Source organism: Phyllostomus discolor, chromosome 2 (genome assembly GCF_004126475.2).
Source record: "Phyllostomus discolor isolate MPI-MPIP mPhyDis1 chromosome 2, mPhyDis1.pri.v3, whole genome shotgun sequence".
NCBI classification, from domain to species: Eukaryota; Metazoa; Chordata; class Mammalia; order Chiroptera; family Phyllostomidae; genus Phyllostomus; species Phyllostomus discolor.
The window spans coordinates 62723900-63012257 of record NC_040904.2 but is presented as its reverse complement, the minus strand read 5'-3'; the positions used below and the strand labels follow the sequence as shown (position 1 = coordinate 63012257).

The 288358-nt window shown below is 35.9% G+C and overlaps 1 protein-coding gene and 1 non-coding gene across 2 annotated transcripts; one reads left to right on the top strand and one right to left on the bottom strand.

Annotated features, from left to right (window-relative positions):
• Window positions 1–56614: 56614 nt before the first annotated feature.
• LOC114488181 (SAM domain-containing protein SAMSN-1) lies at window positions 56615–220332 on the bottom strand. The gene is given in 14 exon segments (XM_036017922.1): window positions 56615–56892; window positions 69487–69637; window positions 71794–72000; window positions 74918–75069; window positions 77157–77286; window positions 81223–81372; window positions 84066–84137; window positions 124319–124337; window positions 146718–146767; window positions 146769–147052; window positions 186694–186780; window positions 189523–189560; window positions 213959–214090; window positions 220226–220332. Coding segments are annotated over 13 exon segments (1653 nt in total). The 5' UTR covers window positions 214069–214090; window positions 220226–220332; the 3' UTR covers window positions 56615–56689.
• Window positions 195813–195920, top strand: LOC114491152. Its single transcript, XR_003683967.1, has one exon. It is a non-coding gene; the product is annotated as a U6 spliceosomal RNA (small nuclear RNA).
• Window positions 220333–288358: the final 68026 nt, after the last annotated feature.

Genomic DNA, 288358 nt, shown 5'->3' with positions numbered 1-288358 from the left:
TTCAGGGACTGACTTTACGAAGTGTGATTTGCTTAGTGGGCTTCTGGTGCCTGCCAAACTTTCCCCTTGAGCATGTTATTTGTGGAGGTGGTTGTGTGGTACTCTAGTGTGGTCTGAAGCTGGCTACCAGGTGTGTTGGTTCTGGGGCCTCATAGGAGGTGCAGTTCAAGGTCAGGTGCTCCTTGTGCTCTGCCTGGGGCTACCTGGTACAAAACAGAAAGAGATCTACAGATAGTTCCTCCTTAGGGTGGGCTTGGAGGTCCCTGCGAGAAGCTAAGCTATAGAGTGAGGCTTACTGTCACTACTGCTGGGCTTGGGGCTGCTTAGCAAGAGGTAAGGGGCATGCTTAAACCAGATGTTGCTCGTTCGAAGCTTGGGAACCTTTGAAAGATTATAGGAAATTTCACACCATGAGCCAAGACAGGTCATTTATGTGGAAAAGCCACTGGAAGAGCCTTGGGTGGGCCTACAAGTTGGGGGTCTCAGGGAATCACTGGGACAGGGCAAATGTGTTAGCCAGGTTGATGGAGATTCAGATATGGAGCCCACCTAAACCTACAGGGGGACAGCTCATCAAAGAAACAATGGCTTCTGACAGCAATTTTGTCTGGGAGAAAGCTGCCCATTCAGCCTCTCCCTGAAACCAGACAATTCAGTTTCTCCCCATGTCCCTAGTTCCTTTCCAGCTGCTATCCCAGTGCTGGAGCTCAGAGCAAGTGTGCCTGCAGCCAGTAAGTCTGTGTGTGGGCTCTTTAAGAGGGACACCTGGGACTCCAGAAGCCCTTTATCTCAGCCACAGTCCTCACTCGTTTTCATGGTCGCAAGTTATGGGGGCTTCTCTTTACTGCACTGGAACCCTGGGCTTAGGAATCTGGTGTGGGGCTGTGACTCCTCATTCCTCAGGCTGTAACTGCAAAAGCCAAGATATTCCTCCCAGTTTTTAACCAGCACACATGGGTGTGGGACCTGCCTATTGTTCCTCACCTCTGCCCCTTCAATCAGTCTCGACATGGCTTCTTCTGAATATACTTAGTTATAGGACTTCTGTTCAGCTTGATTTTTAGTGGTTCTCAATGATGTTTTTTCTATAGTTTAGTTGTATTTTTTTTAAGTTCAGTTATAATTTTAATGTGATCATGGGAGGAGGTGAGCATTTACCTACTCTGCCAACTTGACTGCAAACCTGCCAATACCTTGATTTTGGACTTTTAGCTTCCAGTACAGTGAGAGATTAAATTTCTGTTGCTTAAGCAACCTAGTCGGTAGTATTCTGTTATGGCAGCCCTAGAAAACTAATAGAGACTAAATCACTGTATTTAGGTCCTTTCCAGACCTAAAATTTTGCTGCTGTTTTTAAAAGATGGTTCTTCTCTTTCTTAAGAGTCTGAAGTAAGTATGAATATGCTGGTAATTTTGGGGTAGTCTTAAGGAACGTTTTCTGTCCTGCTTGTTTATCTTTCTTCCTCTGCCTCCAGATATTTCCCACATACTGGTGAATCCCACTTGCTAATGGTGTAGAACTCTAATATCATAAAACTTTACTCACTGAGTTTCATGTGTTTTTATTCATTAGTATATTTGGTGTTTCAACTCAGAAAACCAGTGCCTGAGGAATAAAGTATGGATTTTTCTAAACTTTATCTTTTCTATGATTATTACTGTTAAAACATTGATAAAGTCTGTGTGATTAAACTCCTCAAATGTTACATTTTGTTTTTAAAATTATTCTCTCTTCAGTTTTCCAGTGCCTTCATTATGAGATTCTCCCCATTTCACTCATTTAACATAATTGTGACAAATTATTAAAATCTTAATGTACTTGGTTCTATTATAGGTTAAAATATATTTTCAAGGTGCGTAAGGAAGCATGTACAGTTGTCCCTTGCTATATCATGTTCACTTATTGTGGCTTCACTGTATTGCAGGTAAGTGAACCACGATATAGAGAGGGACCACTGTATGCTTCGCTGGTGAATACCCATATAGAATTTTATATGTTGTTTAAATTACATAGGTTTAAGAGTGTAGAGAGTGTTTAAGAGCATATGAAGTGTTTGTAAGAATGTGGGAAAGGTTAATAAGAGAGTGGGAATGGTTTATAGGAGTGTGGGAAGGGTTTATAAAGCCTTACAATATATATAAATAATAAAATAAATATAACACCGCTACTTCACAGATTTTCACCTGTTGAGGGGGTCTCTGGAATGTAACTCCCGCGATGGGTGAGGGATCACTGTATTGCATATTTTCATGATGACATAAAAAACTTATGACAATTGGGATTCCTTAGAGAATATTAGTTCTAGCACTGGATTAGGAAATATACAAGACATGATTGAACCATCTTCTAGTGACCGAAAATAAGGAATGCTCACAAATAAACAAAACCCATATCGATGGGAGTGTTTCAAAGGGAAACAAGAGCCAACTGAAAGAGCTCTCAGTGACCACAATGGGAACAATTTAAGCAATGAAATAAAATAGCACTGGATCATAACCCAAAGTATAAAATAAATATACATGAGTCCAAACTGACATAATATCAACATGATAAATGATTGAATAAATAGTAATAAGAGAAGGAATGAAACTTACATGTGCAAGAAGTCCAAGTAATTTATGTAGATACTCTGTGCTCAAGGAGAGGGAGTGTAACTCTGGGCTGTATAGAGTGACTTTCTTCCAAAGAGGACAGATTTGGAAATGGGGCGGTGCTAACTTTACAGTGGAGAAACCTAATAAACACTAACTCAAAGAACAACACCAGTAGTCATACATCATGTTGATAGTATGTATACTTGGTATACTGTAATGAAAGGTGCACTTTGCTATTGTGATAGTCTTTTCCCCAAACCATAACCCCAGTATAAACATGAGTAAAACATCAGACAAGTTCTAATAAGTGGATCCTATAAATTCCTGACCAACACTTCTTAAAGCTGTCTAGGTTGTCAAACCTAAACAAAGAAGGCCTAAGAAACTGTCACAAGCAATAGGAACCTAAGGATACATACAGCTAAATGTAGTGTGTCATCCTGGAAAGGATCCTGGAACTCAAAAAGGGTATATTAGGTATCGATCCATTAATTGCAACAAATGTACCATACTAAAGTAAGATATTAATGAAAGAAAGGAGAAACTGCATCCAGGAACTCTCTGTACTTTCTTAATTTTTCTGTAAATCTAAAATCTATCTAAAAAAATAAAGTCTGTTACAAGAAACTGAAATCAGATTTCAAATCTAAGGATTATGGCAACATTTTGAGATGAGTGGTGATGATAATATTAGAAAAAGGGTTCAAGTAATTCTAAAACTGTATGAGGGAAGATATGGGTATATATTAATGTATTTCCATTAACTGTCCAGAATAAAATTAATTTGAGTTTTTCTTAAAAAAACAAAACAAAAACAATAGCTTGTGATTAAGCCTACCCTGGTTCCTGATACATCACAAAGTTTTTTCCTGAAACAGAAAGTTCGGGAAAACAAAACTTAGTAAGACAATTTATTTTCCTATTTCTTTCCAATTTTGAAATTTGCCTTTATGAATGTGGCACAGTTATTAATTCTCATTTACAGAAGTGGAAACTAGTACAGAGATGCACTCAATGTTACAAAGTTAATGGGACAGAGGGGAGACATGAACCTAACCTTCAGGCCTGGCTCAAGGCCCAGTCCACCATACCAGTGGTCTCCAAATATTTTTATGGCACTTACTTATCAGTAAAATATTTTCAGAAGCACCCCCCAAGTATATGTTCATTTGTGTGTTTATAAATTGCATGCATGTACTGCTAAATTAATTTTTGGTAAAGTATATAGGATACTTCAAACTAAGTAGTAAGATAATCAATAAAAATGCATATGCATTTAATTTTTATAGTTTTTTTTTGCATACCAGGTGACTATTTTCATAGCCTTATTTGTAAAATTCTGGTGTATACCAGTGTTCAAATTATTTATTGCTGTGCAACAAATTATCTCAAAACAACAAGCTTTTGTGGCTTAAAACACTGATGTAATCTTTATTTTATTGGGCTTGACTGGGCTCAACTGGGTAGTTCTCAGTCAGAGCTGCTCTCATGCTTGCAGTCAGAGAGGGACTGGGACTACAATCATCTGAAGGCTTACTCGGCTAGTGAACCAGCGGCTGAGAAGACCTGAGCATTTGAGGCTCCTCTGGCATCTCTGTCTCTGTGTTCTTTCTTTTGTTCTTTCTCTCTAGCACAATGGTGTCAGAGTAGCTGGCATTTTTACATGGTGGTTTGGGGCTCCAAGGCTAAGTTCTAATGAGCAAGGTGGAAGTTTTATCTTTTTTATGAGCTAGACTCAAGATTCATGTAACACCACTGTTGAATCTATACTTAAGAGTCATCAAAGTCGGTGTATACCCAAAGGAGGGGACTTAGACTTTATCTCTTGATAAGAACAATGTTAAAGAACTTGCTGACAGGTTTTAAAATAATCAAAAACAGAGTCTGAACTCCGGCAATTTTATTTTATGAGGTAAAGTTTTTTATGCAAGAATCCATTGGTTTGGAGAAAAAGCCAGAGCAGCTGCACCCTGTACTTCTGACAGCCACCTTGTTTTGGTTATTCTCGAAAATAATTCTACTGATACTCTTCTCTTTTGTCATTCTATAACAAAGAAAGGTGCTCATTCGCCGACTCCTCAAAACTCTTTCTCTCTCCTCATCTAGGCCTACAGCATCTCTCCAGGGACTTTTCCCCATCACCCCAAAGCTGTCTCCACTCAGGACCTGGGATAAGATATTGATTTTTATATTTTACTTTTTCCTCAGGTGGTAACATAAATTACTGGTATCATTAATTATTGTCTTGAGCACTTTTTGAATCTTTGTTATTCAGCACACCTGACACAATTAGGACTGAATGTCCTCTCTCTAAAACCAATGACAAACTGAAGAGCATAACTATCTGTGTCATTGTCATCTTCATAGATGATTCTGCCTCAAATATTGCTCCTCCTAAATGAAAACACACTAAATACAGCTAATGTCAAAGTATGGTGGTGTGCACCTGTCCTTAGGGTGCATTCTGAAGACACTATTTTTGTTTCTCCTCTTGTCCCTTTAAACTACTCAATGAAATGGTTCTATTTTTCACTGTATCTGGTATCTGGGATTTAGCTCATAACCTTTTTATTCTTTTGGATCATAGAATAACTCTGAGCATGTTCAAATTCTAAAAGTCTCATTTTAGTAATAGATTCGGTCAGTGTTTTAATATGAATTCTTACTTTATTTACAGCTAAATAACTACTCTCAGCTTTGGTCTGCTATCCCCTGGAAGAGGTAAGGCCTTTGTTGTGAGATCTTTCTCCCTTTCCTTGCTTTGAGATTTGTGCTCCAGGTTGTGCTCCTTTCCTTGCCTTCTCATGCTCCAGGTTGTCCCTGGCTCTACAACACCTGAAGTTGGGAGGAAGGAAATGAGGAGGAATACATGGGTACATTTCACTTTTCAGGTTTGAGAACATTCGTGTTATCTTCTTCCTCCTATTCATTTCAGTGTTTTCATTCATAAATCTTCCAACACTTTTCCACACTCAGAAATTCCAGCTGGAGTAATTTGTAAAATAAAGGTTTAAAGAAGTAGAACTTTTAGGTCATGTGGACATGATGCCTTCTAAGCACCCATGGGTTTAGATGAACCTAAAGAAAGGAAGAAAGCACAAGGTACATGGGATTGATCACCACTGATACAGCAGCTTCTTGAGGAAGAGAATGATAACGGATCAAGAGAGCCAGTGGATGACTAGAGGAAAGGAAGCAGTGAGCAAGAAGAGGGGGCCTAGGTGGGTGGGTCCAGGGTCCCAAAGCCACACCCATTGCCTGAGCCTGCAATATTCTGCTCTCAATCAGCCCTGGACTGCCTCAGTCACTGCCAGAGTCCAGTTAGGCTTCTTCTTATTTTCTCTTTCACACAAGAGAAAAAATCATGGAATGTGATGAGAATTCATAATTGTGAAGTTTTATAAGATGCCTAAAGTTAATGAGGAACAAAATATTTTTACATAATTAGAAACAAAGCTTAAATGTGAATTATCTAGAAATAGTTTCAATGATTAAAGTCCTTCATACTAAAGTACAAATGATTATATAAAATCAGTCTTTAAAATAATGGTAGAAGGAGAAAAAGACCACTGGATGACTGATGGGTGGTAAAGGACAACAACCAACATTAGATGGGGAAAAGGCACAAAGGTGTTTCGGGAGTCCAAGACTGGCTCTCTTACCACGACTGCCTTTGGATAAGTAAAAGCTTTTTCTGAGACACAGGACATTTTACATGGGCCATGTCCCAAAAGTTCCATCTCAGGTTACACAGACAGTGACGTAAAGGGACAGGGTGAGCCAGATTCCACGAAGACAGCAATTCTGGTTCTGAAAAAGACGTGCAGTTGCTCACAAACATTGCTGGATGTTTGTGAGCAAACATTGAGAAATTGAGAAATGAAGTCTTGAGAATTACCCAAGAAATGCTTTCAAGATAATAGAGATATCCAGTGTCGGCCGCCTGCAGGTGAACACCAACACAGATGGATATCCCCCCTAAAGGGCTGGCCCTCTGAAACATCACCATGACAGAACTGAGGCTTTGTACTAGATTTAAGGAAACAAAATAAAAAAAAGAAAAAAACTGTCAAAGTTTATCACTTCAAGATTGACATTACCTGCTTCTGTTTTTTATTTGTTTTTGGTAATCTTGGTAAATAAATGTCACTTGGAAGACTAAGTCTTTACAAGAGGAGGAAAGAAGAATGAAGCAACATGGGAAACTTTCGGAAGGTAATCTGCTCACACATATGTTAGTACAGGCATTTCCGTCAAGAAGCTGCTGAGGAACTGCCAAAGGCTAAGAACTGCTTTTGAAATAAATTTTGAAATAATTTGTTCTTTAGCTTGGACTCTTTCACCTCCAGAATTTTCATGGTCATCGGATTCTTATTTGTCATTTCATAAAAGGATTTCAAAAATTACAGATGTTGCAACTAATTTAAACTTTTAACTTTTTTTTTACCTTTGAGCCAGTCCTTTTCTAACATTTACTTATCATATGGGAAAGCCAAACCTTAGGCTATCATTAGACACAAAATTGAAGGGACATTGTTTGTCTTCTGTGCTCATTCATTTCTCTTGTCAGCACTGCTTTGGGTGACTCTTGCCTCCATCTGCTCTGGCTCCTGTTGTGGCACCAGTTCCATCTTAGGTGTTATTCTTTTCTAAAAAATATATTTTATTGATTATACTACTACAGTTGTCCCATTTTTTCTCCTCTTTATTCCACTCTGCCCTATACTCCCCTCCCACCAGCATTCCCCTACCCTAGTTCATGTCCTTGGGTCATACATGTAAGTTCTTTGACTTCTTCATTTCCCATATTCTTAAACTTCTCCCTATTTTGTACCCACCATTTATGCTTCTTATTTCCTGCACCTTTTCCCCTATTCTTCCCACCTCCCTCCCCATATGATCTCCATTTCTGTGTGAGCTCCACAGAGCCCTCCATGTGATATCCATTGTTGATTTTTGGGAATTTTCCCCCTGTCTTTTTATAACTACTTTTGTTCAATTTTTAAATTTCATTCATTTGTGATGTGTTCTGGAAAAATTCTTTAATCTTTTCCGTCTCACTGATATTTTTCTTCAGATGTCACTATTTAAGCTATAAGTCAAGGTTTGTTTTTGTTTAAGTTCAACAAATACAATATATTGCTTGTTTTTCAAAATCTCCTACCTATACTTCCTAGGTGAAATACCTGCCCACATCACTTTAAGGATAATTAAATTTTATTTTAAGTGTACTTTCTAATAGTATAAGTAGTTATTTTACTTACATATCAATTCCTTGTGTGTGTGTGTGTGTGTGTGTTTCTCATGGCATCAGTTTTCATCAAAACTTACCTGTATGGTTGAGGATTCCAACTAAACTATCAGTAGCCAGCTTGGGAGGGAGGGTAGAGTCACCTGCCAAGGGCTTATACTTCACCTGTTTTCAGCTAGAGTGAAGTGATGGGGTAATGTTTCAATGATAATGTTTTATGGCCCTACCATCTGCCTAGTCCTCCACAGCACCATCGCCTATTTGTGTTATCAGCATATCTGTGACCCAAATGCTATTCATTCCTGGAGACAACCCTACTGTAACTTCAGGGGCTTGATGAATAGGGGTGAAGGGTAGCAGACTCAGTCTCCATGTTCCCCTTGCAGTAACCAACTAATCTTGTCTATAGAACCATGCTCTACATGATAGTTGAAAAACTGCTTTTTAATAATATATTCAGGACTTATTTCCAGGTTATGCATCTCATTCTTTTTAATGACTGGACAGTATTTGATTCTATAGACATATTATGATTTGTTTAATTACTCCCTTGTGGATTTGTTCCAGTGATTTGCTACTGTAAATAAATTTTGGACTGGATATCCTTGCCATTATTTTCAAATAATATATTCTTATAATTATGATTGCTGGGTCATAGTTTATTCACCTTTGTAACAACTTATATCCCCATCAAAAATATAACAGTATTTGTTCCTCCAGTTTTAAATCAAATGTAATCTTTTTTCACTTTGCCAAGCTCATAGATGAAGAATGACATCTGACTTATTTTGACTTGTACTCCTTCCATTACAAAAATTTTCCCCTATATTTCTTTTTAGTATGATTATAGTTCTGCTGTTTTCACATTCACATCTTAAATGACTCATCATTTACTGTAGTATAAGTGTGGTATAAGAATCCAACTATTCTTTCTGATGTGACAACTAATTCTCTCCATACTACATATTGAATAAAACATCTTTTCCCTACTGCTGTGAAATGCCAAATTTATTATATATAGATTTTAGTACATACTGGGGTAGGCAAAAGTAGGTTTATAGTTGTCTGTATGGAAAGACATTCAGGTTATGATTATAATAGTTTTATTAACTAAGAAGAAGAAACAGTGTTTCACATACCCACCACTATAAACCTACTTTTGCCCACCTATGTATTTGCATTATTTCTGAACTCTGTACTAGTCCACTGATATATTTTTGTATTCCGGTATCTGATTTAGACTTTATATTTACAGTATCAAAGAAATACCTTTTCATATTTGATGGACCACATTTAACTCTTACAGCTACTTGTCAAACTACAGAAACAAAAAAAAAGGCAAACTTCTGTTTGGAATATTATTAAACTTATTGAATAATATAATTATTTTATATCTGAATGAAGTTAAGTATTTTCATCTAGGAAAATGGTATGTTTCTTCCAGTACGTTCTTTAGTAAGGCTATATAGGTTTCTTCTTACAGTTTTTATTACTTTCTTGTTAAATTCATACATAGGAATTACCAAATTTTGTTGCTAATATAAATTTCATCTTTTCCCAATTTTATTTTTCAACTTAAAAGTTTTTTATTCATAAGTGAAAACTATTGGTTTTTGTGTATTTTCTGAAATGGAACCACTTTATAGAAATCACTTATTAGTTCTAAAATTATTTTAACATAGCAAAGGAAATCATCAACAAAATGACAGGTAACCTACTACACAGGAGAAAGTGGTTACAAATCCTATATCTGATAAGGTATTAATATCCAAAATTGAAAAAAGTACTTATACAACTCTATACCAAAAAATAAATAAATAATGTGATTTAAAAATTAGCAGAAGATTTGAAAATCATTTTTACAAAGAAGACATATATATGGCCAACAGGTACATGAAATGTGCTCAGCGTCAATAACCACTAGGGAAATGCAAATTGAAACCACAGTAGCACCTCACATCTATAAAGGACACATGGACAAAGCCAAAGGGGGTAAGTTCTAGGGTGGGAGGTAAGGATGGGTGGGGTGGGAGGCCATAGGAGGGTGAAAATGGAGGCAACTATACTTGAACGACAATTAAAAAAAAGAAAATAATAGATTCTAAACTGAGAGTATATCTCCTTAATAAAATATCCTTTTCTCCATGAAAAAAAGAGAATTGGTTATCAAAAAGATGATAAATGATAGGTGTTGGAGAGGATGTGAGGAAAAGGGAATGTTGTGCACTATTGGTGGGAATGTAAATTGGTGAAGCCACTATGGAAAACAGTATAAAGTGTTCTTCAAAAAATTACAAATGGCACTATCATAAGATCTCGAAATTCCACTTCTGGGTGTTTACCCAAAGGAAACTAAAAAGATAGGTTCACCCCCACATCCGTTGCACCGTTATTTATAATTGCCAAGACATGAAGGCAACCTAAGTGTCCTTAATGGATGAGTGAATAAACAAAATGTGACACACACACACACACACACACACACGGAATGTTATTCAGCCACAAAAAAATGAAACCTTGCCATTTGTGATAACATGAATGAACCATGAGGGTATTGTGCTAAATAAAATAAGTTTAGCAGAGAAAGACAAATAGCATATAACCATTTTTTGTATGTAAAATCTACCCCTCCCCCCAAAATTGACCTCATAGATACAGAGAACAGATAGGTGGTTGACAGGGGTGGAGGGTTGGCGAAATGAGTGAAAGAGGTCAGAAGTACAAACTTGCAGTTATAAAATAAGCCCTGGGGATATAATGTGCAGCATAATGACTGTAGTTAACAAGTATACTGTAATGTACATTTAAAAGTTGCTAAGAGACTATAACTTAGAGATTCTTATCACAAGAAAAAAGTTTTTATGTGCTGTAATGGATGTTAACTACACTTACTATCGTGATGACCATTTTGCAATATATACAAGTGTAGAATCATTACATTGTACATCTGAAACTAATATAACATTATATGTCAATTATATCTCAATTTTTTTAAAAAATCCAGACTTGGTGAGATAGTTGCCTAGAGGAGAAAGAGTGGAGTTGCTGCCAACACCCAGGCCGGAGCTGACGGCGGCCTGCAGTGGGGCAGGTGTGCGGATGTGCTGGAGACAAAGTTGACTCACGATCCAGATTAGGACTCTGGACTTCGATAGGCCCTTTACTTTTGCTGCCAACATGCAGTCAATTAGAAAATCTTACAGGCAGACCCTGTGAACCAATGCCACCCCCGATAAATTTCATTTAAAAAAAGAAATATGTTCAACTTTACACTGTCACATGCATGCCACCGTATTTCTAAAAAATAAATAACAACAAAAACTTTTAATTATTTCTTTTGAATCCTCCAGGTATAAATTTACATCATGTGTAAATAATAAATGTTTTATCTCTTTTTTCCCTAAAACTGAAACAATTAGTAAACTCTTTCCTCAATTTTGTTGCATGAGCTCACACTCTCCAGACCATTGGTGACTTCAGTCATTCCTATTTTGCTCCTGGCTTTTTGTGGGATGCTTATAGTAAGTCACCTTTTAAAATTTTCTTTTGGTTTCTAATAGATTCTACATATGATCTTAGGAAATCATCTTTTTCCACTTTTATATTAGAAACATTTTTTAAATGAGAAATATCTGCCACATTATCAGGTTTTCTCTCTGAGGGACTAGTAATAATCTTACATCATCTGAGGAAACACACCTGGCCTGGCCTGGATTCTTTTTCCATTGTGCCTTGTATTCCTTTGTCCCATTATGAGTGTCAGTAAAATGTCTGCTTAGTTTTTTATCATTAGCTTTTATTTTCTGCAGATATATTTAATTAGAGTGCACAGTGAATCTTTTTCAACCGATTTCTTTTGGGAGACCTGATTTTGTCCGAAATCTCACCAAATACCCTTGAGGCCGTGTGATGCTGTGACTCCCTTCTCTCATGTCTCCCTGTCTTGCACTTGCATGTGTGTTCTCTTTGGCAGCTCCATTCCTTCTGTGGTAGCAGCAAGCTCAGTAGTGATGGGAGAGAGACACATTTGACAGCTTCCTTGACAAGAGTCAACACTTCCTGCCTGGTGTCCACAATGAAAAGAAATTGCCTGTGGTGCAGGAACATGGAAGTCATGATATTTCCGAAGAAACATTTTTAAATAGTCTCCTGGTAGTCGTGATTTGGGGTGTTATTGTTTTATAATATGAGAGCAATTACATTTCCATGAGATTTGGAATAATTTTGCAATAAAATACAAATTGTTTATCCTATAGCATCTATCTTTATTTTGCACTGTTTACACTTTAGCATTTATTAGCATTGAGGGATGGTGTCTAGGTTATTTGTATCTTTATTTCTACCATTTGTGGAAGGAAAAGAAGGAATGTGAATGACTTGGACATGTCAGACAAATTGGCATTATGGATAACTACAGTTATGATCCTCAAGTTAATTCTGAAAAATGGGACCTTTTGCACTTAACCGAAGCTAGATAATTCTTGTGTCATTGCGTATTTTCTTTTGTAACGATAAGCCCTACCAGTAAGAACTTTAATGCATGATATTTTGTCCTTCACTAGCTGTGCAAAATGGCTCTAAATTTACTATCTACCCTTGGCCTTTAACCATGTTTTTTGTTTTGTTTTTCTCATAACTGAGATTGCCCCATTCTTTCAATCCTTCTTAATTTACTATTCATTTTGATTTGGTTACTGTTCTATGAATTCATTCCAGTTTTTTGGTGTCCTTTAACAAAGAAAATTCAGAACTTGAATGTTGAGGACTTTTAAATGCAAGCAGGGCAGAAAAATTACCTCATTTGTTTTTATCTGTGATACTCTTTTTAGAAATAGTCCAATTCAGTGTTTATTTTTCTGGCAACAGTGTTTATTATTTACTCACCTTTTCTATTAATTTTATTATAACCTTGAGGGCAGTACATAACGAACTGAAAATAAAACTTAAAGAATGGAGCAGATTGGGGGGGGCACAGGAAGTTGGTATTATTGTGTCTCAGAATTAGCTTAGCCCTTGTGATGTTTGGTAGGCAAATTTTGGGCACTAAATCAACAGCATGTCAACAATTATATAAAATTCAGATGCTCCCTGCCTCTACCAAACTTCAGCAGTGATGTAAATAGAATCACATTAAACATTTTTATTGCTGGCGTTATTATATTTTTAATTTAGTTCCTGCAGTTTTCTAGCTTTTGTTTTTATCCTTCCAACCCATCACCTCAAGTTATCATTTCACATTTATTCTAGGTACATGTCCATACTTCCTGATCATAAATATGAATTCAGTATGTTTTATAGTACTTTACAGTTTATAAAAGCTTTTATATTTATAATCTCATTTGATCCTACAGCCTGATTGGGTGGTCAGAAACTAAATTCTTAGCTCCATTTTCATGTGAAAAATCAAGGCTCACTTTACTTACAAAGCTGTGTAATTAGTTAGCAAATGTGACTAATCACATGGATACTCATTAGCAGAGCTTGGGCTAGGGAATAGGTCCTTTGACTCCTGGTCAATTGCTTGTTCAAGTACCCAACTCTACAGCAAAAATTTAGCTACTATTTTCATTCTGTATCATCACTGAGCTTAGGCTCCATCCAGAACATATCAATGGCAATTCTCAAAGGCAGATGGAATGAATTGGGGTCACAGAGTGAAGAAGGGAGGAATGAAGCACGTCAAGGAGGAGGTGGAGAGAGTAGTGTCATACAAACTGTCTCTGGGTACTCAGTGGTACAGTTGTTGTAGGACACCAATGCAAATTTAGTTTTTAAATCTATCTCAGCCATTTAGTACTAATTATGTAAATTATGCCAATGAGGGCATCTATGAATAATCTGTTATTCCAGTGTGTGTGTGTGTGTGTGTGTGTAACTTGTGCTTGTGTTGGTAATAATAAATTAACCACTACACTAGCAAATCTTTCACCCTAAACCCTAGACCTCAGAAACCACATATGTTCCTTTCTCAGAGGCCTCATGCTCCCCTTGCTGCACTATGAGGGCTGTTTTTTTCCCTTTAGGAGTGGCATAGGTGCTATTCTGCAACTCAGCTCTTTCCGTGTGGCTTCATCGCTCTACAATAGGCAGCCCAGCCTCCTCACCCCTGCTCCCCACCCCAGAGTCTTTCAGCTTACTTTTGTTAGTATAGATTTGTTGCAAACTTGGAAGCAAAAGGAAAATTGTGACTCATATAAGTTATCATTTTTACTTTTCAATATGTCTACAAATCTAAATACATAATAAAATTCAAATTCAGAGATTTTCCTGGAGGTAAGTTATAAAATATAGTAACAGAACTTCAAGTGTTTTAATTTTAACCCCATTTCTGTGTAACTTCTGAACCTGTATTGATCCTGTTAGAATATTCCAGAATTCTTGATGCATCTAATCCATTTCCTTAGTACTAGCATTCTAGCTCTGAGTGAGTTATAATTATGGGTCTCTGTAGAGTAAGACAGAGACTCACCCTCCCAGTGTTGTTCTGGCTTCTGTTTCTGGCTTACTGCCACTCCCTCCTGTGGCAAAGACCCAGCAGCCCAGAAACAGGAGAAATATACTATGAATTCTCATCATACCTCTCTGGCTTTGTGCCACTCATTCAAGAGCACCTGAAAAATAACTACCAGGTTAGCTGCCACCTTACTGACCTGGGGGAAAGGAGAAAGCCAAATGGGCACGGCAGGCATGATTTAAACTGCACTCAGTTTAATCCATCACATGTTTGTGGAAGCACACTCTGTGTCTGGCACAAAGCACATGGAACTGAGTAGAAGCTTGCTTCAGATGAAGCAGATGCTTACAATATACTGGGATATGGGGACTTTCAGGAGTATGTACGAATAAGCAGTAGTGCCAGGGAGGCATTTGTCACCCCAATGAGAGGCTCACTTATCCATCCATATTACTTATCATTTTCTATGTCAGTTATAGGGGACAATAGGGCAACCCATGGAAATTGGGGGACTGTTCTAACAGTCTTGCACTCCTGGAGTGGCTGACAGCCAATGGCATTAAAGGTATTGAAGGTCTAACCATCTTAAGTTGTGGATTGCCAGGGGACCATTTTCCTAGTTAATACACAACCCACTTCGTGAAGACTGTTTACAAAATAGCAGTAGCAAACCTGCATTAAAAGCTGTCATGGCAATAACACGTTCTTGCAGGCCAGGGAACACTCTAAGTAGACTGAGAAGTTATTGAAATAATATTTTGGTATTGAACTACACCAGGGACGATAGCATTGATACATCCCAGAAGGATTTTTGAATATTGACAAATTAATTGTGCAGAAACTTTGAAAATAAATCAATAAAAATGAGGGAGACAGATCTGGGTGATTCAATGAGTCTGTTCCGGTTTTTACAAAGTCCTACTATGTCCTCCCTAGTCATGGTTGGTGGTTATTTGCAGTCCTGCCTGCCAGAGCCTTGAGAAATTTTATCTCACTCTCTCGACCCAAATGTGGATTCTTCTGAAATACCTATGCTTCCTTCTTTACCCATGACTGAAACCTTAGAAACAGCAAGGCTGACAAGCAGACAGAGACCTGTAGCAACCCTCAGGGGAAAAGAATTACCCTTTAATATTTATTTTGTCTGAGGAAACAACCAGAGGTCTGGATGATTAGGATGGGGGTAATCTATCAGTTTGGAAGAGTGACCAGGAGAGATCTGTTTTTCTGTCTCTTGCAAAGCACTTTTGCAATTTGCATTTTGCTTTTCTCAACATGCAAATAGCATTCATTGGCTTCTCTGACCCTTCATCTCTCCTGTCATTACTGTAGTCATGTTGAGAAAATGACATCTATACAAAAGGCTAAGTATTTGTCATGTAAGGAAACTACAGTACTCTTCTTCAGAATTATAATCTCAAGATATAGAGGCAAAAAGTTAGGTTACCAAATTATTCAGTTCAGTTTATTTACTTGAACCACAAGGAATGAATCCACCTTATAGGTGCTTTTAATTACTTATGTGGAGGCAAACCTACAATGAAAGTTTTCATTCTTCTATACTCTGTCATCATTTGGTTCCTTAGAAGGCGTTTAGAAGCCTAAGCAATTCTTTTCCTGTTTGAAGTTGATTTCAGGACCCAGTGAAGTCATGAGGCAGCCATTCCAAACAAGGAAAACATGATAGTGCCTTCAAAGATGTGTGCATCTAAGGGGAGATGATGGCTCAAAATGAGCCAGTTACCACCCCTCAAAATGAGCCAGTTACCACCCCTCAATTTCCTTTAACTCTCAACTGGTATAAAGATAATTTCTGGGCAATTTAGAAAGACTGTAAATTATTTTCAGGTCCTTAATATTTTATATGTCTTTGTTATAATAACAGCTTATATATGTATAATGCTTCCTATGTGCACCTTATATGCATTGTTGTATTTAATGCTCACTGTGAGCTTGTGTGGTGGATCTTTTTTATCATTCATTTTACTGGTAAGTTGGCCATCCCTTTACCTCCTCCTACTCACACCATCACCAGCCCTATTGATTCTGCTTCCAGGATACGACTCAGTCCACTTAGCTTCACATTCAGGGTCAACTTGCTAGTTCAAGACACTGTCATCCTTCACTATTAGCCTCCTGCAATAAGGGTTTTCCTCTTCCCTTTTGGCTCCTATCCAATCTACATAATAGCCAGAATACCCTTTTAAATACATATTGATTCACATTGTTCCTTTCTGTAAAATCCTGGTCTGTGAAGTCCTTTGGAAGCTAACCTACCACACCTTGCCTGCACTGACCACACCTGCTTCTCCAGCCTCATCTTTTATCATGCTGTCCTGGCTAATACCACTTCATGATCCTGCTGGTCTTTCCCTTCTAGAACGTGCATATTGTCTTCCCTTCACAGGTGCTGTTTCCACTGCATTGCCTGAAGCACTCCGTCAGAATTTGCATGCCTGCTCCTCCTGTTCCTCATTTAGATCTCTGCTAAAACATTGCTTCTCATGTTTCCTTCATGTCATCCATCTAAACTAGATTCTTTTTCTCTCTGCTTTCATAGCACTGCTTTCTGTACCTATAGCTGTATCTGTATCTGCATATATGTCATGTCCTTTCATCTGCATAGATACATTTGACCTCAGCCCTTGTTAATTCTTATGTAGGCCTAGTCTTATAATTTTTGTTTATTACATGTCCAAAATCCTCAACATTTATTGAATACAGAACAAAACATTTTGGAAGCACTTCCTAAGATTTGGAAGCCAAAAGAAGGAGCAACATATCATTGTGCCATAACATTTTGTTCTAAAATCCTGCTCTGCAAAGTTCGTGAGAACCTTTCTTGAAATTTCTGATTGTCCTCCCACAACATAGCTCACCACCAAGGAGGATCCAACCAGTGCCAGTGCAGTGGGATACCCACCCCCGACTCCCTGAGGCGATAACACTTCTGCACCTACTTCAAAATGCCTAACAATTCTCTCTGGTCCAGCTTCTACCCACAGACCTCCGCCAGTTATACCGTGATCTATACAGGCAATTCAGTCACTAGAACTGTTTAAAAAACTGTGGAGGGATAAGTGCAACTTAGCATGGTTTTGTTTTGTTACATATATTTCTGTGATAGTTTTTTTTTGATCCCTGACCCCTCATTAGGCTAAGTTGGATAATAGCAGTGACCATGGCTATTATGGCATGATTATACCCCCAACCCCTAGCACAGTGCCTGGCTCCTGAAAATCAATCAATAAATAACTCTTGAATGAATGTAAGAACTTGCAGAAGCTCACACACAGCATTTGGTTGTGGAGCCAAAATTTGAATCTGATTCCAAAAGCCAAGTTTTCTTTCTTTTTTTGAGACAATCCTATAAAAGCTGTGCCTGAGGCAATTAATATGTGTAGGTTTGCAAATGTGATATTATGGCCCTAGGCATACTTTCTTTGTCTCTGTCAATCAAGGGTTTGTATGTATCTTGTGATATGGTTTTAAATCCATTGATGTCTAAGAGATGTGAGCACTAGAGGCCATTATGATACCTTTTAGGGGTGGTTCTAATTTGTGTTTCTCCTAAAACAGAACTACTGATTATTTACCATTATACCATCTGCCTCCTGTTATAATGTTTTCAAAATCTAAAGTATGGAAAGAAATACTTGGCATCATAAATATAATAATGCCCAGTAAATTTTCTCTCTCAAAGAAATGAATGGCAATTCCCTGCCATAGAAAGAGAAGATTTAAAGATATACTTGTGCAAACTTTTTGGGAAGCTGTTACATGACCTCCAAGCTTTGTGTTCAATTATTTTATGGAAGGATCTGTGAAAGGGCCATAGCAGAACAACATGTAGCAATGCCCTGACCTGGTCACTGCAAAAAAGCGTGCCCTAGAAAGCTCTTCCTGTGGTTTCTGAATAGTCCAATTCATTCATCATACAAAAAAGAGAGCAGTTTGTTTTTTTAATCCTCACCCAAAGACATCTTCTTTCATTGCTTTTAGGGAGAGGGGAAGGGAGAAAGGAAGGGAGAGAAACATCAGTGGGTGAGAGAAGCACTGATTGGTTGGTTGCCTCCTGGATGGGCCCAGTCCGGGGGTCATTCCTGTCTGGACTTGAGGTGGAACCTGCAGCCTAGGTATGTGGCCTGACTGGGAATTGGACCCGCAACCTTTCAATTATAGGAAGACACTCCGACCGACTGAGCCATACCAGCCAGTGCAGAGCAGAATAATTTTTTAAAATTAGCTTTGGTTATCAACTTAAAAATGGTAACTCATTTATTTATTTATGTATTTTACTCATGAGTATTCTCAACATCATTTACTAAATCACAATATATTTCTAAGGTATAATTGCCCACCGATCTAATGGTTTTTGTTATAACTTTAATATATGATATTTTAGAATATTTGGAAGGTACTGGAAAAAGGCAAAGATTAATTTTAAAATATCTGAAGCTATGGCTATCTACAACTACTATTTGGGTGTGTGTCTGCGTGCAAGGACACGTGCATTTTAATGCTTGTGCATGTTCCTCCTGCAGGCTGTGAAAAACAGTGGGATTGCCCTCTCCTATAGAACATATAAATTTTAGGATACCAAGAGAAAGAGTTTCTCATGTTTTTCATTCCATATCAAGTGCAATGGTCAATCTTGACTTAGAAATAAACTGACTCTCCTGGTCTTCCTTTGCATGAATGGAATTTTCACTGGATGGAGAGATGCTCTGCCCCAAAGCTGCTCTTCACTCTTGGTGATAGAGGTGATGTTGGTGTAGGGGGCAGGATCAGTTCTTGCTTACAGTCAAGCTCCTACAGACTACCAGCTTAGAGGGGCTGTTACAATTCTTCATTGCTTTCCTCTGGGTCAAGATTGTGAGCCCGTTTATGAAATCGTGTAATAATTCACATTTGTCATTATTTAGTAGTCATAAGATTTTCCCTTAGCTACTCAAAGGTATATTCTTAACAAACAGGAGTAACAAAAAGAATTTCCAAACAAAGGGGATGTAAGCAAGTAAAATGAAGATGCTATTCATTTAATCAGAGCAGGGATACAGCTTATAATTCTAAAAAATCTACAATTGCTTTGCTCAGTTTTCCTTAGGACAAAGTCCTGTTCCTTTTCTCTTTGAGAAAATAAAAACAAAAAATGCTCATAATTATTTATAAAAGTATTTTATTAACTGTAAGTCTTATGGCACACCTAAGGTTACAGAATATGTTAGTTTGCTTGGGCTGTCATAACAAAGTAACACTGACAGTGTGGCTTAAACAACAGAAATTAATTTACTCACAGTTCTGGAGACTAGAAGTCCAAGATTAAGATATGGATAGTGTGGGTTTCTTCTGAGGCCTTTCTTCTTGGCTTGTAGATAGCTGTGTTCCCCCTGCATCTTTACATGGTCTCTCCTCTGTGCCTGCCTTTGCCCTAATCCTCTCTTCTTATAAGGGCACCAGTCATATTGGATTAGGGTCCACCCTAATGTTCTCATTTTAACTTAATTACTTCTTGAAGACCCTGTCTCCAGATGGAACCACATACGATTTCAACATGTAAATTTGGGGGATGAGGGAGCCACAATTCAGCCTGTAATATATACATAATAAATGAAGGATCTGAGGTTTAAACAATGGATTTTCTGACTCCAAAGTCCAGATTTTTCTGCCACACCAAAGTTGCCTCTGTGTCATTCTCTTCTCCACTGCCTTTTTTCCATCTCCTTAAGCAACTCTACTTCCTACCATTTTAAGGAAATTAAAACCCTTCTCTTGAAAAGATAGTGTATATGAACTGTAAGGAAAGGGGCAGCAGTCATGGAGTGAAATGCTTGAAATAGAGATTAAGGAGGTGGTACTTTTATGTCTCAAAGGGACATTTATTGAATGCATATGGGTTATTTGCAAATAAATATTAGACTGTTGGAATTATTCTCAACTAGTGGGAACTAGTTTAAGGAGAAAATAGTGGAGAGTACTGAGGTCTATCTAGTCTTTGTTTCATTTGTTCTTTGCCATAACACTGTCAGGTGAACAGAGTTCCTTTATTTTTTTATCAATTTAGAGAATAAGAAGTTGAAGCTCAAAGAGTTTGTATAGCTGGTGCAAGTGATAGAACTGGGACTCCAACCCACTACTTCTAACTCAGAGTACAGTAATCTTTTGCTTGTACTGGCTGCGGGTTCAGTGTACCCACAGGATGCCATGTGAAGTGCTGTAGGTAATTTGTAGATTCACCACAGGATGTGCTCTCAAAGAACTTCCTTTGTAAAAGGTCAAACTCTCATACTCCTCATCCTCTTTACTCTGCACCCCCTGAAGCCTGTGGGCACAGCAATAGGTATGCATATCAACACTCATAAAGTCCTATCTTGTATTACACTAATGGGAATATATTTTCTGAATAATGCAGCTTACACAAAGGGGTATGGACAACTAACTGCTACACAGTATGATTGAAAAGTTCACAAGCTCACATCTACCCTCAGGTTCTGTCTTTACCTGTTTCCAAGGTGCCATACTTCCTCCACTTAACTGATTCTAACACCTCACCTATAAGGAAAGCTGAAATTGGTTAAAGTGTGGCTTAACAGTCACTATAATCATGTCTTTCACTAGGGAATCGTGAAATCAATTCTGCGGGCTAACATCATCATTTCAAATATGAATTAGAATAAAAGAAACATCGGAGTGTACTACATGAAATTAGAGGGAATATTATTTTATAAAACCTGTTTCCATCTTTTTCTCTGTGTGCAAGTTCAATACTGGATCCTTATGAAAAATGTATTTCTTGATCAATTCAGTGAAAAAGAGATAGAGAAACGCTCTTTTTAAAAAATGCACACATTCATATACCTATGTTTTTGGTACAGTTTTAAGGGCTTATAGGCCACACAATTGTTACTGGCTGATCTCAAGTTAAGAGCACATAATCTAGTGAAAATGGACATTTTCCCTGGAAAGGGGAGAAATGGCTCTACTGATTTCTTTAAGCCCTTTTCCTTAATATTTCCATAATTTAGCCTGAATGCCTTCAGCATTTTGAGCTAAGAGCCTAGCCTAAGAATGATGAGATAATTTATTCAACATTTAGTTAATCGGTTTTTTACTGAATAAAATAAAGCTGAGGATATAAGGATGTTAAAACCATACCACACCAACTCAACTGTACTTAAGTTCCAAAAGGGGAGAAAAGCAATAAGCAACTAAAGGAGATGATTCCAGAGAACTTTAAGTGTAAAGGAGGTAACTGGGATTCAGCAACGGAAAGAACAGGAAAGGAGTTGGTATAAAAGAACTGAGAGGAGTTGGACTAGGGTAAGAAAAGCAGTTTATTTGGGTTGGGGCTCAGACAGTGTGTTCTTTTATTAGCTTGGATTGATATACTAATATCTGTGGCCATGCCTCCATACTACATGATAAGGGGTGACCCCACCCCAAACTGGAATTGTCTTCTGGAAAATGGGTCCCTTGTAATGCAGGCTTACTCTGCTAGGGGAGCGGTCCAGGAACCCATCTTTATCAGTGGGCCAGCTGGCATTGTTGGGAGGAGTTGCACTCAGTTTCAGTGAATTTTTTTTTAAGATTTCCTCAATGTGTCTGTCCATTTCATGATGGGTGATTTAGAGCACACCGCCCACACTGCATTGAGTGTTTAGAAGTTTTTTACTAAAAATGGCATGACTCTCATTCCCACCCTCTCTATTCATCTGATCTCACCTGGAAATGACTTTTTTTTTGTTTCCCTGGATGAAAAAGGCATCAAAGGGAAATGTTTTGCTGATGTAGAAGAGGTAAAACAGAAAATGGCAGAAGCACTAAAAGACATTAAGATCTATGAGTTCGAAAACTGTTCTGAGCAGTGGAAAACAACGTCTCCATAGGTGTATTGCATCAAATGCAGAGTACTTTGAAGGTAAATGAAGTTTAAATGTGTAAGAATAAATACACAATTTTTAATAAATAAATTCCATTTTCTTGGATCCCTCCTTGTGTATCTGAGTGCTTTTCCATATTTAAAAGAACTTCATGAATATTTATTAATAGGTAATTTTTAAAAAATTTTTTTAGGATACATGAAGAAAATATTATGTCTAAGAGTGTAGATTTTGGCATCAGATTGCCTGAGCTTGAATCTTTGCTCGGCCTTTTACTATCAGTGTGGTGGTGGGCAAGTTACTAAATCTCATTAAGTTTCAGTTTTTTTCAGGCTTATTTTTGGAATGGGATAAATTAGACTGTTATGAGGATTAAATAGGTTAATAATATAAAGAGATTGCTTGCATACTTCATTTTCTGATGCCCATCCTGGTAGTTACTGGCTTTGAAAATCCATCATTTTGTGATGTCTCACAATGTTGTGGGTCAAGAACATGGGCAGATCTCAATGAGGAAATTCTTCTGCTTCATCAGCTGGAGCCACTCAGTAGTTTTTAGCTGGCAGATGAGCTGTTCAATTGTGTGTGTGGGTGTGTAGAGGGGGCCCAGGGGGCTTTATTCACATGTCTGGCATGTGGTAGAGATAACTGGAAGGCTGAAACTGTAGGCCAGAGCTCCTACCTGTAACGTCTTCAGCAGTTTCTCTCAGAATAATCAGATTTCTTTGGTGATGGCTCAGGACTTCCAGAGAGAGTATGCTAAGAAAGAGGAACTCAAAGCTGATGGCTTCCTAGGTGTGGGGTTCAGAAACTAATAGAGACACTTTTGCTATATTCAACTGGTTGAAAACAATCACACAAGCAACCCAGATTCAAGGAGTTATAGACCCCATCCCTCTATGAGAGAAATGTTAAAGAATTTGTAGCCATCTTTAACCTGCCACACTATGCATAGCACCTAGAAAGTACAAAATAAATATAGGTTGTAATTATTATGTTATACCTTTCAAAAATTGTGGTTGTATGTTTATTTCAGATTGTTATAACAAAAACAAATTTTAGCCTTGTTTTTTTTCCTTACCTTTTTCTACTTCTTAAAATAGGCCTCATCAGTAGGTGGCAGCTGGAGATTTTGCAAACTGGTGTACCCTGCACAGGCCACTCAGCATTAACTGGGAATTTCCCTCCCATGAGAGCAACAGTTTTTATTTATGCCACAAATCATACAGAACTCACCTTCCGTGTGTTCATCGGTAGCTCATAATCTCACTAATATTACCACACAGTTCTGTTTCCTCTCCAGAGGCCAAGGATTTAGAAAAAAGGTGTTGTCTGAATACCCTACAATTCATTAGAAAACCATCAAATTTTCCTTGACGCATGAACTGCTTGACTGAAGCCCAGGCTCTTCTTTCTCTCCTCAAGCCCAGTGAAATCTTCCAAATTAAGGAAAGCAGAAATAAAACACCACAAAAAGAACTAAAGAAGTTTACATTTTAAAATTTCTTGTGTGGCATTAATCTAAGCAGACATTTCCTGTAACCACTTATGCCCCATAACAAATCAGCAACTTAATAGCGTTTCTGCCTTCTTATCTATTATTGGTTTGGCTGTCTGAGTATTTATTTGCTTTGGCCATGTCTTCCTATCCCGCCTCCCTTTTTATTTAATTTTTCCAGATTTAATACTGCCTCAAGGTACACAATGCTCTTTTTGGTTTGTGGAGCTCAAGGTCAATTTAAAGGTAGGTCCCTGGAGAAGTGAGCATTTGTGACTGGGTCATCTATTTCCCTGAATCCATTGCAGCTTTGAGATACACATAAGGAGGAGAAGACAGATAAGCCAAATTGGTTTTTGAGACAAGGGGCACCTACGAATGGAGCACTATTGAGCATGAAAATGTAGTGTAACTTTTTTTTGGAGAAAAGATGCATTTAACCATTTTTCCTCTGTTTTAAAACCAAAATGTCTCTATCCTGTTTTTATTTGAAAAATTATTGTAATGTAAGTCATTCTTACCCTCTTAGCCACACCCCCACCCACCCTGCTCCAGTTGTACTAAGTAAATTCTGTTTTGAAGTCATTATTTTCCTCAAGTTTCCCAGAATTATCACTCCCTCCTCCCAAAACTGTTTTGATTTGTGTAGCAAGGCTACTTCAGAGGGATCTTTCCTAGTGGCAGTATTGATTCAGTAATGGAGTTGCAGTTCAATTGTGGTATCAAGAAGACTGATTTTTTTTTTTGGATCATCAAACTGTTTAGACTCCAGAGGATAAAATTTGTACATGAAATCCCCTGATTTTTACACATCTTTTTTTTTCACCACTTAGGCAATAAACTTGCCTTAACAGTTTGCTCAAGTTCACACGTTTGCACCTTTGAATAGCTTTGAAAAAGAAGGCCCTTATTATCTCTTTGGAAGAGAAAAATTGCCTTCTAACAAGTGGGAAGTTGATATTTTCTGAAGACCAGAGACCATCGTCTCCTCATGTGTGACATTATTCCCATTGTCATACTGTACTCTCACAGGCTTTACCTGAAGCACAGTGTGGGGAAAAGAGCTCTACCTAGGGACCAGGAGAGCTAGCTTTGACACTTCTGCTCTCTCCTAGCTGCTTAAGTTGGACCTGTACTTAACTTTCCTGACTGTCTTCTTTATCTGCCATTTAAAGCAAGAATGAGCAACTATGTGATCTCATGGGACCCTTTCAGTTCAAAAGGCAAAGTTATAACAAGCTTAAAATATTTAGCTTTGGCATAAATTTAGAATGGCCAGTGTTAAATGAAACACTTTAAATCTTTTGTTTATTTGTTTTAATGTACTCCTTAATGTTGAGTTAAATAACTCATTTCTTTTATCTGAGATTTTTTAACAAAAGCTGGTCCTATTCTCCTTACTTCTCCTAATGAGATATTCTGAGAACCTCGCACGGGGTGTGAATATGAAAAATGTTGAGCTGATTTCCAAGTCTCAATCACCTTTATTCTACAGATAAGCATTTCCAATCAAACTCAGGTTCACAATTCTGTTCCTGGCACCAAACTGCTTGGCAGCAAGGTTTGTCTCTTCTCCTCTCCTCTTCTCTCTTGTCTTCTCTCCTCTTGTCTTCTCTCTCCTCTCCTCTCCTCTCTCTTCTCCTCCCTCCATCTATCCCTCCCTCTCTTCCTTCCTTCTTTCTCCCCCCGACACAGCATTTTCCCAGTCTATATAAACTGTGTTAATTATTTTGTGTGTTAGCTGAGAACGAAGAAAAGCTCATATTTGCTAAATCAAGAATGACAAAGTGGATTCAGAATTGCTCTCTCTACAAAATAGTTTACCGTCTGAAGCTAATGCAGACTTTCTTTGCTTCAAATGTGTTGCTCATAAATATCGATTAATCAGTTTTCTTTATTAGCTTATGTCCTCTTGGTAGTATAATGCATTTGACTTTTCTTCTGTCTTTCAGGTGAGTTGGGATGCTATAAACCCAGGCTAACACTGTCGGCAAAAGGATTCCATCAGTTTCTAGAGGTGTAGAAACAGATAATTAATGTAAGTCTATTCTAATAAAAAATATAAATGTTAGAGAGTGGTGATGTTTTTTCTTTCCATATCCTATAATGACTTTGTGCTGTAGCGAGGCAGAAGGTGCTGTGCTGAAACCTGAAGACTCTAATCCTTCTGTTAGTTCTATACTGATCCCTAGACACAGTTTTCTGTGCCCTTTAAAGAAGGACCAGAGGCCAAATCTAAGATGTGCCCAGCTGTCAGAGTAATATGAGTGTCTAGGCAAAGGAGAGAATCCACATGAGGTCTTTCCCTCTCCTTACTGAAGGAATGTGTATTTTTAGGTGCAAAGGAGAGAATTAAGCTGCCTTTTTAGGTCCCAGTGGATACACACAGTTTTAGCAATCAGAACTCTCTAGCTCCAGGTATGGAAGGAATTGGGTTAGTATACACACAGATGAGGTGCTTCACAGGACCAGGAACTGACATGTCTTAAGGCCCCAGAACATTATCTCTTTGAGCATCTTGTTTTCTTCATCTCATGGCGCACACTGGTTTTGTTGTTTAGTTAGTGCCATGGGGAAGATAGACACTCTTCAGCTCCTAGGATCACACTATCTTAGTTCAAAAAATGGACTGTGCTGAGCTTAGGGTCTTCAGTCCCAACTCCAAATTAAGGAGAGAGAGAAGTTTGTCTCAGCTCATGTCAGATGAGCAGTCTTCCTCCAGTTAGCTGTGACCAAAGGTTTTGGTAAGCAAACAAATATCTGGCAGTCTTCCCACCACCTCTTCAGCTCCTCCTCCATTGTGAACCAGGGGAGCCAGTCAAGTAGAATACCCTAAGGACTTTTGGCCATCGTCAAAGGCCTGGCCCATTATAGTCACACCCATGAAAGTAAAACCCAATATGAGTTCTCAGTTGATCTGCCTTTTATATGCTTATCAAGAGGGCTTTTCATTTGTACCAAAATAGGAAGTAAGGTCCAAAGCTAAGGACAACACACTTTTATTATAGTTTCCTTGAATTTTAGGCATTATTTCCTGACTTTCCACTTAGGAAAAGGGGGATTTTGCTCTCTTGGACACACATCTCCACCACACCAGCATACATGCTTAGCTCCCCCACCCCACCCAGCACTCTCACAAAGCACATTTCCTATGCCAGCCATACAGCTTTATCATACTTTTGGATAGAACACTAATTACTGTTTTTATTATTACAAACAGGTAAATGTCATTTATAATAGAACCATATAAGATATCATGTGAGCCAGGAGAGGCTAATCCGTATCACAGTAATGAACAATGCCAGACTTCCAGTGGCTTTTGCTTACACATGGTTCATTTCAGGATTGGGTGACTCTCCTGGGCAGTTGTCCTTCATGCATTAACCCAATAGTCCAGAATGTTCTCATCTTGCAGCTGTACCGGTTCACTAACAATCTCTAAGAGTAAGGACAGAGAGTGTAATAAAAAAATCCAGGGGCTTTTCACTGCTTCAGACTGGAGTTATTATATACCATCCTTGCTTACATTTCATCAGTCCAGACTAGTCACATGGCTTTGTCTCACTGCAAGGGTGTTAGGATGCAGACTGTTGTTGCAACACCTGATTGGTGTTGTCTACTACATATGAGATGACTTTTTAAAAGTATTTTTTAACTTCCTAAAGTTTATATTATATTTGTTTGTTACTTTGTATATTTATATAAGATATGCCAGTTTCATACTGATAATACATCATCTTTAGCATTTGAACAGCTCCAATCTGTATTGGTTTCTGGATATCAGTTTTCATTTTTTTTTCTTGGAATTTTTTCTCTCACTGAAATTGATCCCAAATATTCTTCTCTTTTTGGTTTGTGTCCCCATTCTTGTGGAACATGTTTTCCAGTGGTTCCCTGAGAAAGGATACATTGTAAGTAAATTGTTTAATAATGTACATGCATAAAATATCTATTTTACTTCATTGTATTGATAGTGTGGTTAGATATGCAAATCTAGCTTGAAAAGAAGTTTTTCACCAATTGTTAAAGGCTTTGAGCTTTTATCTTCTTGTATCTAGTGCTTTTGTGGAGAAGGATAAGGCAATTATATTCCATTTTGATGTCATTTTAAAATTTCTTTTAAAATTCTTGTAGAATCTTCCCTTTGTTTTAGTATCCTGATAATTCACAGTGAAATATAATCTGTGTTTAGCCATTGTGTTGGCCATTCAATCAGTCTGTTTAAGTAGAATCTTAGATCTTTCAATTCAGAAAAAATTTTATTGAAAAAAATTTTTTTAATTTAATCTTTCTTCTCTGTTAAGCTTTTCATATCCCTGTTTGGTGGATAATGTGCCTCCTATTTTTGTCCTATAATTTTCTTATCTTTTCTACATTTTATTTAGTTTAAAAATATTATCTTTTAACATTTTAATTTAATTTTTAATTTATTTTGTAATATTTTAAATTTAAAAGGTTTCTTTTGTTCTCTAATTATTCCTTTTGTAGAGTTGGTATTTCCTATTTTATGAATGAAATGGCTCCTCTTTTTTCTCTGGAAATAGTACTAATCTTTCCCCCTCTCCCTGCACAGATTCTGTTTCTTTTAAGCTGCTTTTTAATGTTGGCTTCTTTAACAGTAGAGGCTTTCCTCAGATGTCTGGTGATTTTTAGATAGATGTGTGTTCATAAAGTTCGGGCATATAAAAAAACTGATTGGAATGATTGTGTATGTATAGTGTATGTGTACATGTGTGTGTGACTTGTTGACTGCAGGTTTAATTTTAAGGCATTCTATTAGGCAGTCCCTTAAGGCTCTCAGGTAAATACCATTGTGATTAGTTCAGAATTCTTCAGATAAAAACATTCTCCTGTCTGGATGGTATAAACCTGACTGCCAGCATCCTCAGAAACAAGAGGCAGAAAGAAATGGGGATTTTGATATAAAGGTATAAACTTACACATTTACATTACTTAGTTTCTCAGTTTTTAGTAGGGACTAACATATTCAGATGCCTGGTAATGAAACCTCCCATTAAAACCTCTGGTATTCTGTGGGGGTAAAAATGACACTAATCTTAGGCTCAGCATCATGGAAGAGGAAGTCTTGAAGTCTAATTGCTTCTCAGATGGACTTCCAACCAACCCTCCTCTTCTTAGTTCACATTGACACATACTTCCACATGTAAATGGCCTCCCAATGTTTATGTTTTGGGGAGTAGGTGGAGCAAATTGAATTATTTTTTAAGATTTGCTCACTACTACCTTAGGATTTAGCTTCCTGGGATCTATAAACTATTTATTTCTTTTTCCATTTTTCCAAATTTTGTGGCTGTACATTTTCTCATGTGCTATTTGTGTGTGTGTCTGTGTGTGTGGGTGTGAGTTTAAGCTTAAACATCCCTATTTGACACTTAAAAATTGTATTATGGAATTTCCAAACATGTACAAAAGTAGATATAATAGTATAATAACTCTTCATTTACTCATCAATCAGCTTCTACAAATGCCAATATATTGCCAATTTCACTCGACCTGCTCTTCACTTCTTTCTCTCACTACTCTAACTCCCCACTAGAATATATTAAAACAAATGCTGGATTTACATATTTTCATTTCAAATATTCCTCATGTTAATGTAACATATAAGGACTTAAAAATAATTAGAGAACAGTTATTATACTCAACCAAATTAACAGTAATTACTCAATATAACCTAATGCCCACATCTATGTTCAATTCCCTCTGATTATCACACAATCTTGTCCTTTTACCGTATTTTACTCTTTTATTTTTATTTTGATCAGCATCTTCAGACTATCTGGTTGAGCAGCAAACAGGAATCATTGACCCAGTTATCAGGCCTGAGGAAATATTACTGCACTACTTCTACCCATTTCTGTAGAAGGAGTGGCATAGGTAGTCATGACTGCATATTCATAATCACTTACACGCCTTGATTCAAGCTTTTTATAAAAGCAAATTTATTAACAGTGTTCTCAGTGGTGCTCATAAGGGTCCTGGTTTAGACAAGAAATTATGTGGTTAGCCCAGGTATAGAGAGACAAGGTCCTACCACCAAGAGAGGACCCTGAATGGAATTGCAATCCTTTAACTATTTGCCCCACAAATATAAGGTTCTCAGAAAGCTATACTTGTTAAAAATGGGCTTAGAAGAATTACTCTTCCTGCTGGTTTTCCTCCAGAATGGACTGGGGGATTTCAAGGTGACTTCCTTTTATAATGAATGTAGCTGTTCTCCAAGGTATTGATCAACTTTTTCAGCACAGAAGTTTAGTGTGACCATCAAATTCTCACTGTACATCTCTGGACTTGGGAGCAAATGTGAAATTCAGTAATGTGGGGGTGGAGGGGATTCCTAACACAGCTGAGCCACACCATCCAGAGCATCTCCCAAGCTCTGCTCCCTTTCTTTCTTTTTTTTTTTTTTTAAATTGTGATTTGATGCTTGAAAAGCTCATCTATTTTGAGCTTCTTTTTGGCATGGGATTTTATAGTTCTCAGCTTTGTTAGGTTTCATTGTCAATCTCTTCCCACTCACTTTGTATCTTCCAGGAATTGCTTTTCTGGTTTGTGGTAGCATACCACCCAGCTTTCAAGTGCTGTTATGGATTTATTTTTAACATTTTATTTCTTCATCATTAGAATAGGGATTAGAGGAAGCAGAAAAGCTAAATTCAAGAGTATTAGCAAACCATCCTGAATGAGAGCTTCTATGTCTCTCTTACTTCTTATTATAGATTTATTGAAACATTTCCTGTTTTTTCCTACTTTTTTTCAAATCCACTTTTTTAAAAAAAAGCAGAGATAATTTTCCAATGGAGAACCTACTGAATATGGCAACAGAAGTGCATAAACGAACCTGATCCACAGCTGCCAAAAATCCCTCACCCAAAGAAAAAGGCAAGTGTCTTCCAGAGAGATGCATCTAATTCCTTGTGATTGTGGGAGCAGTTCCACCAGCACACACAAGTTCTACTCCTGTCGTGACAGATAAAACTGATGTGATTCAGGAAAATACAGATGAAAATAGTAATGAATATCCACTACACGCTTGTCAGATGGCAAAATAAAAAGGACTTGGCAAGGGTTGGCAAAATGCAGAGTAGCTAGAACTCTTTTACTAGATAGGGGAAGTCAAAACTGGTAAAACCGTTGGGGAAACTGGCATTATGTACTGAATTTGAGAACACAAGCTCTGTGACCTGGAAAATTCACTTCTAGGTGTATACCCAACAGAAATGCATGTGCATGTACACCAAAAGACATTTAAGAGGATGTTCATGTTAGTATTATTTTCAGTAGTCCCAAACTAAAAACCTAATTTCCATTGTCAGAAAGATATACAAATATATTATATATAATCACATATTAGTATATTTTAGTATATACAGCATATGACTACTATACAGCAATGAAAACAGCAAAATGCTGCTTTCTACTACAGAGATCAATCTCACAAAAGTTACAGTGAACAAAGGAAGTCAGTTACAAAAGAGTATATATTGGGTGGCTCAGTTCAGAGGAATTTAAAAGGAGGCAAAAATAATCAATGGCATTAGATGCCTGGGCAATGATTACCTCTGGGAGGAGGAAAGAGAGTGGGTAATTGCAATGGGTCCAAAGTGAGACTTGAGGTGCTGATAGTGTTCTACTTCTTTGGTGGGGATTTCATGGATGTATTCACTTTTCGATAGTTTATCTAGTTGTACACTGATTTATACACTTTTCTAAATTTAAGAGTTTCAGAAGAAATAGACCTGCATAAAAATAAATAAATTCCATTATGTCCATCATATATAACCAACCTAATCTATAAATTTTTCTTTCTGTAAGGATGATATTGATACCCTTCAATTGCATAGTATTTAATAATTTTCAGATAACTGTAAATAAATTATCTCATTTGGCTTTATGGTATTACAGTGAAATATTCTGCAAATAATTTTAAACTTGTTGAATAAAGTATATAAAATAACTCAGAGAGTTGTCTTTGCAATTTGTGTCAAGTAACAAAGTTGGTACTGGAAGCCTTCACATAGCTAGTAACGTTTCGCACAGCTTTCTTTCACTGTACTTGCTGGGATCCAACCTGTAACCCTGCAACCTTGGACAGATTTTTCTTAAGTGAGTTACTAGACCAGGGCCAGATGTTTTTTTTCTTATATTTTATTCTTTAATTAATCTTTCTTTTTCTTATATTTTATTCCCTAATGAGTCTATAGGTCTCTTAGCCATTCCAAGAAACTAATCCAGACAATTTGTTAGTGAATGTTTGAGTTAATTGATTTTTCCAGTGCCCCATGCATGGGATTATTGTATGCTACTGTCTATAAAATACGCAAATAGTACTGCATACACATACTATTTCCAACTTAAGAGACCATATACACTGCACTTTCTGAGTTGTATTCGAGGGCAGGAGGGAAGAAGGTCACCAAAGTAAAGGGAAAAACCAAACTACTCTGGCAATCAATATAGATTAATAATTGTGAAAAATTAGTACATGGTTCCATTTAATTTAATCCAGTAGTTCTGTAACTATCAAAAGAAAATGTTCAACAAGCAATTTTGACTTTAATGCTTCCACTAACAACTGAGTTATTGAATAGAACTGTTGCTTCTATACTGTATTTCTTAATCAAAAACACTTCCAGAACATTTTAAAATTTTCTTTGAATCAAAACATAAAAATGGCCTTGATGAGTGTCACTCAATGGTTTGAGTGTTATCCCACAAACAAAAGAACACTAGTTCCATCCCAGATCAGGGCGTGTGCCTGGGTTGCAGGCAGGTCCCCGGTTGGAGACATGCAAGAGGCAACCAATTGATGTTTCTCTCACACGTTGATGTTTCTCTTCCTTTCTTTCTCCCTCTAAAAATAAATAAAATGAAAAATCATAAAAGTAACAGAAAGATGGCAGCAAATTAGCCTGATGTCTATTAAAGCATCAGAGTCCTCACAATAGGCTAAAATTTCTCATAACAAAAGGAGCCTTCTCAGAAAAATGTTCTGACCCACAAGTGAAATTAGACATCATGACAAGTTGATCACAATTGTGGAAAATACTTTCCTTTTTTTTTCTAGGTTACCTTAAGACATATGGCCTTAATATTACATTGTAATAGCTAAAAATATGCTAAGTGTAAGCTTATGTTTATTTGAAGGGAACCAATTATCTACAAATGAATGCATTTATTACTCTGAAATCTAGACTTTCTTGTCCTCTCTCATGCCAGAAGCACAAAATAAAGGATGAAAGAAATGGAAAGAATTCAAATGCAGAGGCCTGTAGTTCTGGTCCTGCTGCCACAAGTATCCTCAGATTTTAAAACACCATCTTCTAATTTTCATTTAAGTTCATGTGCCTGATAGGAGGTGTAGTAGGGAGAGCATAGACAATACATGCCTTAATTTGGGATGAGTTTGGGAATACTTAGGAGGTGGGATGAGAGAGAGCAGGTAGAAATGAGGCGGTAGGGAAGCCACATAATACCATACTTTAAAACACCCGAGGTTTATATTCATACACATAACTCAGAAAAGTATCAGAGGTAAGGCCTAGAGGGATGTAAAGTACAGCATAGGGAATACAATCAATAATATTGTAATAAGTATGGATGGTGCCAGGAGGTTGCTAGAAATATCGGGAGAATACTTTGTAAAGTATATGATTGTCTAAACACTATGCTGTACACTTGAAACTAATACAAAATAATATTGAAAGTAAACTGTAACTGAAAAATTAAATTGTGAACAAAATGAACTAGCAAGCAAAATAGAGACAGACTCAGACAGAGAGCAGGCTGATGGGGGAGGTCAGGGGGTGGAGGGATTGAGCAAAAAAGAGAAAAAAAAACACTTATGGACATGGACAACAGTGTGATGATTACAGGGAGGGGGCAAGGGTAGGTGGAGGAGGGTATAAGGGGGATAAATGGTGATGGAAGGAGACTTGAGGTGGTGAACACAGAATACGCTGTACAGATGATGTGTTGTGGAATTGTGTACCTGAAACCCGTATAATTTTGTTAACCAGTGTCACACCAATAAATTCAATAAAAAGGAAAAAATGAGGAAGAAAATTTGAAGGAAAAAGGACTTGTGGGCTTGGATAACAGAGTGGCGATTGTTGGGGGGAAAGGGGTGTAAGGGAACTAAATGGTAATAGAAAAATACAATAAAAATTAAATAAAAATTATATAAGTATAAATTAATTTACAAATAAAATACATTTAAACATTTTTTCAAAAACAAAAAAAACCCCAAACAAACAGAAGGCAAGGGACATTGTCCTTTTTCTTACCGTTCCAGGTTTCTCTGTTCTCAAGCTCCAGGCTGTTTTTAGTGTTTTGTGCCTTATTTTTTTCTTTAAGTTTGTTCCTTGATTTTCCTAGTCCATTGTGTTCGTGTGGATATATCCCTGCTCTGGCTGGATTTGCTGCAGAGTCTTTGTGAGATACTTGACTTTAATCATATTTCTGATCTAGGGAGTCTCTGGAGAGGGGCTTGAAGATAACTAGGCAATGGCTTAAGACAACAAACAAAGAGATGTGTGGGCAGTCACTGGTTTGCTCTGTTTGCATTGTTCTATTCCTTGCATAAAACTGGGAGTGATGGTTTTATAAAATAAAGTGAACTGCCTGTTTTCTAGCACTTCTTAAATTTTGTAAACATGAAAAACATGAAAGATTTCTCCATGGAAGTATAATGCAGTTTGTAACATACAGTCCCAATGCATGTATACTTCAGTTAGATTAATGACATAATCAGGCAAGTGGCCTACAAACTAAGAACGTATCTCTCTCTACAATAGAACCTGAATCTTATGTTATCCAAAGTTAACTGCTTTTTTCCAATCTTTGCTGCTCTAAAGAAGCTATCATAATTTTTGAGTAAACAATATTTAAACCAAAATGCAGCATTTATTCTCAAATACAGCTTTGAATCTTAGCATAATCTTTTTAGTATGATTAAATGTGAATGTTTCATATTTAATGCTAGATTAAGAAATAACCTCGCTCCCTGCCTTGGATGCTTTTTCTCCCTCCTGAAGGTACAAGAAAACAGTTAAATTTATAAATTTATAATGCGGTCATAATAATTCAAAACATGGGAAATTCAAACTACTCACTCAATTCATTGTCTATCTCATTACAGATAAAATTTACTTCAGTATCATTTTAGGGACTACAAAAGGTAGAGAGGGGGAAAATGACAAAATCCTATAAACTATAATACTGCCTCCCAAACACTTGCCCACACCCTTAGCTCTGGTGTCCTGGTTTCCTTGGCATTGCCCAGCCAGCCTGTGGGTTTTGTGCCTAACCCAGGACAAAAAACAAACAAACAAACAAACAGATAAAGTATAAAAGTGTGAATTAGGCTCTATTAGGCTCATCAACTGTGATAGATAGACTCAATGAGAAAAATTAGACAAGCTTATCTTTTACAAATTAATTTTATTATAAACATAATATATGTTCACATGGAAAACCACAGAAAAGTCTAAAAAAGAAATAGCTATAATTCTACATCCTAGAGAACTACTATTTATATATATATATTTAAATTTCTGTGTAGGTTCTTTCTGTATATACATACAGTATGTAATGTATATATGTGTATTTCACATATATTCACATATACATATATAAGCATTCATACAGCTATACAATTTGTTTTATAATTTTTTTCAAATCCTTTTTTAAAGATTTTATTTATTTATTTTTAGAGAGGGAGGGGAGGGGGGAGAGAGAGAGAGAGAGAGAGAAAGATTCAATGTGCGGTTGCTGGGGGTTCTGGCCTGCAACCCAGGAATGTACCCTGGCTGGTAATCGAACCTGGGACACTTTGGTTCCCAGCCCGCACTCAATCCACTGAGCTACGCCAGCCAGGGCTGTTTTATAATTTTAATAAATTAATAATAAATGGTGGATATATTCCAATGCTGTTATAAACAATCAGGAAAAAATAAGCTAACCATTTCTTTGTTGAACACTTTAGGTTATTATGCCCTTACATATTATATGTTAATTCTCTACTCGTTGCTGGGGACCCAGTTTTTGCCTCAGAGAGCAATCAGATTAACAGAGGGAGTAAACAGACTATTTCATGAGAGTGATAAATTCTGTTGCAGAGGAAATGTCCAGGATTAAAACTCCTACATCAGGGAATTTGATTCATACAGAAGGTATTTAGGATGTCCTTTCAGAAAAGGTTAACATCTGAGCTAAGCCTTGAAAGCTGAGTAGGAATTTCAGTAAAAGGAGTGGATGTAGATACGGGGCAGGGGTGTGGGCCGCTTCACGAGGTAGAAGAGCAAAGCACAGGAGAAAGTTGAAAGCAGTCTCCTATTACCAGAAGGTAGGGTAATGAGGTGGGAGGGGTGAAGTGTTGAACAATAAAGCAGAGAATTAGGTAGGAGCAGATAATTAAAAACTAGTCTAAATGTTTGAATTTCAATCAGAAAGTACTTGAAAGCCAGGGAAGATTTTCGGCTGGAGAATGTTGTAATCAGGTTTGCACTTTAGAATACAGTCAGGGGAATGGATTGAAGCAGATAAAGTATGGAGTTATGGAGATTAGTCAGAATTCTGATGATAATGAATGCTGCCTACAGAATTCATAAAATGGGTTGAAAAATATTGGTCGAAATGACATAGTACGAGGTCACTGTGGTCTTTGTTAGAGCGACTGCAATGGAGTGGTGGGGCAGAATCCTAACAGTAGTGAGCTGTGACGTGAGTGGGAGGTAGAAAAGGGAAAACGAGATTTAATCTGCAGAACCTAAGCTATGGAGAGAATAAGAGAGGACATAGGCCAGTAGCTCTTACAGAATGTGGAGTCAAGAAAGTTGCCCTCTCCTAGATATCAGTTTAACTTCTTTACTCATTATTTGCAAGTTTTTCTTTTGGCCTCTGCCCTGGACCATAGGGCCATCACTAGTGGCTTAGCTTTAGGGATGAGAAGCGTGAATTTTCTTCCATTATATGTAAAAGAAATGTGACCCTAGACAGGTAAGTTATGTCTCTAAACAGATTCTCAAAGGGACTGTATGATTGGATCTAGGAGCAGCAGTAGACTGGAACATGCATAAAGGCTGAGAAAGCTGAGATTAAATCCCAGCTCCATCACTGCTGGTACTAAACTGTATGACCTTAGCCAAATTGCTTGACTCTCTAGTCTCCGTTTTCCTGTATGGATAATGGTATCAATCTTTCAAGATTCTGGTTTGGATTAATTGAGATAGTGCCTAGGCTTTAGTAAAGAGTAGGATATTATATGAAGATGGAAAAGTTAGCCTTTTAATATCAGTTTTTCACTTATAACATAAATGAGTTGAATTATAGAATATGCATGCTCCCTTCTAGCTCTAATCAAATAGGCCCCCACTATCTTTTAGTTCAGGACTATTCTTCATGTACTTTGTGGACTAGATAGATATTTGGAATTTCTCTAAGGTATAAACCATTCTGTGTAAGATAGTTTCCAATAGAAAAGACATTCAGATTCTTAAGGATTGACTTACAAGTAAAATTGAAAGATCCACTGAACTTGGGTGTATTTTTAAATAGATGAATTCACCCCAGGACTTATAGAAAACACTCATCCAGGCAAATTTTAGATCCTTTGGAAAAGAGCTTTTGGGAGAGGCACATTTGGTATGACATCCCAAAAGTTGTGTCTGTGTTTTGGGGACCTTCGGATTGATTGTTCTACCTGGAATATTTGTATTTATGAATGCTTATAACTGCTAGTTCTTTTTAAAGATTTTATTTATTTATTTTTAGACACAGGGGGAGCCAGGGAGAAAGAGAAGGAGAAAAACATCAATGTGTTGTTGCCTTTTGCATGCCCTCTACTGGGGACCTGGCCTGCAACCCGGGCATGTGCCCTGACTGGGAATTGAGCACTGGCCTGTGAACCATAGGATCTCAGGCTGATGCTCAATCCACTGAGCCACACCACCCAAGGCTAAGTGCTAGGTTTTTGGTGGCTGAGAAGACTGAAGCAATAAGCCACATGAAGAAGGGCAGAATTGAAACAAAGCAGATAGTATTTAGAGGAGAAGTAAAAACATGAAGCGAGAGTGAGTTAATGGGTGCAGGAGGACTGGTGAGACCCACAGGGCATAGTGAGACCCAGATTAGATAAGGGGCTCAAACCAGGAAAAGGGGGAACTGGAGGCAATTCAGGGTGAGCTGGGCTAGAAGAGGAAGAATAAAACAAAATAACTTCCCTCCTTGCAGACTTGTTCCCACCAAAACACTCAGCTTGTTTTGTTTAATTCACTGTGTTCCTGGGAGAGTTTTATTTGGGTAGACATATGAAATTAGAGGTTTAATTTCATATGAAAGTGGAAAACTTGCTCATTTTCTATAGCAGATTAGGCCTTTAAAGGATAAGGGAAATAAGTTCTATGATTTAAAATGGGATGAAATGACTACAAAATAAAAATACTAAAAGACAATATTGTATTTATTGTGATTTTACTAAAAACCACTTTCCACAGAACTTTTAACAGATGGTGTCTCAACTACAGTTTCAGCCTGAATTATGAAAGCATTTCTGCTGTGATTCTCTTTTTCCCCTCTGCTTATTCTTCCCAAGTGTCCTGAAGTGTAACTTTATTTTTAAAATTAAAGATGGTTGGCAAATTTTCCTTTGGGGATAATCCAGTTCCACACTGCTTCTTGAGATAACTGGAACTGTCCAGGGTGTCCTGGGAGTTCCGCATCTACATTGTCTACTTTACTGGAGACTTCATATCCGTTCCAGACATTTTGCTCACGTACAAGTTTTGGCAAGAAAAGATGACTGACGGGTGCTTGGAGGGCCCTATGTCTAAATGGACCCCTTGGATGAGACCATTGATCAGCGGGGGCTTCGTAGGCAGTCAGGCAGCGCTGCGGCCCTAGAAATCTTTCTCAGCAACCTGCAAATGACACTAACATTATGAGAGAGTTCTCCAAAGACAGACATTTTCAATTAACCAAATTACTCTAACAGGGCATAGCTCAGGAAGATTTAAGGCAGAGCTAGTAGCTGTGCCAGCCAAGAGGCCTGCTCTGCCAGTTGAAAGGCAAGCACATCCTTCTCTGCCAGCTTGCAACGAGCTGGTTCTTGCAGTAACAGCAGATCTACCATGCACATTTTGATTTAAGGCCCAGGATTACCATATTTTTGTAATTACCATCAGGCAATAATGAATCCTGGGAAAAGTATGGGTCTCACGTGTGGGAATCCAGGAGGCTAATCAAAATGCAGCACACAGGATGAATCTTTCTTTTTGATATTTCACATCTTTTCAACCAATTGTTTTTGGTTTGAGTAAAACTGTAGCACAACTATTTGTCAGTAATTATGATTCATTTTCATTTTGCTAATCAAAGTGTTGTTTCACAAAGTCCTGATGATGTTCAAGACACCTTATAGAGGTACAATTTTTCTTTAGGTTGGCTGGTGTAGATCTTGTATTTCACATGAAATGGAGAAGATTTGTAAAGCTTCCTTTGTCTTATAGCTTCTCTTATCCTGTGAAAGCACTCTCACAATGATTCCAAGAGGCAAACATTATATTGCTGATATTTTTTATGTTGCTGTTACTTAAGATCAGGGATATGTAGACTACTGATTCTACTTTTTCCTACTTAGGAACCATATCTTTTGAGGAAACACAAATTTTATAAGATTTATAAGGCTGAGAGAAGTTGCTTTTACTTGATGAATCTTAACTGTAGTCAACAATATTTTGTTAAATATCCAACTTTGCCCAATGCTGTGTTCCACTTATGGTAAATTTAGCAGCATGGTAAGAAACAAAAAGGCCCGAGTTTAACAATAAAATCTCAACACAAATCCGAACTCTTCTTATTTGTGAACATGTATGAATATGGATACATCGCTTGATCCTGTAGGCCTCAAATCTCTTCTACAATATGGTGGCTTTGGAATAGACCCTTTCTAGGGCTCCTCCGTATTTGACATCTAGGATTCCATGAAGAGAGGAGTCCCTCCTTTGGATGATCAGCATCTAAGCACTTAGTGTATAATTTTGTAAAAGTAGTTATTTATGACACTCAAGTGATCAATACTTAGGAACTCATTTCTCTCAGGATTTTACCCCTGCATATCTTGTATTATTGCAAATAATGGAAATGTTGAAGAATCTGAAATTAAAGAAGAATACATCAGCATCATCACCATATTCATAGACTCACGGTTAGAATGGGAATGGATTCTTTTGGTTTGGGGTCTATTATAACTGTCAGAACACCTATGTTCAATAGACTTATTCAGCCATTAACATAGGCCTACTTTGTCTTATTGTACCTTATTTAAGTCTTGAATTTCCAGCTAGATGATAAGTCCCTGAAGATCTGAGGGTATATTTGGAGGGTCTATATATTCCTAGCACCTACCTTTTATCAGTTAGTACTGCAAATAATTACTTAATATGCTATATGATATGATTTTTGTAAGTAAAGCTTATGAAAAAAATTATATAGGATAGAGATTTGTTTTTAGTCACTGAAATGTAAATTATTTTCCACAAAACTCAATGAAAAAGAAATGTATAAATGAATAATTTGGTATACTGTAGTAAACTGAAATCTACTCTGGTGTAATTATTGTTTATTTGATTTTTTAATTGACAATACTTCTCATAAATCATACTGTATGCAGCAGAGTATTTGCTACTTCCCAAATATCTTACCTAGTAAATTATTATAAACTAGGTATCTGTCTGGTTTTTCCCACACCCACATCTTAAAACTGTAAATTGAGAATCAGAATATCTCAGTTTCTCACACTATTCAGAGATGCCTTTCTTCTCTGAATTCTACAGCTACTTCTTTGTTCTGTGGGTGTGGCACTGTGATACCTTTTTTGTTACTGAGTGTATTACTATTACAGTCTTTGGTGTTTGTCCTGCTTCCCCAGCTGTATTGAAGCGTGTTGAGAGAAAAGACCATGTGTACCTTATGATTCTATATTCCAAGTGTCTAATAGAGTTTTACTTATCTAGAAAGTGCTCAATTAATATTTGTTGGAATCCTGCAAGTAGTTCAATAGACACATTGCCCATTGCAAGCTCACAATAAAATGAGCAAATGTGAGCCTAATTCATGAAGCAACTTTAATTCAAAAATAGCTATTTTTTTAATGGTAAATGAACTACTCAAAAAATTTTTACTCTGCTTTCCTTATATCAAAAGACACATTTAGGTCTTTTAGATCCTGACATAAAGTTTAGTGTAGACTGTTATGTAGGTGAAGGATATTTCAAGAATTTAAATGCCTTTAATTCATCTAAAACAACAAACTTTCTGTATAACTAAATTTTTTCTTTATCAACATTGCAGTGTACATTAAAATGTGAAGCAAGTTTCTAACTATTGAAAAATGATATATTTTTATTAATAGAAATTTATGTGATGTCTGATTCTTATCATAAATACACATAAATAATTCTTAAATTTATATCTTTTACCTAAGTTTGAAAAAATTTGGGAGCTTTTCTTTCAGGGAAAACTATCTTAGACCTCTTAAAGCCTAGTAAATAAAATATTTATAAAGGTATTATAAAAGGGACACTCTAGGAAACTATACAAATGAGGATCCCTGGAGTCCTTTTTAAGATTCAGGATGAAGAAATAATTTCTCTCATTAAACTCCCTTGGTGTGAATATGATAGTTCAATAATGCATAAATATTTAATAAATTATTATTTCCTACAACTTATGAGTGTTTGGACAACTGAAGCTTTATTTGGAATATGATTATATGTCTGGCTGTGCGGGGAAATGGATGATTATAAATGCTTGACACTGTGTGTCTTGAGAAAGTCTGAGAAAAATAATTTCTAAGTTTTAGAGGGGGCAGGAAAGATGTTTAGTGGGATACTTGATGATATACATTTGAATGTACCTAATGGGAGTGCTTCTTTATTCTTAAATCTTAAAGTATTAATATCAGTAGTGTTACTAATATAAATAATGAACCTGACAGAGGTTGCAGAAATCATGCTAGGTGCCTTACTTGTTTAAGCTTGTTTAAGCTACCACTCTACAATGTAGGCATTAACATCTCATTTACATGGGAGGAAACTAGAGCTTAGATGCTTAAGAACTTGAAGCAAATAAGTGGTGAAACTAAGTCTGATACCAAATCTCTCACATTCCAAAAACCCATGCTGTTAAATTGCATCCTGTTGATTTCCTGTGCTGAGGAAAAGTTATTTTTTTTCTTTTACTATCTAAAATATAGGTAGTCCTTTGCATACTATGGTTCTGGCACTGTTCATGCAGGAACTTCCAATAACCGCCAGTCACATGGTGACAATTACACTTGATTAAAGAGATCCAGTAAGTACTTGATCGACTTTTTCCCATAAATGCTGACACTCTGCAGCCAAAGGGAAAAGAACACACACTATTAGTCTAAGCACACTCTGGCCATCGCCCCTTGTCCCTCCCAATAAAAACAGGCCCAGAGTTTCCTAAGAACAGTGTTCCCAGATTCTTAGACTCAGCCTGAATTCCAAGGTTTATATCAAATCCTTACTTAGACAATATGTCATTTTAGGTCTTACAAGCAGACAGTTGACAATTTTTGAGGTTTGAGAGGATGCTTTGAAAAGTGACACTGTTGCTATTCATCTTCTTTTCCTGTTAACTCATTGCTGTGGATTTTGAAATCTTTATAATGTTCCAGAATTCCCTAAAACTATGCAGGAAAGAGTACTTTAGAAATTGTAAATGCATGCTATTATGAGAATGGAAGCAACCCCGTGGGAAAATGCCATAGGTTTATAGTCCATCGGAAAGGCGACTTCAGCAATGTTTCTCAAAAGGTCTGTCAGAATCACTCAGTAACCTTGATGCCACTCTGGGCCTTATGTTCCCTTCCTCAGACTATCATACTCTAAAACCAGAGTCCTAGAATAATATAAATTACTTAGAACCATAAAGTTTAATTTGATGTGGCACTTGTATGTGCTCAAGCAGCATTCCTGAATGACTCTCCTCCAGGAATGACTCAGGAATTCAGGCTTTTCCTCTAGTGGGCTCCACAATTCAGGGCTCATTGCTTCCATTTATATAGGGAGAAAGTGGGGAAGCACAGGAAAGAGTAAGAAAAACCTGGTGAGGGGAGGACATGGACCTCAAAGGAGATCTTATTGGCCAGGACCTAACTCTGGACAAAACTGGTCACATGAACCCAACAGAATGCAGATGGCTGAAAATGTTCCCAGGAGGTTAATAGACACAGTTTGGTGAGTACATAGCATTTCTCTGCCTCATAGGTTATGTAAGGCTGGACAGAGCCAAGAAAACACAATCAAGTTAGTGAGAGAAACACTGATCCTAAGAGAATTTTAATGGATGTCTAACAATACCTTTGTTACTATAGGTCTATACAAAGAATATGTGAACATAATGTAATGTTTGGGCAGATTATTTTTATTTTAATAATCTATAGTATGATCCTTGGGAAAATCCAAATGTGGGCTATTGATAAGGAATGTCTGAAACCAGGGCTGGCTTCATGTCCTGTACTTATGTTGTACCTATGTTGTACACCTACGTTGTACCTATGTTGTTGCATAGGACTCTGCTTTTACAATGACTGTACATTTGGTTTAATGCTCTGCTATTGCTGTTTTAAAATTCTTAATAATTTTGAACACGGGGCTCTGCATTTTATTTTGCACTGCTGGCCATCTACCATTATATTGCTGGGTCTACCTGAAACTCATGCCTTATCAGAGACTGAAACTGGGCTTAGTGATAAAAAATAAGATACAGTCTTTAACATGCAGTAAATTCTGTTTTGATTATATTTTATTGATTATGTTATTACAGCTTTCCCATTTATTCCCTCTTTGTCTCCCTCCATCCACTGCCTCAGGCAATCCCCACACTGTTGTTCATGTCCAGGGGTCATGCATATGTGTTTTTCGGCCACTCTATTTCCTGTGCTGTACTTTATATCTCTGTGACTCTTCTGTAATTGCTAATTTGTATGCCTTGATACCTTAGCTTTTTTGCCAATCATCTGACCCCCCCTCCCATCTGGCAACCATCAAAATGTTCTCTGTATCTATGATTCTGTTTCTGTTCTATTTATTTGTTTACTTTGATTTTTAGATTCAATTGTTGATAGATATGTATTTGTTGCCATTTTATAGTTCACATTTTTTTTATCTTCTTTTTATTCCTATAGAAGACCCTTTAACATTTCATATAATGATGGTTTGGTGGTGATGAACTCCTTTAGCTTTTTCTTTTCTGGGAAGCTCTTTATCTGTCTTTTGACTTTAAATGGTAGTATTACTGGGTAAAGTAATCTTGATTGTAGCTCCTTGCTTTTCATCATTTTGAATATTTCTTGTCAATCCCTTCTAGCCTGCAAAGCAGCTTCTGAGAAATTACCCAACAGTCTTATGGGGGCTCCCTTGTAGGTACTAATTGCTTTTCTCTTGCTGTTTTTATGATTCTCTGTCTTTAACATTTTGCATTTTAATTATGATATGTCTTGTGTTGGCCTCTTTGAGTTCATCTTGTTTGTGTCTCTCAGTGCTTCTTGGACTCATATGTCTATTTCCTTCATCAGGTTAGGGATGATTTGTCATTATTTTTTCAAATAGGGTTCCAATTTCTTGCTCTCTTTCTTCTTCTTCGGGCCCCTCCATGATTTGGATGTTGGTATGCTTGAAGTGTCCCAGAAACAACTTACACTATCCTCATTTTTTGGATCCTGTTTTCTTTTTGCTGTTCTTATTGGATGGATATATTTTGCTTCCTTATATAAAAAATTACTCATCTGGTTCTCAGTTTAATACACTCTACTGTTGATTCCCTGTAAATTGTTCTTTATTTTAATTAATGTATCTTTTGTTTCTGGATGGTTCTTTTTTATGGATTCCATGCTTTTTATGTTGCTGAAGTTCTAAGTTTATTGAGCATCCTTAAAACCAGTATTTTGAACTCTGCATCTAGTAGATTGCTTATCTCCATTTTGTTTAGCTGTTTTTCTGGAGTTTTGTTCTGTTCTATCATTTGGGACATATTTTTTTGTCTCCTCATTTTGGCTGCTGCTATGTAATGAATTAGCCAAAAAGTTCATTTAGTTTTTCCTGTAAGTTGGTTCTAGTTGACTTTAGCTGTCTTTAACTTCATTTCAAACAATTTTGTTAGATTGTATTGTGACAGCTGTCATAACAACATGCATTAAAAAAACTTTTCAAAATTGGTGAATTTTTGTGTAGCCATTTGAATATTGAATATGGAAGGAAAGATGCAATACATTTGGCATATTATGCTTCATTATTTCAGGAAAGGTAAAAATGCAACTTCGATGAATAAAGAAATGTTTGTGCAGTGTATGGAGAAGGTTCTGTGACTGATGAAATGTGTCAAAAGTGGTTTGTGAAGTTTTGTACTGGAGATTTCTCATTGGACAATGCTCCATAGTTGGGTAGACCTGTTGAAGTTGATAGCAATCAAATTGAGGCACTATTTGAGAATAATCAATGTTAAACCACATGGGAGCTGGCTGACATATTCAAAATATCCAAGTCAATAAAGTTTTTGGTAAAAATGAAAACTATGTCTTTTGTGGAAAAAAATCATAAGGACTTTTTGCCAGTCCTACATTAGATATGTTTTTTTTTCTATGTCTTAGGTAGCATTTCTATACTTCACAGGCTTGGTAGAGTGGCATAATGTAGTATGTCTTCTGTAGGGACCAGTGGCACAACCTTTCCAATCACCCAACCTGGGCACTCCAGTTTGTCCCCTGTCCCCTGTGTGGGCTGTGTACCCCCTTCTCTTATAGCTGAAACTTCATTGCTGTTGGTACATCATTAGGAGTATTTACCTCCAGGCTGATTCAGTGCAAGGACTGGCTGTAACCTAACCACCAATTACCAATCTTCAACGACCGTGGAGGATTGGTTGTGCATAGGCCCACTCCTCAGAGCAGGTCTTACTTCAGCAGGGTCTTCTGCCCACTGAATCTTCCCCTTGAATGTGTTGCTTATGGTGGTGTTTGGGTGGTGGTTTGACACCATCTGAAGCTGTCCACTGTGCATGGTGGCTCTGGAGCCTCTCAGAAGGTATAGGCCAACATCAACTGCCACAAGGTACAAAGTAATCAGCAAATAGCTGCTACTTGTGCTAGGATTGGAGGTGCCAGGTGAAACCAAGCTGAAAATCAAGGCCAGCTGCTGCAAATGCCAGGCCTGTGACCACTCAGTGAGAGGTACTGGGCTTGCTGAGGCCATATGCTTCTTGTTGGAGAGATTTTAGGAAAATCTTATGCATGAGCCAAGATAGACCATTTGTATGGAAAATCCAATGGAAATGACTTGTAGGCTTGGTTGAAAAAAAAAAGGGCCTACACATTGGCTGGAGCAGGACCACAGGGACCACCAGGGCAGGGTGAGCAATGCTAGCCAAGCTGGTGGAGTCTTACACATTGAGCCTGCCTGCCAGCTCTGATGTAGCGGGACAGAGGGTACTCATCAAAAGAACAATGTCCTCTGCTAGCACTTTTGTCTGAGAGAAAGCTGACCCCTCCAGATCTTGTCCTAGTACTGGACAATTTAGTTCCTCCCCATATGTCTCTGGTGCCCTTTAAGCTACTATCCTGGCTTGGAGCTCAGAGGGATGAGTCTGAGTAATCGTACATGGGCCCTTTAAAAGGAATGACTGAGACTCCAGAAGTCCACTGTCTCCCTCAGCCTCAGTCTCCGCTGGCTTTTACAGTTAGAAGTTAAAGGGACTTCTCTTCATGGCATTTGAACCATGGGCTGGGGGTGCCTGGTGTATGGCTGGGATCCTTGGCTCCTCAGGGTGTACCTCTGTAACCAAGTATCTCTCCCGATTTTTATATGTTATATGGGTGCAGGACCACCCCATTCCACTTATCCACCCCTCCTACGAGCCTTAATGTAGTTACTCCTTTAATTCCCTACTTGTAGGATTCCCATTCATCCAGATTTTAGGCATTTCTGAACGGCAGTTGTTCTGTAATTTAGTTGTAATTATGATGTGATTGTGTGAGGAGGAGAGTACTGCATTTATCTTCACTGCCATCTTGACTAGAAATCAGTTTTGTCTTCTTAAAAAAATTGAGTTTCTTGAGTACAGTCACATAACACCTGTACTAGTAATGAAGAACAACATATATTGGTTTCAAAGGATATGTTGGTATACTTTTGTATTAGACATGTTACTAATAATATAATTTTTATTTTTGATTTTATAAAATTATTTTATTTTACACTTTTTTAAATTTACTTTGGACCCTGCACATCCTGGGGTTTTATATACTGTCCAAACTTCTCTTTTATAAACAGTCAAGTTCAGTAGCAGTTTCCTTCCACATTTGCCCATTTTTGTTTAATTAATTGCCATGAATAAAGGTCATTATCCTTGTTTGAGCCTGGAAATGGTTTATTTACTGTATTAGTTTCCTGTGACTGTTATAACAAACTATCACAGACTTGGTGGCTTGAAACCACAGAAAATTATTCTTTCCTAGTTCTGGAGGTCAGAAGTCCAGAACCAATATTACTAAACCAAAATCAAAAGCATTTCTGCAGGGCCACAATTTCTCTTGAGTCTCTAGAGGAGAATCCATTCTTTCCTTTCTCCAGCTTCTGGTAGCTGCCAGCATTCTTTGGTTTATTCACATATCACCCCAATCATGAAAGCCAGCTAGCATCTTCAAATCTCACTCTGCTCTGTCTTCACATGCCTTCTCTTTTCTGAATCAGATCTCTACCTCTTTTTTGCAAGGACCCTTGTGAAAGCATTTAGGGCCCCACCCAAATAATCCAGGATAATCTACCTACCACAAAATCCTTAATTAGATCACATTTGAAAAGGCCCTTTTCCCAAATAGGTAACATCTGTGAGGTTCAACAGATTAGGATCTTCTGTCTCTGGGGGCAATTATTCAGCCTACTCTGTTTGCCTTACCCTCTTTTGCACTAATGACTTAAGCAGTGGCATTCGATGATGTGTAATAGCACACTTCCCTTGATGCTTACTGACAGAGGAATAAGGGTGCTATATAATAAGTGTGTTTGGAGAACTATAAACTAAATAACACTCTAAAGGAAATCCTGCCTAAAGAAGCAGGCTTGGCAAGTAGGGCTCAGAGAGGGAGTTCAGAGTTTCATGGTAATACCTGACATAAATTAAAGTAATGTTAATTGTCTCCCCCAAAGCATGGCCATTAAGCAGCTTATTGCTCCTACCTTAATTTATTTTGGCATTTCTTGCGGGTCTACCTTTTGAATGGTATTTTACTTTTTACCCAGTGGGGATATAAACACCTCCCTGACAGTCCTTTCTGGTATATTTCTTCTATAAGTATAAAAACAGAAGAAAATAAATGACCAAATAGGACCTGATAAGCTCTGCAGCAATCAAAGATAAAAAGCTTTAGAGAGAGCTCAGTAGGTGGAGCTTCATCTAAAAACACATTTCCTGAACTGGAAAGAATAAGTGTCTGTATTTCCTAGTCACGAACAGGTAAACTGTCCATGACCTTGTAACTGAATCAGAGGGCATTTTCTATTTTACTTTTCCCACTGTGTTGAGGTAAGACCCTCTGAACCAAGGTTTTACTTTTTCAATGCATTTTTATTCGTCTCCTACTATGTGTCAGTTACTATATGCAAAGCCCTGGCTAATACAGGGAGGAACAATTGCTTTCTTGCTCCCTGTCAATGGCTTTGTATGTAATTTGTAAGTTCCTTAAAACTTTGCAAAGTCCTATTCTTGGTCATTTACAACTGAACCAAGGTCACAAAAGGACAGCTTACTTGGAAGTGAAAAAAAAAAAGAAAGAAACAAGAACACTAAGAAGTTACATAAATGTTCTCCAGCATATTCCCTGTTCTGAGGGCTAATGTACTGTAGCAATTCATCAGTCATTCTAATAGTCTTTTAACTTCTGTCAGAAAGCCTACTAAATGCTAACATCTTAAATGTTTAATATTCTAAAACATATTTTCATTAATCATGCAAATTATCTGGGCATTCATATTTTACAATAACCCTTTTTAAGATGAAAGGCCTAAGGCTTTTTGTTTGAGAAATCCATGTTAGTGACTGATAGTGTAGATGAAATATGACTTAGAATTAAAGAATTTTAAAAACAAAAAGTTTCTAGTAAACTTTCAGTATCTATGTTCTATCATATTTATTTAAAATACCAGAATGATATTTATGTCAGATACTTCTGATTAAGTGGAAAGGAGCTAAATTATATACCTACTTCATTCTATTTTATTACATAGTTGGTGGATGGCTATTAATATTGGTAGATATTGTATGGTCTCAATTAGAATGGCCCTGTGTTTTATAGGAAAGCAGACCATGGGCTTGGTTGTAAGTAAAGAATAGAATGTGTGTTTCTTGAAGTTAGGTTGGCCTGAACTGCCTCGTGAAAACTGCCATTTCACCCCAGTTTCAGGAAATCTTAACTGCTTGGAAAAATGAGAACTATGTGAGTGCACCTCATGAAAAGGATAAGGAATTGATAGGGGTAAAGGATATGAGTTTCGGTAGTTTTAATGGCAATGCTTCACTTTGAAGCTAATGATTATCAGTAGGGATGAAGGCTGTCGGTGAAACAGACAGAAGTGACTTGAGACCATGTAAATGTAGTTATATTGGAGTTACAGGACAGTATTCGGTGGACTCAAGGACATAACTCAAGTCACTAGAAGTCATGAATGATGGTGGATCAGTGCTCTGGTCCAGTTCCCAACAGGAGACAGATGGCACAGTCAAATGAGGATAATTCAAGGAAGGCTTATTTATAAAGGGTCTAATTAGAAAGGTGTGGGCAGGGTGGAGGATAGGGGAACAGCTAAGGGTTGCACAGGTAGTGAGAGCCAGCAACCACAGAGATGTTATTAAATCTAGGCCAGAAGAGATGAGAGAAGGAAACAACTATGAGAATCTGTAGAAAAGAGAATTGTGTACAAAAAGTCACCTTTAGGCAACAAGTTACCTTTGATTTTGGTAGACAGCCTGTACAAGGTGAGCCCATGGGATAAACAAATCCACTGACTTCACTCCCCTTTTTCCCTCTAGTTTCTTGATGGGGCTCCCCATTCAAGAGGAACATTACGACTCAAATCAAGGATGTAGTCCATTAAGGTCAGCCTTTCTGAGGGAATACCAGGGCTTCACATGTAGAGAGTGAATTGTAGGGAAACATGGGGAGTCAGAAAACAAAATTAATAGTCACCCTTTGAATTGTTTTTTCTTTTCCTTTCCTCTTCTTTTTAACAATGTCTTATGTTTTCTTTTATGGTTAGTTTCTCTCACAATATCTCCTAATGCTGTATTCATTATCTCAACCAAATTTTTAGTAGCAGTGTTCCTTCCCCAGTACATTTGCATGAACCACCTAAGCCTCTTGAGTGATCAGATATGAAAAAAATACATAGCTAAATGCCACCCAGGCAGTCCATTATTCTCCTTGTATAGATTTTCCAGTATAACAGTATACTTTTAAATGTTTGCAGTCTGTGTTGCTGAAGAAACACTGAAGTCTTCACTTTTTTTTACGTGGTTTGCCTTCTAATTATAATTGTGTAGTAAACTGTTTAACTATTACTTCCTGAATCATGGATTCTATGATGCAATAAAAATCCAGTGAAAAATTTATTTGTTGTTATACAGAGAGACATTATTTCCAGAGCATTTTTAAAATGATTTCAGCAGAAGTGAGTGAGTAAAGTTTCAAAGAATTAATAGCTGCAGACAACCAACTTACTGTTGTACATAAGTTCGTGCAGCCCCCGGGTACAAGTACTTATGTATCTCCTTTTGTTGAGTTCTCTATTTTTTATGAATATGCATATTGGGGAAAAAAACTTCCATCTGCTCCCTTTTAGCTGATTCCATCACATTTTGAGCTGTGCTTCATTACGGAGCTTCAGAGGAAGATGATCATTTACATTACATATGGATATAAAGGAGAGAGAGAGTTGATGAATTGCAAACAAGTATAATTTATATGGACAAAGTGTGCCAGAAGTGCTTTTCACCCCATTTTATCTGCAAATGGAATGATTCCTGCCCATTCACTTGGCCTCATGCCCAAGAACTCAGAGAAGAAAACCATCCCATTAGACATATGCATCAGGATCCCACGCCTTCCCTATGAAGACATGGTGCTGTGAACTCAGGCCCGCCAGGGACCCAGAAGGTCAAAGAGGTCTATGAATTTACCAGTGTCAATTTTTAGATTCTTCAACCATGGACTCTTAATTTATAATCTACATCTGATACTTAACTGTTGCTAATCCAAATGTGAGAGTTTATGAGATGAAGTAGAAAAGGGGAAGTAAGGAAAAGCTCACATTTTCTTGGTGGCCTCTCTCTGAACTTTGATTTCCCATGGCAGATCATTTGCCTAAATGCCCATAAGTTTCATAAACTTGTAAATACCTACATTTAGGGTGTTTTCTAATGGTTTCTCTGCTTGCAATAACACTATCAGCTCTGACTCCATATTATAAAGACCAGGGCCCAACATATAAGAGTAGCAGTAATAACTCCAAATCTTTTATTTATTTATTCACTCATTAGTATAGGTGTTTATTTGTTTAGTCAATCATTCAGTCTTTAAAATGATTATTCCTATACCATGCCAAGGGTGGGGAATTAAAGCTAAATAAAACATAGCCTCTTCCTACACTGTCAAGAGTAGACAAAGAAATATTCTGTTATGACCAAATGGTCACTTATTTGCAAAGTTCTGTTAAATCAGCCAGTTCTCTCTCATTGCCGCTGGACAGTAGTCATCCAAGCCCTCCGACAATTTGTGTCTGAAAAATTTGAGACTACTCCAAGTCCATACTGGTGCTGTGGTAGCATGTACACTGCTTCCACTTCATGTTCAGATGTCAGTTTTTATGCACATACCACATGCATTGTGCTGGGTGCTTTGCACGCATTGTTTAATTGAAGCAACATAGTCATGTGAAATACTATTACTAACATTATTTATACTTTGTAGAGGGTGAAAAATAAGCTCAGAGCATAAATGACCTGCCCAAAGTCACACAGTCCTCAAACCAGGACCTCCAATCTGTGTGTATACATCAAAATTGGGTGTGATCAGATGAATTCATTCATAAGGTAGGAGGTAGCATAAAGTGAGAGTTACTTCCATCTTATTTCCATTGGCCCCCCCAAAACTGGACAAATTTACAAACTGTTCTTCTTTTGCCTATATTTAGTACCTATTCTTTTTGCTCTCAACTTTTACATAATTTTAGCATGACTTCCCACTTTATAAAGGAGTACTTAAAGTCCACATGCTGATTTAGTTATACACTTTCTTTGCCTGTGGTGGGGGATGGAAGTGCGTGCATGTGTGGGACGATGGAGTATCTAAGATTTCCTCATATTATTTTTCTCAGAACTTATGCTTGTAACGGAAGTTTCTCAACATGAAATGTCATCAATTTGGTCTCACTCAGGAAGTTGCAAGGCACTTGACTGTAACCTCAGTGAATTGGATGTTCTCTAAAACTGATAATCTTTAGCTGCCTATCATTTTTGAAGTTTTAAAAACTGTTTTACTTCTTAACTAATTCCCTTGGCAATTAATTGATTAAAAACAACTTCTGAACAATACTTCAGGGTGAAGATATATTTGTGTTTATATTAGCAACAGAATGGGGGGAGGGGAACCAGAATTTAAATGATCTGATTTTTTGCTTTTATTAAAAATGTACTATGAGGCAGGCCCTCACTGGTGTGGTTTAATGGACTGAGTGTAGGCATGTGAATCAAAGGGTTGACAGTTTGACTGTTCCCAGTCAGGGCACACACCTGGGTTGCAGGCCAGGACCCCAGTAGGGGGCACGCTAGAGGCAACCATACACTGATGTTTCCCTTCCTCTCTTTCTCCCTCCCTTCACCTCTCTAAAATAAATAAAAACAAAATCTCTAAAAAAAGTACTAAGAGGATTTTATCTATTTACCAGAAATACAATTTCTATAACCATGCATACCATCATAGCACACCTGAATTTGGATATTCCTGAAATCAGAATAATCATTGCATCCCAGCATGATTTTATAACTTTCTATACTGAAAATGGCAGGTGATTTCAATGGAGAGGCTAGAGGGAAATTCTAATGCAGATTATCTGATCCAAAAGGCCTTTATTGGCATAATATTGGGCAGCATGTATGTTCCATATCTAAATGTTATTGAGTGAATAATAAATGAATGAGAATGAGACTCTCACCAAGTTTCAACTTAGACACACAGAGCCATTATAAGCATCTTTAAACATTAAAATATCAGCCCTCTGGCCACTTTCACATTCACTCTTAAAAGGCTCAGTCTCATGTCTCTCAGCCACATGCCATAGAAGGTCTAAGTTCCTCAACCACTTTACAGCTCGTGCTAAACTAGTCTCTACCTTCCTACTCCTTTTATCCTGCTTTCCATGATCAAGAGAAAAATCTAAGACAAAGGTGAGGCTAGAGCTGCAGGGGGCCAGTCGGTACTGTGAAGGCAGCAGCGCTCCCTGACTGTGGTGTATGCCTGCTTCATCTGTGTCCTCTTCAGTGCTGAGCTCTGATGCGGCCATCTCTCCACCAACTTGAACCTCATGGTGTCTCCACTTTCCTCCCTCCACTCCTCTTCTCAGGAGTCTAGTCTCTCTTCTTCTGCTTCCCTCTCCTCAAGGCCTCTGTAGCACTTCCACTCAAAAGCTTTTCCCTGGACCCTTGACTGCATATCATATCATCACTTTGAAGGGATTGAAAGGGTGGCTGAATATCATCACAGGAGATTTCCACCACTTTATAATGAAGTAATTCTTTAGAACCTAAAATTTCCTGGCATCTTCTTAAATAAATTGTACTCTCTTGACCTCCCTGAGGCAGCAGATTGAGTAAAATTTAAAAATTATGGTCAGTGGCCGTGCTGTGTCCAACACGTCACTGGAATATTCAATTTGGAGTGGTAGCCATAGCAGAAGTAGGGCCACGATGAAGACAGCATGTTGGAAGTTTGAAATTGAAATACTCTTTCCTGCTGTGGAGAGAGAAGTAGGCAGATGCTTTACCCCTGACCTGGGTTCTGCATATGGGATTAAAGTTCATGGATCTAGAAAAATGCATTAGAAAATTATAATGTAATGCTGTTCCTCAGCATTTGAATAACACTTTGTTTCCTGATTTATCCTAAGATCTTATGTTTTATTTATTAAAAAATAACCTTTTATGTCATGGAAAGTATTTACCTATAGGTTGAGTAGGTTGATTAAAATATAAATATGGAATGTGTTATGTGAGAATCGTTATTATATTCAAGGTACTCCAGTAGACATTTACTAAGTGCTCACTCTGTACCCATGGACTAAGGAGGCTAAACAAAATAATGTCTGCCACAGTGAAAGTCACCATCTCATGGAAGGACAGATGTCATACAAATAGATAAAATATAATGTATAAGTGCTATAATCAATTTGAGATACAGGTTGCTCTGGAAATGCAAAGAGGAGAATATCAAAGGAAATCCTGGAAGGGCTTCACAGAATAAATGACTTTTGTGAACCTTAAGAAGGAAAACAGAGGGCGGCTTCTGGATGTAGAAAATAGCAGGAACCATTCCAGAAAAATAAATAATGTAAGAAAATTCACAAAAGGAATAGTGAATTTTCAGAGACTTGCAAGAGATTGTTAGGGCTGGAGAGTGTAAAGTGAGAAGCATGAGAAAAAAATGTATGACTTATAAATGTAGGTAAAAATGATTGAGAAGGACCTTATGTATCCTGGAAGAAAGTTTAAATATTATGCTAAAGACAATGAGAAGCCATCAAAAGATTTCAAGCTGAGTAATACATGATTTGATTGGCATCTTGGACAGGTATTTCTGTAGGATCTGGGGATGATAGATTAAGAAGAAGGGCGCTTGTAGAACAGAGGTCAGTTGGAAAGCTATTACACTATTTCACACATGTAATCATGAGGTTACAAAGCAAGACAGCAGTCATAGGAATGGATAGAAAGCCATAAATATGAAAGGATTTCTAAAGGTGAGACGCATAGGGCTTGATTACTTATTGAATCTGTATGAAGAAGATATATGTGAAACAAAGTGAGAAATGATTTTCTGCTTTCAGTAGCTGGCTGGGTGTAGGTACTATTAAAGAGAGGTAGAGTGATTCCAGTCAAGATGGTAGGGTATGTAAATGCAGTACTTGCCTCCTCCCACAACCACATCAGAATTACAACTAAACTATGGAACAACCATCATTCAGAACTACCTAAAATCTACCTAAATAGAAGTCCTACAACTAGGGATTTAAAGGAGAAGCCACACTGAGACTGGTAGGAGTGGCAGAGATGCAGAACAAACTGGTCCCACACTCACATGTGGTGGCTAAATATCAGGAGGGATATCTCAGCTGTGGAGGTCTCCCCTGAGGAGCTAGGGGTCCCAGCTCCACTGCAGGCTCCCAAGTCCAGGGTTCCAGTACTGAGAAAAGAAGCCCACAAAATTTCTGGCTGTAAAAACCAGTAGGGATTGGGACTGAGTGAGATGCAGGGATTCTGGAGTCCCAGGTGGTTCCTTGAAAGGAATCACACATGGACTTACTCTGACTCACTCACTCTGAACTCCAGCACCGGGACAGCAGCTTGAAAGGCAGCAGGGACAGGAACTGAAGTGTCTGGAATCAGAGCGAGGTCTGGGGGAACAGCTTTCTCCCAGAGAAAAGAATTGACAGAGGCCATTGTTCTTTTGATGAACCTTCCTCCCACAGAGCCAGCAGGTGGGTGCCATATCTGAGTCTCCATCAACCTGGTTATCACTGTTTGCCTGGTGATTCCTTGAGACCTCACCCCACCCAACCTGTAGACCCACTGAAGCTAGCTCTCTCTGCTACGTGAGGACACAGTAGGAAGGTGCTATCTGAAAACTAGGAAAAGAGCTCTCACCAGAACCCAGCCATGCTGGCAACCTAATCTTGGACTTCTAGACTCTAGAACTGTGAGGAAATAAATTTCTGTTGTTTAAGCCACCCAGTTTATGGTATTTTGTTATGGCAACTTAGGTTGACTAATACATAGAAGTGTTCCAGAAGTTCAATAACACAGATCTGGGGGCTCAGGAAACAAACTGAAGTGAGGTAAGTGGTCTGGAAATTTATATATAGGAGAGAGAGAGAGAGAGAGAGAGAACTGATTATAAAACCTTGTCTGGTAGGAGGTATTTTGTTTACATATCTAATATGAAAATAGTGACACTAGTCTGGAAAATAACAAATGAACATAGTTCATTTTATTTTTAAAATTGGGACATTTTAAAATTAAAATTATTTACACTTAAAGGTGAAACAACTGTACAATTATTACAATTAGTTTTACTAAAACAGAATTGACAATATATTGTTTATACTTGTATACCAGATAACAGTGAAGAAATCAATAAAAAAATTACTAAAACTCCACTGTGAATTAGCATAAAAATGTCTCCTGTATTAACTCACACTTTTCCAGTAGGTATAAAAATGAATGTAAATGCTGCTTGGAAAAATTGATTAAACAGACACAGACTCTACTGCTATTCATTCGATAATAGGCACAAATTCAAAAGTGGCAGGTATGAAGAAAGGAGGGGATTGTTGCAGAATTTATCATTTTGCACTTAAAAAATAAAGCCAAATAGGGCTTACATGACACATATCAAAGACTTATAATAGACCTTTTCTAATATATACATGTAACACATTAACATGTGGCACTTAAAATAATAAATATACACATTATTTACAATAATTGGGAATTTTAGAGATATTAACTTTTATATACAATCATTCATATTAAAATACGTTAACTTTAGGTGGTATTTGCAAACACTTCTCTTTCTTATTTGATCTTTTAGCTCAGGAAGAGTTAAGAGGGAATGCAGCGGCAGATACAGAGTTTAGAATATGTGCTCAGTCACTGGTTTCTGTGATAGCAATCTTCTGCACCATGGCAGTCAGATTTCCAGACTCCAGATCTTCTTTGCCATTATCTGAATTTTCTGATGAGATATAGCAACCAGAGTCCCTTGGGCAGTCATGTAGCTGTGACTTATTTAAGGAGATGTCTGGGCTTAAGGATAGGGACACAGATTCATTTTCTTGCTCTTGAATAGCTGAAAATGGAAAAGAGGGCAGCAGTTAGGCAAAGCAAAGCAAAGCAGTTTTATTCATGTACTCATTCATCTTTAGGCTATTTTAAGGGTTGCAAGCTTGACTTCATCATCATAGAAACTTCTGTAAGTAAATGATGTATTTGCATATTTGCTTATTATAAAAGTAGTATTTACAAATATTCAAACCACTATTTTCTTAGAAGACAAAGTCTGACCTTTGTCGCTCACTTGCAGTTTCATGGTATTCATGTGAACTGCTTGCATAAGCAAAGATCAATATGGACTCTCATTTTACATCGATGATAAGTTGCCAAAGAAAGCAGATTGTACCCACAGTGTGATGGATGCCTTGTCCAAATACTCCTTAAAGAAACATTAGATGTTGAGTTTTGTAAGTTTTTTAATAAATTTTGGATATTAACCCCTTATCTGATGTATTGGTGAATATATTCTCCCATTCTGTGGGTTTGTCTTTTGAATTTGTTGATGTTCTCCTTTGCTGTGCAAAAAGTTTTTAGTTTGATGTAGTCCCATTTGCTTCTTTTTTTTATTCGGTTTCCCTTGCCTGGGGAGATATATCGGATAAAATGTTGCTATGAGCAATGTCTGACATTTTACTGCCTATGTTTTTTTCTAGAATTTTTATGGTTTGGGGTCTAATATTTAAGTTTTTAATCCACTTTGAATTTATTCTTGTGTGGTGCAACAAAGTGATCTAGTTTCATTTTTCTGCATGTGTCTCCCAGCACCACTTACTGAATAAACTACCTTTATGCCATTGCATGTTCTTCCTTCCTCTATTGAATACTAATTGACTATAAAGGTGTGGGTTTATTTCTGGCCTCTCTAAAAAACAATAGGTGAAGGACCTGAATAGATACTTCTCCAAAGAGGACATCCAGATGGCCAATAGACACATGAAAAGAGGTTCAACATCACTAATCATCAGAGAAATGCAAATAAAACCACAGTGAGATACCATCTCACACCTGTCAGAATGGCTATCATCAACAAATCAACAAACAATAAGTGTCGGAGAGGATGCGGAGAAGAGAACCCTCACACAATGTTGATGGTAATTCAGACTGGTGCAACCACTGTGGAAAGCATAGAGATACCTTAAAAAATTAAAAATGGATCTGCTTTTTGATGCAGTGATCCTACACCTGGGAATACATTTGAAGGAATCCAAAACACTAATTTGAAATAACGAAAGCACCCCTATGTTCATTGAAGCAATTTTTACAATCACCAAGATATGGAAGCAGCACAAGTGTCCATCAGTAGGCGAGTGGATAAAACGACAATGAAACATTTACACAATGGAATTCTGCTTGGTCATAAAAAAGAAGAAAATTTTACAATTTGCTACAGCATGGATGGACTTAGAGAACATTAAGCTAAATGAAAGACAAATACCATATGATTTCACTTAAATGTGGAATCTAATGAACAAACACAACTGACAAGCAAAATAGAGACAGATTCATAGATAGAGAGCAGGATGACAGATATGGAGGAGGGAGGTTAGGGGGTGGAGGGATTGAGCAAAAATGCAAAAGGACTCATGTACATGGATTGTAGGGGACCAGTTTGTTTCAGTCTGGCAAATGTGACTCAGTTCTGTATGGAAAACCTACAGAAGCAAAGTGGTGGGCCGGAGCCAGACCTTCAAACTGAGTTTTCCCATAGGAATCAGGCCTAGAAAATGCATACTGACTGTTATGGCTTACTCTTGCTAAAACTCCATCACCCTGGTCTGAAACAACAAATGTGTATGGTCTATCTTCAAGGTAATTTCCAAAGCCCAAAGACATTTGCCCAAGGACAGAGCTAATCAGCTTGTCGCCATTGCCCTCTGTATGTTATTTTCATTTCCTTTATTGTACCTAAAATGTAGACAACAATATTCTATGTAATAGATAATAAATCTTTGATGTAAGACCCAAGAAAAACAATAAAAGCTTGTCTAGGCAAGGATCAGGGTGCTCTCCTCTTGAGAGAGTGGCTGAGGCATTCATAGACACTCTCCCCTTGAGAGGGTAGCTGTGCCATCCCCTTTTTCTCCACAGGATTTCTGTTACCTGTGCATTTATTGTCTCTTTCAGCCACAACAGGCAGACTCTGCTGGCCAGAGTCCACCACAATGGATAACAGTGTGGTGATTGCAGGGGAGAGAGTGTAAGGGGGGCAGATGGTAATGAAAAACAATAAAATTAAAAAATAAACAATAATAAAAAGTAACATTAGAAGTCATTTGTAGTTTAAATGTATATTCCACACTAATGAATAGTGATCTTTGTGAATAGTTCTATAATAGAATCATAATTATGGGGGTTATTGAGTAGAAGATCACTATGGGCAACAATGTATAGTGGGACTTCAATGACTTGGAATTTAACTCATAAAAAGTAGTCATGGGGATGCAAAGTGTAGTTTAGGAAATATAGTCAATAATATTGTAATAATTATGTATGGTGCCATTTGAACTATTAGGAACTACTGGAACTATTAGGGAATACTTTGTGAAGTATACACGGTTGTCTAACTAGTACCCAGTACATCTGAAGCTAGTACAAAATAATATTGAAAGTAAACTGTAATTTTTAAAAAGGACATAATAGTAAAAAACAAAGGACTTAGAGTATTCAGAATTTTTCTGTTTGCATTCACTAGACAAATAGAGATAGAAATCAGGTTACTTTTAGGTAATAAACTACTACCATTTCCATTTAGTCTGCCTTATTTAGTTTGTCTTCTATATCTTTTTGTAGTTCTGAATTAACAATCATTTATGTCCATATTAGTAATTGTGTCATCAAAGCAGTATTCTAGATTCAACTGGCATTTTTAAGAAAATATTAATATTAGAGTTGTAACAAAATATATTTCTAAAGTACCTAAGTAGTCCAATAAAGTTTCACTTTGCTCAAAAAAATTTAGCACTAGCATTCTGTCTGTTACTGTGAAGTTTCTTTCTTTCCCTTCCCTGACACCAGTAAATGGGTATTTCTCTGTGTTATTAGATGAGTTCCTCAGAGAAGAGGTGGATCTTGGCTCACCACTTCTTAGGTGTGTCAGCATGTGTTTGTTCAAGTGTCAGGGCTTCTTCCACTTGGACCCATGAATAGCTAAGACTGGAAGAACCAAACGCATTTTTCACAGGTGGGGCAAGACCTCTGCCCCAGATGTTATGTACTTCATCCTGTTCTAGTCAGAAGAGCCTCAGTCCTGCCTTCAAAACCTTTGGGAGAAGGAAATTGTGTAATTCTCCTCAATAGACTCTTATACTGCTAAGTAATTTATATTTAGGAAACCCACACTTTATCTTGTCTACACATCTGCTTTTCAAATACATTTTCTAGACTCCAGCTATCTGGCCAACATTAGTTTTTGGTTCACTGTGTACCCACTTGTTAACAATCTTTGTTACAAGAGAGAATGGAGCCCTGTTGCCCTAAAGCATTCTTACATGTATGTAATACACCGACTTCTCTTCAATGTATGTCCCACACATGGAAGAACTGGAAAAATGGTGACCTAAACTATTTTCTGTATTCTGTGGCTTGGATGAACAACACAAGTTGAGAAAGGCTGGAAAAAATGATGAAAATCATTTCTTTACTCATCTTCAGAATGAATCATAACGGTCCTTTTAACCTTTTCCTCAAAGTGTTCATTTGCAACAATGAAACCACGTTTATGCCACTTTCTGAATCTTCAACAGATTCGATACAATTTTATTTAATTATGGATTCAATTATCAGATATTTAAATCTAGTGATGTTACAGCTAGTTCTAGGCATAAGGAAATTTAATTTTAATATGAACCTATTGTATTTGTTATTTTAAAATTTTAACTACCATGAAGCATTTTCTCTTTATTAGTCATAACAATCTTTAGGTTTGGGAAAGTCTGCTTAATATTCATTAGTATTTAGGAGTACCTGTTTTACTTTTGTTTCCAAGCCCCCTTTTCGTGTGTGTGTGTGTGTGTGTGTGTGAAAAAGCAGCTCAGAAACGGGGCCTCATTGTCTGAGGAAAAGCTGTCTCCCCCCTTCTGCCTATCTATCTTAATTGCCACTGAAGTGAAGTGAGCCAGGTCTGTGTTCCACTACCCAAGTTTTCCTGGAAAAGACCAGAGGCATCCATCCTTCTGTACACTTTCTGCTGCATCAGCACTGATCACCGTATTTGGAGTGTGATCCCCTTAGAAAGGTTGTGGGGATAAAGCCATACGTGATATTGAAGCCTATCACCTTAACACAAAATTAACATTGTTGAGGTACTTCCTTTCAAACTGACATCTAAATAAGAACCCCACTGATTGTGGGGTTCTCTTCAAGATACAAAACTTAGGCTTAAAGTGCTCTGATTTCCAAAGTTAGCTGTTTTCCTTTCTAAAAATAAGTACTTAGCTTGTTATTTTACCCTCAGAAGTCTTTATGCATTTATCTCAAAAAGTAACAAATAAAATGAACCTGAACATAAAATGAACATATCATTTTTTAATATTAGTAATAAAATGTATTTGTTTTTATTCCCATCTGAGAAACAGTATGTCGTGTTCTCTAAATTCTAGGAATTGGTTTATTTTAAATACAGGTTATTTATTGTGGAAACCCTTTATCTGCAATTTTTATGGAAAAAGGAAATAGTTTCTCACTATGACTGTTATGTAGCACAGTAATTTACAGAACAGCAGCAACTTGTTCAAGATGCCCCATGAAGTGAAAACCTGACTACGCGTCCCTAAACGCTTCCCGCCAGGCTTGTAACGACTCCAGGCAGGTGATCAGCTGGAGACCCTCAAACGTAACTATAAAAAGAAAAGGCAGGTCCTTATGGTACATCATGGAAACAGAAGTTATGTAGCATTAAAGTTTTGTATCTTGAGGGTTGGGATCTTTCCTTATTTTTTTCATCCGGACACTAACCACAGAGATTGGCATAAACCTAGAACTTGTGTTATGGGTGGATTTTCCAGCAAAGGGGATGAATTCACAGTAATGCATCCACATTTTCTTTCTAAGTCATTTATCCGTTTCGTGTGACCATGAAATAGAGTAAAGCTAGCTGACCTACCTAGAAATGAAAACTATAACCTTTATCAGCTTTGTCCCATGGTCCAACATCTGAGCTAACCAGGCAAGGAACATTGGAATAAGAAACAGTTTGCTTCCAAAATTGCACACTTGCCACCTCTTGCCACCAAAGTGTTTGTGATGTGTTAAGTTTAAAAATCAGCGTATCTAATTTATGTATTCATTATGATCTCACCTATAAGTGGAACTTAATCAATAAAACAAACACACAAGTAAAATATAACCAGAGACATGGAAATAAAGAACAAACTTACAGTAACCAGAGGGGAGTGGGGAAAACAGGGGAACGGTGGTCAAGGAACATATACAAGGGACAGGTGGACAAAGCCAAGGGGGTGGGATGAGGGCAAATGAAGACAACTGTACCTGAACAAGAGTCATCAGTGCAGATAAAATGTAGCATGGTGATTAAAACAAAAGACAGATGATTTAATTATTCATAAAATAATTATATTAGAGTTGTTACACTTAATTAAGTATAGGCAATCTCAATTATACTAAATATGAAGAAAGCTTAAAGGAAATCAAACTAGATCCTTATTCTGGTAAAAAAGTTCTCATAACTTAAGGAAATAAATCTGTCCTATATTCACATATGAGGAAGTTAAGGGTCCACTGAAAATGTAAACTACTGGTTTTTGCTTGACTTCCCCAGGTTTCTTACCCAAATATTCCAAATATTGACTTTAGTGTTTGCCTTAGGTGTGAAGCCTCTATTTCTCTGGGGCCAGTACCATAAAATAATACAATCCAGAAGGCATAAGAAAATACCTGATCAACAAAAGTGCCCAATAAACATTTTTTTAAATTAAAAGAGTGTGATATTTAGATTAATTAACCAAAGAAGATCATGAACCAAAGAAGATCAAATAGGGAATTTTGTTGGAACTCAAATGAAGATGCCTCTCAGCTCTGAATTCTCTTTTTTTTTTAGCTTGGGCCCATTTCTTTAGAGGAAAAACCAGGCATAAACATCTTAAGCATCATGAGGCTGGTTTAGAACCTCAGCCTCATGTTGCAGCCACATTTGAGTTACTCAAACCAAAATTCCATCATTCTCCTGCTAACTCTGGCTGTGCCACATTTGTCCAGACAGCAGTGCTGTCTGTGGAGGACACAATACGGTCCAACACTTAGTTATTTCAATCTTGTCTTAAGTGCATCCTTAAATCATGTGAACACTGTAATTTTCTAATTATAATGAATAGTTGGTATTAAGTTAATTTGAATACTGACACATCCTTTGAAAAAACAACAACAAATAAAAAATAGGAATCTCTTTATGGAAAACCAACCAGTTGCTATTGTATACCTTTCTTTGCACATATCTCTTTTTATCCCAGAACCATAGCCTACCCTTTAACTCGATGTGGGCAGGGAAGTACATTGTTTTGCTCACACCCACAGCAACCTCCACTTCTCTGTGCTGTCTGCTTCAGTAAGGACCTAGAGGTGCACTTGCTCAAGAGCACAAACACTCAGCTCCCAGACAGGTGGAACCATTCAGCTGCCACTCAGCCCCCCCATGCACCTCAATAGAAGGCTTCCGTCCCAGGAAATATCTACCCTCAGCTGAGTTGTCTTATTGAACTGACTACTTTGAAAATGACCAAATAATTTTAAAAATTATCATTTTATATTACTTAATTAGAGACCTTGGGAAATCAAGTTCATAATTCTTATAGGTTAAATTAATCCTATTTACTTGATATGGTAAGAATTAACTAAACTGTTGTTTTAAAAATTAGTTGACAAAAACGGGATTATTCTGCATGTTACTGATCTGCAATTTGCTTTTTACTATTAAATAAGCTTTGAACATCTTGTCAGTATGTATTCCATTCTCTTAATGTCATCACACTGCTTCATTGTTTATACATATCTTTATTTAAATGGATTAATAATGGAAGTTCATACTGGTTTCAGTTTTTAACTGCAACTACTAGTAGTTTAGCTAGTATTTTTAGACATTTGTATGTTGAAGTTAAATTAATCAAACAAATTCCTAAAACTGGAATTTTATGCACATTTGCCTTGACCGGTGTGGCTCAGGAGGTTGGGCATTGTTCCACAAAGCAAAAGCTTTTACTCTCAGTTGGGGCACATGCCTGGGTTGTGTGTTCCTTCCTGGTTGGGGTGTGTACAGGAGGTAGCTGACCCATGTTTGTCTCTCACATCAAAGTTTCTCTCCCTCCTTTTCTCCCTCCCTTCCCCTCTCTCTAAAAATAGATAAGTAAAATCTTTTAAAATTGTATGCACATTTTAAACTTTGACAGTTTTTACATTGTTGCCTTCTAGAAATTACTCATTTGGATGCTAGTACAGACACATACACACATGGTTAAACACATGCATAAAACAACTCTTGACAATGAACACCAGCACTTACCTGCCTGTTACAAAAACATAGGCGTGAGATGGGCTGTGGGGGACTTTAAGTATCATAACAACAACAAAAATGTCTTGCTCACTGTTTGAAAACCTCTTCCCTCCCTCACTTGACACTTATTAATCCTACAAGCACTTGTTAAGGATCCTCTTAATGCAAAGCACAGAACTAGAGGCTGTGGGAAAGCCCATGGTACTAGAAGACTCAGTCTCGTTTTGCAGGGTAGTCACCCCAAAGCCACGCCTAGTACATGATCACAGGGCAATACAACAACAAGTGCAGGAGTGCCCTGTGCAAATGGGCAGTACAAGTTTCCTAGGTGACTGAAAAAAATTCTGTAAACTTTCTCCGGGAATCGTTCTCTGGTAGAAGAGTAAAAATGTTTATATTTTATTTTATTTGGTTTTGTATCACAAAAAATATGACATCTATCACAAATTATATCTTAGGAGTAAAACCAAAAAGAAATTTGAAGAAATTAAATTGCATAAGGCCAAACAGCTATGAGTAGGCACAAATATTAACTGCATATTTGTAAATACAGAATAGTAAAATGCCTATGTGCCTTTTCTACTCTGTGTATGTGGATGGTTAGCATATCTTTTTTTTAAAGCTGTATGAATATTTCTTGAATCTAGATTCAAATCATATGGCAAGTGAGTTAGAAACACCAGGTACACATGTCAGGGGCTAGGGCACCAGACTACCCTGGCACACTGTCAGGCCAACTGCTGGACTGTTGTTTGGCATAACTACAAGTTTCCCCTGCTGGTGGCTCGTGTTCCAGGTTCCTGGCTGGGCCCTGCCATTTGCCCTGCATCGTTTTGGGCAGGGAGGCAGGCAGGAAGGCACAACTGGGGATAGTTGAGCAATGAGGGGCTGCTGTGACCACAGCTGGTGCCAACAGCCTGGCACACAGCCCTCCCTCCCCCCTTCCTCATTGAGCACTGCAAGCAAAGGTTGCAGGTACCTTAAATATATACAGAATCTTGCACAGTTTACTTACTTAGTTACTAAGATTTTTTTTTCTTTCAGTTTAAAATTTAATTATCCCTGTGCTAAAGGGAAAACAAGATATTTCCATCACCCATTTTCCCCAAGGATAACAGTACATTTTCTCATAGACACTTTTAAGACACATCAAAGTGTCTCTAAATGTGGGAAAAGAAGAACAAGTTCAGAATAAAGAGAAAATATTTACTATTAATAGCAGTTAATTTATTGTAGAGACATTTCTCAGGAAGGCAAAGGGGTCTTGAAGGCTGTGTTTATGTACCAATGCACACAAACACACACACATATATTCTCTACTCTCTTTTTTTACTTGCTGGGAATATTTATTTTAAATAAACAGACCATTTTAAAATCCAGATGACAGAGAAACCTTAAGGAGCACAAGATAAACAGATTCTGCTCTTTTGCCTCTTCAAGAACTGAGTCTCACCCCAGTGTCTTTTCTCCTTCTACCCTCATCTGGATCACCCGCTGAAAGCCAGTGACCTAGTTCTGCTGAGTCTAGTGCAGCTTGGGAGCAAGTTCAGAATATCCCCGAACTGGTCTCGCCAAGATTGAGGAACACCAAAGTCATTCACCTCTAGAGATAATCCTGTAATCAGCTCAACTCTACTTGCCAACCCTTCTGTCATCTTGGGGGAGAAGCATCTTTACCTCCTATCAAGCAGTAACCTATAAAAAGTTTAATTTGGTTTACATTTCCAATGTCAAAGTGAGTGCAGTGTTATCCACTTTGGCCTAAGAGAAAAAGAAACTGGCTCGCTCTAGGTCTTAGGTGTCTGTTTCTGTTTCTGTCCCTGACCCATCCCCCATCCTGTTGGTTTCTCTAGATGTATAAAAGGCTCACGTGGGGCTGTGGTCTTTCTACATCATCTCAAAATTTTAGTTCTTGTTCTCAAAACAGGCACTCAATTTTTACATTGAATGATTAGCAAAGCGAAACATCCCAGTTCCTGACCTAAGAAGCAATGAAGCTCTAAACTAGGAATTCACTGATGTTCCCAAACTGACATTGTTCAATGATCAGAATAAAATGCATACGTAAAATTCTGGCCAGTTTGCACACCCCATTCTTCTACACACACACATACACACACACACATGCTAACTGTTTTTAACCTATGACTGTGGCATGCATTTGTCTTCGTTTTATATAGCCATATATTCAAGGTCTTTATCATTCAAGGTACATGAAGGTTGTGCATTTAATCTTTAACATGGTTGTAGAAGATATAATTCACAGAGTAGAGAATAGATAAAAATAAGCACACGGCAGCATGGTGCCAAATCATCAGAACACAACATCTTATGAACAAATAGAAGTCATTCTTCTTTATTTCTTGAGCAAAGCAGTTTCATATGATAAATAGCTTTCAGTCAGAATAGCCAAACATGCAATATGCATCTTTTTGACATGTATATTCTAATAGTACTTTAGGCTGTAAGATTAAAATAAGAAAAATCCCTGTGTTGTGTGTGGACAACAAACACTAGTTGAATCTGCATTTTTTTCATTTTTCATCTCCCAGAATTTGGCTCAGTGAGTGTATGTTTGTACTTTACTGGCTATTATTAAATGATCAACTTCTAGTGACCTTCAAGTACTGTTTTCTAAAGTTTTATAAGGGAAATAATGTGGAGCACTTGTATTTTTTATAGAAAACACTGAATTTCACATCATACTTCAAAGGTCTTGTTTTGTTTACAGAGATCAGGGTAAAATAGTACATGCGTCCAGTGTCTACATTTATGAGATTGGGTTCTAGATGTGTGACCTTGAGAAAGACACCTACTCAAGTTTCAGTTTCTCTATTTTGCAAAGGAAAAAATTGGGTCAGATGGTTTTTAAAAATAATACCTGGGTCTAATATTGTATCATGTATAAATCATAATTTTTTTGTTAATCTAGAAAGTAAGTGGGTGATGAGGGAGTTGGAATGAAAAAATTTTGAGGGCACGTGGCCCTGGACTGGTCTTCCCTCTACAGGCCTCTGCTGGGAAGCCCTGCTGACCCCACTCTGTGACCCTTTCCAGTCAGTAATGCAGGGAGTCAGCTGCTCCAAGGTTTACATTCTCACTTAGATACTAACTTCCACTTTTTATGATGGAAAGCTAAACTGAAGCTGCTAGGAAAATTGGAAAAGTAGAATTTTTATACATACTTTCATACACACTAGTTTACATGTGTGGAAGAAAGAGTTGGGTTTTTATAGCAGACTGCCTTTGACTAAAACTCCATCTTTGCTACTTGTCTATTGTTTGGCCTCTTGAATTTCAGAGAAATTCATCTCTGAAACATATTCTTATCTTCAAATGGGTAAAATATCTACATGGGTGGTATTGTAGAACAAAAGCAATTGAGCACACTGGCTACTTAAGTTTGATCTGTGTCTGCCAGTGACCCCATCCCCTCTCATTTGCATCTCTCAGCCTCCACAACTCCAAAGAATGCACATAAACACCTAGGCTGAAGGATGAAATCAATTCTGCAGATGTCAAATTAATCATACATATGAAAGCTCTTTGAAAAGGGTGAAGATCTATGCAAATTCAAAACTGCAAGATAAAAAAATTTGGTACAGTTTCTAAAAAAACAGTAATTCCTACTAGACAAAAAGTGAGTATATATAAACATGTGCTGTGCAACTGTGCCCATTTTGTAGGACAGAAGGGTATAGGGAAGGCCATGAAGGGATGATCAGGAGGCCTGGGTCCTAAATGCAACTTTCCTTCTTACTCTTCATCTGGGCTGGTATGTGTAGTGTTAGAAAGTATAGTATAGCATCACAAACACTGGTCCTAGCTCTCCAGCTGCTAGGTACCTGAGCTTGGACAAATTAGTTAGCTTCTCAATTTCTCATGATAAAAATGGGAATAGTACTACCTAACTCAAAGACTTATAGAGATCATTAAAGGTAATGAATGTGAAGAATCCCACATGAAATTTTACTCTGAGAACATGTTCCAAAAGAGTAGTTAGTGATTATTTTTATTATTTTTAAAAAAGAGTTTATTTATTTATTTATTTTTAGGGAGAGGGGAAGGGAGAGGGATGGAGAGGGAGAGAAATATCAATGTGAGAGAGAGAAATCTATCAGTTGCCCCTCTTATGTGTCCTGACTAGGGACCGAACTCATAACACAGGCATGTGCCCTGACTGGAAATCAAACCAGTGACATTTTGCTTTGCGAAATGATGCCCAGCCAACTGAGCCACAATGGTCAGGGCTATTTTTATTATTACTTTTGAAAAAGAAGTTTGAATTAGATGATTGAAGGTTTTTTTTTGTTTGTTTGTTAGTTTTCATCTTCAAAATTAGACACTTGTCCTTTGTTTTTCTAGCAAAGTACTCCTTGCAAAGCTTGGCATGCCCTGAACTTAGAATTCTGGGAGCCTGACCAGATTTAGTAAGAAGAGTATTCAGACTGGGCAATTGTAAAAGCAAAAGTCATCCTATCTTTACAAACCCAGTTGGTGTAGCCAGTATTCTGCCACAAGTAATTCTGCATGTATTCCTCCATCTTCAGTTTATACTTACAAATCACAGAGCCATCTCAGATAATGAAATTGAGTGCTGAATATTTTTGCAAGCTATTATTATAACATCTGAAAGAATATTATAAACACATACAAGATGTGACTATATGGTAATGAAATGAATTTTCTTGTGCAGCACAAAGACTCATTAGCTTAAAGCCAGGCTCTGTGCTGTTCTACAGAAGTTGCATGTGACATTTCTCACTAATGGCTCATGCCATCCCTGTCTATCTGTCTCTGTCTCCCTCAGCCTTTGGAAATGCAGGCATGCGCTTGTGTGTAAATTAATAGCTCTGCAGAATCTAAATGAGAGACCCAGAAAAGTCCTTTCGTTTTTCTGAGTCCAATAAGGAAAACAGGGTCCTCTTCCTAATTTTATATTTAACTAGAATTGTTGTTCCTAAATATAAAATGAAATACTTATTTTATGGAAAATAATGTATTATATCATTCTCAGTAAATTAAATTGGGACTTTGTTTTTAATGATTTTACTTTTTACATTAAAATGTGATTATCAGCTAGAGAGAAGAGTAGGTGCACAAACTTACTTTCTTCATCAAGGAGATTTTCAGCAGCTGATAGTAACCTCATCCTATCTTCTGGGTTTTTAATGTTTAATTCAATGAGATGACTCTCGTTTATATCCTTTAAATCTTCTAGTGTCTCATAACCATTGAGCAAAAGTGTTGATGTGTATTCCTGTGTGGGAGAAAAACAATATGTATAATATGAGCTAGTCAGACTCAAATACTTTATTTGTAGTTCTCTGTAGATTTAAACAAAGTATAGAAATAAATACGGAAACCAAAGGTGTCAATAAAACTTTCGCTTAACTTTATTTTACTTGTACTAATTTCCCACATATAAACTCTAGGGCCTTTCAAAGAGTGTACTGTATAATTTTAACCTTCTGGAGAGACAGATATAAAGAAGAATATCTTAAGCTATACAATACTAAGTAATGGATCAATTAAATAGCTAGACCATTCACCCTATTTGGAACTTTTTTGTTCTCAAATTGCTAAATTGACAAAGCTGGCAGGTCCTTAAGTCTATCAACAAAATGTCTCTAGTAGAGTATATTACAGCAGTATTTTTGAATCTACATGTCTTGTTTTCTTGACTGCAAAAGAATGCTATTCTCATTCATTTATTGGGGTAGGTTAGAAATGAATTTGAAACAGATAGAATTCATATAAAAAGTGAACTTGGGATTTTGGTTATAAAACAAAGAAATCCAAGGCTTTCTACTTAATTAAAGGTTTTTATTAAACTTTACAAAAATGCTGTGTTTGGAAAAAGAATTGTTGCCTTCTTTCAGCACATATATCTTGTCCATCATTTTCATCAAGACACTTTAGTTTAAAATTCATAAGCTTCTGCCTGACTAGTGTGGCTCAGTTGTTTTGGTGTTTTCCCACAAAGAGAAAGGTTGCAGGTTCAGTTCCCAGTCAGGGCACGTGCCTGGGTTTCAGATTCTGTCTCCAGTTAGGGCATATACGAAAGGCAACTGATCCATGTTTCTCTCTCACATGGACGTTTCTCTCCCTCTTTCTCCCTTTCTCTCCTTCTCTTTAAAAATAAATAAATAAAATCTAAAAAAAAATATAAAATTCAGAGAATTCTGATTTCAAGGTCTGTACATTATTTATGTATCCCCTGTTCCTGCTAACAGCATAAAAATTCAAAGTGAGTTTGAATACTTTTCAACTTTCTCAAAAATTTCTCCCCTTTTACTTGATCACTATTTTAATATCCTTATTTTAGTTATTAAAATTCAGTAAGAAAAATATAAAGGTTTTCATTATCAGGAAGAATATATTACCAGTCCTTTATGTACAAAAAAAAGGTAGTAATTCTTTAAAAAAGTATCCGAGAAGGAACACTGAATTAAAACAGAGAAAACCAAAATTCCCATTCTGACATAATTGTCTAACTGTAGGTTCTTGACTAAGTTATTTCACTTTTTTAGACCTTGGTTTTCTCATAGGTCATGGAACAAACAAGCAAGGGAGGCAGGATTCAAACTTGTACTTCTTCTTCCAAGGAGCACCCAATTCACATAGTGGGGGCACCAGTAGTCACATAGAAAGACCTAGATACTGTGTCTATAGACAGTACTAGATAATCTAGATAATTCAGGGCAAATAGTGAAGGAAAATTTAATTGGCTATTGCCAAATAAATTTTAAAAACTATCAAAGTATTACTGTGTTAATTTTTAAAACGGGTTGCAAAAATATAAGTTGAGTGAGCTTAGGTATATTGAATGTACAAATCATTTAAGAAGGTAGATATTTTACTAATATAATGAGAAAATAATTGGACTACAAAGGTAGACAGCACAGTTTTCTTAACACAATTATTATGCAAGCTTAATGGTTTCTGTTTCCTAACAAATTACATTTAAAAAATATTATTTAGTTATTTTCACTTGACTTGCTTTTGATCTCAGCACTATAGAAAGAAAATACAATTTTCTTTTCATTATTTTTCTTTCACTTCTTGGGATTTTTATCTTCAATCTTCACACTCTCTTTATCATTCTCATTTACAAGTTTTCTCCAGGCCTCTTATTTTCCTAGGTATTTTTTATTTTTTGCTGCATTTGCTCAACATTAATCTCTACCATCATTGCTAAGTACCATTAGAGTTTAGTCCAGAGGATATTATATCAAGACTCATTCTTGAATAATAAAAGTAATAAAGAAGAAATAAAAACTGTTCCTGAAAAACAGATTTTCCTTTGATATAAGTCATGTATTTTTTAAACAATTCTGTACAAAGACTGACCTACTCTCTTCAATTATTCTGTCTATATGCCAGGAAAATCAAATAGACCACAGTTTTGCTAACCTGAAGGTGAATCCCCTCTAAGAATTCCTGCAGAGTCTTATATTTTTCTGTTCCACTTCTTCGGTGTGCCTTTATTTTCTTGGGGGCTGCTTCCTCTTCTGAGATGACATCCACATAAATAAATTTGAAGTTTCCCACCTTGTTGTTTAACATGCCAGTCCACATCCCCATTGGTGTTTTGCAAATAATGTCTATGATGTCTCCTTTCTAAGGACAAAGAAATATGCAAATCAGATTTCAGAGAACTCTGGTGCTGTGACAGTTGTCAGAAAGAATGTAATCATAGAAAATAGAATAATGAATGCATTGTGTTAAGGGATTCCAAGACAACGGAAGTAAATTTAAGGGGATGTTTCTTTTAAGTTTGAGGAAACTATTTATTAGTGAAAATGAAGAAAGCAACATGCTTGAAGAAAAACTCCTACACTTGATGATGTGTTTTTGTTTTTGGTATCATAACAATTTATCAACTTTATTTGTAGACCACAATGTAATTTTACATAAATTCATCTATGTCCACAACACAATTTGTAGTTACCTATACAAAGTGTCATTATCATTCTAATTAATACAGAAACCACCCTCACAAACATTAAATAGCTTCCCACAAGTTTATTGGAAATTAATGGCAGTACCAGAATCCAAGCCTAAGTGGTTGGAACTAAAAAATGATTTATCCTGTCAAAGCAACGTATATGTAGCAAAACTCAAGCCATCCTTCCTAAAGTGGATCTCATATGGGAGAAAAAGGAGAAAGAGAAGTCTGTGACTCTGTATTTCTAGTTCATCTGAAAAATTCACTTACAGTACAAAAATAAACATACCTGAATCATTTCATTCATTTAACATAATGAAACTGTGCAGAATGTACAAATCAAATAAATAATAAAAAATATGTGTGTGTACTAAGGATAAATTATTTTCTTAATTATTCTAGAGAACACAATTCTTAGATTGAGCTCCACAACAAAGTTTGTGTTCAAGTGTAAATGAAGCACATTGTGATAAACAAACTAGTTAGTCTTTTCCTTTATTCACATTTGAGACTCTACATGGCTGTATGCTGCCAGTTATGGGCAAAAGTAGAAAACCCAATAGGGGTAATTATTTGTAAAGAAAATTGATATCTATGCAAATATAGTGCCTACATTTAAGAGACATAGTTACTCCATTGAGACTTACAACTTTCTACCCCAGAGAAGACATTATGTTTTCTGATAGTTTTGCCATATTAAGGATATAGCCTCAAACAAACAAAGCATTAAGTTGGCCTACTAAAAATATTTTTTCCTGCTGTTCTGGTCTTTCTGATTTGTAATAGCCTGTCTTTCAGACCATATGAGCTGTTCATCTAGTTCTTCCTTTAACTATAGGGTATCAAATCCTAGGTTCAATGGGATCAGCCAAGCAGACCCAGAAAATCCAGAGAAGCTCTAACGGAAATTTCTAAGCATGGCAGCCTTCTGCTGCATTCTTCCTATTATCTTTAACACTTGTAAAAAATGTATATTCCAGGAAAGTTCACCAAGCAAAGACTCAATTTCATTTTGGATAACACCATTTATAGAAACATCAGAAATCAAATTTTAGTGGTAACTGTGGGATTCTTATTGTGTCTTACAAGAGCTCCACAAACATTACTTAAGGCAGCACCAGAGTTAGTCAACTGGCCTGATACGCAGGGAAGGTAGAAAGGTGCCCTGAATCAAAACATGTTCAGTTTATTCCCTTCTACTACTCTCCTGCCACACCCTTTACTTGACTACCTGCAACCTTTTTCCAAGACAAGGACTAGGAAATGACTAAGGGGCTAATAGTGAGGAATAATGTTCTCTTCAATCTCCAGCTAAGCTTACTTTGACTTGATAACCATAGAATGGATGAAGAGAAAAACTGAGTGCCTCCAATGTTAAATAATAATATCAATACTTCATAACTTATTAAATTATTGCTTAATGTTGGCTTGGTGTTGATAGTATAAAAAATTCATAAATCCTGTCTTTTAGCTATATAGCACTTTGTGTTAGTAAAAGGAATAATTTAACTTATATGAAATATTTTAACTCTAAACTTTCTTCTGTTTGTGCTATGTAACCACCTCCCCCACTTGAGTGTAAGTAGGACAATGAAAATGAAGGATTTCCCATCCATGATTACATTGTGTTTTATGATAGAAAGGACTATGCAGATGTAAGTAATTGCCCAGATTAGTTAATTTTGTAATTATCTCAGTGTTTTCTGATTTAATCAGGTAGGAGCAGTTTAAAATAAAGTGATCTGAAACTCATTCATGAATGAGTTCTTCTCCTTCAGGTCTTAAAGAAGCAAACTGCCACATTACAGAGAGAGGGCCATGGCTGACATCCTTCAGGGGCTGAGAATGGCCTCCAGTTGAAACCAAGCAAGAAAGCCTGAGCTTTACTCCTACAACTGCCAGTGAGCTTTGAAGATGACTAGAGCCTTAGGCGAGATGACACCTTGATTTTAGCCCAGTGAGACCTTAAACAGATGAGCCATGCCTGAATTATTATCTACAGAACTATGAGCTAACTAGTAAGAAATTTGTGCTGTTTGAAGTCCCAGAGTGTGTCTAATTTGTTATACAGTAATAGAAAATGATATAGAGGATAAGAGTAAGAAGAGGGAATTCAGGGGGAATATCATTGGTAGAAAAATGTTTGGTTATTCAAAGCAACCAATTCAAGTATTGAATTTGCCTGGGCCAAGTCTGATCCCCAAGGCCTTTGCTCTGCTGAACTCTTGCCTGGTATCTCTACCTCTTTATTCTCTCCTTGGTGTTGTTATTTTCATTTCAGGAATTATCAGGCAGAGCTGGGCACCCACTTTTCAGAAGAACATACATAATTCCATCTTCCCTGATAGGCTTTAATTCTGCATTATCTATGTAACAGTAACTTATGCTAATAACCTCACAGGATGATCCCCCTACCCTACCTGGAATGTTTTGTTTAAATTCTGCCACGGTAAACAGTCCCTAGTTCTACTGTTAGGAAGAACACACTCACATCTACTCCCAAGAGTTCTCGGTGCTTGCGCTTCTGAAATGGATCACACAACCAGCATTAGATAGGCCACACAGAATGCAGATATGATATACACGCACCTTGATTTTAAGGGAGTCAATGTCATAAGGGCTTGGTGTGAAATCAGTATGCACTCTGGCACGGCCACAGAATGGTCCAGAGTAGGGGCAATCATCATCCAGTCGAAAGCTGTCCCGATTACTCGTACCATCTGAACAGCTTGTTATGCCACCTGAAGAAGGCAAAGCAGAGGTTAACAGTTCTCACTGAAGGTTCATAACGTTCTGAACCATCATCTGGAAAAAACTAAGCAGGAACAATACTCAAACATTGGAAGCCATCCTCCCGAGGATGCTCTAAGTCTCCACCTTGTTTCTGTCTCCCAGGCACTCTCCATCAGCAGCCTCTGTCCTCTAAGCCACTTTTGACCTTTCTTCAGCCAACTTGACCACCCTTTCCTCAACCACTAACCCAAATACCTTCTGACTTTGATTTCTGTGATTTGTGATCTTAACCAGTAGAAGAGTGTTTTGGGCATTGGATACTTATTAAAGCAGTAGGCAGGATAGATTAACTCTCTGTACAAGCCAGAAAATTTTGTACAGGTGGTTTTTGAAACAGTTCTAAACTGGACTTTTTAAACTTCTTCAAATTCTTGTTCTTTGGTCCCCTTCATTTTTGGCTTTTAACCACAGAGGAAAAAGTGAAAAGTGATTCCATTTTGCTACTTGTCTGGGGGCAAGAATGGTCCCCAGTGAAAGTAACTCTCAGTTTCCCCATCACACTCAACTGTCATCTCACTTTCTCCTTCACTGTGGCCTTTTGGTGTCAGGTCGATGATGGAATAACCTTGGTTTCTCTACCATGCATTATAATAACTGTGGAAACGAGGTAAAGGTCCTTAGGGATGCTCCATATTGTAAGTGAGTTGGTGTAAATGAAAGGTGAGTTCCAATTACAGAAAGTAAGTTGTATGTAACAGCTAAGTGGGTCACCATCTACTTATACCTTCTCTTCCATGACCATGCCAGGCCCTGGATTTTTATGACACATTCTCATTAAAACAATCCTTTCCACATTCAGCATCATAACTTAGAATTTTAAAACTTCCAGCAGAAATGAATACTAATGATATCTGAATTTCACACATGCAAAAACTTCGCCTTCAAATGTTTTGCGGTAGCTTTTTTTTTTTTTTTTTTTTTTTACAAAATAACGGTTTCATAGCCAATAGAAAAGTAGAAATAAAATTCAAGATATTTGAAACATCTGGTCTTTGCTATACAACTTCAAATAACAGAAGCAGTTGATTTAAAAGGAAATGAAAAATCAACTTTGCAAAAAAACTTTTAAAGTCTTTAAAAGAGTAGAAGGATGTGTAACAGTATGTATATAAAAAGTGATAAGCACCATACAATTGCAGCAGTTTCAACCAAATATTGTAGCTGAATATGTGACTGAATCCTGAGTGATATTCTTCTTAGAAAAATGTCAATTTTTTAAGAAAATCCTTATTGAATATGTGCTGATTCCTTTTTGTAACCTAATTGGTGATATTTTTACTTTTAAAATATTTACATATTTTTCATTCTTTACTCACTAATGCTGGGTGGAAATCTAAAAAGTAAATGTCAGAATTGATGTAAATGACAAATGCTTTTCAGATTTTCTTTTTGAGGCAAAGGAAGGAAAAAGTGAGAGAGGGCAAGAGAAAAGAGGAAAAGAAAGAGAAGAGAGAGAAGAAGGAAGGAAGGAAGGAAGGAAGGAAGGAAGGAAGGAAGGAAGGAAGGAAGGAAGGAGGGAAGGAAGGAGGGAAGGAAGGAAGGAGGGAAGGAAGGAAGGAGAAAGGAAAGGAAAAGAAAAGGAAGGGAAGGGAAGAAGAAGGAAAAGAAAAAAGGAAAAAGGAAAGAAGTGAAGAGGAGAAGAGAGAGAGAACAGAATTTTATTGTTGTAAGAGCTGTAAGTTGTTTTAAAAATTTTGACCCAAAATAATGCTAGTTCAACCCAGCATACATTTTTATTTTAGGGATGCATTTTTAATCACCCAACATGATCTTTTGAGGCAAATCCCCAAGGGCCCTGCTGATCACAATGTTAAAAATTTCAAGATAATACATAATTCTATCTAATATATTAAGTCTATTTTAAATAATAGCAACTCTTTAGATTCAACACATCATACATTTTCACTATTTGTTTTATCAGGTAGCTGGAACCTTGTTGCTAATTTGACAAACCAGTCCCCCAAAAGCAAATCTGTTCTTTCTAGTTAACTGAGATCCCCTGCCTGGGATCTTTTTCCTTATTTTATAACCTTACTTGATGAGCTCCGCCTGCTGTAGAGACTATCCATGGAATCACTGGCTTTGAGGGGAAGCTTTTCTGTGTGTGTCCCAATTATGGGGTCACTGTTCCGACATGGGAGGTCATCCTCTCCATCTTCTACATCCTTCAGAAAAACATATTAGAGGTTAAGGTCAGATAACTGATTTCCATGGAGATGTGCACTGTGTGCATTGATTTAACAAACAAGTTATAATTTAGCAACAAAATACTTAGGAATCATTAATCTTAAGTTCAATTTCCAGCAAAACATTTTATAGTATACTTGGAAAAATTTAGACAGAACATTCCACATTATGGAATTCAACTAAAATTATAATGGTTCATTTTTTAAATTAGGGTGAATATTGTATCAAGACTATTTAACCAGAAAAGTTAGATTTATTGACATCTATGCTCTTTCTGCTAAAGAACTTTTATTTCTTCACATTCTCTTTATCACCTATTTACCACCATTACTAATCCTTTGAGAGCTGATATTAGAAGTTTAAACTCTGCATAGTTGTTTCATGTCAGTTATTTGCACCCCACCAGATCACTAGATATGAATAAAACATGTACACTTTGCAATTCTAAAGCAAAGCTTATCTAAGAAGCTTCACAAATCTCATATCATGCTTTCTACTTAGTCAAGTGAAAAGCAAATCTTGCATAAAATTAGAAAGACAGACAATTTCAAAACAAATTACATCTGCTGGAAAATATCTAAAATGTTTTCCATATTTAGATAGTTTTGACAAAAATCTATGAATTTCTTAATATTCATCAAAATGTAATTTAATATTCTCATTTTTGAGCTTTTCTAAACATTAATAAAACTTCAGAATATACATTTGATTTATACTCAATTTGATTCTCTGTATTTACCCATTCCTTTGTTCATTTGCTCAGTCATTCACCACACATTTATAGAATACTTTCTAAGTACCTGACACTGTTTGGGAACTAGGAATAGCATGGGAACAAGATAACAGGGCCCTTTCTCCAGTGAGGTACATTTTAGTGTGTTAGGCTGTATATAAATGTGCATGTGTATGGTGTTTGGGTAGGTGTGTGTAAAGAAAATGAACAAGACAATAGTAGAGAAGAATAAGTGCTACAAAGAAAATAAAATTGGGTGATGAGAGGGAATTAGCTACTAGGATTAGGGCTGGGAAAAATTTGGTTAAATTTGGATGGACTAGCCTCCAAAAACCTCCTCCATAATTTAATATATGTTCTGAATTCTTGACCTGAATGATGAAAAGATACAACTTATGTGAATATTTGGAGACAACTTTCCAAGCAAAAGGCACAGTGAGATCAAAATAACTAAACTCAGAATTAATTTGGGCTATGCACAGGGGAAAAACAAGAAAGGAGAGTGTTAGGATATGAGTTAAGAGAAGTAGACTGGAGCCAGGTCACCAAAGCTTTACAGACCACATGTGGTGGCCATAGAAATGTGCCATCCAGATTTTTTGCTGAGGAGCCCTTCTTTACTGACAGCCCCACTAGTGCCTCTTTGTATCCACCACTAGGTTTGCATGGGAGCTATGCTACCTGCCAATGACTGAAATGATGGGGTACTACTTGAGTACTAGTTGAGTCCATTCTCATGGTATGTGGGGCTCCTCTAATGTAGTTAGAGGCAAATGGTAGTTCAAGGACTCTCCATCAACATGGCCAAACTTTTTCAGAACAGGGTTGAAGTCTGAGACTCTACCTGATTCTCCTTCCTTCCTCTGCTTTTACTGGTGTCAGGCTTTCCCTGCCCACTTCTTCTTTATCCTTCACAGGCATGCTTTCCCTAAATCTTTGGCATATCTATTTCTATCTTTGAGTCTGCTTCTCAGACTGAAATGAACACACCATAGTAAGGGAATGTATTGTGAAGGTATTATAAAATTTTACCCAGGGGAGTTACATGTTCTGAATTTTATGTGTTCATAGATTTTTTTTTACACATGCAGGATGGCAGTGGAAAGAGTAAAGAAAGGAAAACAATGACATGATTATTATACTAATCTAAGCAAGCCAGGTTGATTACTTAGTTTAAGGCATGAATAGTCTACATGAAGAAATTAGGGGCTTTAGATATACTTTGAAATTAGAACCAAAGGGATATGCTGATGAGTTGATGTTAAAAGTGAAAAAAAAAAGGAATTTTGATTAATTATTAGGTTTTCTCTTTCCCTTCCTCCTTCTCTTCCTTCCATTCATCTGTCTGTTCTTCCTGGCATCTGGAGTTAGGACAGTATTGTGTGTTGCTACTGGGAAGACTGGAAACAATTTGTTTGTATAGCATGAAGAATCAATAATTCAGTTTTGTATATATTAGGTTTTAGATATACATTCAAATGATGACATTAAATAAGCAATTGGTTATGTAAGCATAACAGATAAAAAGTTATAGCTAGAGATGTCATTGAAAAAAAAAACTGATGAGGCTGGATGAGAGAGAGTAGGAGAAGAGTATAGATTGAGTAGAGCATCCAGGAACAAGCCTCAGGAAGGCTTAATATTTAGATGGACAAGGTAGAAAGCAGAGCTAGAAAGGGAAACTGAAAAATAAGAAAGGCTTTTCTAAAGCCTTCTTTTCTAAAGAGCTGAAGAAAAGTGAATGTTTCATATGTAATGGAATCATTACTTGTATGAAATACAGCCTAAAAGTAATGGAAGAAGAAAGAAAAGTGGCTACCGGATTTGGCAACACAGAGGTCAATACTGATTGTAACAACTGTTTTAATGGAGTACTAGGGACAAAAGTCCTACTGAAGTGGGTTCAAAAGAGAGTGGACATTAAACATATATATCAATGGAATATAATTGAGAGTCCAGAAGTAAATTCATATATTTATGATCAATTGATTTGCAACAAGAGTGCCAAGACAATAAATACACAGGAAAGCATTGTCTTTTTCACGAAGTATTGAGACAACTAGATATCCACATTCAAAAGAATGAAGTTGGATTCCTACCACATACCATGTAGAAAAATTAATGAATTCTACACTAAAATTTAAGAATTACAACTATAAAACTCCTAAAAGGAAAGATAGGAGTAAATCTTTTAAAACTTAAATAAATGGTTTCTGTGATAAAATACTAAATGCACAAGTGATGAAAGAAAAAATTAGACACATTGCACCACATCAAAATTACAAATATATTTGTGCTACAAATGACACCATCAAGAAAGTGAAAATAAAGTCCACAGAGTGGGAGAAAATTTATGGTATTGCAAATCATACATCTGATAAAGTACCTGTAACCAGAATATATTTTAAAAATACTTAAAGGTCAACAATAAAAATACAGGACTATTAAAAAATGGGCAAAAGATTTCAATAAACCTTTTTCCAAAAAAAGATATACAAGTGGCTAATAAGCACATAAAAAGAATCTTAACATTAGTCTTCTGAGAAGTGCAAATCAAAACCACATTGTAATTCCACTTCACACCCATTAGGATGGTTAACATAAAAAAAAAAACAGACAATAGCAAGGGCTGACAAGCATGTGAAGAAATTGGAAACCTTATATATTGCTAGTGGAAATGTAAAATGATGCAAGTGCTTTGGGAAACAGTTTTTCAGTTTCTCAAAATATTAGAGTCACCATATATCTAAGAGAATAATATAATATTTCCATGCAAAACTTTGCACATAAATATTTATATCAGCATTATTTATAATAGCCAAAAAGTAGAAGTAACACAAATGCCCATCAACTGATGAAAAGATAAATAAAATGTGACTAATCTATAAAATGGAATATTATTTGGCAATAAAAAGGAATGAAGTACTGATGTTTTCTACAACATAAATGATATATGTTCTTCACATACTACATGTGTGTGATCTTTTTGAACCTCGGTTTATTATATTAAACAGGAGTAACAGCACTTTCTTCCACCCAACTTCTTGATACAATGTTTGAGGAAGAAATAGATGTTGAAGTCTTCCATAAAGAATAAGCATTTCTACATCTAGAAGAACATGTTAAACATTTTAAGAAAAATTTAATAGGAAAATACAAGCGATTAACAGAGTGCACTTACCTTTTCCTCAGAAAGGGCTTTGACGTACTTTTTAGCCACTTTTTTCTTCATTGTCCAAGAAATGGCTCTCATCTTTTTACCTAAACCTTTTCCATTATTTGTATTTTTATTTTGTTCTCCATTCTCATTCATGAGTTCCCCCTCATACACCTAGTTAGAATTGTTTACAAAAGACAAGATAATAGAATAAAAAGCATTAATCCTAATACTTCTCTATAAGATAAAATAATGTGACAATATAGTTAATACAATATATTTTATAATGTAATACACATTACAGTATACAAAGAATACATGAAATAGAATATATTCATCCATTCACCTTTAATTATTTCTCATATTCCCCTTGCTCACTATAACAGTGTTTCTCAAAATGTGGCCCCAAGACCAGCAACATCAGCATCACTTGGAACAACCTATGCTTTAACAAACTCTTCAAGTGATTTTGAAACATGCTAAAGTTTAGAAACAAGTGTAATCAAGTATTGCCATACTTGTCCTGTTGCTGCCTCTCTTCATGTTCCCATCCAGGTTTGCACTTACCTGTGCCTTGGCTTTCCTGGAATCCACAAATGTACTCCTTCCTTCATCCAGGTTTCTAATCAAATGCCAAGTAATAAGATAGCAATCTTCTGATTGATAACCCTATTTAAAGTACCTCTCACTTGTCCATATTCCCTGCATATATACTCTGATTTATTCTTCTTCTAAACATTTAACAGTACTTGATAATATATTTGTTCATGTGATTATTGCCTGAATCTCCCACTATGATATATGTTCTATGAGACTAGAGACTTTGCCTGTTTTACTGATTCTGGGTATTTAGAATACTTCTAGGAATATGACTGACTCACAGTATATTTTGAATAAGCAAAACTTCTCATGTGGAACTTTGGAGTGATTTTTTTTTCTTGGAGGATATATTTGGGTGACATGGCCTTAATATCTCAGGTTTGTAATAAAGGACCCTTGAACGTGATCTAGTCTAGTGTTGCTCATCATTCCAAATAAGTGGGCAGCTAGTCATTCCTTGAATATAAAAATCATGGAAACTTCTACTTAGTGAGCTTGAATATTTTAATATGAAAGTTTAACCATATAGTTAACGCCATTATTAATCAATACTACATTTTACTTCACGTCTTATCCCAAAGTACCTGTGATAAATATGAATGGACAGACAATTTAAGCCCTCATTGTACTTTATTAATTCCTACATTCAAGGTTATAAAGACAAAGATTCGTTGCTTAATTCAAAAAACCCTCAATGAAATATAACTTGAAAATGGTTTGAAATTTTAGAATTAGCCTTTTTCTTCTCTTTTCTCTATTTAAACTTTATCTTCATTTAAAATTGCAAATTAAAATAAAGAAGGAAGTATATTATTTTATTACTACCTGTGTTTATTTACCATAGCTTAAACTTTAAAAACTATTACAAATATTTTTAACTTTAGATTATTCTATTACTCTGTTCAGAAGCTTTAAAGAAACTACCTCAACATATTGTTCATTTTAACATTTATCTCTGTTGCTTTCTTTCATAGCCTGAATCACAAGTTTATTTATTTATTTTGTGGTTGTTTTAATCCATCTCTCTTTAGACTCCAGGCTTCATTAAGTAAGGATTTTTATCTGTTATTGTAACAGTACTTTCTGAGTGCCTAACAGAAATTCTGTCATAGAGTAAATATTTGTTAAATGAATGAATGAGTGCTAGATTACTGAAAAATGTGCAATCTACTTTATCAGGTTCACTAAACTTTCACAAATACTAGGTCACTATTACTAGTTGATGAATTTGAATGAGCCTGAGAAACGTTTTACGTTAATGCTATAATTATAAACTTAATAACAATGGAATATATCTATCTATGATTATGGAAAGTTAAAGGTTTATATAATACGTTAACTGAAAATAAAATTATTCATGGCTTGTATACATATATATACACATATATGTTTCTCCATAAGCATGTGTACATAAACTTATAAATGGATAAAAGGGAATGCATATAATATACGTGTACAAAAGGGGGTATGTTGTATACACATGCATATGTAGTACTAATAAAGATATTTATAAAGTAATAATAGATGTCATTTTATTTTCACATTTTTGTCAGGAATAATTATTAAAATGAATGTATTTTAAAATATTATAGATAGATACATATAGAAATCTGAAAAGTATTTTGAGAAATAAGATCCAAGAAAGGAAAATTATTTATAAAAAATAAAAATAAAAATACACTATTTAGAATGAATAGTTAAAAGTGAATAAAATCTTAAACCTATTGCTCTAAACCAATTAGATCATATGCGGTACACGTATGAAATTCAGAAGCTTTCCTTAAGCTGCACTTAAAGCACGGATGGTTTGCAAATGTGTATGGAATGGGCACCACTGAGACATTTCAATGCAGGTGGTAGAAGTGTGAGTGCAATTGAGAAGCTGTCTTCTTTCCTTATGAAATTTACTATTAAGCTATTTAATCATCTCCTAAATTAAAGAAGGTGCAACTTAAATAAAATTTACCATATATATTGTTTTGTGGTGGAACTGCTCAGGAAATTTGGAATTGTCTGCATTATATGCAAGTCTCTTCCTAAGTTCACATTGTGCCTTCCCAAACATCAGTTAGACTTTTTAGGTAGCTCTTTACTCCCACATGGTACTTACTGGGTACTAAAGAATTGTTTGTTCTTTTATCATAAAAATATATGCAAGGCTATGTTTTTTAAACATGTCTTCTTTTTACTATACTTTGCAAAAGTGATAGTGGCTTTATACTTTTTCATGTGTTTGCATTATTCATAAAAACATAATAAACACTAACCTCCGTTGAATCATCTGGTTTTGTTATGGAATTATTCCGAAAACGGTCAAAATTCCCAAAGCTGCTGCTGCGCTATAAAATAGGAAAGGAAGAAAAAGAAAAGGAAGTTTAGGATATCTGAGTTTTATAGATAAAAGAGCAAAATAAATTATGGTTCAATAAGCATCAGTCATGAAAACACAGTATTAAAAAAGTTCTCTCTAGAATAACTAAAGGCACTGAAGTTATAACTATTATTAACATTGTAATTTTACAGTTGATAAAGCACCTTCATGCTTTATGCTATAGTGTTAAAAACTTCAGAGGAAAACTATTAATTTTTTATTTTAGTGCTAATTTTGTTCATATGAATAGCATGTATTACTAACCACTAACCAACTAATAAACAAACAACAAAACAAAAAAGCATATGAGTAGACAGAACATTATGCCTCATAAAGATCATATCTCTCAAAAAAAATGAATACAACTACACTTCTACTGTTAACTCTTGCTACTTTGTGAAATTCTCTAATTGATGTCAGAAAGAGAAGACATATGCATATACCTATAAATAAAAGAAAAACAACATTTAGGCACACACCATTAAGTTTTCAAGTAAAACTGAAGTTTTCCACATTTAACAAGAAATTATAGTGAGACCTCAGACCAATTTTATTCACTGGTTTTGAGGGAAAAACTCAATTATGTTAATGGAGGATTTGTTTCCTTGGTTACTTTCTGTCTTGCAAAGCTAAATATTTATTCTCATGCAACTTATTCTATGCAGGCAATTATAAACAATTTCTGATATGCTATAAAGTAAATGATTCTCCTAAACACATTTTCAAAAATCTTAGAGTCACTTAGTCAAAAATTGATATTTCTTTACTCTATTTAATTTTATACATCGTTTGGAAAAGATAGATATTTGATACTACATTCTTTTGATAACCACAATCCATGTTCTATCTTAAGAACTTCCTTTCATTTCAAGCTTATATTTTCAAAATAAGCGGGTGGTACTGAAAAAACAACCTAGTGATTAGAAACATTGATAATGAGAGCCAGAAATCTATAAAACTGTATTGTCTTTTCAGATGTCACAGCCCACTTTAGTTCAAGTTAGCGTCAACTCTTAGTCTTTTCAAGCAGTCTTATACTCATCTCTCCCCAACAGCTACCTTGAAAACTCTTTGTTTCCCTTTTAAATGAGCTGAAATAAAAAGATCTTGTCATGTGACAGTGGGTTAGCTTGATAGACAGTGTGATACAGAATATATACACCAAGGGTGATGGCTGTGTTAGACACAATTAATGCCTTTTGCTGACTTGACACTCCTGTTGAATCAGCCCTTGAGCTTGCGGCAAGAGGAGAAAAAGGAAAAGGCTGAAACTGAGAACCACACCGGAAAATACAAAGCCTTTTCATGCAGAGTTTACTAATCTGGAGTGACTTCCCAGAGCATTAATCACTCCAGCTTGCCTAATAGGTATTTCCATCAGGTCATCATTGCCCAGAGATCACAAAAGGGAATTGAATGCAGTGTTGTACTGTTTACGAACTATCTGAACACAGAGAAATTTGTTATTCTTTTCTATATTTGAAAAGTTGTATGGACTATTGGAGCCTATGCTTAAAGCAAATTTGTAGCCTACCTCCAGCCTGCATCCTGCCTATTAAATATTAATGAGGGTTACAGCATGATTTCTACCATTGGATAATGGGGTCGTGCTGCCCAGGAGGGTACAGGATAGGCTCACTTCAGCATTTCTCTGCACTATCTTCTGCCATTAAGTAATCAATAATCACCACCTTTTAAAATTAATTCCCTCTCATTATATCAATAAAGAGAAGCAGGTTTAGGAGCAGTGGTTTAAGAAGGCTTCAGGCCTATTACTTTGGATTTGTCAGTCATCTCATTATGAATTACTCAACAGTTTTAAGTCAGAGGAGTGTAATAGCAACCCACGCCAAGGCATCGTTAAGAAGCAAATCTATGTATTTAACATGACATTTAAAAATTTCATCATTCTCTAAGTCTAAAAAGTAAGTGACTTTCTGATATGGCTTTCTAGTGTATAGGTTATGGCTTATGATGAAAAAGGGTTAATATCTACTTTGAGGTATAGACAATGGACAAATTTATAATTTCTATTCCAGTTAAGTTTCTAATGAAAAGGTGAATCATGTGGAAGCAAATTGGTTTCATTGACAATAGTATTTTATAAATGTGAATGTATTATTGGAATATAGACAGTTTTGCATGGCATAGTTGTAATGGATTAGATTTAGCAAATATTATCCTGTGACGGAAGCTCCCGTCATGACAGAAGTTATATATATATTGTATATATATACATTAGTTCTATATATGTATATGTTCTGTGTATATATATGTATGTATATATATAGAAGAGTAACAAATAAAATGCAATTCAGATTTTAGATAATTCTTTGTTTCTGTTGATAGTATATCATACTTAGTCTTTAAGTAGACTCTATATAAATTTATAGTCTCTTGTTGTACAATTAAATACATTTGTAAAATCACACAATACCTGTAGAGGTAATTTTGCAAAACTTGCAAAATTACCTTTGTGTTTGCCCTTTGAACTAGCAATTCCAGTTCTAGACAGCTCTACTAGAGATACACTTGGATATAAATTGACTTACACATCACCATTCATTATAAAACTTCTTATGTTATCAAAAAGCTATAAAGCTCAATGCTCATGATCAAAAAGGGACTGATTGAATGACATATGATAAAACAGAGGACTTGTGTGCAGCTGTAAGTAATTGAAACACATCTCTGTATGCTGTTGTGGAATGACCTCCGGGACACAGCATAAGTAAACAATGGCCCAGTGAAGAAAAATGTACATAGGAGGCTGCTGTTTTCCTAAGGGGTGAAATACGTGAGTGTTTTAATACAGGCAATTATTGTAGGTGTTTCTTAGAGAAATGGGGCATAATAAACAAAATAAAAGAGATGGGAAAACATAGACTTCTCTGAATACATATTGTTTTATAAATTTGACTTTAAAATCATGTAACTGTTTCACGTATTATATTGTACATATTTATAAAGAAAATTAAATAAAATCATTCTTAAAAATTCCAGATAAAAATAAAACAAATGAACTTAATTCCATATTTAAGTGGTGGCTTAGAGAGAAGAATTATTTTAAGGGATTTTAAAAAACAGTCGGTTGACTGTCCAAAACACACAACAAATGACAAACTAAATTTTAACCTGTTTTTAGTAATCACATTGCTATTAATAATACTGATATATATTTTAAAAAGTTGAGGGACAATGAAAACAAGTAATGATGTCAATGACACTTGGCACCGTGATTCTCAGTCAGAACTCGCACCGTTCTCATCTCATCAGACTGGAAACCAAGGAAGCTTCCAAAGACTACTGCCGCCAGAACAATGCAGTGACCACACTGAAAACGTTCTCACTGGAGTAGACTGTGTCAAAGATGGGATAATTTTATTATCAATAAATATGCCTGAACTATATTAAAATATATCTAATATTTCAAAATTCATGAGTTCCTAATTATACTAAAAAGAGAAAATCCAGTGGTTACCTTTAGAAATGTTACATATACTTACATTATTAGAGCTGACAAGTAAAGGGAAAGGCATTTCATCTGCTTTCCTTGTATGAAACATATTTCAGAGTAACAATATACATAATGAGGAAAAAATATATGCATATTCTAACTAATAAATTAAGAATGATGAAGTTACAAAATTACTGCTTTCTAAACCCCCGAATGCAATAATGGATCCAGGAAGTGATTATCAATGGCTACTCAGATTACAAAAAGAGAGAATCAGAATACCTACTTCATTATAGCAGCACCTAATACCAATGATGAAATATTCTTTATAAAATCAGTCACACTAAGCTCTCTGTATTTCACTACCAAATTAAACACAGAGACAGAGGTACATGTTAAATGATACCAAGAAAATGTGGTCTAACACAAAAATTTAAACAGTAAGAAAATCTACAAGACAAACTGATTTTAAACTGATCACTAGAAAGAAATAAAAGGAAAAAGAAAGTATAGATTAAGAACCTTTAAAAGCAGTATCAACCAAATATAATCTATGGATCATGTGTAAATATAGATCAAATAAACTGCTATAACTACAGCATTCAGAAAACAACTGAGAACAATTTTTAAGTAAATAGCTCTTTGATGATGTTACAAATTTTTATTTGTAATTCAACATAATCTAGGAGGGTCAACAAGTGTGTGAAGTGTGTGGGCATAAAGAAGACAGTTGCCTGGCCATTATTTAACAATTGACTGGGTGACGGATATATGGGAAGTATACCACTCTCTACTTTTACATGTGCTTGGAATTCTCCATAATAAAATGTTGGATCAGAAAAAATGAAATGTACATAAGAGCTGAAAATAGTTTACAAAATATTAATGTGTGAGAATAGGATATATGGGAAAACTGTACTTTCATCTCAAGTGTACTGTGAATCTAAAGCTGTTCTTTAAAAAAAAATAATCTTATAAGAGTTAATCCTGGTGCCTCTTGCTAAAAACAAAGCAAAAAAGAGAGCCAATGGTAGCAAGTTTCAAAAGCATACATTTGTAAAAATATCATTAGTATTGCTTAAGTCATAGTTGTTTAGAAGTACAGGCATATTTAAGGAGAAAATAGTGTTGCTTTCTAAATTTGTTTTAGTACAACTAATTTTCTGATATAAATGTGTTATTGGATTGCCTTTTGAAGACTATCTGAGATTACACAGTGAAGATTCTCTTCTCGCATATAGTCTTCTTGGTTTCCACAGAAATGGGGCTGAAAAAGTCATTTAGGATGTTTGAATGTATGTGTCCCTACACAATGCAATGTATGATTAAAAGAATTTACTATGATTAATTTTTTATTAGTCACATTTCTTCTCTAGTTTTAACAATTCTAACTATTACAGATGATATAAAGCTGGCAGTGTTCTTAGAAATCATCTAGTCCTTCTCCATGAGAAAACTGTTACAGGAACCAGAACTTGAAAAAAAAAAAAAAAAAAAAGTAAACCCTTCTCTTTTAGTTCTCCATCCTGATGTATTCTCTACTATGCCATTCCATTACAAGGTTTTGATCCTTTCTTTATTTTCAAAGAAACTTACTATCTGAGCAGGATGGAAAGTGTGGAAGGTTGCTTGATAGAAAGAATGGTACTGAATAGACTTCTTACAACAATGACCAGCTTAAATTTATCAGCATGAAGTAGAATTAGGAAGTCTCTTTTCGGAAATGTAAATCAGCCTTTTACAAAAAACCAAAAAAAAAAGATTTTTATTTCTTAACCATCCACCATCTTTGGGGTCTTCAAGTAAATTCTTCTGGCATGACTTAATATTTGGGTAAGGCACTGATGGAAAAATTTCACAGTCTATTTCAAGGGAAAAATTTGCATATGTGAGTCAGACATGCTCCGTATTTTGAAAATAGTGGCAAATTAAAAACTACATACACTCTGCCAGTAAATTCTCACACATCATCTCAATGTTGCACTTAAAGCATCAGTTAGTATATGCTCTACAAGATAGAAAATCCTGCTTATATAAATAACTATAATAAAAGTATGTTATTTCTCATAAGCTTGTCAGCCTTTATCTAAAGATGTTTGAGGATTTAATTGTTCTAACAAACTCAGCTGCTGAAATGTTTTCAGTAATGTGAAACAAATTTAATTCACTTAAAATAATCAGTTAGGATCGCCTCAATGTTAAATAATTACACTATCCTGTGGTGCCAATTAAAGAAGGTTGTGTGGGACATCAGGCAAGCTAAGGGTAAGAGACAACCAGAGCTGTGAAACATGGCCTTCAACTTAAACTTGAGTAGTCAATGCTCAAATACATATCAATGCTCTAAACATTTTTAATGCACATCTGGGCTCCTAGAACAACTTATCTGTCTGGTTCAGCATCTTTTCTATCAGGTGCAAAATATCTAAGGGAAGTACAGATTCTGACTCCACCATCGTATTTTTAAATTGTGTCAAAATTTCCATGTTAAAGCTTTACTTTCAGAAGTTGATGTGTCACGAGATGTTTTCTGCAAATTCAAACTGCCTCAAAGAAAATTACCGAAAGGAGAGAAACTAGAACTAAAAAAAATCAATGCAGAATGAAAAGTGGTTATTTATATCAGCCTATTTAATGTAACAAAAACAAGTTTTATGAGTAAAACAGACTCACATATTTAAAACTCTCAATTATACCTCCCCATGATTTATTACTGTATCTTGAGACTTACATTTGCATCCAAAGACAGTAAGTCATCTTGCACTTTTAGGAACTGAGCAGAAAGTAAGATATTCTTTTTTAGTTGAAGGGAGTTTTTAAAATAAGTAGTATAGATATGTCTTAAATATCTTATTTTCAGGTAAAATGAATAATGTGACAAAAGTTCAGTCACTTGATATCACTGATTCTTACAAAATCCTATTTATTGTAAAGGAAATGATAAGCTTTTAAAACTGTGACCACTATCAGGCAACAATCTATCACGGAGGAATTTACACTTTATTGGTGGTATCTACCAAATTACTTCAGTAGATAAGAGCTAAACAACAATAAAATAATTTTTTTAAAAAAAAGTAATTACAGATGGATAGACTTATGGAGGGAAGTCAAGAGGTACAAACCTCCAGCAAATAAATAAATAAATAAATAGATAAAGAGCTAAACAGAGCCATACTCATATGGATGGGATACAAATATAGAAGCAATTGCTAAAAGCAGATTATATTTATACACAACAAATGAAGTCAATTATGTATAATTGATGTCAACTTGGAAATTTATATTCTCCCATTTACTATACTAATTTGTATTGACTACTTAGTACATGAGAGGCATTTTGTGTTTATGTGCCTACTATACCTATGTGATTTATAGTCAATCTAAAGAGAGGTCCATTAAAATGATCACAGATTATGGAAGTAAAATTAGTTGAAATCGATACAATTTGAATTTGCTTAACCATCTTCAAAAATTATTTACTCTAAGAGGTTGTAAAGTTATTGACTGAGGAATTCTTTAGAAGTCACCAAATCCAAATATGATGATTGCAAAAATGATGGTAAAGTAACAAAAAGGTATGAACCACATACCATTTATTAAAAGGAGTCCTTCATTACAACAATGTGTCTAATATAATTATCTCCTGAACTCTGAAAAGGAGAGATAGTGAACATAGTGAACATAAATCATTTTATGTTGTATATTTGGTACAAGAATATCTCATAAAGATTATCCATTGTCTGGATGGTCTATCTCTCAAAACCAAAGTTGGCAAAAAGTTTTCAATTCTTGCAGCACATGGACAATTTGAAAAGACCTTAGCCAAAAGCAGTGTTAAACAGCATTCTGAAGCCACTTTCAGGCTGAGAGTTAAAGAGGTCATAAAGAGATAGTATGTGTTTTGGAGAAGATAGTGGGGAGAGGAATTAGAAATTATACATTTCAAGCATTTTATTCCTACTCTAAGTTGCTTCCCTGAGCATTATCAGGGAATAATCCTGATATCCATTACTAATTTGTTTTCTAGGTAGCTTGACAGAAAGAATGTGGTGCCAAAGATGAATAACTCAAATTTCCATTTATAAAAAAATATGAATTATCTTCCTATAGATTTGGAAATTAACTTTTAATATATGCACATTGAATTTTTTTCCATTTATAACCAAATATTAATTTCATTTAACTTTGGTTATTAATTTAACTATGGTCACATTATTATGAACTATTTAACCTTAAAATTATGCTTTTAAAACAATAAATAATTCTGCATAAATAATTAACAAAAAAATTACATGGAATATTATGCTAGAAGAAAGCAATAGTTATTTAGAAGAATAATTTTGAACTACTAATCACAATAGGACTTACTACACTGACCATAATCTTAAGCATCAAATATCATGGTTTTCTTAATAAAGGCCTTACTCTACTATTTGTCCTACCTAATAATGAAATTATATCATATGCATTAAGTATAGTATCATTAATCTAAAAGAAAACCTATTAAAAATATAAAAAGAAATTTTGTCTGTTCAATTTTACCAAAGGGATTTTTTTAAAAAAACATTACTCTCTCCCACTATTTCATATTGCAAAAGGGATTTTTAAAAAGCAGGAAGGACATATCATTAGGTAAATTGAACTGAACATTCTCTTTCAAGATCTTAGTCCCTTTTTCCTTCTCAGTAATCAGAGTGAAAACAAGATATTTCATTAACTAACACATGGTGGAAGAATATACAGTACTTTTAAGTTCTTAACATACTTTTTAATATATTTAACAAGTGAATGTGTTGACTCAGACTCATGTTCCTGAAAAGTTTCCTAACAAGTTTACCTAACAAATGTTTATACCACTAAACCCAATTGTTCTGGTTTTAAAATAAAAAAATAAAATATCACAAAGTGGCAAACATTCATAGTACTCACTGCTTTGAAATCTTGGTTAAATAAAGGAGTAAAAATTATGTGTGAAAACTTGAACTCATTAAACAAAATTTCCCATCAAATTCTCTGGGACAAACACTCCACCTTGGTTACTTCCATTAGTCTTAAATGTCCTCTGCATTCCCTTGGCCTCTGGGTACATAATAACCTTTCTAAATATCTCCCCAAGGGATATTTTAGTCATGCAGTAATCTCCTTGAACACAAGTAATGACAACAATAAGCTAATTCTCAAAAAGGTTTTTTTAAGTCATTTTTACTACTTTTCAATGAGTGCGCTTGATGCATGATCCTGGTCCCCTGATTAATGGCCAGCGGCCGCCCAGCTCCTGGAGCTGTAATGTTTCCAGGAGCCTCCCTCCAGCAGAGCTCGACCATTAATCCAGTGGCATATGTCAGCTCGGCAGAGCAAGGTCACTCTTCTGCTTCAAGGGGAACCTTTTTAGAAATAATAAAACTGACAGAAAGTTCTTTTTTGCATGCTTTATGCCACCTGAGGTTGAGTGCTGCAGTTAATATCATAAAGCTTATAAACATTCCCATCTCAGTCAGTACCCGCTGCCACTATGCTTAGGAATTTAAAATTTTTTTTCTTAGTAAGAACAGACATGTTTATGTGGAGCAAATATATGATATGTAATCCCAAACAGGGAAAGAATAGGTAGAAAAAATTCTACTAAGTTCATGCTAGGATATTTGGAAGAGACTTTGGGGTTCCTTAAATTCCTCATTGTCTATTACATTTATTTTTCTTTGTGTAAATTTGGATTTGGCTATACAAATATTTCAGTCTACTGAGTGGCTAATAGTGGTATTGAAATGTAATAGTAGTGGTGGAAATGAACTGAGTTTATGATAATTCCCAAACCAACAATACAATGTTCAGTAACTGTAGAACACTTACCTTTGAGAAATTTTATTTTTAAAATTATAAACATTTGTTTCATTGATAATGGCTGCTTTACAATTGATAAATAACTATAGTGAGCTATTTATTATCTTCAAGTAATTTGAAATTTGTAGGTGGCCTGATTTAAAAAAGATGGTGATGGTTGTATAATAACTAACAAAATAAAGAATATATGTTCATAAGAATTAAAAAAATAATATATTTAATTGTTTACTTAAAAAATCAAAGTTGCATAGCTATTATCATGTGAAATAGTTGAAAAAATACTGAGCCAAATATCCAGGTTGTCATATCATTATGAATTATAAAATAGAATTTGATACAAGGTAAATCTGTTTTGAACTTATTCCAAGAATTTAAATTATTAAAATTATGAAAAAAATGTAGAAAATAAAGTTTATTTTTTTGTCCTCATTTTATGTGTACAGAGAAAAGGTGGGGCCAACTGGCAACTCAGGCCGGTCCTTCCAGGGAGCCAGTTCCTGGGCCAGGTCTCCATGTCCAACATCAGGCTCTCATTTTAACAAGTATAGACACTTTTTTTTCAAGCTTTTGGAAATAAAGATCTTTAGGGGGGACTGATTCATAAACTAAACTGATAAGATACCAAAAAATGGCAATACCAAGTACTGATTAGTTATGAGAAATTCAACTGCCAAAAAGAATGTATACTCTTGTTGACTGATCAACAAATTGTCTCTTCTGGGAGAAATACTACATGGGATACGGAATCATTGTTGGCAGTTTTTTGTGTTTAGTAGAGTCACGGTACAGGGAATTAGATGATATTAAGGGCTACAGAGATAGTTACAATAACCCAAAGAACCTATCTCACCTAAGTGAACAAGTCTGCTGAACCAAATGGAATATTTATTTCAGCTGATCTGGATTGCTTTTCAGACACAGTGGGAAATTTACATTTTCCCACTTATTTTTAGTCTTCCTGAAAAGTAATTCTTTTTGCAAATGTTTTCTTTTCCTTTTCAGACAGATTACATTACAATTTTTGATTATTTTGTTTCATTTCACTCTGATTCTAAGAATGATTACTTTATTTTATGTGGGTGTTGCCCAGATTTTTATCAGTGACCCATTTAAAACCAGTTTCTTAAAGTAGACTACTTCTTTAAATGACTAATATTATCCATTAGTCATTCTACACTTACGGTACTGCTATTGAGAAGTCACAACTATGTTCCATGTTATGAATGTTTTTGATGGTAACCATAGCATAATAGAAGGTACATGGAGTCTGAAAGTCACATAGAGTTCAATTCCCCTTGCTTCCCATTAAAAATCTCAGAGATACAAAAAAAAAAAACCTCATTCTTTTTGGTTACTCCAGTTAGAAGTACATAGAGAAATAAGCTATGGTAAGAGAAACAATACAGGTATGGAACAAATGCCATTGAAAATAGAAAGGAGGGTGAGATTATTATTCAAACATCTACTATGTGCTAGGAAATTTACATGTGGTAATTAATTCTCACATCAATCCTATGTGACATGTTTTGACACATTCCCTTCTTCAGTGAAGCACAAGAAACCTCAAAAGAAGTTTAATAAAATGTTCAGCATCTCCTTGTTAGAACATATCAAAATAGAACCTCAATCCATGCTTAGAAGACTTTAGTTCATGTTCCCTACTGCTTTGCCCTCTAATGTACTGCCTTGGATAACTAGTGGAGTGAGAATTCTGTGAGGTATTAAAAGATAGATACGAATTCATGAGCTGGAAAAAGTGAGAAAAATCATTCTAGGCTATGGAAAACAGATAGGAAAGCACGAGAGTTGTCAGAGCCACTCACAGATGAGATTTGGATCCACAAAGGAGGCACCAGGAGTGGTCATGCACAGAGGGTCAACCACGTGAAAAGGCAGCAAGGGGTGAGTAAGCCCCAGAGAGAAGCCTGGAACAGATCTGTCCATTATGGCCCTCAGAGGAAGCCCACCCTGCCAGCACCTTGATCTTGGACTTAGAACTTCCAGGCCTGAGAGAAAATAAAGTTCTGCTGTTTAAGCCATGCAGTTTGTTTTTATTTTGTTATGGGAGCCCTAGAAAACTAACACAGATGAGGTAAAAAATTCCAAAGCTCTTCATATGAGGGAAGAAAAGGGACAGGCCAGCTCTGTTGAAAATGGCTATATCTGTGAAAGAATCACTTCATCTACCACTCACTAATGGCAGCTTAAAACCTTCTTCTATTCTTATTAATCAATTCTTAATGGAAGTCATTTTTGTTCTCTGCTAAGAAGCTAATTATGAAATGTCTTGTTTTTAGAAGTTTACCTAAATCCTTACCTCTAGAAAGGAAAAGAAATGGATCAGTTTGGTAATGCTAAATTTGGAAATTTAAATATGTTGAGTATGGACTTCATTATATATACAAAAAAACAAAACAAACAAACAAACAAACCCCAACAATGTGGAGGGATAATGAAGCCATTTATCTCTAAAGCAAGGCAAGAAAATATTAAAGAGATAAGGGTCTCATTAAATTAATTTTTAACAAATTCAGTGTATTTGTAGTCAGACTAGTGACTTCATACTCTTCTACAGGATATAATATCCAAGTTTCCAAATGGCAGTCTACAGTGCCATCGTTTCTCCCCACCATTTGTCTCCTGAACTTTCTATATATTGTCTGGGCACTGTTTTTTGTTGTTGTTGTTGTTATTTATTTTGTTTTGTTTTTAATTCAAGTAATCAATCTATTTGGCTCCAAACCTTTCTTTTGCTGCTTGCTTGCAAAAAACAAAAACAAAACAAAACTTGATTATAGATTCATATTCTGTACAATGGGAAGGCTAAAACGAATTTCTGCTTTTTTTGGAGAGAAGTTTTCAAGGCTAAAATTATTTAACTTTCAAATTATTAAACACAACAAAATGGGGAAATTATTAGTTCATCTCTTCTGACTTGAGGTGCCCCAGAAATAAAGATTAGCTCCAATAAAATACTATTTTGAAGAAAAAAACAGAAACTTTTAGGAAGTGGCACATCATTCTGACAGTGAACTTCTGCTGGCTATGAGCAGAGGAATGGGGCTGTTTCTCCTTCGAATGTGGGCACGAGCTGGAAGCAGGAACAGCGCAGCATGGTGGCAGCCTTTCTGTTTGCCACCTTTCAAGCATACGTGCTGTCTTACATATTTTCAAAAGTGTGCAATATGCACAAATTCACCCCAAATTCAACATCTCTTAACATCTCCCCTTGCCACTTCCCTAATGTGAGCTACTGTCATCTCTTAGTTTCTGGAATTGCTTCCTAATGGGTCTTATCTTCCTGCTTCCTCTGTGTATTCAAAATACAGAAGACAACAAACCCATTAAAATGTAAGCCAGACCCTTCTCTTCTCAAAATCTTTCAATGCTAGCCAAAAATCCTAAAAATGACCTAGAAGGCACTCTATGTTCTGGCTCTTCATGACTGACTACTCTTCCCCAAGTGTGTATCTGCTTCATTGTTACACAAACACACCTGGGATGCTCCCACCTCAAAGCTTTTAGACTTGCTGTTCCCTGTACCTAGAATATGACTTTCTCAGCCAGTCTCAGGGACAACGCCTCCATTTTCTCCCAAGTCCTTTTTAAAACATCCCATTTGCACCAAGGCTTCCCTGGTCCTTTGTATTTCATAGCCCTCCTTTCTTTAGCATTTATCATTACCTAGCATGCTATATATTTAACCTATTTATCTTGTTTATTGCCTGTCATCCCTAGTAAATGTAAATCCTTTCAGGACAGCAATCTCGGTTTTATTGACCACTGTATTCCCAGCCTATGGTGTGCCAGGGGTGTCTAGCCTGTGGACTGTGGGCCACATGCAGCCCAGGATGCCTGTGAATGTGGCCCAACACAAAATCATATATTTACTTAAAACATTATGAGATTGTTTTGAGTGTGATTATATGTCACAATGCATTTAATGTGTGGCCCAAGAAAACTCTTCTTCTTTCAGCGTGGCACAGAGGCACCAAAAAGTTGGACACCCCTGGATACCATTCACAGTAAGCACTCAATAGATATTTGTTACTTTGAAGAATGAATGAATGGATGGATAAATGCATTAATGAATTAGCCTCCAAGTCTTTTGACAACATTAGTAGGACAAAAGATGGCTTCAGATTTGTAAACTCTGAAAGTTCTTGATGCTTGGACACATTCTGTATGAGGTAAATCAGAATACTTGAAGATGGAACTCAGTCATCACTGATTCTTAAAGCTCTTCAGTGATTCACATGTGCAACCTAGGTTGAGAACCATCAATGTGAACTTCATTTCCAAACTAAAGTACTCACAGAACTCCTGGGTATCTTGTTGCAATGTATATTTTAATTTAATAGGCCTGGGAGAGACCAGAGAATCTGTATCCTAATAAGGTCTTGGGATGGCAATGCTGCCACTCTGTAGGACCGTACCAAAGAGCAAGTACACTTACCCATATTTAACTCAACCTTGATGGCCCTGTGACACCTTTTATTGTGGTCTATAACTTGTTTTCTCCTAACTTGTCTTATTTAGTTTTAGGTTTACATTATACTTTATCTTAAATATTTCTTGGAAAACAAATACAACATGAATACTAACTAAATATGTAAATGAAGAGAACCTCTGGTGAGATATTGTGGCTGCAGAGGGGGTTAATGAATAAAAGTAAAAATAAACATTTATTTACACACACCATTTTTTAAATGGGCAAAGTGAATTTAAAATACTGCCTACATTGTATACCACATGTAATATTTGAGGTCACTTTGGAAAACCAAAATATTCAACTAAATTCATATAAATTGAAATCTGAAAATTATACGCCAGATGAAGAAGCCAAAAGAACTAGTAGAGAAGAAACTCAGAGGTTCAGAAGAAGAAAAACTTTCCCATATAATCCCAAATCATTTTCTTTTTTTACTAGCTGTGATAACTTGGGCAAACTATTTCACACCTACAGTACTGTTCTCTTTTCTGTAAATTACAGGAAAAAGATAATGCCATAATCCCCTTGTGCAAATGCCTTGCAGAAAGAAAGCGCCAATGCATATGCACTTCTCTTTTCTTATACTGAGTTAGATAAGAGTTAAAATGTATCTTAACAGTCTTGATAGGAGAAGCAATGAAAAAAAAAACTCTTTAATGCCAAAACTATGTGTCATCCTTGTCTAAAGCATAAATTTGCACAGCGGGCAGTGCAGTGAAAATAGCTAATAATCAACTCATCACCTCTTACCATTGCTAGGATTAAACGCAAGTGGGGAGGAATGCCACTTCAGTCATTGCTCGTGAAAATTAGCATCTGTGACACTAATGGTGTCTCATTTACTATGCACTGTAGATTTTTAAAAATGGTAAAAAAAAAAGTTTTTTATTATCAGAGCTGCAATCACTTCATGGTCTCCTTTAAAATAGCAGCAGTATTTGAATCTCTTTTACTTAAAGAAAAACCTCAGTTAAAATTTATCAATACATATCATTAACCCAGCCAAAAAAAGCCAGTTGATTCAGTTGCAGAATTTTATTTGTGTGATCTACTCCTTTTCTATTTTTGAAGTTTCTAACATATTCCCTGACCTGGAACAAAGGTCTACTGTTATGTAATAGCAGGCCTTTCTAGGGACTTTTGCACAACATTTGAGGTATAGGTGTTCTTTTTAAAATAAAACTTAAAAATGAATGTTATATTTACATATATACATACAAACTTTCTTAGGTACATAATGACAGACTTGCTATCAAGAATAATGAAAGGGCATAACACTAGTGAGCATTCATACTTGAACTAGGCTATATACAGTAGACTCAAGAAATTTGATTCAGTTTACAAATATTTATTAAGAGCCTATTACATTGAGAGTATTATTCCAGGTACAGGAAGGATATACATGGTTACTCTTACCTCAGTATTAGGTCATAATTTTTCTTTAACAATTTGAATATTTGAATATTAAGGAAATTCTTATTGTTGTTTTACAATAAGTGCTGAATCTTGTGTGGACACCTGGAGGGATTTTGCAGGTGAAATTCCAGCATTTAATCAGAGGCAACAATGGAAGATCTCTAAATTCCTTTCCAACTTATACAGGGGATCTTAAAAATATGTTCTGCCTAGTTTCCTTAAAATTTAGCTGGTAATTAAGACAAATAGAAATAATATCTACAGTCCCTATGCTTGTAATGGCAGTATAATATTTAAGGACAGGCGTTCTGGAAATGGACATGTGTATTTATATCATATAGTTTTATCATTTGCCTATGTGTTTTTGTTCAAGTTAATTCATCTCCCCCATGACTTCTCCTCTCTGAGGGTAAATAAGAATGATTCCCTTACAGAATGGTTATAAATATTAAATTGATTAGTGTACAGAAAGATCTGAACACAGTAACTGGTATGTAATAAACGCAATAAATATGGAAAAAAATAAAACGTTTTAGTTGGAAACGCAGTTAAGGAAAATTATGTTCTATAATGTAAGCATTTATAGAACATAATGATATCATATCTTATCAAACATGAATCCTGGATATGTTTAAATTTTTAAACAATCATAATCAGTAGTGGGCACTCATGATAAGAAGGTAAAAACAAAACTGAAGAAGGAATGTACAATATAGTACCTTGCCTGTAATATTAACCAAGGCTATTTTTGATCAACTAAATATAGAATAGTTAATAACTATTTATCAAATTTCTTTTTTATTTTGGAATATATCTACACACTATAGAGGCTTCTGAGACACAAACTGAACTTGTTGGAGTTTATTAACATTCTAGTATTCATAGTGGTTTCTCTTGTCATAATTTCCCAAGGCTTTTCCAGTTTCCCTTACAGAATATTTCTGGTCTTTCCCTCAGAACCTACACTGTGAATATCTTATAATAAATATGAATACTGTTGACCGTATTTATGAGCTGCTTGAAAGAAAGAACCCATGCCAAAAATTGAGAAACAAGAATAAAAAGTAGGAAACAGGACATGATAAAATTATACATGATAAAACTGTATTTTAATATGTGCATTGACTTCTTATTTTGATTCATGGACATGTTTATCAATAAATCTTATGAACATAAGAAAGTAATAAATTGTTTTGAATATAGGACACATACAATCTATTGTTACATTTTATATTCATGACTGTTTTTAATTCTTCTCACAGCTATAAGAATTATTTTTAAATACTGCCCTGGCTGGTGTTGCTCAGTGAATTGACTGCTGGCCCATGAACCAGAGAGTTCAATCCCAAGTCACGGCACCTGCCTGGATTGCAGGCCAGGTCCCCAGTAGGGGGTGTGCAAGAGGCAACCACACATTGATGTTTCTCTCCCTCTCTTTCTCCCTCCCTCTCCCTCTCTCTAAAAGTAAATAAATAATTTTTAAAAGAATTATTTTAAAATACTAATAACAAAGTCTTTCATAATTTTTGTTTGAGGTATTACATTAGGTATTATATGTATTTCACCTTTTGAATTGGGTGCTAGGTCACCTGAAATAAAACCCACAGTAATTAACATGAACTAGGTGGTTAAATAATATTTCCCTCATTTTTAATGTTGTTCATTGACTGCTTTAGTATTTGCAATAAAACACAAGGGAATTTCTCTCAAAAATTCTGATTTAGTGTAGCTCAGGGAGTGTATGTCTCTGAGTTAAGAGGTGTGATCACTGATCTGGTGTGTGGTTAATTAGTGTACTAACAGTGATTCTCTATATTGAAAACTGTTTTCGTGATGGTTTATTTTGTCTTTCTAGACACAGGCCTTTATGCTCCCTTCTGGTAAATGAAGGAATTTGCACTCTTCATTTTACTACCCACATATTTGTAGGATTATCAGAATATCCATCTGTGACATCTCTTATGGATTCTCATCTTTTTCCATAAAATACACTAAGAAAATTACCCAGTAAACTAAATGTTTCTAAGTCAAAATTACAGTATAATAATTGGGAAAATATTACCTCCATATTAAAAGGAAAGGATTCAGTTGATCTGGAATATATGAAAAAGGTACTTGTTTATATACAATCACAAAACTCTTTAAATTGTCACAGAATGGAGAAAGAATATGTGGTACATGCATACAATAGAATATTACTCAGCCATAAAAGAGAATGAAATGTTATCATTTTTGACAACATGAGCAGACTTAGAGGGTATTATTCTAAAGGAAATAAGTCAGAAAAAATACCATATGATTTCACTTATATGTGGAATCTAAAAAACAAAATAAATGAACACACAAAAGAGAAACAGACTTGTAGATATAGAGAGCAAATAGTCGGTCACTAGAAGGAACAGGCATGGGGAGATGGGTGAAAAAGGTGAAAGGGAATAAAAGTACAAATTGCCAGTAGTGAAAATAGTCGTGGTGATGTAAAACACAGCATAATGAATATAGTAAATAAGATTGTAATAACTCTGTGTGGTGTCAGATGATACTAAGCTTATTGGGGTGATCATTTTGTAAGATATATAAATGTCTAATGATGTTGCACATCTACAACTAATAGAATATTGTATATTAACTATAATTGTAAAATAAATAAGTTTTAAAAATGTATATAGAATAAAATCATCTCTCCAGAAGTTCATTTACAATGAAAGTTAATGTTTCTAAAGCAACTATATTCTGTGACATATTGTGTTCTCAGATGTATATTTTATCAAAAATTTTTTTTTGCTTTTCTGGATAAGAAAGTCAATAAGATGAATGATACTCCATATGTATTACAATAGTTCCTGAAATTAAGGCAGATGATAATAGACTGAAGTATCATTTTGAAAATAGCTTAATGACCTATTAACTCACTACATAATATAGTCTTTATGAGATATTCTACCTTTAGATTTTAAATACTTGGAGGAAAACCACCACTTCATATTAACTTTATGATCTTCCTAAATCTGCTATTATAAACTCAATGTTATTGCATTTCATCAAGTAAATTTTATATAACAGTAATATTGAATAGAAAAGTAAGTGATGCTTTTAGAAACTGTTTTTTACTCTTTGGAAAAATGTTACCTTGAATTTTTATTACTTAGGGGAAAAAGACAGAAATCGTGATGTGTTTTCCAGCTGTATTTTTCAATAAAGGTGCTTGTTTGTCTATGCTCTATCAGATCTTTATGTAAGAAAGAATTAATATAAAAATAATTTATTCTTAGTTTCCAAAGATTGGAAATCATTTATTTTTAGCTTCTTTCAGAGAGTGTGTGTCACGTGCAAAAAGAGTTAAAATACTGACTATTGTTCAATGCCACATCAACACAAAAGTGCACGATCAGTTCCCAACTCCTATCTCTCAGCAGGGCTGCCAAGCATATAAAGGCCATTACAGTAATATGTCAGTCCTTTCAAAAGAAATTTTAGCTCACAAACAGATTTAAAATGTTAATTATGTAAGAAACTAAAAAATGTACAATTATTAGAAAAAGTGTCTCTACCAGTACTTCATAAATTAATAACCAATTTAGATATCTACAATAGAATTTAAACTTTGCCATCTCATGCCTTACTTTTATTTTAAGTAGCAATTATTGTCAAGACAAAGAATAGAATAACACGCCAAAAAGAACCAATTTGACTAATTTACCAATTTATGGGGTTTGATGCATTCCAAAACACAACATTACCCCCTCCTTAGATGAGGAGAAAAAAATAGAAAAATAATATCTACAACAAGCTTTCATACTTTAATGTTAAAAATAAAATAATCAAATAGTTAACCAAAATATCTATTTTAAAACCTTTTCATAATTAAATATGTTGTGAGAAGCTGAGCACTTAAGAGATCAAATGCATTCAGTATATTGTTAAGTGGACATTGACAACTTTAGTGTCACTAAAATGCGCAAGAATGTTTTGTGATATCAATCTTTCACAGAAAAGCCACCAAGTTGATTTCCATGAAGCTGGTAATCTGAGCTCCAAGGTCAGTTAAAAATCTAAATGATCAAATATGAACTATAACATAAAATTACAAAGACAGTAATTGTCAGGTAATATTTAACACCAAACTTTACAATTATTTTTTCCATATTTGCCATGAGGCACTCAGCCCTGTGGTTGAATTTATTTATGATTGACAGATAAGAACTGTGTGTGTGTATTCTATTACATGGTTTAGTTTTGTTTGACTATGTATAAAATTGCCTTACCTTTGGCTTTTGATGTTTCTCCTTCTCTGAAACATTGGATGGTTTTCTCTTCAGCATTTTGAATTCAGACTCTGAGTGCACTCTTTGTCCTTACAGAAGCAACTGAAGACAGTCGGCAGTGTGCTGTCTGTGAGAGTCTTCAGTAAGTGAGCCTCAGCCCTGGGCCCTGCCACTTCCTCCTTTGGTCAGGATATGACTTCACATTTACATGGGTAAAGTTTTTGCCTTTTTTTGTAGTCATTCTTTGGTAACTGTTTCATGTTCTGTTTCTTCTATATTCTATGAGGTAAATTTCTAAATTTCACACCTTGACATGCCTGCAGTTATCATAAGAACCATAAGGCCTGCAAAGTAAATTCAGTTTTTAGTTTACATAAAATTAAAAATTTATAACAATTTCTATGGGTAGAGGGAAGAAAACATCTGAACCAATAAATAAAATTTGAGATGTGAGCTTTTCAATTTAAAACAAAATTAAGAGAATACTCAGGGTAAGCAATTTTACATTTCTAAGTAAATTTTGTTAGAGTAAATAAATTAGACTTTATAAAATAGTAGTCCTAGTTAAGGCATGTATCGTATATTTAAAAATAAAGTATAGATAAAATTTATATAAATATAAATGGGAATCTGACTCCAGAAGTAAATAATTATAAATACTGTTACTTATATTACTATGTTGTAAAGTCCCGATTAACATGGAAATCAATTAAGCGTAGCCCTCAATTAACCGCATGTCTTTCTGCCACAAACTGCAGTGCCATACCCTGATTATTACTATTCCAGGGGTGATCCAGTGGATCAATGGTACCTTCAAATGAAGCATCCAGAGTACCTATTTAATAGGTCTGGAATAGAGCTGGCATGGCTTAGAAAGACTTTCCCCATCAAACTAAAGGGTTTAGCGTTTTTATTACGTCAAAACAAAGATACCCAGGAAGTAAAAGCAAGAAGTTCAAGCTTTCCTGGTAATTAGGGATTTATGAAATGGAGACCTGTCTGCAATGTCTGAAACTCCAGTTCTATTAAAACAGGCCTGCTATGAAAATCAACCTAGATTTTGGTTTATAAAAGCCCTGGGTCAAAGAGCAGTGGGGCCACATTCTAAAAGAGCAGCTTCTCTAGATACCAAATCAACTGACTCTATCGCCCAGTCTCCCCCATGCCCAGTTTCAGTGTTCAAATTTTACTAATTTGTGTAACAAATATTGAACCATCTATTGTATGCTGTCTTACATATTATCAAGCCTCTTGACTAGCTAAAATATTGTTTTTGTTATATAATAGAACTGAAGAAATACATTCATCAAGATTATGGTTAATATGCTTCTAGGAGGTATCAAGAGCATTTTCAAGAATTCTAAGGCTGATATTTGCAAATTAATGACACAAAGGTTAACACCGAAAACTCTCTGAACTTTGAGGTTGGGTAATTACCTGGAAGTATGCTTTCTTTCAAACTTTCTGTTTGGGTTTATGTTAAGTCAGTGGCCTAAGTACATGTTTTGTTTCATCTTCAGAAATTGAAACTTATGAAGAAATATATTTATTGACTGAAATATCTGCACTCTCTGTGTCCTCATTAATGATTTAATTCAAATGTGAGTTCAATCAATAATATGGGAATGATAATGCACTTATTACATGAGAGGATTTTGGTGAGGATAAAAGGAAATACCAATAAATAACATACATATTATATGACATCATTTAATTAACATTTTATATCAAGAAATGTTTGTGAATCTTAAAGAGTCATGAGCTTTCAAATAGCTATGTTTGGGGTAATGTTTGCTATAGATCATAATCTTTCTTACAATGACAACTAAAGAAGAGAGATTCTAACTGATATCTAGGTATTTTATCATCACTAATACTATAAAAGAATATTTAAAATATAAATAAAACCAAAATCTTTTACTTCAGAATTACAAGTAAGAGAAACAACTTTCCAATTTTCTATTCAAAAGTGATGTTTCCTGGAGATTAAAAAACATAACATTTGAGGTCCTATTACTATCTGCATTTAACTCCTTGATCCTCAAAAATTCTCAGGTGACAAGGTAGAAATTGTTTTTGCCAATTATTTATTTCATGGAATTCTGAGTCCTCCAAGATATTTAATAAGTGACTCATAGTGACCCAGAAAATTCAAAAGTCTAAGGTAGACAGAACCTACCTTAGGAGTGAGGTAGAAACTTAGTACTGAGCATACCTAATTCCCAACATGATTCAACCACCAAGCCACACGTTGCTTCAGACATGTTCTTAAAAAAGGGAAATTGCAAAAGAGCAGAGACTTAGTGCCTTGCATCCACACATGATCTTGATGGTTTAGTGCCCAGACAGAGTGAAACAAGGTTGGGGCTTTGTGGCATATACGTTGGTTACTATTCCTGCGTCATACAGGGTGAGTCAAACCTTTAAGGAAATTGTGATTAAATGATAGTTGCCTAGGTGTGTTTTATGAGAATGTAAAGTAAGACATAAAAGAGTTGTTTCAGCAGTCTGGAAAATATTTATTGGTAGATTGTTAAAACAAACAATCAAATTCAAATCGTAGGTATCAGAAAAGTATACATATGAGAAAATGCTGTATGATGTTGTTGCTTCTGCATCTTGCTTATGTACTGGCATCTATTTATATCTCTTTGCTTCTTGCCATCAAGTTGAATAATAAAATTAGATAGTAATGTTTGAGTTAATCCTAATCTATATGTTATCTCTGGACACATTTGTTCAGTGGGTGGAGAGTTTTCAAAACAAATCTTTAAAAATGGAACTAGGATCTTCACATTGCCTTAACTTTTACACCTTCTCCAGCTTGTGGGCTTGGTCACAATAAATCTAAGGCTTCTGTGTACTGAATATTTCTAGGGCAGCCATTAGGAAAAGCTATTTAGTAACCATATATAAACAGAAAATACTTCTGACCTTACCTCAAAAACATAGCTGGAGGAAGAAAACAGAAAGACATCTTTCAAGAACTTGAAAAATAAGAAATAAAATCGTTATCATGCAATACAATTTGAAATGAACAATGTAAGACAGAATAGATTGTATTCCATTCAGATATACAGAATTTAGTCACTTATGATAAAGAAAAATCAAAGTGAATCATGAAAGCAATTTAGCCTTGACAGTTCCTCTCATCTTTCTGGCCCCCCTGAGCAGGCTTCCCTTTATAGATTGGGAAAACGAAACTTATAGAAAGAAAGCCAGTGGGGGTATGTGTTCTTGCCTGTTTATAGCCTGCTGGAAGTAGAGATCCTACACTATCATACAAATCTATCCCTACTAGGATTTCCATAACCCAATACATACTGGAATCTAGTGAAATTCTATGTAGGTCTTTTACTCAATAATTCAGATATTACTTTCAAAGCCATACAGCCATATACAATGTACTAGGTGCTGTCCCTCCTCTAAATATCTAGATTTTTGTTATCATATGGTAGATAAAAACTTGTTTAGAAGTGGGGGGTTATAGAGAAATGGCAGGATGAATGTTCCCCTAAGCCTACGGTGGGATGAAGAGGTTTGGGGGAGGGTAGCTCCCCTGTGACTCTCATATTTTCCAGATTCTGAAGTTATTTAGCCTTTCTGTCTCTGGAGTCTCTATTTACTAACCCTTTTCAGTAAGAGATGTAGCCCCTTCCCCAAGCTCTTGAAATCTCTTCTGATGTCTTGCTAATTGAAAAAGGTATATAATTTGCCCCAAGCACTTGTTTTAGGGAATGATAAACCCAAGCTTTGCAGAAAAAATGCATAATTTTCTCTTCTTGGGAGAAGGGAAAACTATGATCATATTACCAGGGTGTGTAAAGACGGGGAACCACTGAGGTTTGTTTTTCCCCAAAAAATCTTGAAATTAAGTGTATTTATTATAGGAATTAATTTTCTTTCAAGAACCTGTATCAAGTTTACATAAAAAAATAATGTAATACCTATTAATTTATCCTTATGATATGTTGCCTTGCCTGTTTCACTAAAGACTTCTTATACATTCACTAACAGTGACATGGCAGACTCCAGTCACCAGAGTCCACCTTGTTGTGGCTGAAAGAGAAAATAAATGCACAGGTAACAGAAATCCTGTGGAGAAAAAGGGGACGGCACAGCTACTCTCTCAAGGGAAGAGTGTCTATGAATGCCTCGGCCACTCTCTCAAAAGGAGAGCACCCTGACCCTTGCCTAGACAGGCTTTTATTGTTTTTCTTGGGGCTTGCATCAGAGAAAGATTTATTATCTATTACATAGAATATTGTTATCTACATTTTAGGTACAATCAAGGAAATGAAAATAACATGCAGAGGGGAATGGCGATGGGCTGATTAGCTCTGTCCTTGGGCAAATTCACACAGGCTTTGGAAATTACCTTGAAGATAGACCATACACATTTGTTGTTTCAGACCAGGGTGATGGAGTTTTAGCAAGAGCAAGCCATAACAGTCTGTATGCATTTTCTAGGCCTGATTCCCCTGGGAAAACTCAGTTTGAAGGTCTGGCTCCTGCCCGCCACTTTGCTTCTGTAGGTTTTCCATACAGAGCTGAGTCACATTTCCCAGATTGAAACAAACCGGGCCCCTACAAGTGATAGGGGTAATGCCAAAACCACTTAGGAATGCTGGAGTGGTGTCATTTTGCCTTATGTAGAAAAAAGAAAGTAACAGAGGCAAGTATTTTTTTCCTAGGTCCTTTTTCTCTTTGCAGTAATATCAAACCATCCATTTACTAAGTTTCTGGTCTCCCATCAGATGGAATTAACCAGGGATGTCTTTGGAATCATGCAATTGTTTGTGTCCACTTTGGTGGATACAAGAAAGGAACAAACCCGACGCCAGAAGAGAGGGGTTGTATAGTAGCATGCTGCCCCAGCTGGAGTCCAGCAGGATCACCGGAGGGCCAGGAAAGGCAGGCATATTTACTGTTGGGAAGGAGGAGAAATCTTCTTCCTTTGTTTTCAAAACCAACTCATTTGAAAGAGTGAACAAATCATCATCATTAGGTTAAATGTATTAATCACTTAGACCTTCAGCCTAAGACACAATTTTTTTTCTAACATTCAACCCTGAAATAAATTTACCAAAAAACCTCAAGCTATAGTACAAATAGCACAATTCATACTGTCTTTCTTTAGACAAACATCAAATACAATACAGGTGAAAGAAATTAAATACAACCAGAAGCTGACTTAAAAACTTACACAAACCCTAAAGAATCTAAAAAAATTATGCTTTTAATTTGAATCTATTTAAAATAAAGCATTTGGGTACTGCTTTTTAAATAAGGTAACAGTCATACTGGTAGAAAGTCCCCAGGTGGGAAAAAAAAAGTTAAGAATAATCTTGTCAAAACCCACAAGGCTAGCTGTTAATACATTATTCATTTAACTGTGGTCATGGAGAGTATCCCAATTTTCCATAAAATCCTCTTGACCATGCTGCAAAATCATGGCATATGATTCAAAGTGCCACTAGACGGAAGGGCAGAGGTTTTTTTTTTTTTTTAGTCATAAACCATGGTGTTGGATAATATTTGAATGGGAACATTTGATATGCATGGTCAGACAAAAGATACCAAAATGTCAAGAGGCAAATATTAATAGTATCCACTCAAGTTGCTAAGCTCAAAAAAGAGAGCCTCAACAGACTTTTAGTATCTTGATATTCCTGACAAGATTATTCATCACATGGAGATAGATGTATCAAGAGATTTCAGCACTAGTCACAGGATATCACGTCCCTGAAGCCCTGCAATTGCTATTTCTCACTACAGAGTAATTGCCATGGTTGTTAATTAGAGTATGTCCCAAAACAAGGGTCTATTCCATGTGCTCAAAACATGATGCTTTGGAGGGAGAATGGCTGGTGAGGCCCTATATCTCTTATGAGGCCTCTTAGGAGTGAGCCTGACCCTATAACATTATTTCTTATTTTAAATTCCTACAGAGATGATGTAGCACACTATCTCATTATCTTGGTTATAGAGGAAATAGAGAATTGAGAGAAATAAAAAGTACTAGTGGTCTAAGATGAATGGTCTAAAATGAATAGCTTGGGTGGGCCCATAAGTTGGGTGAGGTAGATCCTCTATGGGTCTCCAAGGTGGGTCACACAGTGTTAACCAGGCTGATGGAGTCTCAGATATGGCACCAGCTTGCTCGCTCTGTGTGTGGGGGGTGGGGGAGGGCTCAGCAAAGGGACAATGGCCTCTGCTGCCCTGATGCCAGATACTTCAGTCTCTCCCTGTATACCACTGGTGCCCTTCAAGCTGCCACCCCAGTGCTGATGCTCAGAGGGAGGGAGTCTGAGTAGGTGAGTCTGTGTGTGGGTTTCTTAAGAGGAACTGCTTGGGGCTCCAGGAACCTCCTCCACCACTCAATCCCCTCTGGTTTTAGCAGCCAGAAGTTGTGGGGGCTTACCTTGCTGGCACTGGAATCCTGTGTTGGGGGGCAGGGTGTGGGTCTGGAACTCCTTGCTCCCAAGATATCCCTCCTGAATTTTTATCCACGTGGTGAGGGGCCAGGCTGGTCTGCATCCTCGCCCCTCCTACTAGTCTCAATAGATGTGGTTTCTTCAATTCTGTAGTTGTCAGACTTCAGAACAATTTGATTTCTGACATTCCTGAGTGATGGTTGTTCTATATTTTAGTTGTAATTTTGATGTGCTTGTGTAAAGAGGTGAGCCATGTCTGCCTATGTTACCATCTTGACTGGAAGCCTGAAAAAAATCACTATCATTTTAAGTGCTTATTATTAAAGCCTGGTATTGTGCTGTGTGCTTTATACATGTTTCCTATGTAATTGTCACAAAATCTTCATGGTACTAACATTACCATTCTCAATTTCCAAGTGAGGTTAGGTAATGTGTCCAATTTGCACAGCTGGGAGGTAGTAGAGTCAGGAGTGAATCCAAAGCCTCAGCTCATAAACATCTCTCTATATCATAGTTATGCTTTGTGTACCTGAAGACCTGGCATAACATAGGATTTATTTGGCCATAGGGCCAGGAATGGTTAAGACTGGGTAAGAACTGGAGAGAATGTTTCAATCAATACATGTGTGTAAAAATTTGAAACCAGTAAATATGCAGCCAATATAGAACCCTCTTCTTTAATCAAGACTCAGAACCACAGAACAAACCTGCTACCACTTCACTTCCCTCCTGCAACTCCAGCCAGTTTTTTGTGATTCTAGGAAGAGTACAGAGCCCCTTTGATACCAGTTTAAATAATCATTTTCTCTAATCTCATGCTTATATAAATCAGCATAGGGTCACAGATTAGACTTGCCCACAGTTTATACAATTCCTTTGGTTCTGAAGTTCTCTGTTGATGGCTTTTTGATAAGGTATCTATCTAGGAACTGATATTATTTGTGAAGTTACTTCTATAAACATATTCTGTTTTGTCCTTGATGTGGAGCTATAGCTCCCAAATTTATGTTTCTAAAAAGTATTTATTATTCTCTTGTCCTTTGGCTATTAATTTTACCAGTTTCTCTTGCCTCAAAGTCACATCCAAATTGTGGTCATAATTGTCACATCTCTGTAACACTTTTCTACACTTTTCAATATCATTTTAACTTTGATAAAAATTAAAATGCTTACCCTAAAAGATTAAAAAACAGAAGCTCCCTGTCACATCTTTTTCTACTCCCAGACTTATTATTTCAATTCTTTTTCTGATCCCTCTAGTATTAAAATCATTTTTCTCATTAGATTCATTTTTCTACATGATAGGCTTGTACTTTCTTGATTTATGTATTAGATATTATCTAATGATTCCTGTTTTTGTCCTTGAGGATTTTACAGTATTTTCATTCTCCAGTTCCCTTATAAATTATTCAGTCAAACCATTAGTCATTATTTTTTTAATAATGTTCACGAATAAGTCAAATTGTGCTTAGTGCTTTATGTTTCCTTTGCCCACTTCTGGAGTTTATGCCTTCTCTATTGTGGTTGGTTCCCTATGTCTTGTTAATGTGTCCCAGATACATGCCCCAACAAATATATCAACTTAGTTGTTTGAAATGTTTAAGTTTACACATTTTACTTATAATTTCAAATTCTCAAGTATTTCAGATTTTTTTCTTCCAGGGTGGTTCGGTTATTATGTAAGGATGCAGTGCTGATGCTGAAATGAAAATGGAAATTCGCAGTCTTTTCTTGGTTTGGATTCTCTCTGACTGGAATCTCACATCATCATTTTTGTTTACTCTCTCAGTTGCGCAAACACCCCTCCCTAGCAGAAACATTCTAGGTCACAGGTGGCAAACACAAGGCCCACAGGCCAATTTTGACCCTCCACCTTGTTTTATACTGCCCAGCACCTTGTTTCTACCCGGTGGCAGTGCCAAGCTCTCGCTTAACTGTTAAGGAGCAGTTACAATTAGACAGCCCTAAAATTACATTCGGCCCTTTGAAGGGAAACTCGAGGCTGATGTGGCCCTGGATAAAAATGAGTTGACACTACTGTTCCAGGTGCTTGTAGATTCTTTGCGTTCGAACACCCTTTTACCATGAAATAAAATTCTACCCTCAGAATACAAGAGGTTTCTCCAATGTCTTCTAGCTTTCAGAGTTATTGTTGAGAATTCTAATGTCATTGTAATTTCTGGTTTTTTGTATATGGATCTCTCTCTCTCTGTCTCCACTCCCCCCTCTCATTGTAGTTTCCTTTTATCCTTGATATGGGTTATTTTTTCATTCTCTGTACTGCTCACTCAATGACACTTTCAAACTGGAAACCCATAACCTTTGTGTTTCTTTGATAAATTCTTTACTCCTCTCTCTCTGTTTTGTCTTTCTGGAAATAGGATTAGTCCAATCAATGTTAAATATCCTTGACTGATACTATCATTCTATTATATTTCTATGTTTTCCACTTAAAAAAATCTTTTTTGTTTGTTTTGTACATGATTTTATTCATTAGCCAATCATTTTGAAATATATATTCTTACATTGCTTTTTAAAGAATATCTCCTCTAATATTTATTTTTGTCATCTACATAGTTTTATGATTATGTTTGTAATAAGTATTACACCAACTCTATATTTTAACTGATTCAAGGGCTTATTCTCAACCTTTGCGACAATGATTTCATAATTTGCATGTTTTTTATTTTATAATCTTTAATTTTTCAATTACAATTGATGTACAGTATTGTATTAGCTTCAGGTGTATACCCCAGTGATTAGACTTTAAGCGTAACTTACTAAGTGATCTCACACCCATTTGACATAATACATAGTTATTAGAATATTATTGACTGTATTCCCTATGCTGTACTTTATATTCCCATGACTTAATTCTGTAGCAACCAGTTTGTATTTAATCCCTTCACTTCTTCCACCTATCCTCCAGGCCCCTTCCCATTTGGCAATCATTGAAATACTCTCTGTTTCTGTTCTGCTTGTTTATTTTGTTTTTTACATTTAATTGTTAACAGATATGTGTTTATTGCCATTTTACTGTTCATATTTTTTATTTATTTTTCTTATTATTCTACTTAAAGAAGATCCTTTAACATTTTATGTAATACTGGCTTGGTAGTAATAAACTCCTTTAGGTTTTTTTTTTTTTTTGTCTAGGAAGTTCTTTATCTGTCCTTTGATTCTAAATCATAGTTTTGCTGTGTAGAGTACTCTTGATTGTAGGTCCTTGCTTTTCATTACTCTGAACATTTCTATCTTAATCCCTTCTGGCCTTCAAAGTTTCTGTTAAGAAATCAACTGACATTCTTATGGGAACTCCCCTATAGGTAAGTTACTGATTTTTCTCTTGTTACCTTTAAGATTCCCTGTTTGTCTTTAACCTTTGACATTTTAATTATGATGTGTTTTTGTGGGGGGCCTGTTTTGGTTCATATTGCTTAAAAATCTTTGTACTTCCTAGACTTATATGTCTATTTTCTTCACCAGGTTAAGGGACTTTTTTCATCACTATATTTTTACATTGATTTTCAGTTCTTTGCTCTCTCGCTTCTGGCACTCACATAATGTAAGTGTTGGTATGTGTGAAGTAGTCCAGATATTCCTTATACTATCCTTATTTTTTCATATTTTTTGTTGTTGTTTTTGCTCTATTGGGTGTTTTTTGCATTCTTATCTTATAGATCTTTGAATTCAGTTAATGTATATGGTGTCTGCCTGCCATACGGTGCCTGTTGTCACAAAACAGGCACAGTGGCCTCTGTCAACACTCAGTCTGAGACAAAGCTTCCCCTCCAACTCTTACCCTGATGGCAAACAATTCAATTCTTCCCTGTATTTCCCTGGTGTCTTTTGAGGTGCTGCCCCAGTGCTGGAGCTCAAAGCAAGTGAATCTGAGTAGCTCCATGTGTGGGCTTTTTAAGAGGAATGCCTGGGACTCAGACATCCTCTACTTCAGGGGTCCCCCATACCCAGGTGACAGACTGGATCTGCTCTGTGTCCTGTTAGGAAATTGGCCACACAGCAGGAAGTGAGAAAGCAAAGCTTCACTTGCATTACTGCCTGAGCTCTGCCTTCTGTTCCCCTCTCCCAGTCTGTGGAAAAATTTTCTTCCATGAAATCTGTTCCTGGTGCCAAAATGACTGGGGACCACTGCTCTATCTCACTCAGCCACAATCCCTGCTGATTTTTATAGCCATAAGTTATGGGGACTTCTCTTCCTGGCATGGGAACCCTGATCTAGGGCACTTTGGTGTGTGTCTGGGACACCTCACTTCTCAGGGGGGACCTTCTAAGCTGAGATATCCCTTCTGATTTTTAACCACCACACATAGTTGTGGGACCTGTCCATTCTGAGTCTCTGCCTCTCCTACTAGTCTCCATGTGGCTCCTTAATATCTTAGTTATAAGACTTCTCTTCAGCTAGATTTCAGGTTTTCTGAGTTAGGCTTGCCTTGTAGTTTAGATATGATTTTGATGTGGTTGTGGGAGGATGCAAGTACCACTTTACCTATACCACCACCATGACCAGAAGGTTTACTGTTTTTGTTCTAGAAAATTCCATTAATTTTTCTAATTATTCTAGAAGTATTTAATATTTTTTTCATAAAAGTTCTTTCTGGTTTCTTTTCATAAAGAGAGTTTTTAAAGTAAAGCAGTGAAAATGAATAAAATCAATTGACATGCAGCAATATAGATGACTGCTGGAAATACAAAATTAGGTGAAAAGAAATTTCCAAAAGAATTAAATATAGCGTAATGCTTTTTCAAAACCCACATTTACAGTTTTTAAAAATATCAAATGAGAGAATGAGAAACACAACATTTTGTGTATGATTTAGTTGGGTGGAGGGAATCAGGGAGATGGGATGAGATTTCAGCATAGATAGGTTATGTTTGAGTTTTTCAGCTTTTATTTCATGGATGCATTTTAAGATGTTAAATATCTTAAAGGGATTTCTATTAGGATTAAATAAAATATTTTATTAAAAAGTGCATGGCATATATGAGAAAGAAAGAAAGAAAGTACGTTTTCTTTCTGAGGTATTAGTTATCATTTTTATAATTTTCCTTCTGTCTCCTGACTTGCCTTTATTTCTTTCTGATATCTTTCTTCTGTTTACTTTGATCTCTGTCTTTCATCTTTGAGACTTTCTTCAAATATCTAGTGACCCTTGGCTATTGATACATCACTTAGAGCATGCTATGAAAATCAAGACCAGAAGCTCTGTGTAAATGGGTGGGTGATCCCATCTTTCTGGTGAAAAGAAAGTCTTTTCATCAGAAGTCCCCAAATGGCAGTTTTGGGAGTTCTAGTCTCTGAAACTATTTAGGTGTTAATTCTCTCATGTGCTAGGGAGGCTTTGGAGGAGAAGGATTAGTTTTCTTGCAGCCTTCAAGTGTAGAAGCTCTCAAGGAGTATGTGGTACACACTGATTCACTTCATTGCAGCATCCTCTTCTGCAGGTTCTGAGATTGCCACTTATTCCAGTACTCCATTCACCTTCCATTGTCCCAAACACTAGTTGGCATCTATTCTCCTGTCCTTTCATCATGTCTTCATTTCTATGGGTTTGTGTCTACTAAATGCATGTGGGTAATATATATGAGGTCTGTCAGGAAAACGTCCAGCCACTCAATATAATGACAGCAGTCTGCACAACATGGATGTAACCTGGCAGCTAAGGAGAGTAGATTGGAATGTGCATGCGTGAACTATACTACCTCATTCTACTAGTCACTGAGGGCAGTAGACGCTGTTGAGTGAGCATGTGTACTGTGTGGTCATTGCATTCAAAATAACTGAATGAGTAGAGCAAAAAAATCTGTATCGAATTTTGCATTAAGTTTGAACATTTCTCTATGGAAACTATTGAGATGATTCCGAAGGATGCAAATATAGGCAACTGGTGATTGGTAGCTTCATCATGACAACATACCCACTCATGTATCACATCTTGTGCAGAGTTTTTTGGTGAAACATTAAATCACCCAAGTGACTCAGCCCCCTACAGCCCAGATTTGGCACCCTGCAACTTCTGGCTTTTCCCAAAACTAAAATCACCTTTCAAAAGGAAGAGATTTCAGCCCATTGATGAGATTCAGGAAAATGCAAAGGGTCAGCCGATGGTGATTGGGAGAACTGTGTGAAGTCCCAAGGTGCCTACTTTGAAAAGGACTGAGGAATCATTGTCTTATGTACAATGTTTCTTGTATCTTGTATCATCTTCAATAAATGCCTCTATTTTTCATAGTATGAGGCTGGATACTTTTTGGACAGGCCTCACATTTAAGCAAACTTTGGCTAATTACATTTCTTCACATTTTAATCACCTCTGACTCTCTTCTTTCACTCAGCCCTTTGAAATATTTGCATCTGTTTATCTTGTTTGCTAAGCTCCCAATTATATGGAACATGTAGCTAATTACATAAAACTAACATAAGACATAGCTACTAGCATGACACTGCAGGGAGATGGCAGAAACATCGACATGAAGTGTTTCCATGGAAGCTCATTCTCACATTTAAGTAATTGCTCTCTCTACATTTTCAGATCTTCTCCCAAGCTCAAAACTACAGTATCCTGTGAAGTAGTTTGTCTTTTCATTTTTATAGATAATATAAAATAATAAAATGCTAAAATTTTATTAAAAATCTCCCAAGTAATTTTTAAATTAAGAATGCAATTCAGTACCACCTGTGCCATGTATGCATCCTCCTTCATAGCTGAAAGAAAATCCTCTCTGTAGTACAGCCCTGACAGAACAGATTGAACTAACTTCACATCACTTTTTCCAATTACCTTTTGTGTGAACACAGTACTCTTCACATGTACTGGTAAAGTCCCCTACTTAATTCACACTTCTTCCCCCAGAAGCATGAGAGGAACGTAGACTGCTGATCAATAGACCATGATTCCTGCCTTTGCCCACTGAAGAATAATGTAATTAATAAAATATCACTGAAGAGATACATGTGAACTTCCTCTCTTCAGAAAAGCTATTCTTAAACAGGAAGAACAAAATTATATTTCCTTTCTACCTTCACTCATCAGAAAAATTTATAGCAGATTCAAGAGTGAACAGGTTATTTTTTTAGACCTTACCATTTGAAACTATGCCAGTGCTGGAAAACTACAAAAGGTAGTGATTTTATAGCCTATTTATTTAAACAATCAAAACCCCTTGTGTGATTGTGATTCCCATAAATTTGACTACAATATAATTATAAAATGAACTTTAATTGCATATCAGTTTAATGAAAGAATGAATAACCAAAGAAATAAATAGAATATGATTGGGATAGAATTTTAATATAAAAATGTTTACCATGGCAAATCAAATTTCATAATGTTAGGTAAATATACACACATCATATGTATTCATATATATGTGCATAGGTACCCATAAATGTTTATAAATGTATCTGTATATATGTTTGTGTTCATTTAGTTGAAATTCTATCTTTCCCTTTTCATGCAAAGTGTAATGGAAGAGCTTCTTAAGAGCCCGGGTATGTTGTAAATAGTCACAAATTGCCCTCACGAACCCAACACACACAAAGTGAAGTTTCCACAGAAAGCGTGAAGCCACAGTGAGGCGCAGCTTCTTGAAAACACTCTTGCATTCTAGTTTTAAAGCATCTGTATTTGTCGTTTCTGGGAAGGGAAAACTCAGGTAATCATTTACCGGATTTTACAAGTGTGTTACCTGCAACTAAATTCCATTTTTCTTTCTAATAAGAAAACATTTCAGAACTTTTGCAACTATACTGTGAAAATGAAAGAAAAGTCTGTTTTTCTTTGTCAATCAAGTAGTATGGTAAACCAAATAGCCAATTTTACATCTGTTCCCAGAAGCTTAAGAAAAGTAATTAACTGAAAACTAATAACTAGTAGGAGAGAAATCAAATTCCCTTTTTTATTTTTAAGGGCATGGAATTCTAACTACCCAAAGTGGTCCCTACATTCTGGTGACTTGTCCTCTACTGTACGAGCCTGACTTGGGGCCCCCTCTTCCCCATGCCACCCTTCCATGGAGGCCCTGTGGTGGGATTAGCATTGTGGACTTTGGAGGACTGACATAGGTTTGAGTTCAGCCAAGCCATGTAAACTTGGCTCCAGCACTTGACCTCTCTGAGTTTCAATTTCCTCATTGGTAGAGAGAGAAGTAATATTTCTTTGTAAGGTTGTTGTTGGGATTAAATAAGACCATAGCATAAAATTTCTAACACAGAGAAACTCTTAACAAATGCTATTTTCACTCACTCTCCTTCAATACAAAGGTTGAAGAATATGAGTTTCTTAGGGATTCAAGCAAGACCCACTCTCATTTAGATGTGGTCACAGGGTGACCCAACTTCCTGATAGCATGTCCAACTTCTGACTTTCAAAGCCTGCACAAATATCATTTCTAGTTTAATCTGATGTTCCCTCACTGACATGTATTATAATGACATTTGAATATGCTGTTTATTCCCAGATACCAGCTAGGGGAAATTTCTACAGAGAAATTCAGTTCTGCTTTTCACCTAGATTTGATGATGAGCATTTAACTGTGGATATGTGGCTGCACTTAAAACAACCTCCACCATTTCCCACAACTAGGAAGGCCTGGATGTCTGGCCTGTCTGTCTTGTACTCCCTTCCTTTCTTTCTCTATCATGCTGTTCTTTTCTCTGTGCTTGGACACCATTCAGCTCTCTACTTTGGGGTTTTGGCCAAGCTCTCTCTTCTGCTTGAAGTGCTTTTCATATGGCTGGCCCCTTGTCATCCTTAAGGATCAGCCTCTATGCCACCTTCACAGAGGGCCTTCTCCAACTAAATGCATGTAGGTGCTTGATAAGTTTTTCTGCTTGTGTTTGTTTGGTTGTTTTGGTTACCTCAAAGGAAAAGGAAAAGTATATTGCTAGCTTTGACACAGAACATGGCACAGAGAAAGGCTCAGAAAGTGTTTGTTTAATGGAGAAATAAACTCCAGTCTATAGGTTTGCATACCACCTTCTTGAATAAACAAGTATTGGGATCAAAATCTCAATTCACATCCTTCAAACCCCAAATAGATATGGCAAGGCAGAATGAATGTTTAACTAGACATTATCAGAAAAAAATCTTTAAAAATTTTTGAGACACCATAAACCACTTAAAAAAATACTTTCTCCTATATGGAAAAATCCATAAGATATGTCACCATACCTTTTTAATGATGATAATGATCTATTATTGATTTATATAATATTTTTTCTCATGGTTTGAAGACCTTTTAATATAAATTATTTTACCCTAACAGCTTTCCTATGAAGTACTTATCACAATTTTATGCATATGGGAAACTATTTGAATTTCTTCTACTAACTCAGGTCCTCATTCCAGGACTTCTAATTCTGAGCCTTGAGCTTTTCTGCAAACCATTCACTGAAAGGAAATCTATCCTTACCCATTGAAAAAATTATATTGTTCCTATCTTCACTAAACCCTGGCCCACTAATTCTATGACTAGTAGATCCTGATTTGAACTTACCAGCTCATCTTTGTGGAGATGCTACCTCAGAAAACTAACACTTCTCCTTTGAAAGAAAAAAGAAACGTCCTTTACAAAATAATAAATACTTAGGGGAAAAACATGGATTTTTTTTTTTCTAGTTCTTAGTACAATCAGTATGTCACATGGCTCATGCAAAACTAACTTCTTTTTTTCAGGCAGCAAAGGTCATCTTCTCTGCTGGCAGTTAGTAAGTAAACAGAATCACTCAAAATCAGCCTGACAAGGTACCAGTTTGGAAACATAGTAATCTGTTGCTGGCCTTTAAGTCACCACAGCTTTGGACACCAGATTGGGCAATCTTACGATGCTTTAAGGCTTTTCTTATGACTGGCTGTTGCGAGGAGGACTGGCAGAATCCCTCTATTAGTCACACTTAGAAGAGACTGAGTGGGACTTGAATGTCCCATGGGCACAAGATATTGCTTCTGGGCTCCTGTCATCATTTTTGTCATATTTCAATATATGGAGGAGGGGCCCTTTCTTATTTGTTTAACATTTATTAAACGTCTACTGTGGGTCTATTACTTTACCAGGTATCCAAAGACGGAAGGCATGGGTAGTACCCTCCAAGAGTTAATAGTTTAGTGGGAATACAGGTGGATCCATAGACAATAGAAATCCAGTGTAATGTGTTTGGTATCAGCCCAAGGTGAATAAGCAGGGAAAACATAGAGGGTACATTGCTGATTTTTCTGGAAAAAATATAGAATAATTTCATAAAGGAGGCAATGCTTGAAACAATGGTGAGCTAATGAAGAATTTACCAGGCAGAAAGGGAAAAGACAGGGACATCCCAGCCATGAGAAGAACATGTAATAGAACCAGAGACATAAGAGTGTTCAGTAAGGCCTGGAAGTGATGAGTAACGTCCTGCAGCCAGCGTGTATGGCAAACATGGAGAAAGAGAGATGCTGAAGATGGCAGTTGGTTTAAGGCTAGGCCATGAAGGATTTGGAGGCCACATGAAATGGTAGAAAGTCCTAATCCCAGTAAGTACCTCAGAGTGTGACCTTATTTGAAAACAGACTTGCTGTAGATGTAATTAGTTAAGATGAGGTTTTCCTAGAATAGGGTGAACCTCTAATTCAATTTGACTGGTGTCTTTACAAGAAGAAGGGAATTTGGACACACACATCACAGAGGGAAGACCACGTAGAAATGCAGAAGGAGAGGATAGTCCTCTGAAAATGGCAGAAGAAATTTGTCATGCTGTCACATGCCACAAAAAAACTGGAACCACCGGAAACTGGAATAAGCAAGGAAGAATCCTTCTCTAAAGGCTTCAGACATAGCATGGCCCTGCCACCTGTCCAAAGCCTTGGTTTTGGACTTCTAACCTCCAAAATGATGAGATAACAGCTGTTGTTTTAAGCCACCCAGTTTGTGCACTTTATTGTAGTTGCCCTAGTAAACTAATACACCATGCTAAGTAGTCTGATTTAAATGGAATGGGAGTATAGGTTTGTAATGGGACTATGGAAGAACTGTTGCCAAAGCCAGAGAGCAACACAACCAGAGTTGAATGTTAGATAAAAGGCTGTGACTGAAATGTGGGGCATACTTTGGTGATGGGAAACGGGGAACATTTGTGAAACTTCTATAGTTTATTGACCACTTACTTCCTCAGTATCTCCTCATCTATGAAATAAACCAAAAAGATGGAGAAAAGGTTGCCCTTTTCCTCTCAATTTGGTGCAAAACATTTTATCCAAGTTCTTTATTCTACATAATATTACCTGGATAAAGAAAGGGCATACTTTTAAATTCGGTCCTGCCGCACTACCTTATCTAGTGACGGGGCTATCACAACGAACAATGACACTGGTAATACTATGATACAAATAATTTAAATGATTTTGATATTGATATTCTGATATTAGTTTAAATGAGTTCAAACTCTTATACCCATATAATAAATAAAATGATTTTTCTGGTAACGAGTTATTTGAGTTCCCAGAATTGTTTTCCCTAATCTTTACCTTATTGGAAAACTTGGTTTATACCTGTATCTTGGGATGTCTACTCCTGTGCAAGTGAAAAACTTGTTAAGAAACATGCTACCTCTTCGATCAATACTAAGGATGCTAGAGGACAGCTGTTACTTCTGTTAAGTGTATTTCCTAGAAATGTCATGAACTATGATGATAATTGGCAGCTTTCATGCAAGCAAATGGCTTCTAACAGGTGTAGGTGGCATTTAAACTTCTGACATTCCAAGGCTATATACTCTCTGAATGTTTCTAGTCTTAAATAGTTTAAATAGGCTCTATTAAAGTACAGAAGATGAGTATGTTTTCAGTATTCCAAGCAACATAAATGCACTCACACACACTTTACAAATGATATCTCTTTACTGAAGTGACAGAAATCACTAGAGAGCAAGAAGACGTTGTGGAGGCATTCTGCTTCACAGTCTGCAATTTTCTCACAGCCTCCTGAGATACATGTTGTACTTACATAAATGAGTAAATAATGTAATGAGTGTAAAACATGTCTCAATACATCTTTCATCTAATTTATCGAAAACTGTAACTGACAATGTTACAAAAATATTATTTTATGATATCGCCTAAAGCGTAAAGTATGTTTCTAACTGCATTATACTAAAGGAGAAATTAAAATGATTTTCCTTTGTTTTATACTGTAAAGTACATAGCATAATAAATTTAAAAGGTAATGAGATTATTAAATTAAGATTATTCCTAAGTAGACATGAAAAACTTGTTTGTGCAATTTAGTATTCAGATGTCTTGGATACTGATACTTAAAATCATAAATCTAATTTGGAAACATTAAGGCTCAAAGAGATAAAGAGACTTGATTAAAGGAAACCAAGATAGCTAAGGGCAGCACTGGGTCCAGAGCAAGTCTCTACATTTGTGGTGCATAGGCAGCACCATACTATTGCCATGCAGGTGTCTTCCACCACGATTAAGCTGTGGTTACACAAACAACAGGAATTCTGTACTTAGTGATTTCTACAAAATAATATTTAAGAGACATTGGAGGCCTTCATTAGTACAGTGTGGTAGTTTTTCCCCTGCAAAACACATTTGCTCCAAGGAAAACAGATACAAAATATTTTGGAGGAATTGTGAACATGGATATTGATGGAAGGGTACCGAGTTTCTCTGTGATGTCATTTGTGTAAGTATCAGTAGTGGTACAATTACCAAAATGGGAAAAAACTGAACAAGTGATATAGGTACAATTTAGAATAGTAGCAAAAGTAAACAAAAAATATCCTATATCTACATGGGGTGGTTGAGTTAGATATACTCATCCACTGTCATGCATTCACTTTTTTCCACTCTTTCTTCTAAACCCTGTAATTTAGTTCTACTATGTGCCTAGCATTAAAAAAATAAATCTCCACTTAAAACATTTGACTTGCATAAACTATCAGGACTTTAAAAGGAAGAAGTGGCTAGATCTGACCCCATGCAATTGATTTCAAATCAGATAATCAAAAGAGAAGAACTTAGATGTTTCTAAAATATTGATCTGAAGGAAAAGTTATATGGATATATAAGGTCTGTCTAGAAAAATTGCAACCATTGTTATTACAACAAGAATGGTTTTCGTGACATTGATGTAACCTGGCAGCCTGATGCGTGGGTCACCGGCCAGCAGTGACCATGGAATGCTGCGGATGGCTCGCCAAAAAACACTCGAGAAAAAAAAACATGCACAGAGACAAACTAGTTTCTGTGGGGAAGTAGGGACGAAATGGCCACCCCCCCAATGGGGATCATGCTGATTTACCATCCATACCTGCTTTTATTGGGCTCATTTTGCATAATAATTCAGGTAAAGTACAGTACTCATCAGGGGGAAGTAAGAAACTATAGAAAACAAGGAACTCTGCTGGTCTATTGAGTCGGGGTCAAAGGGCTGTAAGACTTTGAGGAACAAACTAACTTCCTCCTTGGACCCCTCTCATTCAACTGAGAGCATTCTAAACAAAGAAGGTTTCACAGTAATTTACATATTCTTTCTTAGGCCTGATCACCCGGGGAATCCGCCCTTTTCAGCACAGAGCTGCACCACCCTGTCATTGTTTCAGGCTTAGGTGAAGCAAGGGAACTAAGGCAATAAGGAGATTTTCTCCCAGACAATGAGAACTCAGGCTATGTCAAAGCTGAGGAGCGAGGGTCCATCACCCCCTTTTGCTGCAGCCCCCCAAATCCTTCTTTTGGGGGGCCTCCCAAAGTGATCGTGCCTGTCTTAGGTCATTCCCCCCCATAGGGAATATTACCCGCCTTTGGCTAACCAACCAAGCTTTTTGGGGTTCAGTTATGAATAAAGCAGCAGAAGCAGCATTCCTGCCAGGGAGATAAGCTTTTGTCTCCTTGCTGGCTTACGGTTCCAAGGGCGTTCCCTTAGCCTTAGCCTAGGCGGGGGTTTCAGCTTCTGATACCAGTCAGGGCAGTTCCCAACAGAAGCCAAGGAGAGTGGACTGGAATGCGCATGTGTGAACAATGACAACTTCACTGTACTAGTGAGAGGGTGTGGTAGATGCCACTGAGTGAGCATGTGTACTGTGTGGCCATCATTCAAAATAACTGAGTGAGTAGAGCAACAAATCTGTGTCAAACTTTGCATTAAGCTTGCACATTCATCCACAGAAACTATTCAGATTATTCAGAAGGCTGTAGCTATGGGCAACTGGTGACTGTCAGCTTCATCGTGACAACACACCCACTCATGCATCACCTCTCTTGCAGAGCTTTTGGGCAAAACATCAAATCACTGAGGTGATTCAGCCCCCTATAGCCCAGATTTGACACCCTGTGATGTCTGGCTTTTCCCAAAACTAAATTCACCTTTGAAAGGGAAGAGATTTCAGACCATTGAGGAGATTCAGGAAAATATGATGGGGGAGCTGATGGCAATGGAGGGAACTTTGTGAGGTCCTAAGGTGCCTACTTTGAAGGGGACTGAGGTATCATTTTCCTATGTACAATGTTTCTTGTATCTTCTTCAATAAATGTCTCTGTTTCTCATATTACATGGCTGGACAATTTCTTTACATTCCTTGGACAGACAGAGAATATAGCTTACATTTTTTAGAATATAGCTCGTAAGTTAAGAAGCCACTATTTCCCACACTCATATACTCAGTATAGTTCATTAGTAAAGTATAGAATGAAACAAGACAGATTTCTTGGAAGAGGAAAATGAGCAAACATTTACTGATAGCCTGCTATAGCACACTGCATATCATTTAATTTTCTTAATAACTGAATAAAATGTTATTGTCTCCTCTTTTACAAAAAAAGAAACTGAGCCACAAAGTATCTAACTCACCTAAAATGAAAAAGCTAACAAGTAGTAAAGATTTGAACCCAGGCTTGATATCACATGGACAAACGCTTCATGCAGAATAAAACTCAAGCAAATTATGGAGAACATTGCAAGCCAAAAGCTCCCCCACTCTTTTCTTTAGCAATCAGCTGTATTCATAAACTTTGATTTTATCACTAGAAAATGTGCTACCTCCTCTTCTCTATCCTCCTTTCCTTCTTCTTGTCTCTTTCTTTTCCAACTTGCAATGTATTTTGCAATTATTTTCCAAGGCCTCAGTACACTGTCACGTCCTCCTAAGACCCCAAAAGATGACTTTTCGGTAACAGTCAGGGAAAGAAATTGAAGGCAGAGGAGGGTAACTCAAAATCAACCCTTGAGAAGTTGTAGTAAGCACACACTTACCAGACTTTGAAGGGATTGAGAAACTACTGGAGAAGTAATTGAAATGGAGTGGGGGTGAGGTTTAGAACAACAGAAGGGACACACACAGAGAACATGTAAAGCTGAGAAGAAAGCCATTTGGATTTGTGTTTATCATACAGAACTTCTCAAACTATATGGAAAATACCTACATTCATTACTCTACTGACAGTATTCACATTTACACCAGGAGCTATACTGAGAAGTTTAGAGACAGTATTCAAGATCAAAAGCAAGTCAAAGAGCTCAATAAAATGCTTCATTTCCACCTGGTTTTTAGATACAGCTTTCTGAAATATGTGTATTTCACCCCGGTCAGGTGGCTCAGTTGTTTGGAGCATCATCTCAAACACCAAAAGACCGTACATTAGATCCTCGGTCAGGGAACATACCTATGTTGAGGGTTTGATTCCCCAGCCTGGGCATGTACCAGAGGCAAATGATCAATGTTTCTCTCCTACATCAATGTGTTTCTCTCTCCAAAGTCAATAAAACATATCTTCAGGTGAAGATTAAAAAATGAATAACATAATATACTTAATTAATTAATTAATTATATCTCTGCTCTATTTTCCTTACTACACAGAAGGAGGAACTGGTCCTCAGGCAATAACGTGATTATGTATGCCATGGGCTCCAACTCTAAACTCAAGGTCTCCTCCTTGAAAGTCTAATGGCCTTCTCCTTGTACCATGCTGCATAAACTTCTAAACATTGTAGTAAGTACAATACTAGCCACACTAAAAATGTAAAAATGTTTTGTGAATACTAGGGGTTTAATGTACCTTGGTAATTGGTTGATGGGTATAATTTTAGAAGGAAAGCCAATGTACTGTCTCCTTGCCAGTTGGATGGGGAGTGGGGCATGTGTCTAGACAATAGAAAGAAAAGAGACATCGTAGTTTATTCACTTCCAATTTCACATATGCAGACTGACTTTCTAATTAGCTCTGTTTCTGTTACTGGTAAAGACTTAACCTTACCTTTCTAACAATTTGCCCAGCCTTTGGACCACACTTGCACTGCAGTTCCTCTAACTGAATTTAAATTCAGTTGTACTTTCGTTAAGGGGGACTCTTCATCACTTTCATTTCTATACTAAGTTAATGCACAATAAGTACAACTTACTAAGTACAACTTAGTAAGTCATACTTACTACTTGTGGTGAATAAGGATATCCAAGGGTTATAGACTATCAGGAAAAGCACATTTCAAAAAGCCTTTTGACAGAAATATTTCAAAGATATTAGGCTTTTTTTTTACCATTTAACTCCAATGATCTTCATTTCCTACAACTTATTTTGACATCTAAAGGTATATTGTTTTAAAAAAATCGATTGCATCACATATGGCTACCACCATATAAAGCCACTTAAAAAATGCTGGTTTAGAATAAAGATAAAGGCAGAAGAAGTTTGGTTATGGTGAATCAAATAAAACCTTTCACACATTTTTAAGTGAGTTTAATGTTATCTGATGCACAGAAATGCAAACACACACATATAAACAATACCTTGAGATCCCTTTCAAACATATCAGCTTGGCTCAAATATGTCAGGATCTAGCATTCATGACCAAATTATATCGGGAGCCCTTACCAAAGTGATTGGGCATCACAGTTATCAAAACTGGGCATTTTCATTGACCCTCTGACAGAAGGGATGACTTTTGTTCCCCAGCAATTAGGTAGAACGCTGTATTAGGGGGCTGAGCTCATACAGCAGTGTTGTCAGAGAGTTCCGTGGCCACTAGAACTACAGGAAGACAATCCACTAAAACATTCTTACTAATAAGGAGTTAGCAAAAGAGAGGGTTGAAAAACAGCAGCATAGAAAATAAATAAGGTACCCATAAATTAGAGAAATTTGCACAAATGAGTCAGATGAATGGATTTCATTTCAGCTTGGTTGTTAAGCTTGAAAGAACTCAACAATGACCCACTATAGAAAATCAGATTCTATTTTCACAGTTACTAAAAAAATGATTATGTTATTATAATCATAAATGCTATTTATATTCAAAAGCATTTTGAAATGTCTGGAAGATATATGGTAAATGGCCTGGTGGTTTGTCTGGGGATTTTTTTTTACTCCGTGATTTATCAAAAGTCCCAAACACTCTGTAATGGGAATTTTAACCAAGTCACTTTGGAAAGCACAAAACTGCCTCTGGGGATTTATCAGCTGCACCCATTAGAGGCTCTGCATATTTTCATGCAGGTTGATCATAAGAGCCTTGGGTAGTGAGAATTCCCAAGGACTACCCAGTGCGTCCCATTGCTGTGTGATCGGCACAAGGTCCCAAAAGTGACTTGACTGCTTGACTGTCTCACAGGAATAGAATTCAGACTTTCAACTAAAATCCCAGCAAGGAGATAGGGGTTTACAGAGAGAGAGAGAGAGAGAGAGAGAGAGAGAGAGAGAGAGAGGGAGAGAGAGAGAGAGAGAGAGACAAAGATCTTAAGAAGACTTATGCATAGGTGAAGATCATTTTGAAAAAGTAAGGAATAATGAATTGTTTTCTTTGATTAAAAGGATTCTCAAACTTCGGTGAGCATAAAAATATCACCTAAAGAGCTTATAAAAGAATGTCTATTCTAGAAATTCTGATTCCATAAGTCTGCAGTAGGCAGACCTTAGTAATACATGCCTCAAGTGATTCTGTTGCTTCATGGGATCCCACATTGACAAATCTGTATTATAACATAATGTGATTATAACAAAATTGTGAAACAGATTGCTTTTGGGGGGATCATCAGATGTGTTGTAATTCTTTCTTCCAAAGTCATTTCTTTCCTTCAAATTTTCAGGCTTCCAAAGGCCTCTGATTCTCATCTAGAATGAGGTCCCTAGTTCTCCTTCACAAACAGAACTACATATATCAACTTTTCATATACAAGCGCCATATTAAGTATGCAATGGCAAGACATCCAAGTCAGAAGAGCACTACACATTGCCTATTGCCTAATTATTATAAAAGAGGGTAATGAAAGGGGTTTACCTTTTTAACTCTTAAAGTATAAGGCTCTGAGCTTGGAAATATTTTCATGAGAGTCAGGTCCTCCTATCTGCCCAGATGATGGCTTGATATAACCCACAACTGCTATTTATCCCTTCACAAAGTTGATCCAAGTTTATCCCTGTAAAAGGTCTTATGGTCATCTAGTCTTAGCTATTTATTCTATAGCTAAGGCAATTATAGGCTCTACCACCTGCCTTGTCCTCCATCCCAGCATCTTCACAAGTTAAGAACTTTCCCATTCAAGGGATCCCGATTGAGAGCCAAGTCTACGCTCAGAAAAATGTCCCCACTGAATCACGCTCTGCTGTCCAGTATCAAAGAGGCATTCAGTGTCTTAAATTGTAGTAATAATTTCTTCATATAAAAAGGATGTAGGACATTTGGATTAACTTCCTTCAGAGTATCTAACTCCTGAAATAAGCAGCAGGATCATAGATTCATTCCTCAAAGGAATACACTCCTACAACAAATTTGCCTATACTCTTTTTACTTCAAGTGTTAAATGTCTAGCATTGAAAATTACTTTCTCTGAAGAGATTCTCTGCCACATTCCTTGGTAAAATCTGAATGCCTTTTGGGTAATTACTGCTTCAAGTTACTTCATCGTTTTCTTTCTAACTATACAGAAAATTTAGAACTGATAATATTTTTAATCTTAATCCTCATCTGCTGTGTCCATAGATTATTTTTGCACTTTTCAGAATGTTAAGCAGGCCCACAGAGCTAGCAAAGCTCCCTGGACCTCTCGCCTCTAATATTCCTCTTCAATCCTGTAAAGCTTTGAAAGATATTGATTCAGCAAATGTGAAAAATTAACTTATCAAAAATAGCACACAAAAAATGGGAACTGGCCAAAGAAACTCTAAGAATATTGTTTTAACTGGAAGTTGTACCATTAACTGTTACAACATACTGTATTCCTGTTATGGCTCTTTGTGATATATTTATCACTGTGTGGGAACAGTTTAATCTACTCCATACAGAGAGCAGTAGGAGCTCTCAGTAGCCTCAGAATATGACGGCCCTTGCCACAAACAACTGCTCTAAATTTTTTGCAGGTGGTGGGTCTGTCTTTTTTTCTAAAAGGAAATAACCCTACTCTAAAATTCAAATTTGTCTTTAAAGCTGTAGTGTCTTTAACCACTTCTTTTTCCAGTTTTTCAGTTTTCACCGTGTCATGACTTACAGTGGGTTGCATCAATCATTCTGGGTTGTTACAGAAAATATTTTGTGGTGGTGACTGTCGCATGCAAGAAACTAAGTGCCCTTTGTGGGTGACTGCGTAAGTACCTCTGACTTCTTGCCAAATCATTCAGAATGCCCCAAAATCCATTAAAACTCTCCACAGGGAGGAAAAAAGTCCCTCACCCTAGAGAGAGAATTTATGAGTTCATTTCAATCATCACAAATGAAAGCCACCCTTAATATTCATTAGAGATTTTATGGTGGCAATACGCATTGTCTGTTCATATGCCTCTCTGGAAGGCCAATTTCCTCTGAAAACTTGCATGGCTCCAAACCACAACTTGTTAGAAACAGTGACCTATGTCCAAGTGGGGTCAGAAGAGGCATGTGGACAACATTTCCTTATCCATTGGTAATGACTCCATTAAGTCACTGTGGTGACTATGAGTTCTAAGTTTCAAAAACTAAAGGACAATATGAAATGTGCAGTCAGGTCATTGTATCAGTCATCTATTGTCCTCTGTGACCAAATTTCCAAAAGTACATGGGACTCTTTGGTGTACATCACAAAAGATGATTTTCAAAACTGATGTTACTTTCATTTGGAGAGAGATGTATGTTGGAGACAGAAGTCTATGAGCCTGAGATCTTTTAATTCTTTTCCTTTTTTCCACTGCTACCATGGTTCAAGTAACCTTTTTGTTCCCTCCAATCTATTCTTCTCATAACAGTATGGAGAATAATCTTTTAAAAATGTAAACATAAGCATGTATCTCATACCTTCAACAAAAAAGAAAAACAAACAAACAAACAAAAAAACAAAATCCAAGCCACTGGCTTAAAACACTTCTTACACAGCTTCCCATTGCTTTTAGGAGATGCACAACAACATTTAGCATAATCTACAAAGCTATGAGTGGTCCGACCCCTTCCTCAGACTTGCCTTATACCACATCCCTTGATTTCCCTCCCAGTTATTCCCATCCCTTTTTCATTCTCCCTGGTTTTGGCCCCTTACTCCTGCTTTTTTCACCGGGTTCGAGCTCAATCTTCATTGTCCCTGAAAGTGTTTCCTGACTCCTCACTAGATCAAATCTGCCTTTTGCGGGCCTTCATAGAACCATGCAGCTCTCACAGCTCTTATTAAAGTATCGTTTCATGTTTACTTATGTGATTATTTCTATTTTTGTCCCTCATTAGACTTTAAGGTTCACAGTAGCTATTTCTGTCAAACATTTTATCTTTCTTATCTGGAACATTATAAATACACCAAAACAAATTGTTCAGTGAATAAATAAATGAGTTCCTGAATTTAATCCATTTTGTGCTTTGGCTAAATATCTCTTCCTCTGGGTGAAATGTGGACATCAGTTAAAGTTGGGCTTGGGGCGAGCAGCAATAAGGCCATATTTCTAATCCAGTTATTCGTCAGTATGATTGTAATTAATAATTACAACCATTTCATCAGTATGGTTGTATTTAATAGCTGAGAATCATGAGATGCATAAAGATCTTATACTAACATTCCTTAGTGTTATTAAATTCAACCAGCTGCTTTATAACTTCCCAGGAAGAACAGGGAACATGAATTTCTGTCTTTCATTTTTTGTTCTCTTCTGAAAAAAAATGTTAAGCCTGAAAGTTATATTCTGACTCTGAAATATCATGAAATTAATATTTGATATGTCTTGATAAATATATAAAAGGAGTTTTATGAAAGATAAAATCATTTTACATATGTAAGCCACTACTAATTTGAGAAGTGATCATTGTAATAATTTGGAAGGCTAAAAAAGAACGATTATGAGCCCAGCACATGAACCCCCAGCCCCACCTTCTTTCTGTCTGCATGCCTCAGAGGTTCACAGGTGTGTGGTCACTAGTACACGTCCAGGAACCTAAAAGCAGAATACTACCCCACCCTCACTGTGAGCATTTGAACTAGGTAGTTCTGGCTTTTTTATCTCAAGGGAGAAAATTAAGCAAACTATATTTTAAAAATCTTAAAAATTTGTGAAAACCAGTCACGTACATTTAATACAACAATATCTCACTTAATAAGGAAGTATTGAAAATTGTTGATGGTGAGACCCTAATGCAAAGTATTGATCATCTTTTTGGCCCCACAGCCCAGACAACACTTGATATATCATAGACACTATGCTGTTGTTCACTGCAGGAGGGAAAAGTAGCTATAAACTCATATAATTATAAATTGTAATTAAATAGTAATTATTGCTACTAAAAATAGTAGCTCTTCTTTATTAAGTTCCAAATGGGTATCACTTAAACAATTTACACCCAAGTCTTACAAGAACTCCATAACAAAATCTTCATTATGTCCATTTAACAGATATGAAACTGAAACTCAAAAAATTAAGTAACATAATCACACAAATGGTTAGTAGTGAGGATACAATTGAAGCCAGACTTATTTGTCTCGAACATTCATGGGGTTTCTACCACATACTACACCTCTTTACAACCATGTTTATTTATCTTTCTGGTGAAAAATGTAAAGACAACTTAGTAGCAGAAACTGTCTGGACTATGAGTTAGAAAGTATATGTTCAGTACCATCTCGGGCATTATCTGTTGTGAAACCTCAGATATTAAGTGGTATTTTTTACCACTTAATCTTTGTATGTCTCCATTTCTCCATCTTTAAGATGGCAATAATGTTTTGTACAATTTATAGAGCTAACATAAGATAAAATGTGAGACAAGTTACATTGCACCCAGAAGTCAGGGACTCCGTTTATTGAGCTATTAAGCCTGTACCTTGAATTCACACTTTCACATGCATCATTTTATTTTTTAAAAGATTTTATTGTATTTTTCCCATTACTATTTAGTCCCCTTATACCCCTTCCCTCCTGCAATCACCACACTGTTGTCCATGTCCATGAGTCCTTTTTCCTTTTGCTCAATTCCTCTACCCTCTAACCTTCCCCCACCCCCCAGTTAGTTGTTATCCCGCTCTCTATCTATGAGTCTGTCTCTCTTTTGCTTGTTAGTTCAGTTACTAAGCACCATTTCATCTTTATTTGCAACTCAGTAACTAAATGTGTTCATTTTTACAAATGGAAAAGTACAGGGAATTTACTAGTCTAGTCTCAAAAGTTACAGAGCCATGATTTTTTGCAAGAAAATTTGGACTCACATGTTTGGACTTAAAATATAGTTCACCATTTACATTGCTTCAGATTTTTATCAATAAAATGGGAAAAGTAATACTACCCTTTTGAATCATGGAACAAAAATAGCATATGTAAAAGTAACAGAAATATACTCAAGTGGTTAGTCCAAAGAGGCCATGATTATCATTGTATCAATGTATCTGTATGATCAGAACAAGATCTCAAAGGCCTGAACCATTCAAGAAGGCACCTAGTAGGTGTGTGGTGGATGGCAGTGATGAAAGAGGATGTCACACTCCAACCCAGCACTCTTTACACTCTCTAGCCCCTGTTCTTCTGCTGCCCTGAACAATCCTAAATTTTACCCATCCATTTTTCAAAGCAAAATTCAGTTCTCTAAAAATGGCATTCAAAATAATGTTTAAAGTGGTTCTTTTTAAGTGGCAGGAACCTCTAAGTTTCTCATAATGGAAATGTAAACATTTTGATTCTTGGAGAAATTTCTTATGGCCCAGATAACAAGGCTGTACCCCAAGTGAAATTATATTCATATGTATTATTGCTGGTTCAGGACATGAGGGAGAGTGAAAATAGCTGGGATAGAGGAAATACAGTTGGTCAGGGGAAAAAAAAAGACAAACCCAAAATCTAAAATAGCTTATGTAAATAAAACAATGAGAAATAAGGTCAACAATGGTCATCTGAGGGGTGTGAAAAGAGTAGCCTTGAAAAAGCTGAAAGAAAATCCTTATGTATTAACCTTTATTTGCTTATGGAATTTATCTTCCTCGGTGTATCCTTACAGCCCAAAGTATTGAAGATAAAAAGAACCTTAAATATCACTGGTAGTTTTCCCTCATTCTAAAGATGAGGCAGAAGACCATGAAGATTAAATAATTTGACCCACAGAGATGCTAGTAAGTGACAGCTGAGCTCACACCTGACTCCCTGGCTCTTACCTAGGCTCCTTTGTCGTATAGGGCAAACTCTGACATGCCATGCTGCACACTCAGAATAGCTTTGTCTTTAGTATGCTTAGCATTATTTGAATTATGAGCCATTTCTCTGCCACACACACACACGCACACACACACAAAAATCTACCAATACTTAGTGTGTTCTCCAAGTTTCATTACATAAAATGTTCTAATATTCAAGCTGCTCACCTCCCAAAGGTCAATGCCCAGGTTTAGTGATTTGTTTTATTTTGATGAACCATACAAAAGATTTAGGCTTTAAATAAGTAGAACCTCCAGGTCTCCCATGATCAACGAATACAACAGGGCCCCTTATTGATTGACTGACATTCATTGTCCTTCTCCTTTCATTTGAGGATCCAGTGAGACAAATTTTAACTTTTTGGTGGAAGCCAAAAATGTAGTTATAATTGATTACCCTGAGTCTTATTTCATTATCATGAGAACTATTCTAAATGACAAATATTTATGATAACTCCAGAAAGATTTTCTTATAGAGTACTGATTAAACTTTCTCCTTAATTTGATGCACTTGAATAAAAAAAGTACAGATCAAAACAAAACAAAAACAAAAATACAAAGAGATAAGGGATCAAAATGCTTAGAGCAATTCATAAGGGAGAGGGATTCTTGATTTCTGTAGCAGTGCTAGAACTAGATCACAGTCTGTTATTTTCACTGATAGACATGTGGTTTGTGTAATTAGGAAAAGTCAAACATCAACCCAAACAATTAGACTGGGTTGCATTCTACATTGCTCTGCCTCAAAAGTCTATTTAGTATCTTTTAATCCTAGAATTTCAGAATACTACTTCACATAGAGCAATTACATTTTCTCATTTATCTTTATTTTTATTATACAAGATTTTATTAGCAAATGCATTTAAACACTTTATGCATATTTATAGTTTACTTTTCTCATCTTCAACCTAAATAATTTCCAAAAATCTGATGTTTCACTATTATCTCTCATAATTAGTGTTTCTTTTAAAAACATTTTTAATATAAAATATTTTTGTACATATGACCAGCTCTTTTCTAGGATTATTTAATATACAAGCACTACAATGTGTTTGCAATCCTAATAAAATTTTATACTAAGAATTATGTTTTTCTTCCTTTTTACCTTTTCTTTTTAATGAGACCCCATAAATTCTCATTATAAATCTGAAATGGTAGGTTATATATCCCCTCACATATATACCTCTAAACTCTCACATTCATAGACTGAGTGGTTCACAGAGCACTGGACATGAATTTGCTAATGAGTGGGTGAGTGGATAGGTGAATGGATGGATGGATGAATGAATGTGGTATTATAGCATCTCCTATTTTTCAAATTCTTCTCTTAAGTCAGTGTTAATTCTTTCATCAAACATGCAAGCTATAACAAAAAACTTTTCATGTAAAATATTCATAATTAATCATTTTTGTTCATTATGCCCTTAAAATTATTTTTAGAATCTTGATCTCAAGTTCAGTAATTTCAGTGCAGAGTACAATAAGTAGATATATCTTTTGATATTTTTATATCATATTTTCATTTTTTAAAGAATTTCTTAGTCCAGGTCATCACTCACTTTGCCTTCTTTTTCACAAGTTGTCCAAATCTATTTATTGAAACATGTTCTCTTACTGTCCTACCATAATTCCAACAAAAGCAGATAAAAGTTTAAGCTGTTCTAACAAATGGATTTTTCTGTCACAGATGAACACAGGGGTTCATAAGGAAACTATAAGGAATTATTCAGTGATGGTTCATAGCATGCCTTTCTTTGGGTGGATATATCGCCATCTTCCTGGCATATCTTACTCACTGGGCCAGAAAGAAGTGCCTCCACCAATGGGACCACAGAGGCCTCTTGACAGAAGTATAACATCACTAATGTACAAAGAAAATGATAACAGAATCTATAAAATTACTTTTTCCTTTTTTCCATGTGCCTTCTTATTCTCTTTTTACTGGTTGTCTCAATCCTCATTTCTTTTCATATATTTCTTCAAGTGTACAACATAAATTCTTACTCATCTCTGTACACTGTTACACTCCTATTCATCATATAGACAGAGAAAAAAGAAAGGCTGAAATAAAATGGGGGCATCATGTTTGGTAAAAGGATGGTATGTCATTGTATTTGCCAAAAGGATGGTATCACTTTGCCGGCCACAGGGTGTATGTAAAAGAGACTTGGGGGTATCTATGTAGGAAGAGGACAGATTAGGTTAACGAGTTTGCATCTGATGCTATGGTGCTAAGAAGACATTTAAAGATTTGTGAAGGCAGCAGGAGTATTATAGGTTTGACCTTCAGAATCATTAATCAGGTAGCATTAATCAGGTAGACTAGTCAAGTAAATTCATCTGGTAGATTAATCTGGTAACGATGTGTCATGTTGATTGAAGGAAGTAGACTAGGGTCAGAGAGTCTGGGAGAGATTGCCAAGGTGAAGAATAGAAATAAAAAGTAGAGGACAGGCACAAATAACTTATCCTGGTGTTGTCACCTCTCTCCAATAGATCAGAAGTTTTCTTGGGCAGTGTTAAAATTCTTATACCACTGAGAGTTGAGGATATGTGTCTCAAGAGAATTTTCCTATGTAAATAACTAGAGGCCTCTATTCACCATTTGAATTGAAAGTTAATTGTAAAATCTTTGTTCCTTTATTTCTTAGTTGATGTTAGCACATATCTTGTTCCTTTCACTGAAACAGTTTCGTAAAGAAATTTTCCATTATCCACATTTTCTCATTTGGTGCAAACTTGACAGACTCATGTAATACTCCAACAAGGCCTTCAACCTCCATTCTTATCATCTCCTCAGGCACTTTAGAATGCATTAAGTAGAGCTTTGTTTAATTTCTCATCTTGAGATTCACTCGTTTTTCTTTGATTTTATGTAATTTAGATTCTCATCATCATCATTTTTCTATCTCTACAGCAATCGCATTCTTCTGTGCTTGGGTCTCCGTTTCATTCTTTCAGGTCTTTGACTTTCTATTTTCCTGAAGGAATTTTTTATTATCACTTCATAAACATATCACACTATTTTTATAAAATAGATTTCAAAATATTTGAGACATTTGAAGGGAAAATGAATATTTGCTCCCCTTTTGCATGCCAAAATTACTTCCATTTCTTAACATTATAAAAATAACTTGTTTTTCCTTCTTACAAATCTGAAAAATTATTCTAGATTTTGAAAGATATGTTTATCATAGTATTATATTATGATATGATATTAAAAGAAGGCCTCATCATCTTAGCAACATGCAAACTCAATTCGTTCTTGCCCTTATTCCCAACCAAGTTTATGGTTCACTTTCATCTTTTTGTTAAGATGTTTCAATTTTTTAACAGGCAGTGCTTTGTAAGTACCTTTCAATCACTCTTCTTGTAAATTGATTCTAAACACTTGTCTTCAAATATTATTTTTGGTTACCTCCATTGTTACCTTTCTTAAGAGGCATCTGAAATACCCTCTCAACACCACTCATTTAGATATTAGAAAAGACCCACATCCTTAAGTAGTTTTTCCTTTCATGTTTCTCTTGTGGAGTATACACTCTTATAAATCTGACCTTTTACCTTTTCAATTTATATTTCCACAATCACATATCTTCCCCATTCTCCAGATCCCATAGACCTTATGAACAACTAAACATGTGTTAAATACCTGTGTGTGTCTTGTTATTCTCCTGTCGACTTCTGTGAAGAGCCCTTCACATATAACACATTTCCCTGTCTGGATTCAGTTTGTTTCTCAACTGAAGAAAATGTTGCTTCTTTCTAAGTCCAGCACAAGCCTCTGGATTCTCTGATTTTGGTATAAATATTACCTGCTATCAAGTGAATCCTGATATCATTTTATTTAATTTTCCCAACAGCCCTGCGTGGTAGATATTGATAACCTTTTTTGCATGTAGGGTGTTTTCAGTTTGTAGAGTCATTCAGAGGAAAAAGGATTGGCAGGATCTGAAAGCAATATGCAGAACTGGAATTGGTGGGCTCAGAGAGCAGAGAGGTTGCTCAAGCTGATCGTGCTAGCAATGTCACAACTGCCATTAAACGCAGCTCCATTGGAACCAGCCTTGAGAGTGTGAGCCTACAGTGGGCTCAGCAGAGAGTCACCTCTGGGTGAATGAGAACTTTCTGGAGTACAAGTCAGTTTCAGAACTCGGATTCGATAAGGGGGGTCAAAGACATTGGAATCTACTATTGCTCAAATTCCCGAAGTCAAGGAGAAACAAGTGTGTTTGTGGACTGGTTTTATTTCCCCTGAAATGTGGGGTTTGGGGCCAGCTCCAACATATCTGCATATGTTAGTACATTTTTTAAAAATATGGTCACACTTTTACACTTTAAAATTGCAAAAAAAGTCACCTCTGGCTACCTGTCATTGATAGCAAGTAACATTCATTTAGAAGCACATCTTTTCTCTCAACACTATCTACCTTCTAAATAACCCAAACAATAACCCTGCAATTACTACAGAAAAAAAAATACCAGCTATGCTAAAATGAAACTGGATATTTTCACTTGTTATTATTATAGAATGTATGTGTAGAATATAAAAATAATAATTTGCACTCACTGGACTTTTTTCACTCAATGTCTCAAATCCCTGGGTGTAAGTGGTCTCATTACATTTACCAAACCAATTTCAGTCTTGCATGTTCTTGAACCCTCTCTTCAACTCCACTGAGGCTTTCCTGTCACAAATACTGAAAATTATCATCTGAAATTCTGAGCATTCTGCAGACATGTTTGACCTTCTGCACATAAAACTCAATTACTGAGTAATATATTAAAATAGACAAAACTACCTAAATAAAAAATGAAAACCATCACTATTGCACACCTTCCTAAATCTACACACACATCCACAAATACTCATGTAAACATTATAACTGAGTTTATGTATAATTGGATTACTATAAGAACAGGTATCAGAATGAGAAGAAATATTTTATCTAGACGTATGAAAACAAAATCCATTGATTTCTAAAACTCCATTATTTTTTTCAGCAAATGTTGGTTGAACACTTAGTAAAAACCCATAACATTCTAGGGACAATAGAGGATGCAAAGATAAATTACTTATAGAAAATAAACAAATGCCCAACTAATTCTACTGTAAGGTGAAGCAAGCTAAGCTCCATGAAGATAGGAGCAATGTACATACTACTTAACTCTGTATCCCCAGTATCTAATATAGTGCTAGGCACAAAGTAGATGCCAAAGTATTTTTGATGAAGGTATAATGAATAATGCCTTTACATGATCTACAAGTTCAAAGGAAGGATATATTTCTTCTATCTGGCATGACCCAGGAAGGTTTTCTAGCGGACAAAGTGTTTGATCTGAGTCTCAAGGAATAGGGTATTCATTTTGAAGGAGAAAATAACATACCAGGAAGAGGCCAATACATGACCACAATGATAAGGAGACAAGAAAGCACAGCAAATGATTAGAAACAGCAAATCATTCAGTTTGGCAGTCTAGCATAGGAAATTTATGAAGATGAAGTAGTAAATAAAACTGAAATATTAGGCTGAAGCCAGACTATCGCAACCCAGAAATGCTCAATTAAGAGGTCCAGACTTTATTCTCATACTAAGCTCTAAACGTTTATCTATTTTTTTATTCTCATCTGAGGACATTTTTTTCATTGATTTTAGAGAGAGAAAGTAAGGGAGAGATAGAAACATTGATGTAAAAGAGAAACACTGATTAATTGCCTTCTGTATGCACCCCACCAGAGATTAAACCCTCAACCTTTCAGTTATGGGACAATGCTCCAACCCACTGAGCCATACTAGCCAAGGCTAAATATTTGTGTTGAGGCATATATACCAGTTTTTCCACTTTACAAGTAGTTATTAGTACTGATCCTCATTCTGAAGCTGTCAGAATCTTCAGAAAATAGCTCCTAATTATATTACCAGCAGCTATCTACTAAACTACTCCAAAAAGCTGAAAAGTATTGCACCCCCAGAAAAGAAGCTGAAGACTAAGGAAGTGGGAGAGACATTCCTAAAAATAATTAATGCTGAACAATTTCATTACCTCCAAGGCTGTTACTAGATACCTGTAATATATAATGTGGCACTTTGAACACAGATTATTTTAGCTCTAGTCTGCAAAGACCTAAAAATGCACAAATCTTAAAAGTTAAAAAAAAAGCAAAAAAAAACCCTGCAATAGAGAATAAGGCTCTTCAGGGACCTTTAATGAACCATGAAATATATTCTTTATCTAGTGAGACACTGATTCTTAAAGCAAAACAGTATGGAGTAGGGTTACTGGACATATAAAGTTGTTCCATTTATTAACTACAAACATGAATGACCATAACTATAGATAAATAAGGGTATAATGCATCCCTTAAGTAACTGAAAATCAAGCTAAAAAATTATACATTCAAGCCCAAGAATAGTTGTGCCATTAAATTTTACTTTTTCAATGACCCTGAGTTTAATATTACTGTTTCCATTTTAAAATTGAGAAAATTAAGATTAAGAATTTCAATAATTTTCTCAAGCTGCACAAATAATATAGATTGTATCCAAACCCAAATTCGTCTAACTCCAGAGTCCATACTCTCTTGCACCATCATGGCCAGAGGACCTAGCCTAGTATATGGGAAGCACCATTATGTGTTAGCTAAGAGCAAGGCATCTGCATAAGACCACTTAGGCCCTTGATCTTGGCTTCTCTTTATGTAAACACTGTCACATTGTACCTCTTACTAACTTTTTTGTGCCTCATTTTTCTTAATTGTTAAATGGGAGTAATTAATATTAGAATACTACTCCATACTTTACAGTGTTGTTGAGAGATTGAAAAGAAAGAATACACGTAAAGTGCTTAAAAGAATTGCAGCCAAAGAAAGTGCTCCTTTAACTTAACTATTATTTGTTAGTAAAACATCATGATAACAGCAATTATTTAGACAATTCAATGTACATTTTCAAATCTGAATTGACATCCCAAGTATTCCTTCAATTGAAAAACTCTTTGGAAAATATTTTGCAGTAGTTTCTTTGAACACAAAGAAATATATGCAAGAGATCCACCCAAGATGGCAGCAGAGTAGGTAGAAGCTACACCAACCTTCCCCTAGGACCCTAACTGGAAATACAACTAAATTATAGAAAAAATCATCCTAAATAACCAACTGAAGCCTAGCTGGAGTAAAGTCTTAAAATGAAGAACTTACAGAAGAAACCACATCACCATATCAAGAAGGGTAGGTATGGCAGCAGCTGAAGTTCCACAGGGATATTTCAGTTGCTGGGGGGATTCCCCCTGAGAAGTGTTTAGTTTGAACCCCACTCCAGGCTCCCCAGCCTGGACAGCAGAACCAGGAAAGACACCCACATAACATCTGGCTCTGAAAAACAGTAGTTTCTTTCCACCAGGGAGAGATGGCTGAAGATACAGTCACACACTCAAAGGGCCAAAGACCTTGGGCTCCAGTGGGGGTAAAGCAGAGCAGACTGGAGCCACATGAGGAGAGTCTGGGATTGCTGGCTCTGGGAAAAGAGCTGAAGTGTTAGCTGCCAGTGTCCCTGTACTGTCATTTCCCATACCAGACAAATCATCTTTCTCTGGCAGAGCACTCCCCTCCTAGCAGCATCAGCCTGAAGGGAAATAATAGTTCTATCTGCAGGATTACCTTTTGCACCACACTGTGGAGCTTAAACCCTGCTGAGGAGTACAGCCCACAGCTCTCTCAATGACTAAGCATAACAGACAAACTGCAGGCAGCAGTGGATGTTTGGGTGCTCTGAGATTTTAGCTGGCCCTCTTCTGGGCCCAGTACAGGCAAAATCCAATTTGTTGCACAGCGTGCTTTTCTCTGCATTCATGCAGATCAAGCAGAGGGAACCACAAGCCATGTATCACCAATAGTTTGAAACCAATTGCCCAGGGCCAGTCATAGGCAGTGCCTGATGTAGTTCTGTAACAGAGTCTTTTCAGATCTACCCAATACGTGGAAACAAACACAAAAAGTCAGCCAAAATGAAAAGAAAAAGAAATAGGCCCCAAATGAGAGAACAAGAGAGTTCTCCAGAAGAAAGCTAAAAGAAATGGAGGCAAGCAATTTATCATATACAGAGTTCAAAGTAATGATTATAAGAATGCTCAGCAGCATGAAAACACATAGAAACTGTAAAAAAAAGACCATTCAGAAATAAATTTTACAATATTTGAAATAAATAATGTACTGGAAAGAAGATATTACAGGTTAGATGAAGCATAGGATCAAATCAGCCACTTAGAAGACAAAGTAAAAGTAAAAACACCCAATCAGAGCAATAAATAAATAAATAAATAAAATATGGATAGTTTGAGGGACCTTGGGACAATAGGAAGTATAACAACATCCACATCATAGGGATAGCAGAGCAAAAAAAGAGAGAGTAAGAGATTGGGAACTATTTGACAAAATAATAACCAAAAACTTCCTTAACCTGGTGAAGGAAAAAGGCACACAAGTTCAGAAAGCACAGAGTCCCAAACAAGATAGACACAAAGAAGCCCACACCAAGACACAGCATAATTAAAATAGTGAAGCTTAAACAAAGGGAGAGAATCTTAATAGCTGCAAGAGAAAGGCAGTTTGTTACCTATAAGGGAGCTCCCATAAGAGTGTATCTGAGTTTTCAACAGAAGCATTGCAGGCTAGAAGGAATTGGCACAAAATATTCTAAGTGATAAAAAGCAAGAACCTACAACTAAAGCCACTTTACCCAGCAAAGCTATCATTTAAAATTGAAGGAGAAAAAAAGAACTTCCCAGAGGAAAAAAAGCCAAAGTAGTTTGTTACCACAGAACCAGTATTACAACAAATATTAAAGGGCTGGATTTAAAATGAAGAAGAAAAAAATCAGATTACTAGTTCAGAAAAAAATTACAATAAATACATTTCTATCAATAATCACTTTAAATGTAAATGACTTAAATGCTCCGATCAAAGACATAGGGTAGCTAAGTGGATAAGGAAACAAGACCTGTATATATGGTGTCTACAAGAAAACCACCACAAAATGAAAGATGCACAAAGACTAAAATTAAAGGCATGGAAAAGATATTTCATGAAAATTAAAAAAGGAAAAAAACTGGGGTGCCATTAATTATTTCTGCCAAAATAGACTTTAAAAGCAAGGCCATGGTGAGGACACTACATAATGATTAGGGAACAATCTAACAAGAAGACACAACCCTAGTAAACATTTATGGACCCAAAATAGAAGCATCTAAATATATAGGTCATTTTAAAACCCTATTAGCATCCATGGATAGATCATCCAGACAGAAAATCAACAAGGAGATGGCAGTATTAAATGACACAGAAGATCGAATGGACTTAATATCTTCAGAGCATTCCACCCTGAAGCAGAGAACATTTTCTAGGATAGACTACATGTGAAATCACAAAATAAGTCTCAGTAAATTTCAGAAGATTGAAATCATTTCAATCATCTTCTCTTACCATATGTTATCAAACTGTCAATCAATCACAAGAAGAAAACTGAAAAATACACAAGGACATGGAGGCTAAACAACATATTATTACACAGTGAATAGGTTAACAATGAGATCAAGGAAGAAACAAATGATACCTTGAAACAAATACCCACTTTGAAAGAGTGAAATTCATAGCATAACATGCCTATTTCAAGAAAAAAGAAAACAGCACAAAGGAATAATCTAACTTTACACAACTTGGAAAAGAACAAGAAACAAAGCCAAAAGTGAATAGAAAAAAGGAAATAATACAGATCAGAACAGAAATAGAGTCTAAAAAGAAACAACACAAAAGATCAACAAATCCAACAGCCATTTCTTTGAAAAGATAGCCATGATTGATAAACTTTTAACAAGACTCATCAAGAAAAAAAAAAGATAGAGGACCCAAATAAATGAAATCAGAAATGAAAGACAAGCAGTAACAATTGACATCAAAGAAATACAAAGGATTGTAAGAAAATGTTACAAACAACTCCATGCCAACAAATTGGACAACCTGGACAAAATGGATAAATTCCTAGAAACATACTATCTTCAAAAACTAAATCAGGAAAAATCAGAGAATTTGAATAGATAGATTAAAATTAGTGAAATTGAAGTAGTCAAAAGACTGTCAACAAACAAAAGCCCTGGATTGGATAACTTTATAGGCAAATTTCACCATTCAAAGAACTAACAGCTCTTCTCAAACTATTCCAAAAAATTCAAGAGGAAGGAAGACTATCAAGCTCATTTTATGAGGCCAGCATCATTCTAATTCCAAAACCAGATATAGATACTACAAAGAAAGAAAATTATAAGTCCATATCCCTGATGAACAGAGGTGCTAAAATCCATAACAAAATATTATTGAAATGAATAGAGCAATACATCAAAAAAATCTTACACCATGGTCAAGTGGGATTTATCTCTGGAATGCAAGGTGCTTACAATATCTGCAAATCGATAAGCATAGTACACCACATAAACAAAATGAAGGATACAAACCACAAAAGCATAGTGATAGATGCTAGAAAAGCATTTGATTAAATTCAGCACCCATTTATGATAAAAACTCTCAACAAAATGGGAATAGAGGGAACAAATCTCAACATAATAAAGACAATGTATGACATACCCACAGCCAACATTACACTTAATGGGCAAAAACTACAAATGTTCCCTTTATGATCAGAAACAAGACAGGGATTCCCACTGTCACTACTCTTGTTCAACATGGTTTCTGGAAGTTCTACCTAGATTAAGCAGACAAGAAGAAGAAAAAAAAGGCATCTGAATTAGAAAGGAAGAACTAAATCTGTCATTATTTGCAGATGACTTGATAGTGTATATAGAGAGCCCGAAAGATTCTACCAAGGAACTACCATAACTAATAAATGAATTCAGTAAAGTAGCAGGACACAAAATTAACATCCAGATGTCAGTTGTGTTTTTATATGGCAATAATGAACTGTAAAAAGAAAGTGAAATAGAGAAAACAATCCCATTCACTATTGCTTCAAAAAGAATAAAATACCTAGGAAAAAATTTCACCAAGAATGTAAAAGACCTGTGCTTGAAAATTATAAGATACTGAAGAAAAACACTGAAGAAGATACAAATAAGTGGAAGTATATACTGTGGTCATGGATAGGAATGAAGATCATTAAAATGTCCATATTACCCAAAGCAACCTATAGATTCAGTGCAATTCTTATCAAAATACCAATAATTTATTTCATAAAACTAGAACATATATTCCAAAAATTTGTGTGAAAACACAAAAGGACTGAATAGCAGCTGAGATCTTGAGAAAGAAAAACAAAGTAGGAGGTCATCTACATAATATCAAACTATACTATAAGGCCACAGTAATTAAAACAGTGTGGTACTGGCATAAAAACATATAAATAGTTCAATGAAACAATAGAGAATCCAGAAATATGTCCATGCCTTTATAGTTGATTCATATTTGGCAGACAAAACAAGCAGATACAATGAGCTAAAGATAGCTTATTTTTAAAAAAGGTATTGGGAAAATTAGACAGATGAATGCAAAAAAACTACATAACTAGACCACCTTTTTATACCACATATGAGCATAAACTTAAAATGGATTAAAGACTTAAATGTTAGACTTGAAATAATAAAAATCTTAGAAGATAACATAAGTAGTAAAATCTTGGACATTTCTCATAGCAATATTCTTTATGTATATCTCCTCAGTCAAGGGGAAAAAATAAATAAACAAATAAATGGGACTACATCAAACTAAAAAGATTTTTCACAGCAAAGGAAACCATCAGCAAAATGAATAGACAACCCACTGAATAGGAGAACATATTCACTGATACATGTGACAAGGGGGTTGTCCAAGATTTATAAAGAACTTTTAAAATCTCAACACTCAAATAACAATCAATCCAATGTAAAAAAAAATGGTCAAAGGACCTTAATACACACTTCTCCAAAGAGGACATACAGATGGCCAATAGACATATGAGAAGATGCTCAGTGTTACTAATCATCAGAGGAATGCAAATTAAAACCACAATGAGATATCATCTCACGTGGCTACCATCAGATGGCTACCATCAATAAATTAACAAACAAGTGCTGGTGAGATGTGGAGAAAGCAGAACTTTTGTGCACTGTTAGTAGGAATGCAGACTGATGCAGCCTCTGTGGAAAGCATTATGGAATTATCTCAAAACATTAAAGATAGAACTCCCTTATAACCCAGAGATTCCACTTCTAGAAAGTTATCTGAAGTAACCTGTAACACTAATTCAAAAGAATATATGCATCCTTATGTTTATTGCAGCTTTATTTACAACAGCCAAGACTTGGAAGCAGCCCAAGTGTCCATCAGTACTTGAGTGGATACAATAGCTATGATACATTTACACAACGGAATACTATTCTGCTAATTAAAAAAAAAAAGAGAGAGAGAAGAAGATTTTACCCTTTGTAATGGCATGGGTAGACCTGGAGAACTTTATCCTAAGTAATATAAGCCAGTCAAAAAAAGACAAGTACCATATGATTTCACTTATGGGGAATCTAATGAACAAACTGAAGTAGCAAGCAAAATAGAGACAGGCTCACAGATAAGAGAGCAGGGAGTTGGAGGTGGAAGTGGGTGTTGTGGGAGTGGGGAGATCAAGTAAAAAAATAAAGGGAGCCCATGGACACTGACACAGTGTGATGACTGTGAGTGGGAAGGAGGTTGTGAGTGTGGATGGAGAAGGTATAAGGGAGATACATTGTAATGGGAAAAGAATACAATAAAAAGAATCAAAACATTAAAAAAGGAAAACAGAAATATATATTATAGTAACATGATAGCAAAAGTCACAAGAGCTGCATTGCTACTTGGAAAGTTAAGTCTAGCTCTGGTAACTTTCCTGACACTGATAAATTTGACTGATTAGCACTTTTGTTATCTGTTTTTTTCCTGTCAGCACAAACATCCAGATAAGAGGATACATTTCTGTCATTTACAGACTTAGCCACAAAAGTGAGAGATGCATATCTGTACAAGAAGACTTGAGACGTGGGTGGTGATTACGGCAAAAAACGGTTGTCCTGGGGTCCTACTTGGGCAATTTCCAAATCAGCACATGTCCAGAGTGTTTTATCTGGAAAAGGCTTCCAATTGTTGTACATTTGAATTTTACCTTCATTGTAAGATAACATTTCTGCCAAGTTGCATCCAGTTGAAGTGTTGGATCTAAACAGTGATGAAGACAGAGAATCCAGTCTGAACTCTATTTTTTCTTTCTTCCTTATGCTAATATTATTAACTTTCTTTTCTTGAAATTTGGATAATTTCATATAGGAAACCAAGGTTGTATCTTCAGCTTCTGAATGATAAGGAAAAGTAAGTTCACAAGTAAGTACAATAATTTTGTATATGTAGGAATTATGAATATTATGGTTCATTTTATATAACAGAAATGGATGAATACCAGAGGATAAAACAATCATTTAATTTAACAAAATAGGCCTAGCTGGCATAGCTCAGTGGATTGAGCGTGGGCTGCGAGCCAAAGTGTCCAAGGTTCGATTCCCAGTCAGGGTACATGCCTGGGTTGCAGGCCATGACCCCCAGCAACCGCACATTGATGTTTCTCTCCCTCTCTCTTTCTCTCTCTCCCCCTCCCTTCCCTCTCTAAAAATAAATAAATAAATAAAATCTTTAAAAAAATAAACATAGAAAATACATTTTTAAAAATTTAACAAAATAACTTATAATAGCATTTTAAAAGAGTATTTTGTATATTAAATTATTTGTTCTGTAATGATTTATTAACCTAAATTTTTTGAATTTTTAAATTTTTAAAAAATATATTTTATTGATTATGCCATTATAGTTGTCCCATTTTTTTTTCTCCCCTTTATTCCCCTCCAGCCTACAGCCCTGTTCCCACAGCATTCCACTCTCCTTAGTCCATGTCCATGGGTCGTATGTATAAGTTCTTTAAAAAAATAAATAAATCAATAAAAAAGACCCTGGCTGGTGTGGCTCAGTGAATGTTTAAAATATTTAAAAATCCATTTAATCATATTTAATGATTAAAGTCAGTTTGACTGGAATGACTGCCATCTGCAAATAGTATACTGAATGACACTTGAGAAAAAACAATTGCAAAAATTCCCCACATCTTCTAAGAATGATATGGTGTGCATGTAGTTTTATATATTTATAATTTTTGGAAGTCGTGTGTATAAGAGAGCAATATAAAGAAGCAAATGAAATCTTTGTCTTACTTTAAAGAATGAAATCTCAGATATGGGCTGAAATCCTATTGGTATTCTAAATTTTTGCATTTTAATATCAATCTGCAAAAAGATTTATTAAAAAGATACTTAATACTATAAAGTTGATTAGTGAGACCTATATTTACATGTGATGAAAGGTCTGATGAAAATTCTAGTTATATGTAAACCAGTTACAGGAAATAGAAATACATATTACTCATAGTAAATTGTACCATGTGATCAACTCTTTTGTGGTCAAATGTTTAACTGGTGTAAACAAAAGATTATGACTAATAGGGCATTTTTAATAAATAGATATCAAAGTTGCATGTCATGACATTTCTTGCTGCCCTCATATCAAAACTAAAAACTATTGTTTTCTATGGCCAAGGAATGGCTCTGACCCTTATTGCCTTGCTGACCATCGCCCATGGCTTTCTCTCACACTGTCCCTTTGCCCAGTCCTGAAGGGAGGGAGGAATGGAGTGGGACATAGGCGTAAGGCAAAATTCAGGAACAGGGAGGGAATATGTTTCACATTTAACTTGGCAATTAGAAATAAACCAAATGTTTAATGATGACTTTAAGGCTTTATAAAAATGACCTTTATTAATACATACTATACCAGTTCTTCCCCCAAAGTATTTTTAGCAGCTCATTGAATTCTTACTTACGGAGATTTATTAAAGGAGGTTTTATCTCATTCAGCCTGGAGCCCCTGGCTTTTTTGGTCTGAACCAGTGTTTGGAATCTCTTTAGTGTGCCCATCGGTTCCACTGGGTCATCACTTGGTTTTATGGCCTAGCACACACTCAGCTCAAGGTAAAGACAAAAAGCTCTCCACAAAAGATTAAATATAAAATGTTTAGAGATCATAAGTATGGGAAAATAAATAATGTGTTCCTCAAACCTGTACCCTCAGACAATTTAAACAATAACTTGAAAGCACAGCACATTTTGGGGTTCAAGCTTGTAAAATACATTACCACTGGCCAGGCATACTAAAGCAGGGTGTTTTTTTACCTTTTTTTTCAAAATGCAGCAAATTGGGTTAAGTCCTGAGCCATCTATAAGTGATTCACTCCAGTTCAATGTGAAATAGTGATAAGAATGAGGTATTTTGTTTTTAGACACTTTTGTATTGTTTCTCCACCTTTTGGCTAAGATCAAGTGTAGTATCTATTGTCATCAGTTTAAATATACTTCTTCTGTAAAGCAGATTCTTGCTTTTCAGAAGATACACAGTGAGCAAAACAAAATGCAGCCACAGCTTACTACATTTTAGTATATAAATATCAGTGTTTATTATGGTATATTATGGCAAAAATACAGATAAAGGAATTAATTAGCACTGCACTAATGACTCAAAGTTTCTTTGGAAGATTTAGAAATATTTCTCACTAGTTTAATGTTGGCAAATTTATACCTACACTTCTTTTACTATTTTTTACTTTTTAAAATTCTTTTTTATGTTATTATAGTTGTCCCAATTTCCCTCTTTTCTCTCCTCCACTCACCAGCTCCCACAGTCAATCCCCACATCGTTATCCATGCTCATGGGTCATTTATGCATGTTCTTTGACTAACCCCTTCCCCTTCTTTCCATCATTCCCCCCTGTCCCCTTTCCCCCTGCAGCTGTCAGTCTTCCATGTTTCCATGTCTTTGGTTCTGTTTTGCTCATTAGTTTCTTTTGTTCATTAAATTCCTCTTGTAAGTGAGATCATATGTTATTTGTCGTTCACTGACGGTTCATTTCACTTAGCATAATATTATCCAGGTCCATCCATGATGTCCCAAATGGTAGAAGCTCCTTCTTTCTTTCTGCAGCATGGTATTCCACTGTGTAAATGTACCACAGTTTTCGAATCCATTCATATACTGATGAGCCCTTAGGCTTTTTCCAACACTTGGCTATTGTGTACGGTGCTGCTAAGAACATTGGGGTGCATAAGATCTTTTGAATTGGTGTTTCAGGATTCTTAGGGTATATTTCCAGCAATGGAATTGCTGGGTCAAAAGGCAGTTTCATTTTTAATTTTTTGAGGAAACCCTGTACTGTTTTCCACAGTGGCTGCACCAGTCTGCATTCCCACCACTATGATTCCCTTTCCTCCACACCCATGCCAACATGTGTTGTTTGTTGATTTATTAATGATGGTCATTCTGATAGTTGGGAGATGATATCTCATTGTCATTTTAATCTGAAACTCTCTAATGGCTAGTGATGTTGAGCATCCTTTCATGTCTATGGGCCATCTGTATGTCCTCTTTGGAGGAGTGTCTATTCAGATCTTTTGCCCATTTTTTAATTAGATCATTTGTTTTCCTGGTGTTGAGTTGTATGAGTTCTTTATACATTTTGTCTGATGTGTCATTGGCAAATACGTTATCTTACTAAGTCAATTCCCTTTTCATTTTAATGATGGTTTCTTTAGCTGTACAGAAACTTTTTAATTTGATGTAGTCCATTTGTTTATTTTTTTCCTTTATTTCCCTTGCCCTAGGAGGTATATCAGCAAAAATATTGCTGCGTGGAATATTTGAAATGTTGTTGCTTATGTTTTCCACTAGGACTTTTATGGTATTATGACTTACTAAATCTTTTATCCATTTTGAATTTATCCTAGTGTATGGTCTAAATTGGTGGCCTGGTTTCATTTTTTTGCACATACCAGTCCAGTTCTCCCATTGAATTGAAAAGGCTATTTTTACTCTCCCATTTATTGAAAAGACTATTTTTACTCCACTGTATGCTCATGCTCTCTTTGTCAAACATTTATTGACCATAGAGACATGGCTTTTTTTCTGGGCTTTCTATTCTGTTCCATTGATTTCTGTGTTTGTTCTTATGCCAGTATTGGACTGTTTTGATTACAGTGGCCTTGTAGTACAGTTTGATATTAGGTATTGTGATCCCTCTAATTTTGTTCTTCTGTCTCAATATTGCTGAGGCTATTCAGGGTCTTTTTTGATTGAATATAAATTTTTGAAATATTTGTTCTAGATCTGTGAAATATGCCATTGGTATTTTAATAGGAATTGCATTGTATCTATAGATTCCTTTGGGTAGTATGGACATTTTAATGATGTTAATTCTTCTAATCCATGAACATGGTATATATTGCCATTTATTTGAATCTTCCTCAAATTCTTTCTTCAGTGTTCTATACTTTTTTGAGTAAAATTATGCTTTTACCACCTTGGTTAAATTTATTCCTAGGTATTTCATTTTATTTGTGTTTCCTATAGTAAATGAATTTTTTCTTAGTTCCTCTTTCAGATAGTTTATTGTTAGTGTACAATAATGTTATAAATTTCTGAACATTGACTACTTATTATTTTTAAAGATATCTTACTCTTGAAGATTTTAAAATATTCTGAATATTTATACCTTACATACTAAGTTTTATACTAATTGTTAAAAATAGTTGTATTCTGTTGTATTAACTCCATGTGAAGTAACACTTAGAGGAATACTTCTTTTTTTTTTTTTTTCAGAAACATTTGGCTTCAGATTTATTTCTGCCCTTGTTTCTGCCTCATTCTTTCACTGAACAGCTGATAAATGACATCTAAATAGACATGGCAATTTTCAGAGGCAAATGATATGTTTCCTCATTTTATTTGAATGAGATATATTTATAACAGTGCTCTCCAATTTTTTGAGAGAGACTATAGCCCCAAAAATGTTTGAAATAAAGAAATCTCAAGCATGCAAACATTTTCAATAATTATTTACAGTTTTTATTCTTGGTCTTTAAGGAAAAATTTTGAGCATCCCTAGCCAGGTAGCTCAGTTGGTTAGAGTGCCACCCCTCCCCCCTATACCAAGGTTGCAGGGCTGATCTCCAATCAGAACTCAGACAAGAATCAACCAATTAATGAATAAACAAATGAAACAACAGAAACCCACACACTTTTAAAAAGGAAGATTTTGAAGGAGAGTTAAGATGGAAGTAGATTAGGTGGATGTTATACTCACATCCTTCCAGGACCAAACTGGAATTACAACTAAAATATAGAACAGTCAACCTGAATAACCAACTGAAGACTAGCTGAATCAGAAGTCTTATAACCAAGAATCACAGAAGAAGCCAAGTGGAGACCTATAGGAAGCACAGAGATGCAAAAACAGCTGGGTATGCTCCCACAGGCAGCAGCTGCGATTCTGGAGGGATATCTCAGAAGCTTGGATCTTAACCCCAAGCCAGGCTACCCAGTTCAAAACCCCTGATTCTGGAAGAAGTGCCCATATAATATTTGGTTTTGAAAAACAGCCGGAATTCTGTGTGCACAAAGGGACAGGAGTCAACTAGAGACATAGGCACCCTTATAAATGGCCAGTACACAAAATTTTGTTAGCAGCCACTCATGCTGGTGGAAGGAGGGTAGAGAGGACTGGAGTTGTGTAAAAAGAGACTGGGGTTTGTGGATCTGGGGAGAGACCCATCAACAGCCATTAGGACCCCTATGCTGACTCCCTCTCTCACACCACAGATGCCATCTTTCTGTGGTGGAGCACTCTCCTCCTTATAGGATCAACATAAGGGAATGAAATAACCCCACTCTTTGGACTCCTGCTCCAATAAAAAGACAAAGGGTAGCTAAATGGATAACAAAACAAGACCCACATATGCGCTGTCTACAAGAGATCAACCTCAGAATGAAATGTACACCCAGACTAAGAGTAAAAGTATGGAAAAGGTATTTCATGCAAATGAATTTTTTTTAAAAACTAGGGTAACAATGCTTATATTACACAAAATAAACTTTAAAACAAAGGCTACTATAAAAGAAAAAGAAGTGCACTACGTAAGGATAAAAACAGCAATCTAACAAGAAGATACAATCTTTGTAAACATACATGCACACAACATAGGAGTGCCTAAATTTATAAAGCAAATGTTGATGCACATAAAGGGAGAGATCAACAGTAATGCACTCACAGTAAGTGATTTTAATGCCCCACTGATATCAGTGGATATATTTTACAGACTGAAAATCAACTGAAACAGTGGCTTTAAATAACGAACTAGATCAGATGGATTTTATATCTTCAGAGCATTTCATCACAAAAAGCAGCACAATATACATTTTTTCAAGTACACCTGGAGCATCTTATAGAATAGACCACATGTTAAGACACAAAATATGCCTCAATGAATTTAAGAAGATTGAAATCACATGAAACATCTTCTCTGACCATAATAGTATGAAACTAGAAATTGATCACATGAAAAAAAAAAACAACTGAAAAATACACAAACACATGGAGGCTAAATAACATGTTATTAAACAATAAATGGGCTAAAAAAGAGATGAAGGGAGATACTTTGAAACAAATGGAAATGAGAACACAACAAAACAAATTGTATGGGACACAGCAAAAGTAGTCCTACAGGGGAAATTCATAGTATTACATAGTATTACAGGTCACCTGAAGAAACAAGACAAATATCAAATAAACAATCTAAATTTACACTTGAAAGAACAAGAAAAAGAACAACAATAAAAGCCCAAAGTGAATAGGAGGAAAGAAATAATAAAGATTGAAACAGATATATATGAAATAAAGTAAAAAAAAATAATACAAAGATTAATGGATCCAAGAAATGGTTCTATGACAAGTTAATCAAATTAACAAACTATTAACCAGTGTCATAAAGAAAAAAAGAGTGGGGACCCAAATAAATAAAATCAGAAATGAAAGAGGAGAAATAACAACAACTTCCCAGAAATACAGAGAATTGTAAGAAAATGTTACAAACAACTCTAGGCCAATGAATTGGATAACCTGGACAAAATGGATAAATTCCTAGAAATGTACTCTTCCAAAACTAAATCAGGACAAATCAGAAAATCTGAATAGACAGATTAAAATTAGTGAAATTGAAACAGTAATCAAAAAACTTCCAACAGATTGAGCTAAGATGGCGTCCGAGTAGGAAGGAACAGATTCTGCTTCCCTCTGCTAAGGGGAGAAAATCCTGACCGATCTATGGAGTAGAAAAGCAAGCAACCAACATACTTCAGCATATGTGAAAATAGGGAACCAAGGATTGTGATGGAACCGAAAAACCAGACCCTAAGAAGAGTGCTGCAACAAGGTAGGGTCCCAGGGACCAGCGCGTGGCCCAGGGTCTGCAGCCCCAGGCCCAGTTCCTGCTGCTGGGTTTGCCACAGAGTCCTTGGGAGAGAGCCAGGACAACTGCTCCCTCCCCAGCCAAACAAGGTCTGAGCGGCACTGGGAGGAATCCAGGTGCTAGCAAACACACAGGGGCTGTGAGCACCTTTGGAGGATGTGGACACGGGAGGGGCTAGGTCACACAGCAGGCCCTGATCACCACAGTCACTGGTCTGGCTGGAGAGTTTGGCAGTGGGAGAAGCCAGGCCACTGTGTGGAGCAGCAGGCTTGAACAGGAGGAATTTCTCAAGAGGAAGGAGTGAATAGACAGACACTGTTTGGAGAATTCTCCTAAAGCGATCAGTTGCTCCAGCCTCCCTGCCACCCAGCCCAGGGCTCCTGTGCAGGGAGAGCATCCCTGCACCCCAGTCCACTGCAATAACCCTGGGGAAAGACCTTCCCACACCCAGGGCACAAGGCTGTGGAGCCACATTAGCTTCCCAGACAGCATGGCAGCCAGTGTGAGCTCTGCTGGTCGAGGAAGAAAAGCCATACCAATCACCCCTCAGCCTGCCACAGCCAGCAAGAGCAGTTTGGCTGCTCTGAAACCAAGAGACTTTTTAATTTGATTCTATTTTTTTAACAATTCTTAATTTTTTAATTTTTATTGTTTTTATTCTCTTTTGACTTCTTTTTCCTCTCGTTCCTGATTTCTTGTTTTATTCCTTCCTCCTTCCTTTCCTCCAATTTTATCTCTTCTTCCTTCCTTCATCTGCCTTTTCTATTTTTATTTTTTAAATTTTTTTCTAAACACCTACAAGTGAGACAAAATCCTGGATCTGTGAAAAGACCAAAGTTGAACCCAAAGAAAGGGCATCACAACAGATGGGACAGTGAGACAAATTTCACTCTGCTATTACAGAGAACCTGCAAGTTATTGCATATTTGTATTATTTTTCCAGTATTCTTACATCTTTTTGTAATAGTATTTTTGTATCCCTTTTCTTTTTGTATAGTCTGCTTTGCTAGGCTGGATATATTGTATGACCTGACAGCTTTCCCCTGATATCTCTTTCCATACTGTATTGCTAATCTACTGTCCTTTAACTCACCTGTGCCCCATTAGCACACTACTCAAGGTTCTGTACTCCCTATTCTTGTTACATAGATCTTATAGATTCTGTCATATGATTGTTGCCATTATATTATTGTACATAATTGCTGTTGCATGCAATTGTAATTACTTCACAACACCCCTCCCAGATCTTAGCCCATTTCAAAGTTTCCTGAACTCTATCATTGTAGTGGTTAACCCTATTCTCTCACACACTACACCTATTTACTATTCTTTACTCTCACCTTACCTCAGAATCTGACTTCCCACAACCTCACTGTTTTATAGATCCAACTCACAATCCTTCCTTCCTCAACAAGAGTCTTATCCTCTTTCCATCCTTTCTAAAAATCAGCTAGCTGGGTGGAAGATCACAGTTCACACTATACATTGTCAAAGGATCTCCTATCTCTTCCGTACTTGCTGCTACTGTAAATATCATAGAATTCTCTGTTGCTGTCTTAAACCATTTTGCCTTCCCCCTCCAACTGATGAAAAAAAAGAATAGGTTGAGGCGGTGAACACCAGGATGCCCACTGGAAGAGGAAACCCAACAACAAAGGAACCACTAACAGATAACAACAGAAGAAGGTGAAGGAGGGAGTGGTAACCACACAACCCTCAATCCAGGACCTATCTGGAAATACAACTAAACAGTAGAGACAGTACCGAATAAAAACAACTGAACAAGAAAAAGAGAGAATTTTTTAAACCTTATACACACAGAAGAACCAGCTTCAACACAACCTGCCCTCACCAGCACAACAAAATACAAGAAGTGGTGGTCAGAGTGACCCTCATTTAACCAGCTGGTGGGAAGGAACCACCAAAGAAAGACCCAACAACACTCAAAACCCAAAGGCAAACTCAAAGCCAACTTAAACGACAGCCCAAGACCAGTGAGCTTGGGAGATCAAGGAAACTGCACCACTGAAACTCACTGCTATTCTACAAAAGAAGTTCACACCACAAACCCAGGGAGCCAGAACAGATCAACTTAAGAAGCTGAGGCTAACAAGAAGAGTCTCACAAACAATGGGAAGACAAGGAAACAATCCCCAAATGAAAGGAAAGGAGGAAGCCTCAGAAAGAATGCTAAATGAAATAGAGGCAATTCAACTATCAGATATTGAGTTCAAAGCAATGATCATCAGGAAGCTCAATGAGCTCACAGTGAGCTACCAGAAACTACAGGGAAGCTACAATGAACTCACTGAAAACTACATCAGCATGAAAAAGGAAATAGAAACTATCAACAAGGGCCAAGAGGAAATGAAGAATACAATTTCTGAACTGAAGAACACAGTAGAAGGAATGAAAAGCAGGATTGATGAAGCAGAAGATCGGATCAGCGAGCTAGAGGACAAAGTAGAGGAAAACACCCAGAAAGAGCAAGAAAAGGAAAACAGGCTCAGAAAGAATGAAGAGGGATTAAGAGAAATGCAAGACAATATGAAACATAATAATATCCATATAATAGGGATACCAGAAGGAGAAGAAGAAGAGCAAGGGATCGAAAATCTATTTGAAAAAGTAATGATGGAAAACTTCCCTAATTTGATGAGAGAAAAAGTCACACAAATACAGGAAACACAGAGAGTCCCAATCAAGAGGAACCCAAAGAGGCCCACCTCAAGACACATCATAATTAAAATGGCAAAATTGCAAGACAAAGAGAGAATATTAAAAGCAGCAAAGGAAAAACAGAAAGTAACATATAAGGGAGCCCCAATAAGGCTAACAGCTGACTTCTCAATGGAAACACTCTAAGCCAGAAGAGAATGGCAAGAAATATTCCAAGTAATGAGAACCAGAGGTCTGCAACCAAGGCTACTTTACCCAGCAAGGCTTTCAATCAAGATAGAAGGCCAAATAAGAAGCTTCTCAGACAAGAGAAGTCTAAAAGAATACACCTCCACCAAATCAGCTCTGCAAGAGATGCTAAAGGGACTGCTTTAAGGAAAGGAAGAAAAAGAGAGAGAGAGAGAGAGAGAGAGAGGAACACACGTACATAAAAGGCAATGAATAAGTACCTATAATAATAACCTTAAACATAAATGGATTAAATGCTCCAATCAAAAGACATAGAATAGCTGACTGGATAAGAAAACATGACCCACACATATGCTGCCTACAAGAGACCCACCTCAGGATAAAAGACCTGCACAGGCTGAAAGTGAAGGGCTGGAAACAAATTTTCCAAGCAAATGGACAGGAAAAAAAGCCAGGATAGCAATACTCATATCTGACAAAACAGACTTCCAAAAAACGGCCATGAAGAAGGACCCAGAAGGTCATTTCATAATACTCAAGGGAAGAATCCACCAAGAAGAAATAAACATTGTAAATATATATGCACCCAGCATAGGAGCACCCAAATACATAAAGAACATCTTAGAGGACTTCAAGAAAGATATTGACAGCAACACAATTATTGTGGGGGATTTTAACACCCCACTATCAAAAATGGACAGATCTTCCAAACAAAATATCAACAAAGATATTGTGTCATTGAACAATACCCTAGATGAAATGGGCTTTACTAATATATACAGAGTCCTCCATCCCAAAGAAGCTAAATACACATTCTTTTCAAATGTACACAGAATATTTTCAAAGATAGATTACATGATAGGACACAAAACAAGCTTCAACAATTTCAAAAAAAATGAAATCACACCAAGCATTTTCTCGGATCACAAGGGACTGAAGCTAGAAACCAACCCCAAGGGAAAAAAACCAAAACACTCAAAATCATGGAGATTAAATAGCATGCTATTAAACAATGAATGGGTCAAGAATGATATTAGGGAAGAAATCAAAAGGTTTCTGGAAACAAATGAAAACGAACTCACAACAACCCAAAACTTATGGCACACAGCCAAGGCAGTCCTGAGAGGGAAGTTCATAGCGATACAGGCCCACTAAAAAAAGTTAGAAACATTTCAAACAAACAACCTAATGCTATGTCTACCAGAACTTGAGGAACAACAACAAAGACAGCCCAGAGCAAGCAGAAGGGAGGAAATAACCAAGATCAGAGCAGAATTAAATGACATAGAGACTAAAAGCACAATTCTAAGGATCAATGAATCCAAGAGCTGGTTCTTTGAAAAGAGAAACAAAATCAACAAGCCTTTAAGCAGACTCATCAAGAAAAAGAGAGAGAAAACCCAGATAAACACAATCAGAAATGAAAGAGGAGAGATTACAATGGATACCACAGAAATACAAAGCATTGTAAGAAATTACTACGAAGAACTGTATGCCAAGAAATTTGCAAACCTAGATGAAATGGACAAATTTCTGGAAGAATATAATCTTCCAAAACTCAATGGAAAAGAAGCAGAAAGCCCGAAAAAACCAATAACAGCAAAAGAAATTGAAGCAGTAATCAAAAAACTCCCAACACACAAAAGCCCGGGACCAGATGGTTTCACAGGAGAATTCTACAAAGCATTTAAGGAAGAGTTAATCCCTATCCTTCACAGACTATTCCAAAAAATCCAAAAACATGGAAGACTCCCCAACTTTTTTATGAGGCCAACATCATCCTAATTCCAAAATCAGATAAAGACACAACAAAGAAAGAAAACTTTAGGCCAATATCGCTGATGAACATTGACGCTAAAATCCTCAACAAAATATTGGCAAAGTGCATCCAACAATACATTAAAAAGATCATACACCATGACCAAGTGGGATTCATTCCAGGGATGCAAGGATGGTACAATATTCGCAAATCAGTAAATGTAATACATCACATAAACAAAAGCAAAGACAAAAACCACATGATCATATCAATAGATGCAGAAAAAGCATTTGATAAGGTACAACACCCATTTATGATAAAAACACTCGGCGAAGTGGGAATAGAGGGAGCATTCCTCAACATAATAAAGGCCATATATGAGAGACCTACAGCCAACATCATACTCAATGGGCAAAATTAAAATATTTTCCACTAAGATCAGGAACAAGACAAGGCTATCCACTTTCACCACTTCTATTCAATATAGTACTGGAAGTTTAACCCACAGCAATCAGAGAAGAAAAAGAAATAAAAGGCATCCAAATCAGAAAGAAGGAAACAAAACTATCAATGTTTGCAGATGATATGATAGTGTACATAGAAAATCCTATAGACTCCACCAAAAAACTGCTTGACCTAATAAATGAATTTGGCAAAACAGTGGGATACAAAGTCAATATCCAGACATCAAAGGCATTTCTGTACAACAACAATGAAACAGCAGAAGCAGAAATCAAAAAAAAAATCCCATTTGAAATAGCAAAAAGAGAAATAAAATACCTAGGAATAAACCTAACCAAAGAGGTAAAAGACCTATATTCAGAAAACTACATAACACTGAGGAAAGAAATCAAGGAAGACACAAACAAATGGAAACATATACCGTGTTCATGGATTGGAAGAATTAACATCATCAAAATGTCCATACTACCCAAAGCAATTTACACATTCAATGCAATACCTATTAAAGTACCAATGGCTTATTTCACAAACATAGAACAAACATTTCAAAAATTTATATGAACCATAAACGACCCCGAATAGCTGCTGCAATTTTGAGAAAGAAGAGTAAAGTAGGAGGGATCACAATACCTGATACTAAACTATACTACAAGGCCACTGTAATCAAAACAGCCTGGTACTGGCATAAAAACAGGCACATGGACCAATGGAACAGAACAGAGAGCCCAGAAAGCAACCCAAGTCTCTACGGTCAATTAATATTTGACAAAGGAAGCAGCAACATAAAATGGAATAAAAATAGCCTCTTCAACAAATGGTGTTGGGGGAACTGGACAGCTACATGCAACAAAATGAAACTCCAGCACCAACTTATGCCTTATAAAAAAATTAATTCAAGGTGGATAAAAGACTTAAATATGAACCGTGACACCATTAAAGTCCTAGAAGAGAACGTAGGTAGGAAAATCTCAGATATTTCACACAGAAACTTTTTTACTGACATGTCCCCCAGAGCAAGGGACATAAAGGAAAGAATAAACAAATGGGACCTCATCAAAATAAAAAGCTTTTGCATAGCTAAAGAAAATAGTATCAAAATTAAAAGAGAACCAACTGTATGGGAAAACATATTTGCCAATGATACCTCAGGCAAAGGTTTAATCTCCAAAAGATATAAAGAACTTATATGACTCCACTCTAAGACAAACAACCCAATTAAAAAATGGGCAAAGGACTTGAACAGACACTTCTCCAAGGAGGACATACAGAAGATCCAAAGACACATGAAACAATATTCAATATCACTAGCTATCAGAGAGATGCAAATTAAAACCACAATGAGATACCACTTCACACCAGTCAAAACGGCCATCATAAACAAAGCAACAAACAAGTGTTGGAGAGGTTGTGGAGAAAAGGAGACCCTAGTGCGCTGTTGGTGGGACTGCAGACTGATACAACCACTATGGAAAGCCATATGGAACTTCCTCAGAAAACTAAAGATGGATCTGCCTTTTGACCCTGCAATTCCACTGCTAGGACTATATCCTAAGAACACTAAAACACCAATACAAAAGAACCTTTGCACCCCGATGTTCATAGCAGCACAATTTACAATAGCTAGGTTCTGGAAGCAACCTAGATGCCCATCAGTAAATGAATGGATCACAAAACTATGGTACATTTACACAATGGAATTCTATGCAGCAGAAAGAAAGAAGGAGCTCCTACCCTTTGCAACAGCGTGGATGGAGCTGGAAAACATTATGCTAAGCGAAATAAGCCAGGCAGTGAAAGACAAATACCATATGATCTCACCGTTAACAGGAACCTAAACAACAAAACAAAGAAACAAGCAAAATATAACTAAAGACACTGAAATAGAGGACAGACTAACAGTGACCAGAGGGGAGAGTAGAGGGAATTTCAGGGGAGAATGGGAAGGGTTTACAGGAACAAATTTAAAGGACACATGGTCAAAAACTAGGGGGAGGGTGGTAATGGGAAGGAAGTGGGGAGGGTTGGGTGGGTGGGCTGGAATGGGAGTAAAAGGGATAAAACTGTACTTGAACAATGATTAAAATAAAAAAATAGAAAAAAAAACCAAATAAACTGTTAAAAAAATTCCAATAAACAAAAGCCCTGGACTGGATGGCTTCACAGGTAAATTTCACCAAACAAAACATGAATTAACACCTGTCCTTCTCAAAGTGATTCAAAAAATTTAAAAGAGGGAAGACTCCCAAGCTCATTTTTGAGGCTAGTATGATCTTAATTCCAAAACCAGATAGACACTAGAAAGAAAGAAAATTACAGGCCAATAGCCCAGATAAACATAAATGCCAAAATTCTCAACAAAATATGAGTCAGCAATACATTAAATACATTAAAAAAAATCATAAACCATGATCAAGTGGGTTTTCCCCAGGTATGCAAGGTTGGTACAGTATCTATAAAACAAATGTTATACACCACATAAACAAAATGAAGAATACAAGCCACATGGCCATATCAATACATGCAGAGAAAGCATTTGATTAAATCCAGCACCCATTTAAGACAAAAACCTGCAGCAAAATGTGATTAGGGGTAACATACCTAAACATAATAGAGGCCTTTTATGACAAAAACCCACTGCAAACATCATACTCAATGTGCCAAAACTAAAAGTGTTTTCCTTAAGATTAGGAATAATACAGGGATATCCATTTTCACCACTCTTATTCAACACAGTACTAGAAGTTTTAGCCATAGGAATTAGAGAGGAAGAAAATAATAAAAGGCATCAAAATTGGAAAGGAAGAAGTAAAACTCTCATTATTGCAGATGACATGATCCTGTATATAGAGAAACTTAAAGATACCAAAGGAGTACTCTACCTGATAAATGAATTCAATAAAGTAGCAAGATGTAAAATTAACATCCAGAAATCAGTTGCATTTTCATATACCAATAATAAACTATTAGAAATAGAAACTAAGAAAATGATATCACTTACAATTACATGAAAAAAAAATACCTTGGAATTAATTTAAGTAACAATATAAAAGACCTGTACTCAGAAAAGTATAAGACAAGGAAGAAAGAAATTGAAGATGACAAAATTATGTGAAAGTTACATACCATGTTTATGGTTAGGAAGACCTAAGATCATTGAAATGTCCATATTACCCAAAGCAATCTATAGATTCGAGACAATTCTTATCAAGTAACCAATGGCATATTTCACAGAACTAGAACAAATACTACAAAAATTTATATGGAACCATGAAAGATCCCAAATAGCCACAGGAATTTTTGAGAAAGAAGAACAAAGTTGAAGGAATTATACTACTAGGTATCAAACTATACTACAAGGCCATATAATCAAAACAGCATGATATTGGCAATAAAACTGACATATAGGACAATGGAATAAATGGAGAGCCCAGAAATAAATTCATGCTTTTATAGTCAATTACTTTTTGTCAAAAGAGTCAAGAACATACAATAGGATAAAGGTGGTCTATTCAATAAATGATGTTGGAAAAACTGGATGGATACATGAAATTAGCAAGAAGTGAAACTAGACCATTTTCTTACACCATAGACATGAATAAAGCCAAAATGACTTAAAGACTTTAATGTAAAACTCTAAACTCTAAAAAGATGAGAAGAAATCATAGGCAGTAAAATCTCAGACATTTCTTATAGCAATATTTTTCTGATATGTCTCCACAGGCAAGGGAAACAAAAGAAAAAATAAACAAATAGGACTACATTAAACTAAAAAGTTTCACACAGCAAAGAAAACTATTAACGAAATGGAAATTCAACCCACCAAATGGAAGAACATATTCTCCAATGTTATATCTGATAAGGAGTTAATATCCAAAAATTATAAAGGACTTATAAAACTCAACCAAAAAAAATACTAATATCCAATTGAAAAATGAGCAAAGGTGATGCAGACACCGTGTCCACGTCATTATGGATGAAATGAGACATTCACACAGACTACGGAGTCCAGTGGAGGTAAAAGGGCAGCATGGCTTTTCTCTCAAGTGGAGCAAAAGCCTTGACCCTTGCTGTGACTGGCTTTTATTGGGCTTCTCGGCACATTACATGATGGTCCTCATTTACTATGCACAGGTTCGCTTTAGGTGGTTACCTTTTACAAAAAACAAAGGAGCCAATGCTGCTAATCACATCACAAAAGAGGAATATTGGCAAATGAGAAGGCAAAAGTGGTTGAACCGTTTACACTCATCCTTGGAAGATTTAGTATGGATTTTAGGAAGTTACTTTGCAGTAAATGTCTTCAGTTCAGGGTGAGGGAGTATTTTAGCAAGAGCAAGAATCAAAGTAGCCTAGGCACATTGCAGACCTGATTCCCAGTGGGAGAACCTATCTGTGGGCATGAGTCCTGTGCATCTCGGAGTGGAAGCTGGGCCCACGCCACACAGAATGGTCTCCTACACAAAGGACCTAAATAGACACTTCTCCAAAGAAGTCATATAGATGGAAAATAGTATATGGAAAGATGGTCAATGTCACTAATCATCATAGATACAAATTAAAACCACAATGAGATATATAACCTTATACCTGTCAGAATGGCTTTCATCAATAAATCAACAAATACCAAGTATTGGAGAGGATCTGGAGAAAGGGGAATCCTTGTGCACTGTTGGTAGTAATGCAGATTGATGTATCCACTGAGGAAAACAGTATGAAGTTTTCTTAAAATATTAATAATAGAATTCTCTTATCACCCAGAGATTGTACTTCTGGGAATATATCTGAAGAAACCTAAAATGCTGATTCAAAAGCATATTTGCCATTCATAATGGCACTATTTATAATAGCCAAAATTTGGAAGCAGCCCAGGTGCCCATAAAAAGATGAGTGGATAAAAAAAATGGTGGTAAATTTACACTATGGAATACTACTTAGCCATAAAAAGAAGGAAATCTTACCTTTTGTGACAACATAGATAGACCTGAGGAGTATTATGCTAAGTGAAATAAGCTAGTCAGAGACAAACAAATACCATATGATTGGACTTATATGTGAAATCCAATGAACAAAATAAACAAAGAGAAAAAGACTCATAGATACAGAGAACAGAGAACAGACTAACAGCTGTTGAGGGACTGGGGGGGGGGGGCTTTGATGTGCTGGTTAGAATGAAAGGGATTAAGTGAAAACACTCATAGGTACAGACAACAGTATGATGATTACCAGAGGGAAATGGTGGTGGCAGGGGAGGTAGAAGAGGGTAAGAAGGGAGATAAATAGTGATGAAAGGAGACTTGAGTTTGGGTGATGAACACACAATATAATATATTGAATTGTATACCTGAAACCTATACAATTTTATTAACCAATGTAACCCCAATAAATTCAATAAACTTTTAAAAAATAAATTAGTTTTAAAAGGGGGAAATGACTTTGCACAACCTGTATAAACTTGATGTTCTATTGCTCCATAATATTCTAGAACATAAGTAGAAAATGTGATGTTTGGTCAGAGCAAGCTCTACCTGTTTGCTTAAATAAGTGAGAAAATATTGAGATTATTTTAATCTTTCATAGAGGACTGTGATAAGGTATTCTGAGTATCTTATCACAGAATAATGTGATAAGATACACATTATTTTTCTTCCTTTTTCAAAGGTCATGCTTAGTTCAACATAATTTGTATTGCTGTTTATTTTTGTATTATTTTCTCCAGTATTCCTTTTTGGTGCTTTTTATGTTACTTGGTTTTACTCATCATCTACAACTCAGGAAGAGCCATTTTCTAACCTCTAGTGCCTTCCAGAAATAATAAGCTGACACTGCACAATCATTGAGCACAGTATTTTTTCTTTGTTATGCCTCTTTTCTAATGGCAACCTCCTCCTGTTACAGCCAAAGCTTAATTGCTTCACTGAAATGCTGGCACCAAATATAGCCTTCTCTCTCTTCCTTTCTGGTGAAAAAGGCTCTCACTTAATTTGAGGAAAGGGGAATATTCCAGGTAACTGACCTTCATATTAATGATTTTCCCCTAGGAGAAATGAAACATTTTTATGCTGTATAAATTTAGATGAGTGAGAACTCATGTCCCTGAGGTGTTAAAACAAACTGACCCCTTATTATTTGTTTAACTCTATAAGTGTTTTTAAAAACACAGTTTTGTTAACTTCTGTACCTTTACTCCTCTTATCTTTGAGTTAATAGAGATTAATCTAATGTATTTTATTAATTTTTGAATCCCAAATGCCTAAGGGAGTGATTTTCAATCTTCTTTCTCATGGCACGCATAAATGAATTACTAAAATACTGTAGCACACCAAAAATATATTTTTTGCTGATCTAACAAAAATATAGGTTCTGATAATACTGATAATATAATACTGATTCATTCACACTGGATGGCTACTGCTGTGTTGGCTGTTGTCATTTTTTTTATTTGACAATCTAGAGGAAAAGAGGTCAGTGTCCCTGATTAAATAGGTGTTATATGTTTTAAAAATTCTTGTAGCACTGCAGTTGAAAATCTCTTGACTAGGGAAATGTGTGGCTTAATAAATGTTTGCTGAATGTAAATACACTCTTAATTTCATACACATGTTTTATTTACCAAATGAGTTATTATCCATAGTCAACTTTTGGCACTAGATTGGCTACTTTCCAATAGCAAAGTGTTTCTGGAAAACCATCTTTCGCTATTAGGTAGTACATAGCTGAGGAATGAAAGTTAGAGTTAAATATTATTATAAGGGATATAGTATTATCATTAAAGTCCTCTAGAACATTTCAGAATAATAATTTTATTCACAATTCCCTGTTTATCTGTATACTTGTTCTGAATTTGATTAAAATTTATAATAAGATACCTTTTAATGTCTAGATGTTGGACATTAAATTGCCTTTTAATTAACTGGTCAGTCTACAAACTGTTATTGAGTGTGTACTATATGCCAATAGATATTACAACATTCCAGGAATATGATATTGATAAGTAAGATGAGATCCCTGCTTTCACAGGGTTTACATTCTATAAGGAATTAACATATCATAAACATATAAACAAGTATATAAATAAGAAAATGTGACGTGTTATTCTAAGAATTAACAAGGTAATTGGGTGGGTATATTGTGGTGATTTTACCAATTTTCTAGGGTGATCAGGCATTATATTGTGGATACTGAAACTGAGGCCTGAATCATAAGAAGGAACCAGATATATAAAAGTCTGAGGATGACTTTGGATTCAGTGAATGGTTAGGAAGCACATTTCTATTGAGACATGAATGACAGAAAAGAGTGAGCCAGGCAAAAAGCAGAGGGAAGAGAATTCTTGGAAGAGGATAGAGCTTGTACGAAAGTTCTAAAGCTGGAATTCCTGGGAGAATTCTTAGTGCATGGCCAAGGAAGACAAAGAAGAAAAGAGTGTGATGCTATAAGGCCACAGACTTAATCAGGAACTTTTAAAGAAGACTTTTGTAGAGCAGGCTGAGGAATAAATTTTTTTTATTGTTGTTCAGTTACAGTTGTCCCACCTTTTTTCCCCATTGCTCACCCCTACCCCATCCACCCACCATTCCCACAGCCAATCCCCCCTATTGTCTATGCCCATGAGTCCTCTATAAGTATTCCATTGCTTGCCCTTTCCCCCCTCCCCTCTGGATGAGGAGTGTGTATTTTATTCAAATTAGGGGAGTGACACAACTTGTTTTTTATGCTATTATTCATCTTCCCTTTCTATTGAATTTTGATCACCATTTTCAAAAACTCTCCCCAATAACATTTAAACGTGCTTGGATCTCATTCATCTTTAATTCACCATTTTATTTACCACCCTTTCTACTCCCTTTCCTAGGCATGTTTCTCTAAAAAGTTAACTATTTATGCTTTCTTTAATTTAATTCCTTTAATTTCACATCTTTTGAACCCACCTCATGTACTCATCAATCAACTTTTTCTCTACTATTCCTTTAAATTGCTTTAGTGATCCGATGAACCATTTTCAAACTCCGTTACTACTTGGCAGTCAGCAATATTGACCATGGTGAACTTTAGGAAACTCTTTTCTTGGCTTCTGTGATGCCATGATTCCTGGTTTTCCTTTCACTTTTTTTGACTATTCCTTCTCTAACTCCTACATGTTGATACCTCTTTCTCTCTCAAAATTGAAGGCTTAAATTCCTATAGAACTAGTTCTGTGCCCTCATCTAATATCACCATAATTTTCTTCTCATCTACACACACACACGTACAGCTTTAATACTACTTGTAGGATGATGATTGCTAATTTATTTATCCAGGGCTGTCTTCTGAGCTTCATACTCACATATCCAACTGTGTACTTAAAATGATTTAGAAGTATAATCAAGACTGAACTCTAGGCCCTCAAAGATAATTCTCATCTAGTTTTCTTCAACTCAGTGAATGCCATTTTCATCCACCCTGCTACACATCCCATGAATCAGATTACCACCTTTGCCACTTACCTCTCCTTTGTGTACTTATATTTATTCCATTACTTAGTTTGGCCTATTCTCCAAAATGTGTTTTAAATCTGTTTCTGTGGGTTTTTTTTTCCCTCTTTCTATTGTTACTACCTCAATTTTCTCACATTGAAAATATTGCCAACTCTCTAATTGGTTTTCTTTTCAACTTTGCCCTTCTTCAGTTGACTCACAATATATTGTGAAAGTTCTCTTTAAAGGATGCAAATATGGTGATTTACTGTCTTGCTCAAGTTATTGCAAGTTTTTCAGTGATTTAAAAATAAACTCCAAAATACTTAACTAGGTTATAAGGCTCCCCTCAGGCACACAAGGTGAAGAACTTGAGATTCCAAATCTCCAGAACTCTTGTCTTTCTCAGTGTTTTTGTGCATGCTGCTCTCTCTTCCTGGAATACTTATTCTCTTTTTCCTGACCTGGTTAATTCCTACACAGTCCTGGAGATTTATCATAAATGTCATTTTTTTTTCCAGAGATAGCTTTCCTGACTCCCAAGTTCAAATTAGTTTTTGATTCTTTCGCCTTCTTTTCTTTCACCACAATTTCAGATTTATATTTCTGTGTTATTATTGGTTAATGTCCTTCTTTTCCAATAGGCTCTAAAATGAAGGAAGGTAGGATCATACAGGTACTATAAAGTATCCTTAGTACCTATAACATTGTTGATATCAGGTACTCCATAGAAATTACTTGAAATGATATGAAGTGAATGTATGAATAATGAATGAAGCGATGATTTGGTAAAAATCTATCTAATCTTCGAAATATAATGATGCCAAAAATGGTATTAGGAATTAAGAAATTAGAGGAGATATAATTATTGTTTGTTTATTTATTTTTCTCCACAGAATGATAACTATATGCAAATGTTATTTAAATATTTAGATATAGTATATATACTTACTGTATATTTTATATACAATATAAATATATATATCTTTTAGTTTACTTTGTTCACATTCCTTAAATAATGTCAAAATTTTGTTAAAAATGTTGGATTAAATGCACCTCATTTTCTGACACTTTGCTTAACTATTAGAATGATAGAACAATTTTTGGAAAATAGCATCAATGAATTATTGAACTGGATTAGTTTTACGATCATATTTTATGAGCTAGGATGAAACTTATTGGACATCTAGTCTACTAGCCTATTTAAAAAATGAGAAAACTCAGAGAAGCTAAGTGAGTTATTCAAGAAAAGAAAACTCATTAATAACAGAGCTAAGATGAGGATCAAGTATTCTGACTATTAATCCAGTCCAATGTTCTTTTTCACAAGACTTTTAGAAGCCAGCATAATTACCAGTTATCTTGTATTGACAGCCAAATTAGGACCAATAAAATTCAGGGTTTTGATTTGTAAGTTAAATATAGTTCTTAATAGAGAGGATGAACCTCAGGTAGATGTGCTCAGATTCACAGGATGTGTATATATACACATATGTATGTAGAAATACATATATATCCTATGTACACACACATATACACATATATATGCCTTTATGTTATATATATTCCCTGTTATATATATTCTTTTATATGTTATTTATATGTAAATTTTAAAAATATTTATAATATACATACATATATATTCTTTTTCATATATATTTTGCTATAAGGAAATTTAAATTTCTTTCAATATTATCCTTTCCTTTACACAGGAAAAACTTAGGCTTATGAAAACTAACTAAATTCAGATGATCACCTAACTGTCCAAATTGTGTTTTCTTTGTCCCACTAATGAAAAGGAAGTTGGGAAATAATGTAATAGAGCTTAGTAAAATAATTTCCCTTTTTTTGTTCCCAATTTCTGATTTAAAAAATTTTCCTCTGTAGTGACCTTTTAACAAGTATTCAAATCAAAAAAGCTTGATCACCTGATGTCTATTTCACATCATTTTCTCACCAAAGAAAATAGAGATTTTTAAAAAAAATTAACATCTTAGTTTATTTTAAGAGAGAGTTGTAAAGGACACCATTAAGTGAAACTTTAGATAGTTTCATGTATTTTGCATTAACAATTTTCTCTGAGCTTCTTAGTTTTATGACATCACTTAGTAACTGAATATTTATCAATTCTTGGGGCTTCAGAAATATATTTTTATAGTCAAAATACATAATTAGGTAAAAATCAGTTTATAAAATGTGTAAACACCACTTTAAGTTTTCCTAGATTTCTCTACATTTTCTCTGTATTTTCCAAGTTTTCTACAGTGAAGACATATTATTCCTATAATTGGGAGAAATTCTATAATTTAAAAAATGTATTTAGAATACAGGTTGTTATAATCAAATCTATTTTTGCCAAGCAGAACAGAAGTAATCAGTATGTGTACTGTGAATTTGTTCATAGCTACTTGAATAGAGAATTCCCTATGGACTGGATAAAATGGAGACAGTTATTTTCATGGTTAAAACAAAAATAATTAGTTTTCAATGGTGAGATTATTGAAACCCCAAAGCTGCATCTCCATTCTTGTGTATGTAAAAGTGAACACTATTTATGACCTAAAAGGTACTCTGAAAAGATAATTTAGGAGATCACAGTGATCAATTAACATTTAGTGACTCAATGGACAGCAATAAAGCTAAGAGGATTATGAACCAGAATCAATCAATGCAAACACCAGAAAACAAACAAGTTTTATTTTAGATGTTCCTTTTACTGTTTCCTTGGAACTACAACAAAGCATAAGGACTATTTGAAAGTAATTCATTTACAAAATGAAATACTGATTTTAGAAATAATTGGTGCAACATTGCCATGTTGATGTTAGATATTTTTATATATAATTACAAATTTTAATGTTTTTTTTTTCAGTGATAGAAATTGAAAGTAAACTAAGGCTGGACCTGCACTTAAAATAGGGCTGAGCACAATAAAAACAGTCAATGAATGAATAGGTAATTGAATGAATTAATGAAATAGAATAAGGATATTCCTCCTAGAAGGTTAATAAAACATTTATTTATTTACTCAACACTCATTTACTGAGCACCTAATTTGTGGGAGATGAAAAGAAGAATAAGACATTTCATCCACCTTGTGATACCCATTGTTTTATACAAGTGATTAAAATAAAATAGTCATCTGTTTCTGTGCCTGTCACCTCCACTAGAAAGTGAATTCTTTGGGGCATCAGGTCTTTTGCACATCTCAGACCTTGTCTCTAATATGCTCAGTAGATATATGTGAGCTGGACAGTTGCTCAAAAATACATCGGGGGGCGGGGAGTGAATGTGTGTCATGTAAGAGGTATCAATAAAATGTTATTAACAGAGCAGAAAGATTACACCAGGTAAGGTGGGGAAGGAAACTGCACCTGCCTAGGGGATTAGAGACATTTGAACAGCTATGCACTATAACTTAACATGTCTACCAAAGTTCTTTATGAACCAGTTTTATCCCACTATACAAATACAAATCACCCACTCAAGTCCTAGTCCAAGCTTTTAGCCCCTTTTCCTTCTTCTCAAGCAGATTTTGAAGTAAGTATATAATTCTGGTCTTATAATAATGTGCCACACAGGATCTATTTTCCATGGCACAAAAAAGTTGCATCTTCACATCCATCTCTTTGCACTTCTGTATGGACAGCCAAGAATGGTCTTTGCTCATTGATCCTGATAGATTGGGGCCAGTCTTTTAAGGCAGAGACACTGCCCAACCAACTGCCAAACCAAACGGAAGCTGCCAGGGTTACACAAATCAGACGCAAATGTGTCTGTGCCAGTTTAAGGGGCAAGGCCACAGAAGCAACATCTTTCCTACTCTTTGTATAAAGTCTTCTGCTCTGACATTGTGAAGAAGTTTTTAGAACCATTATTAACATTTCTTTTGGGGGGGCACACTTTCAGCTTACCAAAAATGTAGACAATAGGAACTTTAAAGCCACTTAAAAATTAATTAATTTTTATTAAGTACTATTGGATTCCCAGCAATACAAGGACCTGTGGGTAGAGGAAATTACATAGAAAAAACACAACCCCTGTATCTAGGCATTATAATTCAATATACACACACACACAAAAAAACAAAAAATGTTAGGAAAACTTGGTTTAAAAAACCAGCCCTGGTCTACAGATAAGTGGCTGCTCTGCTGTGATTCTCTGCTTTTTGGCTCGTCATGTGACCTTGAGCAAATCACTTCACTCCACTGCACTCCTGTAAAATGGGGAGCTGGAGCACAGGAATTCATTATTTTTTAAATAAGTTTAAGGACATTTAACTAAGGATCTCCTTTTATTATTTTATATAAACTCTTGAACCTTGGAAAAGTATCCAAGAAAAAGTAGAAATTAGCTACTATTGATCACCAATTATTAGAGTCTGAAAAACTCTTTGTAATCATCTTTTCTAATATCTTACTTGAAACATGAGGAAACTGAGGCACAGGAATGTGGATTTAGGAGCTTAAAAGCACAGTCAGTGGTAGTTCTAGCTCTCTTGATTTATTTTTCTTGATTCTGTTTCTTATTAAGTTATTTGCTAGTGCTCCCAAACACACAGCTTTATTTTCAACTAGAAGTCCCTTTGGCATTCATTGAGATTCAGTTGTTTTTTTCCCACAGCTCTTTGATGTTTAACTGGTTATTAAAACCAGAGATGGCATGGGAAACAGCCAGGTCAGAGTCAGTAAATCAGGGAACAGAAGTAATATTTAAATAGTGCCTTTCTATCTCCTCTTCCTGTGCAGGATAGCTCTTACTTCTCAGGCAATATAAACAGACAAACAAACAAACAAACAAACAAACAAAAAACTACTGTTAAGAAGACTGTTATAGAAATTTAGATGTTAACATGTTTATTATCTTTGGGAAGAGAGGACCAGGAATGGAGATATCTCAAAACTCTTATATTCATGCCTACATAAAGAAAAATGATTATTGAAGGTAGTCATTTGCCACTAAATCTACAAATTTATATTATAATTTGAAAAATAATAATCAAATAAAATCAGAATTTAGCTTGCATTGTTCCCAAAAAACAGTGTGGAAAAAAGAAGTGCAAAGAGGGCTTACAGTTTTTTCAAGCCTCTAATACAATGACTTACTGATGTACTCTGTTGTACTGGAAGTTTTTCCTACCTTCTGAAACATGTCCTTTCCATGACTCTCTGTGTAGCAAAGCTCAACAGGAAAGGAAAGTGATTAATGTGATCTCAGGATTTTAATACCATTATAGAATGACAAAGAATATACACTTTATAACAGTATAAAATTTTCAGTATCTCAGGAGAAATTGCTAAATTTTAGGGAAAAAATTTATATGAAAACTCATCCCTCTTTGAAGGAAATGACTTATGCTTCTTTTAGGTCAGGAAATGCCTCAATACAGAAAAGTCCTTATGTTAGATAGACACTTTCATGCAGCAGCTGAAAACAAATGTAATAAAGAATTATTTAAATAAAACAATGCTCATGGCATTGAAATTATTGGGAAAGAAAAGGAAATCGACTTAAATATAGCATTATCTGGGGAGAAATGTCCTGTCATTTCTTGGCAGTAGGTTTAACATGTCTTTAATAATGAGATAAATGCCTACATTCAAAGGTCACCCTTTTTAACACTAGAAAAGGAGAAGAAAATTGATGTTAACATGTTAAAGAAAACTCTACAAACCTACCAAAATAACTGGGAAAAGATCTATTTTCTCAATTATAATAATACTCACATTATAAAAGTACATGGATTAAGTCCTCAATGCTTTTGCCTTTGTGTACAAAGGTGGCATATGCATACATACTGTATACTTATACATTATATGTTGGGGACTCATTCTCCATCCCTCCTTCTTCAACCCCAGCACTATGAGAAAGGTTGGTGGAAAGAGGGTTAGGGTCTAAAAATGGTTTAAGAGGCGATCTATTCCTTATTCCCATAGTGTCCTTCATTATTGGGTACATATTGAGCATCGATTTTTGAAATTCTGACAAATGTACATTTAAACTCAAACCAATATGCACTTGGAGATGGGGAATATCTGGAGTCTTAGCACAGGATATTTTTTATTATATTTGGTAACTGTTGATGTAAGCTTCTGTCAACTTCTTCTTTTGAAAAATCCATGTACCTGGTATCAAACACAGTTTCTACTAAGGGTACTTCAGGACAGCAGCAAAGGGTATTTGATCAAGTTTAGAACAGAGAAATAAAGGATATTTCAAGTATTTTTCTGTGGGGAAGGCCTACAATGGGATTAAAAGGAGTTTAGAGATAAAACATGAATGTTCATTGAACATCTTCTGGGATTTACTGTTTCATTTAATATTTATAACAACCATAAGAAGTTTTTATCATCAGTTCATACATAAGAAAATGGAAGCACAGAGCATATAAAACAATAGGTCTGAAGTTGGGAGATGGATGAAATAAAAGTAAAGCAAGTTTGGTTACTGTGAAGTCCAAAGCCCAGGAGAAGTCCCACAAGTTCTAGCTAAAGACCAAGAAGCAAGAAGTAGAAAGTGACAGAGGAGCTGAAGTGACTGAAGCTGGTACTGAGTGGTTGGATTTTATTTTGCACCTGGGCAGATAGTGTGGGTTTTTTAAAGACATTTTCAGGTTTGCATTACATTTTAAAGATGTCAGTTAGTACTTGGTGTTGGCACAGTTGAGTTACCATAAAGTGCTTACTAGACATTTTTTGAATTCTATAATTCATTTAAAAATGAGAATAATGCTAAATGCTAAAATACTTCTTACCAATATTTTAAAGTTATTAAGAGGGTAAAATACCCACTTGTGCTTGGAGTTATAATTTGGCTGGAGAATATAGTTCATTTATAAAATTTATTTGTTAGAATCAGATACTTCCCTTTCTGTAAGTAAACTAAAAGTTAAACTGGAAGGTTGCATAATCTCTTTTGCTTATGTGAAAAGGGAAGAGAGGGAGAAAGAAAGAAATACTTTGCACATGGAAATTAGAAAATCTAGTCTGATTTTAAATTTGTTTCAACCAGAGCCAGAGATGCAGATTTCATACTAACGTTCAAGGTTCCTTTAACACCAACTAAAGCCTTCTTTAGTCTTTTGTTAAAAAAAAAAAAAGAAAAAGAAAAGAAAAAGAAAAAGAAAAGAAAGGGAGAGAGAGATTAGATTCTCCTTCTAGCTAACAAATAGATCTCCATATTCTTTCTATCTGTAAATGAATTATAATCTTGCTGTTGCAGGAAAACTCCTTCATCTATAACCTCAAAATATTCTTAGGTAACTCTGGGGATTTTAAAATATATCTATAAATTGTTTTATAGATATATTCTGCTTTATCCTGTTTTATCCTGCTCTCTTTAAAAGGGGACCCATAATACTCTTCTCCTTAATATGAGCTGGGTTTATCAACTAGCTTCTAACAAATAGAATAAGGTAGAAGTAATGGTGTATGACTTCTGCGAATAAATCTTAAAAAGCACTATGGTATGCTCCTTATTCTGTCTGGGATCACTCACTCTGGTGGAAGCCAAATGCCATGTTATAAGGAGACTCAAGTTACCCCAGGAAATGCCAAAATGGTGAGGGCCTGAAAATGCCTAACACTTCTCATCAAGCTGCTGAGGCCTCCTGCCTCCAGCCATGAAAGGGACTTTGGAAACAGATCCTTAAGCCACAGGTGGCCTTGAGATGCCATTTTGAATGCAACCTTATGAGAAACCAGGAGACAGGATCACCAGCCACACCACTTCCAATCTCCTAACTCACAGAAACTAAGATAATGTATGTTTTTGTTTTAAACCTTAAATCTGAGAGTAATGCAGCAGTAGTTAATTATTGTAATATAGTAGTTAATGGTACGTGATGGGTAGGAAAGTATTGGAAAATAAGAACGATGTACAACATCACTAGCTCCTCTTTATATCATCACACCATACATAAAGACTATTTTTTGGTTGACACTTGCAAGTACTATTTAAACTGTCATTTTGGCCTCTTCTCCCACCCTCCTTCCTTATGGATTATTTAGAACCACCCAAAATGTGTCTGATGAAACCTAATAAGCATCCTGTGTTTCCTGCTTGTTAATGGATCACAGAATAATCTTGAAGTTCTTCCCCAGTCACTAGTGTTGTGACCTCAATTAAGCTCACCAAAAAGCAACCACACTTCGATCCAGTCTATACACATTTGCCAACATGGTATGGTTTTAAGTTTATATATAGCCCATAGTTTATTTGGTGTCAATCCAATTTCCAGTATAAAGACTAAATGACCAACTCAAAGCTCTAGATGCTGATTCCACTGCATAAAAACTAAAGGAGGCTAATCTAGGTTGGTTACACAATGAATTCTGTGAGCCCATTTTGTTGTATTCAGCATCAACAGAAGGGACAGTTCTAAAAAGAAAGTGTATCAGCTAGAACTACATTCATCTTTGAGGAACAGAAAACCCAACTACAGTGGCTTAAACAGGTATGTGGCTTATGTTTTCATACAATAAGAATTCTAGGTACCAACAGTCCGGCACTGAGGCAGTCATTCAGGGATGTCACTGTTGTATCAAGCTTAGAGTGATTGCCAGCTCTGTTGTCAACGTGTGCTCTCCGCCCTTGCAGGTGGAAGAGAGCTGCGGTCTCCGCAGGCATCCTGTCCCAGCTCCAGGCGGGAAGGACAAAGGACAAAGCTTTCTCCTCAGGATGCCTTGCTGTTTCGTTGGTGTTTGTTTTCTTTTCAGAAAAGAAAGCCTCTCTAAACATTTCTGACAGCATCTCATTGGACAGAATTGAATCCCATGACCACCCTGAATGACAGGGGAGACTGAGAATTCAAATACTTATCCTATAGTCCCTACAGAAAAAAAACATCAAGAAAGAAATTGGTTGAAATGGTTGTGGAGTGACCTAATCCTTAGTACTTTAGTATCTTCCACAGAAGGGGATCTAAGGTGATTTTGGATGTATATATGTACGTGTATCTACTATATGTGCATATATATGTATATACATATGCATTTAAAAAAAATTGTCACTCAGCAACAGTTTTTTCCACAGAAAGGAAGAAGCTCAGGAAGAAAATGTTTTGGTGCGGTTCTGGGTGGGTGTGTTTGACAGTGCTTAATATCAGCAGCACTGAAAGTAATAAATGTTATCCCTCTTTTCTATCATGAATATGAATGACGCTCTGAAGGCTGAATGCAACCTAAGAATTTACGTGAGAAATGAGCCATGAACCACTTTTGAAAATATATTAGCCCAAAGTCTGTATTACTGCATATTTTATACCCTTTTCAATATGCTACAAAAGGTTTGAGCCATCAGCTTGAGTGCTGCCAGCAAAGAACAAACAAGAGCAAGGATACGAAAATAAATGCTGGGAGTCAAGTTACCCCAAGATGTTCTTTATGGTTGGTACAATAATCACAGCAGTCTGCTTTGCTTCAAACTCTCCTCATCAGCACTTCTCCTGCAAGCCTGGTTTCCCAGCAAGTTTATCCTAGGCTAAGTAGTCAGAAATATTCATGGAACAAAGTTGGTATTTGAGAAAGTACTCCATAAACATCTTCCACTGCCCCTGGCGTTTGGTTCCCTGTACCTTCTTCTATGTCTAAGATCTTTCCTACCATTTTGAGAACATTAAGGAAACTCACCTGGTTGAGTATTTTCTGATTAGGAGTTGAGTTAATAATTAAAATTTTTATTCTGAATGTTTTTTTAATAGATTTTTAAAAATTTATTTTTAGAGAGAGGAGAAGAAAAGGAGAAAGAGAGGGAGAGAAACATTGATCAGTTGCCTCTTGTACACGCCCCAACTGGGGACTGAACCCACAACCCAGGCATGTGCCCTGACTTGGAATTGAACCAGCAACTTTTCACTTTGCAGGATGATGCCAAACCAACTAAGCCATACCAGTCAGGGTAATTCTGAATGCTTTTATTGTTCAAAATATATTTTGTAGGTGTGGGCATATGATAATTATTAATACATTTTATATCTTATGAACTTTATTCCACATTAATGATATTCAGTAAAATGGTCAGCATATGAAAATATTTACTCTGTAATGGTATTATTATTTCAATCATTTTTACTTCCATATTGTTTTTCAAAGTTCAAAAATAAATAAAATTCATTCCCATAATACAAAACAAATATCAGCTTCCATATTTTCAGGAGGCTATTGTCTTTCCAGACCAAATCTGAGACATTTGAGGTTTGTAAAATAAAAATATAGGGGGCATCACATTTGCAGACAAGTGCTCACCAGTTCTCTGTTCCCAGAGAGTCTCATGTCTCCTGGTTCATATACTAAGCATCTTCTGGAACTTTTACAAAATACCAATTCCTGGGCTCCAGACATGACAATTGAGTTGGACAAAGTGTGGCTCAGAAGTCCGAATTTTTAACAAACACTCCAAGTGATTGTCACACAGACAGTCCAGGGCCAGACCTGGAGAAGCATTGGTCTAAGGCACCTGCTCACCTGGATGACAGGCCCCAGTCTGTGCCAAGGTCCATTCTCATGCCCTCAACATGCCAGTGTCCCCGTTCACATCAGAGCTGCTCTCTGAGAAATGACTCCCTCTTTGCCCCATCTCTCAAAGGGTTAACTGCTTCTACTTTTCCTCAGTCACAATGAGCTAATAAATTAATAGTTTGAATAATAATTCCTAATACTTAACACTGTTACACCCAAGTATTGTCATACAGAAAATGTTTCTTAAGTAATTAAGTTCAGTTGAATGCCTACTCTGAATAAAGAAAGATTAAAGACAGATAAGACCACCCTCTACTCCCAAACACAGATTTCTAGATTAGAGAGCTCCTGCCTGTCCCACTGAGTCTGAGCTTCTTCAGCTGATCTGGTGACAAACTGCATAGCACAACTGCATGGTTACCATTCAAAGAGGATATATCTTGGCCAAATGAAATGTCCAGAAAAATGGGTCTTAGAGCGAAGATGGATCTTTAACTCTTTTCTTCTATGAACTTTCTACATTTTTTACCTCGTTTCTAAGAGATGGTTCTATTTTTTTTTACTAAAAACCTCAGGAAGGATTGATTTCTCTTGATACAATGCATGTCTGGGAGGTCTTATTATAAACCAGCCCAGTTTTTGCTTGGCTCTCAGACAGTTTCACTTAGATACTGTATCTGAGGCCTCATCTAAATTTAGGAGAATGAGACTGCATGTTTCAGACATAATCTGGCAGCTATGCTTGTGAAAGTGTCACAAAGCCCTTGCACAGAGTAAGAGAAGGAAGGAGGGGAGGGAGACAAGAAGAGAGGAGCCTCCGTGAGAACAACTGAATTTTTTAAAGCATCTTCTCAATGCCAGCCACGATGCTAGGTGCTTTAATGAAGGACCTCCCTTAATTCTTACAACAGCCACAAGATACAGGTTCTTTACAGACTGATTTTTCAGATGATGAAAACTGATGCAGAGAGAGATTGAGGAGCTGACCAGATTCAAACAGAGCTGTCTGTTTTCAGAGCTCTCAACCAGCACTGCAAGAGAAGCCCCTGGCCAGCGGGCAATCAGGCCATGTGCAGCCGAGTGCATGGCCTTGGAGTGAGGATCTGCCACTGTGGATGCTTCAGAACAGCCAGCAGAAACTGGGGTTCATCAAAAGTTATGGTCCATTGTTATGGTCCATGGTCCTTTAATTCATCAGCCTAAAAAATCAGGCTGGACTGAGGAGTTCGAGCTCCCTTTCCTCACCACATCCGCCCCTCACAATTCATATGCTATGTGTAGCCTCTGCCATTGATCAATCTACTGCACCAAGGAAGGTCAGTTCTAAGTTTTCTAGTAAAATATCAGAATAATCAAGGAGGATGCCATTGGTGTCAGAAAAATATTAAAAATCAGTATAATGCTGGAGTTGGCCCTATTGACATATACTCTGTATTTTGTTACAGGGTGAATAGCAACTATTTGGCTATTAATGTTTATTATTATTATTATTATTGAGGCCTAAGGTTCAGACATTCATAATTGTTTGAACTTCTGGGCTAATTAATGCAATATTTAAAGAGATATGTCAGAAATCACATCGTATATTTTTATACAAAATGTAAAAAACAAAAAAAGGCATGCACCCCATGCTGAAGGTTGCCAGATAGTTCTAAAGCACTTAGCATAGGTCTTGTCAGAGAAAATCCCAGTATATTAATTATAACAGGCTCAGAGTTACTTATCAAAAGGCTGTAGCACATAATGTTTTGCATAATCAAAATGGTTTATTAACTCAAGTAGTAATTTTATTTTTTCATTTATATTCTAATTCCCAGGGACATAATCATATCAATTACAAAACAACCTACAATAAGTAAATACAAAGTAGCTACAAGGCTATTAAGCCTTGTACATTACTTAGCATATCATACAGCTCCATAACAAGACAATTTTCACAAAACACCTCGTAAATGTTGATAATTCGCATTACCTGATAAGAAACATCTTGTAGTTTTTCTCCTTGAAGAGTATGCATGTTATTACTCAAAAGAAAATCATCTTCATGTAAATCTATTAAAACAGATTAATGTTATATATGGGTTAAAAGAAATTGTAGGATTTAAGAAGTGTGAGTATAATTTATTGAATAATACTAATGTTTTTCTTCAGTTTATTAAGGTACTATATTGACTAGATGATAAGTATTTATTTTCTTAAAAGTGTTATTCTTACTCAAAGCAGATAAATATAAAATAGAAATTTAACAAAACAAAAATGAAGAATGTCCCTGAAAAGCTGTGTACCTACCACACAAGACATGAAGCCTCCCTGGGACTCAGTTTCCCTGTTGGTAATAATAAAAGGTCAGCACATAGACACGAAAGCCTCTTTTGACTCCCCAATGCTATGATTCCATGAAGTTATCCCCTCACCCGTTTCTGTTAAATGAATCTTTCCAACCCTGGCATTTTGAGCTTCATTATTATGCCATCTCAACCTGAATTATGTTGCAGCTGTTCTGTGCATGCATTAGTAAAAGCTATGCCACGTGGCATCTATTTACTTGAAGCTAATAGAAACTTTTCAAAAGGTAGTAGCATTTCCCTTTCAAGCCCTGTAAAAGGGGATCACTTTATTTAAATCCAAAATAGTGTGTGCTAAAAAACCATAGGACTTCGTGGATTCCTTAATCCAAGCCGCACAGTTTACAGATGAGGGTGTTGAGACTCCCAGAAATCACCTGGCCACAATAGGCCAGTGACTTTTTCTCTCACCTTCATACCTTGTTACTTGAAGATAGTTCTTTAATTTCCCACTATTGTTTATTCCCACACTCTGTCAGGGAGGAAGACATAGGTGAGGTCCACCCTTTGCGCTCAGTAAAAAGTAGGTGCAAGTTTTTGTCCAGATCCCCATCATAGCCAATGGTAAAAGATATGTTAAATCCACAGCTCAATCTCAGAGTTATTTACACCAATTACTTAATATTTAAAACCAGAGTGGCCATGTTGCAGGATTCTAGAAAATGCTTACATTTTTAAATGAGCTGGTTTTATGATCTGGTTCTTTGAGGCAGTAACTTTCATCTCAGAGCCAGGATCGTGAAGCAGAATTTTGCAGCTTTATTATTATTATTAGTTTCTGTATTTAGAAAAAAAAATTCTTTCTCCCACGCCTTTATTTCTTTCTACCTCTTCCTTTTTCTGATGCCTTTCACATGAGTTTTAGAGAGCAAAGTCTGTGTTCTTCTGGGTACTGGAAAAGAACAGTAAAGGAGCACTTGTGCTTTAGAATCTGGAAGCAGCTGAGGAGTATGCACAATGAATAGCATCATGTGCATAACAATGCAGTGTGGTAAACTGAGTGACTCAGAGGTTATCATGGGGGTGGGAGGTATGGGGGGGTCACCAGGACCCAAAGTACTTGTGGAAGAGGCAGGGCCTCCATCAATGGAAGTTTGAAAAATGGATACAGTTGGGAAAGATAGAAGAAAAAGAAAAGTAAAAATGTAGTGACAATGCTGTGAACACCGGCCTTTAGTGTGGAATGAGTAGAATATGTTTAATTAAGTGTAGAGATTGAGATGGGCCTGCAATAAGTAATTCTGAACATTACTTATTACTTATGGAGGGGGTAGGGCTGGAAGAGTAAATAAGGCCAAATTTTGGTGGGTTTTCAATGCTAGGTGGAGAAATTTGGACATAACCCACTAAACCAATGTTACAATGGCAGAAGTTAACCATGTACATAACTAAATGAAGTGGACTTTGTCAGGGAGCTCTGCGGTGAGCTGAACTGCAGGGCCGGCACTGCGAAAGGCCAGCCAGGGAGCTCAGCTCTCTCAGCTGAAATCTCCTCAGACTCAGAGTCCAGGATGGTCCTAGTCCTTCTTGTTTTCCAAAAGAATGTAAATATATGGAATTTAATGCAAAATTTCCTGATTTTTAAAATACAAATGACCTAACTGAGCTTTTTCTCAGAATAAATTCCGTTATAGAGCTATCAGTTTGTGACATCTTCTTACAGGAAGCTTTGAGGGTTTAGGACTAAGGAAGGGCCACAAGGAAAATGGCATTTTATGAAGATTAGCCATTTGTTTTGTGGTCTTATACATTTGAATTTATTTGGAATCTCCCAAATATTACCTTACAAGAACACATTTATAGAAGCAGAGGCAATTTGGTCCTAAGTAGCAACAAAGTTGCGATGGTTGAACTAGAGAATTTGCACCTGTATTTTTCAAAGATGTTTCATACCACATACTCTGCAGTGTGACCTTGGCACTCCTCTAGCAAGAAATGGAGTTCAGTTCTCTTCTTACTAAACTGATCCGGCCTTACTGACTCACTTGCCACAGTAGAATTTGTGAACTCCAAGTCTAGGTCAGAAGAAGCTATCTGCTCTGCCTTGATATTTTGGGATGTTCCTCTTCAGACACTTCCCTGTGTGATGTGTGAGGTATCCTCTCACCACCTTCCTTCTTAAAATCTAGCCCTTGGCCTGGGAGAAGCTTACCTGAAATGGGGAAGCTACATGCTGGTTTTCCAGGTGACCATCCCAGCTGAGCACAGCCTTCAATTATCCCAGAACAGATACCGGACATGGAAGTGAAGAAGCCTCCAGGTGATTCCAGCCACCAGACACTTAAGTCCTCCCCAGTCATTCAAGTCCTCCTGGATGAAGCCTCAGATATCCTGAAACACTGCCCTGACTGGGTTCCTGATCTCCAACCCCCATGAAACTAGTAAACTGTTGTTTGATGTCATTAGTTTTGGGGTGGTTTGCTTGCAACAAGAGTGTAAGAGCACACATAAACTACATAGGTGGGACACGATAGGAGTATGCAAAAAAAATACACCATACAACAGAAACATTCTGACTGCTCCTCAAAAGCAGAGGCAGGAAAAAATGAGGCTGAGAAAACAAAACAAAACAAAAACAGTATTTCTAATCAGCTTCTAGGTTATTTTAACAGAGATACTTCTGACCATGCTCAGGTAACTATATTCCTAGTAAGAGCTCCCCTACTGAATTGAATTCATCCCAAGATTCATTTGTATGTAAAACTAGAACTCTGAGTGTTCTCATTTACTTCACGAAACCTTTCTTGGAAATAAAAGAGACCGGCTTAGCAGGCAGCCTCTGCTCAGTGAGTTTATTCCCACATCATAAGCAAGCATTCAGGTGTGCACGAGAGCTTCTCTCTGCCTTTCCTCATATTGTCCATTCTGACCAGACTCAAGTCACATGCTCTTGGGAAACAATCCTTAAATTAAAATTGTGGTTCCTAAAAATTAAACAGAATAGTAAATAAACTTGTGACTTTATACATTTGCCCTCTTGAAAATGAGGTTACCAATCCAATAAAGAAAAAGAATTAATAATGTCTGGAAAAATTAAGCAAAATATTTATTTGCTTACTCTGAAGAAGTTGGCCAAATAATAATATTGATTAGAATTCAGGAAAAGTTTCAAACCAGTGGTAATTCAGATGTTAAACTTGAAGGACCTAACATTTCTTTCTCCTCTACCAGTTTACTATAATGAATCTTATCAAAACCATTGGTGAGATTTATTTTCAAAACAATTTTGTAGCTGTATGAGTGGAATTAATATTCCTTTCATTACTAACATGTTTCCTGACCTTATTCAGACCCTACTTCCTTTACTACCATATTTTTTTTACATATTTTCTGTTTTATGGACAAGTCTACTGCAGAAACATTGAAAAAATCTCTAAGTCTCCAAATATGATCTATTTCCTTTTTAAATTTTTGCTTTGTTTTTATTCTTTGTAGTTTCTGGCATAAAATATGAAAACCCTGTTCTTAAAACTACCTTCACTTAAATCATAACTTGATTTTAGGTAAATTCCAATTTATAGGTTTAAAAGATTGTGTTTTAAGGTTTTTTATCTCTACAAAATTAAGGCAAAAGTAAATGTAAAGATTTTTAAATTGATTTTAGTTTACCAAAATGAATATTATAAATAGTTTTCCTGCTTATGATGCTGACAATACAATTAATATGAATGACAGGTTGATTTTCCTTGATACCTAAATATTGCCAAATTTTCAGTTATAAATTCCTGGGCACTTGCCCTGGCTGGTGTAACTCAGTGGATTGAGCATGGGCTGTGAACCAAGGGGTCGCCAGTTCAACTCCCAGTCAGGACACATGCCTGGTTTGCAGGCCAGGTGCCTGGTACAGGGCACTCAAGAGGCAACCACACACTGATAATCCTCTCCCTCTCATTCTCCTCCTCTTCAACTCTCTCTAAAAATGAATAAATAAAATCTTAAAAATTTAAGTCCTGAGCACTTAATTTATCTTATATTTATTTTACAGATGTAGTCTCTGTTAATAGCACAGACACACTTTTAGATAAAATTCTTTTTAGGAGAAGGAACTGGTCTGGATAAACTAAAAATGTTATTCTCCTGACACTCAACTCATTCTGATAAATTTTGTCTTAACTGATAAAACACAGTCATGTTATCAAGCTATGTGAATTTGTTCATAAATTAAAATACCAGGCACAAATCCTTTGCTTAATATAGCCCATGGAGGTTCCTTTCATCATGCCCCAATATTTTTTAGGACAGCAATGCTGTTAATATATGTTGTGTAGAAATACCATTTTGAAACTGAAATGGAAACAAAAGCTTTTTTTTTTTGGTCTTGAAGTTTGCAACAGATTCACTAGGAGCTAACGTCACCCCTACCATTTATTTCCCTATATATTTTCTTCTGCTTTATTGAAGCTGTCTTTACAATTTCATTATTAGTGTTCAAGAAAATCATGGGCTGTGCATGACAGCAATAATGCACCTTCAGATCTTGATTTTACTGAACTTCACAGACCGCCTATCCTCAGGCATAGACAGTAAACCACTCTGAAGTAATTGTGCAATTAACAGTTAAAAAGTAGTGCTTAAAATGAGAAAGAAATATTATGGGTTAATATGGAGGTCACTAATTGCTTAGAAATACTCTGAGCCTTCTAAATGAAGCTACTACTGCCATAAAATTCAAGTCCATTGCTTGTGGCCTTCCCTCACCCACTGAATTTCTTCCTTCAATTTACAATCGCATCAACAGCCTTGGTCTCAGACCATCAACTCTTCCTAGCACAGCATTAATCCCTAAGAAATGTCCTGTGACTCAGCTACTACTGCTGAAATGCCAGCGAAACTTCTTAGATACACACACACACACACACACACATCAAACACACAGTCACTCAAGATTCTGAGAAATATCACAGCTGAGAACATTCCTGTAGAGGCTTTCTTCCTTCTCTGACAAAATTGACACCACAAATCCTCAGAACCTCACCTAATGACCAAGATTTTTTTCTGCTTTATCAGAGTAGCTGTAATAGAATTACCTGCTATTACAAAACTTTTTAAAAGTTCACAGAAAAGTAGTTTTAGGAATTAGAATACTTGAAGAGATTTATGGTCAATCTTATAATTAAATATATCTATAATAAGTTATACCTTCTTTATCCATACATCAATACACAATAATCCAAAAATAACATGTTTATTAAAGGAATGGATAGGTGGGTGTTTGGCTCACCTACAGAGAGTGTGAGTGAAGATAGCTGGCATCCATGAGATTAAGATAGAGTCAAATCAAAACATGATATTATTAAAACATTTCCTGTATTGTAATTAAAAGAAAATACTATACTTAAATAATCTCCAGTGTTTCACCTATGTATTTTTTATAATAGAGAAAATTGTAAATATTTTAAAAATTTAGTTAAAATTATTCACCAAAATGTTATATAATATTTAATAAAATAGAAATATTTCAAGGGAAAATGATTATTTTCATATTTTATAAAGCCAAGAGCTCTTTTAAAAAAACAAAAGGCAAAATGTGAACATATATAAATATATGCTATAATTATTCCCTTTGTCCCAAGATAGTAAAAATATTTTTATATAAAAATCAGAAACTCTTAAATAATCAATAACGAATATAATCAAATATTTTTTGTTCAAGTAACACTGTAAAGACAATGCCAATTAAATCAACCTTTTATGCTGTTGTTCATCTTTGTGAACCCTTAAGACTTTTTTATTCATTACCTGACCAAAGTTAAGTAATTTTAATTTTGAAGTAATTTATTATTAATGAATATTTTATACCTGGCTGCTAACTTGCTTTGGGGAATTTTTAAATTATAAAATGGTATAATTCTGTGTTAGTAATCAAAGTTATTTCTCTTAAATTTTTAAAGAAAATTTAAACATAACAACTGTTAATATATTCGTGTTATTTTTAAAGGTTTATTCAATGTGCTGATTTTTAATACATTTTAAATTATTTTAGACATTAGAGACTTTCAAATATTATTTGCACTTGATTCTTTGCTTCAACAGGCAACTTAATTAGATTTCACTTCCTTTCTGTATGTCTCTGTGTATCTACACATACATGTTTATATTCTATTAATAATATATATGTTCTATTTATTTGTCTTTCTTTTTAAGTAGACCACAATGCCCTGCTTATTTTAATGGGAAAAGATGTAAATATTTTTACCTGGCCTTTAAACTACTTCAGGAAAGTGCAAAGTCAGCAGAACTAAGTTTAGCAATTACCTTTTAGCTGACAGAGTCTTCTGATGTGGGGATCATTCTCAGGCTTGCAGGATTCCTGCCAAATTGTATCATTGACTGTTTTCCTTTCTAAAGTAAAGCAGAGGATTGGTTAGCAGAATTCACAGTAAGTGTAAAAAATTTAAAATCAAAACAAATTCTGCACATTGTTGTAATGTGGTAATATGAAACAAAAGTTCTATGGTTCATTCTAGGAAGTTCTAGTCAGTGATGGACACCCCCAGATGTCCTGTGGGCTCCCATTGTTTCCACGAACTACATAAGCACCCAAGCATATATGGTAGAATGCTACTACTGAAATACCTGATTGTAAAAAAATGATTGTGCTGAGAAAACATTAAGCTGTGGTAGATTTAAGATCCTTAAATGAAAAAACCAACATTTGCTCAGTCGTGTCCCCCTGACACCTAAAGAAGGCCCTGGACATGTGTGAAGAACTGAACTGCATGGAAATGAAGAACTGGTTTTAAGTAATGCAAATACAAGCAAAGCATCAAATGGAGACAAACACTCATATTTGACTAGAGAAAAGGCATTGATCATCAGGAATGAAGTTAGGATAGAAACCTCTGTAGTCTTCTGTGCATAAACTGAAAAGCATGCTATGAGAATGGAGATACCCTTGAAGATAACAATCATTGATGGTTATCACCTTGCTCTAAATAAGCTTTGCAGAGCAATCCAGGTACATGATTTTGAAGAAAAGGAAAAGTAGTTTGAGCATCCAACTCCTAGGCTCTGCAGGGGAGAAAGAAAGGAGAAAAGATATCCCCAAGCTTGATAAACTGTATAAAAAATGAATTATTGACTGAATAATCCAGATGTTTTGCCACTGAGAATGATTTAAAATTAGTGTCACTTTATATCCTGTAAGGGAAAGAGACATTATCAACTAGCTTTCAAAAAGTAATTTATAGAATTAGAGATTTACTTCAGATTTAAAATACAAACTGTTAGTTGCCTTTATTACTACTATGGATAATGTAATTGCAGATACTAAAATTATAATACAAGGCATGTAATTAAAACAGCATGGTACTAGCATGAAAATAGTCATATAGATCAATGAGACACAACCGAGAGCCAAGAAATAAACCCACACCTATATGTCAATTTATATTGACAAAGGAGGCAAGAACATACAATGGGATAAAGGCAGTCTATTCATTAAATTTTGCCAGAAAAGTTGGACAGATATATGCAAAAAAGTGAAAGTAGATTATCTTCTTACACCTTATTGAAGAATGAACTCAAAATGGATTAGACTTAAATGTAGGACTCAAAACCACGACAATCCTAGAAGTCAACATGGCAGTAAAATCTCAGATGTTTCTGGTACCAATATTTTTCTGCTATATATCCTTGGGCAAGGGAAACAAAAGAAAACAAGTGGTATTATATCAAACTAAAACATTTTTTGCATAGCAAAGAGAATAATCAATAAATGAAGAAAAAATCTACTAAATGGGAAAACATATTTGCTAATGATGCATCTGATAAGGGGTTAATACCTAAACTTTATAAAGAATTCATACTACTCAATGCCAAAAAAGCAAACAATTCAGTTTTAAAAAATGGACAGAGGATCTGAATAGACATTTGTCTAAAGAGAACATACAGTGGGTCAGTAGATGTATAGAAAAATGTTCAGTGTCACTAATCATCAGAGAAATGGAAATTAAAAGTTCAATGAGATATCACCTCACACTTGTCAGAATGGCTATCATCAATAAAACCACAAATGGTCAGTGTTGCCAAGGATGTGGAGAAAGGGGAACACTCATACACTGCTGGTGGGAATGCAGACTGGTGCAGCCACTGTGGATAACAGTATGGAGTCCCCTCAAAAGTTAAAAGTGGCTCTGCCTTACAACCCAGTGATTCATTTCTGGGGATTTATTCAAAGAAACCCCAAACACTAATCCAAAACAATATAGGCACCCCTACGTTCACTGCAGCATTATTTACAGTAGCCAACCTATGGAAGCAAACCAACTGTATATCAAAGGGTAAGTGGATAAAAAAAGATGTGGTATCTATATGCAATGGAACATTACTCAGCCATTAAAGAAAAGAATGATATCTTACCATTTGTGACAGCATGGATGGACCTAAAGAGCACTGTGCTCAGTGAAATAAGTCAGTAAGAGAAAGCAAATACCATGTAACTTATATGGTATTTGACTTATGTGGAATCTAAAGAACAAAATAAATGAAGAAACAAAATTGAAAAAGGCTCCTACATACAGAGAAAGAACTGGCGGTTGTCAGAGGGGTGGGGTTGGGGCACTGGGTAAAAGAAGTGAAAGGACTAAGAAGTAAACTTCAGTGGTTATAAAACAGTCATGGGGAAGTAAATAGAGCATAGAAAATGTAGTCAAAATATCATGATAAATACATATGGTGCCAGTTGGAAATATTGAGGGGAACACTATGTAAATTCTGTGATTGTCTAACCACTAAGCTGTACAACTGAAACCAACACCTGTTTGAAATGCTGTTGAAAAGTTTTTTGTAATCCAACTATTTTTAATTCTTTTTTATTTATTCCTAGATTCATAAATCTGAAAAGACATCTAAGAGGTCAAGATGACCTTTTAAAAGAGGTCAATGATCAGTCAATGATTTGTGTTAGCAATTTAAAGTTAGAATGGAATCACATGCACTTTTTAAAAATTTATTCTATAAAATGTAAAGAAAATTCCATTTGTTTTTTATTAATCACTTATTGTTGCTTATGTCAGTAGTATAGGAAAGAATTTTCATGGAAACGGACCATATCATGTGCATGAGTAATCATGAATTACTAACCAAATCCTTTCTTTTCAGACATAGATCTCCAGATTGACCTAGAAAAATAAAAGAAATAGATATTTAAGTCCATATTTAATAAATAATAGTATTTCAATCTAACAGAAGTAAGATCATTTAGACACATGGGTAATGCCTTTAACAACAGAAATAAATGCTATTTCTAAGTAAGGCCTACACATAGTCCTGTATTTTTTTGACTGTAAATGGCAAAGTACAGTTAATACAGCATAATCTTGGCCTAAAAATTCCCATTCAATATGGAGAAACTAACATTCATTAACCCCCCCCCAAAAGTGGGCCATTTCCACATGAATGTAACTCCAGATAATTAAATAGATAGAAGTTCTTTTTAAAATAATTGTGTTCAATAATTACAGAAAGAATGAGTAAATTTAATATAACCATTGTGCAATCAAAACAATGATCTGGGCAATAATCATCAATTGCTGTTAAAGCTTTTAATTGAAAGGCTGATTTGTAACTTTGTGCTGGATGGATCAACCTGATGCCATCTGAACCCACTAAGCAATTTCAGTTACAAAAGTAGAGACAACCAGATACAGGGATTTCCTTGTAATACAACAGGATGTATATAGTCACTGATGACCTACTTAAAAAAAAAAAAAATATATATATATATATATAAACTTGAATCTTATCAGGCCTCAAGATCTGACTAAAATTTTACAAGAAAAATAGAGGATAAAAAGAGCATGTTTTTTAAAAAAAATACAAGGATGCAATCAGAAAAAAAATTTAAATATGGGAAATTCCTCAGAAGAGCCAGCAGGGTTTCAAATAAACAGAAAAAGAAACATAAGTTAAGAGGCAAAAATCAAATGCATTGCATGAATCTTGTTTGGATGTGATTCAAATTAACTGTAAAAATTATCTGATGTTATTAGAGAAATTTTAACATTGTATTTGGTGACACTAAGTCATTTTTCTCATTTTGTGCTAGTGCAGTCGTGGTATTGTGGTTCATTTTTTAAAGCAGTTCTTGTTTTTTAAAGGTGTATTGAAACATGAAACTATATGTCTGGGATCTATTTTTAAAACAACCTAGTGAGGGCTGAGGGGAGAGGGGAGGCGAATGGGTAGAGATGAACTAAGATTGACTATAAGTTTATACTCGTTCAAGCTTGGGGATGCGATATGATCATAATCTCTTCCTCTGTGTAAAATTTAAATTTTCCATAATAAAATGTCTAAAACAGAAACAGGAGATAAGACTACGCTGACTCAACCATGTTAATCAACTTAAGTGTTGAGTGAAAACACACGTATCCTATACATATAACAACTCTGTTTTAGCTTGAGTGTATCAACCATTTCTAGTCATGGTAATCATTAAGTTAAACCCAAGGTCACTTTTTTGTTTTGTTTTGTTTTGTTTTTTTAAGCTCAGGGTTGTAAGCAAAACACTGCCCATGTAATTTTTCTTCTTTTCTTAGCCATTATATTTATTTCATTTCTAATGCAAAATGCTTAGGGTCTTTCTTGGCAAATAGCAAGTGTTCCAAAAAGGCTATTTATAATATTATAAAGTGAGGTAGTTGCATAACAACATGAGATGTTATTCCCTTTAGGGGAGTGGTGGGCAAAAAAAAAAAATCAAAGAACTCAAAAGAGTCTTCAATTTTATTTTAACTGGTTGGAACCTGAGGAGCACTTTAATGGATTTGGTTTATGTTTGAAAAATCCCAATTCAGTTGGCATCGGGTACTTTCCATTTCATTCATTCTCACCTGCCCCTCCCCCTGTTGGTATCCTCCAATCTGTAGAAACACAAATCAATCATAAGCCAATAGCTGTGGTTTTTGTTTAAGTTTTTGATTTGGTATTAGTGAGTTCCTTATTTGTGGATAGATTAAACAGCTACGTAATTGGGTTGATTTTTAAGACTGAGAAGAACCCTGGGGGCGGGGGGAGGAAACACTTTTGTTTTACTCCAGCTTATGTCTAAAATGACACTGTTGTAGTTTTAGTAGTTAACTGTGGCTAAAATACAACTACCCTTGCCTGGAAGGTGCTCTAAGCTGTTAATCCTGCAATTACCTACTTACTATGGATGCATTTTATATCCTTACTGGGAGAGAGCTTTGAGCAGGGAAGGGAGGAAAGAATAAGCAAGCATGCAGTAACTGAGGGTGTCGGGGCAGGAAGAGCAGGAGCTGTGGAGGGGGGTGGCTGGCACTGTGTCCAGAGAAAATTTCACATATTAACAATTTAGTCTCAGACCATTCTGGAGTGCAAGGTACCCGTTTTCTGTATCATCAGCTACCAGCCTGGAAATTTCCCAATAAAGCAACTTCCTGCCCAAATCCCATTACTGCAACATGTGTGTGTCACATCCTCTGGGGACTTGATTGGCTGAGTGTAAAGCCAAGCCTGACCTAAATAACCCAAATCTCTTTGCAAACACATTTTTATTTGGATTAAAAGAACTCTTCAGAAGATTAATAGATCACTGATAGAAATGTTTTTGAGTAGGCTCCCACTTTAATCTGAGCCTAGCATAAACATGTTTCTTTTTCTGAAAATTTAATTTTCACAGCCTTGTCTACAGGAATATCACACCATACATTTCCTATGCATCAGCATAAACAGATAAATGGTAGCAGGGTAAAACATACATAGATTGTACCTGACAATTTTTAAAAAGCACTTTGACAGGAAAAAACACTAAAAGATTCCATTCAACATCATAGAACTAAGAGAACATAAAATTTTCAAGGTAAATTTGACTTTCTTTCTGGTTTTACATTCTCAAAATTAGGAACTTCCTGTAAAATAAAATAATACTACCTAAAAAAATCAGAAAAGGAATTCATCATCAAATGTCATCCAAATGTAGTTCATTTTGCCCACTCTAGCAAAGTGACTGGTATTTTCTCCTTGTAGTTTAGTAATGTATTATAGAATCACACTTCAAGTTTTTATTTTTTCTCCTTTTATTTTTGTAACATTGAGAAGTGTAGAATGCTTCTTTCATTAACTAGGGTTTGTGCTTTATTCTAAACCCTTTCCAGTCTTTTAAATAAAAATCGGTGATTAAATCCTCATAATCTGAACTTTTCATGCCCCATCAGCTCACCAAGACCAAGGGGAGAGATACATACCAAAATATGTTAATTATGTTATATAGTGCCTTTCTTTGAGAATGATGGAAAATAGCCTATCACAGTGTCCTAATTGTGTTGAAACATACCTGTGATTTATCTGGTCATTTTCTTCAGAGCTTTGATCATTGTATGACCCATTACACTTTTTGGAGGATAATTTGTTGCCACATCTTTCACTATCCTTAAAAGACCATAAACTGCTCCCAGGCACCTTTAAGGACACTTCAGATTCTTTAGTTATTATTCACTCCCTCCTTCATTTAAAAACCATTTTTTGTTTTTAATGTTCAAAGTGCTTTTTGAACATCTACCACATGATAGGTAGTAGACCATATTCTGGAGAAGTTTATTTAGTACAGTAGTAATTTTTGCATTAAATAATATTGAGGCCAATATTCCACATTTTGCATTAAGTAATATTGAAGCCAATGTTCCATATTTGGGGGAAAACACACTGTAAAGGCTAGAAAGTGATGAATAAAAATCAGAAAAGGAATGTTGGTTTTATTATTCTAATGATTGATAGTGTTAGTCTGAGCACTGTCAAATCCAGAACAATCTTTCCCCTATATAGCAACTAAAGAGTCATTTTTCTAATCTCTATGGTGTTTTGCTTTATTTTCTTTCCATCAAGATTTAGCTCTAAAGGACAATTTGAATTACCTATTTCAAGCTGAGTAGAGCATCATGGAAAAGCCTATATGCTGAGACAATCAGTCATGAAACTTGAGAAACAAGCTTTACCCAATTAAAATGCCTGTGGACTACCTAGAGGACAATGTCTAGTTGGCGACCAGTGTGGGCAGAGGTAGAGATGTGGGAATCAGGCCCTGGGGTTAGTTGGGACATCAACAGAGCTTTGAGGAGTAATAGGTCAGACGGACCACTCCTTCAATTCTCCATGCTTTGTCATCACATGTCCTAAAAATAATCTATGGTTTATGAAATCTCTACTCATGGTCTTATGAAATTCTTTTTTGTCTCGGTCTAGATGTCTCCAGACCTTACCTCAGGACCTAGCTGTGCACCTTCCACCAAAAATCAGCAGCCTCACCAGCTTCCTGAAAGTCATGAGGAAAGAAGATGACCATTCATTATCACAGTAATATTTTATATTTGTAATTTAACTAGGAAGGAATAAGATCCATGTTAACATAATCTACAAAATCTGGGCCAAATAAGTCTCAGTAACCAGAGTCCATTGTCTTGAGTCTAATTAATTTATTGTATAGGTGGGCATGATATCTAAATTGAGAATTTTGCACTCCTCAAAATAGATTCTACCTCTTTTGAATATAGAGAAAATAAGTGCCTAGTCCAGAGATAACCAGTATAAAAGGTGGATCTGCAATAGGAAAAATGGAAAACATCAAATAACTTTTATCATTTTAATCATTCAAATCACAGTAGAGTTGACCTTTGAAGTTGGGTAGGCCCACTTATATGCAGATATAATTTCTTCAATAAATATATTCAGCCCTCCATGTCTGTGATCTTCCCATGTGGGGAGTCAACAAAACCATTAAAACAGTATTTCAGATCATGCTGAGGCAAATCTGCTTTGTGTGGTGAACACCCTGCACAGCAGCTCACATGCTGTGGTTGGGGTTGAACCTCACAGTGAGCCAGCCTGAAGGTTGACCCCATACATGAACAAGCTGAGAAGACTCAATTACAAGAGGAGGACTCACATAGAACACACAAAGGAAATTTCTGGAACACTGAGATCAGGTGATGAAGGCAACTGTGCCACGGGGTCCCACAGAACACATAGAACATAAAGCCCCTCCACCAAGGCTGGGAGTCATAGTAGATCTACCTAATACATAAAAACAAACACAAAGAGTCAGCCAAAATGGGGTTACAAAGAAACATGTCCCAAATGAAGGAACAGGAGAAATCTCCGAAAGAAGAACTCAATGAAATAGAAGTAAGCAACTTACCAGATATAGAGTTCAAAAAAAAACTGTTGTAATGCCGTTCAGGGAACTTAGTGACAACTTCAACAAAGACACAAAAAGCAAAAAAAAAAACAAAACCCAAAACAAAAAACACATAGAAACCATAAAAAAGAACCAGTCAGATTTGAAGAATACAATATCTGAAATGAAGAATACACTTGAAGGAATACATATTAGACTGGATGAAGTAAAGAATTAAATTAGTGAATTGGAAGACAAGGAACAAAATGCCAAGTCAGATCAGCAAAATTAAAAAAAAAAACACATAAAAAATGAGGGTAGTTTAAGGGATCTTTGGAACAACATTAAGGGTAACAAAATCCACATCATAGGAGTACCAGAAGGAGGACAGAGACAGCAAGGAATCAAGAACCTATTTGAAAAGAAAATGACTGAAAAGTTTCCTGACATGGTAAAAGGAGAAGATACACAAGTCCAAGAAGTACAGAGAATCCCAAACAAGATGAACTCAAAGATGACCAAAACAAGACTCAACATAATTAAAATAGGAAAGGTTAAAGACAAAGAGAGAATTTTAAGAGCAGCTAGAGGCAGAGAGTTGCCTATAAGAGATCTCTCATAAAAAAGTTATCTGATTTCTCAACAGAGACATTTCAGGCCTAGAGGTATTTGGCATGAAATATTCAAAGTGATGAAAAGTGAAGACTTTAGACCAAGACTACTTTACCAAGTAAAGCTATCATTTAAAATTAAAGGATGAATAAAGAGCTTCCCAGAAAAGAAAAAGCTAAAACAGTTCATTACCACCAAACCACCAGTATTGCAAAAATATTAAAGGATTTTCTAGAAGGAGGAGGAGGAAAAGGAGAAGAAGGAAAAGAAGAAGGAGAAGAAGGAGAAGAAGGAGAAGGAGAAGGAGAAGAAGAAGAAGAAGAAGAAGAAATAGAAGAAGAAGAAGACAACGATGAAGGGGAAGAAGGGGAAGAGGGGGAGAAGGAGGAGGAGGAAGAGGAAGAAAGAGAAGGGGGGAGGAAGAACAGAAGAGCATAGTTATAAAGAATAAAATTCAATAAATATTGTACATACCTATCAAATATCACTTTAAATGTAGGCTTAAATGCTCCAAAGACATAGGTCAGCTGAATGGATAAAAAAACAAAACCTGTACATATGGTGTCTACAAGAAAACCACTGCAGAATAAAAGACACAAGCAGACTAAAAGTAAAAGGTTGTAAAAGAGTGCTCGCTTCGGCAGCACATATACTAAAATGTGGAATGACACGGAGAAGATTAGCATGGCCCCTGCACAAGGATGACACGCAAATTCGTGAAGCATTCCATATTTTAAAAAAAAGATTTGTAAAAGATATTTCATGAAAATGGAATTTTTTAAAGCTGGAGTAGAAATACTTATATCTGACAAAATAGACTTTAAAGCAGAAGCTATAGTAAGAAACAAAGGACAATACATAATGATAGAGATAGCAATCCAACAAGAGGATACAACCCTAGTAAATATTTATACACCAAATAGGAGCACCTAAATATATAAAGCAAATCGTGATGGACAAATACAGAGAGATTGACAGGAATACAGCCATAGTCAGGGATTTTAACACCCCATTGACTTCAATGGGTAGATCTTCCTGGCAGAAAAATCAACAAGGAGACAGCAGCCTTAAACAACACATTAGATCGAATGGACTTAATTGATACCTTCAGAGCATTTCACACCAAAGCAGCAGAATATATATACCTTGAAAGTACACATGGAATGTTTTCTAGGATAGACCACACTTAGGATACAAAACAAGTCTCAATAAATTTCAGATTGAAATCATATCAAGCATCTTCTCTGACCTCAATGCTGTGAAAGTAGAAACCAAACACAAAAATATTGAAAAGCATGTGAAAACATGGAAGCTAAATAACACGTTATTAAACAATGAATGGATCAACAATGAGATCCAGGAGGAAATCAATAGACACCTTGAAACAAATGAAAATGATGACACAACAATTCAAAACTGTGGGACATTGAAATCCAGTGAATCAAACAAACAAACAGAATAGAAAAAGACTCATAGATACAAAGAAAAAACTGACAGCTGTTAGAGAAGTGGGGGACTGGGGAGCTGGGTAAAAAGATGAAGAAATTAAGCAAAAGAAAAAAAGAAAACAACTCATAGACACAAACTACAGTATGATGATTACCAGAGGGAAAGGGAGGTGGGGGAGTGAGAAGAGGGTAAAGAGAGGATAAATGGAGTGATGGAGGTAGACTTCACTTTCGGTGTTGAACACACAATGCAATATACAGATGATATATTACAGAATTGTATGGCTGAAACCTATATAATTTTATCAATGGTCCTCCAATAAATGTAATAAAAATTTAAAAAAGAAATAGTATTTTGACTCTTGGTTGGGAATTTGTACATGTAGATGACTGGCTGTATGCATTGGTTCTGTGCATTTTATACAGAGGACTTGAGTATCCTCAAATTTTGGTATCTGTGGGGGTTCTAGAACCAACTCTCTGCCATATCAAGGGACAACCATGGTTAAATTTTGGAAGAGCCAAAGTTGTATGTGGATTTTTGACAGCATAGAGAGTCAGCATCCCTAAACCCCATATTGTTCAAGAGTCAACTGTACTTTTGTATCAACTTATTATTTCAGTGAGTCACCATTTCTGCTATCAAGATTAAGTCCAGATGGCTCACACTTGTGTGCAATTGAGCCTCAAGTATTTGAATTGGGACAGAAGGCATAGTATTCAAAAACAGTGCTCTTATTGACCTGGGTGAAGCCTTGGCTCAGTTAATACAGTCAGGTGTTAGACCCTGTTTAAATATTTGTGGTTGCTGATTGTGGTGAAAGGGACACAATTAGCTTCTAGGCTAAGGTTGAGAGACATCTAGACCAAAACTGAAGGAATTTCATAATACCATGGATAAAGATTGGTTATTTTTAGCACATAGAAGGGTGGGAAAATGTAGGTTTTTGGTTGTTCATATGAAGAATAATTCATGTGGTGAAGGTCGGGGGAAGGGGGTGGAAACTTAGTGGAAGGGGGAAAGGCGGGTGAATGGGGGAAACCTGTAACAGTGTCAGCAATAAAAAATTTTTAAAGAAAAGAATGCAAAGTGGATCAACAATGATACAAGAATAAAATCTGTGTTCCACGCATTAACAACTGTAAACATACTACTGCCCACCCTTGTCATAACACTCTCTAGGGACTCTTTAGTTTGTTCTGTTTTACTGGAATCCAGATCATGCAAGTTTTGCTTCTAATGAATTAGCTTAGGTGTGGGAATCTTTTCTTGAAGGGTATCATTGTAATTAATACATTGAAACTATTTTGAGCTAAAACTTCCTTTTAATCCCTATAAAAATGAGAGTTAAGGCAGTTCTCCTTAGGCAACCTGCTTCATACAAGAGGATAGGAGGAGTCAAGCACATTAAATGCTTGTCTGAAGTGTGATTATATGAAGGAAAGGGATTACTGAAACAGCTCAATATTTACTTAACTTAAGGTCTGTTCCCCAGGTGTTGACAAGTTGTGGGTTGCCACTGAATTGTTTGAGTGATGTTTAGTATGACTTATACCAAAATCAAAGCATCTGTTTTAAATTCTGACTTCTGCTCCCATAAGCAGACATTCAGGTCTTTCAGTGTTCAGACCCTGGGTTCTTTATTCACTAATGGTCAGGTCAGAAGAAGACTATGAGTAGCTTTATTTTGGAACCATATCTATACATGTGTGGGTATGCATTACTCTAAACCCCATAAAGAAGATCCCATTAGAAAAAGTCAATGAAATAATTCTGTCTTGTCCATTAATTTGACACGTGTCAAAATACCAGGCAAAACTTGTGCCTGTTAGCCTTCATTTTATTGCCCCTTAAATCAAACACTAATCATCAGTCTTACATTTCATTCACTTCGGAGTGTGTGGCTTCATTTAGTTTTAACCCCTGGGAATTATTAGGAAAATAAAAAATGAAATGTAGGCAACTTATGAATGGGCTGGTAGAAACTGAAGAGTATGTCCAACCTGTGTTACTCTTCAAGTGAGTAAGAATAGACTCTAAGAGCAAAACATTTTCACATAATTATGAAACAAGTTCAAATTGAAAAAACAATTAGAAATAAAGAAATGGCATTTGAAAAAGGGAGAAACTTTAGATTCCAAACACCATATTACTATTCTCATGCAGTGGTTGCAGTTGACTGTGCTTTGAGGTGGAGTCTAATATGTGCCTGTTTGCTGCTTTATAGGTGTTTATTTATTTAAAATTTTTATTGAATTTATTGGGGTGACATTGTTAATACAATTATATAGGTTTAAGGTGTACCTATAATACGTTATCTGTATATTGTCTTGTGTGTTCACCACCCCAATGTGTTATTGATTTTTAAACCTTACTTTCAAATCCCAAAGGCAAAAGAAAAACAAGGAGTGAACATGTCAGGCATTGTCGTTGCCTCGCTAATAGAAATGTGAGAGGTATTTCTGCACCAGAGAAAAATTGATTGGCAGTAAATGATGGTGTAAATCCTATGAGAAGCTCTTAAGACTGTAGAGCTGATGAGATCTGATCTTTGAGTTGCAAATGAATAAACTGAGGTACTAAATAGTAAACTGATTTGTCTAGGGTTATGCATATAATGGTTTACCTTGATTAAATGCTAGTCATTTTATTCATTCTAATATATTCTTTCAGAATTATGTAACTGATTCTTTCATACATCAAAGTTCATTCAACAAACATTTACTGAGTGCTACTAAGCCACTGTTTTAGATGCAAAGAAGAAATACAAATGGCCCTTCTCTCAGGTATCCACTATCAAAGACTGTTTATCTGAGGATCTTATTGGTTTCCATGATTTTCTTAACTTGAAGATTAAACAAGCTTTATAAAACCCTTATATGATTCCAAATACATTGAAGATAATTATAGATGTTATTTGTCATTATATTATGTATTACTAGTACATAAAATTCTGATATTGCATTCTGTTCACTTGCAAGAATGAAGACTACTCCTTTGCATGACTCAAATGGTTTTACTAACATTAAAATACAATAATTTCAAGAATGCCACATCCAAACTGAATCTGTTTTTGACATTCCTTAGGCTCTTATGCTTCAATGCATTTCCCCAGATGTCCAAAAAAGACATGGAAGTTAATATGTTTCCTTTTAAAAAAATATTGTAATAGACATTTGGCAATGACAATGATTATCATGCTTCAAAGTTGATAAAGTACACTCAATTTTGTGGTGTACCTAAAGCTACCAGAGAAATGAAAAAACACGCACCCACCTATCAGCATGACGCTCCAAACAAGAAGGTTTGTATGACCGGATGACAAGCCATCACCCTCATAAAAGTTCTAACACCCATCAGCTCTTCTACCTTGCACTACACCTGATTATGTGAAGACAAAGCTTATGAGGAAGTCTCTGACATTATCAAATAGATCACACAGCAGAGAAGAATATTAATAAGTATAGTTAGTCTCAGCCCAGTACATTAAAGCAAGTTGCTAAGAGTATCAAGACTGTAAATCTTACTGCTTTTCTTTCTTCTTATTTAATACACTTGCACAGCAATAATGGCAGAACACCCATGTATTATCAAACACAGTTTTAGATTCTTTACATAGAGTGAATAATTTAATCCTGATGACTACCCTGTAAGGTTGATAATTACAATAATCCTCAATTTACAGAGGAGCGAACTCAGACACAGAACAGTCAATCAAGATTCTTGCCTAAGGTCACATAACTAGTAAGTGGTAAGATTGGGATCTTACACCTGAGGTCTTCAATAGTACATAGTACTTCTTCTACACCTGACTGCACAGCTGCAGAAACCACCTGTCATCTTGATCAGAGGTCTCACAAATGAGTACCACTGGCCAAAAGGGAGAGAGGCTATGAAAATGTGGAGAAAATATAATGCTATATGCCACTACTAAACAAACAGCTCAGAAAGCCTATCCTCATCAAAGCACTAATACTAATAATTTAGCGTTATTTGAAGACAAGTATATATCAGCACATTGATGTGTTTTAGTCATTAATCATCTAGTGGATGCCATCATCACCATCAAAGCATGCCCAATAATTTATGAAAGCTCACTTAATTAAAATGGGCTCTTCAAGAATCACTGAATTTAGATGATGACAATCTGCACATTGGAGGCCCCCAGTATATCACAGTAACAATATTATGTTTCAGGGAAAACAGATTTCATTCCCCCATGAGAATGCAGCAAAGAGGAAGGAGAAATATCAGTTCCTCCTGATGGGAAAAGTAGACTTTCTGGACAGCCTGTATAGCTCCTGTCAAAGTGTAACAACCCTATATAGCTAATGAATTCTGGTTCCCCCAAGAGAAGCAAGTGGTGTGCAGCATCCCCACATGGCTCATCATCAGGGCAGATCACAAAGTTTATAGTGCCTGAAGAATGCACAGGTACTGTATCTAATCCACTAAGGACAGAGCTGGTAAACTACATGCAACTTTGCCTTTTGCCTTCTAGTGTGCTAAGCGGGTTTTCTATCAATCCTAAAATAACAAACTCCACTCACAGCTCTATAAATACCCGGGATGACAAAACAAGTTACCTAGGGATGGCTACTTATATTATAAAAGACCCCTCTTTTACAAAAATATTTCCTTCCAAATTTCTTAAAATAGAGAGCTCTCTTAAGTATCCTTAAGTGTGTTGTGGTTTATGAAATTACATTTACACAAGGTTGTAGAAAGGGGAAGGACAACTAATGTTTATTAAATTTATGTTTCTACTTCTTATATCATCCTATTTAACCCTCATAGCCACAGTTGGAATATGAGCCAAATAAACTTGCAAGAAGTGTCATAGGAAATAAGAGAGGTAAAATTATCAGACTCAGCCCTTACAGTGGAAAATCACTGAACTGGCACGCCAGAAACTGGCTTGTTTTCTCGAGTCTGCTACCAAACTGGGCAGGCTCCAAGCACCCTCTCAGAACCTCAGTCTCTACATTTATAGCATGAAGGTTGTGGAACAAATATCTCAAAATCTTTTCCTGTAGAGACAATCCATGGTTCCTTATCCGTAATATTTCAATCCGAAGTCAGCAGGGATGACAAGAGCTTTTAAGAGAAAATTTAAGTGGAAATGGACTTTTTTGCTTTACAGCTCTTTCTTTAAAACATGATTAAAGAGATAACCATGGCTTTCATTAGATTCAATCAGTAATTGTACCATAAGTTTAGGAAATAAAAAAGACAATGGGGCATAATTAACCTCAATCTATTGATTTCATAAGTCTATATTTACACGAAGGAAACTAATTAAAACCACCAGAAGATGTTCACAGATGAATTGGTGGCAAAAGGATAGCTGTAAGTGATCACAGCTATAACAGGTAAAAAATAAAAATGAAAATGAAAGAAAAGTACAGTCTTTCTAATGAAGTAATCTATGTTTTATATGTCAGCTTGTTATGAGTCATTTTACAATCTACAAATCAAGAAAAGGATTACCTGCCCTGTTTGATACTGACCCCACTAGTTCACAGTTTGATGAAGACCTAGCAGATGGGATGATGCCATTGTTAATCTCCTTTCCTCCCTTTAGTGTCTATGTCATTCATAGCTACATCAGTGCTGATGCTAATACAGAGACAGAACAAAAAAAATCCCAATTTTAATAGTTGGGAAGCAAGTAAGAAATGCAGATGAGCAGTTAGAACACCAACCTGGGAGTCATCTACCTTGACTTCTTTATTATTCACCTATTCTAAGATGACATTTCACATTTCAATGTATCCATTTATAAGACGCTTGCCTCTAAGTGCTTTTTAAGGCTTTTTGTGAAAGATGCTAGGGCAGTGTACAATGATATAATATCTTAACCATCTTTTAACTCTAGTTCTTCTTTTCCAAACCCAGCTTAAATGTCTTATTTTCCCTGTGGAATTTGTACTGTTAAACCACAAACCACAGTTATGTTCTTAGAGATAACACCTATTATTGATCACCTACTTTGTGTTAGCCACTGTACTAATAATGGTAATTACATTGCCACTTTTTATTCTCAAATGATAAATAAGAGTAACAAAGAGCTTCCTCATTTTATAGGAGAAGAAATACAGCTTGAAGAATTTAAGGAACTTTTCCAAAATTACATAACTGGTAAATTTCAAAGCTGGTATTTTTATAGTGTTTGTTTGACAACCCCTCCCAAAATGTTGTCTTTTTGGCAACTACACTATATTGTTTTTTAACTCCTTCTGAGAATTCTTATAGAAATTGGACTTGATAATTTATAATACAGTATTTAATTTTAGAGTTGCGTATGTTACTCTCTAGATATTTTGGGTATACATAGATCTTGCTATAGTTGACATCTGCCATTTGCTAATCCTAAAATCAATGTTTAGAACAGTGATCGTCAACCAGAGTGCCACAAGAGGCACACTATTGTGTCACAAGAATTTTTAAAGCATGTAGCACCTGACTAGTCAGAGGCACTAACGTCTTTTCCCTCACATTGTCAAATAAAAAAATGACAGCAGCCTTAGCTGTCCAGTATAAATGAAACAAAATTATACCTATTTGTTGTCATATTGACAAAAAGTATAATATATTTTTAAGTGTGCCACAGAATTTCAGTAATTAGTTTATGTGTACCATGAGATTAAAAAAAAAATTGCAAAATACTGGTTTAGTGAAGGGATAAGAGGAGATAGCAAGGAGGAAAAGAGGGTAAGAAGGAAGGAAGAGAAGAAAACCAAAAGGCAGGGAAGAGAGAAAGAGGGAGAGATAGAGGGAGGGAGGGAGGGGAGGAGAGAGACAGACAGAGAGATGGACTTCCCTTGTTACTAGAATAAATAAGATGTGTGGTTAGGTACTGTCCATCACATGCACCAACTGAAGACACTGATGCAAAACCTATTAACATACGGGATGGCTCTCCTGGGTGGCAAAGTTTGAAGTGTGCTTTCTCAGAGTAATTCCTGCAAGCTCAGCTACAGTATCTGTCTTCAACCTCCCAACAATTCTGACCTCTCTTTAATGTGTAATATATTCTGTTCTGCTTAAATTAGCTAGCATGGATTTGGTTATCTGCAATTAATAATTTGTCAAATTAATTTCAGTTCCTATATTAGGTATATATTTCTGTGCAATAAATTATTCCAAAATGTAATGTTCTAAAACAATACACATTTATTATCTCACAGTTACATGGGTCAAGAATATGGGCATGACTTAAATGGGTCTTTCACAGGGTTGCAATCAAATCATTGGTTAAAAGGCCTGAGGCCTTATGCAAAGGTATAGCTGGGGAGTGGATCCTCTTCCAAGCTCAGGCAGTGATTGTTAGTAGAATTTAGTTTATTGAGGACTGTTGAAATGAAGACCTCAGTTCCTTGTTGTCTGTCGTCTGAAAGTTGGTCTCAGTTTTTTGCCACATGGGCTTCTCTAAATGGGCTCTTGCTTCATCATAATGTTCAAGCCAGAAAGGCAATGGAGAGATTCTGTTAGCAAGACAGAAGTCATAGTCTTTTGAATCCTAATTATGGAAGTCACTTTCTATCACTTTTGCCAAATTTCTATAGGAATTAAGTCACACACAAAGGTGGGGATCATATTTAATACAAGGGCATAATTAACAGAAGGCCAATGTGATAGTTAATTTTATGTGTCAACTTTGTTAGGTCACAGTACCCATCTATTTGGCCAAACACCAGTCCAGAAGTCACTGTGAAGGTATTTTTCAGATAAGATTAACATTTAAATTAGTAGACTTTGAGTAAAGCAGATTATCATCCATAATGTGGATGGTCTCATCTAATTAGTTGAAGGTCTTAAAAAGACTGTATCTCCTTAGGGAGAGGAATTCTACCTCTAGACTACCTGTGGACTCTAGTTACAACACCACCTCTTCCCTGGGTTTGCAACATGCTGGCCTGCCCTGCAAAACTCAGACTTCCCAGCCTCTGTAATCACATGAGCAAATTCTTCTAATTTCTTTCCATATATATCCCCAGCCTATTAGTTCTGTTTCTCTGGAGAACCCTCACACAACAGGGTTCATTACAGGCCATCTGATAAGACTCTCCTATAGTTTGAAAAGGAATAATTATAGTGTTTTGTATTAGACAACACACCCCATTTCAAATAATTTAAAACATATTCATGGAACCATTTGCAAGCAGCAGGAAGTCGTAGACCATCTAGTCTAACCCTATCTTATAGAGGTGGAAACTGAGATGTGAACCAGTATAATAACTTACTCAGCATTGTTTAGGAACAAAGCCGGGTCAAGAACTAAATTTTCTTTCTTAATACTCTTACCACTGCTCCATGGATTATCCTAAATTTAAAGCTGAGAATATCACTGGTGGCCTGAAATCTGTTTATAGTAAAGGAAAGTCTTCACACAAGTGAACTGCTGGTTAGGAAGGTTGTTCTTTCCTTGTGGGTAATGGCTTTGTGCTGGTGTATTCTTATTCTCCAACCCAGGTTCCTTAATGATCAATGGTACCTATAACCAAGACAGGGGGCTGGGGTCATGGATGCTGCTGGTGGTTGTGCAACACAGCAAAAATAACTGGCCATAAAGGGATTAAGCCCCTGACCTCAGCCTCATTAGTGCTGAGCTCAAACCAACTACTAGACACATATCATATTGTTTATCTTTAAAGCTATGTTTGAATCTGCTATGTTATTCTCTCATTAACATCTGGTAGCTAGAAATAATGTAATTGATTTCTCCAGTGCTTTTAATCAGTGCAGAATGTTGATGAGTAAGTATATAAAATAATTAAACTAGTGTTTTAAAAGTATTTTAGTTAAAATGAACCCAAGAAGCACCCTGAAATACAATTTAGACAAACAAGGACCCTTTGATAAATTTTCTTGTTTACTGCTGTCTGCACGGGGTGGGAAATGTAGGGCTGAATTGTCAAAACTTGCACTCAACCTGGGTGTTCATGATTTGAGGCAATTTGTGGAGATTAAAATTGTGGGTTTTCTAATGCACATCAACAATAAATCCTGTTGCTTCTTCTTGTCCAGCTCTGGAAAAAAAATCAATGCTTTTAGGTAAGGAGTGTTGATTACAAATTATTTTGAGCAGTGATTTTAAAACGACATCCAAGCTCCAGCGAGAGTTTGACTTAAAGTCATTTAATCAAGGATATTAAATTAAAGGATCACTCCGCTCTAGTGTGATAGGTTGCAGAAGGAAGGAAAATGAACATTAACATGTCTTATGCCAGGTGCTTAACGTGTGTGATCACATTTGATCTTCACTACAAACGAAGAGACAGACATTTTAATCTATATTCTATTGCTCAGGAAACTTAGGGTCAGAAAAGTTCAATAACATTTTCAAGGGCACGCAGTTCTCAGCTACCTGGGGAGCAAGAATTAAACTCAAGTCTATTAACCACATTGCCCATCTCAAGTGCTTTCTACAATGTTCCCTATACCATCTGATTATTTTTAGCATATCTATGGTAAAGACAAAATCCTTATTTCTCACTCTTCTTTACTTCTCATCTCCCCCCAAAATACCCCCTCACCCATATTCTACTCTCTCTAACTCTTGCAGATGCACACATGCATACCACATGCATACAAACATAAACACATTTGTGGCAGAGAGGGAAAAAAATGGTATTTGGGAAGCCAAATCTCCAGTCTGACTCCATCTATATCTTCAGACAAGTCACAAATCTCAGCTTCTTCATTGGTTAACACACCTGTCCCCTATGGTCTTGTTTCTTTCTAAAAGCATATATCTAAAAGTTTATCAAGTATTTTTATACTTTAATATCTATACTTCCCTAAGTGAAGTAGAATATGATACAATCTGGTTACTTTGATGCCTCAATCCCACCAGCAATTTTAAGTTTCTCATCCTAAACTACCGAATATAGGATCCATCCCTAGACTCAGGTGGCTATTGAGCAATTGGTATATGGCTGGTGTGAGTGACAAACTAAATTTTAATTTAATTTAATTTAAAAATTTAAGCTGGGTAAAAAAACACAATTTTTACTGCTTCACTAGGACTGGATTTCAATTTAATCATTGAAGCTTTAGCATGTGAATTGTGATATATGAAACACACAGCAGATTTCAAAGTCTTAGTTTAAAAAATATATAAAATAGTCTTCTAGCCAAGATGGAGGCATAGGTAGACACACTGTGTCTCCTCGTAGAACCAAAGAAGGACAAGAACAAATTTAAAAACAAAAACAATCAGAACTGACAGGAAATCAAACTGTATGGAGGTCCAACAACCAAGGAGTTAAAGAAGAAACATTCATCCATACCTGTAGGAGGGGTGGAGACAGGCAGCCGAGAGTAGAGGACTCAAGACGAGGCGGTGGCTGATAGAGCAAGTAGTCCCACATTTGCCTGCAGATAAACTGGGAGGAGCAACTGGGGAGCAAGACAGACCACACAACCCAGGGTTCCAGTGCAGGGAAATAAAGCTTCAAAACACCAATTGAAAACACCTGTGGAGGCTGACATGCCGGAAGAAAATCCTAGTCTCACAGGAGAGTTCATTGGAGAGACCCACAGGGTCCTAGAACGTACACAAGCCCACCCACTTGGGAATCAGCACCAGAAGGGTCCAGTTTGCTTGTGGGTAACAGAGGAAATGACTGAAAGCTGGCAGAGAGCAGAGTAAGAGCCATTGTTCCCTCTTGGATCCTCCCCTACGTACAGCATCACAACGCAGTGATGTGGGTTGCCCCACCCTGGTGAACACCTAAGGCTCCACCCCTTACTATGTAACAGGCATACTTAGACAAAAAAAAATGGCCTAAATGAAGGAACAGATCAAACTCCAGAAAAAATACAAGTAAGCAACAAAGAGATAGACAACCTATCAGATGCACAGTTCAAAACACTAGTAATCAGGTTGCTCACAGAAATGGTTAAGTGTGGTCTCAAAATAGAGGAAGAAGTGAAGGCTATACAAAGGGAAATATACAGGGAACCAACAGTGACAGGAAGGAAACTGGGACTCAAATCAACAGTTTGGACCAGAAGGAAGAAATAAACATTCAACCAGAACAGAATGAAGAAACAAGAATTCAAAAAATGAGAGGCTTAGGAACCTCCAGGACAACCTTAAACATTCCAACATCCAAATCATAGGGGTGCCAGAAGGAGAAAAGTAAGAGCAAGAAATTGAAAACTTATTTGAAAAAAACAATGGAGAACTTCCCTAATCTGGCAAAGGAGATGGACTTCCAGGAAGTCCAGGAAGCTCAGAGAGTCCCAAAGAAGTTGGACCCAAGGAGGAACACACCAAGGCACATCATAATTACATTACCCAAGATAAGGAGAGAATCTTAAAAGCAGCAAGAAAAAAAAGGAGACAGTTACCTACAAAGGAGTTCCCATAAGACTATCAGCTAATTTCTCAAACAAAACCCTACAAGCAAGAAGCGGCTAGAAAGAAGTATTTGAAGTCGTGTAAGGCAAGTACCTACATCCAAGATTACTCTATTCAGCAAAGCTATCATTTAGAATGGAAGGGCAGATAAAGTGCTTCCCAGATAAGGTCTAGTTGAAGGAGTACATCATCACCAAGCCCCTATTATATGAAATGATAAAGGTACTTATTATCTAAGAAAGAGAAGATGATCAAAAATATAAACAGTAAAATGACAACAAACTCACAACTATCAACAATGGAACTTAAAAAGAAAAACAAAAAACAAAAACAAACTAAGCAAATAACTCGAACAGCCACAGAATCACAGAAATGGAGATCATAGGGAGGTTTATCAGTGGGGAAGGGGGAGGGATAGAAAGGGAGAAAAGGGGAATAAGAAGCATAAATGTCAAGTAGAAAATAAACAGGGGGAGGTTAAGAATAATATAGGAAATGGAGAAGCCAAAAAATGTATATGTATGACCCATGAACATGATCTAAGGTGGGGGAATGAGGATGGGAGCTGGTGTGCAAGGTGGAGGAGAATGAAAGGGGGAAAATGGGACAACTGTAATAGCATAATCAATAAAATATAATTAAATATATATAAAATATCTCATTAATTTTATTACTTGTTATGATAATATTTTAGGTGAATTGGCTTAAATCCAATATATTATTAAAAATAATTTCATCTATTTCTCTTTTTTAAAAAGTTCTTTGCAACTACTAGAAAATTTAAAATTACATCTGTGGCCCTGACTGGCGTAACTCAGTTGGGCATCAGCCCACAAAGCAAAAGGTCACTCGTTTGATTCCCAGTCAGGGCACGTGCCTGGGTGTCAGGCCCTGTCCCAGTCAGAGTATGTGCAAAAGAGAAGGCAACCAATCAATCTTTCTCTCCCTCTCTATCTCCCTCCCTGCCCCTCCCTCTAAGAATGAAATAAATAAAATCTTTAAAATAAATAAATTACATCAATGAATTGCATTATATTTCTACTGGACAGGGATACCTTAGTTCCTTCTTACTAATGTAGTAGGTCCACAGTAGTGACTGGAAATCTGTATCTTCAGTGGATTCTGAAGTCCAGCCACTATTGAGAATGACTGTCAGAAGTTACATCCAAGTGTCTCTATAACACCCTTTTGTGTGTGATTTATTTTCTAACATAATAGTATTAGATATTTTTGTACTTTTTTTGGTCATTCCTCTCCATCTTAACCGGAAAAGTAATCAAAAGTTTTAATTTATCACCACTTTATAAGACCCAAATATTGCAGAAGAGTTGTTACAGCTAAACTCACTCTACATGCCAGCACTTTGTATGCCTGGGGTAGGTTTAACACAAATTATTTTCTATAGAGACAAAGGGGAGCCACATCCAGAAAGCCAACCATCCTCTCTAATCACTATATAGAAGATCCAGAGGTGAGAAAGGCCACTCTTATTTATTTGTTTATCTATCTGTCATCTATCTATCTATTTATTTAGAGTAGTGATGTCACTATAATAAGGATGAAAAGGCTCTGGAAGGGAAGGGTGGTAGACATGGCAGATTAACACTTAATATTTGCCTTCTTCTATCGGAGGCCAGAAGGCTAAAACACATGCTCTGGTCCCCTGAGGCCTGGGTAACAGACATAATTTAGGTCTGGCAGAACAGAAGCATCCACATGACATTTGAAGGCCACAAGCTAGTAGCCGTGTTAAAGAGAAGACTCAAATTCCATTTAACTTAATATTTCCCAAATATTTCCATTTAAACAAGTAATCAATATAAAATTTTTAATAATCTGTTTTATATTCTTCTATTAATACTAAGTCTTTGAAATATGGCATAAATTTTACCCTTATTGCCATCTGCATTTTGACTAGGGCAGGGATCAGCGTTTTCTGTGGAAAGCCAGATAGGAATAGTTTAGGCTCTGTAGGCCACATACAGTTTCTGTGGTACAGTATCTTTATTTTTGTGTTTGTTTTAAACAACTTTTTTAAGTATAAAAGTTGTTCTTACCTCCTGGCCATAAATATACAGGTCACGTCAGGCTGTAGGTTGAAGCCTCAGCTCTGGTGTGACGCATCAGCCCTTCCCTTGTTCCTCTGACTCCTGTGCTAAATCTTTCCTGCCTGAGGGAGCAAGAGGAGATTCTCTTCTCTGCAACAGAGTGGCTGGACCTGCACAGAGGACTGTACTCCCCTTTCTGCAGAGGAGGCACTGAGTCCTAGAGAATTTGAGCAACTTTCCCAGGTCCCATAGCTGGTAAGTGGCAGGGCTAGAATGAAAATTCACACCGAAAATTCAACTCCAAAGCTCATGCTTTTAGACACTGCATCAGACATTCTCCATTGTTGAGACTTTCTTTACCTTGATTAATGAACTTTCACTGATCCACTGATTTAGTCTACATATGATTACTGAATGAATATCTGTGCAACATTATGAATAATATGTACAATATATAAGTAATAGAGACATTGTTCTTACATTTAAGCTTATTTTTGAAAAGGTTCAGATTTCTTATCAATTTAATTTGTGATATACAAAATGAAGTGCACAATTGACAATTATTTGCTTGCTTCAATCAACATAAATGACAAACCAGATAATTCAGGAATGATCCAGTTAACCCCAAGCTGGCAAAGGTACAAACATTTTATGTTCTCACTCTAGTTCTAAATCAAGATCTTTTATTAGCTTTGGACATTATAAAGAGGTCCTAAAATAGATACAGAATCAAGGAGTAACGGCCTACATTTCACTAATGTAATAAGGGGCAAAGTAATCAATCTTCAGTTAGGCCAGTACATCAGCACCTTTACTTTCAGTGTATTTATTTACTTGTGTGATTATTCACTCTATAAAACTTTTACCCACTGTTTTTGTTTGTTTGCTTGCCCTCTTGCTTGGCAGTAGCCCTCCACAATTCTCTGGCTTTGCTATATACTAAAGTGAATCACTCATTACTCCCCTTAACAAAATTTAATGGTCTCATGTTTTAAATTGATTTTTCTTTGAGCCAGTTCTCCATTAACGAGCCTTTCTGGAACTACAGTTAAAATGCAAGCTGGGTATTTCTGATGTTTCTTATTTAAAATCCTACAGTAAACTTTTCTTTCAGTATCTCTTCTACCCTCAATTGTGCAATTGGTCTATATGCCATCATCTTATGCCCATCTATGTGACTCCCTGCCTTGCTTATAAAAAGTGTTTTTCATACAGTAAAACTAATAAATATGCACAAATAAAATACCTGTAAGGGAAGCCAAGAAGCCTAGGATTCTTTTCTCATTTTAATGTTTCTTTTCAGTACATGTAGCAAATGACATTATTTTCATGTACACTATAATCTCCAGTGTAACTATTAGATAGGCGGTCATATTGGTTCCGAAGGGTTTGAGTTCAGGAGCACCTCCCCTCTGGGGCAGGTAACAAATGCTTTTGGGTGGTGGATTGAGAGCTTGAAGCATGATTTCATTAACTCTAGGGGTGTCTTTGTAGTATTTCTACAATATGAATCTAAAAAGGATACGCTTTTTTGGATACTGCCAAATCTGGTCCAAAATGGTTTTTTGTTTTTTTTTTTTTAACTAGGAAAAAAGGAGTAAGTGAGAACACCTGAGGGGGAAAGCATCCATTCTTCAGAAGCTTGGAGGGAAAGTCAGGAAAGTCCTAAACTGCTAAATTTTATTATTAAAAGATAGACTTTTTAAATCAAACTATAGAATGATTTTCATTTTCATTAAGCATAAAATAAGTATCAATGATAATTTGATAGGACTGATAAAATTCAAATTTTAAATAGTGAAATCTATGGCTGAAGTAGAGCTATATACACATTTATATTTGTATATATGAATATATTTTTCAATTAAATACTGAGGCATCTATGTACATGACATAAGTAGAGGGGAACATATATATGTATGTAAAACTATCTTTTTATCTATCTATATGGAGAGAGGGTTGTAGCAATTTAAATCATGTTTTATTATTCTTATCTACTTTTGCAATGTAAGTGAAGTTTTATTAAAATTCTAGCAAATTGGTTGTCCATGAAGCTGTTTATGTTTCATGTATAATTATTAAATTCACACATTTAAGGAGATATCTTCTGGCTCTTCAGCTTATTCAATTTTTCTTTTTAATCATAGACTAAAAATGCTTACAAACATTTGCAGTGCCCGTTGGCAGCCACCATGTGGATGGTGCCCTCGCTCACATTAGTGTGTAAAATGGACTGCTGCTTCCTCTTACGCATTTCTGTTAATATCAATGTCTTACTGACATTGAAAAGGGTATTGGGTTGAGGAAAGAGTTTCCACTGTACTAAAAACTTTTCCAATTAGTTTTATTTACTGAGACTTATGATTGAACTGCTTTCCAACATTACATTGCTTTTGAGTTTATTGAAGTTTTTGAGAAATGGAAACGTTCTGTAAGCTATGCATAAGAAAGTGTTTAATGTGCCTAAAGAATAAAATAAGTGTGTGCGAGAGGTATGTGTAAAACTCAAAGGCATATTATTGTAGACCTTTCTCTAGAGGAAAAGAATATGTAGATATTAATCCTGGGTCATCTTATTTGTTTTCTTAACTGGAAAACTATTTAACCTTTCTCAACATTTTAAAACCTCTTTAAAGTTCTTGTAAGGATCAACACAGATAATATCATATATAGCATCACCTAGTATAGTGCTTTATAATAAAGAAGCACTGAATAAATGACAGTTAATATTAATTTTTGTGTTATTGGGGAGGTATGATTATAAAGGTAGGAGATGACATCTAAATCTATAAGTATAGGGAAGTTCATTATTTGCAGCTGACAGGATGTTTTGTATTGTCCTTACCACAGTAGAAGCAAAATAAGTTATTAGTATGGAGTTAATTTAAATATAACACAATTAACTAAGAGAATGGCCAGCACTGTTAAACAGGGACAGGTCCAATTTTGCATAGCACAGAGAACTCTATGCCTCTAGGATTATAAAAGTAATTCACAAAAACTATTTACACTTGCATTCTAGCAATACTCATGTTTTGTAAGTTGATGGTGTGTGTCCATAAATTAAATAAGCTGCTGAATATGTGGTTAGCACAGACTTTAAAGTAGTCAGTGGTGTGCTGTGTTCAGCACTAGAGGTAGTGAATAATTAAACATTCAGGTGTTGTAAGCCTGTTATTAAATCACTGGTAGTTTTAAATTGACCACAGTAGAAGCATTTACACCATAGCAATTGGCAAATGCTACAAATCTCAAGCTGGGCCCACGCTAAAGACCTGGTTTACCACTAAACTACTGATAAACTACTGATACATATATATTTAATTGCCAGCTTTAACACTTACTCCTTTATAGCGTTTAGAATGTTATTTTACTTTTCTCTCTTGAAATTTCCTCATCAAGAAAATATTATAATTATTTCTTTGTCATAAAGTTGCTTTGAGGATTAAGTTACTTTATATAATCACTTAATACATACACTATGAATGGTAGTTCATATTAACAAGCCAAAATCATGAAAGAGACACAATAAAGAGAAAATCAGAAACTAAAAATAAATGAAGAACTTTCTGAGAACAATGGATTTTTAAAGATTTTATTTATTTATTTTTAGAGAGAGGGGAAGGGAGGGAGAAAGAGAAGGAGAGAACCATTGATGTGTAAGAGAAACATGGATTGCTTGCCTCTCACATGCCCCCAAACGAGGACCTCGCCTGCAGCCCAGGCATGTGCCCTGCCTGGCAATAGAACCAGCAGCTCTTCCATTTGTAGGCCAGCATGCAATCCACTGAGCCACACCAGCCAGGGTGAGAACACTGGATTTTGGCTGTGTTAACAGCTATCACTAAGTAAGTGATTCTAAATTTATAACAATATATAATCCACTCAGTTCAAGGCTTCATTCACCATGAAAAGATTGTTGTATGCTTCTCTGCTCTCCCCAAAGGATAAAATGAGAGAACCAATTTTACCAGAGGTGCTTTCTTTATTAGCATGCTGCTCTGGGACTGGCTCATATAAACTGTCCACAGAGCCCTCCTGCAATAAAGAGATTTATGAGTCAAAAGATAACAAAATGATAATTTTCCTTGAAAAGTCATCTAACCAAAACCACCTTTCTACAGTACCACATTTGAATTATCCTAGGCATAGAGATTAAGAGTTTATGGTGTGCCAGTTTTTAACAGTGAATAAGAAACCGAAGAAAGACATTCTCACCATTTATTACAGAGCCAGAATTCAAACGAGATTGTAAGTGTTGGAGACCCATGCACAAAATGAGGTAATTTCTCAAGAAACACGATGAAGACATCAAGTTCAAGGTATTAAATAAAGGTTAATTTGTGTACCAATAAACTGTGTTGGGTGTCAGACCTTAGATATATGCATGTCTTTAATTAACACTATGTCCTTAAATAAGAAGCACAATCTGTTGTTTTATAGCTTCCTCAACTGTAAGGCAGCAGTCTTTACTGTACAGAGCAATTGTCAGGACCAAATGAGCACAGTATGTGCTTTCAGACAGCATGGGTATTTCACAAGTACAATGAAGACATTAATATTAAGGTTCACGTTCTTTTCATATTAAGAAATGATACTATTTATTTGTTTTTTATTTATATGGAGTAATTAACTTTTAAAATGTATGGGTTTGCATTTAAAACCACTGTAAACTATATTGTAATCTTTGTATTTGGGAAGCAAATGTATTAACTGAATTGACTTGCTATATATTTTTTTTCTTTTTGAGACAGAATTGCTCTAGTTATGAATCATCTAGAAACAGTTTTAAGGGAGAGAGGTATGCACTAAATATACTGAAAATCTCTAGATATGATAACTGTTGATGTTGTAATGGTGTCATCAATATAAACATCACTTGTATTATAAAAAATTTTTCTTGCTTGAAACAATGAGAAAAAAACTACTGTGTTGTATTGAAATGGTCTCATCTTTAAAAATGCATTTTAAGATACAAGCAAAGTAAAGATTGAATTCTTTTGTATTGTCTGCCTTTGGGACTCTCAACCAATATGCTCTACAATTTGAAATTATTAAGTAACCCCTGCTCCAAACACATGGCAAATTATTAGGAAAATTAAAAAGACCTAAATAAGACCCAGACCTGTGTGTTCTAAAATACATAAATATATAGGGTATTCAAAACCTAACAGAAACATAAACTGATGACTAGAGGTAATGCTTTGGACCTGTTAAACACCCATTCTCAAACAGGTAGCACTGACTAGATTTTGGGCCTTGTGGGATAACATGCATTAGATGTATGTCCTCTACATAAAGCAAACTCCATGCTGAAATCCAGGGGCTACAATAGCACTCACTATAAAAGGAGGCTGGAAAAAGCTCCTTCCAACAGTTGTTGGGCCAGAAAAGCAAAATTCAATAATGCAGAACCAAACTGAGATCTGAAACAAACTCAGCCAGTTCAGTGATTGGATGATTAATACACCAGTCTTGGGGTGAGATCTCTGGGCCAGAAATGCAAGCCTTGATTCTACATTGGAGCCACAGACAGACTTGAGATTTTGCTTCACAACTGGATGGAAACTGGGAAGGAGAGGAAGAGAGAGGGAAAGGAAGAGGAGAAGGAGAAAAGGGGAGAAAGTCAGAGACATAGGAAGTAGGAAAATGGGAGAGGAAAGAGAAAAATAGTTATCATTCAATAGTAGCCAAGATATATGAAAGGATCAAATGATGAGAACAAGAGCCAACAGCTTAGACAGTCTGAAAATAAAACCATTTTATTCTAGATAAAGTTAAAATCATAAAATGGATGAAGAAATAATTTTAAAAAGGATATGTATTACCTTCACAGGGCTAAATGAAAAACTAATTCCAATTAAAAATAATCTATGATGAAAACAAAATAAGCAAAAATAAAATGAGAATGGTTAAATAGCAATAAAAAATTTAAACTCTTGAAAATGAATAATCATAGAAATTTGTGGTAAATAATCAAAAACTGGGATGAACTCTAGACATCTCAAAAGAACTAGAAAGTGCAGAGGAGTTCTTGTCGAGAGTACAGAATAGAAAGATAAATAGAAAACACATGAAACATTCAGGTAGAAGTGTGGAGGGTATATCGAGGTGCTAGAACATAGGATTAATAAGAATTCTAAAAAACTCAAATGACAGAATTTTCTTTCAATTCAAGAAAACTATAGACCTATTTAGTTATAACATAGTTTGTTTTAAATCCTAAATATAATGATAACAAAATAAAATTTAATAGTGTACATAGAAATATACCACAGCCAGCCCTTACCAGATGGCTCACTCGATTGGAGTGGCATCCCATACACCAAAAGGTTGTGGGTTTGAATCCTGATCAGGGCATATAACTAGCTTTCAGGTATGATCCAGGGATGCATGCAAGAGGGAGGCAACCAATCCATGGTTCTCTCTCACAACGATGTTTCTCTCTCTCTTTCCCTACCTCTCTCTTCCTTCCTCTCTTCTAAAAGCAATGAACATATTTTCAGATAAATGTATATATATAGTGGCCAGTCAATATTTAATATAGAAATATATAAATGCTTCAACATTTAAATACATATTAAAATATTTAAAAGAAAGTTTATTGTTTCAATAAATATTCTAAGGCATTTGAAAAATTTATTATTCACTCATGATCTTAACAAATTGAAAAAGGATAGGACTTCCTTAATCTCATTAGGTTTAGTTATCAAAATCTCCAGAAAACTCAAGAAGTAATTGCATGAACATTAGAGACAAGACTAGCATGGCTGCCATTCTAGCATTCCTGTCAATGTTATAGAAGGGAGAGAGAAGTTGATAGGTTGCTAAAGAAAAGAAAAACTTACAGATTATCTGCAAATAAAATCTTAAAAAGATTAGCTATCAGAATTTTTAGAATTCAGCAAAGTACTTATAATATCAACATCTGAAAATTAATAATGTACCCATAAATCAGCCAAACAAATTAAGAAAATAATAATCACAATAGCAACTAAAATTCTTAGACCCCTACCAATAAATTTAGCAAAATGTGTGGAATAATTTTATACAGAACATTATAAAACATCATTAAAGATCATAAAAATCAGAATAAATAAAAAAAGATGCACATTTGTGGATCTCAAACCCATTTTGAGGCCAATTTTCTATAAAGAAGATATAAAAATCAAATCTTTTTGATTGATTTATTTTAGAAAGAGAGAAACGAAGAGACTAGAGGTGGGGGAAATAACAATTTATTGCTCCATTTATTTATGCATTTATTGGTTGCCTCTTGTATGTGCCTTGAAGGGGGATCAAACCCACAACCTTGGTATATTGAGTTGATATGCTAAACAACTTGGCTACCCAGCCAGGGCTTAGTCAGCTCTCCCCTCATCTAAGATTTCATTAAAGATTTTATTATAACCTGACAAGATGATCCTAAATTTACATAGATGTGCAAAGAATTAAAAAGTTCAAATTTTGAAGGACAAAGATAGGTATTCTTCAAAGGGAGATATATACTTGGCATTACAAGTATCTTAATAAGTATGCAAAGAATAGGTATAAGGAAAGGGATAGAGACAGAGCAGTGGGATAGGATAGAGTTCAAATAAAAATAGAGGCAGCATTTCAAATTACTGAAGAAATGATGCAGAGATAATTGATTGGTAACCTTAAACTCAATAACTATATGATGAGCTCAACAAGGAAATCATCTTGCTTCTAATGATTGAGCTTTCTAAAAGTCTTATCACAATGTAAAACTCTAAGGAAAATCCTGGAGTCAAAGTGGCATACATAAAAGGATATTCCTGTCTCCCTTTTGAAAGAGAGATTCCATTTTGAGTTTATAGATCCAAAATAAAAGCAATCACTTTTAATGGATTATTTATAATATTCTTGGTTTAGAATGGGCAGTTCATTAAGTTTGTCTTATATTTCTCTCAAAAACCCCATCTACTAAAAGAGTTACAATTTCCCCCTACACTTAAATAAGGAATGTTTAACTCTTTCAACTGGCTTTCCTTAGTGGTAATCTTTATGAAATGCTTAATATTTAAAATTACCTCCATCCTAGAGATTTAAAGGTCAATATATTTATATACACCTTCACTTTATAATGCTGAAATCTTTCTTTCCACTAAATCAGTGGTTTTTAATCTCTTTTTAAAAATACAATGTTCCATATTTTTACATTCATATAGGCAAAGATAAAATATGCTTTGAAATATTCACAATTTCTGGCCAAAAAATGTAACCCTACCCCCTTTCACTATTCACAACAGCACAGCGGGGTGTCATAACACTGTGGTTTAGAGTCCATACACTAAATAACTTTATTTACTCCACAGTAGAAATAAATAACACTTAAAATGGACATAATTTTTTCCAAGTATCTTGTAGTATTAAAGCAACTAATTTAGACAAATGTGTAAACTTTGGAATGCTCAAACAAAATATTCAATGCTCTTGGTGGTTCAGTCTAATCCAATATGTTTAAAGTAACTTTTTAAGAGTAACTTTAAGAGAAAGAAAAGAGTTACAGTCAAATTGAGTCTATGAGGCATGGCTTTGCAGCAATTCGTTTTTAGTATTTGTTCCTTTCTCTCTGTCACAGAGAAAGACAATCATGCTGGTTATGTGGCTGTAAGTCTTTAGTGGCAGGATTACAAGCGCATGCCCCGCTAGGCCAAGCCACGCTAAGTTACAGAAACATTAGCATATTGATTATAGTACCGCTCAGAGTGGACTCGGAATGCAGTGGGCTGTGCTGCCTCACTGCTTATTTCCCTGGGAAGTATATTCATATAAAACTACATATAGTTCTTCTAGATCAACTAGAAAAAATGCACAATACCACTTAAATCACCTAAAATGGGAATTCTCCAGTCAGATTTATATGGCACAATGCAAAGTGGAGCATTGGCAGTTATTTTGTAAACTGGGACTATATAGGCAACCCAAACTCCATGATTTCGCCTGCCACAACCACAATCACATTTCGTTTTTCAAGATGCTCCAAGATTAAATCCCTCCTCTGGGCTTAAAACACCTCCTGTTTAGGTATTACAACCTGTGTCAGCTCCATCTCCAGCACTTATGTTATCTTATTTGCAATTTGAAAAGAAAACAAACATCAACTTAAACCATTCTATTTTCCCATGACATCTTGAAAAACCAATGAATAGACATAATGCCCTGCTGTAAACACAGATAGAAATGAATAAGATTAGTTTTGACATCCATTTTTAGCTTTGGCAGATGGTCACAAATGCGGATTAGAGTTATAAAGTATTTCCAGATCTATGACTACCTGCTAACTTTCACTGATCTACTTCAGGCAGCATCGAACAGACCAAAAGTGACCAGAGGGGAGGGGAGAGGGGGGTAATGGTGGAAAGAAGGGGAATGGACTAGACAAAGAACATGTACGAATGACCCATGGACATGGACAACAACGTGGGGATGGACTGTGGGAGCAAGGGGTGGGATAGGTGGAAGAGGGCAAATGGGGGAAATTGGGGCAACTATAATAGAATAACAATAAAAATTATTTTTTCATAAATAAAAAGAATAAATGTGTAATAAGTGAAAAAAAAATAATAACATCAAAAAATTTGAGAGGTGCTCATACCCTTGAATGAGCACAGCTGCAGGACTGGATCAATCCATTGTGCCTTGCGTTTGCAGTGCTTTGTGACTCAGAAAGCAGCCTCTGCAGAAGTTTCACCAAGTCAGCACTGCATGAAATTCATTATTCAAATAACACAGAACAAATTTTGATTTCTAGGATGTCTCAAAGCAAAGCAAACAACACAAATGCAACATATTTTGTTGCAAAAATATTTATACTATTATACTAAAGAGAAGAAAATACATGCTTAAAAATACTATTTACATATCCTACAAATTCAGCATCAAATGTTAAACAACTAGTAATTATAGATAAATATGTATATATATGTCTCTTTATATTTTTGTAAATCACTTACCTTTGAATAGTATTGGCGTATATGCTTTAATGAAAACATCCTTTCTCCTCTTTCTGATGTGGCCTTTCTTATCAGACTGTAAATGTATTAATATTACCTCATAGGAAGTTTAGGAAATATCCTAATTTCATCCTTTTAGTTGACACAGTAAGATAAAAATGAGAGTATAAATGGTGCATGTGAAGAGACTTACCAGTGAAAAGCAGAAAAGATTCAATTTGGTTGGCTTCAGCTCCTTGCTGCTGTAAAAAACATCACTGTCCATTGTAGCTCGCTCTTGCCTTCGCAGCTGTTCGGACAGCTTCTCCTGGGAGATGATTACAAAGTAAAATCCCTGCCTTAATCCAGGGGACTCAGGGACCATTATCAAATGAGACAGGTTTTACTGAACAGTTTCCTATGTTAATGAGGAACCCTGACTAATAAAATGAGAGAATAAGACTTACCATGATCTATGGAAATAGATTTCAAAGGTGGTGATAATATCCCTAAAATCGGAGTTGGGGGGGAATACAGAAAACAACTCTAGGTCTAGCTAACTAAATTGAAAATAGGAGTTACACTAAAAAATTATCATCCTTCCTCTCAAAGGTGGTAGGTCAAAACTCTCTCTCATCACTGTTTTCCATTAATTAAGAAGAATGTTGGATCTCTCACATGGCAAGATACTGAGCTAAGCACATTTTATGGTAGTAAAATACATATAACATAAAGTTTACCATTTAACCATTTTTAAGTACACAGTTTGTGGCACTGAGTATTTTCACACTGTTGCACAACTGTCACCACCATCCATCCCCAGAAATTTTTCATCTTGCAAATTGAAACTCTGTAGCTATTGCCTACTAACTCCCTGTTCCTCCCACCTGCACCACCTAACAACAACCATTGTGCTTTCTGTCTCTTAGAATTTCACTATTCTATGTACCTCATGTAAATGGAATCATGTATTTGTCCTTTGGTGACTGGCTTACCTAACTTAGCATAATGTCCTTACCTGTGTTGTAGAATGTATTGGAATGTCCCTCTGTTTAAGGCTGAAAAGTATTTATTATATGTGTATACAACATTTTGTTTATCTCTTCATATGTTTAGGGATACTTGGGTCTCTTCTGCCTCATGGCTATTGTGACTAATGCTGCCCTGAACATGAGCGTACACATAATCTATTTGCATCCCTGCTTTTTATTCTCTTGAGTACACACATAGAAGTGGCATTGCTGGAAAGTTCAACTTAGGTCTTGTGAATACATTTTTTCTTCAGCTGGTCCTGGACTTTTTTCCCCTTTAAATAATAATATTTATTTCTAATAATATTTATTTCTAGTAATCCTGGAAAGGGCATCTACAGTTGTCCCTTGTTCTTTAATTATATACCTGTTTTTGGAAATATAGCTGAAGAAACCTGAAACACAAATTCTAGAGAATATTTGCACTCCTAGTTCACTGTTGTATTATTTACAACAGCCAAAATTTGAAAGCATCCCAAGGGCCTACAAGTAGATGAATGGGTTAAAAAAAAAGCTGTGGTACATTTACACAATGGAATACTACTTGGGTATATAAAAGAAGGAAATCTTACTTTTTGTGACATCATGGTTGGACCTGGAGAGTATTATACTAAGAGAAATAAGCCATTCAGATAAAGACAAATACCATATGATCTCACTTACATATGGAGTATAATGGACAAAAATAAATAAACAAAAGAGGAACAGACCCATGAAATTATAGTACAGACCCCACACTAGCCCCAGGTGTTGCTTCCTTAAATTAAATTGAAATAATTATAAATCTTGTAGTCCTTTTCATTGTAAAGAAGTGTCTTAGCCTAATAAAGAATCGTTTATTGTCTCAAGTCCATTCTTAAAATTTCATAAACAAAAGACAAATGAAGAGTCATAAATTTTGAAGAAGCATTAATTACATACTATTACATACTATTGTGGAACATGAAAATACATACTATTTTGGAAATAATTCATAGAAATAATTACCATTATATCTATTAATTAGTCAACCCAGATAATATTGTTTTCCCATTTTTTAAAGATTTTATTTATTCATTTTTAGAGAGGGAAGGGAGGGAGAAAGAGAGAGAGAGAAACATCAATGTGCGGTTGTTGGGGGTTGTGGCCTGCAACCCAGGCATGTGCCCTGACTGGGAATCGAACCTGCAATGCTTTGGTTCGAAGCCTGTGTTCAATCCACTGAGCTACACCAGCCAAGGCTTGTTCTCCCATTTTTAAGCATCCAGTATCAAAGGAAGAGATACAGGGAAAGAGAGAGGGAGAAGTTAAGAAGTATTTACCTATTTCAGGTGAATATATTCTCCATGTTTTATTCTAGAAACTTGATTAATTTAGCTATCATATGCAATGTCTGTAATTCATCTCAAATAAATTTCTGTGTTTGGTGTGAGGTAGGAGTCAGTTTCCTTTTTTAAAAAAAATTTCAGTGATATATCTAGTTGACACAGCACCATTTATTGAGAAGGCCATTGATTCTCTACTGAAGTACAGTGGCATCCTCACATATCAAGGCACCATTTCAGTGTGAATGTGTTTCTGGAATCTCTGTCATATTTCATTGGCCTATCTTTCTGCCAATATTACACTTTGTTAATTACTATAGCTTTAGAGCAAGCCTTGCTGTCTGATAGTGGATGTACTCCAGCTCTGCTCTTTGTCTTTAGTGGCTATTCTAGGTCCTTCAGGATATATTTTTTTAAAGCATTAGACTAAAAACCTAAGGAGAAGTTTAAGTTTCATCTTGGCACCAACTAAGACCTCATGAAAGACATTTAACCTCCCTCTCTCTCTGTTCCTCATTTGTAAAACATGCAGAGCTTGGATTACACAAACCCAAACGCTTTTGCATTTGTGATTTTCTAGCCCAATTCACACAGAAGGGGGATACAACTAATGTTCATAAATAAAACACAGGAAACCTCCCTTGGAGGATGGTTGCTTAAATGCAGCCAAATTTTCCCTCCACAAATACTATTTTAGATTTAAAACAATGTATTTGAAAGCAAGTCGAGGCACCATTTGTTTAATAAAATATCAGGGATTTGCAAATTCATGAAGCCCCTAACTTGACTATTTAAGAATGACACAACAAAACTCATAGGCTTTACTGAAAATAAAATTTGGATAATATTAGAAACATTGTCTCACATATATCTCTCTGCAGTTAGAACAAGAGGCTTAAGCCTGCAGTAGCTGACCAATATCACCCTGACAAATTCAATAAAAAAGAAGTCTGCAGTAACTGACACCACTTTTCTTCTCTGAAGACAATCTTTAACCCAAAACACATCCTCCCATTTTAACAGGCTAGCAGCGCAATGTCACACTTCGTTTGTTCTCCGCTATTTTCCTATGTAATTCTCCACACTTAAAATATTCTCCTGCTCTCTTTTTACAAATTCTATTGGTTTCTTTAAAAGACACATCCTGCTTGTCTTCCATGAGTAATCCTATTTCATACTTCTCGGCTTTTTCACTTTGTACTCATCCACCTGCACTGCATTTCCTGTTTTATCTACATACACAATTGTATTAAACTTTTCATTCTCATCTCCCTAAATGGATTCTAGGCTGCTTTTATTTTGAACTGTCAGGTGAGGAGTATTGTGTTTAGTGTTATACAATCATATCCAGGTCTTTGGGAAGAACTCTTGGGTTGCGAGTTTTTCCTCTGTGCCAGTCATGTATATTATCTTATTTCACAATGGCCTGGTGAGGTAGCCAGCATCCCTCTCACTTGATAAATGAGGAAGCTGTGTTTATTACAATTAGGTAACACTCTCAGTGTCACTGAGAGTATTGGAGTCTCTTCGTCCACCGGGGAGATGGAGATGGGACAAAATGGCTTAGTGGCAGAGATGGTTATTAGAAGGAGACAGGGTAGGTTCCAAAAGGCACAGAGTAGGAATAACTGTTCTTGCCAGAGACAAGAGATGCAGTGGCTGGGGAGAACACGGACAGAGAAGTGATAAGACCTGGTCAAGGCTTAGGCTGAGAGGTCCAAGATGCATGCCTTCACCAGAGGAGCAGAGTTTGAAACAGAGACAGGATGGAGCAAAGTCTGGTTTGAAACACAGGACTGCAGCTGACGATGGACGATGTGTAGCAACAGAAAAGAGAGCAGGTATTTGACAGGCTTTGGCTGAATGCATAGATTAATAAATAAATAAATGGCTTCTTGGAACAAATGAGAGAAAGCCATCAGAAACTTGTTTGGGTGTGTGGAACCTAGATAACTGGCAGAACATTAGTACCATTTAACAAATGAAGGAAGTCAGGAGACAATGAAAACTGGGGAGTACATGTTGCGATGGATTTGTACATGGGACATTCAGCAGAGGATGTCCAATAAGCAGTTAAAAATATGTAGATCTCAGAAGAGAAGTAGAGATTGGAGTCTGTAGCTTACAAAATGCTACGTGCTGCATCTTACTCTCCCCAAAAAAGCAAAAACAACAACTAAGTAATAAAGAAATTGGGTTTAAGAGAAGTGATTTGCCGGAAGTGATACAACTAAGGGGTAGATGATCCAGAATTTGACCTCTGGTTTCCAATTATAAAATTCAGTGCTCATTTTATTATATCATATTTCCCCTCAGATAAAAATGAGGAAATATCCAAAATAAAAAGAAAATAGCAGATAACATTATTCTATTCAGGCCACAAATATCTTACGCTAACATGCAAAGCTTCAGGTGACAAAAAAAATGGACATTTATCAAACACAGCAAGCAGACTTCCCCTTTCTTAAATATTTTTGTATTCATCCACAGAGATACTTGCAATTTGCCTGCTGGTATGGACATAGCTGGCAGCATTGCCTGCTGGCAAAAAAAAAAAAATAGATGTACTAGAAGCTGTTAAGTGAATTAAAACTTTGTGCCGAAAGTAATGCCCAATAGCATAGTAAAAAAATTCCACTTCAGCTGAAGTTGTTCCTAAAAACTCAAAAACAGAAGAGGAAAGAACAGAGTTAGAAAACTTCATGAGGTGGAAGATGTGAAAGAGATTATAGAATATACAAGTAAAGAAAGAAAATGTTTGAAAATTTACCAAGTAGCTGGAAGCAGTAGAGGGGAAGAATATCTCTCTGAGTACTGCTGATTTTCTAGAACACTCTTGAGAGTTTTTTGAAAAGGAAAATAAAATAAATTATGTATTAGTTATCTATTGCTGCAGAACTGGCATCCTTATTCCTTCTGCATTCTATCAGCCAACGGAAGGTATAATGCAAGCCCAGATTCAAGCTATAAGGAAGTAGATGCTGACTTTTAATGACAAGAGTTTCAAAGGCACATTGCAATGGATACAGACACAAGTGGCAAGTACAATTGTAACTATTATTTTAAGATTTTGTTTTTCTTTATTTTCAGAGATGGGGAAAGGGAGGGAGAAAGAGAGGGAGAGAAACATGTATGTGAAACTTCAGTTGGTTGCCTTTCTCATGCCCACAGCTAGGGAACATGGGCTGCAACCCAGGCATGTACCCTGACTGGGGATCCAACCAGTGTCTCTTCAGATCACAGGCTACTGCTCAATCCACTGAGCCACATCAGTCAGGACCAATTGTAACTATTTTTAATGGTAACAGTATGGTTACCATTTAGGTAGTTCCATTTAGGTAGTTCACTTCACCTCTATTGGCCTCAGTTTCCTTCTCTCCAAATAAGAGTTAGGACCAGATGCTGCCTAGGATTCTTTATAGTTCTCTTTTTCTAATGCAATGATTTCCAAATCTGCCTTTAAGACAAACCAGAGGGGTTTTAGGTAACTCAAGAAGAAGAAATTTACAAGTGAAGTGGCATGATGCTTAGCTAAGTATAAAGTCACTTATTAAGATTCAAAAATGCACCCTAGCTGGTGTGCCTCAGTTGATTGGAACATCTACCCATAAACCAAAAGGTTCATGTGTTCCATTTCCAGTAAGGGCACATGCCTGGGTTGCATGTTTGGTCCAAGGTCAGGGCATATGTGAGAGACAGCAAATTAATGTTTCTCTCACACATTCATATTTCTCTCCCTCTTCTTCTCCTTCTTTTCCTCTCTCTCTAAAGTCAATGAGCATGTCTTCAGATGAGGATTTTGAAAAAAGTAAAAATGCTATATAGAATATAGAAGTGAAAGAGGATATCATATAATTAAATGGCATAGTATTATTGCAAGTTGGAAAAGATTGAAAATGGCTAGTTTCACCATTTGACAACACTAATATAAACCATCCAGAGGGATTAAAAATACAAATATCAGAAATTGAACTGTCCACTTTATGGCCTAAATGACCCAGCTTGGTACTGACTCATCACCAATATTCTGCTTTATAGATGTGTCTTCATCAATAATTCAAGGTGTGAAAGTGCCCAATGTTAGAATTACTTGGATTGACTGTTAACATAGTTTAAATTAAGTGGTTAATTGCTTCATCTTCTATTTCACTTGGACCATAGAGATTCAATCAATTTTATCAAGCCCAAACTTTAGCCAAGCAGATACTAAGAGAAAGAAGTCAGTCAGCCAGTCAATGGTGCTGCCTGTTTTTGTATGCAGAGAAGAAGCCTATTCTTATTAGAATCCCCAGCTGCAAGAGAAGACTGAATGCTTTACTTTCCTCAGACTGACGAGGAAACAGTGGCTAAAATATGAAGCATTATTGCCCAGAAATAAGAACGAGTCTTCTTTGAATGCTAAAGCAGGGAGGAGGGTAATATTTTCTATTGGTTTCATTTATAAATTCTGTTTGCATCATTTTTGTTTTGTTCTTCCTACAGGATGGATACACAGTTGAAATGACCAACTACTGAAATCTGGAGATTACTTTGATTAGATATTGCCATGCTTGAAACAGACTAAGGAAGGTAATTCTAACCACCCCCATCAGTAAGAAAACATGTCTGAATTTGGCACAAATTGCAACTTAGGAAGCTGTATAGTCAGGCAAGAGTGAGGAAATGCTCAAATCTAAATGGAGCTGTTGCTGGTAGGAAACCATTTCCTTGATATCTGCATGTTCATCATCTTAGTTCTCAGCCTCAGACAGCTGTCTCTTGAACTTTAGGAAACCAGACACCAAAAAGAAGATCTGAAAAACTAAAGCCTGCTAAATTTGTACATAGCAGACAGAGGTCGGGCAGGGCTATTTTTAGGATTAATGTTGAGAGTTCTGGTTTTCTTTATTTTTTTCATAGAGGGGCAGATGTTAGATGATCAGTGTACACATTTTAAGGTTTAGAGAAGTTAGTAAGTCGGTGTAAAGAAATAATAACCTGCTTTACTGAAACCTAGAGCATTCATTGACTTTACTGCTGTTTACTGCTGGAAAGATGAGTAGTAATCCACACACATGATGCAATCTTCATATTTTCAAAATAGATACCCACACAATTTAGATGACATCAGCGAGGGGAAATTGCAAAACAAAATAAAAATGTATTTTAGAATAAATTCACTTTCTTTGCCTTCCTTTCTCCATTGCTTCCAAAAATGTATGAAAATCATTAGCAACATAAACTTTACAGTTCCATTTCCCAAATTGGTTTCCTTTTCTCCTCACTCCCAGTCCCTGGTTATATTTACCACCTTCTGTTTCTGGAGCACACAGCTGAAGACCCAGGGTTGCATCTGCAGCAAATGCTCTGACTTCCTCTGTGAATATGAGTTTCCAGGAATACCTATCAAAACAGAGAAACAATTTCAAATACTACATCCCCATTACCAGCTCCCTGACTTCCTTCACCCCTTCTTTTGTCTGGCATATAAACAATTTCTCTTTAGCGGGACAATGTAAGGTTAAACTCCTGGCTATGTTTATGATTTCAATCCCTCCCCAGAATCTCTTCTTGAACCATGACCTTCTCCTACTAACTGATGTATTTCCAGCCTTTTCATCTCTATTTGTTCCTTCACATCAGCCTATACCACAAGGCAGCCCACCCCTGCCTTTGAAAACATCCTCTCTGACCTTCAGTCTACTTCCATTAATCATCACTCTCCTCTTCCATTCACAGCCAAGTTCCTTCAAAGACTGGTTTATAATCACTTGGTCACCTCATATATTCCTCAATCTGCTACAATCAGAATTCTGTCTCCATCATTCTAACAAAAGTATACAAGATTATTAATATTAATAATTCAGAGTTTCCCAATCCAATAGTCATTGCAATGTCATGCTCTGTAGCTGTTGCCATAGTCCATAGCTGTCTCCCTCCTGGAATGGATAACACCTGCTCCTGGTCTTCTGCTATTCCTTTGACCACTCCCTCTCAGTCTTCCCTAGGGCCTCAATTCTACAGCTCCTTGTGTACTGCCATCAGACCTCTCTGGGGCCTCTGCATGCATCTCCACTCTCCAACCCCTAGTCCCCAGTTCAGTCTTCTCAGCCTTTCCCAACACTCTATCAATTCTCCCACTGGTCTTCCTCTCTTCCACCTTCACTTCATCTATCCACTGGCTGTCAGTGTGATCTCTCAAAGTTACTTTTATCTCAAAGCTTTGAACTCTTTCTAGAACTCCCTATCATGTTGCTTTAAGCATAAATTTCCCTAGAAGCAGACCCTGATAGCTTATTTGTGAGTATAAGGAATGCCAACCAGTAAGGGAGTGGAGAATTGATACAGAGACAAGAAAGCAAGGTGGCTGGAGCTTAATCCTGCTGGAATACTCAGGAAAATGATACAATATTCATGTCTTGAGTTATCCCACAGAAGGAAGATGTTTGTGTGTGTGTGTATGTATATACGTGTGTGTGAGAGACACACATACCCAGCTCCAGTCAGATTGCTCCTGGGAGGTAGGTGGGTCTCACTTCCTTGGGCACTTCAGGCCAGCCAGGAGTGGCCAGAACGACCTTCTACAAATCCAGCAAATCTCCCAAGCACATCTTGAAGCTGGCACTAGAGCACAGTGAACTGGTTTAGGTACAACAGATATGGGTGAGGTTTTGACAGCATCTGCTGCAAGTGGCTTTAAAACTGTCATTTGCTTTCTTTATAGCACATCTTCTTATCCTGTGTCTTGTGGCATCCTGTCTCAGCTTTTTCTTGAATACAATACTTACACCATCATGAAAAACTTTGATCTTGAGTGATATATTGTGCTGTTCTTTTTATTTATTTATTTTTATTTATTTATTTATTTTTAGAGAGGGAAGGGAGAGAGAAAGAGAGAGAGAAACATCAATGTGTGGATGTTGGGGGTCATGGCCTGCAACCCAGGCATATGACCTGACTGGGAATCGAACCTGCGACACTTTGGTTCGCAGCTCACGGCTCAATCCACTGAGCTACGCCAGCCAGGGTGTGCTATTCTAATCTATGCCCAAATACCTTTCTCTTCTTTGCTTGTGATTGATACCTGGTAGTTTAACAACCACCTCAATTGTTTCCTCCATCACTAAACCTATCCTGACACTCCCATAGGTAATAGCCAATGCTTCCCTTGAAGCTCCACTGTGAACTGTACACTTATGAATCCTACAACCTTGAACACTTCCCTGTAGGGTGTATGTTTGTCTGTGCTACCAAATAAACTGTTTGAACCAGAGCAATGAATTCAGGTCACACAGCTGCAAATACAAAATAAGATAATTTATTTTAGGTGAGTAATCACTTCCACAATTATTTACAATGAAGTTGCCTACTATATAGATTTACCTTGTTGAACAAAGTCCAGCATATATGAGTAAAATTCAATTATGTGGAAGTCAAGCAATAGAGTTGGACATTATAAAAAGAGTGCCATGGTAAGAAATAAAATATTTTATAAAATTTCTAATTCTACCTTGCCATTTGGAGGCACTCACTTCTATAAAATAACAAGAAAATGGCAACAACAAAAAGTGTTGAAAAAACTAGCCAGCACCTACCCCCACCCACCAACCCACACACACACATTACACAGACCAACACAGTAGTAACAGCCCAAACAGAACTCGTGACTCTGGGGCAGCCTCACATAACAGGCGCTGGCGATAATGCTCAGTTAGATGATGGCAGCAGTCTGTATTTGTCCAGAAAAGATTAATTAGGGGTGTCCTGTTAAAATGTACGAAATGCAGGTTGTGCAAAAAGTAAATGCTGCAGTAGCAAGGAGCACCTGGACCGTATTGGGGAAGAATCTCTGGAAGAGATAGGCTTGTCGACTTACTACTGTCAGAGCAAATAGACCAACACAGCCTCTTGAAGCCAAAATCAAATCACTGGACAATAAGATAAAAATACATTTTGCCATTGAATTACCTCATTTGCGTGTCAGGAGGGCACAGTTTGAGCTAATTTTATGTATTCTCGGGCCTTTTCAAGTGTAATAGATAAAATATCAAACTTACGGTAGAAGACCTTAGCACCTACTTGCCTGGCATCTCCTGCCAATAAACAGCATATTACCTACTGTTTTAGCAACTGGCCAAGAATCTTAATCTTAAATTGTCTTTTATCCATCTCCTGTCTCCATACCAACCAAACTTAATACTGAATACTGGATCGGGAGAGTGTTGATATTGAATAGGGAGAGGGCAAAGCAGGGTATGCAGTCCTCACTGTGCATTAGAATCACCTGGAGAGCTTCTAAAGTCTGGAGAGGCTTGGACCCACCCAATACTGTTTGAAATAAACCAGACACAAGAAGTTTAAAGTTTCATCCAAGTGATACCAATGTGCCCCTGTGTTTGAAAACCACTGACCAGCAGCATCGGTATCACTTGAAAACAAGTAAAATGCAAATCTTCAAACACCGTCACCGACCTCACAAAAACTGAAATTCTGTGGGTTGGGCCCAGAAATCTGTGTTTCAACAGACCTTCCAAATGGTTCTAATGCCAGCGCAAAATAAATTAATCTATTTATTTAAACTTTTTTTATTGTTGTTCAAGTACAGTTGACTCCATTTACCCCCACCAATCTCCCCCACCCCAGCCATCCCCATCTCCCACCCTTGGTCCTACCCCCTTCGGTTTTATCCAAGTGTCCTTTGTACATGTTCCTGAAAACACTTCCCCCTTTAGGACCACTGAACTAACAACTATTCATTCCTACTAATTCTTTATGTACAGAATTTTGTGTTAAGCTAGGCTCTTGCTTCCCACAGAAACAATGGCACATAGATATTACTCCTATATTTATACTTTTACTGAAGTCCAGTATAGGATCCACTCATGAAAAGGAAAGGAAAAGCCAGTTTTTAAATACATGGATGTAGAATTCAGACATAGATTTCAAACCAGCATTGCTAACTTACTAGAGATTTGACAATGAGCAAGTACTGAAATTCTCCAAGTGTTAATAGAATTAAAAGTGTTAATAGAATAGAATTTTCCAAGTGTTAATGGGTACTACTTTTCTTTAAATAGAAAAATAGTACCTATCCTATTAAGTGGTCGGGAGGTGTTAACCTAAAGAATAAAAGGCCAAAAGGAGAGTCACCAAGCATTTATTTGAAATTTTTTAAAAATTAGCTATTTGGGAAGGAAGCACTAACTCAGGCAGAAACCCAAATAGTATTCCCATTCAAAAACAAAGGCAAGGGGTATTGATGAGAAAGGGAAGGGTAACAGTTACCCTTCATCAACAGAAGGAAGGCATTTCTGTTAGTGCAGGTAAACTAACAGTGACACAAATTCTAAACAATATTTTTAATTTTTACTTTGGGAGTTATCTGTCCAGTAGTACCACTATTTGCTTTCTTATTATTCTTGCATTTAGTTCTTTGGGATACAAATGCTGCTTTAGGCCCATCCAAAGGTTAGGTTACCCTGCTTTAACATTCCAGAGATCTGAGACATAAAACAGGCAGGCAGTTCCTCTGAAACAGCAGCTCTGACTCCATTTTAAAGTGGCTCCATTTATTATTTTTACAGAGGGCAAAATTAGGATATCAGTGTAAAACTCTAATACAGTGTCTCACATGTAGTAGCTTTCAGTAAAGGCTGGCTCTTAAAAAGAATCTTTCTGTACCCAGCCCAGGAGGTCCTGGGGTGGGAGGGTGAGGTAGAGGTTGGACTTGCTCAGGAGCTGTAGGAGGCTGTGTGGGTGGGGGAATGTGGAAAGAACTGGGCCCTGATGCCCAATGGCAAGGGAAGTGTTCCTCAGAACTGGCCTTCCCCCACTCCCTACACCCCAGAATGCAGTCTAGCATTGAAAAAGAAATAACTGTTCCTTATGAAATCAGGGTAACAGTTACTGCATATGGAGAAAAAAAGAATCTTTTTGCAAAATTTGAAGAAATAAAAGAAGGAAAAAAAAAGGAAGGAAAGGAGGGAGACAGAAGAGACTTTGTTAATAAAATATTGTTCTTAAGGTTTGGGACAGGAGAACATCTTGTCCGAGGGTGACCATGGGCAGGTTACATGCCTTAGATTACTTATCTGTCTAATGGGATAATAATAGTTCCTCCTGGCTTGTTACAGAATTGATTAATAGAGTTACTATTAAAGTGACGCTCCTGGATCAGATCCTGGAACATCATGCTTGAAAAGTGAATAGCCCAACTGTGGGAAGGTAAGGTAAGGCATTGATTAAACCACATTATGATAGTGAAAGTGAATTAAAAAAACACATTTCTATGCCCTGGCTGGTGTAGCTCAGTGGATTGAGCGTGGGCTGTGAACCAAAGCATCACAGGTTCGATTCCCAGTCAGGGCACATGCCTGGGTTGTGGGTCAGGTCCCCAGTGGGGGCCACACGAGAGGCAACCACACATTGATGTTTCTCTCTCTCTCTTTCTCCCTCCCTTCCCGTCCCTAAAAATAAATAAATAAAATATTTTAAAAAAACATTTCTGGCATGCCAACAATTGGCCTTAAACATGTGCACTCATCTCCCTTGATAATGTCAACAACGACACTGTAGGGACAGTTACCATTACTGTCTCCACCCCCAAAATGATAAAATAAATCATAGAGAAGCTAGAGGATGTGTTAATATCTCACACACCAAGTCAGAGTGTAAGCTGGGCTCACTCAAACCACTGCTCTGACTCCTCACTAGATCCAAGGGCCCCGCTCACATCTCTGCCCCAACATCCATGAGCAGCTCATTAAGGCTCCCCATCGTGCAATCTCTCTTCCTGCCAAATGAAGACCTTGGTTCCCATCTTGATGTGCAATTCACAGAGAACTAAGTGAATCATAAATAAAGGATTGGATAGAATATCAGAATTCCTAAAACCTACCCTGTATTTTCTTTGTTTTCAGATAAGGAAACTCAAAGAGTTTAAGGAACTTGATCAAAGCCATGACAGTTTATATAGTATCAGGGTCACAGTGCAAACCCATTTCTCTTGACTACAATCTTAGCATTCTACATTGCACCTATTTTATTAGACCAGTTTTGACAGGAGAGCAGAAGAAGGGCTAGGAGGCTGGGGGACCCTTGAAGAAACACCAGGGAGATGCTGGACACGGCTTTACCCACCAGTCTGCCAGCATATCCTAAACTGGCTTAAGCAAGCAACTTTTCAAAAATGTTCTGATTGCAACAGCTAGAACATTATAAATAAATTATTTAGGATAATTTAATTTCATTCATTTATATTTAAAGTAGCTAAAAGCAACCTACATAAAAACTCAGTCCTCAAGTATTACCGTTTGAAGAAACTCTATAGGAGTACAATAACTGTGTTAACTTTTTTGTTGTACTTTGCTGGGAATTCTTGAAGTGGGTCCAGTTCACTCACCCTTATATTTCAGCATCCAGCATAGCACACAGCACTAGGTGAGTATTTTTGTTTACTACTCAGTGTAGCTAGGCCCTCAAACTTTCCCGAATGTGAGAATCACTTAGGATAGCTTGTTAAGCAGGTGGATTCCTGACTGCAGCCCCCAGAGGAGGCTGACCTGGATGGCCTTTGGGCATTTTTAACGAGCTCCTCCTAAATCTGAGGGAGGCAGCCTTATTCAAATTAAAAATATAAATAATAGCCCAGATCAATTTGTCATCTTCATTATTTTACCCACACTTCCTCCCCACCAATGCACACCTTACAGAACTCTATCGCGAGTGCTAACTCACATGCCACAGGGATCCCTTCAGCACTGTAATTTTTTTCCTGGTAGGAATTATAATAAAATTTCAGAGCAGTATTGTCATCATGCCATCTTAACTCTCAATTATTGGTCATTTTTGCTATTGTAAGTTGTTTACAGAAATGTTGCAGGGCTAAATTTGACCTTTTCAACACAATGAAAAATTTGTGGCCTCTCAGAATAGGAACTTAGTCAGTATATCTTCAAGTCTGTCTTTTCACTTGTTTCCAAATATTTTAAATTAGTGTGGTGATCTCAGAATCAGGCTCACACCCTGAGAGAGAAGGGGATAGCAGGGCAACTGCATGTCCTTGAGGGCAGCTTCCACCAAAAGGTTGTATGGGGTCGGTTTGAGACATGCTGAAAAGAAGTGGGTATTACACATGCCCACAAATATATGTTTGAGCCTAAATTCTTCATATTTAAAGAAAGATCTACACGACAGCAAGTAATAAGATCATGGCTGGGACTCAATGAGGTTTTACATGGCTTTACATGGAAAATGCCATCATCTACAATGTGGTCTTTGTTTGTTTGCTCGCTTGCCTTGGAAATATTTGTTAAAGAAAATGTGTTTGGTGGTTTATTTAAAATCAATAAGTAATTAAGAGAGACTGAGAACATAGCGCCACACTAGGAAATAGACCATATAAATTAATCATGAGAAAAGTGATACTTCTGAAACCTTATCCTCTAAACAATCTAACAGACACACTGGCTACTGATGAGTTTGTGAATAAGAATCTAACATGTACGTAAAGAGTCCGATAATTACTGGGTGAGTGGAAGGTGAGAGAGTTTGGGTTTTCTGCTTACCTTACGCTCTGCAGGCTCTCCAGGGAACGGCCTGACCCACCAGAATCCTCCTCCTGTGCACTCAGGGAGACCACTCTTCTTATTATTTTAAGGAAAACATGCTACGACTTGAGATGGAAACTGGAAAAAACAGAAAATTGAAAAGAATAATCTAAGAATAAAGTAGTACACTCTGCCCAAGCTTGACTGGAGAGCAAAGGAGTCTGGTAGTTACAGGTATATAAATGGAACCAGTGATCAGCGGACATTGATAAGCCTTGGACTGAGATAATGATTAAGTAAATAAATAAATAAATAGGATAGGGCTCCTGTTTTTAAGGAACTTATAAACTATTGGTGGAGAAGAAAAAACACAGATGTAAATGAATTAAAAATAGTATCAGAAATAAGTACACACACACACACAAGCAAAGAAAACTGCAGTAAAGTTCTAAAAATTAAACAATGTTTGGACCCAAATAAGTGACCCAGTTTAATGGAAAGGGATGTGGGTGAAGACAATAACAAATCTTAGAGGAGGAAAATAATAAGAGAAGGATGGCAGGGTTTATGTCTGGCTGCAGAGGGGAGGAGAGCAATATGAAAAACAAAATAAGAACAGTAAGGTACAGAACGAACAAAGGAAGAGAGTCAGAACATTTTATTTGGAAGCAAATTAAGACTGGGAGTTCTTTTAAAGTTATTTAAAGAAAGTGATGTAATCAAAAGAATAATTGCAGAAGATCATCTCTATTGCTTTCAATTGTAGAAAGAAAAGAAAAACAAGTTGAGTTCTAATGACCTTTTTAATCCATTAATTTTAAAGCACACATGGAGAAGAAACTTACATCAAAAACTTGAATGAAGTTCACAGCATTTCATCAGATGCCCAAGAGTTCTTGGCAGGAAAAGTGAGGACACCTCTGCACTAGACCATGTCGCCTGATTAGCACACACACACAAACTTTTTTTCCATGGAAACAAATAATGTGTTCTACTTCTGCCAAGGTCATTCTGCATATACAGATGGCTTAGGTGGCTCAGTGCAGTTAACTCCTTTGGCAGAAGAACACAGATTTCCATCAAATCCTTCCCCTGCTCACTGATAACTGGCCCCCAGCCTTGTTAGATCCTGACACTTAAAAAAAAAACTGTTGCATTATTCGTTGTTATTTTTATTTTGGTTTCTCCAATTCAAATACTTTCTACAGCAATTATTAGTAGCAATATATAGACGAAGCCAAATTCAGTGTTACCTCAAAGAGGTATCTTTATCTTTGTCTCGATTGCCAAAGTTACGTGGTTGAGGGAAGTCTGTTAACACAGCTCTCCTTGGCTAGGATTCACTCCAGTGTTTGTGATTTCTCTGAAGACCCATTGAGCAACCTGGCCTGAGTTTGAATTTGTGCAAAAAAGCCTCTAACCAGGTGAGTTGCACATTGTTTCCAGCTCATTAGAGATGTTTTGGACAACTTTTTTAATGAAGCTTGACATTTGACTACCACCGCATATGTGACTTTCTCCATCATGTCACCCACCCCCACCTCTGCTTCCTTCCCTTTTACTCATTTTTGTGAGTGAATCATCCCATCTCGTCCCTCATATGACCATGCTCCAGTTTGATTAATCTCTCTCATCAACGCTCCTTCCTGAATCCTCTGATTAAATCTGGTCTTCTGTCTCTCCTTCCATAATGCATGGGACATTTTAGCAGCTATTAATTATTTGGAAAAAATGTTACTTTCTGTCATGCTTAAGTTAGTCACTACAGTTTTCTGTCGACCATGTGGCTTCTATTAAAAATTATTGAACCTAATTAAGAAAAGCTTTCAAACATCAAGTTCTAAAAGCTGTAAAAATATTCTTTTTCAATTACAGTGACAAACTTGCGAGGTGGGAGGAGGAAATAGACACAATATGCCTGACCAGAACACATCTCTTTATCCTAGCCTAAACGGCATATGGTATTCACCAACAGATTGAGGAAATGTGATTTAAATCAAACTATCAGCAGGGGACTGTAAAACTGCTAGGGGTCATTCCCAAGGAGGAGTTTTTCTGGTGGGAATTTCTGATCCTAGCAGTCAAAATTCTGGTGACATTCCTCCTATGTTAGACCTTTATACCATATTAATTTTTTGTTAACAGTCCAGCATAATTATTGAAAAGTGACACAGAAATTAATCAGTTGTTTAATTCAAAAAAGCCAAACTGACTGGATGGACTTTTCCCCAATTTGAATCAAGTGGAAGTCTGGCCATGGTGTAGACACAGTCTTCGGTGAAACCACTCTCTAATTCATTTTCTGATGGCTATGAATTAGCTGAAACCGGCTAAAATAAGACATGACCTTTAGAAGCTGAAATAGCCTGTGGGTTTAAATAGGATGAAGTAATAACATAGTGCCAGGTGCAGCTCACATCAATTAGGTAAGAAAAAAGAAAATACCCAGGGAGAGCTGGACTGACGTGTTCAAGCCAGAGAGGCATTTGAGGTCATAGCTGACCCCTTTCGGAACCTGGCACTGTAACTAAGAGAAGCACAATTGTTAGATGTTTAGTGGAAGGACAGCATGTTAGGAAACATGAAGGAATCATCACTAATAGTTACCAGGCAGAGCTGACACGCAGCTGGTTAGCACCAGAGTGACATGCAAGCAAAAGTGGTCATGCCAATTGATTAAGGCCCTTCAGTTAAACACTTGCATTTTTTTGTAATGCTGTGTTTATGAAGATATTATTTTGATACTGATTAAAGGGAGAGAATGATCACTTTACAGTTTACCAAAAATATGAACTTTAGTCTTTTAACTTTATTTCCAGTTTTAGCCCTTTGCTCTGATACTGAGAGTTAGACTATGTAACACTGATGATCAATTCTAGCTCTAAAATTCTGACTTTAAGGCATTTTGACTCTGGATTTCCCAAACTAAATAATTTCATGTATAAATTAAAGTGTGAAATGAGGCAGATGCCATTTATATAAGACTTGTGTCTGAAATAATCCACAGATTAGATATTTATGAATATTTTACTTTTTACATTATTTCTATGTATGTGTGAATTATATGCCTCTCCATAATAGTAAAAATATAAATAAGTAAAATAGAAATAAAACTTATTGTCACTTAATAAATCAATACATTGTTTGGAAGCACTAATATGAATATGTAGCTTTTCTTTCTTTTTTCTTTTTTTACTCAGTATTTATTTGTTTCATTGAAGAGGTTGTGTGTTTGGGGGCAGGGAGGGATGGATACACTGGTTTGGGTAGAGAGAGAAAGAAGTCACCTAAAGGAAATTTACAGGAAGAAAGGATTATCTCTCTACTTTCCTGTTGCTTAAATGGTCATTTTCTATAACCCATTAGCCAGGTCTCAAGCAATAATAAGGGAGAAGATACAAGACTGATGCCAAGAATTAACAGATTTGCTCAAAAACTTTCCTGCAAATGCCAAGCCACACATTATTATTAGTGTACAACCAATTAAAAGTTTGTAGAACAGATTTTAAAAGGAGAAAATTAATCCTCTGCAGGATGCTCCTATAGCGTTGCTCATCTGCAAAGCAGAAGTGAAAATCCTTGTTAAATCTCTCAGACGTTGTCTGACTAGTGCGTCAGAGCTGTGTTGATCACAGAAGGCAATACGCCTAATAAAGGCTAATTGCTTTTCTTAATAAGCATGTACTTCAGTATAAGAAATGAAGAGTGAAGTCAATATGAGGGAAAATAGTTTCTACGGTAAACCTCTGGCCAGGAAACTAATTCTTTTGAGTTTATTCATCTACTGCATAACACACACACACAAACACTATGTGATAAAGAATACCACATCTCGTTAGTAAAAATTCCAATTTCTTTGAGAGTCTTTTCTCTTTTGAGATTAGAAGAGGTGAAAGTGGGGAGGTATAAGACATTTTCTCCTTAAGAACGACAAACTACTGAACATGGGGGATTTATTTAATGTGGAAAGTCACATTATTGAGATTAGACATCCCCTCTTCAAGGTGCTCCTGGGAGATAATGGCTCTCATACCTATAATTCAGTGAAAGCATTGGTTTTGCCTGTAACAAAAATGGACCTGAGGACGGCAGTTTACACCTTCATCTCTACATAGCACGTGATGATTTTAAGAATAACTCTAGAACAAATTTGTTCTTTTACATTACCTTCATTTCTAAAATTTCCTCTTAAGGGGTAGGCTCTGTTATTTGCTTTAAAATGTCATTAATTTTAAGACAAGTAAAAAGTAGAAAATATGAAAAAAATTTCTATTTCATGAAGGAATAACTTATAATACCATTTTACTAATAACTATAATCAAAGCAGGAGAAAGTAAAAAGTCCAGCATGAAATGGGCAAAAAAGTTGGAAAGTAATTCTTTACTTATGTAATAGGCATGATATCATACCTTGTTTTAAAATAAATTTTAAAATAATAAAGCAAGTGATTTTTAATATTCATTTTCACCACTCTACATATATATATATACTCATGCCATGGAGAAAGAGCAGAAAGAGAGAAATGTTGATTCTCAAAAATTAGATGTTGAATATATTCATCTCATCTTCAAATAAGCCATGACCTCATCGTCAGTGTTCTCAGCCCCTGCCCCTATCCTGCCTGTTAAATCTATCCCATTACTATCTTATTTTTTACCTTCATTGTACTATAATTACAACCACATTCAAATCTCCTCAATCTGATCTCTTAATGGTCAAGGAGAGAAGTCATAGGTTCTTTTGTTCTAGATCCCAGCTCAGGAACTCTGAAGCCTAACACAGTGTGATTAGGACACCTGTCCCAGGTACCCTAGCACACTGTGCACTGCCTCAGCTTAAGACAGTGATTAGGTTGTTCAAAGGCTACTCCTTTCTCAAGACTTCATTTTAATTCCACTTACTACAAGATGCCTTCCCAGATTTCCCCAACCTAGAATGGCTGCCTCCCCTGAATTCACAATACTACTGATTCTGTGCATGTGAAAAATTTATACTGCCTTTTGCTACCTAGCAGCTGATATTTTATATTGTTACACGTGTTTTTATATTCCAACTTTGCAATTAGATTTAGATTCTCGCAGTTGCCATTTTTGAGTGCTTAGTATATGTTAAGGATCATTTATGCATTTAAAGTCTTACATTAAACTTGCACAGTAGTCACTGTCCTTATTTTACATATATGTAAGTGAGGCACAAGGGCTACATTACTTGCTTGGGGCTATATAAATACTATGACCTGACCTGGATTGGAATCTTACAATTTAGAAGGCAGAGATTGTTATTGAAATTCTTGTATATCTCCTTGACCACTTTGATAGTGCTTTACCTATATTAAATAATAAAATGTTCTTTTCTAATTGATTGGTTTTAAGTGCTGGCCTAAAACTGCCCAGGTTATCATAAGTAATGTTCTACAGTATCAACCAAAACTAATATTTACTGCTGTGTAACAGGGCACAGAGTAGACTGGCACTAGGCCAATACAATCAGTGGATGATAAAAAATGTAATTTCTGAGGAGAAAAACAAACACTTGCACAGATCCATGATCAGGTTCATATGCTACAGAAATAAGCCATGACTTTTACCAAGATTGTCCCTTTAAAATGCTGAAAAACTGAGGAATTAAGATAAGAAACATGAAAGAATATGAGAACATTCTCTTTAGATTCCCATAGCAAGGTTCAGGCACATCTGAAATAAAGTAATTCATCAATAAAAATGGTTATGAACAAGAATAATGTGAAAACATTTAACAAGTAAAAGAGCCTAGGCCTATACCAATCAGAACAGACAAAGCACAGATTGGAATGGACACGAGCCGTGGACGACTGGTCCAGCCAGGCTGGTGCATGTTGCCTGAGAGTCTGTCATGGATTTGGGGTTTGGATTGGCAGAAACATTAAACAAATTCCTCTTTCATCCCTGAACGTGGTTCAAGTCTAGTCTGCTGTGACTGTCACGTCCCTGGAATCATTAGGCCCTCCCGCCAGGATATGTAGACCATTGTAATTCGTTCAGGAGATGTTTATTGAATACTTACTTGTGACATGTGCTGTACTAAGCACTCAATAGACCAAAAACAAATCAAACGTCATTCTTACCAGGGAGCGCACAATGTAGCTGAGTCTTCACCAAAAGTTATTCTTGGTACAATTCTGGGAACTGTTTTACCACGAAAGGATGAAGATAACCTGCTTTCCTAAGAAGTCTATATTTTCGTTGGATTCTCTCTAAAAGTAGACCCTGAGGCAATGATTATGTGCCAACATAGCTGTGCTGATCAACAGGCATCTCTGCTAGCAACCTGGAGAGTCATCACCAGCAGCTCACCAGAAAATCTCTCGCATTTACATATTTTAAACAAAATCAGTTTCTATTACTTGCAAACAAAAAGTTACAACTATATCATGGCAGTTATCATGCATGTTTGAGGAATGTCATTTTTGTGCATAACTGCCTCATGCAGGTGGGGAGTGGAGAGGTGACAGAGGAAAGGCAACCAATAAAGGATGTGTTTTTAATCCAGTTACTACACTGAATAACTAAAATTTAACCCCTGAGAAACTTGGAATTACCCTGGCCAATTATTCTTCCATGCTCATCAGTTATTAGGTAAAGGCTTTCTGCAAAGCATTCCCAAAGGCAGTTCTGCAACAAAAATGTTAAGGGTATGATTTAGGAATTAGGCTGCCTTTTACTGAAACAAAAAGAGAATCCAGGAGGAAGTGGGTGATGCTCCAACAATGTCTACTGCAGCATTTTATTTAAAAGTTACTGAGCCTTACATAATTAACACAATAGTTACAGTTATTGTCAAATAACAGGTGTTGGTGATCTGATTTTATTAAGCCAATATGCTAGTAACTGGGAAACCAGGGGTAAAACAAAGAGTAAGTCCATTTCTTTATATTTTACATTATTTAACATTAGTCTCCAATATGACAAATTTTGCCTTCCAGACACTGACATTCTGATTTCATGTGACAAGTAGTAAGTAAACTGAACATGTATGCTAATGTGGGATATAATTAGCAATTTTTAGTTGCAGACAATAGAATTTAGTTTTATCTAATTAATCCAAAAAATAAAAAAGATTTGTTGGTTAATAATATTGACTTTAGGGTTACCACAAAGACCACCAAAAAAACATGTTGATCAAACAAAGCTAAGTTTATTAGACCTACTGTGCTAAAGAAGGTCAATATATATAGGGTTTAGGGCCTAGATATAGTGTTGGTAAAGCAAGCCAGCAAGGCAAGGAACTATTTGGGCAGAATTTATAATATAATACTTTAGATTAAGTGCACACAGTGAGGCAAGGGCCTTGAAATGAATCTTGATGAGCAAGCTGTCTTGATTTTAATTGGTTCACAATCTTAGCTTCAGGAACAAGTATATCCAGAAACAAGCAGCTAAGCAATATTTGCTGAATCTTAGTATTGCCTAGCACAGGGACGGGAAATTGTGTTGGCTTTAGTTCTCATCAAATAGTTCATAGATTTAAAAAACAAAACAAAACAAAACAAAACAGGTCTCCAGAAGGATAAGACCTAGTACCTTAGGGAAATCAATGGCATTAACACATAAAAATGTGTCTTTAGGCATGCATTGTTGTCTGGCAACTCATCTCCTACCAGCTTCCACTCCTAGAGTGTTTCACCTGAAGGATCCAATTCCTAACAGAGTGCCAATAATTGGTCTAGTGTGGGATATATGGCAGTCCTATGGTCAAAAGGGACAGGGACTGGAGTTTTGTATTCCACAAAAGTCACCTGGAGAAGAGAACAAGTAATTTCCCAAAGGAAGCAAACAAGAATGAGAGATAGTTACTTTAGGTTAAATCTCTCAAACCTCTCTCTTCTTCATGAGTACTGAATTTTGATTAAAGCTTTTTCTTTTTATTGTTGTTCAACATTTAACAACAATTTTTGTTATTTAAAATTTTAGTTGTTCATCCCTGGCCAGGTTTCTCAGTTTGAAGTGTCGTCCCATACAACAAAGTGTTGTGGGTTCAATCCCTAGTCAGAGCACATACCTAGGTGGCGGGTTCGATCCTCTTTGGGGCCCATAAAGCAAACAACCAATCAATGTTTCATTCTTTCACATTGCTATTTCTCTCTCTCTCTGAAATCAATAAAACCATATCCTTGGGTGAGGATTAAAAAAATTGGTTGTTAAAAATACAAAGTTTGTATTTTTTTAGTCATTCCTTTCCTTTCCCCTAATTACGTCCTTACAACCATCCACTTTGGTCAAATGTTTTCATTTCCATGTCTGTAATGAGTTTTTCTTGCCCATCTTTTCCTTTACATCTACCCATAACTAATCTAATCATTTTAAAAATTATATTGTTAAAAAATCCCTGCAGTAGCCTCTTACATGTTTTCTGCATCTATAGGATCTCTCGTGTACTTCCAGACTAATAATCTTCATAAGCCACTATTGTAATTCTTTCATTCCTAGCTTGTCCTGGTTCAATCATTCCTCATAGTCTATTATATGTGTCATAAACTTGGTTCTCACCTTGAAGGTTACCCATGAGAACCACCAGCTCTCTGTCTGGACTTATTTTATACTACCCACATTTATGCACACTTTGAACAAACCAAACACATAGCAATGTTTCCAGGGTACCCCCTTTGATTTCTTAACTCCAACACAATGTATGCCTTATTCACCTTCATATGCCTCAAATGTTTATCACAGTCCCTCAGGGTGCAATATAAATGACTATTCTGATGAACTGAAAATGATTGTCTGAACTGTTACTTTGAAAAAGATCATGAGGCCACATTCAGGATGAGTGGAAAGGAATATTGTGATTGGTTATTGTCTGTCATGGGGAGTGTGTGTGGTGGGCAGTAAGAGTATCCATGCCTGGCACTTTCCATATTTTACTGCACATTTAATTAACATTTTTGAATGAAGCTCTTCAAGAATTTAGAATGAAAAGATCCCAGGAAAAGCTTCTTTGATCCTCCTTTGTTTGAGAAGTAAAACCACCTCTGTCTACAGAGCCTAGCAATTGTTATTGCAAACCGAAGCTATCTACATTAGTATAACTTAACTATCTTTTGCAGGAATTTTTAAAAAAGATTTTATTTGTTTATTTTTAGACAGAGGGGAAGGGAGGGATAGAGGGAGAGAAACATCATTGTGTGGTTGTGCCTCACACTCCCCCTACTGGGGACCTGGCCCCAACCCAGACATGTGCCCAATCCAACCAGTGACCCTTTAGTTCTCAGTCTGGTGCTCAATCCACTGAGCCACACCAACCAGGGCTGTTGCAGAAAATTCTTGACTAAGCAGATAAGATTATAAATCAATAAATAACTTTACTCTTTGCTTTATAAAAATTCCTGCAAACAAACCTGTCTGGGCAAATACTTTGCTCTCCTATCAGGATAATAAATTGCTCATATGAGCAGACAACTCCCTTACCAAACTTCAGTTTACTTATAAAGATTTACTTCAAGACCCTGCCTTCTTAAGTCCATCTGTACTAGTATGTCATAGATGTTGCACAGATCCAATCAGTTCCACACTTTGTACCAAATCCTATAAATATCCTCTTTTGACATTTGCCTCCTTGAGACACTACTAGGACCCAATAAGGTAGTGTTCTCCTTTACTTTACTATTCAATAGGTTAATAAACTTACATTTGTGTGTCAATATATTTTGTGTTAGTTTTTTAGGAGTTGATATTTGATGCAAGGACCTCCACAAAAATAATGGGGACAAATTCATGAAATTAAGAACCCATTGGTTAGAAAGGTTGCACCTTTCTAGTTCTTGAGGAGTTTTTAGGAACACAAGAACAGGTGACCAATTGTCTGGTATTTTGTAAAGTAATGTGACATTTTTGCACATCACAATGCAAGAAAAAGAAGACCATGAGCCTTAGACACTGTCAAGCACACAAGGCCAGTTGATTACAGAGTTCATTCGCATAAAGGTTTTCAAACTATGGTGTACATTACAATCTCAGAGGGTCATGTATGAAACTCTGATAAAAACCTGACTTTCAGATACTCTCACTCATGGGCCTGTGGCAGAGCTCAAGCATCTGTAGTTCAAATAACCTGGCAAGTGATTCTAAGGCAAAAGAATCTCTGACTTTGCTCTTAGAATCCAGGACGGCATCTACAGTCCAGTCACCTAAAACCAGTTCTATTACTGGTCAGTTCCCTCAATGGCTTTTCATCAAAAATTCAACTTCTTTGTCTTCAACTATTTTTGTCTTAATCTGGCTTTCTCATCTTTTTGAAACTTTAAGCATTTCAAACACAGTGGAGGAAAGGAAGAAAGTAAGGAGACAGAGAGAGGGAAAAAGAGAGGAAAGATATTCATTTTACCAAATTTTATTTTTCTGTTATCACATTTTATTTTACAAATGATGATTTATTTTCATCTTGCATACTGATTTTTGTTTGTATTAAAAACTTGTCTTAACCAGGCTTTTAGGAGATTTCTAGCAATATTAATTTACTAATAATATATACAACATGGATTATAATCCATTGTTATGTAACATGTATAATTATCTCTGAAGAAAATGTAGTAGATTTGTCAAGTATTAATTTGGTTTCAGGAGACACTCTCCGTTAACTAGCTTATTGTATGGATGTTGTTAGAAATAGCTCTTCTTTTTCTGTAACAAAACTTTGACTGCATAAGAAATAAAGAAAAGTAGTTTCCCTACCCCCGATATACACTGAGGGCTAGAATGGGAGTGAAGAGACAGGAAGAGGTGAGGAGGGATTGTAGGTTAGTGAACAATAAATTTTCCTTCTTGACAATTTGCCTAAAGCCAGCTGTGAGCCCTGTTTAAACTCAGCTCTTAAGAGCAGTTATTCTGGATAAATGATAAGCAATGGTGAAATAACTCCAGGAACATTGCAAACAAAATATATATATAAATATATATTTATATGTGACTAAAGCTGCTGTTAACATCTTTTTTTTCAAAACCCAAAACCTTAAGTTATTCATCTTGACAAATTAAAAAAAACTTACACATCAAAAATATTACCTTTCCTGCAAAGCAGTATGTTTCTCTGAATACCTATTTTAATTCCTTTGAATGAGAATTTTATTATCAAGTTTATTGGACACCAGCTTTCCTGGAGTATGTCCATTTCATTCATTCAACAGAAATTGTACCAATCAAACTTGCAATACAACTTTTTGCATTATGGTTGGATTTGGCGATTGGTTTAAAATGTATATCTATCTTTTATAGTGTATAAGCCAGAAAATTGTTAATGCGTTAGAACTCTCTAGGCTGTATGAATGATGGAGACCTCTGTGTTATCCCTGATAAAGTTGAGGATACATAAACAGCTTTAATCCTTGGTTTTATACTATGCTTGTCGGTCTGTGGAACAAGTTCAGAGACTTGCTATACAGCAAAAACAGAACCACCGGCTTAATTTTTAAAGCGAAAATGGTCACATATTTTTAATCTCCTTAAAATATAAAATAACTAAATAAATGGATTCAGATAAAGTAACTTATACTTAAACAACAAATAAGAATTTTTATAGGTAGAATTCAAGCCAGATGAAAATTTTATTGTTAGTATGGTAGCTGTGCAAATTGTCAACATTTAGTAAAATTTTAATCTTTTATTACAAGTGGACCACTATTCTTTTTTAATTCAGGAAGGGACAATTATACACATAGCAAGAGCCAATTTTTTAATCGTACCTTAAAGTATTCTGTTACCCATATTTCATGCATTTACTTCAGCTTTATGCTTTAGACAGTGGGTTACTCTTTTGAAGGCTATGGAAGCTTCTCAACTTTAGGTTTCTAATTCAGCCCAGGACCCTTTAGAGCCCGCTTCCTGATGCACACACACTACTGAAGGCATAATTGAGCACAGGGAGAGTTTTTTTGTTTGGGATCTCTGATTCCAGTCCATGGAAGGCTTCTCTAGTTTTATGGCTTTTCTCCCTGCTTCACACCATCCCCTCCCATAAGCATCCATTCTGAGGTGTTGATTATATGTCTTCGAATATGAATGTATCCTTGAAAAATGCAGGGCTGCACGTATGATTATCTTTCTTCTATATGTGGCATTGTGCTATAAAAATATAGAATGAGGTATTTTTGAGGTGGAAATTCTATTGAATCACCCCCAGTTCTCTATCTTACTTTTGTAAATAGTTTCTCTTTATTTTTATTTTCTTACACATTGTGCAGCTGGCTGCAGATTCTTTTAAATCACCTTAAGGCATTGTGTTTACAAACTAGTCATGCATATAGCAAGGTTATCCGTGCCATTAGACCTCATTCTCAGGAAGGCGAAGATTTCTATAAGGGCACCATGGCCAGTATGCCCTATGTAACCCATTAGCAATGTTCATAGAAATAAAGCATCACCCAAAGAAAGCAGTTTGTCTTTGCCATATGAATGAATGACATTTGGAAGCATCCTTTATGTAAAGGTAGAAAAGGCAAATAAATCTCTCTACTCACGCCACCACTGTTCCCACCCCAAATTACCTGCCTGGGGTCTTATTCCATCAGAGACCTGAGGGGTAATTCATTTGACACTTTATTTCTGGTCACTTTACTCCTCACTTTTTGGTATTTTGTTTTAAACCAGTGTTTGTAGCATCATATCACCTGGAACTTGTTAGATACATATTTCTTGTTGAAATGGGACCCATTTCAAATGTATTGAATCAGAATCAGCATTTTAATAAGATCATCCAACTTCTATAAAAACATTAACATTTGAGAAGCTCTGAATTAAACCTCATTAAGCCATAATCTGACTAGCTATCCTCTAATTAAACTCTCTAATTGGAAATACAGAGAAAGGGCTCCTCATGATTACATACATTTCTATAGTTCTGAATGAGATCTGACCTCCCCTTTCCTGACACTTTACTGTGTCTCAAAAGTCCGAGATTACTTCAATGTCTTCCCCTGACATAGGCATTTTTTTTTTACCACAAAGGCACACCTCTTCTACAATGATGAGAATTTGGACACCAGTAAGAAGAGGAATAGGGAAGGATTTTTAAGTCATTTTTTAAATCACATCATGTAATCAATAATTAAATCCATCTATGTGTGAGGAAAGTCTTGTTAATATTTACATTTCTTGTAAAGGAAATAAATTAGTCATAACTCATAGCCAATTCTCACATTATTGTCTAGTCTTAACAGTACATTTCAGGAACATTTCAGGATCCTTTCTCTATCTAGATTTTCATTGAAACTAGGCTGAGCCTCTCCATTTTGTGTTGACTCTGAAATTCTCTATTGAATTTTTTCTAAGTTCTTTAGAGCTTTGATGCTCAGAGGGCCATTGGTTCTTTTTACTGTACAAAAAGGACAGACAATTACTTATTACAGTAGTGAAAGTAATTCTTCCAAGAGCAATTAAATCTCACTTTGCCTAAGCTGAATGAATACAGGCCACACTACAATCTTCCTCAGCCTTAAACCTTCCGTGAATACTTCTCCTCTCTCTCTCCTCTCCATTCCCATTGTCACTGTCACAGTCTGAGATTTATCATTTCTAACGTAGACTATTGCCATAGTCTCCTAAATAGTCTCTCTGACTCTTTTTGTAATCATGCCTCCTTACTCCCCATATTTTCTAACATATGCAGCTAACCATGTCACCTTCTCTTTAAAATTTTTCAATGACTTCCATTGTCTGCTCAGTGATATATAACAAACCCCTTTGAAAGCTATGCAAGAGTTTTCTTGATCAAGCCATTGCCTTTCAGTGCAGTATCATATGCCCTTTCTTATCCTTTCCCCATAAACACCAAAAATAAATTGATCTATAATATTTCTTATACCTGAAGTTCTTTACCTGGAATGCCCTTTAACTTTCTTACATCCATTCATCAAGTCTCAATTCAAACTGTTTCTGTGAAGTCATTCTTGGTGTATTCCAGAAAAATTAAGTTATCTTTCAACATTTCTATTGTATTTTAAATATCTCTCTTTTTATAGCATATATATATGAATTAATTATATATATATGCATATTCATATACATATATGTGAATGAACTGGACTGTAAATGCCCTGAGGACAAGGAAAAACTCTTTTCTTCTCTCTTTGTTTTTGCATTATAAATTAATTTATTTTTAACCTTTAAATGCATATTTTTTTAATTTTTCTTTTTTATTTGTAATAGTTTATCTTCATTGCATTTTTCCTGTTTCCTTTTGTCCAAGTTCATGAGTCTTTTTTTCTTTTTGCTTGATCCTCTCACCCTCCAATACCTCCCTCCCCCAGAGCTGTCCATCTGCTCTCCATCTATGAGTCTGTCTCCATTTGACTTGTTGGTTTAGTTTATTTATTAGATTCTACATATGAGTGAAATCATATGGTATTTGTCTTTCCTTGACCGGCTTGTTTCACTTAGCATAGTGTTCTCCAGGACAATCCATGCTGTTGCAAAGGGTAAAATTTTCTTCATTTTTACAGCCAAATACTATTCCATTGTGTAAATGTCCCATAGTTCTTTGTTCCACTTATCTACTGATGGACACTTGACCTGCACCCAAATCTTGGTTATTGCAAATAATGCTGCAGTGAACATAGGCATGCCTATGCTCTTTTGGATTAGTGTTTCAGGTCTCTTCACATAAATTCCCAGAAGTGGAATCTGGGTCATAAGGCACCTCAGTTTTTTGATGTGTCTCCATACTGCTTTCCACAGTGGCTGCACCACTCTACATTCCCATAAAAGTGAAAAAGTATTCCCCTTTTCACCACATCTTTACCAGCACTTGTTGTTTGTTAATTTATTGATAGTATATGATCTTTTGATGTATTGCTGTATGTAGTATACTGATATTTTCTTCAGCAATTTACCATTTATGTTCATCAGGGTTATTGGTCTATATATTTTTTGTAATATCTTTATCTGGTTTTGGAAATCCAATAATGCTGGCCTCATAAAATAAGCTTGGATGTCCTTCCTCATGTAGAAGTTTTTGAAATAGTTTGAAAAGGAGAGGTGTTCATTTTTGTTTGAATGTTTGGTAAAATTCACTGTGAAGCCATCTGGTTTAGGGCTTTTGTTTGTTGGGAGTTTTTTGATTACTGCTTCAATTTATGTAGTTGTAATCTGTCTATATATATTCTCTGGTTTTTCATGATTTAGTTTGGAAGACAGTATGTTTCTAGGAAATTATCCATTTTGTCCAGGTTGTCCAATTTGTTGGCATGGAGTTGTTTGTGGTATTTCCTTAAAATCATTTTTATTTCTTTGTGTCAGTTGTTGACTCTCTTCTTTTCTTGTTTTATTCATTTTTGTCCTCTCTTTTTTTTTCTTGATGAGTCCAGTTAAAGGTTTGTCAACCTTACTTATCTTTTCAAAGAAGCAGCACTTGGGCTTATTGATGTTTTATATTGTTTTTTCTATTTCATTTATTTCTGCTCTAATCTTTATTATTTCCTTCCTTCTACTCACTTGGGCTCTGTTCATTCTTCTTTTTCAAGTTCCCTTAAGTGTAAAGTTACATTGTTCATTTGAGCTTTTTCTTCTTTCTTGAAATAGGCTTGTAATGCTAAGTATTTTCCTCTTGGGGCTGGTTTTCATGTGTCCCACAGATTTTCAGTTGTGTTCTCATTTTCATTTGTTTCAAAGTATTGTTTGATTTCTTCCTTGATCTTATTATTAACATATTCATTGTTTAATAACATTATTTAGCATCCATGTCTTTGTATATTTTTCAGTTTTCTTCTTGTGATTGATTTCTAGTTTCACACAATTGTGGTCAGAGAAGATGTTCTACATTATTTCAGTCTTGTTAGGTTTATTGAGACTTGTTTTGTGTCCTAACATGTGGTATATCCTAGAAAATGTTCCATGTGCACTTGAAAAAATGTGTATTCTGATGCTTTGGGATGAAATGCTCAGAAGACATAAAATTCATTTGATCTAGTGTGTTGTTTAGGGCCACTATTTGTTGATTTTCTGTCTGTAAGATATATCCATTGATGTCAATGGGTTATTAAAATCCTATATTATGACTGTATTTCTGTCAATCTCTCCATTTATATCCATCAAGATTTGCTTTACATATTTAGGTGCTCCTATGTAGGGTGCATAAATGTTTACCAGGATTATATCTTCTTGTTAGATTTTTCCCTTTATCATTACATAGTGCCTTTCTTTTTCTCTTACTATAGCTTTGGCTTTAAAGGCTATTTTCCCATATATAAGTATTGCTACCCAATACTTTTATTCCTTTCTATTTGCATGAAATATCTTTTTTCTATCCCTTTACTTTAGCCTGTGTATAACCTTTGTTCTGAGTTGGGTCTCTTGAAGACAGCATATCTATGGACCTTGGTTTTATTTTTTTTAAGCTTTTAAAAAGTATATTTTATTTCTTTATTTTTAGAGAGAGGAAAGGGATGTAAAAAGAGTGGGTGAGAAACATCAATATGTGATTGCCTCTCACTTGCACACTCCACTGGGGACCTGCTCTGCAACCCAGGCATGTGCCCTAACTGGGAATCAAACTGGTAAAACTTTGGTTCACAAGCCTGCACTCAATTCACTGAGCCACACCAGCCAGGATGGACCTTGTTTCCTTATCCATTCAGCTACTCTTTGTCTTTTGATTGGAGCATTTAAGTCATTTACAATTAAGTGATTATTGATAGACACATATTGATTGCCACTTTATTTTTTAACTATTTTCCTCTGAATCTTTCTCCTCCTTCCTCTTCCTCCTCTTTCTTTTTCTTCCTCTAAGCCCTTTAACATTTTTTGCAGTACTGATTTTGTAGTAACAAATTCCTTTACATTTTTCTTTTCTGAGAAGTTCTTTATTTTTCCTTTGATTCTAAATGGCAGCCTAGGTGGGCAAAGTAGCCTTGGTTATGGATTCTTGATTTTCAACACTTAAAAGATTTTATGCCACTTCCTTCTGGCCTAAAAAGTTTCTGTTTAGAAATCAGATAACAGTCTTATGGGAGCTCCCTTGTAGGTAACTGCTTTTCTTTTGTGGCTTTTAAATTTTTTTCCTTGTCTTTGAGCTTTGTCATTTTAATTATGTGTCTTGGTATGGACCTTTTTGTGTCTTTCTTGTTTGGGACTCTCTGTACTTCCTGGACTTGTGTACCTTTTTCCTTCACCAGGTTAGGGAAGTATTCAGTCATTATTTCTTCAAACAAGTTCTTAATCATTTGCTCTTTTGCTTCTCATTCTGGTATTTTCATGATACAGATGTTGTTATGCTTCCAGTTGTCCCCCAGGTCACTTAAACTATCCTCATTTTCTTTATTCTTTTTTCTTTTTAGAAAGAAAGAAGAATGCTCTGTTTGGTTTGTTTTTTTTTCTACCCTGTCTTCCAAATCATTGATGCAGTCCTCCACTTCATCTAACCTACTGTTTATTGTTTCCATTGTTATTTATTTCTGATATTGCATTCTTTATTTCTAAATGGTCATTTTTATGGTGTCTATGTCTTTTTTCATGCTGTTGAGTATCCTTGCAATCATTACTTTGAACTTTATATCTGATGAATTGTTTGCCCCCCTTTTATTTAGCTCTTCTGGAGAATTCTCTTGTTTTTTATTCATTAGAGGCCTGTTTCTTTGTCTTCCCACTTTGACTCTCTTTGTGTTTGTGCCTATGTATTAGGTACATCTGCAAAGACTCTAGTGTAGACCTATGTTAGATGTTCCCTGTGTCTGGCCCTGGTCAACTTGTTTGCAGCTATCAGCAATCCACAACTTGTGGCTCCCTCTGTTGGGTCAGTCTCAATGTGGTGACGTGGCTTCTTCTATAAGTCCTTGGTTATAAGGCTTTTCTACAGCTAGTTTTCAGTTGGCTATTCAGGATGATTTTTCCACAATTTAGTTGTAATTCCAGTTTGGTCCCAGGAGGAGGTTAATATAGCTTTCATGGACTCTGCCACCATCTTAGATCTGTATTGGAAAATCCCTTTTCATTCTTTAATTCAAACTTCCTGGGGAAGGGAATAGTTGTAGAGCTTAGTGCATATTACAGATTGATAGAATGGGATGCATTTTCCTAGTAATTTATCAGATTGAATGTAATAGAATTTTAGGCATTGGGAAATAAAGTTTGGAATACAAAATTTCTATCTGCAAATCTCTGGTCCACAAGCATATACTATGTATAGAGAGAACTCTCTATACCCTATTCTAGGCAGGGCAGGTATATAAACTCATTCAACATGTGTCTATTTAGTGCATGTCAGCACTGTGCTAGGCATTTGGGAAACATTGTTGAGCAACATAAGCCCTATCCTAAATTGTCTGCATGGTACCGAACACAAGATTTCATTAAACCTGACTCTAACCAACTGTGCCTTAATTAATCTGAACTCAAAAAATATAAAGGAGAACTCCTCTAATTCATTTTTCTTTCAGTAGTTCATCATAGTGCTTCTGAAACCCCAATCTGTGTGTGAACGAAGGTTCTGATTTATTACCTCTAATGGGCACCTGAGATTTTGCTGTTCTAAGGAGCTCTCAAGTGATGTCCATGCTACTAGTCCATTTGCCACATTTTTTTTACTAAAGGTTTAAGATTCCAGAACGATCTAGGAATTCAATCTCCTAGGAATGAACATCTCTCATATTACCAAGTCCAAGAGCATCCTCTTTGTGTTCTTCAGATCCACAGATAAGAGTGTGGTAAACATGGAGTAAAGCTAACCATATGGGGTGCTGTCTTAGCAAGGTCTAGAGACAGTGATTTCAAAGAAGTTCCATCTACCTCTAAACAGAGGCAAGAAAACTGTAGGGTTCAGAAGCAGTCATCCCAACAAGTCTCTCTGTGGTATGCTTAATTATACTTAGATAAAGACAACTGATATCCTGCTCAAGATGCTGCAGGCTCAAGAGAAACTACTTCCCCTCCCTCTTAACTACCTAGAGGAATTTGAATTGGGTGCCTTGCTCATAGTACAAGATTAATGGAGACACGTTTTTGCCTTAATCTGTATGGCTGAACATCTGCTCTTCTTATGATCCTGCAATGGCCTTCTGAAACTTCAAGCTGTCTCACCTCATACTTAGCTCAAAATGTCAGACTCGTATATATCTTATTTTCCCTTTTTGTTGTTGAATGTCTCATGTATAGAGGGTCTCCAACTTCTCATGTATGTAGGATTCCCGTGCACACAAAATTAAATTTGATTTTTCCTTGTCAATATAGTTTATGTGAATTTGATTATTCAATGAGCCAAAAAGAAAAAGAAAAAAAAAGAAAAAACATGATGGAAGGGAGGGTTTTCCCTTTGCCCGCAAAGCAGTGAAGGAAAGGTATTTGGGTGATATCTGAAGTTTCAGAGAATTGCAGTAGTGACTCTCCAGAAATTAGGGCAGGTAGGTCTTAACTTATCTTAAGTGATGAAGAAACAAATATCTTTGGATAGTAACAAACTTATTTTAATAGACATGGCAATGCCCAGCTTCTGTAGGACATACTTTATACTAATTTCTTTGCATTTCTCACAACAGCAAGGGTAATGGCTGTGCATGGAAAATAAATATATGCAGAATGAATGAATGAATGAATGAATGCACAAATGAATTTTCTTTATTTTACAATATAATTTGAAGCTTTAAGAATTTAAAGTGACCTGTCTGATATATTAGTTATGGAAGGTGGTTTAAGCTTTATTGATATGCTATTATTGTTAAGCAATGAGATATACTGGATTATGTAGGGTAAAATAATTCAAAAACAGTACACATCACATTAACTGCCTTTTAACTGAGTGAGATGGCTGGTATTTAAGCACTATGGTTTTTACGTTCTGGGCCATTTGTTTGCCAGAGTCTAGCTGAAGTTTAACATTTAATAATGTTAAGTATGTGAATTTGGGGAAGAATCTGCCTTTATATCATATATGGCTTGTTATCCAAGTAGAATTGAGTGACAACATTTTTCTATTTTTTTCATTTATCTTTTTTGTTAATCATTCCAAACACATTTGTTCCATTCCATAAAAATGAGCAGCTTACCTTCTACCTTTGTGAAATTATTGTTAATCATTCTCTAATGTTTGTATTATCCCATTTAAACTGTCCCCCTGTGGTTTTACAATTCCTTCTGCTTAATAATCCAGCAGGAGAAATGATGAACAAACAAGCAAATATAGAGAAACAAATAGGTTTTCTTGTGAATCATCATTGTAAGCCTCATCAGCAACATTAGAGTTTCTCAAACTGTTATTTAATAATCAAATAAATCTATAGGCAGAACATCCAAGCCAATGGACTTGAAATCTGTCCAAGTGGAGATATCAGCCTGATACAAAATAGGAAATGATTCACCCCAAATGCACCTAGCCTGAATCTTGACTGACAGAATATTAATCTTAAAATTTGACCATGGTGAAAGAATAATTGGAATCATGAGACATACAATGAAAAAAGAAAATCCATACAGTTTCCTAATACCTATGACCCTCTTGCTACCCAAACTCATCTTAGATGTAAAGGATTACATATCTCCACATATTTGTTGCCTGAGCAACTACATCAATAAATATTATCAAATATCTGCATGAAATATAGAAACATCAAATCAGCTATTTCTTAAATATCTAGGTATTTAGTGTTATATAAGTAAAAGATCCATTTGTGTAATGAAAACTTATCACTCTCATGTGCATATTTAATGCTTTTTACACAGTAAATACCTGAATATGTGTTTGGACCAATATTTTATCAACTTTTCTGGGATTATGTGGTATAACATTACATGTATGTATCCCTGATCATGACATATTTTTTAAATAAATGCTACAAGTTGCCTGACTAGTGAATTAAATAAGAGTGTTCAGGTCCACACTGACCTCATTTACATACTAAATCAGTATTAACTAATAAGAGTCCACTGAGGTAAAGAAGAAGGCAGACAGGAACACTAACTGGGTATATATCTTACTTGTCCATTTTTCCCCAGATACACTCCTAGATATTAAATAGAGAAAATATGAAAAGATAATAAAAGAAGCAGCTGAGTACCAAAATTACCAATACTACAATTAAATTCTTTAATAAAACTTTTCTCAATCTGTTAGGACACAAGCAAATCCTCATCTTAATAAGAAAGAGTACTCTTTTTTAAGATTTATTTGTTTATTTTTAGAGAGGGAAGGGAGGGAGGGAGAGAGAGAGAGAGAAATATCATTGTGCAGTTGCTGGGGGTCATGGCCTGCAACCCAGGCATGTACCCTGACTGGGAATTGAACCTGTGACACTTTGGTTTGCAGCCTGAGCTCAATCCACTGAGCTACGCCAGCCAGGACTGAAAGAGTACTCTTTTTATGCCACAATCCTAAATTCTCCCTTTTCATTTTATATGACTAAGGTCCTTATAGTAATGTCACACTATGGCTATGCTCAAGTGTGTGTGAGTAGGAAATGAAAATATTTCCTATCTCCTTCTCCCTGCCTTATGGGAAGTCACAGAAGGATGTCAAAAATTATCACATGTGTTGTGTCATGCCTGCATCCATTAGACTGAGACTTGACTACCATCATAGAAACTTGATCCAAACATGACATATGAAGTCTGTCCAGAAGGTATCCAGCCATTTAATATGAAAAAATAGACATTTATTAAAGAAGATACAAGAAACATTGTATATAGGACAATAACACCTCACTCCTTCAAAGTAGGTACCTTGGCACCTCACACAGCTTTCCCAGTCATTGGCTGCTGCCCCATATTTTCCTGAATCTCATCTGTGGTCTGAAATCTCTTCCCTTTCAAAGGTGATTTTAGTTTACAGAAAAGCCAGAAGTCTCAGGGCCCCAAATATGGGCTGTAGAGGGGCTGAGTCACCTGGGTGATTTGATGTTTTACCAAAAAACTCTGCATGAGATGTGATGCATGAGTCGGCACATTGTCATGATGAAGCTGCCAATCACCAGTTGCCCATAGCTGTAGCCTCCTGAAAAATCTGAATAGTTTCCATGGAAGAATATTCAAATTTAATGCAAAATTTGATGCACATTCGTTGTTCTAATCAGTCAGTCATTTTTAATATGATGGCCACACAGTACACATGCTCACTCAATAGTGTCTACTGGCCCCAATGACTAGTACAGTGAAATCATCATTGCTCACACATGTGTATTCCAGTCGACTCTCCTTGGCTGCCAGATTACATCAATGCCAAGTAAACCATTCTCATTATATTAACAATGGTTATTTTAACTTTATCTCTAATGATGCCCTTAATTCTAATGTTCTTTTTTTAATTTACAGCACCATTGACATAAACACTTATACACCTGCTCTTATCCCTACTGAAGTCTTTATAGACAACACTTTTCTATGATTTACATCTCATTATAAAATGCAAGTTTCATGGCTGTCAGAAAGAAATTGAGTACAGTAAACTGGGAGGTAGTCCTTTGACATATTGAGGTGGCACCTCAGTCTGGGGGTGTAACTCTCAAAACAGAAAATTGGAATTACAGGTACCACCCACATTCATTCATAAAGAGAAGAAATAATAATGGTGCAGAATAGTGATTTTCAAGTTATGGTGCAAAAGACTCAAAATAGTATTTTAATTAAAAAAATTGATTTATGATTCAACATATCAAAATTTAACAGGACTCATTTCCTTCTTGTTCCATAAATTAATACATTTATGTTATTGAAAAAAACAGAAATATTAATGATTTATAAAATGAAATATAGGTGTTTAACTCTCTTCAGAAAGAAAATCTATCAGTTTTCTTAAGGCTCTACTATTAATCTTGATAACACTAGTTATTTTTGTTATTTTGAAATTTTAATCTGTTCCTTTGACCAGTTTGAGGACATATGTAGGCATAGCATATTACTTGGTTTTTAACTAATTATGAATGAAAGTTTCTTAAAGTGTTTATATAATTTTGAATCACATGAAAACAACTAAAAATTAGGCAAAGTTTTCATAAATCATTTCCTCTGCATTCACTATTTACTTGTTTTCCCACTAGAGTCTTCTTTCACTCAGCTCCCTCCACTCATTCTCTCACCAACAGCAACTGCCACACTGCTTTCATGTGTTCAGCAAATGTACGCCATGCATATATGCATCTGTTAGTGTATGTGTGTGTTTCTCACTGAGAAAGAATGTGGAGGTCCGTCCCTGGAGAGCTACAAGAAGTGAATAAAAACCTATGTTTTGTATGATGTATTATTCCCTTCAAGAGCATGAGCCAGATGATCTCTTAGAGTCATTTTTTGATCTATAACTAAATGATCAGTGAGCTAGCTTCAGATCACCCTGTACTATTTAGTATATAGAGCTATTTCTCAAAAGTACTAAATGGGGCCCCTGGGCTCTGAAAAAATTAATGCACAACCCTTAGGGTTGAAATTACTGCCAGGTAGTGATTTAAGTGATGGTAAATAAATTCCATTAATATATAGCTAAGTAGTTAATCAGCAAATAAAATAATAACAATAACAATAATAATAATAATGAAAATTAAGGAGTTAAATCTATTTTCTTGTTCTGACCTCCACAGATGGAAAGAATAACTGTTGTGTTCCTTATAGAAATCTTTAATAAATTTTAAAGTAGTGTTCAAAACTTCCCTTCAGTTTCTCATCTCTAAACAAAATAGGCCCTATTCCTTTAATCTTTACACATAAGATTTGTTTTTATCCCTTCTTTGCTTTTGCAATATCTTCTTCAGTTTAACCATATCTTTATCAATGTGATGAGCCATCATATTAACCTAATGAAGAACTAGAATATATTGTAAGAAGTGCTCCATCTTGCCTATATTTTAAAATATTTCCTTAATCTCATGACAAACACCAGCTTTATAAAGAGCAGATCTGTAGTTTTTGCAATGACAAGTTGTAATCAGGAGTAGCTATTCTAGCCTATTACAACAGTATTTAAAATCTCCTATGTGCCAAGCTTATGAACCAGGCCCTGTTTAAAAAATAATAGTTTTGACACCAAAGCAATTCATTAGCCACAGGAAGGTAAGGAGATTCATGCAGTAATATTAGATGACCTTCTGTAGTAAGACTGTGAAAACATACATAAAAGTCTTCCAGGACTGAGAAGAACTGTTGGGCCCAGCCACATCAGGCTTCTCTCTCAGTAACTCCATCCTGAATCTAATAAAGAAACACACAATCACTGTGGTTTATGCTTTTGTGTTAGTGTGATAGCCTCTGCTTGGTACTTTTTTTCTATCACATTTTTATGAATTTTTTTAATAATTTGAAAATAGCTACTATTACACTTAAAACAAAACTATAGAAAACACAAAAAAGTCAATAAGAGAGAGATACCACGACACACTTCTCATTCAGTTGCCTGGTAGTTGTTTGCTCTCCTTCAAAAACAGCAATTTCTTGAAATACAAGGAATACTGGTCATCTGAACATATCCAGTCTCCCTAAGTAAAGTGATAAGGAAGTATATTCCTTGTAAATCAATGCTGGGGATCAGGACATATAGTTCCTTTTGTGAAATTCATCAAAATCAGTTTAATTTTCCACTTGTGAGAATTACTTATACTCAAAGTCCCATGCTACAATCTTACACAGCCTCTTTCCAAACCAAATAGTTAATTCAGAAATGAGCTAAGTGATAGATGCATTACTTAGCTCAATTACTTTGAAAGATAGGTCACCAAATTATAACTTTACTGAATTTTGCCTTTGATAAGAAGGAAGAAAAGGTCTTTAGTCAAAAAGACCAAAATTATATGGCCCGGCCCTTCTTCCCAATTCATGTCTCTTTACTGTTGTGATATGTTTTCCTGTCTTCCGAAAGTTATTATATCCTACTGAAGCACAGTAATCTCAATAGCTCCTTTAGCTCCTGAAGTTGTCATCTTCATCCAAGTAAAGAAAAACTTGAAAAAAAGATGGTCAAAGGAAAGAAAGTCATTGGCCCTACCTCCATAATGTTGTGCATGGCACCATTGGTTTTATTTACGTGAAGGTAACTGATCCTCCTTAGAAGAATGGCAGAGAACACTCTGGAGAATATTTTATTGAAACCCATAAAAGAAAGGAGATAAAAGCAGTCCTTAGCTTATGAGCAGAGTAACCCAGGCAGTAGATGAATAATCAAAGAGACTGGCCTTCATCGCAGGGCAGCAAGTGTAGGCAGCTCAGACAAACTCTATTCAGAGGTCACTGAGGAAAAGTTCAGATCTATATATGTACTTAGGCTGGAGGGATGTAAGGTTACCCTTTGGGTAACTTATGAGAAAAGCTGAGACATTTTGGTAACAGATTTTACTTCCATAGTAAAATCAATAATGTCAATGTTAAGTATTGACAATGTTAGACATTCACACCTAGGTATATCATGAACAAATTATTGAAGAAAAAAACATTCCTGAAAGTAACAAGAGAGAAATAATCCGTCATGTACAAGAGATTCTCATTAAGATTAACAGGTAGCTGACTTGTCAGAAACCACTGAGGCCAGAAGGCAGTGTGATGACATATTCAAAGTGCGCGCACGCACGCACACACACACACATACACACACAAAGACTGTCAACCAAAGATTCTATATCAAACAATAAGAAAAATATCACAACATTCCCAGATGCATAAAAACTGAGATAATTCATCATTACTGCTAGAAAAATACTAAAGGGAATCCTTCAGGCTGAAATGAATGAACACTAGACTGCATTGAATCTACATAATAAAATAAAGAGAACTGGTTAAGGTAACTATGTAGGTAAATATAAAAGTATGTCTGCCTTTAATTATTTTCTTCTATCTGATTTAAAAGACAACTGCATAAAGCAATAATATAAAACTGTGCTGATGAGTTTGTAATGTATAAAGAGGTAAGTTGTATTGCAATGGTAGCCCAAACGAAGGTGAGGAAACAGAGCTATATAAAAGTTTTTTATACTATTGAAATTAATATGGCATTAATAGGAAATAAGTTGTTATAAATTAAGAGGTCATTGTAATCTCAGGGGCAACAACAAAGAAAATAATTTAATAAAAATAGTAAAAGAAAGAACAAGACAATTAAATAATATACTATAAAATACAGGGTCTGGCATAGATAATGCCCCTTTTTATTACAAAATCTTTCATTACAAAGTCATAAGCATGTAATTCTGTAACAATATCACACTCAAGCACACCATATGACTTTTAGGTGAAATGTTCAAATTAAAACTATAAATTATTATACCCATATTATTACCCTACCAACCACAGTCAGGCATTACTTCTGCCTGATCCTGTATCTTTAAAACAAAAAGCAGTAATTGAGGAATAGAAAAACATATATGAAGTAAGACATAAAAAAAATCAAAATGTAAGAGGTAAATTCTGCCTTATTAGTAATTAACATTAAACATAGATGGATTTTAATCCAACTCTGATCAAAAAACAGATTGGCACAATATAAAAGGCATGTTTTAGGTTCAAAGACACAAATAGGTTGAAAATAAAAGCATGGAAAAAGATATACTCTACACTTCACTGCAAGTAGTAAAATATCAAAACTGGTATCTTGTGATAAGTTACATATATATATATAATACCTAGAGCTAAGAGCTACACTAAGAAAACTATATAAGGAAATATACTAAAAACATTAAAAATAAAATGGTATCCTAAAAATAGTCAAGTAACTCACAAGAAGGCAAGGAAAGAGACACAAGGGTATGAGAAACAGAAAGAATAAACAGAACACAAACAATCTAGCAGATTTAAGATGTATCATGTAAATAATTAATCTTCAATATAAATGATCTAAATATACCAATTAGAAGACAAAGTTGGTAAAGTGAATATAAAAAGGCCCAACTGTATGCTGTCTATAAGAAACTCACTTCAAAAACAACACAGGTAAGTTGAAAGCAAAATAAGCGAGTCAGAAAAAGCTAAGAACCATATGATTCTGTGGGATCTGGAACCACTCATATGTGGGATATAAAACTGAAACTCAGAGACACAGACAACAGTATGGTGGTCACCAGAGGAAAGGGGAGTGGGGGATAATAATGGGTAAAGGAGGACAGATATAAGGTGAAAGAAAATTATTTGACTCTGGGTGGTGGACACACAATTCAATATATAGATCATGTATCATAGAAATGTACACTTAAAACCTATATAATCTTATTAACCAATGTCACCTCAATACATTTAATAAAAACTAAAGTAAAAGAATGAAAAATGATATACTATGACAATATGAATGTTGAAAAATCAGAGGGAACATTTTGTACCGTTATTAAGACACTCGTAGTGCTCCTATACTCTAATATATGGTGGGGCTCAGTCTTTGTGACATTGATTGATGACTACAAATTTGCAGACTTTCTGATCTCTTCCTGAACCAGATTATTCAAGTATGAAGTCAAGATCTTACCAATACAGAAGAAGAGTCGTAACTAGAAAACCATCTAGACAAGCACACTGATCTGAAATTGCTGGTGCGAGGTTGCTGGTAGGAAGAGCAGCCAAAGCTAAAGAAAGCTGACACATGCAGGGTCAGTTAGGTAAATGTGGGTCCAGGTTCATATTTTGCATTTGAAAGCAAATTTTCACACATCACATAAATACCAATAGAGGAAGAACAAGTGGAATGATGGTTTTTATCCTCAGTTCTATGGTGTGGTGTGTCGCTCTTCTTTCAACATCTGCCAGTCTCCATCAATGAATGCCTGCAAAAACATTTTGGCATTTATTATTTGAAAGGTTATAAAATTGTCCACACAGTGTAATTCACCTTACCAGTTGTCATTTGACAGCTAGGTTGATAAGTTAGATCTAAATAAAATTCCCCTTGAGTGAGATACTTTCACATTATGTTATAAACTGCCTGGTACATATATCCTTTGGAAAGCCAGGATCCTCACAAATGGACCTGAAAAATTATTGATTGACTTGACAGCCACAGTCCTCTGAAGTGCTGGAAGCCCTGAGGAAAAAATTCCTATTCCTTTGCCTCTCCCTTTGTCTCATATGCCATTGTAGAAAAGCAAAGTATTTTTTTAATGTGAATGGAAATATACTGGACTTTCTATATCTCAATCAATTTTAGGATGTCCTGTGGGATCTGGAACCATGCAGCTCTGTACTGAACCTACAGAGAAATTTAGTGATTGATCACAACTCACTTATTAACTCATAAAAACTGTCATAGATCTATAGATGGCACTGAACGAGGCCCTCAATACTTTGACAAAAGGAGCCACCAGAGAGCTGAGCATGACATTAGAGTGGAAATAAGATATGATCCTCCTACAACCCTCCTGCAATCTTTCATGGCCAAGCATCAGTCTTGTTATAAATGCTAATTTAAATATTTAGTTTGAGTGCAGTCTTTTGTCTCTCAACTAGTCTCTCCCTAGCCAGATGCAGTAAAGAGGTATGTTCTAGAAACAGGATAAGTAAATTGATTTCATTTTTCTAACACCAGATTATATATGATCTTACACAGGGTGTGGGGATAAGGATGAGGGCCGGGGTCATCTTTCCCAGGATTTTTAAATTTCTTCTTTCAATTCAGTACAATTCTATTCAATTCAGTTTGACAACAAATTTTTAGACACAGTGTGGCAGGCACTCCATGGTGCCCAAAAACCAGGGAAAAAATAGAAGTGGTTGTCAATATCATAAAGGAATGTGTTAAATACAATGACAACATCACAAGGAACATCCCTCCCTCCTTTTCCCTTTTGTTTTCTTTCTACTTTCCTTCTTTGTCTTTTTTTCTCCCAACTTTATTGAGCTTTAATTGACATATAACATGTAATTTAAGTTGTATGATATGATGATTTGATACACACATATAGTGGGAAATGATTACAATAGGGTTAGTAACACATCCATCATCTCACAAAATTACCATTTTGTGTGTGTGTGGTGAGAATATCTCTTCCTAAGGCATTGTCTTCCCAAAGGCAAATATTGATTTTTCACCTATCATTTCTCTAACACCTTTCATTCACCAATCAATGACATTAATGTCCTCTTACAGTATAGACCATAAAAGCAGTCACTTTCTTTGCAGTGACCTAGAGAGCAAAGAGGACTTTCTCAAGGTCACCCTTTACTTTTCTGATGCACACAAAGCAAACACCAGCATCTCTGCTCTTTGCAAGGGGCATCTCTCATGCTGCAGTTTCTGTCGCCAACTGTAATGCACTACGGGTGATTTTCATCTACTTCTATATGGAAACATGATAGAATGCACCTCTTCCCTGGGTTATTTCCATAGCTACTGTATTTATTACATTAATGTTTATCTCTTGGATGTCATTTAATGAATGTCGGCAGAGGGGAGGGAGGAGATAGAATGTGCACTGAAAGAAGCTGTGCCATTAATTCGAAATGGATGGTAGAGACAAGTGTGCACATTCGCATGGCCATATGGGGGCTGTTTTAGGCACTGAAGCAGTTAATTTTGTTTTAAAGACACGAGCATAGATAAAATAGATCTTTTTGACTTTGTTGTGAATTGAAATTATAAAGCATGCAAGGCTTCAGATCAAAATGCTATATTATTATCTCCTCCCCACCTTATCTGAGGAGTGTAATGCCCTTACAATGGCCCACTTCTTGAACTCTTTCCAATTTCAGATATTTCCTATCTTTTTTAATACCTCATTGCTTTTGCATCAATTACAGCCTGACCTAAAGCTGCACTGGAAGTGGAAGTGATATATAGTGGAATCCATTTAAATGAATTTCTGATGAAAGAATAAAACTGTTAAAAGAATAAATTTACTGCACACAAATTTATACAAATCCCGTACATGCCATGAAATCCTCTTAAATGAAAAACTGATGAAAGATTAAAATGTTAAATGAATTAAAATCCACCATACTGATGAAATACAATGATGATTTGACCTACTAAATGAATGTCCAAAATGAAGGTATAAATTTAAAGTGCCAGAATGTATGTCAATTTTAAATGTGTGGTAAGCCAGCATAACACAAAAATACAGCTCTCTCTATTAAAGGAACACATTCTTTGTTGAACCAGCATTTATTTAGAATCACTTGTGTCAGTTATTTGCATGATTAGAAAGGCAAATATCTGGTTCCTCAAACGAGGTAACGTTTTCATTAACCTTTCCCTTTTTCCTTACCCTTTATCACCTTAGTGCTCTAGGTTACATTTTAGTCTCTAATAGTACCTAAGAGGTAGATAAAATTTGGGACCCTCTCATGGCCATTTCTACTTTCCAGTATGGGTTCTTATGAAAACAGAACTTATATCTTGCTCACAGAATATGCCTTTGCCAAAAGCTAATATTAAGATATGAATTTTCAGTGAGACACAGGGAGTTAGCCAAGCAATTTCTATTCAGAATTACTACTCTGCCCAACTAATTCACAATTTAGCAGTAAAAATACAAAAACTCTGTTGAAAAGTTCTTAACAGTTAAAATAAATTTCCAAACTAATTTTTTGCCTAGAAGAATGAGAAATTCCAACTTAATTTTGAACACAGTGATAAGTAGGTTTGTTTTTGTTTTTGTTTTGTTTTGTTTTGGTAACAAACAAGCCTTGGTAACTCAAAAACTATACTCCCTAATCAGGCATAGTTGGGACTGTTTAATTATTGCCAGGAAAAACAGAAATTCAATTGCACTATGGAAAATTTCACCCAGCTGTCTTCTAACCTCTGTTTAGATTATGGTATTTTAGCCATTTGCAATTAGAAGCCATGGCCAGGAAGTGGGCATTATCCCCATAGGCAACTCTGGTTGTGTGCAAATTTCTGGGTGTATGGCCAAATGCATGTGACCATTAATTCAAATGCATCTGCTGACCATTGAATGGAATATAACTTGACTTCAAGGACCAAAAGGGATGAAGTTTCTATGCTAATTAGGTCTGGTCAATCCTACCTGCTTCTAGCAAGGAACAAAAAGTTGCTCCTAGTGAGCTTTTGAATTTTTCATCAGCCCTAGATATTTTGGAGGGTACAGTGGGGAAAATTGTCCCAAGCTTCAGTGGAGTTCCTAAGGAGGTGGGAATCTCAAAGCACAGTTGAAAGTGATCCAGAGTGGTCTGTGGTGGTCCTTGGCATAGCCTTCAGCATTGCAGTACCTTTTAATTACTGTCGAAATCTTGATGTAAAATGTTTTGCCTTCAGTGGACAATCTTGATGTGATTTGTTGGCTGCAGTAGTTGCCACGACAGCTTTCAAGTGCTTCAGTGCAAGAACTGAGTCTTGGTTACCTTCACAATTCTAAGGAAACCCACAGCGTGTAATAAATGTTTGTTGAATTACACTGAAACAGCACATGCAATTTTAGTCTGGCTGAAGTCATAAGTAAACAAGACTTGGTGCTTTAGCATCCCCTAGGGGATGCCAGAGTTGCCTCCCCTTATATTTTTTCATTCTTCCAGGATGTTTATGGAGTGCCTCTAATGAGGTATTTGGTACTGGGGATGAAATACCTATCCTTAAGAAGCCTACTATCTGTCAGAAATGCTGAAAGGTCCTGACTAATTGTCCAATGACTATTTACAGCGCCACAGTTATTACCAGGGCTGTGGGAGACACAGAGGTACAGTAGTGTAACAAGGTATATAGTTCTAGTCTAATGGATCGCCAGTGAAAACAGAGGCAATTACAATCGAATAGGAAAAGTGTTCTGAGAGGGGTAAGATGGAAATGAAAAAGAGGAAATACAATCTAAGCTGAAGCTGGAAGGATGGATATAGAAGTTAAATAGGTAAAAGGGCCATGTAAATGGGGGAAGCTACACTTACTGGTTGATTCATCTTGTGGACCCACATGATCCAATATTTGAATTTATAGGTTCTTAATTAACATACAGATATTTTCTTTTTTCAAATAAATAATTAGAAAAAATATTTAAGTTTACCAAGTGTTTGGTACTTTCAAATAGCTGATTAGTATCCCTAGCTTATTCTTATCATTTCATTTTGTACATATATTTACCAAATAGGCCAGGTGTTATTAAGTAAAATTAAATATTTAATGGTATTACTGTTATCATTAATGTCATCTTAGAGCTTAAAGACTTCTAGTACTTATTAGAGTAAGAGTGAAAAAAGAATTCTGATATCACTAAGTTAAATGTACTGGAAGTATACTAAATTGCTGAGGATTTTAAAAAGTATGTATTTTTTAAATTGTAACTAAAAATATGTATTAAAACTCAATATTTTTAGAGGTATTATTTGAAAGTGAGAATTTATCTTCACTTGATTTTAATTTAAAGTCTAAAACTTAATTAGAATTATGGAACATAATTTAAATAAAAATAATATGTATTCAATGTATAAAATCAACATGAGAGACAACTAGAAACATCTAAAATGTTATTCTGAATATTTGAGACTTTCAAGTCATTCTTCCTTGATTTCTAATTTAAATAGATTAGGAATTAGAAAACAACACATATCTCAAATTAGGAATTTGGAGAACAAAATTATGGCACTAATACACTGTGCAAACTTAGACACATTTGTGTACTGATTAACAAAGTAGGAAAGCCAGGCTACAATTCCCAAGGCCTAGTCCAGGTGTAATCCATAACGTGTTGGTAGTTAACAAAAAGGAACTCTAAGCGGTCTGGGGGAAGCCCTTCTGTATAGCATTTGCTAATTCATATGGAGTAAATACTCCCAATGCAGCCAATTTCAGGCTATCAAGATGATGTCACTGAATGCAGAGTTGGGAAGAGATGCACCCAAAGCTGGTTGGGGATAGTATTCCATGGTAACATAATGCTATTTTATGTAACCATTCCCCAATCTTAGTATTTGCTCTGTTTTTTTTTTATTTTTTGCTCTTCTTTATCAATATTTAGATGCACAGAATTAAAATTTCTGAATCAAAGTAAATGTAAACATTTCTGAGGTTTCATTAAATACAGTTAAATTATGTTCAGAAAAATACTAATTTATGTACCTACCAACAGTAAGGAAAAAATGTTTCACCAAAAAATTGCCAACAAAGGGCATTATTAAAAAAAACAAACAAAAAAAAAACAGCCCTGCCCTGGCTGGCGCATAGCTCAGTGGATTGAGCGCCAGCTGTGAACCAAAGTGTTGCAGGTTTGATTCCCAGTCAGGGTGCATGCCTGGGTTGCAGGCCATTAGCCCCAGCAACCGCACAATGATGTTTCTCTCTCTCTCTCTCTATCTTCCTCCTTCCCCTCTCTAAAAATAAATAAATAAAATCTTTTAAAAAACAAAACAAAAAACAGCCCTTGTTTAAAACCAAAACAAAACAAAACAACCCTGGCTGGTATGGCTCAGTGAATTGAGTGCTGACCTATGAACCAAAAAGTCTCCAGTTCTATTTCCAGCCAGGACACATGCCTAGGTTGGGCGCCATATCCCCAGTAGGGGGCACACAAGAGGCGACCACACGTTGATGTTTCTTTCCTTCTTTCTCCTTCCTTTCCCCTCTCTCTAAAAATAAATTCTTAAAAAAAAGGACAGCTTTTCTAACCTTGCACCCTATTATCTGATTTCATATTTCTTAAGTGGATAAACATGTAAGTGTACCAGTTAATGACATATTTTTCTTTGAAAAGTGTCTATTCATGAGCTTTTTCATTTGTCCATGTATTCTTTTTTTAATTTATTTTTATTGTAGTTTTTCCCATTACTATTTAGTCCCCTTATAACCCTTCCCCACCACTCCATGTATTCTTAATGGTTTTTCTAATTAATAATTAAGTCTATAACCCTTTGTTAATCTGTTGCAGATACATGGTTACACAGTTTAATGTCACAAAATACTGCATCTTTAATAATTAAAACTGTGGATGTTTTTTCCCATGTCTTCTCCAACTTTCCTGGCTTATTTTACATTTCATCATTTAAATCACCTTAACTTACTTTGAATATAGTATGAGGAAAGGATCTATGATTTTCTCCCCCCCTAACTTTAGCCAAATTCTTCCTATCTCTTTTTCATTAAGTTTCTCTCCTTCCAATATATTTTATACTGTCATCTTCAATTAATGTTATATCTAAATATACGTAGACATTGTTCTTGCCATATCTCCTCATTTACTGATCTGTTAACTCTCATGTAAGTACCTTCTTATGATAGCGTATACCCCATGGCAATCAATTTCAGCATCTAACAAGTTCACTCCCTACTAAGTCCTTTATTCTTCTAAGTTTTCTTAACATTTTTAGATATTAATTCTTTCAGATAAATGTTTGAAGGGTTTTAGCATGTTTTTAAAAAGGCCAGTAGACTTTTTATGTCTACAGTATTAAACATATATATTATTTATATTTTTATAGTATAAAGCTATTTGTCTTTTGTTTGTATTTAATGGTAAATCCTATGGATTTTTGTATGCATCTTATTGAAGTTATCAGTAGACATATAATTCTTTGCTATTATACACAGAATCTATTTTCAATCTATTTTCATGCAGATGTAACAAGTGTTACAAATGACTGTTACAACAGTCATTTCCTGTTGTTATATATTTTTAATTATTTGCTTTTGATTCGTTAACGACTATTTTATTTTACCAGATAGATTTTATTGATACCATTTATATGGTACATTATTTGACCAATTAATTTTTTGCTAAGCAGAGGTTTTTCTATTTAACTTTCTTTAAATTACTGGTATAGGGTTTTCTTGGATATGAAGAATTGACTCTTCGATACTACTGAATTTGATTTGCTAGTATTTATTTAGAAGTTTTAAATGTATATGTATGTTCATTTGGCCATTCTGTGCTAGAAATTTTATTCAAATTTTAGTGTAAAAATCTAACATTTCAAAAGTACATTGATTCTATTTTGTTCATGAGTTTATTTTGTTCATTAAATTCCTCTTGTAAGTGAGATCATATGGCATTTGTCTTACATTGACTAGCTTATTTCACTTAACATAATGCTCTCCAGTTCCACCCATGCTGTCACAAAGGATAGGAGCTCCGAAAACAGTGAACAGACTGACAGCAGCTGGAGGGGAGGGGATAATGGTGGAGAGGAGCGGAAGGGACCAGTCAACATGAGTGACCCACGGTCATGGGTAATGGTGTGGGGATTGACTGGGGTGGGGGGTGGGATGGGTGGAGGAAGGCAAAGGGGAAAATTGAGGCAACTGTAATAGAATAACAATTTTTTAAAAGTACACTGGGTGGTTTTAGAATTTTCTGGTACAGCCACTATACAATATAGATAACATAGAAATGCTGTTTTCCTATGAAATTCAGAAGAATGCATCTATAAAAACTAGATGAAAAGCTTTATATTGAAGTACTTCTCTGATTGCATGTCTGTTTATGTTTTCTAATTGATATCTGTAGTATAAGTTTCAGTCATGTAAAATTTTATAAAACTAAATGATAATTAAACACAGTTTCTAATTTAATTAGCATAAAATTATGACTAATATTCTACCATGATTGTTTTTCTAAATTTCAGTCTGCAGAATAAATAATGGATTTCAAATCTGACCACTTTGCAGCTGCTAGTGAACTGACGTACTTAGGTATTGATCATTTTCTGTTTAGATGGCTCTCTTTTTTTTTTCTTTAACTTTATCAGGAATTTGGTTTTTATTGTTATTCATGTAATAGCTCTTCTGTTTATCTCTGTCTTATTCAATTATTTCTATTTTTACCTTTAGCTATTCCCATTTTCTTTAATTATCAAATAAGGTTTAATGTATCAAATAGGGTTAGTGTTTTGTGTATATAACATGTCACCAAAAGATGAGATGCCTTAAATAAAACAGACACTTATTTCTCAGAGAAGTGAAAAGAAAATCCATATGTAGACAGCTATTGGTTGCTTAGAGAGAGGATCCCCCAAATTTCCAGAGTACCCGATTCCTCCCATCTAACAGCTCTTTCAACCTTCTCTTTGTAATCTATCAAAGTTCCTATATATGAATACTCTGTTGATACTGTAACTTCACAAATAAGTTTTTTAGAATTTTTAAATTATAGCAATTTTATGTATCTGGTGGTATATACTGTAAGGTTGAAAAGACCTTACTTTAAAAAAATTTCAAGCCACTTTCTTTAAATATTATACTGCTAATAGTATGATATTGTTCTTCTTAAATTGCTTTCTGGGTAGTGTGTAGTAAATCAAAGAAGGTAAATAAGAAATATTTCATTTGTAGCATTTCCATTATTACTAAGAATTAAGATTTTCTGCATGGAAGAAAGGAAATAGATAGGTAGGGTATGATAAGTTAAGTATAATCCCGTAGTCCTAACTTTGAATTAGAATTAATAGCATGAATTCTTAAAGCATTTTGTATTTCAAATATATATATTTAATAGCTCTGTCCACTGAAATGACCTAAAAACAATGACCAACCTGGTAGCAATAAATACCCCTATTACAGTCTCCAGGTAATATTTCCCACTGGTTATTACAGACCGTGGAATAAAAAATGCAAGAAGAGCCTGGACACCTTATCATGCCCTAAAGCAAGGAAACTTATATTACTAGGGGCTCATCAAAAGGACTTAGGAGCTGACTTAAAAAGACACCCACAGGCCAAAGATGGTTAGTTAACCATAATTAAGAATAATAATTACAATGGACAAAAATACAGGAAATGTCTTTACTCAAGAGTTTTTAATGATACCGAAATGTGTGCACACAGAGAAAAACAGAGGGAACACATACCCAGGGAAACAATTCATTGTTTTGGAAATCAGTAAATAAAGAGAAAGGATTAAGCATTTATCGTCCTCTCTTATGTAAACTACACAACTGAATAATCAAAGATCAAGAGGCATTTCTATGTATAAAATATTTTAGCCAACCAAATAAAAAATGAATGATAAATTAGAATTTCACAATTTTGTAAACCCAAAATAACTAATGAAATAAGAAATTCACCACTAAGTACCAATTTACAGGATAACCAAAAACATTTAAACATATCACAAGGGAGCCCTTAGCTAAATACACAGTTAGATAAACTCTACCCACAAACAACCTGGTTATTTTAAACAAACAAATTATAAGAATTAAAATGTATGCAAATATATAGATTTAAAAGAACTTCAAACACAACTCTTCAAATTGTACATTTTAAGTGGGTAATTATTGCAAAGAATATACATGAATAAAATTGCTATAAAAAAGAGACTTAAAAATATATCAAAATATCTAATATGTGGATCTCATTTGTGTCTTTGTTTTTAAAACATATAACAAAAAAGATCAATTAATGTCATTTGGAAGTGCCATTGGAAATTTGAACACTAAATATTTGATTAAATTAAGAAATTATTAATTTTTGGTAAGATGTTAATATTGTGGTAGTGTTAAATGAGTCCTTATTATTAAGTGATGTACTATATATTTGTGGATAAAATATGGTCCCTGGAATTCCCTTTTGAATAACAGGAGAGGGGAAATGGAAAAAAAGAAGTGTAAAAGGGGCAGAACTGGCCTTACCCTGGTGCTTCCTGAGGCTGAGTGATGACACTTTACTGTGCTATCCATTTTTATATATAACTACAAGTCTCCCTGTTTAAAGGATAAATGTTAAAGAGGGTATAACAGTAACTTCCATAGACTGTAAAATATATATCAAAGATAGTAATATTAATTAGTGAGGAAACCAATAAGATGTTACACTATTACGTCAAAGGAGATTTCAAAGAACTAAACCTTTATTAGCAGTAGTAATGCTAAAATAAATTTATAAAGCCAGCTTATTTCATGAGTAATGTGGTAGTGAGAGTGGGGGATCAATTGTGTTTTTCACAGAACAATGTGTACTTAAATGTCTATATTCAAGATTCCCCTGCCTGGCATCAGTTACCCACAATTTATAGAGTTGTTTCAAAGTTGAAAGGCAATGGAAGCTGCAGAAACCTGAAAGAATCAGATGACCCAAAAGATTGTTTAGGCAACACATAGTTTTCAAAGAACATAGCCAGTAATCTTTTTGGACCATTTCAAAGTTTTTCATACTTTTTCTTATAGTCTCTGTGATACACAGAATAATGACCCCCAAATGTCCAAGTCCTAATCCCCAGAGCCAATCAATATGTTACCTTACATGAGAGAGACTGTGTTTATGTGATTACACTGAGGATTTTGAGGTTGGGAGATTAGCCTGGGTAATCCAGGTAGGCCTAACCTGATCACCAAGATCCTTACGATGAAAGAAAGAGGCAAAAGAATCAAAATTAGAGGAGATGTGATGATGGTAGCAGAGGTTGAACTAATGCAATCACTTGCCGTGGTCCAAGGAGTGCCAGCAGCCTCTAAGGTCCATAAAAGGCAAGGAAACAGATTCTCCGTGGGGCCTCCAGTTAAAATGCAGGCCTGATGACGTCTTCATCTTAGTCTGGTGAGAACTGTTCCTGGCTTCTCACCTTAGAACTTCAGGGTAATAAATTTATGTTGTTTTAAGCCACCAAGTTTGTGAGTTTTTACAGCAGCAATAGAAAATTAACTTGGTCTCCAACCATCCCACATTTCAAGGTCACAATTATCTCTAAGAATTATTTTTGATCACAAAATAAAGCTGATCCCACTATGGTTTGCCTGATTTATTTACACAGGTGCAGCAAGAATGTTAATGGCCTTTTGGAGTTGTTTTGCGGATCTGGAGCTGTGCAGTTTCAAACAGCCACTGAGGCCTTAAACTTAACTTCTTTCTCAAAGTCTCCATCAGGAATTTCTGATTGGAACTTTATAAACATCTCATTTGTTTCTCTAAGACTAGGAAACCAAGCCCTGGAATATATGTACTACATATTTCATCTTCATTACCTTTTAAATCTGAGTGAATTCCTCTATCCTCTAAGGGTTCACAAATTCCTAAGGTTTCTACCCTGCAAGAAAGTGACCATCTTACCACCAATAAGACCCGAACTTCGTTTATCAATATTTCTATGTGGGTTTGTAGCCATTGGCTCCACATATAAAATCAACTTTAGTTCATTAAAAGTGACTTGTCATACTTAATTAAATGTATATTATTTTCAAAAATGACATTTTAGGCAAGGCAGTGGTTACATAACTGACTTATCCAATTATAATCCTATAAAACAGAGGACAGGTTTCTATTGAACCTACACACGTGATTATAATACCATCAAAAGTGAGGACACTAATAGCTGTGGAATTGTAGGAAGTCAGTGAGAATCAGCCATCATTTTAAAATGTATCATTTCGTTTACAAAAAAAACAAAAACAGTATTTACTAAATTATTGGCTATGAAATGCTTTAAAAATGATAGGCCATCCTCACATAACCAGAAAACAGAAAAACAGTAATATTCCAAAAATATTAACTATAATAAATATTCTTGTTAGTTCACTTAGACTTACTTCATTATTAATCTGCTGGTTATCGGGTTACCAGTTTTATAGAGCCACCTACAAAAGCAGTCATGAAAATCCAGACCCATCTACTGGTATAATCTGAGAGCAAATTTTTTTCTATAAAATCTTAGACAGTAAATATTTTAAGATCTTTAAGCCAGATCTATTATAGCAAAAACTGTACCATCATAGCAAAAAAAAAAAAAATCATCCAGAGACAACACATGAATAACGGGGCATGACTGTGCTTCAATAAAAGTCTCCAAAAACAGGCAGTAGATATTTTTGGTCAGCGAGCCATGATTTGCTGACTCTTGCTCTAAGCCATGTAAGGTCAGCCTTTCTGTGTCAACAGTTTGAAGTTACAGCCCTTTACCTTAATGCTTTGAAATTCACTTTCTTTGTTGAACACACAAACCTTTCCCTGTAGCTTACAGCAAAGCCCCCAGGCAAGCATCAGAGTAAAACAGATACTATCCGAAGATGACAGAGAATTAATGGCTGTGGTTAATTTATAACTGATAAATTTCAAATGTGAAAAATTGATGAGGTTTCTGGCTTTTGGTCAAGATGGTAAATGTGGTACTTATAGCTTCCCATAACCACATCAAAATTACAACTACACCATAGAACAACCATCATTCAGAAACACCTGAAATCTAGCTGAACAGAAGTCTTACAGTTAAGGATATAAAGAAGTCACCCTGAGACTGGTAGAATGGGTGGAGACTTAGAATGAGTGAGTTTCACTCATGTGGCATATGGCAGTTAAAAATCAGAAGGGATAACTCAGCTGTGGAGCTCCCCCCTGAGGAAAGAGGAGTCCCAGCCAGGGTTGCTGTGTCAGGAAGCAAAGCCCCAATAAATTCTGGTTGTAAAACCCACTGGGGATTACAGCCAGAGAGATGAAGGGCTCCTGGTGTTCCAAGCATTCCTCTCAAAGGCCACATGCATGGAATTACTCACACTCACTTCCACTGAGCTCCAGTGTGGGGCAGGAGCCCAGGACATTCCAAAAGGCACTGAAATGTCTAGCTTTGGGGCAAGAGTTGGAGGGGCAGCTCTCTCCCAGACAGAAATGCTGGCAGAGACCATTGGTGTTTAGCTGAGCCCTCGCCGAACAGAGATAGCAGACAGACACCATATCTAAGTCTCAAGCAAGCTGGCAAATACTGCCCCATCCCCAGTGATTCCCTGAAACCTTGACTTTCCCAACTTTAGGGTCCACCTATACCATTTCCAGTGGCTTTCCATAAAACACCCTGTCTCGGCTCGTGCTACAAACTTTCCTAAAATCTCCCCAAGGTTCACAAACCCCAAACAAGCAGCATTTGGCCTCAGTGTGCCCCATACCTCTTGCTCAGTGGCTCTAGGCCCAGCACTAGTGGCTGCCAGCCTCAGTTCAAATTTTGGCTTCTTCTGGGCACCTCCAAGCCCAGCACAAGAAGCAAACATCTACAGATAGCTCTCTAGCTAATGCTGGGTGGCCCCAAGCAGGCCCAGGCTGTGGATGATCTTGGCCTGCACCTCCCAGAAGACCCCAAAGCCAATGCACCCAATTTTCAGCTTCAGACCATGCCAGAGCACCACTCAATCACTTCCACAAGTGAAATACTCAAGAGGCAGAATCATAGGACACCCAAGCCCCACTGAAGTGAGTCCTGCTCTGTGAGGTGAGGCCCTGCACAGCAGCTCCTTCACTATAGTCTCTACCAATCTTCACAGCCAATTGGGATTGGGGTGAATTCCTCCCACTGATGTGCCAACAGCAATCAAGGCTCAACTACAACAGGAGGGTGCACATAGACCCCACTCGGGGTGCACCTGGAGTGCTCCACTCTAGTGATTGGGAGGCTCCGCCACTGGGCTTTACAGGTCACCTACTACACAAGGCTGCTTCGCCAACACTGGGAATGTAGCAGCTCTACCTAAACTGTGGAAACAAACATAGGGAGACAGTCAAAATAAGGAGACAGGGAAACAGGTCCCAAATAAAAAAAGAGAGCAAAACTCTATTAAAAAATAAATTAATTAAATAGAGACAAGAAATCTACTAGTTGCAGAGCTCAAAAAAACTGATTAGAAGAATGCTCAATGAATTTAGGGGAAGGAAACTTCTGAGAATGTCAACAAAGATATAAAAAACATAACAATGGAGATAGAAAACATAAAAAAACAGTTAAACATAAAGAATGCATTATAGGGAATCAACAATAGAGTAGATGAAACAGAGGATCAAATCAGTGATTTGGAATATAAGAAAGCTGAAAACAATCAGAACAGCAAAAAGAAAAAAAATTGAAAAAGTAAAGATAGTTCAAGGAGTCTATGGGAAAACTTCAAGTGTACCAGCTTTTGCACCATAGAAGTGCAAGAAGGAGAAGAGTAAGAACAAGGAATTGAAAGCTTATTTGAAAAACAATGATGAGATACTTTTCTAATCTGGCAGAGAAAACAGACATGAAAGCCAGAAAGTGAACAGAGCCTCAAATAAGATCAAAACAAAGAGGCCAACATGAAGACACATCAAAATTAAAATGCAAAAGGTTAAAGACAAATAGAGAATCTTAAAAGGAGCAAGAGAAAAATAGGTAGCTACCTATAAGTGAGTTCCCATAAGACTGTCAACTATTTTCTCAACCAAAAAAATTGCAGGCCAGAAAATACTGACATGAAATATTCAAAGTAATGAAAAGCATGGACCTACAACCAAAATTACTCCTTGCAGCAAAGCTATTATTTAGAATTGTAGAACAGATAAAGAATTTCCCAGACAAGAAAAAGCTAATGGACTTTATTACCACCAAACCAGTATTATAAGAAATATTAAAGTGTCTTCTTTAAGAAGAAGAAAATAAAAAATATGAATAAAAATGACAATAAATACATACTTATGAACAATTACTTTAAATGTAAATGGATTAAATGCTCCAATCAAAAGACATGCAGTAGCTAGATAGAAAAACAAGACCCTTACATATGCTGTCTATAAAAGGCTCACTTCAGATCAAAAAACATAAACACACTAAAAGTAAAGGGATATAAAAAGATGTTTCATAAAAATGGAAACAAACAAACAAAAAAGCTGAGGTAGCTATACTCATATTAAACAAACTAGACTTCAAAACAAAGGCTACAACAAAACACAATGAAGGAACCAGCAATTCCACTTCTGAATATTTACCCAAAGAAACTCAAAATTCAAAATCAAAAAGACATATGCATCCACGTGTTTATTGCAGAACTATTTACAATAGCTAATATACAAATGCAGCCTTAGTGTCCATCACTATGTGATTGGTGATACCACTTTACATCAGTCAAAATGGCCATCATAAACAAAGCAACAAACAACAAATGTTGGAGAGGTTGTGGAGAAAAGGAGACCCTAGTGCACTGTTGTTGGGATTGCAGACTAGTACAACCACTATGGAAAACAGTATGGAATTTTCTCAGAAAACTAAAAATGGATCTGCCTTTGGACCCACCAATTCCACTGCTAGGATTATATCCTAAGAACCCTGAAACACCAATCCAAAAGAACCTATGCCTCCCAATGGTCATAGCAGCACAATTTACAATAGCCAAGTGTTGGAAGCAACCTAGATGCCCATCAGTAAATGAATGGATCAAAAAACTATGGTACATTTACACAATGGAATTTTATGCAGCAGAAAGAAAGAAGGAATGCCTACCCTTCGCAACAGCATGGATGCAACTGGAAATCATTATGCTAAGTGAAATAAGCCAGGCTGTGAAAGACAAATACCATATGATCTCACCTTTAACAGGAACCTAAACAACAAAACAAAGAAACAAGCAAAATATAACCAAAGACACTGAAATAGTGTCTTAGGTTATAATAGTGAAATGGAGAAATAGTGAAATAGTGAAATAGAAAACAGACTGACAGAGTTCAGAGGAGAGAGGGGAGGGAATTTCAGGGGAAAAGGGGAAGAGTTTACAGGAACAAGTATAAAGGACACATGGATAAAAACTAGGGGTGGGTGGAAATGGGAGGGAGGAGGGGAAGGCTCAGTGGGTGGGTTGGGATGGGAGTAAAAGATAGAAAATTGTACTGCAACAACAATTTTTAAAAAAAGAAGAAGAAAATAAATAAAAGAACTGAAAAAAAAGAATAAGTGGTGCATATATACAATGAAACATGACTCAGCCATAAAAAGAAATGATATCTTGCTATCTGCAACAATATTAATAAATATACAGGGTATTGTGCTGAAATAATTCAGACAAAAAAGGCAAATACTATATATTTCACTTATATGTGAAACTGAAGAAACAAAGTATGCAGAGAACATTTTGACAGTTGCCCGATGAGAGGAGGATTCAGGGAATGGGTGAAAAAGTTGAAGGGATTAAGAAGTACAAATTGGTAGTTACAGAAAAGTCATGCAGATGTAAACTACAACATAGGGAATATAGTCAATAATATTTTAATGACTACAGGGGAGGGCAAAAGTAAGTTTATGGTTATAATACAAATATATAATATAATAATTTATAAATAATACTACAAGAATAAACTTTGTTTTGCATACTCACAACTGTAAACTTATTTTTGCTCAACTCTTTGTGTATAGTGTCAGGTGGGTACTAGATTTAGCAGGGTGACCACTTCATAAGTTACTTAAATGTCTAGTCACTGGGCCATGCATAAATTAACATAACATTGTACATCAACTGTAACTGAAATGGAAAAAAGTAAAAAGGCAATGTAATATCAGTGAAAGAACACACGAGTAAATCAGTGGAACAGAAGAGAGAGCCCAGCAATAAACCCTCATAAATATAATCAATTGATCTCTGAAAAATAAGCAAAGGAAATATAATAAGCAAAGATAGTCTCTTTAGCAAATGGTATTAGAATAATTGGACAACCCCAGACACATAAATAAATAAATAAATAAGTAAATAAATAAACAAACAAACATACCTAGAAACAAACCTTATACCCTTCACAAAAATTAACTCAAAATTAATAACAAACATTAAATGTATAATACAAAATATAAAACCCCTGGATTATAACATAGGAGAAAATTTTAATGACCTTAGTGACACTGATGACTTTTAAATATAATACCAAGGACACAATCCATAAAAGAAATAATTGACTAGCTGGACTTCCTTAAAATTAAAATTAGCCAGGCTTCTTGAAAAATTTTTGCTGCTCTGAGAAAGACCAATATCAAGAGAATTAAAAAGATAAGTCACACACTGGGAGAAAAATATTTGCAAAAGACATACCTGATAAAGGACTATTACCCAAAATACACAAAAAATTCTGAAAACTCAACAGTGAGAAAATAGACAACCCAATATAAAAAATGAACCAAAGACCTTAACAAACACTTTACCAAGGAAAATATACAGATGGCAAATAAGCATATGAAGATGTTTCACATTATATGTCATCAGGGAAATGCAAATTAAAAGAATGAGATACAACTACACATATTACAATTGCCCACATCCAGAACACTGACAGCACCAAATGCTGGCAGGGTTGTGGAGCCACAGAAGTGCCTTGCTAGTGGGAATGCAAGATGGAACAGCCTCTTTGGAAGATAGTGTGGCAGTTTCTTACAAAACTAAACATACTCTTGCCACGTGACCCAGCAATCACCCTCTTTAGTATTTATTCAAAAGAGTTGAAAATGTATGTCCACACAGAAACCTGCACCCTGATGCTTGTAGCATTTTTATTCATAATTGCCAAAACTTAGAATCAGCCAAGATGTCTGTCAGTAAGTGAATGGATAATTAAATTGTGGCACATCCAGACAGCGTGATATTATTCGGTGCTAGAAAGAAATGAGCTATCATGACATGAAAAGACCTGGAGGAAACTTCAATATATATACTGCCAAGTGAAAGAAGCCCCTATGGAAAGGCTGCATACTATATGATAGCAAATATATAACATTCTTGAAAAGGCAATAATAGAGATAGTAAAAAAATTGTGGTTGCCAGGAGAGAGATGAATAGAAAGAGCATGGAGGATTTTTAGGGCACTTATTATAGTAATGGATATATGTCATTATAAAGTTGACCTATAGAATATACAACACCAAGAGTGAACCCTAAGGTAAACTGTTGACTTTGGATGATTATTAAAGGTCAATGCAGGTCTGTCCTTTGTTATAATAATGGTAAATAAATAAATACTTAAAATGTAAAAAAATATTGATGAGGTTTCTGATGTGAATAACACAGTTGACAGTCGTATATGATTGTTTCTGTGGCTTGAAAAACAAAAATAGTAAAGCTATTTCAGAAAAAAGTCACCAAGAGTAATAATTAAGTCTATTTTCAAAGATGTCACTGAATGTTACATCTGATTTATTAAAAAAGAACAAAAGTTTTAAGAGAATAAATTTTGAGAAAAAGTATAAAATAATTCTGAGAGATAGTATATATAATATACCAAGAATACACCAAGAATATCAAGTAAGGAAATTCATCAAGTCTTGAGTAAGGCCTAAGCATGTGTAAAACTCCTTGGCTAAGTCTGATGTTCATTTCTAAGTGAGGCCACTGGCCTACAAGTTGCTGACTTTTGTTGTGAGTGGGATTTACTCTACTTACAAGGTACTGAGAAATCCTATCACTGTTTTATGGATGCTGTCAGAAGACAAGAGACTTCTCGGTCAGAGATAAAGGACTTGATTACATAACAAATAGCATGAACATACAAAGTTGCATTAGTTTCTTTTGACACGGAGTCCCACAAGGGTGACAGAGACCAGGTGGGTGTGTGAATGCAGATGGAATATGTTACAGTCTAAGGAGCCCTGAGTTTGGGAAAATCCATTGCTTTGAGAGCTAGCAGGAAGCAAGGCTAATCTCTATCTCAGAGGGAACTACTACCTCATTCCTCAAAATTACTGATGAACCCAGAGAATTAACCCAGGTGAAAAGGAAAATAGACATAAATTCGTATCTGTCCCTATATGCATAAAAAAGTCTGAAATAATTCTCAAAATACTATTAACCACAATTACTAATCTGGAGGTGGGTCACACAGGAGACATAAAGGTAAGAGGTTACTCATTTGGAACAGAGCAGAGTGGACAGTGGTAACAAAGAGATTATTATGTACTATACCTGTTTGTACACTATTTTTTTATTTGAGCTGTATTTTACTTATTCAATAAATTATAAACAAATAAATGGGAAAAAAGAAAAAGCAGTCAGGACCTTGAAATCTTTACATTCCCAGTATGCCTTGCACAGGCATGAGAAATCCATGGAGGGCTCTTTTTCAACAGATTCTAATGCAGACAGTAAGGTTGTGGCAAAGTAAACATTTTAAGTAATACCTAAAATTATGATGAATAATGCAATATTACTGTTGATTAACATCATTAATCACTCCAGGACTCCGATAAAGTTACAAAACCTGACAGACTATTTCATAAGAATTTCAATAAGTATTTCACCAAAGGTTAAAATATAATGGAAAGCAACACATTGAGAAATCTCCAGGGACTTTGAATAAATTATATAATTTCTGAAACATTTTACATTAATAACATTTTTCCTTCACAAACTTAACCTAGGGAAGACTGTCATGTCTAATTTGACAATTTTTCCCATGCAACTCTTGTAATAATCGTATACCAAAGAAAATTCATTAGTTCTAGCATCTCTTTTTAAAAGCAAAGGAAAAAAATTTTGTGATTTTTTTAGGGACCTTTTTGGACATCTTAAAGATAGTTTAGGAATAAAATATATGCTAAATTTTTTATTTTATTTTTCTATATTTAGGACTTGAATTTGGAAAGGCCAAAATCGAAACATTTTAAGAGGAGATTTGGAACATAATTAAGACAAGATCATGGGTGCCTGAGAAATAGTTACCTATTTAAGTAAAGTGGCAACAAAATATTTAAAAATAAACATTGGAAGTAGTAGTATGGTAGAAAACTTAGCTACTTCATAAATAAGGAACATTTATTCTGTCTTCATTTTGCATAATAAAGAAACTAAGTCAGCCAAAAGCACAGAAAATTATTCTGGCAAAATACAGAATCTCTGCTATCCATACAGATTATACAGAAGGTAAAGAGTAAGTTTACATATTGTAAGTGAAGATAATCAGTAAATGAAGGAAGCATTCATTAAGATTGACTGAGCTTTGTTAAAATTTTAACATTTCATAGCTTTTTGTAGACATAAGTTTTATAAACCAAGGCAAAAAATTACTTTCCAAATGTCAACTCTCTTTATATATGTTTTATATTATGGGACAAACTAACATTTTGCATTAGGACAGTTCACAGGAAGTTTGTGAGGTAATAACATATCATCATAATAATAGATGTTATTTACATTTGTATTCAGTGCATTCATCATTGTTATCTTAAAAGAATGGAGGAATATTTTTTAAATTTCTGTTTTAATTCTTGTTCCTAGTATAGTAAATATTGATATTATAACTCCCATAAGCAAAAGCTCCTCAGTATCCTCAGTGAGTCCCAAAAGTATGAGTGTGATGCATTCTGGAGATTTAAAAACAAAGCCTGAGAACTGCTATTTTACAACAAAACATTCTTCTTGTGAAGTACACCAGATGCAGGTTGCATTTCTCTGGTACCATGTTCCCAATGTTGCAGCAGTCACTCCTGTTGATTACAATGTTTAATAAACAATCAGAGAACTAAAAACTGTCTCAAATATAAGCTTTTTGGCATATGAGTAAAGCTCACGGACACAAAAACACAACTTCATACTGCCACACAAATATCTTTTGCACTTTCTCGAAGTGGCAAAAACGAACGTATTTATTAATAAGCATCAAAGACATAGACTCTAGATAACATAAACAAATGAGAATAAAGTATAGAAACTTAAAAATATGCTTATTAATCAATACCTATATCATTTAGAAATTTTTAAGCCTCCTATGATTATTCACTCAATTTGATATCAATCCAAGATTACAGTTACCTATAGATTTTGGAAATTTTCTTTAAGCTGACATTTTACAAGACATAATTATTATCAAAATAAATTTTTGTCAGAAAAAATAATTTGGGTGAATTCATATTCACTTTTTTCTATAATCCTAAACATTATATGATAGTAATGTTAGCTTATTTGATCAGTAATCCTGTGTAAGTTTGGGAAAAGGAAAACTATAAAGAATTAAACCTAAATATAAATTAAAGTTATATTAGTTAACAATGATAACTCAGAGAAGACATTGCTGATATATTAGACAGAAATTATTGATCTAGTCTCATTTACAAAAGATATAACTTTTTATGTAAACTTGAATTCTTAAAATATATTCAAGTTAATTTTTATAAATAATTTTTAAGTCACACACATTCAAAATATTAAAAGTTTTATATTTATTATTTTTCTAAGAATTTTAGCAAAATTCAATTTATATGTTAATGATTTAATCAAAACAAAGTTTCTTAATGGAACATTATAAGCTACTGCATTAAATATCTTCTGGGGCGATACTGTGTAGTAACACATGAGGCACAGACTCCTAAAGTGCTTATTAACAATCAAATTTAATATTTTAGCCACAAGTCAACTATAAACAGAGAAACACAAAAATGTTAAGAGTCCCAATATCAAAAACTCTACTTCTCCTCAGTAGGCATAAAATTCTTAAGTGATGTGAGCTGAGATTCTATCTGCCATCTCTAGACATCACAAATATCCAGACTGCAAACCAGATTCCCAATGACTGCTGCCACCAATCGTATATCACTCACATTAGCCATGTGCAAACCAGAAGCAAAAACAAAATACAAAATCATTATAAAGCTAAAAAAAACACTACAGAGAAAAGAGAATAAGTCATAGTTCTATTGCCCCTTGGGATTCACCTCTGGGAAACAAGTGAGAGTTGTCTGGGCTTCAGCTGCTAGTGAGATGTACGTCTCCAGTGATGTCAATTGCCAGATTATGACAGGTGATTCCACAGGGCTTTTTGGTGGGGCCTCCAAAACTGTTACTGGGTAATTTCTAAAAGCTGTCATAGCCACGACTCTCTTACAAATATAAAATGAACACATACGATTTTATTTAATCCATTGGCTAATGAGGGAACAACTTATAACTTGTTCAAAGAATTAACCAAAGAACCACACATGTAAAAGTAATAATGCAGAAATAAATTTATAAATGGATGGAAAACTGGATAATTCCATGGGAAGGATGAATATAGACAGGGAGTTCAACTGTATTTGCAGCGGGCAAAATTCACTTGTATATCATGGACAAAAGCCATGTGCATTGCTATTAGCTATCTATAACTGAAAGAATTGTAAAATAGCTCTAAGACAACAAAAGGCACAGAGAATCTGTGGAATCAAAAAACAGGATAACCCAGAAAGATGTGCTTAAACATAATTTTGGGCCCATTTGAAGTCTTTCATGATTTCTTCCTATATCCACATAAAAATTTAACTAATATTCATGTATAATTTTGTTATATTTTAGTAGCCAAAATAATCTAGAAACTATAAAAATTACTTATAAAGGAAATGATTTGAATGATAAGAAACTATATGATTTCTGAAAAACAGAAATCAAAACTCTTAACTGTAAAAGTCCCTTTCCTGTAAATAACTCCATCTTCTATTCCTCTTAAAATGTATTGTACTTATGATTTGTTTCAATTCAGTTATAGAAAGACCTAATGAATGTCATAGTCACTAAAAGAATCTAAAAGCTAATAGACCATATATATAATCTAAAACAAAAATGGCTTTAAATAACTGATTTGATTACTACACTAAATATTATGGATGTTATGATAGAAATGCTATCTGCCATAACAAATGCCCATATCTTGGTGTTAACACAATGAAGTTTCACTTCTTGTTCATAAAAAGCCCTTATGCTTTTGGTAGCTTTCACGGCTCTCTCTTCTTTAAGTGATGACTCAGGAATCTGAGATCCTTCCACTATATGGTTCTGTCATTGTGGAGTCTTTCGCTTCCAGACACGCAGAGCAAGTAAATGAAGGATCTCATGGGAGATTTTCAGCACTAAACCTGGAGCTGGCTTTCAAAGACTTTATTCACCTTGTCTTTGTCTAAACTAAGCACAGAGCCCTAAATCAACTGCAAGGAATGCTGAGATATGTGTTCATCTTTTTTTGCATAGAAAAAAGAACACATTTCTGAGTAGCTAGCCAGTAACTTCTATAATCATTATGGCTGATTTAATTAATTTCCAGTTAAAATAATTATAAACCATAACAAGTGATTTTATTTAGCTTTTAAATTCGGTTAATTTCTTATCTCTATTACTTTACAGTCAATGGAAAATTGTCCAACTCCCTGACTCCTTGTCACTCCGAAGACCCAATCTGGAAGAATATTGAAGCAGAACCCATAGTATCACATTCAAAAAAGGACAACCACAAAGAAACAAATGAGCAATGAAGCCAACATGGGTATCGACCTGTCTTTCAGTGCTTCGTGCATTATCAGCTATTTATTTTGATATTTTGTGTCGTCAGCACTTTTTCTGACAGCTCCATTTGATCACTTTTCATACTTCTTGTGAGTAAACAGTACATCTAATAGTTCCTTTTTAGAACAGCTCATTAATCTTCCCTTGTTAAGGGATGACTTGTTCTCACACTTATCATCACACCTCACTTGTGATATGACATCATCTCCTCATTTGCTGAGATAAATGCCAAATAACAAAAAAATCACACAGACATTCAAATTTCTATATTTGTCTATTTGATGTACAGCAAAACTTAGAAACATAGGGAAAGGGGAAAACCAGTCATTAATAAAGCTATTTTTTTCTTGGCACTTTTATATTTTCTACATGGTTTGTACTCAATATTAAGAGACTCTAACAGACCAAGCCAATTGGGCAGATTGCCCAGTAGGTGAAAACAAGCCATGCCAGGAGAGTCAAGCATATGCCTATCTGCGGCACCGTGGAGTGGCAAGTGGTCCTTGCCCCTTGGCATCCATGAGGATCTTGTCTTCTAGAGCAGTGAGTAATCACAGCCATAAGCTAATAGCCCCATTCAAAGCAGCTATGGGAGTTTCCTTACAGAAAATGAGACATGAAAGTTGTGATTCACTTATAAATAACCTGAGTTAGGTCCTGTCCAGAAGGTAATCACAAGAGATGGCACAATAGCAGCCTTTATGTGCTAAGAAAGGGCATTCAGCATCCAGGTTTCACTACAAGTTAAGTACTATCATTAAGTTCTAATCAAATTCTCTTTAGACCTTACTTTACTATAATGTCTCTGAAATTTCACTTCGACTCTAGCTGTCATCCTTCTCGTTTGCTATCTTACCTGGGAATTTGATTACTGGAAAATACAGCAAAAATTTGCTAACCTTACTATAAAGTATATATTGAAGCTTAAAAATATAGTTAACCAACTAAAATAAACTTGTTCCCACACAAAATGGTGATTTGATGATGATTATAATTTGAAATAAAAGTCACATAGTGTATTTACTGACTATCTTTCACCCATAGGACATTATGGGGTATAAAGACTTAGTAACAAAATTATAAAAAAAAATAAGTGTCCATAAATAGATAGGAGAATTAGTAAATTCTCCTATTGTGCTGTGTTCAAACAATAAAATACTATATAGCAGGGGAAGAATAAACTACGGTTATACCTATCAATGTGGAAGATTCTCATGAACACAAATGTTGAAACAGTCAAGTACACAGAGAACACATGGGTATGAGATTACTTATATAAACTTTGAAAACATACAAGAGAGTGTTACATATTGCTTAGGAGTACATGTAGTTAACATTTTGGGAGTATATTATAAGATAAACACCAGTGGCTCCCTCTAGAGTCAGGAAAGAAGTGGGATAGGATCGGGGAGGAGAACATGCATTCTCTTTATCTGTATACATTTTGTGTGTGTGTAAATATTTGCAAAACAAAATTTAACAAATCAGAAAATGTATGCAGAGATCCTTCCCCTTAGAAACTTAAAAATCTAGTGTAATAAACATATTTATATATATTTTATCTTTGTCCCCAGTTCCTGACACAGGTTTTCCAAAATCCTTAGAATTTCCTGAGTGATAGGGATAATGAGTGCATCTTTTGTAATTATAAAAGCTCTTTCAAGCATACCTGACTTTATGCTCACAAGGTGACTCTTGATGAGCTCTCAGATAGCTTCAGGGCGGGGCTTGGTTGCCAGAGGAATACACCCTGTGATTTGAGAGTTAGAACTTTCATTCCCACAAATCACCTGTGGCCAATGATTTGCTCAATCATGCTTACCTAATGCAAATTTCATAAAACCCCTAAATGATGGGGTTTGAGGATCTCCCACACTGGTGAACACTTCAAGGTGCACCTGGAGCAGGCATGGAAGTTCTGTGCCTTGCCCTCTGCATTTCTTCCACTTGGTGTTCCCTTTATAATAAACCAATAACAGTAAGTGACTGTTTCCCTGAGTTCTGTGAGCCTCTTATAGAAAATTATTGAACTTAAGGAGGGTGTTGTGAGGCCCCCCAAATTTACTGCCTATTGGTCAGAAGTATAAATGGAAACCTCAGATTTACAACTAGCACCTGAAATGGAACAGTCTTGTGTGACTGAACATTTAACTTTGTGTGACCTGTGCTAATTCTGAGTTATTAGTGTCAGAATTGAATAGAATTATAAGACCCTCAGTGATGTCCAGAGAACCAGAGAACTGATTGTTGGGTGGAAGATAAAAACCCACCTATTGGGGTCAGAAGTTTTGTGAGTAGAAACATTATCTAATCTAGGTATGGACAAAAGCTATTTGCACACAAAAAAGTAGATGATAATACACAATTTCAGATGCATATATTTCAAATAATATTCCTGATAATATTTCTGGAGTCCTCAGGGAAAGATCTTATTATTTATGAAGAAGACTGGAGTGCGAAGAAATCTAAGAAGAATGGGATGCATGTCCATAAAATCATAATGTTTATCCTCCCACTAGAATGCCCTCTCCCTGAGGACAGGGTCATTTGTGATGTTGAGTCCCGAATCCCTGGTTGCTGGCATAGCCTAGGTAATCTCTGTACAGAATGATATTGATGGAAGGATGACTGGCATTCCATAACACCCAGGATACCAGACAAAGAGAACACATCGGCATATTGACAAGTTGGCAATGTCCTCTACAAAGTGATTATCAACTCACATG